Below are 205,009 nucleotides of genomic sequence, written 5' to 3'. Positions count from 1 at the left end.
CAACGATCTAAACTGAAATGACTATTCTTTTTCTTGAAACAGTTATAACGTCGATTTTCTGGTTCCGTGGCGAATCTAACCACTTTTTAAGATTTTATTTTTAATTTAGAGAAATCCCGTTATGTTATCATTTCTTATATTTGAATGATATAAAAAAATTCTTTACTAGATGGCGTTAAAGTACATATTTGTACCTCCATCTGTTGGAATTTGTTTGAACTCTTGTATCGAGCGAATTTTGGTTGAGTTCCAAAAAGCAGACGTCGCGACGCGTTGTCGAAAGATTCCGTAGGTAACCGGAATAAATACGTTATGGTGCTATCCTTTTTGCTCCTATGCTTGTAAAAAAGGATGTTGAGGGGGTTGAATGTCCACCGCCAGGTGCCACCACCCACCCGGTGTTTCTACAGGCGCCAGAGAACCACGAGACCGATGGAATCGCGAGAATACCGTGTGTGTTGGTTCAGTACTTCAGTAACGCGACGGCGTCGGCCGCGTTTAGACGACGCTCCTTCGCGACCTTTGTTAACTCGACGATTCGAGCACGTTTTTTAAATAAATTAAGTTCTTTCAATTAATTTCTTAATTATTTTTGTGCTGGATTGTATTAAATATATTTAATATATTGAAAGTGCGATTATTCATATTGCTTTTTTTAATTTGAATATAAAAGGTTTGCGACTTTGGGGTGAAAAAGGGGGTGAGATGAGGCGGAACATCAAGATTCTACTACTGTGTTCTGTCACGTGGATGTTCGTTATTATCTATTATCTACAAACGAATGGGGATGATTCAAAGGTCAGAATAAAAATTTTTTTTTCGTATTTTAAAATTATGTTCCAATTTTTTTTTGAAAAAAATCTCAATATATACGCAGAGTAGATGGAGAGATATTTGTTGAAGGACGGAATTTGCAAGTAAAATAATGTTACGAGGGGATCGTGGATGTATTTTATGGGGACCATTTCTTTCTTATTTTTGTTATTTTATTTAAAAGGTCGCTCAATATTATTGCGTCTCTTTTCAAAGTGTGTGCGTAATAAACCGGTTAACGATAGTTTTGGAGGTGTTCTAAAACTCCATTTAGTTCAACTCTGGTTCCTTTGTAATTTATATTACAGATTTTGTTCTAACGAGAAAACTTGTGTTGTAGAAACAATGAAGATTAATGAACCGGGATTATATTTTTCGGTCTATTACAAGAGATTTTACTTGCTCAACTTTGTTCCTTATTTAAACACTTTTCTTATTAACTATCTTAAAAATATTCATTTCAAAAGTTTAGGAACAATCTTATAACATACTTTCCGTAAAGTTTAATTAAAACAATTTTGTTTACGAAAATAAATTAAAAGTTAATATAATACTGCGTAAGAAGCAAGAGATATACACGTTTATCATTTCCTGTAAAATGTCGATTGCACGTATTTCAGCTACAATAAACCCGTTCAGGATGTAAAGGTTAGATCTTTGGATTTTCTGTTAACGCAACTCAATTTCTAAACCGTTCCAGTTGCTTCTGAGAATTTGAGATCCGATGGCAAAGATCATCTCTCTCTTGCAACGAAACTCAACTCAACAAAGCAGAAAAAACAACAACAAAACAAATTACGCATGTTTACTATAATAACTTGATTGCACAGTTTTGTTAATTTTTTTTTTTGATATCGTAAATTTTGTCGTCCTTAATTAAAACATCCTGTTATAAGTGTCTTTGTGCAAACTTTATAAAAACCACTCCCGTTAGAAGATAAATAATGATCATATTTCTTTATTGATCTATGTATTATAGAACACTTTATTTTAAATGTACTGTCATGGCTCTATTTACGTACTTAATGGCCAACACCTATATGTAATGTGAAAGTACACAGTTAAACGAAGAATGTTTTGAATAGTTACCACAAATATGTGTGGGTGGGTGCTAACTTAAAACAAAAATTAGGGTGTATACACAAAATAATCATTTATTATTGAAATGTAAAAAAAATGTGCAGTATTAAACGCAATAATTAAAAATATTTCATAATAATATACATCTTAACACTCTTATTATTTACACAATTATTACTACTTAATTATTATAATTAATGTACTATATTGAACTAACATAAGATCTAACACTACAACCTTCCTCACAAACAACTTCAAAGTATTCACAATAGAGAACAATTTGGTGCTGAATAACAACTAAAATTAGAACACTACACGTAGAAGTAGGTTCCACGGTAAATTTGATCATGGGGTGTTATAAGTTCAGGTGATCTAGGAACTTCTGAATTGGAATGTGTCCAAAAAACCTCAGGATATTCGCAAGACAAATGGAAGATAGCCTATACATATTTCAAACGCATAAATTCTTTTTCTGACCGCTGCGCTGCTTTAATTGTCCACGTTTTCAGCCCCTTATCGGAAAATGGAGAAGATCAATGATTGAACTAGCTCCATTTTAGTACTTTTTGTAGTAGAGAGTCTTAATAGTCTCCTCAATTAACTTTTAACTAGTCGTATTCTTATTCGGATATAGCTCTCACTTGAACCTATGTTATCACTATATGGGCCTATAGGTATATGATCTGGTCTACGACTTGAAGTTTATGTAGAGTATCCGTCACTGAACTTTCAGAACGTCAAGGCTACATTTATTACTCTCAATCTCAACTCTGTTTAGAAGATCAATCAACCCTCTTCTGATGCAGCAATCAAAGATATAACGTCTGCATATCTTAAGTTTGTAATCTTCTTCTACTATCACATTAAAATTTACCAGGATATCCTGGCGATCTAACTTCATCTAACTTTTGATTGATATCACAAAATTCGTAGAATCTCTGACATATGATTTTGTTTGACTTACAAAAGGAGACAAAATCTTGGAGCACGTTATGGCAGTGATATCTGGTTTATACATTTTAGGTAATCCATAACTTCTTGGTGGTACTGGTTCCTGTACAAACAAATTTCCCTGTTGTTCTGCTGGAATATCTGTAGATTTCATCTTCCTGATTTTCTTATCGTTACATTCATTCTTATCCATGGCCATGTTGTTACTCCCGTTATCTGCTAGTAGAACGTTGATATCTGTTTTTTTTTCTGATCGTCCACGAATGTATTATAATTGTAACCTATTCACCTGTATATAATAAAAAATGTTTGGTGATACAAGTCAAATCAAGTCTAATCCAACATCTGCGCTCTTGATAGTAATATGGGTTCTATTTCAAAAGGTGTAGTTGGAGCGGTGAACCTAGCGAAAGCTGATGACGTCAGAGATTTCCTGGACGTTGATGATATAAATTTTACGTGGAATTAGCTTCTTTGAATTGCAGTTCCTTTCTTCTTTTTATAACAACCATAAGCAATCGATAGATTTGCATTAATTTTTCAACTTATTGTCATGATTTTCAAAAAGGACTTTGTCAAGGTACATTGTTCAATATCATTAACATCATTGGGTACTTTTGTGTTTGAAGATTTAAGAGATCTTCGCTGGTGTCCAGATCTAAATTTTTTATCAATTCTACAATGTTATCCGTTATTATGGTTATAGGGTCACATACGTTGACGTGTTGACTCTTTTTCCAAGCTTTCTGTATTATGTTCTTTTCTTAATCTCTTTCCAAGAATTTTGTTGCAGATTTAGTGCCTGTAGCAGCTAACCTCACCTTCAATTTTTGAATCCATGGCCAGCAACAAACGTTAAATCTTACGTTGATTCTCCGGCTTTAAATCATTTCAAAGCTTTATTTTTTATGGCTCTCTGATTTAGTTAGTGGAATATGCTGACTTGCCTTATTTTCTATCTAAATGAATAATCTTATTTCCATAACTGAAATAATTTCATCTCTTTTTCAAATTACCATTGTTTCTTAAAATGTTATCAAATGTGTTACCACTTATATCTGCTATAAATAATTTTTTATTTTTCCTTAACATCGTTGTTATGATTTTTTAAACCCAACTTGGCATGTTTGATTACTCTAAATTTTTAAAAATCGTATCTCAAAAAGTAATTGAGATAATATCATGAAATAGTTGTACAGTAGTGAAGTAGTTGATGTCACAAGTTCGCCTATCTTATTTCACCGATTTATTGTCGCACTCCTTCTTGTTGATGGATTTACCAACCTGTATTTGTGATCACCAGTAGTCGCTAGATCGATATCGCCGGAATTAGGATGCATAGTGTAACACGTTCTAAACCTTTTTTATCACGTAAAGCAATAATGAGCACTGATTTGCTTTACGTGCTTTACATATTACATGCTTATTACAACAATCAATGATGGGCATTTGGAGCTTGTTTTACGTAAACTGTCAATCAGAGATAGCTTATTTTACAGAAAGTTGTCTACAGGAAATCTGTTAGCATCCATTTAACCAAGATGATGTTTCTACCAGATTTAGGTACAGCATAGCAACATTAACTTTTAAATGCATACATTAGATTTAGATGAAACAAAATGAATTTTTGTTAATTATTCAATAACTATAAGAAATATTCCCCACAAACTATATATATTTGTTATCAGAAGAAAATAACAAATTATTTTAAGTCATAGCCGACTATGGTTTCCATTTAAAAAAATAAAGTTACGTCTAAAATCTCGAAAATAAAAGATAGGAAAAAAATTCTACCTACGCCATTGAATTCTTCGTAAAAAGTTGCCCATATAATGTTTTATTTATAATACTCCATCTTTGATAATAAGTCAGATATTCGCGATTGTCGTTTTTGCCAAATTTTCAGTTTTTGCCGATAGGGCGAAAACAAAAGCCGATAGCTGTTCGGAGTTTTCGGCATTAGCATTTTCTCGAAAAACGAGATCATGACATGTAAGCTACTTTTTTTCTATCTCTTTTAGATTCAGAGATGGCCTATGTGGACATCGAAATTGGGACACCTGTACAGAGAAATACATATATCCAGTTTTATATTAAAATGATTATTTACTATATTCACAATTAAAAACATTTTTATTTCAAAGAATTTTTTTAATAAATGCTAAAGTTTTATAGCCAATTTGGACATTTAGAAAATTTCATAGTTATTTAGAAAGTTAAAGTACTTTTTAAATTAAGTTTGTGCTTCAAGGCGATCCCAAGTTTTCAAAGATAATCTTTTTATCTATTAATATAAGATGCCTTGGTGTTATTAGTCTTTGGATAGTTCAACCAATGTTTATTATCCACACTTTCATTTAACGTCTCCACTTCCAAATAACCATCTCAACACCCATTTCAAATGCAGGGTGAGACACAATAATCAATATTTATTGGATAATTAATCATTTGCAGTGAGAGGACGTAGTTCCATCCACTCAACAACGTTCTCTATGTATTGTACAATTATATACATGTATAATACATCATTCTTGAATTCGACGACCGTTAGATACATGAATTTAGATTTCACGAGTAATTAATTTCACTACAAACATCTTAAACCGCAACTCCGATGGATTTAGAATATCTGACCGAAACTTCCTTGTAGCGGTTAACTTACAAAATACAAGTTTGGGGTGGGCGAAGACAAACCAAAACCCTCCCCCGTTGTTGGTCTAAATATTGATCTTAATTCGAACGAAAACACAAACAGAGTTAAAACAACGTTACACAACATCAAATAGCGAAATGGCTAGCTTAATTTTGTTTGTTGACTAAGATTGATTGATAAATAATTAAAGTTGTGTGTCAACTATTTGAAAGTTTTCGTCTTCTTGGAACAAGTCGTAAAGTTTGAAACCATCGGTTTAAAACGGTCTCATTGCTTTCAACGTGGATCAATATTACTAAGGTTGTGTGCTAATGAGAAAAGTTTTTGGGTTATTTGTCTATATCTTAACTTCTTTTTTGTTGTGATTTTTTGTAATTTTTGTTTTTTCGATTGGGTGTGAATATTACAATGGATATGCATACGAGTAAAAAAAAGAAGAAATAACTTTCCAATTACACCGAGGGCGACGTTATTTTTCCCGTCGCCAGGTTCATTTTCAGCAGGAAATTTACGACGCCTTCATAAGGGAACAAAAGGGAACGGAGTACTGCGGGAAATTTGCAACAAAACATCGACCTCCTTTTCACGAACGTTCATAAACGTTTAATACCAAAGTTGACAGTTTCAACCCAAAATTTTAAAATAACAAAGGATTTTTTCTTTATGAAAAATAATCTAAAATATAAAGGATTTTCCTTAAAATGATACAAAATTGTTTGCAATATTTTAAAAGATAAATTAATGTGATATCAAGTTTTACAAATTCTCTAAAATTGAACAAGGATTTTTTATTTTATTATTTAAACTGGATAAAATTACTTAAAAATGAGTACAAATTGTGAGTCTACTAAAACTTGATTCTGCCATTTATTCAATTTATATAACAACGTTCATTTTCCTCGTTATCTGAATCTTCTATGTTGTAAAACCGACCTCGCGTCGTTTTACAATATAGAAGATGGTTATTGATCCAATAATATTATTTCATCTTTGATTAACACAATCTTAAAACCTAATTTAACAGAACAATCCAATTCCTTCTGGATTATTATATTGATTTATCTTGGCACAATCCAACTCTGAATAGCAACCTCGAGGACAAACCTCTCGACACAAAATTTGCAGAATTATTCTTTGTTGGTACATATCGAAAGATCTTGTATTTGAACGACTTACTTATTTACAGTAGCTTTAATGTATGATAATGTAATATTATATAATTAAATCTGTCATTTTTATCGCATTTATAATCTTATCTGATAATTGAAAAGAAGGCCGGACATAATTAGAATTTTACATTTTGAACATAATAATTTGATTAACACTTTATAAGTTTTATCAAAAGATCGAGATTATATGTCACCTCCACGAAGAAGTTGATCCACTTCGAACACATGAACTGAAGATGTGTTTCAACCAAGACAGAGTTTTGACTCATTCAATTTAAAACATGTTTTGGTACTATTTTTGTTGCTTTTATACATTCACTATTATTAAGGAGCATAATCTCTCCCTTCATGTGAAAACCACCCATTTTTACCACGTACTTATTATTGAACGATATGAAATTAACAGTATTAGGTCATAAACATTGAAGGATTTTTCTGGAATAAAATTGTTGATTATTGTGGTTTCATCCAGCCTTGACCAACGCATCCAAGCCATTCAACAAGAGTAGTCAGGGAAAAAGAAACCTGTTACTATAAAATAAAAATACTTATTCTCACAGATGGGATAGATGTCAACCTAACTCATAGATGAGCTACCAATAATGCTTCTATTAATTTTAACACGTCTTACTAACAGAATAAAAGATCGAATTCAAAACGATAAAAAAATTGTAGAAAAGCAGCCAATGCCGAAAGCGGTCAAATCCGATTTCAGGCTAAACTAATTTTTGCTGGGCCGAAACATAGTTTGGTCTAGTAACAAATACCGACTTACTGCTATGCTAATATATTCTGCGTTGTTTGTATTCCCAGCCCAACCATTGTTACTAGAAAGAAAAGTAAAATCAGAGGACCGCAGTAACAAAACTGCATTACTAATAGATGTCAGTGCAAAAAAAGGAATTGTGTGCAATTCCAAATACCATCGAACCATATCTTGCAAAAACAAAGAAAACACTCAAATCAAATATATTTTGATTTGCAAACATAAATAAAAATTTAGACAAATTACATTTGTAGATTACTAGGTTTAACTAGCTATTCCTTATTTTTATTTAAACTATTTTATCCTTACCAATAACTTTATTAGTCAAAACCCAATAAATGGTGGTAAATGATTGAAGTATTCAGAAAGATGGAAGCAGACACGAAACATTGGGACAAAGACAAAATATATATGAAGGTGTCAAGGAACGAAACAGTAAGAAATCCCCAAAATATATACATCAAGCACTACAGCTAAGGGTGTCAAGAACTTCAAATACTTATGTACTGTATTTAACTTCTCAAACACGATTACGAATGCAATAAAGAAAAGAATACAAGTTGCAAATAGATGCTATTATGCACACTTAAAATTACTTCGCTAAAACTTACCGTTACGCACTGTAAAGATGAAAACGCATTGATGATGTTCAAGGGATAAGTTGCTTCGCAGAATATATGAAGGAGTGTGTGAAAATGAAATTGTGAAGGTGCAAAGGATAGGTTAGCTGGGGCATGTGATGAGAATGGATCCCAAAAAAGGATCTTTGGCGCAGTAGCTGGATTAGCCATAGTTACAGGAAGACCTAGAAACTGCTGGAAAGATGATGTATGGTAGGACCTGAAGAAGATAGGGGTATGTGATGTGAGGCGAAAGACAGAGGCAGATGGAAGAGACTAACGTCAGACGCCAAAACTCACCCCGGGTTGTAGTATCAAATGACAAGGACGAGAATATCTTGAATAATGTCTGACAAGTTTATGACAGTATGATTTGAACTGTAGATCAACCATACAAACTCATGTTGGAACTAAGAGACTTATCTTTATATGTCTCTATAAGGGACTTATGTGGGAGGAAACATACTTGATGTAAGCACACTGAAGGGCTATAAACAGTAGTTGATTGTCCTATAGTTTTCGATTTTGATACGATCGTCTTTTTTCAAGATTGAAGATATAGATGACTTTTTCCGCTGTGATGGAAGAATGTATGTTACCGCAACAAACACAAATGTAATGACAAATCGAAATCACATCTAGTCCGTCAGTGATAGGGTTCCTGCTTACCTCACGGCACTCCCAACTTCTTCCAAAGTAAATCTTCTGGAATCTATATGTATATTCACAGTGTTCTGTCACCCTGCACAACCTGCTAAATCAGCCAGCTTACAAAGCAGCTTTCAAAGGTGAGGATACTATTCAAGCTTGTGTTTTAGATACCATCCGTGCTTTGCTAATGCAGTTCTTGAAAACTGGAAGAATCATACAAGAGTTAAATAAATCTTGTCGCTCTCAGCAGAGGAAAGGCTGACGATTACCGACAAGCTTTTTGTCACCACCTCTACAATCTAGGCTAAACCAGATTGTCTGATAACCTGAATAGAAGATTACAGATTCATCGGGGTTAATCGGGCAACTATGAATAACATGAAAATGGTGAGATATAGAAAATTTGTCAAATGAAATGAAGAAAGAAGAAGACGAAATTAATTTAAAGCGCAGTTTGTCTCTATCATAGCGGTAACTTGTTGCAACCTGAATTATATGCGTTTAACAATATACACAACGAAAGAGTACAAAAAATTTGTTTCTGACACATAAAATAATTAACACACATGTAATAATTGTTTAAGTGTTTTCCTCAAAATTATTCCTTCTCTATATATTTATGGATAATATTTTCCATTAATTATTCCTCTTCTCCTAAAACATTCTTAAGAGAAGTGCCAGATAGAATTGCAGATATGTGTTTCAGTAAATCTTTTAAATCATGTGAATTCATGACAGGTTGAGAAGTCTGCAATGTTTATTTCTTGGCCTTATATTTGTTTAGAAATATTAACATAGATACATATAATAATTATATTATGCAATAATCTTGGTCGGTTTCTGCACTCTTATAACATAACAGACTTTAAAGCGCATTAGAGACCTCATTAATATGTCCTTGGATGCCATCTGATTGGTATTTTATAATGGACAAATATATTACTATTTTTTTAGTTTAAAGAAAAATAGCAAAAAATCTGTCATTTTATAATAATTGCTCTTCTTATATTGCCAAAGAGACTGCAAATTAGGTTTCGAACATCAAATAATAAATTTTAAATTAACAAGTCACGTTTTCACATTTCAAATTTTGTTGAATGTAGCTGATTCGTAACATCATCTTGTAATTACATGTTATTATTCCATTTCCTGAACTTTTGTGTGATATTTAGCATTACTAACTTCTTGTGCGATATCCATATATTAAAACCACATTTACTCAACTGTTAATAACACATTTTAACATATTTACGTTTGAAATGAATTTATTATGCAAGCTTTTGTCTACAGACGAGAAACAAAGTTATTTTATGCTTTTGTTACATTACTCTTTGTCATCTCTATTTTGATGAAAATTTGTAGTTTGCTAAAATAGGAATAACATCGTTTTGCGCGATATAGTTAAAATTTTATTATTCTGCATATTAAATAATTACCTTAATTACAAATCATACTTCATGTAAAAACAATCAGATAAAGTACCACTTTCGCTTACCCAATTTAACCCAACTTTTGATACAGATCTAAACAATTATATTAGACCGAAATTAAATGTCGAAATCTATTTTGAGATAAATGATAAAAACATCGATAACATCTCTTTTTATAAATGAAAAAGAGCATTGATACTTGTGAATTATTTCGTTCTGCTTCTCGGGTTTAGTATTGATTCTTAGTATTCAAATATGCAAATATCGACCTTGGAATAGTCTCGAAGTGGATTTCTTTGCCACTTGAGTTATCGTCGAATGTCGGGACTTGCACGTACACGTGTTCAAATGCTACAGATTTGCCGTGTCAGCCGAAAGGAAGGCTGTTGGTGAATTTTTAGTTTTAACAGGAAATGATGAATTTTCTTTGTTCCCGCAAAGAATTTTCCAATTTGGTTGTTTCAAAAACTGCAAAAATTATCTACGTGCACAAAAACGCCATAAATTTTCAGTCGTAATCGGAACGTTTAAAAAAATCGCCACTCACGTTGCAACTACGTCCAATTTGAAATATAGGGGATTTTCGAAAAAAACTCGTCCATTTTTTTGTTCGCTATGGGAATTTGGATGGTCGTAGATTTTAGTGTAACGACCCTCAAATGAGAAACCCTTTAAAAAGTTGGTGTAATTTTTTTTTTGCAAAATTTTAAAACTATTTAAATTGCCTTTTACAAGTCTATTTTTTGTTAACTCGTATTGACCCTTTTTTTGTCCATTTAATGAAGCGAACGTGGAAAAAGACTTTTCGGTCATAAAAGGGAGAGACCATTTTTGTCCATTAAACGGCCCAAAAAGTAAAAACCCGTTTCCGTCGGTTAAAGGGCCCAGCCTTTTCCTGCAATCCCATTATGAGAGCCGGCTAATGACGCGCGACTGTCCTCGTATTATCGAAGGGGATGGTTTTCCTCGCTATCCCTAAAACGACCAAAGCAGACTAAAGCCACTTTTACGAAACGTAGTAAACCCTGTTTATCTCGGGTGGAAGCAATATAAGAGATCTAATAGCACGCTTAAAGTTGAAATTGAACCTTCAAACAATTTTCTAGAAAAAAATTTAATCTCTAAGATATTTCATTTTATTTATAAAAAACTAATTATATTAAAAAATAATTTTAAATTTAAATGTCCGGGAAATCTCTTGTGGTTAGATAATAATCAACAGGAAATAGCAATAAAACATCCAACTTTATTGTATAGTATCTAATTGTATAAAAAAACTAACAAGCTCGACTAATAAATTTAAAAGAGATTTACTCGGCGTTGGTTATAAATTAAAGCTGAAAATCGGATTCGAAAAATAAGTTTGTTTAAACTTGGTTGGTTCCCAATTAAAGTTTTTGCGGAATACAACCAACTGTTCTCGTTCAACTCTCTTGCTTGGAGGGATTCGTTAGATTGGAAGGAATTTCCTCCCCCTACGACTCGGAAGGAACTTTCATCTTCGTCTAATTCTCTTTTTAACCATTACCGAAATTGGCTGAAGCGGAACTTTTCTCTCTACACGTCTTGTAAAACACGAAAGGAACGCATTTTTTTTCGTAACACATTCGTCCTTCTTATAGTTTCAAAGGAATTTGAAGATGTGTTTCAACAAATACAGGAAATTATGTAATTGAAATTAGAAAAAAAAAGATTTTTTCATTCAGTAGTATTTTAAAGTAGACTTTTTTTTTGTGTACACAATTTTTTTAATTCTCAATAAAAACCCGGAAATAATTTTTTATCTGTTCATTACTTCTCTTTTGATGTTCATATTGGGGATGTGTTTGTGGTTGGGAACGTTGTCAATCACCGCGTTGCCGCTTTGGTGTAAATTTGATGACGCACCTTTTTGTAATCCATATTTGTAATTTTAAAACGTCATTTCGCTTTGAAAACTGCCAGTTTTAGATTGAGATTTAAAAATAAAACACGCATTATAAGTTTTAACTCTGAAAATAAGGTAACGGAGTGCATCATTACAATTTTCAAATTGAACTATGTATTGTATTACACACAACGTGATATATTGTATAAATACGACGTGCAACACTAAGAAAATCCATAAGATTGTATAAAAATTTGTCATCCCATTTGATGGGTCTAGTAATGCTGAAAGTTTTAAATATGCATTGGCTACAATTTGGAAATGATCTGCCGGTAGAAAAATTTATTAGAAATGTTGGCTAACAAATTCGTTGAGACCAAATACAGTTCAAAAATTGTTACTGTTTAGCTACAATTTATTAATGATTTTTTTTGATTTGGCAGTGTACAGGAACGATATTGAGGTTCGTTCAAAGAGATGTTACGAGATGTCAGACCAGATATTAAGGGATGTTCATAACCAGTATTGTCAGAGACAACATTTTGTGTTATCTGTTCACACATTTGTGCGTGAAAGTAGCAATTCTGTACAAAAATCTTAATCGGTACAATAATTGTACTGAAATCATTAGATTGTTAGGGAATGTAGTAAATACCGTTGAAAAGTGATAAAGTAATACATTTTACAAGTTTTGTTTAAACTTATGACTTAAAAAAAAGGTCTCCAATATTTCCTCTAAGGTGTACTGAAAATGATATTAAAAAATATTCTGAACATTGTTGAAGGATGGGAGAAATTATAGTGTGAAACATCTAGAGCAATGTTGACGGATATTAGGGATGATGTTGAGGTGTTGCAGGACTGAATTAAAAGATGCAGATCAAATATTGTTGAGTTGTTAGAGATGGCATTGCATGCTGTTGGGGGCGTTATTGAGGGGTGCTAAGGTTGATGTGAAAGGATGTTTCGGGCGATGTCGATGTATGCTAGGAATATAAATGAGAAATATTCTGGACGATGTTGACGGTGGGCAGAAATGATATTGAGGCTGTATCGATGTGTGCTAATAATGATATTGATTAATATCAGATTATATAATGACGAATGTTCAGAAATAGTGTTTAGTAGTTCTTGGAGCATTGTTGCAGATTGGCAGAGACAATATTGCGAGATACCTGGATATGATGCTGATGTGTGCTACAGACGATATTAATGTTTGGGATATTGTTGAAAGATTATGTATTGACTGTATGTTCGAGGCTACTATCAAGTGATGATATTGAGGACCGTTCGAAGTGATGTTGAAAAGGTAATATTGAACGATGTTTGGGACGATGTTGATATCTAAGTTTATCAGATCATATAATGCCAATTTGTCCGCTGCTACTTCGGGGATTGTCAAAGACAGCATTGCGTAATGCTTGGGACGTTGTTAAAGCATGACAGAGATGACAATTAGGGAATGTTTGGAATAATGTTGAAGGATGTCAGATTATATATTGACGGGCTTCGCCAGACTATATCGGAGGTTGTCAGAAATGGTATTTAGTGCTATTCAGGACGTTGTTAAAGTTTCTCAAAAACATTACTAAGAGATGCCTGAGCGATGTTGAAGGTGTTTGGGGTGTTGTTGAAAGGTGTGTGATCATATGTTGACTGGAACCAACTTGTAGTGGTCCATGATTGATATTGAGGAATCTATGATAAGGATTATCAGAAACAATTTTGGGTGATGGTTAGGATGATATTGATATGTGCTAAAGATAACATTGTAGGATATCAGATCATATATGGAAGTGAAGCTAACGTTAAATCCAAAATCATCGTTAGTGTGAAATATAAAAATAAAATTCAAGGAATGATAACGATGAAAATTAATTTATTTTAAGTAGTCAGTGCTACATACGTTTCGACAATTAGATGTCGTCTTCAGGCACGACTGAAATGAAAAGAACATGAGAAAATAAGTGTTACAATCGTGAATTAATTGTACCTATATGATTAACCAAAGCAACAAATCAATATTACGTCGTTATATAAATTTTAACAAAACTACAAAATAAGTAAAAACATTAAAATATGAATAAATATATGTGAACTTACGTGTCGTAGAATCAAGAAAATAAAATAAAAGTAAGTTAAATTGTAATTACAAGAACTTAAATTATATTATTGTATGACACTCCAATTAAAACATAACCAATCGAGATTAAAATTCAATTGATTAGCAAATAACAAATTAAATAATTCAACGAACCCACGTGAGAAACCACACAAGAAAACAGGTTATTATAAAATCAGAAAATGAAAATCGAGGAAACAACCGGTCACTCACTAAAATTAAACTGGTAACTTGGTATTAGATATAAAAAAGTAAAGTTAACAAATTGACACTATGTAACTTTATTCGCTAAAATTTATGAATTTCATAAAAAATCTTTCATTTAAAATTAAATCACTCTTTAGTTTCTTATGTTTAATAATTTCGAACTCCTCTATCAGGTCTAGTTATCTGGATTTGTTTTTTCTCTTTATTAATTGTATATTGTCAAGATTAGATTTATGGTTCTCTGTTTGCAGATGTCTATAAAAAGGTAGAAGAGGTCTTAGTTAGATGTTCTTTGGCTCTAATTTTCAAATTTTGTCCGGTCTGTCCAATATAATACTTTGAACGGTCCTCACATATAATTTTGTAAAGTCAATTAAGTTCTAGGTTGTCAAATTTGTGGTTATTATTTATCAAAAAGTGCCCTAGCTTTCTGTTTGAAGTAAATGCTATGTTTATGTTAAGATTCTTTAAATTTCTCTTTAATATCATTAACGATGGATGATATGGTAACGTAATAAAATGTTGAGGAATCTTATAATGAGGATATATATGATATTGTTGATTTTTCTATTGTATATGTTACCGGCAATCTGTATAATCCGGTATTCTATACAATCCCTAGGCAATTTATAGAATACCTAAAACGTTTAAGTAATATATGAAATATTATTAATTTTATACTTTGCCTAAGTATTCTATAAAATACAGAATGCGAAGCCGGCAATGTGTAAAAGGCAAGAACAGAAGAGAGAGAATTTTTTTACTTACTCAATTCTGAGAGGTCAGTAGATCTACGTCTTGTTTTTACAGAATTATTTTGTTTCCTAAGTTTTTAATACTTATTACTTGATTACTTATAAGCAAATGACCTTATGTTAGTTAACCCAAAAAAAATTTAAGTTTAATGTAATTTAATTGTGATTTTACTATAGTTACAGAAAGGTACTAGGTGCTTTTTTTTGTACACTAACTTATAGATTATAAAAAAGTTTATTATGAGTAAAAATTGATAAATACAGACCGAAATCTATTTTATTTTACACATTGCCGGTCGACCAACAGGTACTCTATGTAATCCCCAAGAATTGTATACATTACCTAGGAAAGTATCTAAGGGACAATTCATAATATTTCATACATTGCCTAGACACCCCAGGTATCTTATACATTACCTAGGCATTGTATAGAGTACCTGAAATATACAGATTGACGGTAACATATACACTAAAATAAACATTCTGCATGTCCTGTATATTAAAACCATTATTGTATCCAATCTTTAGGATTTTCTTCAGTTCTTCAATGTAAGCATCTATGTTTAATGGAAAATGTATCAGTCTATGAAACAAGAATTTAAATGATGCAAATTTATGTTGAGTGCAATTTTAGTATTATAGAGTCAATACAAGTGGGTTTCCTGAAGATATTAAATTCGAGTTCGTTGGTAGTATGATTTTATCTTATTTCCAAGTCCAAAAAGTTTATTTTTAATTTGGATTCGGTTTCATTTGTGAAATTTAGTGAACATAGGTTATTAAATATGTTGTGAAGTGCATAAAACTTTGCATCATTACCCTCATAAGCGATTAAGATGTCGTATTCATATCTGCTGTAAAATACAATATATGGAAGGCCTGTTAGTCATTATGTTGGGGGTTGTTAAAGAGAATCCCCAACACTGATGTTGAGGATTGTTTGGGCCATGTTTGAAGTCATGCATGATATTGAGAAATGTTTGCGTCGATTTTGAGGATTTTCAGAGACAATATTGACAAATATTCTGCATAACGTTGATGTGTGCTAAAGAAGACATTGATGTGTATTGGGGACTATGTTTGGACCTGACACGAATGGTATCTCAGGATATAGTATTTAGGATTTTTAGAGTTAATATTGAAAAATATTTTCTACGATATTGATGTGAACTAGGGACGATATTTAGGGATGTCAGATCGTATATTAAAGTGTTGACTTGGTTACAATATCGGGGTTATCAGAGACGACATTGAGTGTTGTCCAGGATGATGTTGTAGGGTGACAGTGATTATATTGCGGGAAGCCCGAAAACAAAATGTCCAACCGCAACGAAATTTTTATTTACAAAAAAAACATAACAATACAGATGTAGATGCGTTTCGAAGAAAGGTTGTCGATTAAAATTCCTGGAACCAGCTTTCTTCGTGTTACGACGCAATGTCGAAGGATCAACTGTAACTGCTTTCTCTGGGCAGATCCTGGTTCTTTTATCGCGGTGGAACATACAAACGTGTTGTTTGCGATGTTGAGTCCCGTAATTGCCAGGTGAAGGTTTTCTGGGAATCCTTTGTCTGACCAAGATGTCCCCACAGAGGTTTTTGCAACAATATTGCGGATATTTGGAAAATGTTGATGTGCATTAGGGACGACTGTCAGAGATAACATTGAGTGTTGTCTGGATGCTGATGAGTACTTGCTATGATATTAACATAAGTCAAGCATCGCTATTTTGAGGTATATCGCTATTCAAAAACGGTATAGGGATGTTTCGCGCGATGATAATGTCTACCACATACGATATTGTGTAGATTTTGTGTAATGTCAAAAATAAGTAACTAATTAGTTTAGTATGTATTTACTAAGTGTTATACAATTCTGCTATGCATAAAATTTTAAAAAAATTCTTGCTATGCATAAATTGATTTATTGATGAATCATGTAATGTTAGCAATTCTGTCTTCATGGTAAAATAAGAAATTGCCAAACATTTCTTGAATATCAGTATGTTAAGTTTTGAACGACGAATTTCTCATTATTTTTGGATTTACTTATGATAAATTTTAAAATGTCTTAGCTTATCATATTTGAGTCACTTATTAAATAATTGCTCAGTTGATCATGTCTTTCCTTTGCAATGGGATCGTATTGACCATTGAAGGCAAGAATAAGAGTACTGCTGATGTTTTTATAGATTTATTAATTGCTCAAAATAGACAAATTATTTCTTTATTTGGGGCTTAGTGATCGCATATAGAGGCTATATTCATCTGGTAAAAATAAATCTAGACAAACCAAGGTGGATTATATGTTTATCTATTATTTAAATAGTTTGAGCTTTCATTTGAGTTACAAACTCGTTCCTAGAAAATAAACACTACATAAACTTTAAAAAAAAATTACGAACAATACATTTTTTAAATTTAAACATGAAGCAATTAAAAAGGGTTGAATACCGAAAAGTTTATGAAAATCAAACAAAATATATTTTTGTTGTTGACAGAAACTCGTTTATAAAACCCATAAATACTAAATTGTCTTTAAACAAAAATAGTGTACTAAAAAACCATTGTAGCGATAAAAAAAATTATAAACTACGTTAACCGACCGGATATCATAAACATTACTTAGGTTTATGGTTTAACCAACACCGAACAGTGCACATTTCAACAATTCAAACGTCCAAGGACTACGGAATTCGTTGCAGTAAACCCGACAATTGTTCTAAGCCAATAAATCAACCTACATGGGACGTGACACACACGTGATTATGTTAATAATACGGTTTTGCTATGTCTCTTCCTCCGGAATTTATTAGGTCGTGTGTCGTATACACAACTCGTAATTAGGTTTTCACATTCGAATAATATACAAGGATTATTCTTGCTCACACAAAAGTTTGTTGATATGGATCAATGAGCTGTTATTTTAGTTGTTGTTGAAGTTGACTGGTGTTTTTTTTTGTTAAACTAGTTTTTGATGAGCTAAGTGAAAATGAAAGCTGGATCATTATGTAAATTAGAAGATTACATCAATAGGATGGAATTATGTAAATTTAACTGGGTTAATTTTATGTTTATTTTATACGATGGCAAAAAAGGAGTTGTTTTTTTGTTATTTCTCAATGAAATCTATAAATAAAACATTTATTTACAAAAAGCCTAAATAAAAAAAGTAAATAAAAATGTATTTGGGTTTTAAATACTAAATGATTATTGTTGAATTTAGAACAGTCTCTTTCACACGATTTCTGAGAACTTTAATTACAAACAATAGTTAATAAAAAAAGTAGGTTTGTAATTTAGTAAAAAAAAAGAAAACTTTAAGCTAAAAAATCTTCCAATTTTTTTTAAAGATCTTTCATCGTGATCTTAATTATTTCCTCAAGGAAAACGTCATCTTGCAAAATGTTGTCCTCATTTTGTTTGTGTTCTCGTTAGTAGTCTCGTAAACGAAATGAATTGCCTGCCATTTTACAAAACGCGCTTTACTAGAGGGTTGGAATTAATTGGAGTAATTTATGTTAACTCAACTCCATGTTTAAACCGTAAATATTTTTTAAAAAAAGCTTAGTTTATCCAATAACCTTTATTATTCTGATGTTCAAATTGTCGTTTAGCATATTTATAGCAATAGAATGATTAATTTTTCTTCTGATAAATACAACAATTTTTTTTAAATATAAATATATATTAAAAATGTTAACACTAAAATTATTACCACAACCGAGTTTTTGTTATCATTAACAATTATTTGACCGATCAGATAAAATCAAATCGCAACCACTTAACAACCTCAAAGATTTTTAGGAATGATTAATTTCGATATTTATCAGAAATGTTGTCGAAAAGTTTTGTTACTACTTCTTAATTATAACCACGTAAAAACAAAGATTACGTGTAGTTTTAATCATTTGTGAATTTGCAAAATTAACCTACACATTACGATGAAAATCGGCAAACGTGCATGTTATTCTCAACATGAGAGAGTTCTGAAAAGTATTTAAGCAAATAAAATTAATAATCGAGTCGATGATGAATATTAAAGTGTAATTGCAAAAAGTGTGAAATGCTCAGGCATCATTACAGGAGTTATAAGTATTTGAAATTGGCACACAACTTGATTCCTTGGAACACAAGATGTTTTAGAAATTTTGTTTGAACCTTTTCAATTCTAGCAACGAGTCTATAAAGTTTCAACGTGACTGTATGCAGTATTTTGATGGAGAATTGTTTGTCAACGAACGATCTTGAAAAAGTAAAATGTAAATGAAAATGGTGGTAGGTTAGAATTCTTCATTCTTTGGCTGTACAATCCTATACGAGTCTTAAATCCTCCTCGACTACCATGTTCCTTGTCCTTCGTGGCCTCTTCTCTATCAGTGTCCATTCAATCAGCACTCTTGCGGGCCTGCCATGCTCCAACCTACACCCTTGCCCCATATCATGCTTTGCAGCACTTGGTTAATCCTGTTCTTTCAGCTACCGTCTTTCTTCTGCTTCGGGCCGAAAATTTTACGGAGAATCTTTCACTCAAACACTCTCAACGTAGTCTGTTGGCATCATTCAGCTGCATAGGCTACTACAGTTCTTATTAGCTTTTTATATATTCTAAACTTGGTTTTTCTATTGTTTCGTGCCTTTTAACATCATCTTAACGATATTAATGAGCTTCGCTGGGACACCCATCAATATCAAATTTGAGGACAGTTTTTGTCCATGTTGTGCTCGTAGTATTAATCTTTGATTTGTTGCATTACGTGTATTTTCTCAATTATTGCTTTATTCGGTTTGAAACCACATTAGTAATCTTTAATCAGGTAGATTAGACTAGTTATTTATCAATAAAGTAGATGTATGCAATAAATGCGTTATTTACTAAAATTGTGGATGTGTATATATGTAGTACTTTGTTAATTTGCAAAGATGTAAATCACTCAAATACAATTATCATGGAATTGCGAAATGTTGTCGTGTATTGTTTGAAATTGTAGTTTGGAGAAACAGCTTCTATTTGAAGGGAGTTAGAAGGGAGTAATGCAATAACGTAGTCAAGGTGTGAACTGCGCATTGAAATCTGTATATACTGTATGAAATCACTTCCAAATAACTGCCATAAATAATTAATAAGACTATTTTTTTCAAAATTTGGAAATTCAACGCTGTGCATTATAGCTCAACCGTCGGGGGTATTTTTAACTGAAACTGTTTAATCTCAAACCTGTTACAGGTTATAAAAAGTTATAAAGGCAAATGTTACTTGCGGCCAAGGCAATTTTAACATAATCAAGTTACACTTCAACTGTTGGGATTACTTGCAGTTACATCTCTAAAACTGCAAAGATGTTGAGGGGCGGGGTCGATTTGTGACCGAGGCTTTCCATCTCAAAACTAAAACATTGCAATGTGTTAATATTAAGTACAAGTACTAAGATTAATTGCGTACACTTTATTACTTCATTTTAAAATGTTAAGATTTAGTTACTATACGTCAACAGTTGGTCCAATTCTTTACAATTTCAAGGCCATTGGTAAGCTTCAGGTCGCTTGCGGCTAAGGCATAGCAATCCAACCTCTACTAATGACTACTACGTCATTCTTAATACCGATGTTACTTGCAGTAGAGGCATTGTTTCTCAAAACTGCATATGATGACGACATGTTAATATTTAGTGGAATTAACAAAAAATTGTTGCGTACATCTTAACCATAACGATTGTTTAATGAGCCGAGATAGTTGGCAACCTAAGCTTATTTATGTGATAACTTCTTCTGATTAAGAGGTTGGTTCTTTAGGATAATTGATCTCCAAGTTAAAAACCTTTATGGAAAAGATCATTACTGGAGATAGTTGGACATAATCAGCAAATAAAAAATTAATCCTTATTCACCATTAATGGGTGACTTAACTCCTTTTGTATGCATTTTGTTAATTTTTGCACCGTATTGGCATTAGTTTGCCTTCTCAACTGTCAAATACAACTTCCTCGCTTAAATGTACAAACATCTAATAAGAACATATTGTACTCTGGATATTCAATTTGAACTTGCGCAACTTCTTGTTCGCAATTGAAGAATATTTTGTTCTTTGCTATTCTATCCAGTTTGAGTTTGTATACAGTGTTGTACAGTCTACTTAATCAAGAAGATTGCGAACAATTGAAATTATTAACGAAATATCAAGAAAGCAATATTGCCATTCTTCTTGTTGTAATCTACACACTTTATTTAGTTCTGCTTTATAAAGTATGAATCGATGTAATAGACATTTTTAGGAGTTAGTGATGATATGTTTAGCAATTAAAAATGATGAATAAGATGTTATAAGGTAACCCCTCAGACAACAATAAATGTTAATCAGTATATCTTTACAATAAAACCGGTTAATGAATATAGACTAATACAATAAAAAGTTTATATTTTTGATGCCAAAAAAAGGGATCTAATTAAATAACCTACATGAAAAGCTTAGATGAAATTGGGGTGATTGTTATCATTGCATACCTATTTGAATTGGCAAAATGGATTTAATGAAACGTTTGGTTTGTTATGAAGTGTTATTTCTGATTGGACGAGTAGTAGTGGCAAAGCACGCAGTCCCCATTCGTTCTGGAAGTTACGGTAGTAAAAGGCATAAAATCGTTCATTCTACAAACCGCCACTGTAATTTGGAGCCCTTGATGGTGTTGGGGTTGGATAGACAGGGTTACGAACGTATTAATTATAAGAATATAATGAGATTTAAATATAAGGTTTTGGTTTAATTGCTATTGAACAGTTTTGTAAGATTATAAATTATATAGAAAGTATACGGGCTGTTTCTATAAGTGGTGGCATAATTTTAATTACAAATACTGGAGTAAAAATGATGACGATTCGTGTAAAAATTTTTGGTCTAAACCCATAAACGGCATATTCTCAAAAAGATATAAATTCGATTTTGAAATGTTTTCATGAATCGTAGGTACCTATGAAAACAAATTGTAAGTAAAGTAGTAAGCAACTGTCTAATTATTACCTAACATACGTTAGTCGCTTGTTTAAAGTAGTTGTTTAAAATGGCAAATAATTATAGTTTTAGTGAGCAAACTGATGCTTTTAACGTTGGGAGAGCGTACAGGCAATGTTAACGCAGCGGCGAGACGATATTGCGAAGTATTTCCTAACCAGAGACAACAAAAATTTTTACATGAATCATTATCTATTTTACTCTAGTATTTGTGATTAAAATTGTTCCACGACTTACTAAAACATCCTGTATAGAGTAAAGGATATACAGGGTGAGTTATTAGTATCCCGGCGAACGATAGTTGCTAAACCGTTTGAGAAAGAAAATAATGCTTTATATAAAAGTTGTTTGACTCACCACTTTCTATTACCTAAAATTATTTTCACTTATACAGGTGGTTCCATTTAGGCGTAACGGAGAGTATGTAGATTTTTTCAAATGGAACATCCTGTATATTTTATCATATTATGAATAGTGATATTAAATTTGTTTATACAACCGTATATGTTACTAACTCATAGCGTTCATAGTTCCTGAGATATTAAAAGCTTTTAAAAACTATGTAAAAACATTTTAAAGACATTTTCCCCAATTTTTCCTTGAAACTATGTCAGATAATAGTCAAAGCCAGTAGGAAAATGATAGTATCCAAAGATATTAGATATGCTGTACAGCGTGTTGATAAAACTTAGTTACTTTTGATGTTTTTCAAATGGCTTTTTCATAAGTTTTTTAAATGGAACAGCCTGTATATTGTGTGCCTGTTGAATTGCCCATCAAGTTACCTTTTATTAATGATAAGTATGTCATATATCTAACTTTAGAACCTTTAATGATATTTAGAATTTAAAGAATAATGCATGATTATAATGAATATTATATTTTGTCTATTTTTGTTCTTCCTTTTATTATTTGATTAATATTTTATAATGTAAAATAATTTTGCTGCCATATACCAGATTTTAATGCGACTTGGTAATTTATGAGATTTAAAAAGACGTAAGTAATAAAATATGCAATTGTTCTGCCATATAATTTACGACTTTAGAGGAAATAAGATGTAGATGTTAAGAGATACCTCAAGATCTTTTACACAGCTCATTAATGCTTGTAGAAGAGAAAATGAGCGGCATTTTGAACAACTTCTAAATATTAATTAAATTAATACCTACTTGTTGAGCAACGTTTAGTAATTGTTTATAGTTTGTTGCTGCATTTCCTTCAAATAATTTCAAAAGGGATTTATTGTTCTGCCATTTAATTGTATTTTTTGTATTTTTATCACGTTTTGATTATTTATTCTTATTAAAGCTTTTTTTAATTGTATTTTAATATAATATTACTGATTTAGAAATGACAGACAAACATTTTATCACCTTTTTAAGTACAATAATGATATTTTGGTACACATTTTTCTTTAAATTTTAAATATCAGGAAAACTATTAAACTTAGACATGAAACATACTTATCATTAATTAAAGGGAACTTGACGAGCAATTCAACTAGCACACAACATACAAGGTTTTCCATTTAAAAAAGTTAAGAAAAAGTCATTTGAAAAACATCAAAAGTAACTAAGCTTTATAAACACCCCTGTATAGTGTATCTAATATCGTTGAATACTATCATCTACCTACTGACTTTGACTATTGTCAGACGTAGTGTCAAGGCAAAATTGGAAAAATTTCGTTTTACATCGTTTTCAAAAAGATCCTGTAACAGGTACATTTTGGAAGAACAATTGAATATCTCAGGAACTATGAACGCTGTGAAATAGTAACATATACGATTGTATAAACAAATTTAGTTGTATTCATAATATGATAAAATATACAGGTGTTCCATTTAAATAAATTTACGTTACGCTTAAATGGAACTTATTAAGTGAAAATAATTTGACGTAATAGAAAGTGATGAGTTAAACAACGTTTGTATAAAATATTTTTTTGTTTTTCAAATCGTTTAGTAACTATCGACCGCCGGGATACTAATAACTCACCCTGTATACTTTTATAAATCTAAATTATACAACAAATCTGAACATTTCCTGGCAGACTACATTTCCTATTTTCAACGTTAGACTCAATTCCAATTCTGAATATGTATTTCATACCGGAAATTAACATTTTAGATGATCTAACTCGTGTGTATTTTTCTTATATACAGGGTGAGTCAGAAAGAATGGGAAATCCGAATACCGAAGATACTAGACACCAAAATATGATGATTTAACGTAACATCTCTTATACAAATGTCAGTGGTTTTCGAGGCATAGGGTGTTGAAAGTTAAATTCTTATTTCGAAATTTCTTGATAATTTTGAAGGTTTTTGTACTGTTAACATAAAATTTGGTAGTTTTATGTTTTCAAGCATGAGAAATACGAATTTGAAACTTGTTTTGTTATTGCTCGTAGAGGGCGCTAGATACATGCTGTTCGTTTGATAAATAAAAATCATAAGTTTTTTGGCTCGACAGCTACGACCAATAAGAGCTGCAAATCACAAAGAGCATTCAATTTTACATAAAAAAGGTACTCTTATTGAAATTGTCTAAGTCTATCGGTTTTCGAATTATTTACTTTTAAATGTTTAAATGTATTTTTTCTTCTAAAATATTTATTTTTTAACATAAGCAAAGTTGGGTTATTTTTCCGCTTATGTTTCGACAATTGCCTGTTAATTGTCAACATTGATCTAATTTCCGTGTGCAATAATCATTTTTACCAACAATAAAGTTATTACCAATTTGAAAATGCCACGACATAATGAGTTTTTTAATAGTGAGAAATCCAGATTTAAGTCCACTAGATTTTTGAAAATGGTCACAATATTCTATCATTATTAATTAACTGTTATTGTTATCGATTATTATCGTGACTATTTGCTATAGTTTCTGTGTGTTATTGATTTTAAATGTTAACCTTAAAATTGCTTTGAAACAATTAAAAGCAGATAACTTGGAAACCAGTAGACTTAGACAATGTAAGCAAGAGTACCTTTTTTGTACAGAATTGAAAACTCCTTCAGATTTCTGGTTCTAATTCACCATACCTCAACTGACAAAATAGTCATGACTTGATATCTCAAACATACAGTGTGTATCTAGCGCCATCTACGAGTAATCACAAAACAAATATCAAATTCGTATTTCTCATGCTAGAAAACATAAAACTACCAAATTTTATGTTAACAGTACAAAAACCTTCAAAATTATCAAGAAATTTCGAAATAAAAATTTAACTTTCAACACCCTGTGTATTAAAAACCACCGACATTTGTATAAGACATGTTAGGTTAAATCGTCATATTTTGGTGTCTAGTGTCTCCGGTATTCGGATTTTCCATTCTTTCTGACTCACCCTGTATATATATATATATATATATACTTTTATCATTATTAATTGGTTCTGGAACCTCTCAACTATCCAATAAATCTTGAACCAAATTAACATGACATTCATTATAACTTCGTATTGTTTTAACTTGTAATTATCATCATGAATATTTCTGCAAGCTATGCAAGTTTCAAAATGTAGGAAGAAAACACGCATTAGCGCTATTCACCATTGCTGAAATGAAGGCACCTACAGAAAATTGACAAATGATAGACCTTTCAAATAAAAAAAAACCCTTATTCAAATCGACCAACACGTTCAAAAGTTATTTCAGTTTGAAACTGGTCATCATACTAGGTGATGCGTTTTTATGTTTTTTATTTTTTGTTTTACTACCTAAAGTCGTTGTCCATCTATTCTTACATCTTGTGATGATCCAACAGATCTTGCTTTTGTACCTGATTATTATCATTCCTTTCTCCTGTAGGCAAATTTACTACTTTTAATATTTATCTTATATTTAATACTTTGCCTGGCGTTAGTGCAATATCGTCTGCGTGTATAACGAAACGATAGAAGAAAGTAATAGTCTTGGAAAGTTTTACCGCTCCTAAACATATTAATGGACAATTATCAAAAAGTCACCAGGTGAAGATATTGTAGTTGACAAGACAATGGTCCCTTGGAGGAGACTACTAATATTCTGGCAATACATACCGAGGAAATCACACAACAAAAAAGTTATGCCACGTTTTGTAATATCAGACCCATTGAAGGGAGGTAAACAGCATCACACAGATATGGGTGACGTGGCAACGAACGTGTGCTTTTAGGTCCAGGAAAGCTAGGTATATATAGTTATTTTTGCATACTATTTTCTCTATTATGACTCCAAATATATATGTGACCCTTTTTATATTTTAGTATTTTCTAGTTTGGAGGTTCTCTCCATTTTGTCACCTTCCTCTTGAGTCGCCCCGTTCTGCAGTTCTGTATTTACTTTGCATTGGTCTCCTTCATGTTTTTGGCTACATTTCAGAGCGGTTTCTGTTTTATCTTATCCTTTACCATTCCATTCTACCTTCTGTTTTTCTTTGGTTTGGGGCCTTTTTAATTATATTTATTCCAAATCAGGTTGAAGATCAGCTATCAATAATTGGTGATAATCCAAGCTGAGTTCTACCTCTCTTATTACCTTGCCATGCTTCAGATGGCATATTTCATGGTTCTAGAGCATGTTATGTGATCTGTTATTCTTTTCTGCTTCTTTTCGTCTGCTTTCTATGGATCTTATGAATAACTTTATATTTGCACCAAACGTTTCCTATTAGCTTTGGAATATTGCAGAAATTTATTATTCTTTTGCCATTGTTGTTCAGAGCCTTTTCTCTTCCGTGATTTCCCATTGTTCCACATTTCTGGTTGTTATCTTGTCCTACTCTGCCATTCCCCCGATTATCACATTCGTTTTGCAGTTTTTCTCTAGCGGTCTTATATCATGCGAGGTACCAATATAAATGGATATCAAACATTAATCATTGTTAAGTCATTAATTTTAGTCTGAAATCATCTCTGGTAATATTAAAACTAGATGAATTCTTCTACGCGAAAATCCCAATTTAAGATTAAAATTAGGCATATTTAAATAATTTTCCTTTTTTATCGATCACTTATTTTTTTATTTCAAAGATGATTAATTTATTCTTTTATCTTCATCGACGTCATCTTGATGATTGATGATATTTGACATTACATCGGATAAAATCAGCCCCTTATCCCCTTTCTTATTCCCTTCTGTCAAATTTAACTCCCATCCTTACCTTACATCGCTGAAAGATTGCCTTCGGCACGGTTGTAATTTTGTTATAAAAGAAAATTTTAAAGTTGATTACAAAAATGTGATTACAACAAAATTGATTAAAAAAGTTTTTTGCCTCAATCGTTTTATTGCATATTTTCAAATTTCCTTTATTTAATGAAGATTTCTCATTTAATTAGACGAACATCTGGCAGAGGCGAACTATTCGCGGCGTGAACGTGTATAAAACGTCTACATTTTCCTCTTCCGATGCTATCATTTTTCCGCAGCCATAAATTCGATAAAGAAACTCACGCCTTTCCAATCGCCTCCCGCTTCTCCTCCTCGATCTCCTCTCGGTTGAAGATAAAAAAGAACCGAGTGGAAAAAAAGAGCGAAAAGTTGCAGAAATACTGCATTGCTGGTATTTGTATTTGCGAGCAACATCGGAACGCAATAGCGTACTACAACAAAACTACATTATTCCTAATCGAAATTGTAAACCGTGTTCGGTTACTTTCTAAAATCTGCAAACTCGGTCTCACGTAATGGTTTTATCCAGAGAAGAGGATTTGCACGTCTTATGAAATTTACTACCACTATCTACGTAATAATTCACCTCTTTCGTTCACTTTTACTTCGTTTCTAAAAAAAAATCTGGGAAACTCTGAAATTGTCTAATAACCGCTAGTAGTATCGATTTTATTGAGAGTGAACTAGATATAACAGGGTTCTCTATAGGATTTTGGGTTTGGTTTGGGAGTCATGTTATGTTCGTTAATTCGAGTCGTACTCGTGGAGAAATCTGGACACGAGCAAAATGGATTTCGGGCATTGTTTTAATTAAACACCACACCGGGCGCGCCAGCGTAATTTAACTTTATTGTGAGCTAGAGCACAAATTTTATGCGAAAACACCCGGTCCTCTCGATTCAATTTATATTTCGTTCGGTCCTGATTGTTAACGCAGATGTTTAAAATCGATCGTTATTTTTTTCTTTAAAGTACAGTAAAATCTCGATATAACGGACCCCGTTAAAACGAACAAAATATTTTTAAATTATACTATTAATATTATCTATCTCTTGCTTTAATTGTTATTCAGCGTTAGATTATTGTATATTTTTCTAGAACTAAAAGTAAATCAACACCAGTTTTAGTACGTATGTTATAATTGATTTTATTAAGAAAACTCGTCCAATTCTGATATTTTGTGATTTAAGCTATATCACTAGAAAATTTTTTATTCATAACATCTTTCTCTATCAGTTTTAGTAATTATGTTATCATTGATTTAAGGCTCACTTTTACTACCTCTTGATAAATTTATCCGATAGATAATTACTATGGTTACAGCGGTTTTAAGCACTCTCATTGGTTAAGAGCGCCAATTTATCTATCGGATAAATTTATTAAGAGATGGTAAAATTGGGCGTTAGGCCCACTACTACCACTCATAGTTAACGTCTCTGATAGCGTTATCTATCGGATAGCTTAAAAATTGGTTACTACCACTGTATTTATCTTATAGATACCGCTATACAAGGGATAACTTTTGAAATATCTGTAACCCGTGGGTTGGGTGTCGGATAAGTTGCTATCTAAGGGATAACGGCGGATACCTAACCTCAAATAGAATTTACACTGATGTATAAAATTCGAGCGTTTTATTATTTCAGTTAAAATAAGAAAAGTAATATAAATTTAAATAAAAAGCTATTAATAATCAACATTTGATAAAATCATCATAAATAATTTCTTCGACATTGGAGATAAAGAACAAATTTTTGAAGAAATCAATGAATTATTTCCTATAAGAAGCGAAAGGATAATAAGGAGTAGAGTTGACCATTTAAATAATCATTCAGATGTTGAATTTATGACGAAATTTCGTCTCTCAAAAAAAAGTTTTCATCTCCTTTTCAATCAAATAGAAGATGTAATAAAACCTCCATCCATGACGTAAGTAATTTGTTGATTGCTATTATTTAATGCAAAATTCATCAAAATTTTAGTAATAATGCTGTTTGGTTTTATGCAAGAGGTGAAATGTTGCTATTCATAGCAGATTTTGCAGGAGTGAGTGTACAATTGGCATCTTCAGTCGTTCATCATATTAGTTGTGCCATTATTGTTTACCATCACATTTTAACATACAATAATAGGAGATATACATACTTTTTGCTTTCCTTGCCATGTAACTGCATCACTTTTTTTGTTTTCTATTACGTTTTTATGTTTGATAACAAATTCAAGAAGATGTTCGCATTCCTCTTTGATGAAATTGACGGTTTCCTCAGTCTCCATTTCCAAATTTTAATTAAAAGGTTAGAACAGGTTAGTATATCGTCAAAATACCTAATAGTAGGTCTTTTGACCACATAGAGCTGCCAATTTAACATAATAGACCAAAAAATCCCTAGATGCCTTGGTTATCTCAAGGATTTCTTAACTATGAGATAAATGGAGGTGGTAGTACGCACGACCCTGTTATCTACGAGATAAATTGTATCTTATAGATAGCTTAACTGACACATAGCGTTGGTTTGGTAGTAACGTGCCTAAGACTTTGGTAGGCTTTGGCTGTGGTTTAAGCTATATCATTAGAATCTGGTGATAGATAAATATGAACTAAGTATAAATTATGATTTCTTGATGCATTAGGAATATTTTTTATTTATAACGTCTTACTCCATCAGTTTTAGGACTTATGTTATAATTGATTTTATTAAGAAAAATCGTCCAATTTTGTCATTTTGGGATTTAGGCTATATCATTAGAAACTGATAATAGATAAATATGAAGTAATTCTGGATTATAATTTATTGATGCATTAGGAATATTTTTTATTCATAACATCTTTCTCCATCAGTTTTGGTACTTACGTTATAGTTGATTTTATTAAGAAAAATCGTCCAATGCTGACATTTTGTGATTTAAGCTATATCTCTAGAAACTGGTAATAGATAAATAGGAAGTAAGCATAGATTATGGTTTCTTGATGCATTAGGAATATTTTTCATTCATAACTTCTTACTCCATCAGTTTTAGGACTTATATTATAATTGATTTTATTAAGAAAAATCGTCCAATTTTGTCATTTTGAGGATTTAGGCTATATCATTAGAAACTGGTAATAGATAAATATGAAATAATTCTAGATTATGATTTATTGACGCATTAGGAATATTTTTTATTCATACATCAGTTTCATCAGATCTCCACCAGTTTTTGTACTTACGTTATACTTAGTTGATTTTATTAAGAAAAATCGTTCAATTTTGGCATTTTGTGGTTTAAGCTATGTCACTACAAACTGGTGATAGATAAATATGAAGTAAGTATAGATTATAATTTCTTGATGCATTAGGAATATTTTTTATTCATAACGTCTTACTCCATCAGTTTTAGGACTTATGTTATAATTGATTTTATTAAGAAAAATCGTCCAATTTTGTCATTTTGGGGATTTAGGCTATATCATTAGAAACTTGTAATAGATAAATATGAAATAATTCTGGATTATGATTTATTGATGCATTAGGAATATTTTTTATGCATAACATCTTCCTCCATCAGTTTTAGTACTTACCTACGTTATAGTAGATTTTATTAAAAAAAATCGTCCAATGCTGGCATTTTGTGATTTAAGCTATATCACTAGAAGCTGGTGATAGATAAATATGAAATATGTATGGATTATGATTTCTTGAAACATTAGGAATATTTTTATTCATAAAGTTTTTCTCTATCAGTTTTAGTACCTAGGTTATAGTTGATTTTATTACTTAAGTAAAATCGTCCAACATTGCCATTTTGGGGATTTAGGTTATATCATTGGAAACTGGTGATAGATAAACATGAAATCATTCTGGATTATGATTTTTTGATAAAATGGGAATATTTTTTATACATAACATCTTCCTCCATCAGTTTTAGTACCTACGTTATAGTTGATTTGATTCAAAAAAGCCGTCCAATCCTGATATTTTGTGATTTAAGCTATATCACTAGAAACTGGTGATAGATAAATATGAAGTAAGTATAGATTATGATTTCTTGATGCATTACAAATATTTTTTATTCATAACGTCTTACTCTATCAGTTTTAGGACTTATGTTATAATTGATTTTATTAAGAAAAATCGTCCAACTTTGTCATTTTATCATTTATGTGATAGATAAATATGAAATAATTATGGATTATGATTTCTTGATGCTTTAGGAATATTTTTATTCATAACTTCTTTCTCTATCAGTTTTAGTAGTTACGTTATAGTTGATTTTATTAAGAAAAATCGTCCAATTTTGTCATTTTAGGGATTTATTTAGGGATCATTACAAACTGATGATAGATAAATATGAAATCATTCTGGAATATTATGATTTATTGATGCGGTAAGCCACGTAGACTGAACGCAATGGTGTGGATAGCTGTCCAAATTTGTGTGCATTAAAATTATTCATATAACGGACTTTTCGCTATAACTTCCCCATATCTATCCGTTATATTGAGATTTTATTGTATTATTTTCCACACGCGAAATCATTCTTTTCTATTTAAAGGAAAAAATGAGAAAACATTTTTCTGGTTTAGAAGTTGAGATGATATCTGGAGAAAATTCAATGCAATTTTTCAACAGTTTTGTTCACAATCCTTGAAATTGATAGCTTTAAAATCGATTCTTTCAATGTCTTCGCCACTCTTTGGATATAAATGGTAACTTTAAAAGATTTGACTTCTATATAAATATTATTTGCTGCCATGAAAATATTTCAATTACTTATTTGAAAACAATTTTTTATATTAAAATAAATTGTTCTAAAACGATTTGATATGAAACAATATTGAGGTCAAATTTACGTGGTATGTTTATAATCGACATAGTGTCACAGTCAAGTTGTCATTTCTATCCGAAAACACGGAGATTAAATCGTCAATTTATTGGTGTTCAAAAACGTTCCACAATTCTCCATCCAAAATGAATCAATAAATGTCCTGACACCGATCGTGGAAAACCGGAAAACGCGAAACGCGTGCTTATAAATTATCAAACAAAGCGCTTCCCCCAAATTTACAAAATAAATCGTCCAAATCGCAACCTCATAATGTTTTAATCGAAGTAATCCAATTTATTAACACACCAAAAAAATTATAACGTCATCATAAATGTAACGTTCACATTTTAATCGAATTAAATTATGAATACAAACAAAAATGAATGTTAATGTAATTATTGTTTGGTTTCTTGGGTCACTGAAGAAGCAGCGGTTGATGGTCCTCTTGAATCGTAAAGATAACCAGAATATAATTCACCTTTTTTGTTTTTTTGGTATAGGTAATAACCACCTCCAGCGATAGCAGCTGCTAATCCCACTAGAAGAGCCCCAAAAATCGGTCCACGTTGATTATTTAACATCGTCCTGAATTTTTCTACGCGTTCAGCTCGTAATTCAGCAGCGTCCTTCATTCTTGGGGTTGTCTTCGCTGTTTCCATCACAATTTAGAATTTTTTAAAGAAAAAATTAACGCGATGTTTACTGACTGACGAGTAAACAATTAATGAACAAACGATTAGAAAAAAAAGTGGTATTATTGTTCTGGATAACTTTGATTTTTTGGAGAAATTTTATTTAGAACCAATCGGAAAAAGTTTTGAGAAAAGAATTTGACTTTGTAACTAATGGTGATGAAAACGATTTGATTTTTTTTGATAATTATATTAGTTGGTGTTTTGATTTCTTATTATTTAAAAAAAAGTAATCAAATTAAAAAATTATGTAGATTTTTCCATCAAAAAGTAAAGATTTTCCTTGATATGAGAAAAACAATTAACTGAATAAAATTGTTAAGAAAAAATTTAAATTAACTTAAAAGATTTTTAAATCAAAAAGTAAATGAGATTTCTCAAAATGGGTATTTCCATGTAGAAGCTTAGATTTGCCTTTACGATTTGAGAATATCAAAGAAAAATTTTCCAGTAAATAGATTTTTTATGAATTTTTAAATTAATTGACCTTAATACTACAAAATTGCAATCAACTTAAAAAACTGTTTAGTCAAAAACTAAATGAGATTTTCCACAACGAATTTTTCCATTTTAAAGCTCAGATTGTCCTTTATATGTGTACATTAATGAACAATGTTCCAAGTAATTAATTTTTGATGAATTTTTAAATTAAGCTAAAGCATTAACAGTAAAAATTGCAATCTACTTAAAAAATTTATAAGTCAAAAACTAAATGAGATTTTCCAAAACGGGCTTTTCCATTTTAAAGCTCAGATTTTCCTTTTTGATTCGTGAATATTAAAGAAAAATTTTTCAAGAAACTAATTGTGATGAATTTTTTTAAATTATTAATTGAACTAAAGCGATAACACTGAAAAATTGTAATCTACTTAAAAGAGCTATAAGTCAATAACTAAATGAGATTTTTCAAAACGGGTTGTTCTATTTTAAAGCTCAGGTTTTCATTTATAATTTGAACATAAAAGAAAAATTTTCCAATTCATTTTTGACGAATTTTTAAATTAAGCTAAAACGTTAACAGTAAAAATTGCAACCTAATTAAAAGATTTGTAAGTCAACAACTAAATGAGATTTTCCAAAACGGGTTTTTCCATTTTAAAGCTCAGATTTTCCTTTATGATTCGTGAATATTAAAGAAAAATTTTCCAAGAAACCAATTTTTAATGATTTTTTTTTAATTAATTGCACTAAAGCATTAACACTGAAAAATTGCAATCTACTTAAAAAAATTATAAGTCAGAAACTAAATGAGATTTTTTAAAACGGGTTCTTCCATTTTAAAGCTCAGATTTTCCTTTATGATTCGTGAATATTAAAGAAAAATTGTCCCAGAAACCAATTTTTGATGATTTTTTTAAAATTAATTGAACTAAAGCACTGAAAAATTGCAATCTATTTAAAAAAATTTGTAAGTCAAGAATTAAATGAGATTTTCCAAAACGGGTTTTTTCATTTTAAAGCTCAGGTTTATCTTTATAATTTATTGGCATTAAAGAAAAATTTTCCAATTAATTTTTGACGAATTTTTAAATTAAGCTAAAACGTTAACAGTAAAAATTGCAACCTACTTAAAAAATTTGTAAGTCAACAACTAAATGAGATTTTCCAAAACGGGTTTTCCATTTTAAAGCTCAGATTTTCCTTTATGATTCGTGAATATTAAAGAAAAATTTTCCAACAAACCAATTTTTGATGATTTTTTTTAATTAATTGCACTAAAGCATTAACACTGAAAAATTGCAATCTACTTAAAAAAATTATAAGTCAGAAACAAAATGAGATTTTTCAAAATGGGTTGTTCCATTTTAAAGCTCAGATTTTCCTTTATGATTTGTGAATATTAAAGAAAAAAATTTGTCAAGAAACTAATTATGATGAATTTTTTTAAATTAATTGAACAAAGCGTTAGCACTGAAAAATTGTAATCTACTTAAGAAAACTATAAGTCAATAACTAAATGAGATTTTTCAAAACGGGTTGTTCCATTTTAAAGCTCAGGTTTTCATTTATAATTTGAACATTAAAGAAAAATTTTCCAAGTAATTAACTTTTGATGAATTTTTAAATTAAGCTAAAGTATTAAGAGTAAAAATTATAACCTACTTAAAAAATGTGTAAGTCAAAAATTAAATGAAATTTTCCAAAACGGGTTTTTCCACTTTAAAGCTCAGATTTTCCTTTATGATTCGTGAATATTAAAGAAAAATTTTCCAAGAAATCGATTTTTGATTAGTTTTTTATTGAACTGAAGCGTTAGCAGTGAAAAATTGCAATCTACTTAAAAAAATTATAAGTCAAAAATTAAATGAGATTTTCCAAAACGAGTTTTTTCATTTTAAAGCTCAGGTTTTCCTTTATAATTTATGAGTATTAAAGAAAATTTTTCCAAGTAATTAAGTTTTAATGACATTTTAAATTAAGCTAAAGCATTAACAGTAAAAATTGCAACCTAATTAAAAAAATATGTAAGTCAACAATTACATGAGATTTTCCAAACCGGGTTTTTCCATTTTAAAGCTCAGATTTTTCTTTAAGATTCGTGAATATTAAAGAAAAATTTTTAAAGAAATCGATTTTTGATGATTTGTTTTAAATTAAATGAACTAAAACGTTAACACTGAAAAATTGCAATCTACTTAAAAAAATTATAAGTCAGAAACTAAATGAGATTTTTCAATACGGGTTGTTCCATTTTAAAGCTCACATTTTCCTTTATGATTCGTGAATATTAAAGAAAAATTTTCCTAGAAACCAATTTTTGATGATTTTTTTAAATTAATTGAACTAAAGCACTGAAAAATTGCAATCTACTTAAAAAATTTGTAAGTCAACAATTAAATGAGATTTTCCAAAACGGGCTTTTCCATTTTAAAGCTCAGATTTTCCTTTATGATTCATGAATATTAAAGAAAAATTTTTCAAGAAACCAATATTTAATGAATTTTTTTAAATTAATTGTACTAAAGCGTTAACACTGAAAAATTGCGATCTACTTAAAAAAATTATAAGTTAAAAATTAAATGAGATTTTTCAAAACGGAGTTTTTCATTTTAAAGCTCAGGTTTTCCTTTATAATTTATGAGCATTAAAGAAAAATTTTCCATGAAATTAAATTTTGACGAATTTTTAAATTAAGTTAAGCATTAACAGTAAAAATTGCAACTTACTTAAAAAATTTGTAAGTCAAAAACTAAATGAGATTTTCGAAAATAGCCTTTTCCATTTTAAAGCTCAGATTTTCCTTTATGATTCATGAATATTAAAGAAAAATTTTTCAAGAAACCAATTTTTAATGAATTTTTTTAAATTAATTGAACTAAAGCGTTAACTGAAAAATTGCAATCTACTTAAAAAAATTATAAGTCAAAAACTAAATGAGATATTTCAAAAGCTTTGCTTAAGTAGTAAACACTAAATTTAGGATATCTCTCTTAATCGTAGAGAATTAATTCGTAATCTATCTTTCACTGTACTCTTAAATAATGTTTAATATTTTCAAGCAGAGAAATTATTTGAGGGGTGTGTCTTCTATCATTAAGCCGTTGATAATAAATCTAAAAATATTAGATAAACTGTAGATTTTCTTATCAAACCTAAAATTAGAAAGAATATTCTTGCTTTTATTTTTGATAATTAGATTAGATGTCATCCTACGTTCTTCTATTACATTCTTTTGCATATCTAAATATTTATACATTAAAATTCATAAAGGCTGTCGTGAAGGAGAAATATTTAAGATTTACATTTTACGATTAACATTTTAAATGTCACATCTTTTTGTTTTAATTGAATGTTTAATACATCTCACGGTATTTTTTATGCGATTTTAATTACGTTTCTTTTTTTTTAACAAATTAACGTCTCCAAGTCGAGAGAACTTCCATTTGCACGTCTTTCCCTCCAAATTCCCCGTCTTACGCTTTCAACAATAGACCCTCCTAGTTCCTGTGAAACACAATGACCCTACTTAACCCGTATTCCACGTTCGGTTCGCGTTCGTTAACGCGAACATCATTAGTTTGGAGGCAATCTTTTTGGAAACCAAGTAAAAGCAATTAATTCGAAAACGAAGTTTCTCTAATTTGTATACTTCCCTCTCGTTCTCGCATTATAAGAAGTATTTCCAACTTCTTTCTTTTTTTGTAATCTGATCCAATTATTACAGATTAATGTTTCCTGTTTCTATTTTATGTATATAAAAGAAATCGGAAATGTATCTAAGGAACTCGGAGTTACGCTTCGAAGAATTACTTTGGAAAAGGAAAAAAATCGGTTTCGCTGTAGCAAAAACCGCAACCTCTCGCTGACAGCTTTGATGCATATCTTTGCTGATGTTTAAACCATGATAGTCTTTGTGTTGCATCTTCATTCACGCTTTGTGGATATCACCACCGTTTCCTCACTAATTTAATTAAATTAGGAGATATCTTGATGGTGACGGCGAAGCGTCCGTTGTAATTACATTGGGAAAATACACAAGAAAGTGAATAATTTTAAAGATGTGATAATTTAAATTATACAATTTCTCTATTGTTTAGAGAAACTTGGAGCCGACTTCGCTGGTATTGTTACAATTCGGGAATTGCTACTCTGTTTGTAATTTACAGTGAAATACAATTAGCAATTCATCCAGCTTTAGTAATTAATTAATTTGAGATCGTAACACTTCCCAAGTATTACAAATGTTATATAATATTAATGATATCATGAGCGGCAGTTTTAGTTAATTAGAATTAAACTAATTAATAAACGGGATGGTTGTTGAGAGACTTCATAATATACTTTTTAACAAGGCGTGTGTTGGCAAAATTTCCACAAGGGACAAAGTAGTACAAAAAAAGATGATTTATGCAGTCGTCGTAAATTTTTGTGTCTGCGAAAATGTCGGTGAAATAAAAGGGATGCGATTTTAAAGAAGATTGGAATAAAAGTGTTTCCTTTATCTCCCTCAAGATTATATTTAACGCAAAAAAAAAGGATTTTAACTAAAAATTCTGTACCAACAAATAATATATCACATAATTCTTGTTAGATGTTCTGTAAGAAATGTTACTTTCCATATATTTATATTATTTATATATACAAATATGAAAAAAAATAATAAACCTTGCTTATATATTAGCACAAAATTCTCGTTAAAAATGGATGGATTTAGTGTTATGGGGATTTCCATCCGCATAAACATATTGTTTGTATAAATTTATTATCCTCTTCAAACGCACTAACAATTTTTTACTGAAATTTTAGTTTGCATACCAGGAACCAGATGATTAAAATTTTTTTTGGATGTTCACATTTTTTACATCTACGCAAAATAACAATGAGACCTAAAAATTTGCTGAAGAGCCCCACAAATCCATTAATAATCCTCCTTTGTATTTTTTAATCAATGAATATTTTTCTTTAATTTTTAACATACTCTTGTGTAGTCAGTGCAAATTTTAGATTGAAGCTTTAATTTATAATTTAATTAGTAAGTGTTGAATTCATCGGTATTCATCGGCTCAGTTTATACTCAATAAACCTACCAGGTTTGTATTAAAGCGGATTAAGATCCTGAACAGTAGGATCATCAGACTCGAATTCACGACGAATTAATAATACCGCACTATAAGGTCTTGAATGAAGTGTAGCTGTTTTTGCATAATCAATATTAAATACGTAAATCACTCATTCTTTTTATAGCATTACTTCACATGTCTTTTTTATTAAACTTTTCTTTCCTCTTAGATATAAGCAGAATTTTTTAATAAACTTTACTCTCCGGAAAGAGGTAAATAAAACTTCGTATAAGTCATTAAAGTCTTTATGTTCAAACCTTTTTTTATGGACGACTTTAATACATGTTTGTTAAAACCCAGTTAGGAAATTTCTGCTAATAATTACTGCCGTTAGATAAAAAGTTTGATTTATACTTACATTTTAAACCATTTAAACTTTTAACGGGATTTGAACCAGCTACCGTGGACCTCATTCTTCTTAATATCGTTTTCCATTTAAGCAAATTTACATACATACTCAAAAGTAAGTTTTATTTGAAATTATTAGTAATTAGGTCATTCAAGACCAAATAAAGATTTCTTTTTTTTCAAATGTACCAACTCATAAAAGTCAACCCCTATCTAGAAAAAATCACATAAGCTTGGTGGCACTTGAAGAATAATTAACTATCATTGTATGGTAAATAATAAATAACTACAGCTGATAAGAAACATTTATTAACTTACGTGAGGTAATGCGTTATCATATTTAATTATTATACAGGGTGATTCATTAGCTCTATGACAAACTTTGGCAGATGAAAGGTGATGCGATTCTAAGGAAAAAATGTTATATGAATATGGGTCCGATTCATTTTGGTTAAAGAGTTACAAGCCTTTGAAAATTTTACACAGTTCAATAGGCAAATGAAAATGTAACATAAAAAATAAGTTTAAAAATTACAAAAATTGTTCGAAATGTCCGCCTTCAGCTTGAATGCACGCCTCACATCGACGAAGTAAAGATTCTATCACACGACGTATGATATTTGGATCATTCCGTATGCTATTAGCTGCATCTTGAATTCTGTCCAGTAGTTGCTGACGGGTAGTAATTTCTACATGGTACAAAGCTCCATTGCCAATCCATTTATTTGGAAAATGTTCATGTAACCAAGCGATGACTTCTCTTCCTCGATGTGGTGGTGCACCATCGTGCTGATACCACATATTTTGAACGATGTTAAGTGGTACGTCGTCGATAAAATCCGAAAGGTTATGTCCCAAGAAATTTCTGTACATATTTGCATTTAAGCGTTCATTTATCACCCATACAGGTAGCAAAGAATTGTTAAAAATGCCACCCCAAACGTTTACACTAAACCGTTGCTGAAATCTTCCTGGTCTAATTGCATGTGGATTTTGCAAGGACCACACATGTTCGTTATGATAGTTATTTATGCCGTCCCTAGTGAAACACGCTTCATCAGACCACAGAACTTGGGAAATGAAGTTATTATTTTGAGCATGTTGCTGAATAATCCAGTGGCAAAATGCTAAGCGTTGCTCAGTATCTCCAGGATGTAATGCTGTTTGGCGATGAAACGGATGTAACATTTCTCGATTCAATACACGCCATACAAAACTTCGGGATATTTGTAACATGCTCGCTATACGCCGAGTACTAATTGAAGGATCGTCAAGTACTAAATCAATAACACGTTCTTCATTTTGTACATTTACATCATGGGGACGAACGGAATATAGTGGAGCGGGGTTACCTGTTTCTCTCAGTCTGCGAAATGATGCACTAAACACTGTATGGGCAGGTTGATGTCTATTTGGAAACCTACGAAGGTATTCTCTTGTTGCTTGCCGAGCGTTTCCGTTACAAAGCCTGTATACAAAAATAATATCTGCATATTCTTCAGTCGTAAATACATGCATTTTCGTTTTTGATCAAAACTCTGACAATTAAAAACTCTGAAACACACAGAATAGAGTAAATTGAAATGTTTGACATAAAGAACTCAGTTTTGTTATCACAGCCAACTCTGTATTTGTGTTTCATAATTATTGTTGCGATTGTTGCAAATCTTTACTTCGTCGATGTGAAGCGTGCATTCAAGCTGAAGGCGGACATTTCGAACAATTTTTGTAATTTTTAAACTTATTTTTTATGTTACATTTTCATTTGCCTATTAAACTGTGTAAAATTTTCAAAGGCTTGTAACTCTTTAACCAAAATGAATCGGACCCATATTCATATAACATTTTTTCCTTAGAATCGCGTCACCTTTCATCTGCCAAAGTTTGTCATAGACCTAATGAATCACCCTGTATAGCGAAGGAAAGTTATCCAAGTCTGTCAGAAAGCAGTTCTCCGCTTTTGGAGACGTTTTGGTTAGATGACAAAATATGATCGGTTGATTATGAAGCTGTTTGCGTAGTTAATGTGAAATGAATGTGTGATTGATAAGAGACAATATAGTTTTTCGTTTATTCAGACATCGCTCATTGGTAACACACCGTTTATTAACTGAAAGAACCAATCCATACGTGGTGGAGACACACCTAATCCTTACGAGTTACCAGCGACATAAAGGTATGTCCACACGAAAGAAACACAGTGGAACATTTAGTTCCTGTTTGTCGTAACTTGTTTAGGAAGCAGAAGCAATAACAAATTTGTCGTATACATTCTGTCCACACTAAGAAAACTCATTTTAGTCACTCATCACCGTGTTGCCGTAACAAGAAACTTTCCATCTACATCAGGTTAGTGTATATTTCAGTATTTGAATACAATGTTTCAAAAATAGAAAAAGAAAATTCGTAAATGTTGGGCTAGACCCACTCTTTTAAAAATACGCATGGTATCATGCGCCTTATGAGTTCATTAAAGAAAGATCATTTAATAGCAAAATCCAGAGTCGACAATGGAAATATAAAGAACTTTTGTCGTATGAGTAGCACTGACTTGCTGAACAATTGTCAATTGTTCAATTGTAGTTGAAAGTATTTGTGGCGACTACAAAGGTAAAGGCACATATTCAGTAGAGGTTGAAGTTCCAAGCTGAGGTCGCCCGTAATATGAATCATATATTTTCACATTTTGAAGATTTTAGCTTCATTTCTAAAAAATGTCAATAGCTAGGAGAAAACTTTGTTATAAATTATTCTTTATTAGTTTAATATCAAAAATTTTCATGTAAAACATGTTCTTCCATCGATTATAGTCTTTGAGTTATGATCAATTTTCATAACATGAATCATATATTTTGACATTTTGAAGATTTTCGCTTTATTTCTAAAAACTGCTAAAAGCTAGGAGAAAGCTTTGTTATAAATTATTCTTTATTATTTTAATATCAACAATTTTCATACAAAACATTTTCTTTTATCGATTATGGTCTTTGAGTTGTGATCAATTTTTATAATATAAATCATATATTTTGACATTTTCAATATTTTCGCTTTATTTCTAAAAAATGTTAACAGCTAGGAGAAAATTTTATTATAAATTATTATTTATTAGTTTAATATCAACAATTTTCATGCAAAATATTTTCTTCTATCGATTATAGTCTTTGAGTTATGATTAATTTTCATAATATGAATCATATATTTTGACATTTTGACGATTTTCGCTTTATTTCTAAAAAATTTTAATAGCTAGGAGAAAACTTTGTTATAAATTATTCTTAATTCATATATTATCAACAAATTTAATGCAAAACATTTTCTTCTATCGATTATAGTCTTTGAGTTATGATCAATTTTCATAATATGAATCATATATTTTGACATTTTCAAGATTTTCGCTTTATTTCTAAAAAATTTTAACAGCTAGGAAAAAATTTGTTATAAATTATTCTTTATTAGTTTAATATCAACAATTTTCATGCAAAACATTTTCTTCTATCGATTATAATCTTAGAGTTATGATCAATTTTCATAATAGGAATCATATATTTTGAATATTTTCGCTTTATTTCTAAAAAATGTTAACAGCTAGGAGAAAATTTTGTTATAAATTAATCTTTATTAACTTTATATTAACAATTTTCATACATAACATTTTCTTCTATCGATTATAGTCTTTGAGTTATGATCAATTTTCATAATAGGAATCATATATTTTGACATTTTGAATATTTTTGCTTTATTTCTAAAAAATGTTAACAGCTAGGAGAAAACTTTGTTATAAATTAATCTTTATTAACAATTTTCATATATAACATTTTCCATTATCGATTATAGTCTTTGAGTTATGATCAATTTTCATAATATGAATCATATATTTTGACACTTTCAAGATTTTCGCTTTATTTCTAAAAAATGTTAACAGCTAGGAAAAAACTTTGTTATAAATTAATCTTTATTAATTTAATATAAACAATTTTCATGCGAAACATTATCATTTCTTCTATCGATTATAATCTTTGAGATAAGATCAATTTTTGTTGCAAGTTGAGGCCTGCCTTTTAAGAGATATTTACGCTACTCAGCAAACAAGTTTCGGAAACAATTTACAGCGTGTTCACACTGCGTCCGAAACAAAAATGTTTACAGATATTTCTAAATTACCTAACGATATTTATCGCAAAATACGGAAACAAGCAACTTGTAGGAACATTAGTTACTGCATCCATAAACAATAAGAAACATCCAGAAACAGCAAAATAAACACAATGTTTCTTTGTGTTTCTTTCGGTGTGGACGTAGCTTAACAGTAACATGATCAGTAAGCTTTCTTGGCCAGAGGTATTCTTCCTTGTATTTCCCCACCCTGGCTTCCATCTCTTTCCAGCTCCGTACCAAGACATATGAATTACGAGACTATCTCTATGTCATTCTCCGTGTCACCATCAACGACTATGCCTGACTTAATCTGCATCATTATTTTCGTTTTCTCTATATTTTTTTAAAGCCCCATCGGCTTCACCACGTCGTTCAGTTGTCGGTAAGTGTCTTATGCATCCCATCTTGTCCGGCTTAAGTTATTAATGTCGTGTGATCTTCCTATTTTCAGATTAAACAACGTTTATGCCAGCCGATCTCGTGTTTTAGTCTTTACTGGTATTCTAAACTCACTCATATCCCTGGCATCAACGTCATATTCCTAGGCGATTTCCAGTATTTGCTTAACCGTGAATAGAGTTGGTTTTTGATGGATCTTTCAGATATCCTGCTTGATATTCCCTTTTTATTATTTTTGCATACTGCTGTAGTCGCCGGTTTGGTTGGGTTGGGTGATATTCCACAGTAATTCTTACACTATAATTTGTTACCCTTCTTGTAACTTGTAGATTTATTCACTTCGATCTCCTCCGTTTTTTATAACTTCCAAGGAGACATCATCAATCCCTGACCCTTTTCCAAGATTTAGCACCTAAATGGCAGTCCTTATATCATTTGACTTTGTATTTGAGACTTATTGTAGGTTTCTTCTTCTTGTGGCTGCCATTGCTGATTGGATTACCTTCAATATTTTCCATTTTTAGAAGGTTTTTAAAATATTTTTTCCATTTTTCATCCAGCGATCGTGTCCCATTGCCTTCTTCTCATTATCCTTTCTCTATTTCCTCCCTTAGCTTCTTTCATACAATTGACTCTTTCAATCTCTCTACATAAATCTCCTCTTGCTTGTGGGTCTTCTGTTGCATTTTGCTGTTAATTTTGCACCTACATTTCACCTGAACTAGATAGTAATCAGAGTCCCAGCAGGTCTTCTTTCTTGTACTCTCATCTACTATATTGGTTGCTTTGCTTTGGTCTATTAGTAGATGGTCTATTTGATTATGTGTATCTCACTGTTGAGTCTATAAGTCTATCTATTACCCTTGTCGTGTAAACTATTCCTGCCAATTGTTCCCATCAATTCTAGCTCCTTTCCCATTTTTGCGTTCATTTCCTCGCTTTCATTATTATCTTGATGTCAATTTTTGACAATGAGACGTATATGTTTGCTAGTTGTTGATAGAAGGTCTCTTTCATTTCAAGCCCTTGTTCTCAGTTTGTGTATTGTTTCACTTATGAGTTGAAACTCAGTTATACTTCATCTTATTCTCTTAAGCACTGTGAACACCAACCCCAATTCCTTTTTATTTCATCCATGAGAATCCTCAGTAAATTCAAAACCCAATGAGTAATATTATTGGTAGTATGTTAACTGTTATTAGTATTGTCTGAGTTTTTTTCAACATTTTCATCATAACTGATTAAATCTAATTCCAGGCTTCTCTTCAAATTACTTAATTATTCTAAATAAAAAATATTATCCAAGAATAAACGTACTAAATAGTTGATTATTATTATTGTTTTGATCACTAATGGTAAAATACCAGAATTTCTTTTTCCTTCTTCGACGTTTCTGTTTTATTGACGACACCAACCCAGCACGACAACCGCATCGGAGGGTACGAATTTCTTGTAAATAAATAAAAATCTTTCAAACTCACCGTCGTGTTCTTGCACAGATGTCATTCCGGTATCGTTGTAGTGACGTTATCGTGTCTGATACTAGCAAAGTTGTACCTAATGTCTCGTTACTATTGAATATACTTATGCGTACTTCATACACAACAGCACGTAAGTATGGAAAGAAGGTAATCTGCGCGAACGTTAATGCATAAATAGAGTACATACCTAGGGGAGTGCTACGAATATTTTTTTGTTTACAAGATATATGTTTTTTTTTGATGATTTCCATTTTTATTCGCGAAACCTCCCTTTATGGAACCCTTGCGTTTCGCTCAGCCCAGATTGAGACACTGGAATATTACAATAGGTGTTGACTGCAGATCTTAAAACTTTGTTTTGAAATACTTTTATTTTTCGTAAGTTGAATACGTTACCTTAAACAGGGCAGGCGTGATTTAATTTAAAGTGAAGTAATACAATACAGTCTGCTTTGAATACAGATTTGCGATTAATAAGTGAGTGAAACTTAATTAATATCTGACGATATTATGTATATTGTTTAGTGTTCGCGATTATGTTGCTTTACATAGTTCCAATTTAACTTTTCCAACTGGTTTATGTGTTAAGTTAGTTAAACATATACAGTTAGAGAGAACTCCATCGCGGTTGTTTCTTCTACGAGCTTCTTACTACAATGTCTAAATCGTAAAGATTTTTCTCCAACAAATTACGTTTGTAACATTGCTATTACATGTTAACAATACCTAAGCATTAGTTTAATATACTTTAATATAATAGCTTAAATATTAATTGATTTCATAATAACAAAGAATTAAAGTATTTTATAAACGTATAGGCAATATATTAACGAAATGAAAATCCCGTGTAGCCATGTAGTTATCTCTAATTTTAGGCGGCTTTAGAACATTTGATGTTTGTTAACTCAGGACACGAAACATTGCGTTCGTCATTACCAGCACTACACCGACTATAATCGATCTCGTTTTGTTAAATGGTGATTCGACAGTTGTATGTTCGGAAATTGCTCTCATTCATAATGTTGTTGATAACTGTTTTGTCTCTGTAAAGTTGAATTATATTCACCGGAATGAAGTGTTATTTTCGTGTGACGACACCAACAAACAAACCTCTCAACAACAAACTTTTATCCTTGTTTTTTTCACCTACTTTACAAATCGATATTTTCGTTGCCTTTAGAGATGGCGAAATATTAGCGTTTTGTACTGTCAATATCATGATATCATCAGAGTGACGTCGTATGCAACTGTTATCGAACTGAATTAAAAAAAGTTTCATCAATTTGAAAAGAACACATTTTCCATTTTACATCTACTAAAGTTATATACCACTGTATAGAGCGGAAAATTCCTGAATGTTCTATATGGCCACGCTGTATTGTGCGCTTCATATAAAAAAGATATGACGTAGTAAACATTTAAATTCTTGTGCGAATATGCTATCTACTAAAGTTATATACCACTGTATAGAGCGGAAAATTTCCTATGGATTTTATATGGTCATGATGTATTGTGGTAATGGTTTTAAAACCTCGTATTTAATTTTTGTTATGCACCTATAGAAAGAGCAGCAAATTTCCTGTATGATTGATACTGCTTTAGTCTTTTGTTCTTACCAGATAAAAGAGTTATATTAAAAAAAGGTATATCCATCGATTCTATGTGTAGAGTTGTTTATTAGGGCTGTTTTTGGGCTAACGCCAATAGATATTGATCCCCGGATTTAGATAGCTCAAAGTAGTGATGGAACGGATAGTGATTTTGCGAAAAGCCGGATACCGGATATTTGGCATCCCCTTCGGCCGGATATCCGGTTATACGGCATATCTATCCGGCCATTATGGTTATAATTTCTGGTGCATTTCTGAAGTGATACTCTACACATTATTGCGATAATTGAATAAAAATGAAATTAATAAAAAAACTGATAAGATATGTCAACTTATTTGGATCCAAGATACAAAATGAACTTTTTTGATGCTGATTTAACTAACGAAGCAATTCTAAAAAGAGGATACTTTAATTAATAATTGGTGATATTTCCACATGGATCCTCCAAGAAATAATAATAATAATATTCCTTTATTGCCCAACAGGCATAGCCCAAAAAAGAATAACAATATATATATAATAATGTAATAATACAATAATATGTATCTGTATGTGGGAAAAAAAAACAAAAATTCAAGAAATTAACAATTGACCAAATCATAAGGAAAATAAAAATAAAAACTAAATAAGTGAATTTACATGCAGGTGATCATTGACTGTCTGGAATCCTGTTGCCCACCTTACAGAGAGTGTATGTTGGCGCCCGTCTCATAATGTTTGTCCTAACATAAGGAATGACGAATACGCAGAAATATCTTGAGTTACTCCTTGGAACAACAAACCCTAGTCGCTCAAGAATGAAAGGGCAATCGATGTTATATTCGATAAGCTTCTGTAGAAACTTTTCATAAAACGCATTTTTTCTGTCCGTCGAGGAAACCATATTGTGTCGCGCAAACAAATCATTTTGTGGTATACCTCGCTCAGGGTAAATTCCATCAGATTTGTAAGAAAGAAATTTTACTCACACGCATATAAGGGACTCCAAATCAGGCAAGCGTAATCTAACTTACTCAGAACGTAACCACAATACAAGGTCTTTAATAAGCTGACAATTGTGAAATATTTAGACATACGCATCACAAAATCTAGGGACCTAAAGGCCTCCAAACACACATTATTGATATGTGTTTTACAATTAGGACTTGCATCAAACAGGACCTCTAAATCCCTGTACTCCTCAACATGACTTAAAGTGCTGGCAGCAGTATTGTAAGGAAGGATATATGCATGGTGACGAGCATCAGCTATAAGTAAATACACAACATTTATCTATATTAAGGTTAAGTTTGTAGGTCTTACACCATTGCACTGTTGAATTTAAGTTGTGCTGCAGCTTATCTGCATCTGCCACCGATGAGATTTCGGCAAAGATCTTAATATCATCCGCATACCCCAAAATCCGACAATCAATTTTTAGAAGTTAGTCATTTATGAAGAGAACAAATAATAGAGGGCCCAAATTTGATCCCTGTGGAACCTCTGAGGTAAGAGTGAACTCATTAGAAAATATCCATTGTAAGCAACATAAATAAATAAATAAATAAATAATCGTTTATTGTGCAAAGCTACAAATAAGCAAAAAAAATCATAGCAGTTTAACAACAATGCATACATTAAATACAAGTTATTAGAACGAAAATAAGGAAAGCTACTAACTATTCGCTTCGCACAACCGCCGGGCGACAATTCAGAAACAACGACCTGATCTTCCATTTTCTATGTTGCAAATAAGAGGCCAGAAGTTGAATTGCTGAAGGGACAAATCCGAAAGAGCTCAATTTATGCAAGAGAATTGTATGGTCAATCAGATCAAAGGCTTTGGATAGATCAGTGTATACAACATTCACTTGCCCACGCCTATCCAAGGTGCTACAGATAAACTCGGAAATTTTAGCCAAGTTGGTAATTGTAGAACGACCGGAAACAAAACCATGCTGGGAAGCTAACACAAAGGGGCGTGTGCTGGTGTACATAAAAGAATATAATAACTTTTCAAATATTTTAGCAAAATTGGAAATTATCGAAATTGGTCTATAGTTTGAGAGGGACGTACGATCATCCTTTTTATAAACAGGCACAATTCTTGATCGTTTCCATCGTTCAGGAAATTCACAGGACGTAATGAACAAGTTAATAATAAATTTAAGAGGGCAAGCAAACATATAACGGCAGTCTCTGGCCATAAAACTTGGCAACAAACCATCTCCAGCAGTATGCTTATTAGAAAACGTTGCCATTAATTTAATTAGCTCCTCTTCTGTAGTGGGATGAAAAGAGTATCTGTATGGCAACGGATTGAAATCAGATTCAGTGAAAGTTCGATCAGTAGATATAGTCTGAACAGCAGAAAACATGTTAGCAAAAGCATTTACAATATCTTGAGGATCAGCAAGAACATTGCTCTCATTATAAATCATATTACAGGGTATTCTTGTGGTACGTTTTCAGCTCGGAGAAAATTCTATATACTGGACGAATTTGTTTTGATGGTATTTTGTATGTTGTTAAGATACTTAATGTAACTGTCGTTTATTTCATTTTTTAACAACTTCCTTAGTCGCTTAAATTCGTTATAAAATACAATTTTCTTTGTTTTGATCCATTTTTTGTGATAAAATTTTTTAATATTAATATGTCTCTTTATTTCCGCCGAAAACCACAGTGGGTAAGAGAATTATTAGATTTGGTTTTAATAGGGACATGTGTATTAATTACGGAGTACATGGCATTGTAGAAGGCATCCAAAGCCTCATTGACATCGGTATGGGAAAGCAAAAAAGACCAATCATACTTAAAGAAGTGATATCGTCAGGAAGTCATATCGTAAATTATCAGAAGATGGGAACCGCTGTTGATTAGTAGGTGTAGAGTAGTAAACTTCCAGTTCAAGACTGGGATGATAAGAATCTTCTGGTACAACTGGATTATCAGATCTTATTATGTGAAAATTCAGGTCAGCATGAGAGATCAACAAATCTAACATTCTGCCATCTTCATTCTTAACGTTATTGTACTGTTTGGCATTAAGAACACTTAAAAAATCAATAAAAGCCCTGGTTTAGATATGAATTTTATAGCGAATATTGAAAGTAATCGATGAAAATTGCAACATCGAAAATGTTATTAAAACTTCAAATATTGGTTTCTCAAAAACTAAAAGCTATTTTTCAAAACGGGTTGGTTCATTGGAAAGAGGACACTTTTGTTAACACTTTGGGATATTTTCATACTCCTATTCCAAAAACTGGATTTTATACGAATTTTTAAAACTTAATCGGCGAAAATTGCAAAATTCGAAAAAATTGTCAATCATTTCAAAAATTTATTTCTCAAGAACTGAAAGTGATTTTTCAAAACGGCTTTTTGGATTAAAAAGAGGAGACTTTAATTAATAATTGGTGATATTTCCACAAGGTTCCTTCAAGAAATTAATTTTATAGCGAATTTTGAAAATTATCGATGAAAATTGCAACATCGAAAATTTTATCAAAACTTCAAATATTGTTTTCTCAAAAACTAAAAGTTATTTTTCAAAACGGGTTGGTACATTGGAAAGAGGACACTTTTATTAACACTTTGAGATATTTTCATACTCCCATTCCAACAATTGGATTTTATACGAATTTTTTAAATTTAATCAGCGAAAATTGCAAAATTCGAAAAAATTGTCAATCATTTCAAAAATTTATTTCTCAAGAACTGAAAGTGGTTTTTCAAAACGGCTTTTTGCATTAAAAAGAGGATACTTTAATTAATAATTGGTGATATTTCCACAAGGATCCTTCAAAAAATTAATTTTATAGGGAATTTTTAAAATTATTGATGAAAATTGCAACATCGAAAATTTTATCAAAACTTCAAATATTGTTTTCTCAAAAAAGAAAACTGAAAGTGATTTTTCAAAACGGCTTTTTGCATTAAAAATGGGATATTTTAATTAATAATCGAAAGTGATAACAGCGACAGTTCTGTTAGTAATGAATGTGATGCTGCATCGAAACTGCAACAAGAGATTTTATATATCGTATTGGGATTGTTACAATGAGGTTGCTAATGACAAACCTGATATAAATAAAGTTGTATTCAATGAAAAAAGTCCTGTAGGGGTTGAACTTGATTATTATCTGCAGTTTCTAACACTTAAAAGAGATACTAATTCCTGTGAATGGTGGAGTACTAAGTAATAGGTTCCTATCCTATCCGGTCGGATTTTAAAAAATGACCGGATAGTTGCCGGATGTCCGTTCCACCACTAGCTCAAAGTGTGTTCTTTTCAAATTCATAAAGCTTTGTTTTAAATTCGATTCGGGTGCACACGGCCTTAAAGTTTGATAATTTTGAGGTGTGTTCGGTACACGGCGATGTTCTTTATTTTGTCGCGCTGTTGATATCACGATATTGACAGGACAAAACGGTTTGTAAAGTTGGTGGAAAAACAAGGTTAAAAGTTTGTTGCTGTCGTCGAACTGGTGAGTTATTGTATTTTGTTACTCTTAAAAATTATCTCTCTTTGATGATCACGATTCAATTAAAATAACTACAAAACGACCCAATTATTGCTCGTGAATCAGAGATAACTTTAAAGTTCTAATTAAATTTCGTGATGTTGATACCTTGCCAAGTATTGCAATCACTTCAGCTTACATTGAGTATTACAAGCAGTTAATAATATAATTAATTAATTAAGATTGAAAAAGATAACTCACAGGGAGTTTTATTTTTAGTAACATTTACATAATTACGAAGAATTTATTAACATTTTTAATAATTGACCTGTTTCAGATTGTGGCAACACTTGTAGCGAATCTCCATTTAGGCTATTTTGAAATTTAAATTTCATAGCGCAAATTAGTATGGACTAACTCCATTCACATGCCTGTAGAACTAGCCATGAGACTCCCAATTTCCTCCCATACGCGGGTATATCGTGTCATGCAATCTAATTTTAAATGGACTATATTGGGTTAGCCGATTCCGGAGGCTATCTTGCGGCCGCAATCTTGTTAAAACGTCACAGAGTAAACGCTGTGAATAATTCACTTCGTTAACTTTCGGTGATGTTACGTTGCCCCGTTCATTATTTACAGGGTAATAATTTTTTAATCATGTTAAAAATAAATTTAATTAATAGCCGTTTTGTTAGAAATATTAAATATATTTAGAAACTTTCAACATGATGAAGAGTTCCGGGTTTTTGTTTTATCATTGGAACATTCTCTTTATATCTTTATATATTAATAAACTGGTCACGAACTATATAGTAACGTTTAATTAAAATTTTTTTAATCGATTGAAAATAGTTGAAATTTCTCTAAATGGTAATTTTACGATTTATCAAAAGGACGATCAAACTTCGTTTTAAATCCTTCGGGACTACTGTTCTAATTGGCAATTAACTTTGTCACTGCTATAGTGAGAAAAAGAGAGCCAACGAATCCTTTTAGAAAGTGCAGCGGTGCCAGAGCGCATCAATTTTGCAGAGACCGAAGAAGTTTTAGTTTCGGCTTTTAAGTGACGAAAAAGTTTTGAAGATTGATTAAAAGCCCAAGTCAAGATCTTTCCCGGCGGAGATAGAGATTAATTTGTTACGCGCGAAATATTTTTAAGTAGTTTACAAATTTTAAAATCTTAAAGGTGTCACTTTGTCCATTTTTAAATTCTTATAACGTCACTTGAACAAGTCGTCGTACAAAGTAACATAAAAAGTAGAGCGATTTTCCAGTAAACCTATTGTTCGTGTACCGAAAACGGAATTCGAATTCAACTCGTTGTTTGTCGCCCAGGTTTGGAATACTGATTTGAAAATGTTTTAAAGGGGGCCGTAACCGTTTGCTACTAGTGGTAATACTACTACACACGCTATTAACACTGAAACCAACATTCCGGGTCGGGTTCATTTGAAACTTTCGACGTGAGTTGGAGTTTTAAATAGCTAACAAAAAAAATATATAATACGCAAAATACGTTACATTAATTGAATGTTAGTTTCGAAATTACCACAGTCAAATATGTTTGACGTTTTTATCAAACAGAAAAACTATTAACACTTATATGATAAATGTTAATAATTAATTTTGTCAACACGGACTTCCCCCAATATTTAGGATAGGTCGTTGAATTGCTGTCTAAAACTTTCTACGACTTAAAGAATGTTGTATCTTAACAAGATCGATTAATGTTATTGCAAAGAACGCGGTTTATGATAAACAATTAATTAAACTATCTCATAAATATTTAAATCTCAATAATTTAGTCATGAACAAATTTGATATTTTGAGGATTTACTATTCTTAACTAATAAATGTTAATAAATGTATTTTTCGATTATTCAAAACAATTCATCTCTAAATAATATTTTACTATCACTTTTAATTTTAGAGTTATAGTAGAAAGTGAACTTTATTAAAGAATGTGAACGACTTTAGTATTTTGGAGTTTTTCAATTTCTATCTAAAGAACGGTTATAACTAAGTTCAATCTGATTATGGATTATACATTTTTGGTTCATTATAAACGTTTTATATCTTAAACATTTTCCTCCATCACTTTTAATTCTTGAGTTATGATCTACATTATTAATGAAAGTCAACAACGTTGTTATTTTTGGGGATTTACAATTTCTAACTAAAGAACGATTATAACTAAGGTAAATATAGTAATGAATTATGTGTTTGTAGTTCATAATAAACAATTTACATATATTCAAAACATTTTTGTCCATTACTTTTAGTTTTTCAGCTGTAATCGACTTTATTAACCAAAATCAACAAATTTGGTATTTTGGAGTTTTTCAATTTCTATCTAAAAAACGATTGCATCTAAGCTAAATATAGTAATGGATAATATGTTTGTACTTCATTATAAACAATTTATATGTTAAACACTTTCCTCCATCACGTTTAATTCTTGACTTATGATCGACTTTACTAAAGAAAATCAACAACTTTGGTATTTTGGAACTTTTCAATTTCTATCTAAAGAACGGTTATAATTAAGTTGAATCTAATTATGGATTATGCATTTTGGGTTCATTATAAACAATTTATATCTTAATCATTTTTCTCTATCACTTTTAATTTTTGAGTTATGATCAACTTTATTAAAGAAAATCAACAACTTTGGTATTTTGGAGTTTTTCAATTTCTATCTAGAGTACGGTTATAATTAAGTTGTATCTAATTATGGATTACACATTTTCGGTTCATTATAAACAATTTGTATCTTAAACTTTTTTCTCCATCACTTTTAATTCTTGAGTTATGATCGACTTTATTAAAGAAAATCAACAACTTTGCTATTTTGGCACTTTTCAATTTCTATCTAAAGTACAGTTATAATTAAGTTGAATCTAATTATGAATTATATATTTTCGGTTCATTATAAACAATTTATATCTTAGAATTTTTTCCTCCATCACTTTTAATTCTTGAGTTATGATCGAATTTATTAAAAAAAATCAACATCTTCGATATTTTCGAGTTTTTCAATTTGCATCTAAAGAACGGTTATAATTAAGTTGAATCTAATTATGGATTATGCATTTTCGATTCATTATAAACAATTTATATATTAAATATTTTCCTCCATCACTTTTAATTTTTGAGTTATGATCGACTTTATTAAAGAAAATCAACAACTTTGTTATTTTTGGGGATTTACAATTTCTAACCAAAGAACGATTGCATCTAAGCTAAATATAGTAATCTATTATATGTTTATACTTCATTATAAACAATTTATATGTTAAACTTTTTCCTCTATCACGTTTAATTCTTGAGTTATGAACGACTTTATTAAAGAAAATCAACAACTTTGCTATTTTGACACTTTTCAATTTCTATCTAAAGTACAGTTATAATTAAGTTGAATCTAATTATGGATTATATATTTTCGGTTCATTATAAACAATTTATATCTTAAACTTTTTCCTCCATCACTTTTAATTCTTGAGTTATGATCGAATTTATTAAAAAAAATCAACATCTTCGATATTTTGGAGTTTTTCAATTTCTATCTAAAGAACGGTTATAATTAAGTTGAATCTAATTATGGATTATACATTTTCGGTTCATTATAAACAATTTATATATTAAATATTTTCCTCCATCACTTTTAATTCTTGAGTTATGATCGACTTTATTAAAGAAAATGAACAACTTTGTTATTTTTAGGGATTTACAATTTCTAACTAGAGAACGATTACAACTAAGCTAAATATATTAATGGATTATATGTTTATACTTCATTATAAACAATTTATATCTTAAACTTTTTTCTCGATCACTTTTAATTCTTGAGTTATGATCGACTTTATTAAAGAAAATCAACAACTTATGTATTTTGGCATTTTTCATTTTCTATCTAGAGTACGGTTATAATTAAGTTGTATCTAATTATGGATTATACATTTTCGGTTCATTATAAACAATTTATATCTTAAACTTTTTTCTCCATCACTTTTAATTCTTGAGTTATGATCAACTTTATTAAAGAAAATCAACAACTTTGGTATTTTGGAATTTTTCAATTTTTATTTGAAGAACTGTTATAACTAAGTTGAATCTAATTAGGGATATTGCTTTTTCAGTTCATTATAAACAATTTATATATTAAATATTTTCCTCCATCACTGTTAATTCTTGAGTTATGATCGACTTTAATAAAAAAATCAACAACTTTGTTATTTTTGGGGATTTAGAATTTCTAACCAAAGAACGATTACAATTAAGCTAAATATAGTAATGGATTATATGTTTGTACTTCATTATAAACAATTTATATGTTAAACTTTTTCCTCCATCACGTGTAATTCTTGAGTTATGATCGACTTTATTAAAGACAATCAACAACTTTGGTATTTTGGAATTTTTCAATTTTTATCTATAGTACGGTTACAATTAAGTTGAATCTAATTATGGATTATGCATTTTCGGTTCATTATAAATAATTTATATCTTAAACTTTTTTCTCCATCACTTTTAATTCTTGAGTTATGATCGACTTTATTAAAAAAATCAACAACTTTGTTATTTTTAGGGATTTACAATTTCTAACTAGAGAACGATTACAACTAAGCTAAATATATTAATGGATTATATGTTTATACTTCTTTATAAACAATTTATATCTTAAATTTTTTTCTCGATCACTTTTAATTCTTGAGTTATGATCGACTTTATTAAAGAAAATTAACAACTTTGGTATTTTGGAATTTTCAATTTCTATCTAAAGTACGGTTATAATTAAGTAGAATCTAATTATGGATTATGCATATTCGATTCATTATAAACAATTTATATCTTAAGCTTTTTCCTCCATCACTTTTAATTTTCGAGTTATGATCGACTTTAGGAAAAAAAATCAACAAGTTTGATATTTCCGATTATAACGGTTATAATTAAGTTAAATCTAATTATGGATTATACATTTTGGGTTCATTATAAACAATTTATATCCTAAACATTTTTCTCTGTCACTTTTAATTCTGAACTTACGATGAATTTAATTATTTCTAACTAATGAACGATTATAACTAAGCTGATTATAATATTGGATTATGTGTTTGCAATTCGTAATAAACAATTTATATGAAAAACATTTCTCTCCATCACTTTTAGTTTTTCAGCTGTAATCGACTTTATTAACTAAAATCAACAACTTTGGTATTTTGGGATTAACAATTGCTATCTAAAGAGCGGTTATAACTAAGTTGAATCTGACTAGAGCTTATACATTTTTGGTTCATTATAAACAATTTATATCCTAAACATTTTTCTCCACCACTTTTAATTCGTGAGTTATGATCGAGTTTATTAATGAAAGTCAATAATTTTGTTATTTTTGCGATTTACACTTTCATAATAAACAATTTATATGCAAAACATTTTTATCTATCACTTTTAGTTTTACAGCTTTAATCGACTTTATTAACTAAAATCAACTGTGGCATTTTTGGCGATTTACAATTTTTTATTATTTTTAGGTAGATATTATTATATTGTTTCTAAAAGGTAGTATTAATTATTTTAATTTCCAATTCGTTTATGACAATATTCGAAATTAAATTATTTATTGTTAGTTGAGATCTCATAGTATTTATATAATTTATCGTTTCAATTACAGAAATTCTGTTGGAATCAAATCTGGAATAACTTGAATATGTATATTGTTATTACCAGGTTAGTTATTAATTCTGTTTAATTTGTTTTTAATTAATTATTTGTTTTGTTTGGAAATATTTGTTTAAAGGTTAACTGTTACGAAGGACAACAAAATGTGTTATTCTGGAATCCAGTTTTGTTAATTCGTCAATGCTCCTGTTTCAACTTTTTATTGTGCGCGAAGTTAATGTTGTTTTTGAAAAATGCTGCTTGTGTGTATCCCGTATACTACTAACAATACAACTGCCTACAAAAAAATGTAAACGTTTGTAAAACAATTCATGCTGGTAAAAAAGTTTTTACTCCTATGTGATTTTATGTATTGTGTTATTCTTTGTTTGTGATAACAACTAAGTAATTAAGTTTTATTGTGTTCTATTTTAATTATACGAAACTTTCATGTTCTTTTACCTTTAAACGTTGGTTAACGTTAAAAATGCTTGTTTCATATTCTTGTGCTATTTATATTTAACATCATGGTAATCTTGTTATATAAATACGCAACAGTTGTTATTATGGCTTCGTTCCAAAATTTATTGAGCACTTTGGATAATTAGTAATTATAACAAATAATTATGTTTCTCGGGCGCATAATAATCCCTAAAGTTTCACTATTTCAACAAAAAGATTTAATTTTGTTTAATATAAAAATATTTTATGTTCGCTGCTTTTAAATTAAATTTTGATTGCAAAGTTCGAATAACCATCAATGAATATTATAAAACTTTTTAATAATTCTACCTTAACACATAGATATAATCTATGTGTTAATTTTTTAATTACCATTTTTATTAGTGCCACAAATAACTTGTATTTTAGATGAATTTTCAGTTCTAGCAATTATTGGCCTCTGGAATTTAACGCAATTTCCTACGGTATTTACTGAACGCGATAATCTGTTTTGAATTGGTTTTGTGTTTTGATTTATTTTTTGCTGGATTATTTTTGGGTTCTCTTTTACTCGTTATTTCTCGCTATAACGAATAAAATCGGTAATTTATAACGGATAAATTCTTTTTAAGAATCTCTCCGGGGAATTTTGGAATGCAGTGAACGTTTACGATGAGCGGCTCGAATAAGTTATGGATAGTAGGGAAGACGGTTGCTCGTTGTTATCGATTAAAGTGTAAAACTAACAAACCAAGGGTTGTTCAATTATTTTTAAATAAGTATCCAAATCGTCGAGATGTCTGATTAAATAAATGTTGTCCAAAAAACATTATCTTATGAAAATGTTATGCTTTCATGTGGAATGAGGCAATTTCCGTTAAAAGCACTAAGAAAAGAAAGCAACATCTCAGATTCAAGGTAACTTTTGACGTATAATTTAATTCACCTTCCTAACACAACTCTGCACTTATCATCTACTCTCAACAAACACAAATATTTTCCATTTCAGCTTCAACTTACTAAAGAAAAAACATAAAATCTATTAATTCGAATAATAGAAACAGAAAAAATTCAGGCTATAGGTAAATATTTCATCGATGCTAAATTAAAGAATAACAGCTGGTCTAGAAAAGACCATTTCAAGATAACAGCTTTATACGATTCTGTTAGATATATACTTCTTTTGATATTAGGATCAATTAGGTACCTTCAAAACAGAATATCAAGACAAAATTGATAAGTTTCTACATGAAACAAAAAAGTTTTGCTTCGTCACACGTTTTAAGTTTTAAGGCTTTGCGATGAGATCAAAAAGACACAACAATTGCGTTTATTCCGTGCTGGCAATCTTGGAAAAGATATGAAGTAACCAAGGTAAATCCAATTTTAATAATTAAATTTCCGTTGTGCCCCGAGCGATCAAAAATGTACTCCTTAAAAAGAAAATTGGAAATGTAATTGGAGGAAAGATCTTACTTGCGGCAACATGTACTTGATGAAAGAATTAATAGAGGGATATACAAGGTGTTTCGGTGACTCGGGGCATAAAATGAACCTCATATACTAGAGCAAAAATGATGATGATCGTGAAAAAAAAATTATTATAAAAGTCTTCAAATGGCCAAGATATAGGCCATCAAAGTTCCGAAATTTTAACACATTTTTTTAAATATTTTCAATACCATTTGTGGTAGAGTGTTGAAATTTGGTACAGGGTAAACAAATATCAAACAAAACCAATTTTGACTTTGATCGGGCGGCGGCAACCATGCTATACAGGCTGTCCCTAAAATTTGTTTGCTCAGAACTTTTTTGTTCGCTCATAACCCTACATTTATTATTATACTTTTTAATAGAAAATTGATTTTAGAAACTTTTATCACTCTTTGAAAATTTTGATAACATTAACCGTTTTCGAGTTATACGCGAAAATATTAAGCTTCGATTTCAATGGTAACACTAAAAAACAAAAATATTCGAAAAAGTCAAGGTTGGCCATGGCAATTAAAAAAAAAACAAATTGAGCTGTCAACTTGCTTATGTCGTTTAAACACAAATGATAGTTTTTTGTTAGTTAAGTTTTTATTAATTTTAAGTGTTCAAAATGGAGAGTTACACATTTAGTGAACAAACTGACATGATTTTGACATTATGGGAATGTCATGGAAACGCCGTAGCAGCCGCTAAGATCAGTTCGAACACCCGAACTAGAAGAAGATATTACAGCTAGTACTTTGGATATGGCGAGGCATTTTTTAATTTCAAAAACATTTCATTGTTACAAAGTTCAGGAAGATCGACTAGCGGATTACCCACTGCTACTGCAATATTGCCAAATAATGCAGCACAAAATCCAAATTGATGATCAGTTTTTAGAAAAAGTGCTTTTTACAGATGAATCCACTTTTTATAAAGATGGAATCACCATTTTGAGAAATTTACATAGTTGGGCGGACGAAAATCCAAGATTTAAGAAAACTTGGAAATCACAATGGAGATTTTCTCTTAACGTTTGAGCTGGCATTGTGGGCGATGCAATTGTTGGACCCGTTTTCTTGCCATCAAGGCTGGATGGACATACATACAGGCGACATTTAGAGGAATTAGATGATTTTTTAGATGACGTTCCTTTAAACACAAGGCAAGCAATGTGGTATATGCATGATGGTGCTCCTGCGCATAGTACACAGGCTGTCCAAGAATTTCTGAGGGGACGTTTTCCGGGACGGTGGATTGGACGATCGCCGGATCTTATACCTGTAGATTTTTATTTAAATCGCTAGTTTACTGCGTTGAAATAACTTCATTTGATCAACTTCGAACTGAGATCAGTGTTCTCCGCAGAGTGCGCTTTAATTTAAGACGGCGATATCAGGCAGTGTTTTTGAACATCTGCTTTAGTATTTTTTTCTTCTTTTTTATTTATTACTATTTGTTTATAATTTTATTGCTCTTGTTAATATTTTTGTTAGAATTTTTGTTATGTTCTTGTTTGTTGTTACCGTGAAAATTAAATTTATTGTTTTGGAAATTACATTCTTTTATTCAACTGAAATAAATTAACACTGGATTTAACTAAATCTGCACTTAGAAATTTATGCAAATAATGGTTATTAGTTCAGTTCGTTTTTCAATTGTCATCGCCAACTAAGATCTTGCGGAATATGTTTCCTTTTTTTGTTTGTTACGATTGAAATCAAAGCTTAACATTTTCGCGTATAACGCGAAAAATGTGTTAAAAATTCTGAACTTTGATGGCCCATATCTTGGCCATTTGAAGACTTTTATAATAATTTTTTTTTACGAATCGTCATCATTTGTGCTCTAGTATATGAGGTTAATTTTATGCCCCGAGTCACCGAAACACCCTGTATAATAGAATCTTTGTGACAAATAAAGAACAGGTAAATGTAAAAGAAGAAGTAATTTGACCTATGATCATGTTAGGATGCGGTGCTCTAAAGTAGATGCTGGCGAAGCAATTGTGCATGCTAGGGTTTTAATATCAACTTGATGGATCTGCTTTTCGAAATGTCTCGTTCTTTAATTTTATACTGAATTTGTTAAATATGGTTCCAGTAATTCAAGAATCACAAAGGTTGACTTTAACAATATTAATTTGGAACTATTAATGATGAAATTAAGAGATAAAGCTTACAAAAGATATGCACTATCTAGGAACTACACTTATCATCTGTAATTCAGACACCATGAAAAGGTAACTAGTTTACAACAATCTCTCTGACCCAAACAACTTTTTAAAACTAATCTATTTCTAATCTAAACCTGACTTACATACATTACACAAGATCTGTTTTGAGTACTGGTTTTACTCGACTACAAACCTTGGCCAAATCATTAGATGCAACATGCATTTTTATGAAACTGCATATTTAATACTTGTGTTTGCTGCTTATGCAAGATGAAGCTCCCTGCCACAACGCTCGGTGAGTCCTAACGTATCTACGAGTGCAAAATATTCCTCTGTTGGATTTGGCGGGTAACAACTTAGACATGAATCCAATTAAAAATGTCTGGAAGCTGATGAAGAGAGAAGCTAACGAGGCGATAACAACAAAAGCAAGGCTTATAGAAAAAAACTTTCATGTGTGGAATAATCGTCCTTCAATTCAGAAGACCATAGGTGACTATGGTGACTATAGGTGAATAAATATATTGAATACAGGGATGTAATTCAGGGTAATTTAATATTCAAAAACCTAATTTAGCCTCTACTCAAGATTTTACATTAAAACTAGAATGCGTCTCATAATTTGGCTAGGGACATTATCCTGAATCCTTTCATACAATTAATCACGAGGCATTATTACTCTCTATTTTTGATTCAATAAGATTTAGTGACTACTCAATACTATCTAATTGGTTGTATTATAAACTAATTTCACGGTTGGGTAATTCCTATTCACTGTCTGTTTCCTTTGGTGTCCCACAAGGGTTGTTACATGTATTTAACATATTAATCGACCGTAGGAATCACACATGGTCCACGCGACATCCTTTGATATTATTTGCATAGGTTGGCGGTTATTGACACTAGCCATATAAATACATGATACTGGATAAACGTGGCCTGTCAAGTACAATAAGCTGATTGAATAACCCAAATTGTTTAGTTCTTTTTTGGTTTTAAATTAAAAACATTTTTTGGGTACATTTTTTTAGATATCTCATCGTAGCAAACGCAGTATTATCACCTATTAGAAGTGTCTTCTTTTTCTTCTTTCAGTGCCATATCATGTCCCCCATATCCCCCAACGTTAGCAATCATATCGGCTAGTTGTTCGGCACTGCGTATTCCGGTCAAATCATGAATGTTCGTTAGCCATGAAATTTGTTTCCTTTAAATTCCTCTCGATTTTACCTTTCATTATAAGCTGAAGGATTTTGTATTTGCCTCCTCGAAGAATATGCTCTAGGTATAACATCCTACTTAACACTGCTTCTGCAGTCTGCATTCTTCTATGCAATCACATCTCGAATACTTCAACAACAATTAAGTTACACAATTCATTAACACTTGTAGGCCATGACTGTGCTGTTGTCACATCGAATAGTATTAAGCAGTTAATTGATCTTCTTCTTCTTCGTTAATTGTTCTTGAGTAGATGTTGAATAATAGCGGTGACAGAATGCATCCCTGTCTGACACCTCATTGAATGCAGCGTTCGACGGTTAGTCTTCCATCGATGCGAACCACTATTTTCTATTTCCAATACAATTTCTTTATAATACGCAGTTCTCTACCATTCCCGATTCCCGAGTTTCATAATATGTTCAAAAGCGTTCCATGCTGAACTCTAAAAAAAAACAAAATCTTTTTCATACTTGATAAATATCTTATGTTGGGTTGGGTTAGGATGTTAAGTGTATTCCTAAAACCAAATTGGGTTGGGTTGATCTAGTTGGTTTCATCTAGCTTCGTTCCGTATCGAATTCTTATTCCTCCATGTACTATGCGAAGAAATAATCAGATTAAAATCATTATATATTCGTCGGACCTCCATGCTTGCTCTTTCTTTGGAAGTGGTATAAAAACAGACTTCAGCCATTGCTGGGGTATTTCACCAGTAGTGGACATATCGTTCAAAAACATAGCATTGATGTGGTCCTCGTGGATCATTTGCAAGAATTCTGTTAGAAGATTTTCTGGTCCAGTTGCTTTCTTATTTTGGCTGATTTTATGGCATGTAGAATTTTAAGATTTAGTCCATGTTTCAAGAACTTCCCGTTCATCAACAATGGTTGTTCCTGCGCAATCCACTATATACATATTAGTGGTCTTCTTATTATACAAGCCAACAGCTTCCCGATCTTTCTTGTACATGTTGAACATGTCATTTGTTCTTTTGCTTATCTATTATTATATGTTCTTCTAACATTTATGTCATGTTCATGGAACAAATTTCCATGTTTCCTCGATACTTTCGGTTGCTTGAAAGAAATGAGCTTTCATGTAATTGTTTACATCCTGTTTACCTTTTACTGGTCTTTTAGCTTGATTCTGACGTCGGCGTTGGAAGAATTGTGGTCAGAGCCAATATCCGCGCTAGGGTATGTTGTAACTTTGTTGAAGGAGTTCTTAAATCTTTAGGTCTCACTAGATCTGATCTACAACCTTTACCAATTTTGGTATTCAAATTACAAATGACCTTAATTAAGATTTGGGAAATTTGCTTATTAACACCGAATAAGATAGTATTCAAAATAACTACTGGAGAGCTGATGAGAATGAAGAAGACTTTATGCCAAGTGAACCTAGATACCAACCATCTAAGGATAATTCGCAAGAATATACCATATTAATTATCATAATAAAGGATTAATGGATGAAATGGAGAGAGATCCAAATCTAAACTTCTTTAAGAGTATTCTTCCTTATACTTTTGCTTTAAGTGCATCATGAATCGAAGATTTACATTGCCAATACTGCAGACATTGGAAACTATGTTGCAAAAAATCGAAAAACGCAGCGCATGCTTTCCCTGCAATTAATGATAGACCAAACAGTGAATCTTTGATTAATTCTTCTGATGCTACATTATCAATCATAATGTCTGTTATTAGTATGCCTTTCAATAACCTACTTCAAAAATGTTAGCAACTTGTCTTCAATACAATAGCTTTATGGCAATAATTGTGTCGATTTTTTCGTGGTAACTGAATACCAAAAAATATCGTTGTCAAAGCATTATTATTTTTACATCACTGATACTGAAGCTATCCTGGCGATAAAAATCGTTACTGTAAAAGATCTTCATTTATCAATGATGCTGCTATGGCATGAAATAGCATCAATGAAGATTTAGGAGAATCACTTCAAGAGATAGTAAATTAACAATATTGCGTATTGTGTCAAAACAGCAAGTTGATGTTAAAACAGCTTTTATAAAAATAACCCAAGTTATCCAAGCTACACTAAATATATTAAGTGACATGGAAATCGCAACACCAAAAGGGGTAAGGTTTCAATCAAAGTTGACAGAAACGTTTAACTACTAAAATTAATAATGGGTTGGTTATACGCTTCCCCACTTTTCGTGGCATAATTTATGAGATTATCGGTTTCCTCTTGAGCCATTATATACAAGCAACCTATAATTCGCAATATAAGACTTGTAGAGTCTGCGGAGGATGCAGAAAATGTCCTCAATTCTCTTACCTGCTGGAAAAATGAGTGTTCCATCTGTATGAAGAAATGAAAAAATATGAGGTTCTACCACTTTATCCTCATATGGCTGGACGTTCATATTGCCTAGGAGAAATATGAAATGAGACTTACTCCCATAAGTTATAGCAACCATGTATCATAATCTGCACAGTTTGGTGGGCTTACCTACCATACGTTGCCCATATTTTCGTCATTGTTACGGTCATCGTGCATCTTCAAACAGAATCGGAATTCTTTCATTACCTAATTATTGATCGGCAATTTATCAGCTACTGGAGAATCGATTTTATTTTACTATAAACCAAAGACTACTCACAATTAATCGTAAGATTCGCAAATCAGTGACTCAATGAAGGCAACTTTCAAAAGAAAAAGTTGTATTAACTCTAATATACAGTAAGTAATAGCGATATATTGATTATACCGGAAATTTCAAATAACTCGCAATATATGAATGCAGTAACCATAGTTACGAAACTACTATGCACTTGCACTGTCCCACATAAAATGCAACATAGCTTAATAGTACAGACTTTGGGTAGTTTTCCAAAGGAAAAGTTTTGCTTGGAAAAAGATGACGTCCTTATGATAACCCTGATTTTTCGGCCGTTTTAAGACACGCACGTCTAATCCTGAATGTTTCTGGTTCTAGGTGTAGTGTTAGTTCTACTGTTCAATAAAAATATACTACAATCTAACGCTGAATAACAATACAATTAAAACTAGAACTAACACTAGACCAAGAACTGGAAACATTCGGGTTTAGCCGCACGTCTCTCAAGACGGCTAAACCAGAATGATTCTAGTTCTAGGTCTAGTGTTAGTTCTAGTTTTACACTAGCACTATCACTAGAACTAACACAGGTTCTAGGTCTTGTGTTAGTTCTAGTGATAGTGCTAGTGTAAAACTAGAACTAACACTAGACCTAGAACTAGAAACATTGAGACATGTTGCATTTTATGTGGGGCAAAGCAACTATATATGTGGTTGCTATGGAAATATATTTTTGTATTTTGCATTTTAAGTGGTTGAGAGATATCTATATCCTACAACAGAGGATTTATCATTACTAAATAATGATGTAATAATAAAGTTATATAAAATATATATAAAAATATATAAAATAATAAAGTTATGTAATAAATAAATTCAATTAAGCAATTTGTTGTACTACAATTCGTCTGGATGTCATTATCGATACATTGACAACAAATGATTGGAATTAATAGCTTGTTTTATTAGATTTTCTAAAAATGTTCATTACACTTCTTCGCGAAACCTTCTTTGAGTCGACCTTCTCTTTGATCAATAATTATCTCCTGGACTGCACTCAGCTGGTGGTCTATAACTAATCATATCCAGATGTGTTACATAATGCAGTAGGTGTACTACAGGGATCACTCGACCCCTTGTTGCACTTGATCAATACATTCCAGCTTTAATCTTGCCTAAATTGTTGAGTCACACACGTATGCTAACGACACTCACCTATATTACTGCGTTACTCCTCGAGGCGAAATGGCGATCTGGTAATTATAGCTGAGAATTAATCCTGAGTAATTTGAATGTAGTCTTGGTATGCAACAGTGTAATTTCTGGCTTATTTTACTAAATTTATTAAGAGATCTTTATTTTCGACACCGATTATAAACAAATCGAAAATTTTTTGTAATATATTTTGGTTAGTTCCAATTTTATTTTACTTATCACTGAACGATCCCGAACAAAGGTTGACGTTAACATTAGGGATATAACAATAATATCCAGCAGAGGGAACGTGACGTTAATGACCCACCCATTGTTGTTATCCGTTGTAATCGACCGTACTACCAGTAATAACGATAATGTTACGCTTTCAACTCGTTTTGGATTGTGACAGGTTATTAACTTGATTAGTAGCTATAGAAAACAAAGAAATACCTTTTACAAAAAAAATGAGATTGATTATTATTTTGGAATCCTAAAGAATTTTTGAAGAGCCTTTAACCTAATTAAAATTCCATATTTGTATCCACAAGCTAATATAAGACACTGTCACTTTATCCAGAACCACTTTATCTATTAATCCATTAAAACACGATGCCGCTGGAAGTGATGGCGTAAAGTTTCATTCCACTTAGCAAAATTAGATCTATGCTAAAAATAGTTAAAGTTAAATCGATTCTTTATTATTTTCCTCCTTTATAATTTTGATATGTAAAATATAATATTAGAATTATAACGGTTCATTACACCACGTAATGCTATTATGAACCTGATTGATTGACGTTTTTAGGGTGGTTTAAAGAAAAAGAGCATTCTACTGGATTTTCCGTGGGTTGGTTTTGAAGCTTTCCAAAGCCTGTGACAAAGAGCTGAACGTGTGTGGAACGTCACACGCCAGGTATACGCAGTCTAAACCCTCCCCAACGTTTCAGAGGGATGAGAACCTGGGTAACTACAAATAGAGCAAAGAGGAAGATTTTAGTGAGCGAGTCGGGGTCTCATTTCAAATTCGCCGCGAGCAACGGCGAAATATTTGCATGTTCACGCTGGAACGGCTCACCAGTCGTGGAACATTTTTAAACGCGACATAAAATATGGTACTATACGGAAAAACGGGTTAAGGGTTGATATTAAATGCGAAAAGAGAGCATAAAGGTGACAATGATTTATTTCGATTATGAGATTCAATTTTAAAGATTTAAACAGAAAAATCTCTCCACCATAGATAAATTTATACTAAATAATTAATCAAATCTTTTTTGAAGTGAAAATCTTTTGTGAAATGTAAGATCTGATATTAGATTGTCGTAAACCGAGTAACAACTCCATAAATTTCATGATTCACTTCACTCACGAAAAACGATTTAAAAAGACTTGAAAGAGAAGGTGAAGGTAGATAGAGAGTAGTAGAAAGATTCTGATCCTCACACGGTTACGTTTCCATTAAACATTTACCTTCGAGTTCCGGATGGAACGGTTCGTTTTCCGAAGCCAATTGAAAGATGGATCGCAATCAAAAATACATTAAACTGAGTACGAGTACCTTATAAACGACTTTAATGTGTCTTTCTTACTCAAAAACCGGGTCGATACGAAAGTAAACAACAGATCTCCAACGTTAAATTAACGCGAAGTATTGATTTTCCACGCGGTGTTCGCTTACTCGCACAACTTGTTTATGTAGTATGAGAAAAAAACAAATTCTTGGGGGGTTTATAAGAACAAAGAAATTTCATTTAGAACCAGAAATTGGTTAATTATAATTTTCTTGATTAATAGGGTAATTATCCTTCAAGTCAACAGAATTTTAATACTAAGCTAAAATATATATTTATTTTACTCAAAAAGAGATTATCTAGATTCGGTTAGACATTTAATTTTAGATAAGACGTTCATTATTATACAGGCTGTTTCATAATACATGCGCAGGACTTCAGGATGTATAACTTATCCAAAAATTTGAAAAAAGTTACTATCGACTCGAAAATGCACCATTTTCGAGATACAGGGTGTTCGAATTTAATAAAAAAATCGTTTTTTCTGAATATCTCCGGAACCGTTTATCATACAGAATTATAACAATATATTTCTCATAATAAGCTAAGTTTTGTAGTAAGATTTTGAAGGGGTAGTGGTTGTTTTTCTCCCCAACTTCTACGCCAATTCAAAATCTTCACCAATTACGACTTTAAACAAATTTTTTCTCACGCAAAACTTAGCTTATTATGAGTAGAAATTGCTTACAAAAGCTGTTTTCTGAACGATAAACGGTTCCGGATATATTCGCAAAAAACGAATTTTTGTTATTTTAAATTTCTGCCCTGTATCTCAAAAATTTTTAGACAAGCTATCACATCCTGAAATCCTGCGCATATATTATGAAACACCCTGTGTATCGTTTTTAAATAAAATCTGTTTGATGTTGGTCGAATATGCATTTAGATGTGCAGTTTATACTTTCTACTTTGTTTGATTATCACCATTCTCCCCATTCAACTACTGGTATTTCTAGACCAAATTTGTTTGTAAGCACAAAGTAAATAGCAGATTCAACCCACACACTACAAATACTGATATCACAAAAACTGGTACGCTACAACAGGGTAAATAAAAAAGTATTTGTAATCAAAGGGAAAAATGTGCGTTTCGCGTATTTGTACCGAAATGATTTGTAAAATGTGCTTTGAATATACCGAGTTTCAATTTTTTCTTCTATGGTAAAATTAAACCGCGAATATTACATCCTCAATTCTACTTTTTACATGTATTGTGAGAGCTCGAGATGACCTGAACTATTACGCTGCCAAGCTGTGCAATGTGCTGCCCGAACTTGTCTGGCCCTTGTTAAACAGTTTAAAACTAAAATGAGGATCTACCGTGGATTTAAAAGTTTCTGTAACATTGATGATTATCTGATAAACAATTTCGATGCCTTGGAGGACTTTGCCGATGGTATTGCCATAGTTTGTAGTCGTGCATTTTTTGTTGTAACATATTGCAACTTTTATATTTTGCTTGCTGTAGTCAGCTCCTGTTAATTGTATTTTTATTATACCTTTCTTTTAGCCTATATTTCCGTATACATTTTTTATACTTTTTTGCTGTTCTGTTACTTTATGCTATATATACCATATGACGAGTGTAAACAAAAGTTTTTCTTAATGATACAATAAAGAAAAAAAGAAAGATAGATTTTTTAAAGAAATCTATCGAATCTATAAAAACATAGATATTGGTTTTTTTTTTACTTTAGAGATGCTGCAGATCCGTTTTTTTGCACTTGTACTTCCTGGTCTTTGTTGTTCTACGGTTTGATGTTCCAAGTTCCAAGATGGAGATTGTTTGATCTGGTCCATTTCTCCTCTGTTATCCGTACATTGGCCGGCAATGACAGTTATAGAACTATTCGATTCACCCCGTAACTGCCCCAGGCAACCCTATAGTTGTATCTTGTCTGGAGTATTTACGATCTGGATCACTGGTATTTCATCCTCTTTTTAAATTGTACAAGGCACTTATACTGCTTATCACAAATCATATTCGGACTGTATATTCGCCAGCCAGACATTGTGCACTCCTTCAATACTCCCTTCCGACGTTTCGATGACGTCCAGAAATAGACACCATGGACATAAGTATGCATATAAAATTCACTTCTAGATCCGCCTCCGTAACATCCAACCAAATTAGTATTCGTGTATTCCAAGTGTCAAATCATGCGATGTAAGCGTGACCCTGCTGTAAGAAATGGATTGGGATTTTCCAGCTTTGTGGCAGATCGAATTAAGAAGCATTTATTGACAGTCAGTTTTTTTCCTATGTTTTCCGTTCGAGCTTATCTCGGTTATTACTTTATCGGTTGGTGATCAGATTTCACTAATTTCTGCACTCTAACCTTATTTCATAGATTTCGTTGCTCTCCCTCTAAGATAAAGCATCGTTGCCTTCATTTTTTCTGAAGTTTTGTTTTAATCTTTCTGAAATCTCGAGTCCTACTTCAGGATCTCTGTCTTAAATTACTATATAAGTTTGAAATTAATTGTTTGGTGTTGATATACCTCTGCGTACCTTTCACATTTGAAATTTTGTCTCACCTTTCTATATTTTGTTTGGGGAGCTACTGGGATAGTTTTCAACTTCTACGCTGACAATATCATCATTAACATAATGATGAGTGAAGCATATTTATGTATGCCCTTCTTTGGTATATATATATATGACACAGTAGGGATGTCTCGAGTAAGAGAAAACAGTGAAGACATCTCAGGTCTTGTTTTCATGCTAATTGCAGCAAATATGTCAGCATAGTCCCCGCTTAGGTTTGAGCAAGTAATCTGATATATAAATTGTCTATAGTTTGCCACCGCCTGTTGCCTTTACATGATTCGATTAGGACTACTAAAAGTTTCTAGTCGTTTTCCCCATGTTGTTTGATACTTTAGTAGTATATATTTGTATCTTATACAAATTGTTGTTTTTCCAAATCTTATGGTATCAAAATTTGGGGAGCTATCGATGTCAAAACAACCTATGTATGTATTAAACTTTACTATCCAAATCCTTTGAGTTTTTATCTATATGTATCAATAAACAGATATAATGTTAGGCCACCAATATGTAATCAGGAATAAATTTCTCGTTCTAGGAAACTTTATAATGAATTTCAAACTGTTTACACTCTGCTACCTTAGACGACGATATTCACGGACGACTTATTCTAAAGAGAAAAGACAATCCTCTTAACCCTTCTACGTACAGGCCGCTGAGAAAATCGATGCTCTGTTTATACTTAGACAACCGGTAGAAAAATCTATAAAGTATAGCTTAACTCTGCTTTTTGGATCTAACCAAGGCGTTCGATAGAGTGCAACTAAAAGAAGTTATCACGATCTTGGAAAACAATGGTATGTCGAAAAAATACATAGAACTTATTAAGGTCTTAAAAAAACATGCATATTTTGTTATCCAGACGACGCAGTACTTATTGCGGAATCAGAAGATGACTTCCAGAGAATGTTACAAGCTTTTAATAAACATGCATATACATTGCAAAGGAACCGCTACGTTGCAAATTGTAATAGAAAATAATATCGTCGAATAAATCATGTCATTCGAATACTTTGATTACAAAATCGCAAGTACGGGGTTTTTGAAATATGAAGTGAGGAAGCAAGTTACCAAAACTGCCGCAATTCAGAACACCTCAGATACCCAATCTGGAAAAGCAAACACCTAAGTACAGACTGTATGCCGAAAACATACAAAACACGTGTAAAACCATCAGTAACAATGAGGTTCCTGAGAACAGCCAAGATGAATACCCTAAGAGCAGTAACGGGATACACATTAACCGACAGGCAAAGAAAGACAGCCATAAGAGAAAATTGCAAAACAGATGACGTGGTAAGATTGGAACCAGCACGATTATGCAAAAAATCACACCACAAGGAAGAAGATCTATTGGGCGCCCACCTATGCTAAGGTAGGGAAACCGAAACTAAACAGGTGATACAAGATAAAGAAGAAGAAATTAGATGACTTCTAAATTTTTGGTCTGTGAAGAAGTGATTAGTTGACTTTTGGGGTTGGGATCCTCAGTAATAAAAAATCAGCGTATTTACTCCTCCGAAAATGGAAACGTTGGTTGTCCATAAAAATGATTAGAGATATAGCTCTAAGGAGAGCATTATGACAATATCCTCTTACTCTGAGTAGAAGTTCTAAGATTACCATATTCATCATATTACTCCCAGTTTCGATGTGGTGTTTCTTTTGGATTATCGGTGATCGCAATCCTGTTATATCATTCATTGGAACTTGTATGGTTTGCGGTAAGCAACGAGTCGTAACTAATGAACAATTAATGGGGCAATTACCTGTGACTCGTATTACCACAATGTAGCTGGGTTTATTATGATTGGGTTAATTCCTGCAAAGTTTTTTCTATTCCCGCTGGGGTTGAGCCCGGAATTGTTTACACTAGACCATTTTTCTTCCAATATTTCGTGGATCGTTTCTTGTCTAGCTATGTTCATCTTGAGTTTATTACATGATGTTTAGTTTTCTGAGGACATGTAAACGATTTGCGCAAGAATTTTGATTCTGTGACTGTATGACATCGATGATAATTTCATATCTATTAGATCGGAAGTTTAAAATTAAACATGTTTACAAAAAAAAACATTGATTACGTTAATGCTTCACATCTACGTCTCTTACATTTTAGACCTGAAAAATCACTGACAGTTTATATTACCGTTGAATGTTAATTTAGCAGTGACTTTGTTTGTGTTCAAAAAAATTAAAATAATTTTTTAAATGAAAATGTTGTTTGATGTTGAATATTTTCAGTAATTTTCAAGTGGGTACAGTTTCAGTCCTGTTAGTAATCACACACTTCCATTGAATTGACTTTATACTCAAATGGTTTTGATATGGTTAACGACATCCACTTTGTGTTGAATATGCGTTAAGCTAATTAAGCTTTTACGCTTTGGAGAGTTCGTTCAAATAAGCTCGAGTCCTAATTAATTAATTAATTAACTTGGATGAAGATACGTACAAATGGCGAATTATGAAAAATAAAAATGGACTAAAAGGTTTTCCCCATTCCACAAAATATTCCGTTTTTGTCCTATTTCACGGTATTCGAAGCAAATTAATTATGGGTTGTTTCGGTCCGTTTAGCGTTAATACAAAACGGGGCGTTAAAAAAGAAGATTAAATCGGGCGATGTCGAGCAAAACGCGGCGATTTATCAATTCGCTGGTTGTTGAAAATTAATATTGGTCGCAGTTGGAAGCTATTTTAACCCGTGATGCGGTGATGCAGCCCTGTGGTTTAAATAAAATTGACAATTAAACCGAGTGAAACGGGGGGTAAATTTTCAACGCACTCGTAATTTTTCGCAATAAATTCCAATGTCCCAACATGAAATGACCTAAACAAATTTATTATTAAACGTTATTTTGAATCAGCAACAAAAAATATACACTTAAATAGTTTCACACAAATATAAATGTCCTGTTGTTTTCAATTTTATTGTTCAAATTAACATATATTTTTGTTGTTTTAAAAACTTTCTAATTTCTGAAGTCTTCTGGAAAGTTTTTTTTGCATAGAAGGATGTTTTTTATTTTGATAAAAAAAATTTGCCATAGATTTGTTAATTTTATTATCATGTCTTTGTTATTGTTTGTATTTTTATAGTTTTTTATGATGTAATACCCTATTAAAAAGATCTATGGAACTTTTGTTGGGCGGATTTAACATTCTGGGATCTTCTAACTTATCCCGTTACACTGTATCCCGGTAATTGCCGGTTCTTGTTAATTTTCCTCATGGCTCCAAACTTTTAATAGTCAATTTAGCGGCTTCTCAGAAATTTCTAACTTTATCTTTAAATTGTTTTTGGTAAAACACAAAGAAATTGATATAAAAAATCGACTTAAAGTTTACGTCATTGGTGTTTTAAAGTTTTTATAACATTTTGTTAATAAATATTTTATTATTATTGTTGTTATTACGGAGTAACTTATTACAAACATTTTCTGTTGACATAACAAAGCTCTTAATACCGGATCTATCTCGCAGATAAATTTATTAATTGTGCCAATTCGAACTTTTCTTTTTTTATGGCTTTGTGGGATTCTCACACATCAGCTTCCATATTGACATTACAAATCTATTATGGCCAAACAATCAACTTTACAATTAAAGTAAACGATTAAATTATAACATTCACATTTTTTTAAATTGAGTTAACGCAAGAGTATTAAGTAATATTCCTTAATTATAAGTAATTAAGCAATCGTAAGCTTTCAACAACTAAAGAAGTATTTAAAACACAGTCGCTGGGTCGTAAATTTTGATTCAAGTAGCATCTCTTTCTTATCGTTCCCAATGTTGTTATCAAAGTTCTTTCATTTTATGTCTTCTTACCAAATCAACTTCATCTTTTAAGGATAACTGAGGTTTGGAAGGAGAGTTATATCAATTATTTAATTTCAAATTATTCAGTTCTGGAATTTGGCTGGTTAGTAATTACAAACTTTTTCTTGATTTCAGTCAATTATTTATCAATTCTGCAGACTTACTAAGGTAACTCCAGACATTTTGTAATTTCTTGATGTTTGGTATTGTTGCCAGTGTAATTGCAAACTTGTTCTTACAGTCTAGAATCCTGTCAATGTAATTCCAAATTTGTTTTCCAGTTTGGAGTTTGGTCCGAGTATTTCTTGTTACTTATTTATAGTTTTTGGAGTCTAACCAGAGTAATACCAAACATTTCATGGTTTGTAGCTCTGGCTACTTATTTATCAATTCTATAGACTGACCAAGGTAATTCCAAACATTTTGTACTAGTTTGGCATCCCGTTGACGTAGTTCCTAATTCTTAAAATCTGCAGAGTTATCAGTGTAACTTAAAACAAGCCCAAACTTTCTTTCTTTATGCTGCCTTGCCGTTGTAATTTCAACCTTGTTTTTGAAATGTGGTGTGCGTTATAACAAATCATCAGTTGTTGGAATGAATGTCAAATTTTTTGATGTTTCGAATTTTTGAGTACGAAATAAGAATCTCCTATTTCAGTTTATTTTCACTGCCTATATCTTTAGATGAAATAAACGCATTAAAAGTCAAACCCCAAAGTTTTTCAAAATGAGTTATGTCAATAGTAATGTAGGATCAGCTACAAAACCAAAACAATACAGAATGAAAAACCAAGCAGAAGAAATAAAAGTCTTTCAAATAGTGTTTAAATTCAGAGCCTTAGTAAAACTCCTTCTACAGTTGCATTTTTGGTGATAGACAGTCTGAAACTACTATTTATGTCAATAATATAAGAAGCTTTAATGGGTTTAGATGATCAAATTTTCTAAATATAATTAGAAAAGCATCTCGTGTCTTCGATCTGTTACCTAAGTCTGGTCAGCTATGGCAGGCAAACTTGTTTAGACCAATTCAAGGCAAGGGAGCAACACTAAATTGACCAGATAATGTTTGTCAACAAAACTTGCTCTCCAAACATCCCTATCACTTGTCCCCACCAAGTCTATGGCATCCTCCGTCCTCCCACCGTCTTTTTGGTGTGCCAGTTCTCCTGTTTGCTTGCATTCTTCCGTTGAGGGTTCCTACGTTCTTTACCCATCGCAATTTTTGGATATATTTCCAGCTTAAGTCTCATTTTCCATTCCCCATCAATTCTGATCCCTCCTAGTATTCTTCTCAGAACTCTCCTTTCAAAGGTATCCACAATCTTTTGCCGTCTTTTGAGTTAGGACCCATATCCGTAGCTGACGATTAGCTTGATTATCGTTTTGTGTAAACGCATTATTGTATTTCAGTGAATATCCTTGTGATCGAAATATACGGCTCATGGCGAAGTATGCTATAACCTTTGTTTTGTCTGTGTTAATTTCTAGCCCAACCTTTGTGTTTGAGGTCTGTTTACACTTCCTTGGCTGTCTTCAGTGTCCTGCTCAGAATGTTTATTCGTCCGCGTATACTCTTATTTGGGACGATTTGTTGATTAATGTGTTTCTGAGGTTGACTGTTGTTATACTCGCCTTTCTTAATTTTACCAGTTTGTCTGATTTTCTAGGATTTGTTTTACAACAAATAGTTGATCTGTAGTAGAAACGCTACTTGTAATTGGCCTGAAGTCCGCTTGATAGTACCCAATCATCTTTTTTTGCGAATCTTGTACGCTGTGCGGAGAAATGCAATGCCCTTGTAGTTTTCGCGCTTCATCTTGTATATGATTGAACATTGTTAATAATCTTAGTATAAATTACAATTTTAACGATAATACCGACATATTTTTAACGTATAAGATCTGTTAATTAAATACTCGGAAAAGCACGCGGCTTTACCAAGAACGATATTGATCAGGCACATTCAAAACCGCAAAGCGTTTATCATTATTGAAAGACGTGTAAGAGAAATAGATGGTTTAAAACCAAAAGAAATTAATGCTGCCCGACTAATTACACCTGTCTATTCGTCCTATATTTCGCCAAATTAATTATGTGCAAAATTATATCAGAGTTAAAGATTAAAATTATTAAAAACTTATTTATTAAACAGATTGATCGTATTGAACAGGTTTGAGGTGCTTTGACGTTTATTACATTTTATTAATATAACTCAACGACAAAAGGATTACATACTTTGCTAAATTATTCCTGTTTATTTTATGAACTTATTCCCCAAAAAAAATTTGGTGTACTAACTTTTTGTGTAATCTTTGTAATCTTGTTACTTGTGTTATAGATAAATGGCGAATATGATATTTCTTCAGCATTACGCTCCATAACAGACGCTTCAACTGAACAAATTTCAAACTTTTATATATAGTCCCAACAAAGATGCAACATGTTAAAATTTAGTTTTATTGCTAAATCTTTTATATTCAGAAAATTCCATTTTGAAAAGGAAGCTAACTACAAGCTACTTTATGAATAAATAATATAAGGCTCCGAAAAAATTACACCTGAAGTTTGATTTTAACATAACGAAAACGGATCACAATATAAAACATACCATTGCAACTACAATCACAGTCACGGTTCCGATTACAAATAGATATTTAGTTCATTTATGTAAAATATTAGTTGTGGATTTACCAAAAAAAATCTTCAGGTAATCCATCATAGGCTGTCCTAAGGCAATCTTCTATAATGAAACATTGGTTTGATTTTCACCGCATTCGCAGGATGGTGTCAATATCTTGCTGCATTTATGCAGAAAATAGGCGCATCTGCCCTGCTGGGTCCGTATTCTGTTTAGAGTTAACCAGGATTTGCGTAGTAAATCAAAACTATGTGTTCTGCTTTGTTATAAATTCTCGAAAACAAACTTTAGTCAGGCTGAATTGTTGTTCTGAACTGTCAGCGGTTGTTGTTTTGATCGGTATCTTACTGGATCGGAGGCGGTTATGATTGGCGTCCTCAATCGCTTCGCTCAAGATCTTCTTGTACTCTCATGAAAGCACTTATGTATGCATTTATGTTTTATAGAAAAAACTGCTTATCCAGATAATATAAAAGATTCTGTAATTGAACCTCAACCATTCTTCTATACATCCAACATCACTTTGCAATTCCAAATCGTTTTGGACAAAAAATTCAATATTATTACTTTCAAAGAACATCAACTTGAAACTAGCAACTTATAGAATTTTTTATAACAAATCTGTTCAACCTGGAAACTTAAATTTTGATACAACCCAACCTCAAATAATCTGTCACAACCTCAAAATGGTTTTATTTTTTAATTCAAATCCATTCCGTAGAAAGAAATGTTTTTCTTTAACCTTATTTTCTAAAATTATTAAATTAAGATTTATGATTGTTAAAAATTAAAAAAAAAACTGTTTATCTAGAGAATTTAAAATTCGGTACAACCCAACATTTCTCTACAAATACAAAAAGTTTCATTTCTTAATTCCAAACCGTTGCCAAATCATTAACATCATTTTCAAAAACACAAGAAGTTTAAACTAGCAACTTATAGAATTTTTTGTAAATCTGTTCAATCTGGAAACTTAAAATTTGGTACAACCCACCCTCAAATAACTTCTTGCAACCTCAAAATGGTTTTACTTTTCAATTCGAATCCAATTCGAAGAAAAGAATTTTTCTCTATGACCTTATTTTCTAAAACTGTCAAATCTATGACTTTGTTTTAGAAAAAAGTGTTTATCCAGAAAACTTAACAGTTTATATAATCTCGCCTGAAACATTCTTCTATAAACCCAAAAAGTTTCATTTTTGAATTCTAAAGTTATCTAGAGATTTGTAGTAAATTTCAAAGAGTTTTAGGGATTTCTAAGAATTTCAAAGATTTCTAAAAATATCCTGGAGTTTCTAAGCTTATCTGGAGATTTGTGAGAACTTTCAAAATGTTTCATACATTGCTAGGCATCTTCACAATATTTTCAAGGATTTCTAGAGAATTTGTAAGGTTTTTCAATCATATTCGGAGATTACTAACAATATCCAGGATTTTCACCGACTTCCAGAAATAATATCTAGAGGTTTCTAAAATTTGTGAGAGTATTTTAAGGTACATTTATGTATGAATTTATGTTTTATAGAAAAAACTGCTTATCCAGATAATATAAAAAATTCTGTAATTTAACCTCAAACATTCTTCTATTCATCCAATATCATTTCTCAACTCCAAATGGTTTTGGAAAAAAAATTCAATACATCACTTTCAAAGAACATCAACTTGAACTAGCAACTTATAGAATTTTTACAACAAATCTGTTCAACCTGGAAACTTAAATTTTGATACAACCCAACCTCAAATAATCTGTCACAACCTCAAAATGGTTTTATTTTTTAATTCAAATCCATTCCGTAGAAAGAAATGTTTTTTTTAACCTTATTTTCTAAAATTATTAAATTAAGATTTATGATTGTTAAAAATTAAAAAAAAAACTGTTTATCTAGAGAATTTAAAATTCCGTACAACCCAACATTTCTCTACAAATACAAAAAGTTTCATTTCTTAATTCCAAACCATTGCCAAATCATTAACATCATTTTCAAAAACACAAGAAGTTTAAACTAGCAACTTATAGAATTTTTGTAAATCTGTTCAATCTGGAAACTTAAAATTTGGTACAACCCAACCTCAAATAATTTCTTGCAACCTCAAAATGGTTTTACTTTTAAATTCGAATCCAATTCGAAGAAAAGAATTTTTCTCTATGACCTTATTTTCTAAAACTGTCAAATCTATGACTTTGTTTTAGAAAAAAGTGTTTATCCAGAAAACTTAAAAGTTTATATAATCTCACCTGAAACATTCTTCAAAGTTTCATTTTTGAATTCTAAAGTTATCTAGAGATTTGTAGTAAATTTCAGAAAGTTTTAGGGATTTCTAAGAATTTCAAAGTTTTCTAAAAATATCCTGGAGTTTCTAAGCTTATTTGGAGATTTGTGAGAACTTTCATGATGTTTCGTAGATTGCTAGAGATCTTCACAATATTTTCAAGGATTTCTAGAGAATTTGTAAGGTTTTCCAATCATATTCGGAGATTACTAACAATATCCAGGATTTTCACCGACTTCCAGAAATAATATCTAGAGGTTTCTAAAATTTGTGAGAGTATTTTAAGGTGAGATTTCCAAATTTTTTAATGAAACACTGTTTAAACGTTTAACAATCTGAAAGATTTTTAAAAAATCGAAACAAATTGATTTAATGAAAATTTGTAAAGATGTTAACCTTGTAAAGTAATAAATGTGTACGATGATTTTAAATACACCATTGTTGTGAAAATGTAATTGAAAACAACCTGTTTTGTTAAAAAAATTACGCGTACCAAGACTACATTCAAGTTTCATTTTTTGTGACCTTTGTAAATACGATTTTCAAATATTTCCTGGGTAATATCGTTAAAAATACACTTTGTGATACAGAGTACATTTTCCGTTATGATCCGGTTTGTTCTGGTATTGGAAAATTCTTTTCGCAGTTTTATTTTTTTCGTTTTTATTTTTCTACGGTAAAACCGCTGTGGAAAGACGCGAAATGCAACGAAAAATGTTCCGGATTATGAGTACCGATGTTGTCTTTTACGTTTATAGGACGATTCCTAGTTTCGTTTTATGTTTACGAATATCTTAAAAGGAAACGTCCTTTTAGACTTTAAACTTAAAAGTCACAATATAAGCAAAAATAAACACAAATACAAAGTAAACATTTTAACTTTCATTATTTTTTTTTTGAAACTTTCAAAATTTAATAGCTCATTCAAAATTCTTTGTCGTAAATCGATGGATGGATGCCTTTTACAAAACGGTGTTCTCCATTAGTAGTCGTTCCGTGGTCGTTGTTGCTCGTCATTTTCAAACGTACTATAAATGAGGAAGTGAAAGTGCTTTACTTAAGGAAATGTAGATCCCTTTCACTGGCACGATGCTCGCTACGACGTCGAAAAAAACCGTCCGAGTTTCATGATTTGAAGAGGTCGTGTGAAATTCCTTCTCCAAAAATAAAGAAGATTTTTTCCATCACCTCAAATTACCGTTATTACCGCGATTACGATCTATACTTAGTTTCTAATGAAAAAATCGTGTGGTTTATTACCTATTGAGATGTAAAGAGATGAATTTATAAAGGATGCGGTGATTTCTAAGAGAATGAATCAATCTTTTCGAGTTATTTATTTTTTACAATTGTAACCTGTCTATTGTTACATAAATCATCGAAGTGGTAACCGTTATAATTACATTAATGGGAGGAGCGGAGTGAAAGTAAAGAATGTTGGTGGTTGTAATTCACTCTAGAATTACTTCTAGATATGCCATAAAACACATCATAAAGTAATTTATGTTTAATCTTGTTATGGACCAAATCATTTTTGATAGTAGTGGAACGGATAGTGATTTTGCGAAAAGCTGGATACTGGATATTCGGCATTTTTTCCGAAATATATCTATCGGCCATTATGGTTATAATTTCCGGTACATTTCTGAAGTGATACCCTACATTGCCACATTATTGCGATATTTGAATAAAAATGAAATTAATAATAAAGCTGATAAGATATATCAACTAATTTGGATCCAAGATACAAAAAAAACTTTTTTGATGCTGATTTAACTAACGAAGCAACTCTAAAAAGAGGATACTTTAATTAATAATTAGCGATATTTCCGCAACGATCCTTCAAGAAATGAATTTTATTGGAAATTTTCATGCTCATATTCCAAGAAATGGGTTTTATACGAATTTTTAAAACTTAAACGGCGAAAATTCGAAAAAATTGTCGATCATTTCAAAAATTTATTTCTTAAAAACCAAAAGCGATTTTTCAAAACGGCTTATTGCATTAAAAAGAGGATAGTTTAATTAATAATTGGTGATATTTCCACAAGGATCTTTCAAGAAATTAATTTTATAGCGAATTTTGAAAATTATCGATGAAAATTGCAATAACGAAAATTTTATCAAAACTTCAAATATTGTTTTCTCAAAAACTAAAAGGTATTTTTCAAAACGTGTTGGTTCATTGGAAAGAGGACGCTCTTATTAACACTATAGGAAATTTTCATACTCATATTCCAAGAAATGGATTTTATACTAATTTTTAAATCTTAATCGGCGAAAATTGCAAAATTCGAAAAAATTGTCGATTATTTCAAAAATTTATATCTCAAGAACCAAAAGCGATTTGTCAAAACAGCTTATTGCATTAAAAAGAGGATACTTTAATTAATAATTGGTGATATTTCCACAGGGATCCTTCAAGAAATTTATTTTATAGCGAATTTTGAAAATTATCGATGAAAATTTCTACAACGAAAATTTTTTCAAAACTTCAAATATTGTTTTCTCAAAAACTAAAAGTTATTTTTGAAAACGTGTTGGTTCATTGGAAATAGGACACTTTTATTAGCACTTTAGAAAATTTTCATTCTCATATTCCAAGAAATGGATTTTATACGAATTTTTAAATCTTAATCGGCGAAAATTGCAAAATTCGAAAAAATTTTCGATTATTTCAAAAATTTATATCTCAAGAACCAAAAGCGATTTTTCAAAACGGCTTGTTGCATTAAAAAGAGGATACTTTAATTAATAATTGGTGATATTTCCACAGGGATCCTTCAAGAAATTTATTTTATAGCGAATTTTGAAAATTATCGATGAAAATTTCTACAACGAAAATTTTTTCAAAACTTCAAATATTGTTTTCTCAAAAACTAAAAGTTATTTTTCAAAACGGGTTGGTTCATTGGAAAGAGGGCACTCTTATTAACACTTTGGGAAATTTTCATGCTCATATTCCAAGAAATGGATTTTATACGAATTTTTAAAACTTAATCGGCGAAAATTCGAAAAAATTGTCGATCATTTCAAAAATTTATTTCTTAAAAACCAAAAGCGATTTTTCAAAACGGCTTATTGCATTAAAAAGAGAATAGTTTAATTAATAATTGGTGATATTTCCACAAGGATCCTTCAAGAAATTAATTTTATAGCGAATTTTGAAAATTATCGATGAAAATTGCAATAACGAAAATTTTATCAAAACTTCAAATATTGTTTTCTCAAAAACTAAAAGTTATTTTTCAAAACGTGTTGGTTCATTGGAAAGAGGACACTCTTATTAACACTTTGGGAAATTTTCATACTCATATTCCAAGAAATGGATTTTATACGAATTTTTAAAACTTAATCGGTGAAAATTGCAAAATTCGAAAAAATTGCCGATTATTTTAAAAATTAATATCTCAAGAACCAAAAGCGATTTTCCAAACGGCTTGTTGCATTAAAAAGAGGATACTTTAATTAATAATTGGTGATATTTCCACAGGGATCCTTCAAGAAATTTATTTTATAGCGAATTTTGAAAATTATCGATGAAAATTTCTACAACGAAAATTTTTTCAAAACTTCAAATATTGTTTTCTCAAAAACTAAAAGTTATTTTTGAAAACGTGTTGGTTCATTGGAAATAGGACACTTTTATTAGCACTTTAGAAAATTTTCATTCTCATATTCCAAGAAATGGATTTTATACGAATTTTTAAAACTTAATCGGCGAAAATTGCAAAATTCGAAAAAAATTGTCGATTATTTCAAAAATTTATATCTCAAGAACCAAAAGCGATTTTTCAAAACGGCTTGTTACATTAAAAAGAGGATACTTTAATTAATAATTGGTGATATTTCCACAAGGATCCTTCAAGAAATTAATTTCATAGCGAATTTTGAAAATTATCGGGGGTAAATACACAAGAGCTTGACTTTTAATCGGATAATTTTATTTTTACACGAAAGTTTTGTTACCATGGAAATAACTCGAAATCAAAAGCATGATAAAATCGCGACAGCTTTAGCTGGAGCGATTTTATCTTTTGATTTTGATTGAGAGTTATTTCCAAAGGGTAACAAAACTTGAGTGAATTAAAAATAAAATTATCCTGATTTAAAATCAAGCTCGAGCGTATTTTAGGGAGATTAATACACGACAATTGCACGATTTATCAACAATTTTTAATTATTTATTAACTATTTTTGACTTAATTATAGTTGTCAAAAATGTGACGTAAACAAAAGTATATATATGGTAGTCGCGTTTTAATCAGTTATAAAATATCACGTGTGATTTATTCAGTTGAAAAACCTAGGTAACTTTTATCCACTTAGAAATTCACGTTATTGGTCGAAATTTTAAACGATCGTTCCTCTGATTGGTTGTATATTATTGGAGTGCATTAATCGGGGGTAAATACACAAGAGCTTGACTTTTAATCGGATAATTTTATTTTTACACGAAAGTTTTGTTACCATGGAAATAACTCGAAATCAAAAGCATGATAAAATCGCGACAGCTTTAGCTGGAGCGATTTTATCTTTTGATTTTGATTGAGAGTTATTTCCAAAGGGTAACAAAACTTGAGTGAATTAAAAATAAAATTATCCTGATTTAAAATCAAGCTCGAGCGTATTTTAGGGAGATTAATACACGACAATTGTACAATTTATTGACAATTTTTAATTATTTATTAACTATTTTTGACTTAATTACACTTGTCAAAAATGTGAAAGTAAACAAAAGTATATATATGGTAGTCGCGTTTTTATCAGTTATAAAATATCACGTGTGATTTATTCAGTTGAAAAACCTAGGTAACTTTTATCCACTTAAAAAATCACGTCATTGGTCGAAATTTCAAACGATCGTTACTCTGATTGGTTGTATATTATTGGAGTGCATTAATCGATGAAAATTGCAACAACGAAAATTTTATCAAAACTTCAAATATTGTTTTCTCAAAAACTAATAGTTATTTTTCAAAACGTGTTGGTTCATTGGAAAGAGGACACTCTTATTAACACTTTGGGAAATTTTCATACTCATATTTCAAGAAATGGATTTTATACGAATTTTTAAAACTTAATCGGCGAAAATTAAAAAATTCGAAAAAATTAATGGATACTTTAATTAATAATAATATGATAACAGCGACAGTTCTGTTAGTAATGAATGTGAAGATGAATTACAAGCGAATAGAAGCAAACTAGACGAAACTGCAACAAGAGATTTTATATATCGTATTGGGATTGTTGCAAGCAGGTTGCTAAAGACAAACCTGAAATAAATAAAGTTGTATTCAATGAAAAAAGTCCTATTGGGGTTGAAGTTGATTATTATCTGCAGTGTCCAACACCTAAAAGAGATACTAATTCCTGTGAATGGTGGAGTACTAAATAATAGGTTTTTAATATCCGGCCAAACCCGGAAATTTGTTAACTATATTGTATTATATTTATCCTCGATCTTTTTAAGAGACCTTCAACTGGATGCCCCGAAGTAATTATATAAATACTCTCGAGTTCTCTTTTAACTCGACGGTTTTCGGTGTGGTATCTGGACCAAGGTTGAGGTCGGTGCAAATGAACTTTCCGCATTTACAATCCGGACGGATTTTGGGACATGTAGACCTCGTTTCATGCACGTGAAGCTAAATTACCTTAACTTTCCGAATTACAAAGTTAAAGTTACTTTATTAATTTAAGCCGGGGTTGAGATTAAAATAATTAAAACGAATACATTATTTTAAAATTGCCTTAAAAACAGAAAGTATATGAAAGTAACAATTTCTATTTCAAAACGCTTAACAATACAATTTCAAAAACTCTTATGTAAGGAAAAAAATTGTATTATAATTGGGATTAGCTGGAGGCTTTTAACGTTTTCGTGAACGTTTACTCCAACGTGGGAGAGTGAAAGGTTGTATTTTCTTATTATTATTCCATCGAAAATGGATTTTATCTGAATGGATTTCGAAATTCGATCAATTAAACCTTGGAAATCTGGCAGGAAACGTTGACGGAGACTCAATCAAATTCGTTCCCCCAATTTCAACCGCATCACATCACTGAGAGGACGACACAACATCCTCGGTTCAAAAGCACCACCAGGAGAGGTACTCCTATTGATTTTGTCCGAGTTTATTCGGTATAAATCTACGAAGCGGAAACGGCCTCGAAAAGTCAGATTCATTCGGAAAAACTCTCCAGAGACCGACGTTGTGGCCCAATTCGACGACTTTCTGGGTCGTTGTCGACCCCAAAAGTAAAATAATCGATCACAACTTCGTTTTTTTTAGTTACTTTTATTTGAAACCATCAACTTAAAAAAAAAATTGTTATTAGTTACATTATTTGTTTTCACGTGATCCTATTTGTTTGTTTTTTTAGTAAAATTCTAAAATAAATGCCATAAAACGTTCAATTTTAATTGTTTTCATTTTTGTAACATTTTTTAACGCCAACAAATACGAATGCAAATTTGTTTTCGTTACGTTTGTTTTAGATTAATGAAAAAGAAATTATTTGTTCAATGCCATTCCGATTTTTTAGATTAATAAAAAAACGAGATTTATCATGCTTTGAAAAATTCCAACAATGAAATACGTTACGTATTTAGAGAAATAATCGTAAAAAATAATAAAAATATAAATTCGTTAACGTTGAAATATTGAATCGCGTCTAAATTTTAATTATAAATAATAGAAAGTTTCGACGATTATTTATCAATGTCCCCCAAAAATTAAACTGTGAGTCAATGAAGCGATTATTATTAATAGAAATCGCTCGGTAACGAAATATAATTGGATAGGCCAGACGTTAAAGACGGTTTCTAATTAAGAAAAATAGCTGTTTCATTTCTATTTTCAAAAAAAAAACAGCGATTTGTCGTGGTTGTGTCACAGTTTATATTTTTTAGAAATTAAATATTTTTTTTAGAATAAATCGGGAACAAATTATTATTAATTTATGAACATTTCTATTTTAAATTCAAGTTAAGAACATTTAGAATAATCAAAATCTTTATTATTAATATAATTAGGACATTTTATGACAGTATACTGAACTTGATACAAGTTGGCAAAATATTTACCTCTATTCCAGTAGATGGTCGGTTTCTTCTTGATTGTCCTATGCAACCTGTATATAGTTCCGTAGAACTTGAAGATGTAGCAGGTTCCTCAGTCTCCTCCATATAATATTCCTAAGAGATTAAAATCCTCTGCAAATCGATCCATAGAGTGTCTTGCAATATCGGAACGGATATTATGCTGCTGGAAAAGTTGGTCTTGAAGGACCTGATAAACTGGTGAAGATGGGATTACCACCTTATCCACATATCGCATCCATGCCGTAATCACTCCAGTTTGCCATCCCAAAACAGAATCGAAATTTATTACGAAAGGTTCTCTTCCAAGATTTCAGTACAGTCGTAACTAATACCACTCAAAATATTGCAGTCTACGTTGAGCCATCAATGACAACACAAGATTTGAGCTCTGATTCTATGGTTAACCATTCCAAGTGCTACAGGACAACTTTTGTTACGTAGCTATTAATCGACCATTAATCTGCTACTGGAGAATCGGAATTTGTTCTTTTTCGCTCCCCACTTCCTCTTCTGCTACGTTCCTAACCAGACATAATCTATACTTGTTAGCAGTGGATAATGGTAGATCGATAAAAACAAAAATAAAGAACTGAACAAAAGCTTGCAAAAGCTATACCTGATAAAATTGTTAGAGAAAACTGAAAAACTCTAGGATAATCTTTAAACCATTATTATTTGAGCTAACTTTTAGTGATTAAAGGTTTTTACTAAGTTTGGTCAAAACCTTCTTGGTGTTGTGGTTTCCATGCCACTCGTTATTATTATAGCTTAGATGAGTTACTGTTATTGATGCACTAGTGTTACAAAAAGGCCATCATCTTTGTCTGATACAAAAAGCAGAAGCATTTTCCAACCATCTTGCTGATATCTTAGCCACTCACCAGGCAGCCAGGTTGTTATACTTTGAATCTTTTCACTCGGTGGCGTCGTATAGTGTTCTTTTCTGGGGTAGGGCATCTGATTTCCTGAGGATCTTCCGACTACAAAAGAGGGCATTACGGGTGCTGCGTGGGCTGCGAACAGACGAAAGTTGTACGAACTACTTTAAATATGAGAATATACTTACCTTACCAAGCATATATATACTTACGGCATTGCTGCAGTTTTCCCTCCAATGGTGGTACCCATAGCTATCTGACAAGATCACGACACCAATATCAGGTACCGTACCACAGAATTAAATCAACGCAAAGGTATGTGGATTACTGGGGTCCAAAACTCTACAACGAACTACCACCGCAGCTGACTGCACTGTCTAGGCAACGGTTTAAGAGTAAAATAAAAGAATATTTGATGGAGAACGTTTTCTATTCGTGCGAGGAATATCTCGCGACAGTTCAGTGTCACAATTTTAATGCGTAATGTGTAGGTAGTGTGTAATTGCCATGAAATGTATATTTGTATTATTGATATTTCATTTTATTTCTTATGTATTCAATGACGTTTTGTAGTAATGGTTTATTACGACAATAAAAAAATATATTATTATTATCTTCAAATCACCCCATCGAGCAAACACTAATCTTTCAGGGCCTATCAATACAGACGGTGAGAGCATCAGCATGGTATCACCTATTCACCTGGAATTCTAAGACATTTTCTCGATATGATCTCAAGTGGTCAAACTATTCTTCTAAAAAGGAATCATGATGCTAATATACCTATGTTTCATTGCAGTTAGATTCAGACATGTGTCAGATTGGTGGAAGATAGTAGAAGTCATCATGTTGTCGCAACTGAGCAAACCACCTAATGGTATCGACGCTGCCATGCCAAAACGGTCATTTTTTACATAGTTTCGCCGTTGAACAGAACTTTTTAAATCAGTATTCAACAGTTAAAGCGAAATAACTGGAAATATAACTACAATATTGGTTTAAAGTTTGCGCAAATGCCTATTTTAAGTCTAAATTAATACGACGTGATAAAAGTTTTTTTTATGTTTTCTGAAAAATCAAGTAAATGTCGTTTATGCCATTTTAGCTATTCCGCGTTGATATAAACTCATGCATGCTTAATATCGTTGCTTCCTATGATGTAGAAGGTATTCAAAAAACGTTAAAGAAATTAAAACCACTCATAGTTAGAAAACAACTGATTCTGGACCACCAGTTTGGATTTCGCTGTCAATCGAGAAGATATATACTTAGGTTTTTGATAATTGTTTCCAGCTTAATTTGCCTAACACTTGGAATACTATCTAACTGTGCGAAAAGAAGTGAAATATTCAAATTTCAAAGACATCAGGTTGTTCCATATAACAACATTGGCTGATGATACTGCATTACTTGCTACTGGATTAATACCACAAAAAGCAAATAATAAAATAGAAAAAGGCAGTAAAATAATCCAACCTTGGACACAAAAATGGAAAATCAAAATCAATGACTTAAAGTTTTCCCACTTTAAATTCTCTCATTGGACGGAATGTATCTAGTGCAGATAAATGGTGTAGTATCATATGTTAATAACGCAAAATATCTAGGCATTACATTAGATACAAGGCTCAATTGGAAAGAACAGGTGAAGAAAAAACGCGAAGAACTGGTCTTTGTAGTGCGACAACTGTATTGGCTCCCACACCAGATCATCCTCAAACCTATCTGGGTATATGGTATTCACCTGTTGAGAAGCGCAAGTGACAGCTACTTGACAATACTAATGTTTACTGCCGACTTACCGCACTATATTGGTGTTACAAAATCTTTATCTAGTGCTGTAGCAGTTGCTAAAATTTGCTCGTCGGAATTAATTACAATATATAAGACATAAATTTGGGCTTTTTTTTTTAAAATAAGAGTTCAAGATGAAGAAACTCCTTTCTATCATTTCAACAAAAATGTTTTGTGGAACAATCTCACACTTCGTGGGAAGGAACCTTAGCCAGAAAATTTTTTGAATGAAAATGAACTAATTGACGTTTGTGTCCAGTTTTTAAGCAAACAAATCGTTAATGATGTAAAAAAATGTTTTTAAAAGTTAAAACTACACGTACAAAGAGAAGCTGTTGGGATTTCAACCAAAAAAGCTTTCAATGCACTTTCTAATTGCACATGGATAAACCTGCGGATTTGCAATTATGGCAAAGAATTGAAAGGAAGTATCCCAAAGCAAACTTCTTCCATTGTACATCACACAAACTCAACTTTGTTATTAACACGATCGCTATCATCTAATCAGTAACATCATGAGAAACCAAACTCAACTTAGTATTGCCAAAAAAAAACAATTCTATAGAATAGTTATCAATTTGAAGTCATGACACCAACGAGTCGTATTCGACCTTGAGGGGAGAAATCCCATAACGCAAGTATGTCGTCATATGCATTGAACGTGTTAATGGCATGTCCTGGAATTTCAAAGTTGTTCTTAAGACCTTGCTGCGAATCTAACTGTACCGCATCTACAAGAAGTTAAATTCATCACTACTTTTGACAGCTTCGCACTCAAACTTCATTGTTGCCATGAATATACAGGGTTAGGCACGGAGGTATGGATGATTTGAAATAATAGTTTTTTCAATGTATAGCTTGAATGTTACAAAAATTAAAGAATTTCTTGTGTTATTGTTTCACTGAGGGCTTGAAGTTTAAGTGGTTTGTTTATGTACACTCGTACTTTGAGGTAGCCTCATATAATAAAGTCGGAAGGTGAGAGGTCCGGTGGTCGAGGAAGCCACTACACATCTCCACGCAATGAAATGAGGCATCCAGTTAAGGTCTGCCTTAAAAATTCCATAGCTGCTCTCGACGTATGGCATGTCGCCCCATCTTGTTGAAACCATACAGTATTGAGGTTGATACTCGACCACGTCTCCATTCTTACTAATAACTAAATGGCGGCTCCTGTCGAATAGATACCCCCACTCTTTATCCACCAAGGTTCTCCACACATTGCGTGACGCCACATTCAAATCATCTATACCTCCCTGCCTAACCCTGCAGGGAGCTGATATATGGTTACAATATAGGCAAAGGAAGCACATTTCACCTAATTTAACCCTTCATGAACCTTTGACTTCACAAGCCATCAACGGCTTGTGCCCATGAAAGTATAAATATAAAATATAGTTTTACCATATTAATGAGAGTGAAGACTTTTTTTTCCATATTTTGTTATTAGTCCATCCTATTATGTCGGCTTCCGACGTCCATAATTAATTGAGAATCGAATGTTAGCAATTATTGTATAGATCTACTAGAATGTTATTAGATAAAATTTTTGACTCTCCGGGACACTGTACAGTTTATGTCAAATTGTTGTAAAGTTAGTAACAGTTGGTAAGATTAACAGGAAATTTTGTGCTCAATATTAATGACTCATGGAGAATTTCCAATTAGCATGGCTCTATGACACAAAGATACGATATCATTGTTAGCAAAAATTTCCGCCGTTTGAATACCAAACTTGTCAAGTCTCTCTTAAACAGATAATATAATAATTTTATAACTTATGTTATTAAATACAGTAGCAACATTGATTCTGATACCAACAACATTGCAACATTTTCTACAATATGAAGAATATAGAAGTAAAGCTCACGCATTTAGTACTCTATTGTCGGAAAGGAAAAACTACTGTCGTTTTTTATACTTTTAAGAACAGACATCGTGTCTCTTTCGCTAATGTGGATAAATACTTTAGGAATACTTAATTTTAGAAATACTAAAATCTTGATATCAAGTTATTTGCTGCAATAAACCAATTACACCTAACCCCATCCATATTATATGATCAATATCATAGTGTTCTGACAAAAAGCTGAAAAAGCTAATTTATGCTACTCATATTAGTTTACAACTTTTGAAACCAACAAGATATTAATGTTAGTGCAATTTCACTTCTCACGAGCAAGCAAATACATAAAGATACAATTTATACTGTTTATAAATGATATCAAAGAATCACGCGTAGTGGAATGTCAATGACATATCCATTGAATAAAGTTATGCAGGAAGAGAAAAAGAACAGCTATGTAAATGATGAAAGTATCAAAATAATAGCGACATTGAGAGAAATTGAGCTACAAAGTCTGTTGAATTATAATGTAAAACGATTCAGTACGATTTCCGCGTACAATATTACGGTGTGGGACCATCATCTTGTTAAAAAAATGATATCACAATCTGAAAATTTCTAGTGCTTTCTATATTGCTTGTTAGTGATGCCAATTATAAATTTTAATATATCTATTAGTGCAAATTCTTTATTATAAATTCGATTTATCTCCTCTTGACATCCAATGTGTTACATGATTTTAACATCATATATTATTTATGATTATCGTGTGCTTTTAACGCCAGCGGTGTTTTAGAAACTTGCTGAAAACCTTGAAGGTGACAAGATTGTTCGATCCAAATTCCTACGCATCTTAATGATCTAAGCAAGGAAACTTCTTGAACTCAATTCTCTTTATCTTGAATGCTAATCAAGTGAAATTGGTGTATAAAAATAACATATATAATCCTTTGAGGGCCTAAAGTGACTTAGATAGATGAAAATAACATTTTCCTCCTAACATTAAGAAAAGAAAATGTAAGTCTAAGTATGTCTTAAAATAAAACTCGCAACCTTATCGGTTAACAATAAGACTATTTCTAGTAATAAAAACCTTCGTAAAGTGTTCAATAAAAGTACAAGTACCTCTGGAACTACCGATAGTTCCTCGGAGAACCTGAAAAGCGTTTCGAAAGTGGTCTCTCTTTAACGAATGTTATCGTCTGGTCGTTTTTTATACCTAACCTAGGTCAACGACGATCGCGTATAGGTCGCGGTGACAATGTTTATTGTTGTCGTTAACATAATTCATTGATTACAATCTGTTTTGCAGCTTTCTACCGACCAACACAAACACGAGAGAAGCCGAAAGACGTAACTTCTAAACCGGAATGCTGTTGATGACATCGAACGTTAAAGTGTAATATGATAAATTTCCCAGTTTTTTGTATCGGTGTCCTAAATAACTTCACCTGACGGTTTTACTTTCGCAAACTACTTCCTTTTTGTGTTTTTTTACATTCTTTTTTCAAACAAGATGTATCTAAAAGGAGTTTGGTGATAACATTGAAGCTAAAAGGCTGGCGAATAAAGAGAAGGTGGCAAAAGGAAAAAAATTTTCTAAGAAAAAATTTCTCAAGATTCTTTTTTAGGAAAACTACCATCAGGCATAAAAAGTTGTAGAAGAACGGTGAAACGGGTCGTTTCGTTTTAGATTGTTGTACCAAGTATAAATCACACGGAAGAGAGCTAGGACGAGAGAAAACGTGACTTTAAACGGAGATGAATTGCAATCGGAAGCCGAACGAAACGATAAATTTATCGCCTTGTTCGACACTGAGAGGAATTAATTATGAAATTTAAACAACGTTAATTTTTTAAAAAAAGGATCGTAAAAAGAGATAAAAACGAAAAGCCAAATAGGCGCTAATATCGACTGTAAATAAATCACCGTATGGTAATAATTCACGCGGAAATACCCGAGCAAAAGCAAATTTTCAGCTTCCAATCGAGCCATAAATCCGACGATAGTTTTCACACTATATATCTCGGTCGGAACCGATGAATTTTTAGGTCAAAAGTCGTGGAAACTTTAGTTTACCAACTATTTTTTAATCTTTTAATCTTTTTATGGTATAGAAAAACATTTATTGTAACAAAATTATAGTATTTATACTTCCCTTTTCTGTATTTATCAGCACAATCTATATTTAATCAAAACTAGAATAGACTGAAATGCACCACTTAATGGGTTAATTATGAAATCAAATGTATGATAAAGACACGATAATCGAAACAGACATAATTCGAATATGTCGCTAATTCCGTCACATTTCATATTAATATTCTCGACATGAATGCATTACTGCGGTTAATAGTTTCGTCTAGTTCTGCATGTACAATTTCGCTGGGATCGTATTTAGAATACAGGGTTGGACTAAAAACGTCTCAGCAGATGAAATTTAATTGTAATTAAATCAGTTTCATTTAACATTGATAGAGACGAAGTAAATTACATAATGTCGGTTTAAATTAACAAAGAAACAAAATATATGGAAATAAGGACAGTTATGAAGTACTCCGTTAATATCCTACGATAAGAGATTCTAGCATAGAATGCTTAGGTGTTCAAAAGTATCACGTTAATTTCAAGCACTAAGATAGTTTACATTTTTGCACATTTTTGTCTGAGGGTATCTGGATGCATATGATATATTGCTTGACAGAAATTAAAGAATTTATGAGTTAATCTCACTAAGATAAGTAGGTTGAAAGCTAAGTCGTGGTACATCATTGAGGTATTGACGCATGGCACAAAATATAAACCATACAAATAATATGCACTACATTTCTTGTTTCGCAAAAGTTTTCGAGCAAATAATTTATCACAGAATATTTAATCATGTTAAAATTGCGTTACATATTGACCAACACGGATTCATTCCTAACCGCTCTGTCGAGACCAATTTGTGTATCTTTGCAAAGGCGTTTGATAAGGTCGATCACGATACCCTTCTACGCAAGCTGGCGCTTTATGGTTTCTCTTATCCAACTCTTAATTTCTTTGTATCGTACTTATCCAATAGGAATTACTATGTCACATATAAAAACACACTCTCAGATGTGTTGGGGATAGATTCAGGGGTTCCGCAGGGAAGCAATCTGGGACCTTTATTGTTTCTATTATTCATAAATGATTTACCTTTGCTAATTAATCCATCTAGATGCTTACTCTTTGCGGACGATCTGAAAATATTCACATCTGTTCGTGATATAAGTGACTGCCAGTCCTTGCAGTCTGATCTGGATAATGTATGCGATTGGTGTCGGCTGAACAAGCTTCACTTTAACGTGGCCAAATGTGAATCAATGACATATTTTTTGGGGAGGAAGCCGATAGAATTTGTGTACAGAATATAAATTTGAAATCAGTTGTCAGAAAGAGGGACTTAGGTATTATTTTTACCAACAATTTGTGCTTTGCTGAGCACGTGAAAACCATAACTTCCGCAGCACTTCGACTCTTAGGATTTATTATAAGAAATGCTTACAGTTTTTCAAATGTGGAGACGTTAAAATTATTATTCAATTCATTGGTGCGATCTAAATTAGAATACGCGGTAATTGTATGGGATCCTGGATCAGACCTTTATTCAAACTTAATCGAAATTATTCAAAATAAGTTTATTCGGTATACTTATTACAAACAATTTAATGCCTTTATCGGGTTCAGATCGTACGAATTTGCGCGTACATTATTTGATATAACTAAGTTATCTATTAGAAGGAAAATCATATCGCTTTGTTTTCTATGTAAAATATTAAACAATAAGATGCTCCTTTAATCTTGGAAAAGATTGGTTTTTACGTGCCGGCATATTGTGGACGATTGAAAAATCTATTTTACATTCCCTGCTTTACCACTGAACTCAGAAGAAATTCTCCTTTTATTAGAATTCTCTTGTTATATAACAAACTATCTATGGCTTCCTTCATCCCACTATTTGGCGTTGATGTAAAAACAGTAAAAAAGAATTTGATGTCTGTGATGAACGTTGCAACCGCCCAGTGCAGTGGCTGATCTTATAGAATCTTATTATAGTTCATAATTCTTCGCGCATTCTGTTCCATTCCTCTGTTCTGTTTTACGTTATTGTTTTATTTTGTATCATTTTGTTTCTTTTTACTTATTTGCTTTTTTATTGTTTGCTTACAAATCGAGTACGGCTTACAAGGGAAGTGTCACAACTGTGTCTCACCGATTTCGATGCAATTTGGTACAGTCATAGAATGGGCCAAAATAAGGTTCGCACATTTTTTTATACGTGCGGTAAAAGCCCCTGGGGCGAGTTATAGGGGTTGAAAGTTTGGAGAAAAAGTACGTTTTCACTTATATTTTGAAAACGAAAAGTGCTATCAAAATTTGGTAAATTGTAACTGATATTCATTTTAAAAGAGCTTTCTTTTGATGTGTCACACATATAGCAGAGGGTTAAAAAGGGCGAACTACCCCTATTTTTTTGGAATTATTTAAAAACCACCCTATCGATTTTGGCGGCATTAAGTATACTTCTAGTGCGTTCAAAAATATTAGTTAAGGGTTTTTTCCCATTCGCCCTAGATCAACCCCAGCGAAGTTACGGGGGTTAACATGTAAGCACTTTTCGTAAGAATGATGTGATAAAATTGTCAGGTATTTTGAAAATACTTTAAACAAAACCGTAAATTAGTCGCACAATAAAATGTTTAGTGTAAAATAAGGCATAATACACCATATAGGGGTTGTTGGGGTTATCCACCCCCTTAAAAATTAATTCTATCCCGGGCGTTATTTGTCGATTACGGCGAAATTTGGTACTGTGTTTGTTTTATATTTGAAGTAAAAATTTTTGAAAATGGTTATAAGGGTTACAAATTAGGGGTAGTTTTTTGTTTATACCTCGAAGATGAAAACTGCCATCGTAACTGTGGTATTGTTTTTTAAAAATCTATCTATCGATGTTCCACGAGGTAAACTACCCTCATTTTCTTTAAATAATAAATATAAAACTACTAGATAAATAAGATATTTTATTTATTTATGAGTTAAAAAGCAACTGACAAAAAAAATAGTTCAATATACCAAAGAAGTTTATTCTACATTACTAATTGACGTTTTTTATGTATTATATTAATTTTCAATATTAAATTTATTTTTATTCTACGTAGTGTTGGCAAAAATGAAAGTCGTGGAAAAAATGTTTTAAACATAAGGATTTTTTACACCATGCACATGTTATGACCGCTATATCCCCACAGATATCACACGTTGGCTTCTCACTCGAAAAGCAAACTTCCACGGGATTTTCAAAATGGTCTGGTCTCTCCTCTATATAGCCACTTGCAAACCATGCGTATTTAAAAACATTTATAAACCGAGGGGAAGCCAACTGGTTATGCGTCAACGATTGCAATTTTAATATGTTATCCCTCTGATGTAAATTGACATCATACTGGTAAAGAATAATCTGATCAGAGAATCTTCTAATAAAATTTTTCCATATTCTGAAACCAAATACATCTAGGGGCTGTATTTGACCTGTTGTCCCTGCAGGTATAGATAAATGTTTAAAATTAGTACCTGATGGAGTTATTTCACTAATAACTTCAGGACAATGGCCACTCCAAGAATCTAATAATAATAATGATTTAGAACCAGTATTTGGAAAATATACATTTTGGAGCCAATTTTTCATGTGTTCTGAAGTTAACTTTCCAGATTTTGATGCCAAAACGTATATATTGTCTGCTTTAAACATTGTATTTGCTACCCTCGGTCCAAAGCTGCCAGAGGGTTCTTTTAAAACAATAAAAAGTGGAGAAAGAAGTTTCCCATCAGCAGATATTACGGGTTGAATTGTGTAACTGTGCGTTGTAGATGACACCGACTGGACCACACTTTCTACGGTTTTAACTCCTAAATCGCTTAATGTTCTTCCCGAATGGAATTCCAAGTTAAAACCGCTCTGATCCGAATTGTAGGTGTTTTCAGGTCCATATATTTGGATTTGTAGCTTTGCCTCTTTAACGAAATCTTTTGCTAAAGTTTTTACTCGATCAACATTTCCAATTTGTTTTTGGGATAGAAATTTTGTTATTTTTCGGCTTACTAACCGATTTGCTTTCTTAAAACGTTGCACCCAGCTATGAGATGCTTTGAACAGTTGAGGAGATAAATTCTTTTCATTTCTAGCTTGTATAGCCCATCTGCGTATATCAATATCATGTAGTGGCAATTTATTATCTACGGCGGCTCTCGCTTGATTAATTACAAATTCGGTAATTTCTGCTAATTTTTCTTTGTATGTCCCTCTTTCTTCAATATATTTAGACCATCTGTGCAATTGGGTCTTTGACGTTACTTTTCGGTATTTGTTTTTTACGGTTTCTAGTTTCAAATAACCTTTCTTCCCACTTGTCCAGTAATTTACCGCCTCTAATTTGTACTCGTAGTCGATGTCATCCTTCAATGGACAATGAGCATCAGTATCTTCTACAAACCTGTCAGTTGTATCCTGGTCTTCAATAATTTGCTGACCGTCATTGATGCCATTGGATGAATCGAAAATTAATACAGTTTCGTCTTCAATTTGCATATTGTAGTCTTCCATACTTTCCATTAAAATACGCTGTATATTTTCTTTTAAACTAACTTCTGCTTCATTTACAGGAGTCTGGGGAATATTCATAACAGTAAAAACTGTCATTAGCAAATTTAAAACGTTTATTGGGTTTATTGTAACCATTGCTTCTGTCAGTTGCTCTGAAACTAAAATCTACCCACTGGGCACACGTTCTTTTATACTAGAAAAAACTATTTTGAGAAATGACCTTTAGCAAGCGGCACTAAAAAAACAAATATTGTGCCAAAATTTTTTTGGTAGGTGTATTTTTGGCAACATTATGTAGAATAAAAATAAACTAATAAACTATATAAAACAAACACAGTACCAAATTTCGCCGTAATCAACAAGTAATGCCCGGGATAGAATTAATTTTTAAGGGGGTGGTTAACCCCAACCACCCCTAAATGGTGTATTATGCCTTATTTTACATTAAACATTTTATTGTGCGACTAATTTACGGTTTTGTTAAAGTATTTTCAAAATACCTGACAATTTTATCACATCATTCTTACGAAAAGTGGTTACATGTTAACCCCCGTAACTTCGCTGGGGATGATCTAGAGCGAATGGGAAAAAACCCTTAACTAATATTTTTGAACGTGCTGGAAGTATACTTAATGCCGCCAAAATCGATAGGGTGGTTTTTAAATAATTCCAAAAAAATAGGGGTAGTTCGCCCTTCTTAACCCTCTGGTATATGTGTGATACATCAAAAGAAAGCTCTTTTAAAATGAATATCAGTTACAATTTACCAAATTTTGATAGCACTTTTCATTTTTAAAATATAAGTGAAAACGTACTTTTTCTCCAAACTTTCAACCCCTATAACTCGCCCCAGGGGCTTTTACCGCACGTATAAAAAAATGTACGAACCTTATTTTGGCCCATTCTATGACTGTACCAAATTGCATCGAAATCGGTGAGACACAGTTGTGACACTTCCCTTGTTAGTTTAATATTTAATTTAGTTTATTATTTAGTTCAATTTTGTTTAATTATTATGTAGTAATTCCGAAATCTGTTCAGGTAGGGGACAGGTAGGGGAAACCCTGTTTATTTTGGAAATAAATAAATAAATTAGCCAGGAGAACATAGGTACTCAAAGGTACTCTGTTAACTCTGTTATTGAAATGCTTTGTAACATTGAAATATGTTTTGTTGTAGTCTTGTAATTTGAACTACTTTGCTACTCTATTACAGTAATTTATTAATCTGGTGTACTTTGCTATTGCAAAATTCTCTACTGCTATCTTTGTTTCTGGGGCACTCTGCTAATTTGAAGTTCTGTGCTATTGTAGATTTTTGTCCTACTCGGAAGCAGCCTGAAGTATTATGTCGCTATTTTTAAGTTCTATTCGACTATTGTAATCTGTTCTAGACTGATATATTTCGCCACTCAGATATGGTTACCACTCTCTTTGCCACTCTATAGCAAATAAAAATTCCTCAATATCTCGATAACACATAATGTGTTCGCTTTCAAACTCGTATATACGATGAGTGGAATCTCGGCTGGAGAATAGAGGTGTTTAACTTCTCTTCTAGTTCTTCCAGTTCCAGTTATTCGTCTGCCACTATTCGCCGAGATCGAACATTGATGACTAGGAAGGTCGACTGAATCATATACATCGACATGTATTTCTTTTCGATCAATACCAAATTCAACAACAGATTCACACTGTATATTTCACACAATGTATATATTCATACTGTTAAATCAAGAGATACATGATGGAATGCAGTTAGTTAACAAACTAGTAAACGCCAAAGTCAAAAAAGGACCGATAATTCAAAATTCAACAACATACTGCAACTTTCAAATCATGCAAAAGTCTCTGCTGTAATTACCCCGTATGGTGACCAGAGCGATGAATAGTCTCATCGTACTCATGCGAGGAAGCCGAATATCAGGCCTTGAAACTGGATGGATAAAACTGGAAGACGAAGATGGCGACGAAATATGGGCTACTCTTTTGGAACGTGGAATATTGCTCCTCTTAGCAAGTCAGGAGCACCTAATTCCTTATTATAACAGTTAGAAAAATATAAGCTTAAAATTGTTGCATTGCAAGAAACTAGATGACTTGAGAAGGCAATTATAGACTTGAAAACTCACACCATCTGCTATAACGAGAAGATTGAAGGAATAAAGTAGTTTGGAGTGCCCTTCGTTATAAAGGATGGTTTTAGGAAGAAGATATTAGAAAGCCAAATCGTAGATTGGTGGATGCTGTGGAGGAGGACACTAGAGGGGTTTTGGTGTGTGAGGTGTAGGAAGTGTAGGGCTAGAGATAGGCACGATAAAGGAAGCCATGTCCTCTCATCGACCTGTCGCACCATAAAAGTTTCTCTGGTGTAATTAGTTTTATCGAAGGTTCTTTGACTATCTTCTTCATTATCGTCGTTTAGAATACCTTGCATTTTTCGTAAAATTGTTTTCAATTACACTATCATTAATTTGTAGGTATAAAATTGTAATTTCTTGTGTAGAATGAGATATTACTATTATTATTTCTGCCGGACTGAAGGGAGCGGCCTCATTCGTCACCGCTACTTATGAAATCTATTGTAACTTAAGCCCTCCAAAGATTTAAGAAAAATCTAGGTCCCTGATGAATCTTAGTACCGTAAAGCGGGGTTACTTTGGCAGGTTTTGACCTATTTTGGTACGCTAAGCCAAAACCGCTAGGAAACTTAAAATTTAAAAAATTACATCATGCCTTGTGTATAATTGACAGTAGATCATCCAAACATGATATGATTTTATTATCTCATATAGAAGAAAAAAATCTTTTTATGTGGTGCCAAAGTAGGCAGAAATGTGGGGTTACTTTGGCAGTATATCCTTAAATCCTATTTGCGCTAAAGTAGGTACGCGGACTGTAGTTCTCAACCCAATTTTCTCTGATAGTTTCTAGGAATTTTTACTTACTTTAGACCTGTAACAACATGATAGTACTCCAAGGTCTTGTTCCTTTATGTCAGTAGGTGTCAGGCGACCTCCGGCGACACAGTCACAGAGAATATGTTCAGCAGTTTCTGACTTGACGTTACAAAGTCGATAAGTTTAATTCTCAGCGTGTCCAATGTTGAAGTGATAGAATTTCTTTGCTAAGGCATAACATTTCTTTGGTTTTCTTTTACGACGGAGTTATTATACTCTTCGCCTGTCTGTGTCCTGAAAGTTCTTTCCAGCGCAAGGCTACCTTTGAGTCCTCCCATTTGTTAATCACCTTTTTTAAGTGCCTTTTTTTATGTAAAATGAGCATACTGATAGATCGAATATTTGCAATCGTTAAGGTTGACATATAGCAGAATATTTCGACCTTCTGAAAAATTCTGTGTTTACGACCAGTCATGTTTCCAAAGCATTTTGCATTAAACATTATGGCTATCGTATTTTCTACTAAAGTATTCTGTTGTTATAGTTAACAATAATTTCAAAGTGTCTAAATACTATGCTATTCGGAATTGTTGAAGTACTTTGATGGGTTGAAATATTTTGATACTGCCATTGAAGAGAATTTATTACTCTAATGTACATAGTTATATCTGGGTTCTCCTTGCTATGGACTTTTCTTATATTCTTGATTATTCTGTTAATGCAGAGTTTTCTGATAATTCTCTTCTAATCCGCAGTGCTGTATTACTCTAAAATAGTTTGCTATTCTAGAATAATCAAATGGATTTGATGTATCAATACGAAATCGTTAGCTTTGAAAGAATGTTGCGCCTCGTCCGCAAGCCACCTCGGCGATTTGAGGCAAAATCATTAATTACATATTTTGACACAAATTCTCTTATAGGAAGACATTTACGTTAGCTTTGGAAGACTCTAACTCAAAGTGCACAGGTCATTTGCGAGCTAGGCGCTGGATTTGATGTATTAATACGAAATCGTCAGCTTTGAAAGATTCTAGAGTTAAAGTGTCGCCCGAAAGCAACCTCGGCGTTTTGAGTTGGAATCTGAAAGTCGCGAAATAAATTAAATTTTGTTACACACTCTTTAAATATGATTACATAAATTCTTAAATACAACTTTTCTGATCTCCGCTTAGTCCTAAATTTTCCCCACATATTCAAATTGATTATATTTCCTTCCTTTTGCTTGCACTATATCCCCTCCTTTACTATGTAACTGCTCATTGTCGGTTTCAGATACTACTTCAACGAAGTTGTCGAGAGAGACACTATCTACAACAACTTCATCTTCACTATGAGTTTCTCGAAACACACAGTTCTGACGATGAGACCTAGTTTGAGTATTACATTTACTCAATACAATAATCAAAAAATAATATTGACTTTTCTGTAACAATAAATATTCGTCTACATTTTTTGTTTCCTTCTTTTTACATTTTATTGCATATTTTTGTTATACTCGAAATAATTCCATAACAGAACATTCGCTTTATTTGAATAAAACTTTTCAATCATCCATCGAACAATAATCGAACCTATCTTCGACACTAAACCAACGTCAAGTTCACCACAAACTGTACTTGTTTCTGAAAGTTGCGGTTGCATACAAACCACTGCACCGCACACGTTTCAGATCTAAAGCGTGAACTTGTTTGAAGAACCTTGAAGGATGTGTATGTAGAGGGAAGTGAATATACACTTCAAACGAGATCCTTTAACCAAACTATATTAGCATCGGATTTAACTTGTTTCAGACTTTAAAGTTTCTTTCTCTATTTTATTTCAGAACGAAAATAGAGCGTTAAGATTAAAAGATGGTGCCTCGCTTCCGCAATACGTAGACGAAACCGCCGTAGGGCCAGGGATGCAAATGGCACTTCAAAGTTTTGAAACTACCGATAGTCGGCTGACGTGGAATTATTTCAACGAAAACTCGTATATTTCAAGAGGTGGTCTTTTGGACGGCGAGGATCCGTACGTCAGGAACAGATTTAATCAACAAGCCAGCGATAATATTCCGAGTAATCGAGAAATTCCCGATACAAGAAATAAAATGTAAGTAACAAAACTTTTAAAATCCCTTTTTTTACTTAAATATAAAATTAATTCGTTAATCTAGTTGATTAAAATCTAAGTCTAAGTAGATTTTCATGTTCATTTCATTTTGAAAACAGAGTTGACATGTTCGAATATGCCAAGTACCATTAACAGAGTTCAACTTAGGTAGCTAGAACATCTGCATATGTATAATTCCGAGTATTACCTGGTAAAACTTAATCTGGTCTCCGACTTTAATTAAACCCCGTTTCTGGAACGTTTAACGTTACATTTCACCTTCATTCATTACCATTAACGTTCTTTCCTTCAATAATGTGAACAAGATTTTACTGTAACTTGCACTCAGTTACAATATTTTATTTATGGTTTGCTGAATCGATAGGATTTAAAAACTTAAAAGCACTTCAGCAGTTTCAAATCTAATTCTTCATTACAGTGTTTTTATTTTTAATTTTCATTCAATATGCGCATATTATAGGCAAAACGTAAATATATGATGAATCTAGTATCTAGTATGACGTTTGTTGTAAATATAAATTGAAGCTTAAATTTATTACAAAGGTAAATATATTTTACCTCAATTATTCATTTATGAATTTATAACGATGTATTTTATGAGCGAACGAGTTTCGATGATCTGTTAAATTTAATAATTATTATGCTTTTAATATTGATGTGATTTTTTAGAAAATTCATCTCAAGTGTTATCAAAAATATTCAAAAATAGTCTATAAGTTTTATTATTTAATAAAAGTGAACCTCGAATATTTGAAATTTTGTGTTTAATTAACTTTTTAGCTTCGATATATACGCATTTGCTACAGCGTAAACATAATTTATATAACAAATTTATTATGTTGGTTGTAAATATAAATCAAAGCTTAAAATTTATTATCGAGGGATGCTTATTTTAATCCGTTATAGTTTGGTGAATCCATATCGATGGGTTTAATGAACGTTTTTTAACGTTTTAATATCAAGGGCACATTGGAAATAAATTTGTTAAAACATGGATTCGAAAATTCATCATTAAATCAATGTTGTCGCAATTGGCTACAAATCGAGCAAAATTCTATTTATAAGTTTTATAGTTTTCTTTAAATAAAAGCTTTTGCGTCACAACTGAAACAATTTTTATGGTTTAATTTTAATCTTCTCTTTAACGCTGAAAAATAAATTAAACAATGTTTCGTAAACGATTTGTTTGATTCCCAAAAAAGAATTAACTATTGAATCGTTGAATGTATCAAAAAATTATAATGTTTTGTCATATCATATAACTGTTTGATTAATTCGGATTTCTGGGATACCTCATTTACTTATTTGAGTTTTACTTAATCATGCTATGACAGAAGACTTAAGAAATTTTGTTATTTAGAGATTGTAGATTGAAGATAATTAAGTCTTTGAGGGAACTTACTCTCATTTAAAATCCCAAGTCTATGATAGAATGGTTTCAGAATCAGACTTGCCATAAAACAAAAAATACATATGACTGATCGCGAGTTGTCATACAACTCAACTTTGTATTTGGAATGTTTCAATACTAAGTGTTGAGTTCTACGCCATGACAGAATCCTAAGAAGGGTAAATTTTGAAACTACACTGAACATGTCAAAATGGAAGGAGTCGATGCATTTGGATATCCTAAGAAAGGTTTTTGAAAGACGAATTTGAAGAAGGTTTCTGAAGAGGAACTCCTCTGGAAATCTCAAGATGTCTTTAAAATTCCTTCGACATCTTTGGAAATTCCCCAACGTTTTTGTAAATCATCGGAATTTTTTTGTAAACAGTTTGAAAAATCTTAGATAAATAAGCATATATTCAATTTATTCATAAAGCTTACAACTACTGCTTAAAGTCAAGAATATTCCTTGATATATGGGAATATGGTTCCATTATAACAATCCCAAAACCTGGAGCTGACCATTTACAACTCAGGAACTACAGACTAATAACCCTCCTTCCAGTGATAGGCAAAATCTTCGAAAGAATCATTAATCAACAAATCCTCCAAGCTACACAAGAAATCATACCAACATGCCAGTTTGGATTTAAATCACAAAACTCTACAGCCCATCCGTTAATAACACTAGTGAATAACATACAAGTAAATCACAATCAAAAAAGAAACTCTATTGCACTGTTCTTAGACATAAATAAAGCCTTTGACACGGTATGGTATAAGGGTTTACTATACAAAATGAAAAAAACAGACGTCAATGGTGCCTTAATTAAAATCATAGACGAGTACCTAAAAAATAGACAACTTCAAGTAAAGGTAGGAGAGAAATTCTCTTTCCCATTTTCTTTACAATATATTTTGCTACAATATCTATGCAGAAAACCCGACCAGCTTTGACCCAAAACTGTACATCCTCCAGTATGCAGATGACACAACATTGGTATCACACAACACCACATTAAACAAAGCAACCACATTTACAACGCTAAAATGGAGACTTACACCCAATCCCTCCAAGTTCCAACTTATGATTCCTAACCACCACATCCGCGAAAGATCTCCTAAAATTAATACTGACACAACCATGGTGAAACCATCCAACGTTATTAAATATCTTGGTATAGATTTAGACAACAACATAAAACCATTCAAACACTTCAAATTCAAAGGAGTTGAAGCTGCCAAACGAGCAAAATATTTCAGAGCTCTGACATACAAAAACGTTGAAGGCATTTCAACAAAAACTGCTACGAAGATCTATAACGCAATATGCAGACCGGTTTTAGACTACGGTCAAATTCTCACAGCCAATACATCAAAGAAAATAAAAGAAAGAATAATAAAAGCAGAAAGAAAATGCCTGAGAATTATAACGAAGATACGAAATCCTCAAAATCCACTGCACAACATTAGTAACGAAAATCTATACGTAAGAACAAAAATACAACCAATTAAGCTAAGACATGCAGAAATCAGTAAAAAATTCATCAAAGAACCACATAATAGACGATTGCTTGACAAAATGTGCCAGAGACAACTGACAGGAACAACTGGACCCTATACGAAACTCTGACACACAACACAGAGGAAGAAACATAAAATTATTTAAATAAAACAAAATGTATTACATAATACTTTAAGGTGGAAAGATCAGGGCTTTCAAAGCTCCTGATAGGTAGCCAATAAAGATTATTTCTCTCTCTCTTAGATAATCTTTAGAATTCCTTTAAAAATCCTGTGGCTTCTTTACAAATCGTTTGAACGTTTTAAAATTTTTCTGGAAATCTCCGGATATCTTCCCCGATGTTTTTTTAACGAAAATCTTACTAAATTGTTTGCAAAGTCTCAGATAATCTTTGAAAAACTTAGATATCAATACGAAATCGTCAGTTTTGGAAGACTCCAGAGCCCCGCCCGCACGGTCATCCAAATATAACGATTTCGTATTAATACATCATATCAAGTGCCTCGCCCTCAAGTCACCTCGGCAGTTTGAGGGTAAATGTCTTCCTATAAGAGAATTTGTGTCTTTACCAAAATATTTATTGAATGATTTCGCCTCAAATCGCCAATGTCGTTTGCGGATGGATTTGATGTATCAATACGAAATCGGTCAGCTTTGGAAGACTCTAGCGCTTCACCCGTAAGCGACCTCGGCGATTTGGGTCGAAATCGTTCATTGCATATTTTGGTAAAGATACAAAGACATTTATCCTTTTTTTATCCATTTAACTACCGAGATCGCTTGCGGGCGAGGCGCTGGATTTGATGTAGTTATATGAAACCGTTAGCTTTGGAAAACTTTAGCTTTAGAGAGCGGAGCCATGCTATTTAATATTGAACAAATAGGTGCAGACGAAGTCGAAATGAAAGAGTCGGACGAATAGTACGCGGTTTGCACAGGCATAGTTTAGATCTTGGTAACCTGAAACTCAAGTTTGAGAAACTTTTAAGACATCAACAATCGAGTTGCTTCCTGCAAAACGAACTCTTAGTGGAAGATTCGCCCAGATATTTTACTTAATTGAAATAATTTTGATTATTACGTGATTAAGTTAGTAAAAAAGATAACTTACCTGAAAAAATCGAAGTGAAATTTACCGAGTTACAGAATATTGTTAATATTGGCGCTAATAATAGTAAAAATCACCACAGCTGTAACAAGTGGTTGATTACTTTGTTATCGGCATACCTGGAGGTTCCAAGAAAAAACCCAGCCCTTGTTGATGTAAATATGGTTCCAACCCAAACATTAAGGATTTCAGATAGACGAAGTTGTTTCAAGTATAAAAAGATAGACCATCATCAAATCAGCATGTCCATCAAATTAACAACATAAACCTCAAATTCTATAACGTTGATGCAAGTGTGCAAACAACTTCGTGTTTTGCTGACCATTTAGAAAATCTAAAAGAAAATCTGGAGAATTGTAACACTATTGAAGTGACCCTTGAATCAAGATTTTTAACATTGATCCATTGAGCAATACATGAATGGCGCAAGTTAATGCGCTTTGGATACAAGAACTGGATATTATGTAGTTTCACGGGATATATTTTATGATTTTAATACATATTGTGACGCTATCTAGAATACTTCTTATCTTTCTGCAAATTATTGCATTACCTTGTGACCACATCATCCTTTTTTGATAAATATTTTAGTAATCATACATTACTAAAAATGCTGAGAGGGCTGAATTGTACCACTGAAAAATTATTTAAAAAGAAAGAGGTAATTTTGTTAGAGTAATTTGTATTTATAAAGCAAATCGTTAGTCATCAATAACCAAAAATCAGTAGATGTACAACAGCACCACGTTTTCGATAGCTTTAACAAATCAATGGACTACAACTACACAATTTCTATTTGAAAAGAAGCGGAGGTGAGTGCTATTTATTTATGAGTAACATGCCTCTGGCGTTGGAGACTATGTCAATTAACAAATGATAATTCAATCTCATTGCTGGAGTTTAAATGTATTATAGTGCCCCATTAATTAGCTGGCAATGAAAAGTCAACAAATCTGAAAAGCTTACCGCTGTACGAAGTCAGGAGAGTGTTCATTTTCTAAAGAAACTATGAAAACAACGACGTCGCATAAAACCGAAGTTGCTCAAAATATACTTTTTGCATAGAGCGGGAGTATTTTACAGTTTATCATTTCAGAGTTTAGACACTTTGGACTTTAGACGCAAACGTGATGATCCGTCACGTTTGCTACGAGCATTTTAACAATTACTTAGTGTTAATCGTTTCCTTGTTTTACGTCTGTTATGTGCTTAATTAGATGCGACAGTTGAAGTTGGACTAAGCCCGAAACTAGTCCTGTTGATATTTATTTAATAAACAATACCGGAAGTAAAGAGTTTCTTTTTAATCAATACTTATAGTAATTATGGACAACATCTAAAATAATTGATAATTATTGTTATTAACTAGACTTTTTACATCGCATGAAAACAAGTCGAAGTCATTAAAAAGACGGATCTTGCGTCTTGTGTGCAGCTCACAATCCCTTCATTTACCCATCTTGAGGAAGGAGGAGTCTTAAAAACAATTACCCTACGCTGTTTACCTCGAACTTTATAAATATATATCACAATATATGTACTCTTACTACCACATCATATTAACTTTAATCTCATCTTTAATATCATTTTTCCCATTGATGATCTATCAAAATTCATTTACTCCGAATCGTTTCATCCCAATATTTAACGAATTTCATTCTACCATTTCATTTTTTATATATATTTCTGGATTAAACACGATTACTGTGAACAAATTGAATTAAAACTAATTCAAATAAAACGTTAAAACGTGATATTGTTTAAATTGATCGCACAAATTGCGTAAAATTAACAAAAATTAAAGTAAATCCAACGCGTTTTTGTTAACTTTTAAAAACGTTTTTGAAAGTTTTTTTCTTAGCTTTGTGTTTTGTATGAGATTCGTTTAATTTAGACTTTCCCATCGTATAAACTCGAAACAAAGTTATCCCCTCATTTCCTTTCAGTCTCAAAAGAACCAAGTTTCTTCGTTAACGACGTTTTCTTGATTAACTTACTTGATATATCCTTATAAAACATTTCAACTTTGTTTCGGTAGCCACAATGTTATGAAAGTATTATTGGTATACAATTTAAATGCTTTATGAAGAGACGACGTGAAACTTGATCTGATTATTAACTTTGTTACGAAAGGAATATGATCTCGCATCATTCAATCTCTTTTATGCCACCTGGTCCTTATGAAACACACGAAAGTAATATTTCTCCTCATTTTCCTTAGTAATCTTATTTACCTTTTCCGTCGTAGCCGAGAGGATATTGTCGTAAAAGAGTATTGATTTTTGTCTTCTTCTTATTCTGTAGTGTGAACCGTATTAGAAAGAAACTTAACAGTTTTATTGCTTAACGTTCAAGTTAAAGGACATTTTTCATTTAATTTTTATCGTCACTTTAAAAGCTCTTTAAAGTTATAAACTCCCCGTTAAATTTATTGCTGCTAAACTACCTACCTGAACAAGAAGGGTTGAGTTAATTTGTCTTTGCCACATCCTGACTTTGAGGGCGTTTTCAATTGAAATTGTTCCCGAATTTATTTGCATTCTCTTATCTTAATCAATTTAGAAAGGAAGAAGAACATCCCGGTAGGGCGAGCTTATTAATTAATCTTGAAACAAGGAACGAGCAGCTCTATCAATTATTCAATTTCACTTTGCAAGCCTTTATTCTTGTTACAGGATTTTTTGGTCATTTACTTTTTATTGCAATGTTCGTTTTAAACCTACATTTTAGTTTACGAAGTAATAAAACTCGAATGAAACTCAAACGACTGACTTTGTGTATTGGATGAGAGGCATTTCAACGAGTTTATTATCAGTTTCTTTTGCACAGTTTCTTTGCCCAATCCTTACTATTTTAAAATTTAATTAAGATAAATGGAGGATTCAACACAACCCAACTCAATCCAACCCAAACACTTGTGCTTGCTTTCCTAGTTATTAACCTGTCCCATTTTGTAGATCAGATCAAGTACTTTTATGGTTAAGGAGTTAAAATAAACCAAAACATATTTTTCTAATTTATGTAATGTTAAACTGTTAAGTATGTAAACAAATTAAAATTCTTTTGCATCGTTGAATTTCTTTTAATTACATAGAAATTGTTTAGATGACAACTCGAGAGTATAAAATAATTAGTTTCACTCTGATGACATCAGCTAACAAATTACAGAAGCAGCAAAATAAGTAATCTTATTGGAATGCGGAGCCATCTTTCGTATATGGGGAATTAAGTAACGGTTGAATCTCGAGATGGTTTTCGAAAGTAAAACCGTAATTGCGAAAGGAGCCAGTGAAAGGATCGTTTTGTAGATCAATAGGACGTCAAGATTTTCTGACCATCCATAATTAGTGTGATTTCACTTATTTTTTAATGCCTAAAAAAATTTATCTTGAACATAAAAGTACTAGTTAGAGTTATTATGCTTTCTCGTTATCCTGGTTTTTATGAAATGATAACATAAACGAACTTGGATAAGGAGAAAATAGGAGTGGTAGATTACGTGTGCCTATTACGATAATCTCCGATGCGAGAGACTCTCGGTTTGAAATTGAGGGAACGAATAGGGAAACCCCTGAAAATAGGATAGAGGAATAGGAAGAGCCCTTTGAAATTAATTAACAACCTCCTTCTTGGTCGAGCTTTGCTCAAGCTTGCTTTGTTTAACGACAACGAACCGTGCATAAACTGTATTGTTTCCGGAGAAGGTTTATGGACTTTAAAACTATAGCTTTTAAAAAGTGTAAAAGAAATAACAAAAAAAAATCGTTGAGAGCAGTTAAAAGCAAAGTTTTGTTTTGGAATTGTTTCAGGTGCAGGACGAGGGCGTGGTCCCATGATTTACCATCAACTTCGGTTATTATAACATTTCATAATGAAGCCAGATCTACTTTATTAAGAACTATAGTCAGGTAAGTTGCTTTTTTGAACGTAATGAATAATAGGTTAAAGAGATTATGAAAAATATAGAGTTGGAAATTGTCGAATGAAAAAAGGGAAAGAAAGGTTTATACCTGACCGTTCGCAATTTCCACGTACTGTTTCACGAGACTCGTAAAAATTTCATGGCGTCAAATGCGATATTAAACCGGACGCCTCGTTTAAATATTTCATCATTCCGGGCTACGACCGCAACGCGACGGCTCTAAATGTAAAATTGTTACGACCATCGCTATTGCATATTGCATTCGTAAATCGTACCATAATTTTTATTACAATCTTTTTGAAGAAAGAATTGATTGCGAATTTGTTTTTAACAAATTTGCATTAAAATAAATGGTTTTTCACTTTTACAATCGATACTGATATAATTATCCGATAGTCAAGATTGTGACCAAACCGTTTATTAAAATTTTATGTGTCATCAATATTTGATAAACGTTCTTTAAATATATATATTTGAATCTATTTCCATCGTCCCGTCAGCCACCATGAAAGCCAAACCAAATTAGAATTTTACTCCACACCGACACAAGGAAACTACCTCTCAAACACCTTCGGCCTGTCACAACTTTCAATAGATCCATAATTTTAGGGATGCCTCCACTCTGCCCTATTAATACTTTGCCCAATTAAAAAAAAATATTTTAAATCCCTGGGCAATAAAAATTGCTTGATACCTTCTGACTAATATACCAAATTATAAATATGACTTAACTATAAATAAAGGCAATAAATTTTTTGATTCAAGATGCGTCCTCTCCAATTATTAACTTGCTCTCACATCCGACGTCACTCATTCATTATGATGCAATTGTTTGATTATGACATAAACATAAATGTCCTATAACGCAGTAGAACATCAACTTTCCTCTGTTGGTTGATACCTCAAGCAACAACTGTAGAATCTATGTCAAAAGACTTAGAATGCACACCCCATACAAATTCTTGATCTGTATATTCTGAGGTTGTTTATAAAATAATACAATGGTTCTTATTAAATCTCAATGATCCTATTTGTTTAATGATGAATAATCACGTAATATATTGCACTTTGTAGACTTTCTATCATGAACGTAGCCTTCCATTTTAATCGAAAAATATCTACAACAAAGAATGCTTTAAATACATGAATAATGATGCTCATAAATATATTACTGCTGTTAACATTGGTGAACTCATTGTAGAATAGTAATCCCGACAAGACTATTAGGTCAGCAACAAGTTTAAGAAAGCAAGAGTCTTTCAGATGATCAAAAAAGGATAATACCAAACAAAATTTTTCACTGCGTACGGTGGTACTAGTCAGTATAAATGATGAATAAAAGCCTAGTTCTAGAAGAAAATGAGACCAGGATGATTTGCAGCATTTAGCAGAAGAGAAATGTGACAATCAAATCGCTGCTGGAACTTAATTTCCGAATATTCTGATGTATATTTAATATGATATATATTGTTGTGGTCCATCCGAGATTTCATCCGTTCTTCTCGAGCTGACGTCTGCCGTGAGTGATAAGGAGAGGTCATTGACCTACCGTCCGGCGGTTGCTGATTTTCGATTTTTTCCAAAATATTTTGTCCAGAGTGTGATAGTTCATGTCTCGGGAAAGCTGTTCTGGATCGCGAACGGTGTAGGATTGTTTTCCACGTGGCTGATAAGTGCCCTACACTTATCAGTCATCTCTCTTATTGAGGGTATCGTTCTTCACTATTTCGATGAACTCACGGATGAGTCTGGTCCTCCAATGTGGAATGTTGACTATTTCTAGGCAGCCCTCAAAGTTGATGGTGTGTCCTGTGTCGAGATGGTGCCGGAACAGAGCAGATGTGAGTTGTTTGTTGCGGATACTCAGCGATGCGAGTTGTTTGTTGCGGATACTCAGCTTGTACTCCTCCACTCTGGCGGCTAATCTTCTATCAGTCTGCCCCACGTAGTTCTTGTCGCACGAGTCGCAGGTGATGGAATAAATTCCTAGGTTTTCCAATTTCAGTTTGTCCTTTGGATTCCTGAGAGAAACTCCTATGGTCTTGTTAGGTTTATAGGTGGTGGATGTTTACCAACAGGAAGAACGGATGATATCTCTGATCGATTCTCGGATGAAACACTACGCATTACCAATATGGTATATACTTGATATATTTTGAAAGAGTAACCAGAATAAACAACCTTCATAAAATTTCACTTTTACTCTAAATGAAGTTAAAATAAGCCGAAGAAGGTGTTACAAACATCAAGTACCACAAATGCATTTCTAAACCCATCGATCAGAAAATATTATCTAAAAGGGTAGATAAGCAGCCGAAACCAGTCCTAATTCCAGAGTTTTCGTTAGAGCGAGATTTATATCTATCCAAATTTTCTGTCTTTTTAGAGGGTAGTGTTTTTAATGCCGGGTTTATACAGAATTTAGCTGTAAATTTAAATTTAAGAATTTAGATTTAAGGATTTTATTTAGCTTTAAGAAAAAAATTGATTTATACAGAATTTAAGATTTACAGAATCGCAACCTCAAGAAACAAAATATTACTAGTTTTTGTGTTGTCATTTTCTACCAATATGTTATCTTTATGTTCAGAACATTTTTTATCGTAAATATATCGGTAGTTCTCAACAATTTTAATTAATTTTCCATCGAATTAACTCATTTTGTTGGCACAGAAATAAACAACAGTTGAGGTTAGGTTAGAACGCGCTATTTACATCGCCCGATCATTGGATACAGCTGATTGAGGTCGTCTTGCGCATGTGTGACGCTGTAAATTTAGAAAAGTTGACCAACTTTATGTTTACAGCTAAATCTTACAGCTTTGTATAAACGATACATGGGGTTTCAATACATTTAACTCTTACAGCTAAATTTTTAAATTTAAATTTACAGCTAAATCGTCTGTATAAACCCGGCCTAACATTCGTACAAATCTAGCATTGGCGTCAGATCTTTCAATTTAGATTGGTTGATGTTTTGCGTCAACCTACATCACATTACATTTATTAGAAAAAGAGAGTGTTCAATACTGAAACGAAATATATTAGAAAAGAATGAAAGAGTAGTTGAGCGGCAAAATAATAGTATTTCTACTGAACTGATTGATGCCCTACGCATTAGTTTCAATAACACAGATAAGATTATGGTTAACTGTGTTACAACTACAAGATGAAATAAGTCCTCATCTTTATCAAAACCTGCACATATTAAACAAGTATTTTTCAGGTGTGTAAAGACGGTCTTAAGAAAAAAGATTTTGCACCTCCTGAAGGGGCATCGACAAGTACAAATTTTGAACAATAGCGAAGTTCAAATTAATGCGACTCTTGAGTACATATTTGAAAGAACTTACTTTGAGAATATTCTGATGTTAAGCCTTTTAACGTCTATACATAATTAGATAAGGTCATAAATTTAAGAATAGAATAAAAAATTTAAGAGATAAAGAAAACTGAAAAAATATTGGAATACAACTATTCCGAAAGCTGTGATTAAATTTAATTAATTGCATCAATTGCCAACTAGTTTCTAAACAAATATGCTAAACTACCTCAAACAACCCAATGAAGCGATTAATTTGGAAGGAAGCTTTGATGTGCAGTAAATTAAAAGTCATGGAAAAATCGAATACCATGAGTGCAGTAATAAAAGGAAAAAATGATTAGCTAGTATAATAATAACATTTTTCTATTAAACTGACCATATCTACAATACTTCGTAAAATTTGTTTTCAGAGGTAAGAAAGACAGATCATGTTTCGTTATTTCTGCTTTTCAAGTCGCTTTCTCATATTGTTATCTATAATATAAATTGACCCTTCTCCTGTGTTGATGCACATTTATGCTCGTTTTAAATCATTTTGAATTATTGCTCGAAAAAGATTGGCTCCAAATTGGCGATTGGTTTTCAAGACTTACAACATTTGTGGTTTGTTGTGGTAAATGCGAGATTTCAAAGGAAGAAATCTCACGCCGTTAGGTCTGTCGATCTGTTCAGCCAGTTGCAATCATCAAAACACGGCCCGGAAATTGGTATTCCAAAATCCCTTTGGTTTCCCGAACTGTGTGAGTGGTTGTTATGTCCTCTTGGAACCAAGAATGGTCGGACACAATTCAGCAAAAATTTGAGTAGCTCGTTAACCGTCAATTGATCAATCAAATGTTGCAATTTATCTGACCAATCGACGTACTAGGGTACCCACTATGATATTTCAAACGTTGCAGGTAAGAAAAGTCAATTGATAAACAATTATTTCCACATCGAGGTTGAATGAAATTGAAACAATATATTTCATCAGAACTATTATCCGCTACAGGATAGATTTATTCCGAAAAATCGTCTACAGGTCGGGAAATAAATCAAGGTGAAAGAGTAGTGAAAGAATTGGTCGCTTCATACAAAGTATCTGGACGAAACATCACAATGGATAATTGTTTTTCGACTCTACCACTTGCAAAACATCTATTATCATGGAAGTTGATGATAGTGGGAATAAAACAACTAATCTTATATGTTCCATGATATGGCACCATCTAATTTACGTCAAGTACGTTCTACACTGTACGGATTCCAAGACTACATAACAGTTTGTTCAGATTGTTACAACATCTGGAGAAAAAAAAAACAAGAAATTGTAACTTTTTATAATAACGCACAGTACACTGGACACAGAAAAGCAAATAGATGGGCTCTCGCATTATTCTACATTCTGAACATTGCATCTCTCGCTGCCTACCTAATTTATATGGCAAATAATAGTATGATGCAAAAAAGAACTAATGGACGCAGCATATTTTTGCGTCAATTGGGAGAAGTATTATAGCTCCCAATGATTGAAGATCGAATGCAAAATATTCATATAGTATGACACTTTTCCTCTAGGACTGGCAATATAATGGACGCAGCTGCTTTGGCTTCCACTTGTCGAATTACCGAAAAAGAAAAAACAGGATTAAAAAAAGTGGACTTATATAGGATATTTCTGATCCTATTTACATAAAATATGTATATGGATACCCAGGTATCCCGGATAGTTAACTTTGACGATCGAAAAGTCAAAATTTTTTTCTAACTCTCTTTAAATAAACTATTAAATTTACGTCAAATCGTCCAAATAACGATATTGAAACAAAAAGCACTAAATGGGTACCCAGAAATTCGGTTGATCAATTGAGTGCTAAGACATTTGTCAAAAAATGGGGCCAACCACTTCTTCAACTAACTTGGTTAATGCAAACTGATTAATGCAAATTGACTTGGTACATAATTTACATCATAGTCACTTTGAGGGGTTCAAGGTCTCTTCGTATGTTTCCTGTGGATTCTTTGTATCCCATAAACACAACTTTTTCTTATAACCGTTTAAGCAGAAATGGGCTTTGTTGCTTATGATGACTTTAAATAAGATTTATCGTGATCTTGTACCAGGTTAACAGCGTAGGTATAAGTTAATCTTAGTTGACAGTCAGCAGGCAGCAATTGTTGAACGATTTAAACTGTAACGATACTCTTTACTGCATTACTTTAATGGTCTTAGTTTGGTATCAGAATCCACTCAAGTAGACACTTGTTCGCGCACACGTGTAAAATTAAACGACGGCGATATTCCCGCTGCGTGAAAACAAGAGACCAGAGATTGATGAAATAAGCAATAACAATAATTCCGCATTATTTAGGTGTGTAACACTCTATAGCTTATTTTGCACTACATCTCTGTGTATATAATAAATGTTAGAGCACAATAATATTTGATGCCATTTGCAAAAATTGTGTCTCATTTACTTTTGCCCTATCTAGTATTTGAGACATTCTCTATTATAAGATATATCTACTTGTTCGGTCCATTAGATGTTGAAATGTTGCTGCAAAGTTGCTTGTAAAGTCCGAATGGCACAACTCGGAACTAGTGTAATCTTTTTTCTGCTATGATATAATTGGTCGATTTTCAGTCGTTAAAGTAGTCTTGGCGTAACGAAGTCTATCCGGTATCGTATTAATGCATCATCATTAAACATGCATCATTGCTTCGGGATGCAGCAGCTTAATCTCGTGTTAGATTAATGGATTTTCTCCAAGATCTGAAATAACACTTATTCGATAATAATGAACTAAGAAAGTTGGCGTGCAACACAATGCAAGCAGTGTTATATTACAACGAAATAACTCCTTAAAATGTCTTGTATATGTCCAAGCCATATCTCTTCAATAGATTGCGGGTATCAACATCAACAATATCAACTCTTTTCATTCTAATTGTATATTGCTAACGATATTTTAGTAGAAAGATATTTTAATTACAGGTCTTCCAACCTAAATATTGCCATCAGTAATATTTGCGTCTGTTACGACATTTCTGACAAATACAATGTACATAAATCACGTTTTCTTTTCCACGACAAATGGAACAACTTTTCTTCTTGAAACAAAAAGTAATGGATCAATTCAAATTTTGCTTACGTACAAAGACTCCAAGATTTATTGCTACACCTTCATAGTAATAAATCTGTACCTCTGTCCTTGGTCATATCCTAAAAGATCCGTTCATCAACCATAGACTAGCTTTGACATGTCCGATTTCACCATGAACAATAAAATAGTGTTGCGATATATTTAACATATTTTTTTACTTTTTTAGTGTTTTGAATAGAAGTCCAGAACATCTTATTAAAGAAATTATTTTAGTAGACGATTTCAGCGATAACCGTAAGTGTAAAAAAAGTAGTAATAAAATCCTCTCCAGAATTAAATTAAATCTCCTTCCGGAGAGTTACCGGAAAAAAAGTAGATTCCCTAGCGTACACTTGACCCGCTTTAAAACCACCAAATCCCAGTTCATTAAACCAGCCAACCCGACCGCTTCATTTCCTCCGACTCCTCTTTATTTCTTTTTATTTCCTTCCGGTATTTCAATTAGAGCACCGATGTGTTTTCTCAATCACTCAAAAACTTTGCAAATATTTTAAGCTTTTCTTTTTCCTTAGCTTTAGTGTCTAAGTTTTATTTAATTGGACGTTTTTGAAATGTGTGTGTGTTTCTAGCTGAAGATGGTGCGGAATTGGCAAAGATCCAAAAGGTTCGGGTTCTTCGCAATGAAAAACGAGAGGGTTTGATGAGATCCCGAGTAAGGGGAGCGGATGCTGCTACAGCGGACGTACTCACGTTTCTGGATAGTCATTGTGAGTGCAATGTTAATTGGTTGGAGCCTCTTTTGGAACGAGTTGCGGAGGTAAAAAGAAATAAAAGGGAGATAGGAAAAAGAAATTATTCTCTTTTTGTATTCAGTTTTTCTTTTTAAATCAAATCGTTCTGTTAAGATTAAAAGTAAAAACGCTTAAATTAGATTTTCTTTTCTTATCTTTAATTAACTTTTTTAAGGTGTCCTAATAAAAATTTGCATTTTTCTTGTATCAAATTTTATCTAAAACTCGATCTGCATTTCATGTCCTCGCGAAGTCCTCAGAGTTTGTACAACCAGACCGCGGTCATAAATCTCTCGTTGAAAATCCTTCCTATGACACTTGAAACGCCTATTTGCGTAAGTGCATGTTAGAACCGCAAACGTTCCGACAAGTATGAGTGATGGTCCAAACTTGAAACTCCTTTCGTTGCTTTTTTTAAAATCATATATTTTTTAATAGTAAATATTAATAGTAAATTTACGAAATAAAATCGATAATTAGATTTCATTAATTTTAATTTTCGATGAACATACTTAAATACTGAGTAAACATTTAAAATAGTATGGCTATTAAAATTATCGAATGCTTAGAACTAATTAAATTAATTAATCCAGGATTTTCGAGCGTAATGAATACGCAACCAAACGTTCAAATTGAATTAATTAAACCTAAACCTCTCGATTACAATCTGGGGATTACAATCTAATAAGTGTTAAATTATTTCTAATATACCTTTATCCCATTTTATTAGATGTTATTACATTTTCGGATCAAGGAATTGGTATAACAGCGAAACACTTTTAGTCGTATATATTTCAGAATTTGAATATAAGACAATAAGAAAAACTAGAAGATTATTGACAATTTTCACTGTCTCAATGTTGATTATTACCATTACGTAGATTGCTTAATTCAATAAATAAAATACAAAACAAATCTTATTCAAATCCTTCATGCTCGTTTTGTAACTGTTTGATTTCAGAATTCCTTAACATTTACTGGTAACATGAAAACAGGTCTCAACGATGTGAGGAATTTCTGCTGATCGTATTCAACATTTTTGTTGTCCTAAAAAACCGAATGTCCATACATTTAATTACATAGTTTAGAAAATATACTTTTGCGGTTATTATACTTAGGTATACAGGGTGTTCATTTCAAAACTTTCCACCTCAATTTCTGTAAATCCGGAAGTTTAAAAAGAAAATCGCTGAAATAGGTAAAGAATAAAACCAAGGGGGTAGTATTTATTTTTTTTAAATTGATCATTCGTTTTCGAAATTTTTGCGAAAATCTTTGTTTTGTATTTCCCGCTTTAATTAATATTAAAATCTTTAATCACCTTCTTAAAAGCAAGAATAAGTAATCTTTTATTATTAATTTATAAAATTAAATTACCATGTTCGTTTTTACAACGACCGTTAAACCTTTATTATTTCGGAGCAATCCGAAATCTTTGATATTTAGGTTATTTTGACAATGATATACATACCTACGTTGGCGTTGGCTAGCTTGCCTGGCGTCTGTCAGAGATATTTAGAAAAAACGATTTCTGTTTCATTTTTCTTTTCTTTTAGGTTTATTTGGTTATTACTTACACAACTTTTAACTGCTTGAAACGTTCTATATTATTTTCAGTTATTTAATTAGGTACAAAAACGTTTTGCAGAGCAAATCAACTTAATAATTGTTCAAAGTGTTGTCCGTTATTGTTATTAGCTAAACAATGGTACAACCGTTGTTCAAAACTACGGCGCACATTTTCAAAAAGTTCCCTTTGAATTCCACGGCAAGCTGCAGTAATTCTCTGACGAAGTTCTTCTAAATTTTGAGGTTGAGGGGTAAATACAACAGACTTTAAATGACCCCATAAAAAAAGTCTAATGGCGTCAAATCTGATGATCTGGCTGGCCATTCTATAGGACCTCTTCGTCCTATCCATCTGTTTGGAAACGTATTATCTAACCACTGTCGTACTGGGAGAACATAGTGAGGAGAAGCTCCGTCTTGTTGAAAAAGTAATTCATTCTCATCAAGTAAGGCATTTTCTTCTCTATCCAACTGATTCTCGAGAGCTTCCGTAATTAGTGGATTGATAGTATTTTCTAACATATCCAAGTACACTTCGCCGTTTAAATTTCCATCGATAAACACTGGACCAATCACTTGGTCTCCCAAAATGCCGGCCCATACATTATCTTTTTCAGGATATTGTGTATGCCCTTCTACAGTCAGATGAGGGTTTTCATTGCTCCAATATCTGCAGTTATGTTTATTTACAAATCCATTTAAAGAAAAAGTGCATTCATCACTAAAGCAGATATTTTTCACAAAAACGTTGTTATTATTAATAATAGTGGTCACTTCTTCACAAAACTGTATTTTCCTGTCAAAATCGTCTTCAGTTAGCTCTTGATGTATTTTCAATTTATAAGGATGGAATTTGTGAAGTTTTACAACTTTATGAACAGAACCCAAGGATATACCAGTTGCACGAGATACCTGACGCAATGAAGTATTGGGGTTGATACCGAAATGACTCAACACTTCCAGTTGAGCGGTTTCATTCAAAACTCTCGACTCATTATGTTTTATTTTGGCAACGGACCCAGTCTGAGTGAATTTCTTCATGATCTGGATGCCTTTCATTAAAAACGGCGGCAGTTCGTCGAGCACATTCATTTTGGGATCCATACATTAATACAATTTCAATCCTTTCCTGCAAACTGTAAACCATTATTGCTGTTTTATTTAAATAACTTTGTTAAGTGGATAACAGAAAGTTGTTTAAGTAATAACCAAATAAACTTATGTTTAGAATTGCACTCTTATTTTATTCTTTTCTCGCACTGTGAGCCTGCCTATAACTCGTTTATAGAAAGAGAAAAATTTCGTCTCTTTTTTCCTTTTTTTGGCCATTCGAGTCAAAAGTAATTTTCATACAGGTTTAATGTAAAATACTTTCAATAAAATTTAGTTTAATTCATAATTATACGTGTTTAGTTTTCTTAAATATTTCCGATTGCTCCGAAATAATAAAGGTTTAATGGTCGTTGTAAAAACGAACATGGTAATTTAATTTTATAAATTAATAATAAAAGATTACTTATTCTTGCTTTTAAGAAGGCGATTAAAGTTTTTAATATTAATTAAAGGGGGAAATACAAAACAAAGATTTTCGCAAAAATTTCGAAAACGAATCGATCAATTTAAAAAAAATAAATACTAACGTGTAGTACCTTAAAAGACCTTTAAAATGAGGTATCACTTGACACCCCTTTCCATTTAAGATTTTTAAGGGGTTGGTTTCTGGCGGCGGGGGGTTGAAGTGAGTGAGTCAATTTTTGCATAAAAAGTTGTCCCCCTTGGTTTTATTCTTTACCTATTTCAGCGATTTTTTTTTAAACTTCCGGATTTACAGAACACCCTGTATAATACGAAAACTCGCTAATGCCACTTAGGGCTGTTAGAGCCATATGGTTTGTATTGGGCCTGTTGTAGAATCTCCCTAAACTCATGTCTCTTTAGATCCTCGTCTACACACTTTAGAATATCTTATCTTTTTAAATCATCCAAGCACTTAAGGAAAGGCTATTAACTTACAAAGAACTAATGAGCATGTTCTTCATGGTTAATATTGTGTCAGACGAGGAGAGGTGTGGGATGGAACACATTTTATCGACTTCGGCAAAACATCTTGATCCGCATTGCTACCTGTATCCGTTGTCTGGTATGGTGGAATCTTGGTTTAGAAGGAGGTTGCAAGTTTCGTGCCATAGGATTTGAAATAATAACATCCTTGGTAGAGGATAGGTCGCTACACCAGTCTTTCCTGAAAGAGTTTTCAAGAACTTTTTTTCTTACATTTATAATGTCACTCTCTGAAATACTTTTCCATTATGCTAATGGGCGTTGCTGATGCTTATAAAATTTTAAAAGCAAGGTGATTGAGGGATCTTTACAGTGAGGGAGTTTCCAAAAAATTTTCCAAATAGCATAATCTAGACTACACGTGTTAATTGATGATTAAGCATTCCCATTGAAACCGTACCTTATAAGAAGATTTTGTCATCTTCTATAAACTTGGTCTACTTTATACTTCCGAATTCAATACTCAATTAATTAATTAACCGACATAATTCCCTCCTTTGTGCCATTGTCTTCGCTTGAATGTTGTTCATATTGAGCGTGGAACTAATAATGACAAATGACGCCACCTTGCCGCTTTTGCCTATCTTAATAGGAAACCCTTTACTTCAAACAAAATGATCAGAGCGGCGCCGCTTTGCTTACGTGGTTTTAGAATTCCTGTGTGTTTACTCTTAAGTGTTTAGAAACATAAGATGAAAGATCTTATGAAACCTATGAAAAGATCTTTGCCACCTTTTGTCTAACCCCAAGCATACATGTATCTAGTGGAATCATGTAAGCAGTGAATACCAAATAATTGTATACATACAAACTTTTTTTAATATGTAACGGATGGAAACTTTTGAAAAAAATAGCGCTTTTTGTAAATCAAAAGTACAAATCTATATCTCATTAGAAGTTTTTATAGACTTCTATAGCCTTTCTTCTCTCTGGATCCTGATCAACTCATATTTTAAATATGAGCATTTGCACATTATTCCACCCAAAGGAATTGTTCTAAAACTAATTCTGATGAAAATTTTTCTTTTCACGTTGCTGTTCTCAAAACCTAATCGTAATCTGTTCTACCAGGTTGCACTTCAACAGCGAATATATGGATTCTAAAACTGGTAATAAACATTTCTTAGAAATTTCAACCTTCAGAGTTCCCTTCCTTCGTTTTGTTGGTAATGCAGAGCATGAATCATCAATATGATTACATTTATCAGACATACATCAATGCCTACGAGAATCATGTTTTAACCGTTAATGTATTTGGAAGTAGGAGCATTGTCAATTTTCTAAACCTTAATTATTCTTTTCATAGTTTGTTGTGCAAACTTCTTCCCCCCATTTATTTTTGAATCCTATTAATTACTCCTCTTTTCTGTTAAGGACTTTGTTATTAACTTTGTTCTTTCTCAGGGAGTACGATCTTAAATGTAGTAGTAAAATGACTATCATGTTATTAAACCGTCTTTTTCCCTTCTTATTCCATATGATAAGTTTTGATTTACATTCATAGAAATCTGTTCTCTGTTATGACATATCTAACATTTGAATCATTTACCTCATAATGGCATTTGATGTTGGTTAAGGTGACCAGCTGCGTTTGTGTCGTATATTGACAAATTCTTTTTGACGAAATAGGTTATGAATGTCAGAACAATTAAATACACCTGTTTCGTTTTCTCTAAAGTTAAGGTAAAATAGTAGAAGCTATAAGGCATAAACATTTACTTTCAACATTCAGTATTTTGACGCAATGTTTTATTATGCCAACCTCGAGATGATGTGAACGAAAAAATTTGTTGGATGACGATGTAGAATTTCTTGATTAGACTACTTTTGCTGAGTTGGGTTTTGCCGCTGTGTATCTCGAGCTCGACTGACTCACCTGTAGAGAAAACATGAACTTTGTAGAGCGTTGAGAAACTTTGAAATGTAGTTACGCATAGCGCTATAAGCAGTTGCCATGATGCTGCTACTATCCAGCATCATTAATGGGGCATTATTTCCTAAAAAACCACCCCAGGTATAGTGACAAAAAAGAAATGCTTGTCTTGTGAACAAGAAAGCCTATGTTTCTTTGGAAATATGGAACATTCGCAAACCCGTCTACATTTCCTTTTCAAATTATTTTAAGGTGACTAACGCAGTCTCTCTTTGCTCCAAAGGTGATGAGCCAAGTACTTGAATCTGGTAGCCAAATCCCCATGACCTTCCAGTTCAACTACACAGGAAAAAATATAGAGTAAAAATCAACTCTAAAACATGGTTCAGATCGGTCCAATTTATTTAGGGTTATTTTTTTGCACTATATAGTGTAGGTGAATAGATTAAAAATTTACACTAAATAGTGAGAAGATGGTGTTTATTAAATAGTGTAAACTCTATAACAGTGTATTATATGTAATCTAACTAGATGTTGTCGTGACTCTAATTAGATACATTTCTAATCTAATCAGTGTAAATTATTAAAAATTCGCTCTTATTTTACTCTATTAATTGACAAAATATCACTAAATAATGTGTATCTTAAACTTATTAGTGTTAATATTTAATAGGAAGTGGAGTATTTTTAGGGAAGTTTTACGTTTGTAATAAAAATCAAAATTATAAAATATTTGTTTTTATTTTTACTTGTAATATATTGTTATAACTTAAATTAAAAAAAATTAAATTCTGTTTATATACATACATAATATATATAATACTTAGGGCCGGTTGTACAATATACCGATAAATCTACCTGATATCTATCCGCCCGATAAACTTATCAGGAGGATAAAGATATTCGCTGTTGTACAAACTGTTTTTGTCGGTAGGATTGCTATCGGCGAAACAAGAGTCGGTTGGTAGTAGTTTTTCCCCATATCTAGTGATTTATGCCGTAGAATGGTAACGTCAACGTCTTTCTTTGAAGTTTGAATTATGATTTTGACAATATAAATTGTTTAAAAAAATTTTCACTGACACATCGTACATATAAGGTTAACGTTTAATATTAGAGGTTAACCTATGCAGTAATCATACAAAGTTTTTATATAAAAACCTTGGTAACCATAAATATCTGCCGGATAAGTATCTTATCGGCAGATAGAAGGATAAGTAGGATAAGAAGGAATAAAGGATAAGTTATCCTGCCGATAATCTCACCGACAAAAATATCCGTACATTGTAATACAGTACAAACTAACTTATCTGCCAGATAACGCTGTCGGGAAGTTTATCGCTATATTGTACAACCGGCCCTTAATTCATTTTAAAGTTTCCACCTTCAAAACTGCATCTAATGAGTCTTCTATAAGTTTCCTATATGTATAGTTGCACCAAGTTGCACATTTTTACCAATCTTCACAAGGAACTTGTATGTAAAATCTTCCGGAAGTTCCACTAATTTCACATCATGAATGTTTTATTTTGGCAAACATAATTAAAATAAAAATAATCGTTCTTTCTTTCTATATCGCGTAAATCAGGTCTCGAGACGCTATCGAGTTCCGACTCGTTTAGTAGATGACCGTTAAATTTTAGCTGTATCACACCACATATTGATCACGTGGTACCGACGAGTAATCCCGAGCAAAATAGTGCGGTGCCTACGAAGTACCCGAAGGAAAAGTACACGTCTAGTGTAAAATTTAATGTTTTATATATTAGATAACTTCACTAACATAAGTAAAAAAGAACTCTCCTTTAGAGAACTGTAAAAACTACTCTATTAAGTGAAAAATATATGAACTCTATATTAATATTAAATATAGTGTACATTAGAGTTGTTTTTACCATGTGGTATTACAATTTTTACTCTAATTCTTTTTACCAACTACTCTAAAATTTTTACACGACACGATTTTTTCCTGTGTACGCTCTCTTGGTCTTCAAATGAGGCAAACTCATTCTTCTTCTTCGTTCAGATAGCTTCTTCGTTCATTCTAGGTCTTCCCCTATTTTTTGGTACAATATCTAGTTTGCTCGCAAAAATTTTCTTTACTTTTTTGGTTTCACCCATTCTTACGATAGGATACATCTCATTTTTTGAGCTTTTTAGAAAACCTTTTTAGAAAACCTAACAATGTCTTCTCCTTCAAGTTGTTTAATTCTTCCATAATACGACATAAGTACGTTCCGTTCTCATATTTTGACCCGAAAAGTCTTCGTGATATTTTTCTTTTAAATATCTTCACACTATTCTCATTTTTTGTTATAAATGACCAGACTTCGCATCCATATGTGACAACCGGTCTTATTATCATTATTAGTAATAGTTTTAATTCTCTAGACAGCAGTTTTGAATGGAATAACTTTTTGTGAGCAAAGTAACATACATTTTCAGCTCTTATTCTGTCTTTTATACAGTGTTGTATGCTATGATCATTTCTAAGTAAAATGCGTACTAAGTACACCTTCAAAATCGTACTCAGCAACAGTTAAGTTTTGCGGAACTCTTTTATCTTCATCTCTGGACATTCTGATGTATTTAATTTTTTTGGGCAACCCTATTAAAGGAGATCTTCTACCATCATTTTTCTTGGCTATATGTTGACCTGATAAAAATTACAGTTAGTTGTCTAGATCCTCAACAAACACAGTCTTTATTTTTGGTGGTAAAAGGAAATGGTAAAATATGCTTTATAAGCACGTATTTGACGAAAAGTGTGTAAAAATTACAATAATAACAAAATTATCAATAGTTATTATGTGAAGTTTGTTCTTTAATACAAACTTAAATTGGTTACTCCATTTTAATTAGAAACAATGTTGTTCATTTTCTAAAAATTGGTTTAATATAACAAATAATATGTTTCAACAAAAGTGAAAAAATCAGATGTATTATGTTACAAGAGTATTGCAGGAGTAAATATTTTATGAAAATTGATTTTTAATTTAACTTTAAACTGGTCGTTTCAGTTTAATTAGCTAATAAATTTTCAGCTAATTTTAGCTTTTAATGGAGCTCAAAATTATCAACTTAGTTAGATAGCGATTAATTGTGAGGTAAACACCACTTTTAATTCGATAACATGTAAAATTAACCATTTTAGTACATTTCCTCTAGTACGTCGTTAACGTCGCTACCCCTAAATTCTCGTTTATTCTTCGTATAACACAATTTGAAGAAATTTTTGCTACTCAACATTTTTGGTGGAGGAGCCAGTAAATCTCGTAAGATTGACAAAAAGTTATGTATTGATTTCTTTACCAAGAAAAGAAGTTCGACGTCCTTTCGGAAACTATAAAAGATTTTTTAACACTTCTTGATATTTAAAGGAGATTGATGACACGTGTCAACTTTTTACCCTTTTTTTATGTTTCCCAACTTTATAAAAGAAAAAGTAAAAAAGACTACGTGTAGCGAAGTAACGTTAAATTAGTCGCTATGTTTTATAACGTGGTTTTTTCAGCATGTATATTCCGACAGAAGTGTTTTTTCTATTCAGTTTATTACATATTCTGAAAACAACATTTTCCTAAATAATTTATTAATGTAATTTTTTTCTATAAATTCTATATAATTTTGGTGTGCACATAAAAGTGACAAAGTTTGAAGATTTATTGATTGCCAACTCAGAAAAGAAGTTCGATACCCCCTCGGGAACAACAAAGGTTCTTTTAGTGCTTCTTGATATCCAAAAGAGTTAATGAAGCGTGTAATAAAAACGCTTTTTGGTCATCCCTTTTCCTTAACTTTTCTCCACTCGATCTAACAAAAAGATAACAAAATGGCAAAAAAGAAAACCATGTCGTTTGTAATTAAACTCCAGCCCTAATTACATTTACTCTTCGCAAAGAGAAGCTCTCTAAAAGGTCGGATAATTAATGTTTAAACTGCAATTTCAAGCTCATTACAAAAAAAATTTTTATTTTTTAATTTGTAAATTTGAAATATTCAACGATGTTCTTTAAATTCCTATTACAGGATCCAACTAGAGTGGTTTGTCCGGTTATTGATGTAATTAGTATGGACACGTTTCAGTACATAGGAGCCTCTGCAGATCTTAGGGGTGGGTTTGATTGGAATTTGGTGTTCAAGTGGGAATATCTCAACCCAATGGAACGTCAAAGTAGACAAAAGGATCCCACACAGGTAAACTGCAATTACAACATAGCGATTAATAGTGCTTTGAATTTGATTTATTAGCAGCAATCACGCTTTATTTTAAACCAAATCAAACGAATTTGTACATGGTCGGTTAGTTTCGGTAAAACAAAGTTAATTTAGTTAATTAGAACCGAGGTTCGGAACAACGCGAAACTAATTGACCGCGTACAAAGCACTGCAACGTACGGATTGAATAACAATTAAAACCACCTCTTGCGCTGTTAGTTATGGTCTATACAAGTTATACTTGTTCATTCAATTATGATTTTATGGTTTCTTTTTACAGCCGATTCGAACACCGATGATTGCGGGCGGTTTATTTGTAATCAATAAGGATTATTTCGAAAAACTTGGAAAATACGATATGAAAATGGATGTTTGGGGTGGGGAAAATTTGGAAATTTCTTTCAGGGTGTGGCAATGTGGTGGTTCTTTAGAAATAATTCCTTGTAGTCGAGTAAGTTTTTACCTACGCGAAGTTAGCCCCCAAATACATGTAAAATCCTATCTAATTGGGATCTAGAAAAAAATGGGGCTATCTTCGTATAGATTAATGTTTTTTCCTAATATCCTAAATGAAATTACTTAATTTTCGTTTTAAATAGGTTGGTCATGTATTTAGAAAACGTCACCCTTACACATTTCCTGGAGGAAGCGGTAACGTTTTTGCTAGAAATACGAGAAGAGCCGCCGAAGTCTGGATGGACGAGTACAAACAATACTATTATTCTTCCGTTCCATTGGCAAAGAATATTCCATTCGGAGAGTAAGTAATCTATTGTTAAGAATCCTTTTTTAAAAAAACCCATTTCAATCCAATCCGCAAGATAACAATGTCTCAAAGATAAAAATAAAAGAAAGAAATAGCCCAACGAAAATGGATTACTTAAAATTAGCAGTGTCAACAAAGAAATACAACTGAGTTTGTGTTCGATAAGGTCGTAACGGGTACGAATTATGGTGGAAACTTTGTTGTTGACGCTCGATCAGATAGATTACGATCGTAATTGGTTGTTTGCGTGAGTTTAAATCGAATGTTGGGGGTTGTAATTGAAATTGGATATAATTCTTTAACATCAAAGAAGGTTATTTTATTGAAAAAGTCTCACAAACACAATATTTGAAAACATAATAACAAGAAAGAAAATTAAAGAATTAAAGAGAATAAGAAAAAATTATTACCATCGATTTTGAAGGTTAAATTTTGTTTATCACTTCTCAAATATTTAAATTATTAAAAAAATAATTCAAGCGGAATTTATAAACAAGTAAATACGTACAAACTGCTATGTTTGGAATAAATATTTACATTGCATGTTTACTTGAAAGATACACAAAAAATGTGTGCATATTTAATCGTTTCAACCTCATGGGATACAGAAAAATGTTAACAAATCCAAATATGTATGTATCAAAATTATAGCGTTTATAATAGGTTTTAATTTAGTGAAAAAGAATTCATTAGATGTTGAGGGTAGGTAAAGCGAGCCAAAATAAACAAGGGAAAAGGAATACCTTGGGTTTCCATATCCATCTTAATAACTTATTTGCAAGCTAGATGGAGGTGGAAGTTAACTTATATACTTCTGCAGCAGTTCTTCATTCAGTATCAAGCAAGCTTAACCTACTCAGATCTGTTAAAAGTCGATTAATCCCTAGAATCCACATAACGTTTAACTTGCTTTAAGAAGATGCTTTTTTCATTGGTTTTACCACCTAATCCACGTCTAAAAATTTAGAGATGTTTATCTACCACACTACCATTTGCACCCATCCGCTCTTTAGATACCTGCGCACTTTATTTTTTTCCTGCAATATATAACGACAATACCCAAAAATACATTTATGTTAGAGCAATCGACTGCTCATCACCAAAAAATAATACACAAATAGTACGGAATAGAACGGAGCATCTAAGCAAAGATACTTTTTTGTGTTATGACTCTTACAAGCTACGATACCACGGTGAAGGTGTAAGGGTCGGGTAAATTGGCTCTCCAGCTAATGAGAGAGGTGAAAATAGCTCAATGTCGAAAATGGAAAAAACTGGACGTCCGTAACATTTATTGTGTTCGATCCATACTGCTGACTTCCGCAAAGTATGCCTAAATTGAGTTAAAAAATTGCGAAAAACTGCTATCTATAAAAGCAAGAAAAAGAAATTAGAGATTATATTAACCACAGAGCTACCATGAGCTAATCAGGGCTGGGGAAATGTTAAAAAATATATCAACTCTGCCGGAGGCTTTCAAGAAGTTCATCAAAATTGTATCTTGTTGAGAACATCCCTATCTTAATTACTTCTATGTTTTAAGTTTTCTAATTGAGTCGAAAATTCATCAACTTTCATTACTGCGTTTTTCTGAATTTAATAACAAGCTATTAAAAGTTTTGATGCTTTGTATAAGATCACGTTACATTTTAGTACCCTAAAAAATCCTAAAAACCAAGGTACTGTGAAAAGATTTCACTCCACGTTATTTGGACACTAGAGGTGTCTCGAAGATGACCGTAATATACCAGCAGAAAGAAAAATATGAACAGCCACTATGGCATATAACAACGCAATTAATAGTGTTATTGGAATGAAATCATTTGATGCTTTATTTGGAATTTGGATATACGAAAACAATAAACCCAATGAATCTATTCTAGAATGTGTCCGTAAAGTCATGGTACACTTTTCCGGTCACCATATAAAAAGAAAACTCTTCTAATTTCATACCTGTTCTTTGGAATTTGATATGATACTATGTTGCTATACATAACCCCACAAGTAAAAGTCTAATAGTGTCAGATCTGGGATTCGTAGTGGCCATGGCTTAACAAATCTTCTGAAATCTTCCGCAACATTATAGTTGAAAAATAATTCATAGTAAATATCCAGGACAATGCCAAGATCCCTCACTTTTGACAATAAATTCACGAGTCCCTGTCCAAGCTCATAAGTGAAACTCAATGGGTATATATTTATGCTGAACGCTATCTGATTGCATTTGTCGTAATTTAATGAAAGAAAATTTTTTGAGCTATAAATTTGTAATCTGTCTAAATCTTTTTGTAACCTTTGACAATCAGAAATCAAATGAACCTTTACAATCGAGGAATATTTTACAATCATCAGCGTAAAGCAGAAAAACACTATGATGTAAGCACTTATACACAGGATGAGTCAGAAAGAATGGGAAATCCGAATACCAGACACTCTAGACACCAAAATATTTAAATCCACTGAATTTTTCAATATGGTCAGAAATGAAAAATGGTATACAAAAAGAAAATTAATTCGATCGAAAAACTGAGGCGAAAAATTCAAGATGCTGCGACTGCAATTCAAAATAATGATCAAATGTTATTTAACATTCAAAACTCTTTACAAAAGAGGATTGTAAAATGTAAAAGTTATCTTTAAGAAAAATTTACTTTGAAACTATTAAAAGCAGATAACTTGGAAACCAGTAGACTTAGAGAAGTTAAGCAAGACTACCTTTTTTGTGTAGAATTGAAAGTTCTTTCAGATTTGTGGTTCTATTTCATCATACCTAAACTGACAAAATAGTCATCACATGATTTATCAAACGAGCAGTGCGTATCTAGCGCCCTCTACGAGCAATTATAAAGCAAGTTTCAAATTCGGATTTCTCATGCTCGAAAACATAAAATTACCAAATCTTATGTTAATAGTACAAAAATCTTCAAAATTATAAAGAAATTTTTCGAATAAGATTTTAACATTCAACACCCTGTGCCTCGAAAACCACCGACATTTGTATAAGAGACGATTAGGTTAAATCGTCATATTTTGGTGTCTAGTGTCTCCGGTATTCGGATTTCCCATTCTTTCTGATTCATTCTGTATATCATTAATACAGGGTGTTTCGGTGACTAGGAGAACAAATGTAACCACATGTACTAGAGTGAAAATTTTTTCTAGGTTCGGAATACCTCATACCATCACGCATGACCAAGGTAGACTGTTTGAATCTTCGTTATTTTCGAAGTTTAACAACATTTTAGGTACATACCAGATCCACACATCTTCTTTCCATCCGCAAAGTAATGGCATTTTGGAGAGATTCCATCGAACTCTCAAAACCGCCTTAATTGCCAGAGGTTGCAAGAGCAACTGGTACGACGATCTTCCCGTCGTTCTTTTAGGCCTCCGATCTTCTCTTAAGGAAGACCTCGGCTGTTCCTCTGCCTAACTTTTTTACGGCCAACCTCTCCGACTACCTGGTGAATTTTTCATAAAGTCACAACATTCGTTAGAGACGGAACCCATTTTCCAGAATTTGCGTGAAATATTTTCGAATCTACAACCAACCGAAACAGAGTCATTTCAGACGTTAATTTCGGATGTATAAATTGGATTGGATGAAAGTTGTAGAGCTTCCCATATTTTGTCCGCAATTGACAAAAGATCAGTAACATCGTTTTTGCCAGAAGATAACAAAGCAACTGATATCACTTTCAGAATTCTCTTTTGGCCAAGCCTCAGTAGCAATGCTCTGCTGACCACCTGTGAACCGCCGGCAGTAGCCAACATGGATCTATAAAACTTTTTTGATCACCCATTTGAGAATTTGAGACGTCTTTCTTCACTCGAAGAAAGTCTGTCAATCAAAACTTGTTTGCGTGACAAATATAAATTATCCGCCGGGGGATTTTGAATAACGTCCCAAATTAATGTTACGACATCGTTTGGTAAATGAGTCAAAACCAAATGATATTTCGTTTTATCGTTTTGCAACCTTGACAAAACGAATTGTGATTCTATAATCGTAAACCACGCAGCAGGATTTGAAGTTCAAAAAGGCAGTAAAGTAAATTTGGTAATAATGTCCAAGTTAAAATTTTTTCGTTTAAAATATAGTAAATATAGTAAAAATATAGTATAGCTGGCACAGCAAGGAGCAGAACAGGGTACGGTTGATCAGGATTCAACGAAGGGGTGGGTTGAAGCAGCGGTGTCCAGATCTGACGTAGTAGTATTATCGTAGGGGCGGCAAAGCACGTTCAAAACGTAGCTGTAGCAGCGAAGGGGTTGGACGCAACGTGGTTGGAGGTGAGGTTAACTCTTCCTCTTGCTAGTGTAGAGTGGCTGGGGCAACGTGGTTGGACGTGAGGTCCGGGTTAAAGGATGTAGTAATCCTTCCTCTTGTTAGTGCAATTTTTGCAGTTCTTTAGTCGGGGTCACCAATAAAGAGTAGTAATTAAATAATTTAAACCAATGACAGTAGAATCTAACAGGACTGCTACATTCATTGTGGTGACAACGTGCCCGCAAACTAAGTCATACCATTTGCCACGCCCAGCTCTATGCGTTTGCTGTGTATTTTTAGAGGTTATATCGTAGACAGTAGTATAGATTCGCCGATTCAAGAACCTCCTCCTCGAACCTGCGTTCTAGGAGGAGGTTCTTGAATCGGCAAATTTTTTGGGGGTCAGAGGAGGTTCGATGAGGAGAGGAGGTTCTTGAATCGGCGATTCTTTTGAGGGTCGGAGGAGATTCGATGAAGAGAGGAGGAGGTCAATTAACTTGAGAAGGTCATGTTATTTTGACGAAATTATTAAAAATTTATCTTTATTAAAAATGTATCTTTATTAAAAATGTATCTTTATTAAAAATGTATCTTTATTTAGGTTATGTTATTAAAAATTTATCTTTATATGTAACCTGTTTACCTAGATGAAAACAATTACTATGTTTATCCTTCGACGCTTCTCAATGAACTGGTAATGTTTTCGATATATCTCTTAACTTATTGTACACAAAGGTATACGGTTTTGGGACATGTAGGTATACAAATAAGTGAGTCATGATCTACCTGCGGGATATTTTTTAAAATTTATTGTGTAAAGGTATACGGAGCTTTAAAATATGCGAGGAGGTTCTTGAATCGGCAAATTTTTTGGGGGGATACGTTCGAGGAGGAGGTCAATTAACTTAATACTAGTAAGTGAGTCATGATCTACCTGCGAGATATTTTTTAATTTATTATGCAGAGGTATACGGAGTTATAAATATACATGTATACAAACGCACTCGATGCATCCTCCTCCTCCCCAATAAGTTTCAGGAGCGGTGAGGGTTTATAAACGCCTGCGAAATGTGGTATTGACGTAGTTCTTTCATAACAAGTAGAAGTGTACAACATTAAATTGTAAAATGGTCGTGTGTGAGGATTGTGGAAAAAGTTTTACTCGAGTTGACAATTTAAAAAGACATCAACGATTATCTTGTATTGGCAAGAGAATCAAGCTTGACGCACCGCAAATTCCAAAAGCAGTAAAATGTGAGGCTTGCGATGATTATGTAAATAGACAATGTTACTCTGCACATTTACGAAGCAACGCACACAAGCGTAACGCTTTTGTTATAATCGATGACGGAGTGGAGAGAATAGCTGGAGCATTCGGTGACAAAATTGTCAGTTATCGAATAAGTGAAGAAGGTTTTTTTGTGGATTTGGATGAATTTTCTCATAGAATTCGAGAAAAAATACTAAATCTAATACAAAGCGCAATCGATATTCACCGAAATGTAAAATTAAATATGGAATGTTTTGGTTTGTATTTTTTACAATCAAAGGAAGACTGTGAAATAAAATCATTTAATACGAAAAATAAGGTAGTATCATTAGCGTCGGATCTGTATAAAATATATAAGGAATTTATTGATGAAATTTCATCAAAAATGTCAGAATTCCAGGAACGAGATTCAGGTAAGCGTAATGTGACATAATATACCTATATATTAAAAAATAAATGTTTCAATATTTTATTTAGGATGGACTTTAATGCAAATTCTCTATATGGAGTTAAATTTAAACAAATATAATCCTATCAGAGCATCTAATTACATCGATCTACCATCGCAAATAAAAGCAAAGCGTGCTGTGATAAATATACAAAACGCGGATGATGCATGTTTTGCATGGGCTGTAACATCCGCACTACATGAACCGAACGGTTTACCACAGAGGACATCTTCGTATCCGAATTACCTAGACTGCGGCTTAGACTATTCAAATATTGTTTTTCCAGTTAAATTACGAGATATACCTGTATTTGAAAAGCAGAACAAACTATCTATTAATGTATATGGAATAAATGAGTATTTTAAAGACGGTGTTATGAATTATGACATAATTACAATGTATATATGTCGACAAAAAGAAGAAAGACATATAAATTTATTATTGGTTACAAATGATTCCGGGAATAGTCACTATTGTTGGATAAAAAATCTGTCTCGATTACTATCATCGCAAGCATCGCAGAATGGTCATGAAAAGTATATTTGCGACGGATGCTTGGTATTCTTTACGTCAGAAAATAAACTTATCCGTCATCAAAGTGACGATTGCAGCAAGGTAAGGGCAATTTTACCAACAACAAATTTGAAAATAAATAAATATGGAAATGAAGAAAAGGAAAATATACTACAGTTCGAAAATTTTGAACGACAATTAAAAATACCGTTCGTGGTGTATGCAGATTTTGAAGCATTACAGAAACCGATCACCGATGCGGAAGCAACAGAACTTAACGATGATAATTCATACTCCGTCAAATGTTTCAAACACGAACCTTATGCATTTGCATATTATATAAAATGTTCATATGACGAATCATTGTCGAAGTTTGAAATATATCGCGGATGTAATGCTGCTCAAATTTTCATGAGCAAGTTGGAACATGACGTTCTGAATATATACAAAAATTATTTAAGCCAACCAAAAGAAATGCTCCCATTACCACCTATTGATAGATTAATACATGAGATGCAGGATATCTGTCACATTTGTTCGCACAAAATAAAAGAAGGTAATAAAGTGTGCGATCATGATCACCTAACTGGGTTGTATAGAGGACCCGCACATGCTGTATGTAACATCAATTATCAATTACCAAAGTTCATACCGATATTCTTTCACAATCTTTCGAACTACGATTGTCATATGTTTGTGAAAGATATGGCATTAAAAGAAGAAGACGTGGACGTTATAGCACAGAATAAAGAAAAGTATATATCATTTTCGAAAAAAATTATCGTAGGAGAAAACATTGACAGCAAGGGAAAGCTAAGGCGGGTTCATATGAAATTGAGATTTGTGGATTCATTTAGGTTTATGGCTTTATCGCTAGAGAAGTTGGGTTCATTTTTGGAAGACAACCAATGCGTTCAAATCAGAAAATATTTTAGGAACGAAGAACAGTTTCGACTTATACGTCAGAAAGGAGTTTTTCCGTATTCCTTTGTGGATTCATTCGAAAAGCTGAATCTTACCGCTCTGCCAGATCGAAGTAGTTTTTACAATACTTTATGCGACGATAGTATAACCGAAGAAAATTATTGTCGTGCACAAACGGTGTGGAACTTATTTAACTGTCGCACTTTAGGCGAATATAGCGACATTTATTTAACGTCTGACGTTTTACTTTTGGCGGACGTATTTGAGAATTTCCGAACCATCTCGATGAAGTATTACTCTTTAGATCCATGTCATTACTTCACAGCGCCGGGCTTCGGTTGGGATGCATTATTACGAATGACAGGGGTAAAATTAGAATTATTAACGGACATAGACATGTTACACTTCTTTAAAAATGGTATTCGCGGTGGATTAAGTATGTGCACTAAACGCAGTGCGAAGGCTAACAATAAATTAATGATGGAATTTGATGAAACCAAAGACCCATCTTATATTTTGTATCTCGACGCTACGAATTTGTATGGACACGCAATGAGACGAAAATTACCGACGGGGGGATTTCGATGGCTATCAGATGAAGAGATTCAAAAGTTAGATATTTACAATACGGAAGACGATTCCGAAAAGGGTTACGTGTTCGAGGTAGATTTAGAGTATCCGGAAGCAATACATGATGAACACAACGATTTGCCATTTTGTCCAGAACGGATTGTACCCCCAGGTTCAAAAAATGCAAAGTTAATAGCAAATTTGGAAAATAAAACAAAATACATCATTCATTACGTGAATCTAAAGCAGTGTATCAAGTTCGGATTGAAACTAACGAAGATTTACAGAGTATTAGAATTTAAACAATCCAACTGGATGCGGAGCTACATCGATTTCAATTCCGATAAACGTGCGAAAGCTAAGAATGAATTTGAAAAAAATCATTACAAAGCAATGAATAACATCGTATACGGTAAGACAATGGAAAATGTGGAAAAGCGAGTGGATATAAGACTAGTTACCCACTGGGAATGTCGTCATAAGAAACCGGGCGTGGAAGCCCTAATAGCTAAACCAAATTTTAAATCTTCGAAAATATTTTGCGATAATTTGATAGCCGTTCAATTGAACGTCGCGGAAGTTCGTTATTGCAAACCGCTGTATGTGGGTTTCAGTATATTAGAGCTTTCGAAAACCGTAATGTACAGCTTCTTCTATGATTACTTAAAAGTTAAATATGGAAATAACATAACACTTTTATACACCGATACTGATTCCCTAATCCTAGAAATTACTACTCCCAATGTATATGAGGATATAAAAGAAAATATTGAATTTTTTGACACGTCCAATTATCCGTTAGAGAATATACACAATATACCTCGCGGTCGATCTGTGTTGGGAAGAATGAAAGATGAATATCCAAACAGGTGCATAACGTCATTTGTTGGAACAGGAGCTAAGGCGTACTGCATCACCTTGTTGAATGATAATGTAAAGAAGGCTAAAGGAGTAAAGAAATATGTTATAGATAAACATTTAAGCGTGACCGATTATAAACGTGTGGTTGAATGTGGCGGATCGGTTCATAAAAAAATGTACATTTTTAAGTCAGAATTTCATACTATGTATACCGAATTAAAGAATAAAATTGCTCTTTCATCGTGCGATGATAAACGATACATATTACCGAACGGATGTAATACTTTGGCGTGGGGTCATTGGTTGATAAAAAGATTGAATGCGAATAAATGAATTTAATTTAATTTATAAAAAATTGTAAAGAATAATAATAATAATGTATTTGTAATGTTCGATTGTTAATAAAGTCTTGTAAACTTTTAAATAGGTCTTTATACGTTTTAAAGAACGTTAGTTTTTGAGATCCAAGAATTATGAGACGGACCTAATCCTAACCATTTCACAAACACTTGATTTCCTTTTCGCCGTAGCACTTTTTCCACCAAGTAGACGTCAGGATATTTAACTTTTTGTAATTCCTCTCGATAAAAACCACCCATAATTTTTTCATTGGATGCATCTTTGAGCAGATATGTTGTTGGGAAAGTATTACGAACAGAATGTATTGTAAACACTTCGTTAGACCAATTGGGAGTATAGTTTTTGGTGAAGGCGTGTCGATGCTTGCTCACTCTGACGTGATCACCGACATTAAATTTTTTGGTATAAGGATCGACAATTTTTATGTAATTATATACAGTTTTTAACAGTGTCGATGCGTTTCTGTTATTTACCTCGCTAGGTTTCATTCCTATCGTCCTGTGAACTTGGTTGTTATAATCCAGAATTAATTTGGGAAGCAATTCCAACCAACGATAGTTACCTTGCATACTAAATTCTTTCCACATTTTTTCTTTTATTGTTCTATTAAACCGTTCAACAATAGAACTCTTTAAATTGGAAAATGAACTGTAGTGATTGATGTGATATCGTGACATGAGCTTTTTAAAATCCTCATTGTAAAATTCTTTTCCGTTATCCGTTTGCAGATTCTTCGGTATGTTTTTCCGCTTTTCCGATAGAATTGTTTCCATAGCTCGCGTAACTTCTTTGCCAGTTTTGTTTTTTAGTGGTAAAGCCCATCCATACTTTGAGAAAGCATTAATAACTGTTAGAATATATTTAAAATTACCATTTGCTTTTGAATAAGGTATCATCTCCACTAAATCAGCTTGAAATAAGTCCGTTAAACCTTTTATAATAACACGTCTGCGTTTATACTTTTTCCTCGCGGACGCGTGCAACTCGTTTACGACGGACCTTTTAATATCGCTCATTTTCTGGATATTTCAATGAGCAGTTCTACCATAAATGGTTTCTTGAGTAAAGTGGTCTTCGTTGTGGGTTTGCAAACTATTTTATCTCCAAAGAAGAGAACATTTAACTTTTTATTTGGATCGAAGATACTCCCGTTAATAATCATTTCAACGTCTCCTTCAAATCGGTATTTCACTATTTCACCAATATATAAAAAGTTTATATATTTACTTACGTAACCTAAATTTTGAATAATGTAATAATTATCCGTTGTATCCGTAGTTCCATCTCCGCTAAACGTAAGTATAGTTGGTTGTTTGAAATATCGTTGTAAGTTTTCACGTTTATTAAAATGAGCAGCAATGTTGTGTCCGTGTACGTGTTTACCAAACTTATCGATCGTCATACTAGACGAATGTTTTCCGAACTTGCTTAAACTCATCTGCTCTAGTTCACAAACGTCGGTGTTTTAAAACAAAAAATGTGAGAGACGTATATTTATGATAATATTTTAACGTATAATCTCGGCCTCTGTTAGCTCCGATATTATTGATGATATTTCATTGACATGTGCAGAATGACCTGCAGTTTGCGAGGCCATCAACAAACGCAGTCTGTCGACAAGTTCGTTGGGATCGTCCCAATACTCGTATTCGATAAGAGCCCCAGGAACGACTTGTTTTTGTAATGCACCACCGACTTTTTTCTTCGGATTCGGCCAGTATTTAGCCCAATGCACCTTGGGTTTGTTACCTTCAACGATAGGCTTGATAATATTCTGAAATTTCCCACTGTCGTCCTCAGTAGTCATACCTGCCTCTGGAATGTAATTAATGTACGGAGCATTTGAACGTAGTAAGATATCTTTGTAGTTGCGCATGTCCTGAATTGTAAATTTGCCCGGTTCGTTTTTAAATAGTAAATCATATAAACCAACGGTTCCCGTATATTTGAAGTTTCCAACGTGAATATCCTGATCCTCAAAGTGAACAGGACTGACTCCAATGTAGAAACCTTCGGGAGTTTCGCGAACACCGTATAAACGATCATAATCATCTTTTAAATCAGTTGTTAAACCAACAATATACGTTCTGGGCAAAGGATGAAACTGACTCAAAGCGGCTTGTACCTCTGGAGACTCCAATCTTTCTTCTATTTCATCTTTAAGTCGTTCTATTCGATTATGTGCGTCCGAAATAAGAGCTCCGGTATCCTCGCTAGAATCGAGGAGTTCTTCTTCTTCGCCCGGCGGAACTTCATATACTTCTTCTTCTGCATGAGCTAATGGACCAAGAGGAGAAGACGTGGGAGAAGATACCAACCTTTTTTCAGGAGTCGATGTAGCAAATTTTCGTCGTTGTTCTTTTAATGGAACTTTCGGTTTTCGAATAAAATATTCGGTCTCGGTTTTAGCTGGTACGTCAGAAATATCCGGCGAGTAGCGTTGTATCTTAGATATCAATTTTTCTTCTTTTGGAGATAAACTTCGTTTTGGAATGGATAGTAAAGGCGCAGTGTCAAGTTTTGCGACAATATCCTGTAAGGGCCTTGCGATGGGTGCATATGCGGTTTCCGACCGAATCCTTGACTCCTCTAAGTCTTCTTTTAAAGAACGAATTTTGTCTCTCACGACTTCTCGTGCCGCGATAAGTTCTGCAGCTATCGTCTTGTTCATTGTATGATGTATGTGAAGTTACTACGAACTGTACAGCTGAAGTCGTTAGTTTTAAACTTCAATGAATTTATCAAAACCCTTACGGTAACGTCCCTTAGATACACTACAATCTAAATCAATAACTAGGATGCCGTGTCTATTCTCCCAACAAGCATCGCTAATTTCCTTTAGCCGATGAAACTCCATATCGCTCATTATGTGATCTTCAAATACGTGTTTTAAATTTGTTAAGTCTTGTTTAAATAACACCAAAAAGTTACAATTATCGCGAACTAATTGTTTTGGAATTGCACTATAACTTTGACAAATTAGAAAACAATCAATGTTTTTATGTCGACCATACGAAAAAAATTCCTTAATGACATTTTGACCTGTACAGGAAACATCGTCAAATACGACTACCGAATATTCTTTCGCATCTTCCGGTCGAATGAACTCGTCTATATTAGAAAATTCATAGTAACCGCAATCTTTTATAGGTTCAATTAAACGTCTTAAAAAATCGTACTTATTTTGGTATAACGAATTAGAGCATAAGTACAAGTTTAGGAAGCGCAACCCATTACGTGCAACTAAAAGCGATAACATAGCATTTGTTTTTCCGACACCTGAGGGTCCTACAATTAAACCTCGCTTACATTTTCCACCAAATAAATTGCTGTGTCTTGTAAAGTGTTCTTCGACCGAACCATTACTAAAATTTACTATAGGCAGTGTTAGAAGTTGCGGTAAACATTTTAATTTCTCGTCGATCATGATTCTCGTACTAAATGAATTGGATAAGACTGAATGAAAATATAGCAAAAGAAACTATATATACATATATTTAAGAAGAAGAATAATAATAATAATAATAATAATAATAAGTATAATACCTTAACCATTTAACCTAACATAACCTAACCTAACCTAACCTAAGGAAGAGGAGGAAAAATGGTTACCACTCCTCCTCCTCTTCCTGCTCATCCCGCACTTCATACGGGGGCGGAGGCGCTGCAGGTGTCGGTGTCGGAGGTTCTATCCCAGTCGAACAATGGTGTATGTGCATGTTTTGAACATGCACCTGCCCTCTCACCACTGCCGACTCTGAGACAATACTGTTTACCTAAGAAGATTATGAAATTAAAAACGTGCAAAAAAGATTATAGATATAGCCTACCAGCTGAAACAGGGTATCTACTTTGACCTCCAAAGACGCAACTCTTCGCTCCAACGTGACCACCCTCCCGAAGTTGTTGCTACCGGACATCTTTTTAGCTAGGAAGGGAAGTTATTAGTATGTAAAGAAGACAAAATGAATTCTGCTTTTTTCATTTCAACGGTTAATGTTGCAACGGTGATGTCGAGTGACGTTGTTAAAGAGTGGTTAGAACTCGACGCCAGCCCTTCCCTAAACTGTGCAAGTTCTCTCAAAGAGGTCTGCAATTGAAGTACCTTTGCATGAAGGTCTTTATAAAAATTTTGATACAAAATATTAATTTCGGTCAAAATCTCCTCTTTGGTTGTTTCTACTGCTGCACACATTGCATTTGAAAAAAGGCTGGCAGGTACATCGGAAATGACTGAAGTAGCGGGAATTGTGTCCACCCTTAAGATTTGTACTTTCGGGCTTAATGAGGGAACTTCTATGGTAGGAATGTTTATGTTAGTAGGGGGAGTGGGAATCGACGAAGCTTTAGAAGAAGAAGCCTTAGAAACAAAAGCTGCATTAATAGCTTTAAGGTATGTCCGGTTTTCGGTGCAGTGTTGGGATACCGCCATTAAAGAAAGAGAGTCGTTGGACTCATCGCCGCTAGCCATTTCCGAGTGTGTCACTTCAACCTTTGACAGAGTCGCAGGTTCAACTGACACACGCTTGTGTTTGGTACTTCGCGAACGAGCACGGGTCTCCCGTCGAAGCTCTCTATACTTATCTGGCGGTAACCACACACCTGCACCCTTCTTCCGGTGTTCACGGTTCCCCGACTTTCGACGAAGTGAAAGTGAAAGGTGTTTCACATTCTTATCGTCGACTTTCGAGGAACCTGCGATGTTTGGAAGCGCCGTAGTTTGCTGCACATTAGATTCAACGTTTGGATCCATCGGCTGCTCATTAGGCTGCACGTTTGGATCCAGAGCCTTCTCAACAGTCGACATGTTCAACAGGTTTATGTCAAAACTGTTTAACAGAAAGGATTCCTGGCTGGCGAAACCCGGAGCAGTTAAATCAATTTGACTAAAACCGTCTTGAGACATCTTGATAAGAAAAGAAAATTAATTAATTTTATTTTAATAAAAAAAACATGTATACTTACATCGCTTGATGAAAAATACAGTTGCACGTTAAAATCTAACTGCAGAGGGTGCTTGTCAACAAAGTGCTGAATGATAGGATATGAATGATAAAACGTTCGAAAAAATAAAGTTATGCTTACCAATAAAAGTTAACTTGAAAAAATAGAAGGAGCTATAGGAATAAAAAACACAAGATTAAAAAACAATATATGTCAAGAAAGGAGACTATACTTACCAGAAAAAAGTTGCTGAAATTGCGATGTTAAAAACTGATCGGTCTAATCGAACTGATCAACAGTAAGCTCCTGTAGGAATTGGGAAAAAAATATCAATTTAACATAACAAACAAATAAACAAGTTGTACTCACAAAAACAAAGTAGAACGAGCTGTCATGATGAAATAAAGCAAGAATATATTATATAAACATGAAAGTAGAAAAGGTTACTTACCAAATAAAACACAGCAAAAAAAGAGAAAGCTGAATGAGCAAGGATGTCTAGGAGTGGAAAAAACAATTTTAAATATTATATAAACATGCAAAACAAATATAGTTTTACTCACCAAAAAAGAGAATGTTGTAGAAAGAGCTGTAGTGATGGAGAGAAAATGAACGTTATATAAACATGATAATAAAGAAGGTTGTACTTACCAAAAAACTGAAGAACACAAACACTTAAGTGACTTTCAAAGGCTGGGAGGTGCCTTCTTATAGTAGAGTAATGAAGGGGGGCGTGGGGTGGGGCGTGACAAGGGGGAGGAGTGGGGAATGGGCGGAGTTAGAGTGGGGGTACTTTTTTTCTGGCTCTACTTTCCTGGCAACCGGGGGGGGGGGGGAATTTTAGATTTCCCCCACTCCCATCCCCACTCTTCCATCTCCACTTTGGGAGGAGCCTGAGGAGGAGCATGGGAGGAGCATAGGAGGAGCTTCAATAAACAATCCTTTTCCCTTTTTCTTTTCTTTTTTTTTTTTTTTTTTTTTTTTTTCCTTCCTTTTTTCTTCCTTTTTTTCCCCTTTCTTTCTTCCTTTTTTTCTTCCAATTTAATACTTTTTCAATGTACAACCCAAGTCATACCCAATGCATACATACCATGTATTCATTTTGATTAACTATTTTTTCTTTTAAATTAAAACAACTTTTTACACTTTTTACAATCTTTTATTATTATTAATTTACAATCTATAACTGACAATGTTTATATACTAAACCATACATAAAGAACAATCCTTTCTTGCCGATGGTGGACCATCAATATGCGTTTCCCAATGAGGCAAATTATAATGTTCAAAACAGGGCAGCTTGCTTTGTAATCGCTCATCGTTTCTATACTTCAACGGTAATTTAAACCAAACCGCCGCCAAATCTAATGGCTTTACTTTATTGATATAATAATCGATTGGTAAATAACATAATTCGTAGTTTTTAATATTCGCTAAAGATAAATCAGATTCGTATCTTTCCATAATATCCCACACTTTATTAATTATAAAAGTTGAAAGTCCCAATCTGGTAACTAACCGCCAAAGACGTTCCATCTTGAACTGCTCTACCGCTACTACCCGTCTGCCTTTCTCAAGTCGTTTACATATAGTTATAGATGTCTGAATACGTATGAAAATAAATAAAAAACATTCGATAAGGAGCACATACTTGGTCTCTTTTTATGATAGGGACACATCGGCGCACCAACCTCCAATTTGCATTCATTTTCCGGCAATTCTTTTACCGGTATTGTTAAAATTCTTCTTAAAAATGTAGCTTTCTCACGTCCTTTTACGTACGCTACTTTTGTCGAACGACACAAATAATAAACGATCTCATCGAAACGAGACGCAGGAACAAACCCGTCGTTCCAATCAATACAATGATGATGACTCATTAACCAATTCGCCGTATTGCGAAATTTGGTAGATAGTGAAGAAAAGCTTCGACTAGGTTGAAACACGTAATGACTTATACAATGATTACTGTCGTAAGAAGCCAGTTCCTTTGGGATAAATTCTTCATCGTTTATCGTGAAACCTTGAATGTCCAAAATAATAAAATCCCTTTGAAAAACCATAATATCCATAATATACCACTATATGCAAACGTTTCCTTCGATGTTTAGAGATACACTAAATGACGTTGCTTCAACAGTACCACTATATTAATTGCTTAACCATTTTCGTAAGAGGCGAATACACAAATGCTCTGTCATGCAGAATTAATGCGTAAGCTGTCGTACCTTCCGGAATTGGATTTTTCGTTGAATACTCGATTTTTATTTCTACTCCGCTTTTATGTATTGCTTCCTGTTGATACGTGCAATCGATTCCAATTAACGGCGCGTAAGTTTTAAATTCTTCCGGTGAAAACAAAGGTTCGCTTTCTTGATAGTAGTATGCTTGCTGAAATCTTGAATACATATCATACAAAATCGCATAGTGATTGTTATCAAAATCCACATTCAAATTATCGTACGGAAAACGTTCTCCATTCAAGAAAACGGTTACGTTCGTTAAGTTTATATTATCAAATAATGCCATGTTTCCTTTAAATATACCCTTTCGATTTGTTTGAAATCCGATGATTATAAATCTAGGCGTTTCCAATTGTGGAGCAGTTTTGACGGCCCAAGATTGCTTCGTAGTTTGAGGTAATTGAGGGTACTCGTGTATTTCCCACGATCGAAAAGGAACGTGAATGTCTACGTTTCTTTCTGATAGTTTTGTTAATGCCAACTGTTCGCGTAATCCCACCGCCACGTGAGGAACTCTCCATATAATTTTATTAATGATCAATTTCAATTTTTCGTCGTTCGGAGCGGCTGCTGGTTGAAAGATGACGTCCGTATCATCGTGTCCGCGAATTAGCACAAGTTCCTGTCGAACGTTCATCATGATCTTTCTGAAATCTTCTGCGAATCCTAGCAACGTTTTTAGCGGAACGCTAAGACCGAAATTTCCATTTTTATCTAAAGCCTTTGCAACACCCGCTATATCATCTTTCCAAGGTTTTATGTGCCAACCGGCGTTCTCTAATTTCACCACCTCGTTCTGCGTAGATGAGAAATAACCCTTCATGCATGAGCTTATACCGACGTTCCGCACACCATCAACATGTACTCCGTTAATAAGATATCGAATATCGCTAAACATAAATGCAACGGGATTGTTAACCAATTGCCCCGTGGCGCTGGCATCTTTTGTTATACTTCCGTCCGCGGCTAACTTACGAACGCTACCCTCGACGTATAGATAACTCTCGCTCGGTAAAGTATAATTATCTATTTCCGGAATTGAAATTCTAATTTCGTCATTGTTATCGAACGTGGTCGATCCAAACGGTTGATGCGAATGGAATTCATAACTTACGATAGAGTGATCTGTTTTTATCTTATCCGTTACTTTTAAAATGTCCATTACTTTAACACTTCGTATCCTAACTGAACTAAATACCTTCGATTGACTGGTGATAATCGATGAATGGATCGTCTTCTACTGCCGCTACGTTGACTGATGACGCGCGCTTTATAGTTTTCTCCATTAAACAATTTTCTCGCTCTGTCTCTTCTTGACCACCGCATTCTTTTGTTTTGATATAACACTGTCATAACGTTAGTCAAATTTAAATAATTCAATTTATCGATCTCAGGTGAACTCTCACTGTTATTTCTTCTTCTCTGAAGTCTACCAAGTTTCCGTCCTGATCAAGTATACGTACTGTTAAGCTACTAATCACGTTCGTTAAAACCGGTAAATAAATAGGTAGTTGTGGTGATTCGATTATTTTAAAACCTGCCGGAACGTTTGGGAAAAAATGATATAAAACGTGCACGGGAACTCCGTTATTATACGATCCCGTCACTAAATTACAATAAATTTGTAAGGCGTTCGTTTTATTTATGTTTACTACGAAATCGGATTCCACTTCCGTATCTCTAGGTAATATTTGAGGCTTGAAGCCAAGTAACGGCCCTATAGAATTATCGCATGCAAAATTAATTCGACGGGTACTTTTTATTAAAGAATGTTGTGTGTTATTATTCCCCTTAATCCTTATTACGACACTTTTAGCGTGTCTTTTGTCTAGCTGTTCATTCACGAACTCGGCAATATCATCAATATCGTACGTTCCAACAGGTACTATTATATTGTTTTTAAAATGTCCTGTCTTATCTTCGTATTGGATTACGTTGTTGTTTTTATTAACGTTTGCTAAACTATTAAACGTTTCGAAATTCAAAAGAGCCAACTCGTAACTTCCAAATTCGTTCAAATAGATCGGAGGATTAAAATTACAAGTCAATTCAGATGACTTTCCAGTCAACGTAAATGTATATGTCGTGTGTATTGCTTCTTTCTCCATTACTTCTGAACGTCTAAACGTCTCTAGACTCTAATAGATCCTTTTATTACTTAGAAACTTCAGACACAACTGTCCGCAATTTTGATCTATTTCTCTTTGATATCGACAGTAATTATACTTTACTTGACCACCCCTACCGTCTGACAGCAAATATTGTTCAATTTCTAATGGCGGTCTTAAATCACCGTAACTGTCGAAATAGTATATGTCCTTGTCGTCTTTCTTATAGGCGACCCAATGAGTCCCTCGTCCTTTCAAGTTATCCAAGTTAACAATACCTCTTTCCTTCTTTTTAATCTTACTCGGGAGATTGTCTCTCATAAATATACCCCGAAAATGTGGAATTTTTAGTACTTTCGCAAACTTTTCCAACTCGACGTTAGTTAACGCACGACGAGGTATTCGAACTAGTTTTTTGAACTAGTGGTTATACCGCAACCTTTCTTATAGGGCTTATTGAAGTAACCTGTGCCGCCAACATTATTCCCCTTTCCTTCAATAAACAAACCGCAACCTTTCTTATATGGTTTTATATAAAATCCGCTACCTACGGCCTTTGCTTCCATAGCCTTGTTATGTCTTCGTTCTTCATCTAATTGCTCTCTAGCTGTTTTCGCGTTGTTTATAGTTCTTGCAATAGCGGCAGCACCACCGCCGATACTACCTAGGGCACCTAAAGCTGCGAACAGGGGAATTAAAGGTAAAAATCCTCCCGTTTTCGGAATTCGAATAACTCGACCTCTAGGTTCGGAAATTCTTTTTCTTATCTTTTTCAGAGCTCCGTACGCCGCTTTAACGTTTGTCAACAAATTCTTAGCACCTGATCTCGATATTGCGTTGCGAGCGAATCGAAGTGCATCTACAAAAGATATAGCTCCACCACGCTTTACACGCGTTCGGACTTTTTTTAAAGGTCGTCGACCCGTACGATTTCTTTTTCTACCTACGCCCATACCGACCGCTACTTTTGCTTTCATTAAGGCGGCAACTGCGGACGATGCCACTTTTTCTCCAAGAGTAGACTCTTTATTTCGTATTCGTTCTTTCGCTGCTTTATATAATGCTCTGTCTGCGTCGTGTCTAAATTTTAAATTTGAACTGACCGTATATGCTATATCGTGTTTCTTACACGCTTCGTCTAATGGATTCACGCCTCGATCTCCTCTCGATAATCTCTTTTCCAACTTGGTACCCGGTCCACAAAAATTATATCCTGGCAAATGAAGTTCTATCGGAAGTTTATCTATCAACTTGTTAAAAAATCCTCGACCAATTCGTTTGCCTGTCAAACGATAACTGTTACGATTAGGTTCTAACAAATTCATTTTATAATTTCACTCCTTCTTCCTTTTCTTCACAGTTAAAAACTAGAAATGAAGCTCTGCTGTTGTGCTTTAAGCTTTTATTCCTTTTAAATATTTTACAAAAACAGTTTTGCTCTTAATTTATACTTAAATCTATTAATATTATTATTATTATTCAGCTACACTTAAATCTACTAATACCTATCCTAAAAATTAATCGTTACTCAGTTAAAAACATTTCGATTACTCTACAATGCTAAAACGTTCTTGATATATGTTTAATCTATAATCTACATCTAAATATTTTTCTAATAACTTATTTACGTTTCTTATCCTAGTCTTAAATCTAATTCCGTCCAACATCTTTTCTTCCCAGTCACTTATCCTTGATTGTCTGTAAGCAAACGTCCAAGTGTGCATTCGGTACACTCTATTTTTCGATTCGCAAAACGTCACTTTTTTTTCCATTTTATTCACTTCACATCTTCATTAATGCGTGCAAATCTAAATCCAGTAATATCTTATCCATACCGTATACGAGCAGTTCTTTAGTTACGCACAAATGTTCACTTGGTGCACCGTTTGAAGCAACCAATATATTCGATTTTATATCACCTTGCATTGTTGATACCACATCGATCACGCTATCGTAATAATTTTTATATTCCATACACTTTAATACTTCTACCCTACTCGAAACTAAATCGCTAAGTTTCCACAATTCGTGTAACGAGTCGTAAGCCAGGTAAAATATTTCTGACCCCCTTTCCATTTTCAACACTTTTCGTACATTTTCTATCCATTGGCTGCTGCAGGTCACGCCGCTTACAACGAAATGTGGTGGTGTCGATAAATCACCAACAAAACTATTCATAATCAATTGTCTGCTATTAATCACATTTTTCCATTCGTCTTCGGTAAAAGTTATGCATTGTCCTTTTCCCATTAATCTTATAACCGGATCAAAATGTAGATTGGCAGACATGCCAACCGATATCCATTTCGTTCGACTTTTATTTAAATAATATGTACTCTCGGAGAATAATGGCGCTTGATTACCTTTTTGGAGATTATTTTTCACTGCTTCATTTAATACTACGTTACTTGTGAAAGGTAACTTTCCACAATTTTCTACATAATGTTGTTGATTGCTAGGAAATACGTACTCCGCTAAGTCGGAAGGCAACAAATTAATTCCATCGAATACCACATCCTTTTTTCTTTGATTATCACTTCCTAGCGACACATTTGTTGCAGTTGTCTCATTACAATTACCCTCCATTTTGATGTTTCGGGCAGGTTTTTTATTTTCACCCTTTTCAAATGAATTTACAGCAGCTCTCTTAGTTGGACATTTGGGGTTCGGTCTGGTTGCCACTAAACATCAATATTATTGTTTACATTAGTACATTATCTACTTGTATTACATTTGAATTACTTACTCGTTACGTTAAAAATCCTCTGTACTAAATGCACCAAAAATCTACACGATATTTTTAATATGTACTAAATACACAAAAACCTTACTCTGAAGCACAACACTCTGCGGTACAACTTCGACCAACGTTTGTATTTATAGCAATACATAAGGTTGCTGGTGGGGGGAGTAATATTTTACATCATTACCGAATATATCTATTATACATGTTCTAACATGTCATTATATCGTGAGACGTCAGACAAAACGCATGACAAATTTATTAAGAAGCTCTTAAAAAATATCTCGCAGGTGGATCATGACTCATCTACTACTAACAAGTTAGTTGACCTCCTCCTCAAACCTGTCCTCCCAAAAAATTTGCCGATTCAAGAACCTCCTCGCATATTCTTAAATACCTGTACACCTTTACATAATAAAATAAAAAATATCTCGCAGGTAAGTTATGACTCACTTGTTTGTATACCTACATGTCTCAAAACCGTATACCTTTGTGTATAATAATAAATTAAGAGATATATCGAAAACATTAACAGTTCATTGAGAAGCGTCGAAGGATAAACATAGTAATTGTTTTCATCTAGGTAAACAGGTTACATATAAAGATAAATTTTTAATAACATAACCTAAATAAAGATACATTTTTAATAAAGATAAATTTTTAATAATTTCGTCAAAATAACATAACCTTCTCAAGTTAATTGACCTCCTCCTCTCTTCATCGAATCTCCTCCGACCCTCAAAAGAATCGCCGATTCAAGAACCTCCTCTCCTCATCGAACCTCCTCTGACCCCCAAAAAATTTGCCGATTCAAGAACCTCCTCCTAGAACGCAGGTTCGAGGAGGAGGTTCTTGAATCGGCGAATCTATACTACTGTAGACGTATTCATATTATTTTTGAAGTTTTATTTTTTTAGACGTATTAATGTCTATCATGTAACCTCTAAATCTCTAAAAACACGCAGCAAACGCATAGTACTCAATGACAGTTAACAGGGCGTGGCAAATAGTGTGACGTAGAGTGCGGGCAACCAACCCGTAGTGGGCTACAAAAATACAATGCATGTAGCAGTCTTGTTAGATTCTACCGTTCTTGATTTAAATTCGTTTTAGAATTAAAATACAAAGACGGACGTGTTGTCTTGATGAAAGTTTGTAATGGAATAATTTTACATCAAAATATTACCAAAAATGTAACATACCAATTTAGGTAATTTGATAAAAGTTATAATTTCTATGTGAAGGTAGGCTGTGTACGCTACAGAGATGCAACTGAAATTTTTATTGCTACGCAAAGGATCGTCTTACGGCATGCTAAATAAGGAGATGAGAATGGTCGTCGGGTAAAAATAACTATTCATAGTTGCAAAAATGGAAATTATCAGCTAAAGAGCTATTTAGCACTTCGAAATCACGTTGGGCAACATGTGCAAATTCCATGAAAACCGGAATTTATCGTATGTTGAGGTAGGAGAGCGTGAACGTAGCGCGACGGAAACCAGATTATGTAAACAAAAATTCGGCTTCGAAATATTGATAGTTTACGTCTATGTACAGTTGCTCACAAAATTGAGTATACAGGAGAATGGAAGATAGATAATTGTGAATATTTCAAATGGTTATTAATTTATTTTAAAGTTTGTGATATATATATATTAACAGCAATCTTATTAACTAATTTGAATACAAAATAATCCAGTTTTCCAAATAAAATAATGACAATATTAATAATAATGATAAATGATACAAATTTCAGTGTAGAGTAAAGGAAAAGTGAATAAGTTTAGGTTGGTATTATGTTTTAATACGCTGTAGGCCCTCAATTGGCGTCAATTATCGCCTGCAATTGCCGTGGCATTGAGTCCACTAAGTTTTTGGTGTAGTTTGGCGAGATTTTATCCCAAATTTTACAAATTTCGTTTCTCAATTCGCTTTTGTTTCGGCAGTTGCTATTTGTTAACTGAAATTTAACTTCTCCCCACAAATGTTCGATGGGGTTCACATATCAGGTTCACGACCAGGAGACTGTGGTGGTGTTTTCAGTTGTTTTGGTGTGTTATATAACTATTCTTTCACAAGGTACGACGTATGTTTTGGATCATTATCTTGTTGGAACCAGAACACAGTCGGAAGGTTAAGTTTTTGAGAGCTTTGACGTAAATTGCGTTTTAAAATATCCAAATAACTAAATTTTGTCATATTTTCCTCAATAAACTCCATAGTTCCGACACCGCTGGCTGCCATTGATCCCCACAGCATTACTGAACCACCCCCGTGTTTTACTGTTGACGTTAATGTTAATGTTAGTAAAGTAATTCGTGGTATACACTGAAAATAATTGATTATTATTATAAATTTTTTTTGTATACTCAATTTTATGGCCTGAATTTCGTATCACTTACTGTGGGGATATGCTGTGCGGGTCCGTGGCAGCCAGCGGCGTTGGAACTGTAATTTATTGAGGGAAATATGACAAAATTTTGTTATTATTTAGATATTTTAAATCGTAATTTACGTCAAAGTTCTTAAAGAGTCAACCTTCCGACTGTGTTCTGGTTCCAACGAGACGATGATCTCGAAGATACATTATACCTTATGAAGGAATGGTTATTATACAATACTTCAAAACAACTAAAAGCACCACCAAAGTCTCCGGATATGAACCCTATTGAACATTTATGGAGAAAAGTTAGGTTTCAGTTAAAAAATAGCAAGTGTCGAAACAAAAACGAATTAAGAAATGAAATTTGTAAAATTTGGGATAGAATATCACTGAACTAAACCAAAAAGTTAGTGGGCTTAATGCCATGGCGAATGCAGATGACAATTGACGCCAATGGAGGGCTTACAGCTTATTAAAACATAATACTAAGCTAAACTTATTCACTTTGCCTTAACTGTACACTCAATTTTGTGGCGTGAATTTCGTGTAATTTTTTATTATTGTTAATATTGTTATTATTTTATTTGGAAAACTGGATTATTTTGAATTCAAATTAGTTAATAAGATTGTTGTTAATGCATATACAGGGTGATTCATATAAGAGCCGACACAGAGAATGTCGATAATTTAAGAAGATTTTAACCTGAGGAGTTATAGCCCTTCAAAGTTGGCTCTTAAGTTTTTAAAAAGTTCAATATCTTCGTAATACATTAAGCTAAAGAAATCAAATTTGGTATTCGTTATGAGTGTACCAAGAGTATTAATTGGTAGCAAATGTAACTCAATTGAGGCATATCACAGGGTTGATTAAGGGTTTTAAATTTTTTTAACCTTTTGGCAGATTTAATACATTACTACTTCATTTCATAGGGAATTTAATTCTAAAACTTTTCTTACTCTTATTATTTTTCTAAAAACTTTGTCGTTTTCATTAAAAACTTAAATAACCAAAGACACATATTTCGTAATGTTACTTAAAATAAGCGAAAATTCAATAGTCAGCTATGAAATTGTACGTCAAACTTGACAAATAGGTTATAAAGTTATTTGACGACAAGGTTTTATAACCTATTTGTCAAGTTTGACGTACAATTTCACAGTCGACTACAGAATTTTCGATGATTTTAAGTAGCATTAACGAAATACGTGTCTTTAGTTATTTCAGATTTTTATGAAAACGACAATGTTTTTTAAAAAATAATAGGAGTAAAAAAAGTTTTAGAATTAAATTCCCAATGAAATGAGGTAATAATGTATCAAATCCACCAAAAGGTTAAAAAAATCTGTCAACATTTAGGGGACCATCACCCTTAATCAACCCTTTGAAATGCCTCAATTGGTCTCAACTTGCTACCAATTAATACCCTCGGTACACTCATAACGTATACCAAATTTGGTTTTTCTAGCTTAATGTATTACGAAGATATTCAATGTTTTAAAAAATTAGACCCAACTTTGAAGGCCTGTAACTCCTCAGGGGTACAACTTAGTATAGAGATAAGTTGCGTTAAATCATCTTAATTTGTTGTCCTCTACATGTTCCTGCTCTGTGTCGGTTCTTATGTGAAATTAATAATTATTTGAAATTTTCACAATTATCTCATTCCGCTGTATACTCAATTTTGTGAGCAACTGTATGTATGTTTACTTAAGAGGCTACTTTACCATACAGCTCGGTAAATTACAAAAAACATACATTATTTATGAAAATATTTGGATGAAATTTTGTACATAGCTTCTTCTAATAATTCTACATAACGCATGGTGAAAATTTTTAAAATTTTCCAAAAAAGGTGGTTTTTTCTCTTCATCGAAACTCGTTGTTTTATTTATTACTTTTTTAATATGGTAGAGAAAATAATCATTTCCAAAAGTGCGTTTTGAACTTTATTTTCCGTGATTTTCTACTAATGATTGTGTAATTTAACTAAATTTTATGAGTTTATAGTCAATAGTTGTTATTTTATTGTTTACTATAGTGTTAGTTTAATTTAGTTTGTGTAAAGTTTTTATAAACATAAAAAGTACTTATTTAAAAAGAATAAACCATCACAGTAAAAATTAAAACTATACATTATTTGAAGCGATACCATAAGATAAATAATACAAATGATGCAAAACCAAATACTGATGGTAGAGAATAATCCATTCAACTGCAACAAAACTCGCATTAAATTTATTAATGAGTCAAAAGAAGGCTCATTTCTTTTATGTTTTATGTGCGGGATAAAAAAGAAGCTCTATACTGAAGAAAGCAAAGAGTCTATTGAGATAAACTCTGCTGTTTTTTTCTGTTATTTGTCGGTACCGGATATACACAGACTGTAGAATTATTGTTATGTGTGGATATACCATTTATGTTAACAACAACATTCCAAAAATATCAACACCGTAAGTGACAAAATCATGGATTAAGCATGGCAGTCTATGAAAAACGCAGGTGAAGAAGAATTAATTTAGTTACAGCTTCAGGAGAAGTAAATAAAGACTGAATTCCTATGATAACCTCAATTGCAGATGCCTGTTGTAAACGCTAAACGCTCGAACAACGTCAATTACGATGCATCATCCGGAGTAGTACTGCTATAAAATAATTGTATACAATAAAATAAAATACTTGTGTATACAGGGTAATTCAGGTAGGTAGCGAAAGCCGATCAGGGTTATGTTGCTATTGATAATGATAGCAATTCGGTTATAACTTATGAGTGACATTTCACATGAAGAATATAAAAGAAAGAAGAATTTATTGGAAACTTGCAAGATGGATGCATTAACAGAAATAAAATACAAATTCTTACCAGAAGCTAAAGTACCAATCAGAAATGGATCCAAGAAAGGTATCTGTGCCTAACTGCATCGAGATTTGGTGATGTATGTAGGATGAGAAATGACACGTCTTGCTTAAATAAAGTTAAATCAATCTTGTACTCGAAATTTGCTAAAAACAATAACACTAAACATGGTCAAGACTATGAATGGCTTGCAGTAAAAAAATCTGAAAGTAAATATAACTTGTCAGCAAACTCTTGAGCTCTATTCATCCGTAAGATGTATGGATTCTTAGTTGCAAGTCCAAATGAAACAATAAAAAACGAAAATGCCATTGTCGAGGTGAAGTGTCCAGCGAATTTCAAGAGCTTACATCTATTCAACGATGGCAAATTAAAATTTCCTAAAGATTTTTCTATTCAGTGCTGTTTTATTTATTACACTATTAGCCATATTTTATACAGGTGTCTCAGCGAGACCGGTCATTAGACGTTTCTGGGGTTCTGGCGAAAATAAAAATTTGAGAATTCAGACTGAAGTATTATCAATTACGATCTCTTCGTCTAAAATATTTTCAGATTTCTAGCACTTCCGGTTATACCGGAAGTCGCCACCAACTTTATTTTTTTAAATGGAACACCCTGTATATTTTTACATATTTGGATTTGTCTGTTTTCAAGGTTTATAAATAACTTTACTTTTTGCAATTTGATTCGACCGTTCTCGAGTTATTCGAATTTTTCCAGAAAAATCTGCTCCAGCAGACATTTGTTCAAAAAATCAGAGAACACTCGATTTTCGGGATATCAATTTAGGATTGAGAACATGCTTCAGCAACATGATGGAGTATGTTTTGGTGCCGAGAACTGCTGTCTAGAACGTTTGGTCACTTTACTATGACACGTTCAAGGACAGTGTTCCATTTAAAAAAATAAAGTAGGTGGCGACTTCCGGTATAACCGGAAGTGCTAGAAATCTGAAAATATGTTAGATGAAGAAAACGTAATTGATAATACTTAAGTCTGCATTCTCAAATTTTTTGTTTGGCCAGAACCCCAGAAACGTCTAATGACCGGTCTCGCTGAGACACCCTGTATACTTGAATCATTATTTAATATTATTATTAATTAGGTATTACATATTATTTCATTTACTTATACAAGGTGATGCAGACCATCCATGCAGTCCATTTTTTTAAACGGAAATATTCAAAAAGTTAGAATGAAAAGTAATAATATTCATAAAATGGATATGCTTTGCACAGCCAAGAAACCACAATTATTCAGCTATTAAACTTTTTCTTTAATTTTTGTAACTACCTGTGTTTTCAAATAATATTACTTACACGATTACTCTGGGACACATGTATATCAAACGAACGCATAATAATACAACAAAGATATAATTTATAAATGTTGTACCGAACTTTTCACATTCCCTGTATTGCAAATATATCTATTTTAATATAAAATGAAGTTATAAATGTTATTTTCGTTTTAAAATGATATAAATGTTTTATGACTCGCAAAATTATTTATTGCATTTGAAATTGATTTTTGCCTTACATTCAATTGAATTATAAACCCACAATTTTAGATGTTCTGAACTTCTTTCTCTAATTTCTCTATTAAAAAATTAATATTCTATTCATATCGAAAAAAAGCATTAAAAACTGATATTTGCGTAATGTAAATTGTTGTGAACCAAAATACTTCAAAAAAACAAACGTAGTAAAAAAGTGGGCTAAATAACTAAAATAATAAATAAATTGGAAAGTCAATAAAAAGATTGATTTTGATTCGTAATTAAGAAAAATTGTTAATAAACAATAATATTTAGAAGAAGTCGTTTAATTTCTTCATTAACAACATCGACGAGAAAAAGAATCGTAATAAAATAAACACGATGTTTTTTTTATCTATAAAGGGTCGGGCCTAGTAGAAAATAAACTCCGCCTCGTTGCTTCCGAACGTCCGTCGCACAGTGGTCTAAATTCGAAAAAACCCGAACAAAAATATTTTAACGCAGTTTGGGTTGAGATAATTTTTTGAAACTTGGTATGTGGCTATAGGACTATATGCTAAAGACTTTGTGAACTTTTGGATCAAATATGTCAATCGGAAGTACTAATTTACTTGAGGCCACAGTCTATTTTTTTCATATAATTTAGGTCCTTAGAATTGGATAAATACAAAATTTTATACAACGCTATTAAATCGTGAAGGATAGCTAAATACAAAATTGTTTAAACTAAATTGGTTATATAGTTTACTTCGATGTAAGGTTTCTATAAATAAATCTTTAACTACAGAGTGTCTCACATATCTGGTTCGTTAGAAGTTTTTCAGGTTCCACTATTCGTACAATTTTGAAATTTTGGTAGCATGGGTTGTTCATTCGGAACTTTCAATCTAAAATATTTTCAAGATGGCTGCCACTTCTGGTCTACCGAAGTAGACCATAACTTCGTTATTTTAAATGGAATGCTATAGTTTTTATTACACCATTTGATTGTACGTAAAAAATAGGTCAACTTTGATAAAAGTTATTGGTACCTAGCGTTTTTTGTTTTCGAGTTATTTTGGTTCTAAACTTTTTTAGTAAATTTCACCATGCTCTTTAAAACCCCATATCTCAGCCAACGTTCATTCAAAAAAGGTCTAAATTGGTACGATTATTCTTCAAGTGCTGTCAAGTAGATTGTCATTTGTTGTATCGGAGTATCTTATACAGGCTGGTCAAAAATTGAATTATTGTTTCTCCATTTTCAATGGCGAGAAAGTAGAAAATTTTAAATGGAACGAACCATGCTTTTTTAGCCTATCAGAAATGGACTTTAATTCTCTATAAATTATCTACGTTGCTTAACAATATGTGTTTCTTCTTGTTCTGTTTCAGACCATTCTTCGTCATCTTCATCTTCGTTGCATCCTGCCTCATATAGCTCTTGTTCTGATTCTTGTTCTTCGTCATATTCATCTTCTTTTTCGCCATCTTTTTCTTCTTCCTGGTCTTCTACATTGTCTATTATAAGTAATCTTTTAGTCTCGATACTCATCTTTTTATGTTTTCTAGAAATGTGCTGTTGAAAATTACTTATAAATGGATGTGAGCTGGGGGGGTGAAATGGGGCTGAGTAGCAGTCTTTTAAATAGATCTTCATTCGTATCCAGTCTACTACATTTCCTTGTGTGGCTCTCTCTAAATTTTCGGATTTTTTTGTTATTAGCTTCTTGCGCTTCTTCCGACAACTCTTCAATAGGTAGTAGAGCTTCTTTAATGACTGCAGATCCATGTATCAAAATTTTATGAACGCTGGTTGGCATATAGTACCAACTATAAAATGGACGTACTTTTCGGCAGTTTTGAAACAATATTTATCAAATTCATTGTAATTAATATTGTACTCACTGTTTATTGCAGCCAAAACAACGCTAAATCGCTGTATTAGTTCCTCGTCAATTCGTTAAATGAAGTATAATGTGATTAAAGATATAATTTATAAATGTTGTACCGAACTTTTCACATTCCCTGTGTTGCAAATATATCTATTTTAATATAAAATGAAGTTATAAATGTTATTTTCGTTTTAAAATGATATAAATGTTTTATGACTCGCAAAATTATTTATTGCATTTGAAATTGATTTTTGCCTTACATTCAATTGAATTATAAACCCACAATTTTAGATGTTCTGAACTTCTTTCTCTAATTTCTCTATTAAAAAATTAATATTCTATTCATATCGAAAAAAAGCATTAAAAACTGATATTTGCGTAATGTAAATTGTTGTGAACCAAAATACTTAAAAAAACAAACGTAGTAAAAAAGTGGGCTAAATAACTAAAATAATAAATAAATTGGAAAGTCAATAAAAAGATTGATTTTGATTCGTAATTAAGAAAAATTGTTAATAAACAATAATATTTAGAAGAAGTCGTTTAATTTCTTCATTAACAACATCGACGAGAAAAAGAATCGTAATAAAATAAACACGATGTTTTTTTTATCTATAAAGGGTCGGGCCTAGTAGAAAATAAACTCCGCGTCGTTGCTTCCGAACGTCCGTCGCACAGTGGTCTAAATTCGAAAAAACCCGAACAAAAATATTTTAACGCAGTTTGGGTTGAGATAATTTTTTGAAACTTGGTATGTGGCTATAGGACTATATGCTAAAGACTTTGTGAACTTTTGGATCAAATATGTCAATCGGAAGTACTAATTTACTTGAGGCCACAGTCTATTTTTTTCATATAATTTAGGTCCTTAGAATTGGATAAATACAAAATTTTATACAACGCTATTAAATCGTGAAGGATAGCTAAATACAAAATTGTTTAAACTAAATTGGTTATATAGTTTACTTCGATGTAAGGTTTCTATAAATAAATCTTTAACTACAGAGTGTCTCACATATCTGGTTCGTTAGAAGTTTTTCAGGTTCCACTATTCGTACAATTTTGAAATTTTGGTAGCATGGGTTGTTTATTCGGAACTTTCAATCTAAAATATTTTCAAGATGGCTGCCACTTCTGGTCTACCGAAGTAGACCATAACTTCCTTATTTTAAATGGAATGCTATAGTTTTTATTACACCATTTGATTGTACGTAAAAAATAGGTCAACTTTGATAAAAGTTATTGGTACCTAGCGTTTTTTGTTTCCGAGTTATTTTGGTTCTAAACTTTTTTGGTAAATTTCACCATGCTCTTTAAAACCCCATATCTCAGCCAACGTTCATTCAAAAAAGGGCTAAATTGGTACGATTATTCTTCAAGTGCTGTCAAGTAGATTGTCATTTGTTGTATCGGAGTATCTTATACAGGCTGGTCAAAAATTGAATTATTGTTTCTCCATTTTCAATGGCGAGAAAGTAGAACATTTTAAATGGAACGAACCATGCTTTTTTAGCCTATCAGAAATGGACTTTAATTCTCTATAAATTATCTACGTTGCTTAACAATATGTGTTTCTTCTTGTTCTGTTTCAGACCATTCTTCGTCATCTTCATCTTCTTTTTCGCCATCTTTTTCTTCTTCCTGGTCTTCTACATTGTCTATTATAAGTAATCTTTTAGTCTCGATACTCATCTTTTTATGTTTTCTAGAAATGTGCTGTTGAAAATTACTTATAAATGGATGTGAGCTGGGGGGGTGAAATGGGGCTGAGTAGCAGTCTTTTAAATAGATCTTCATTCGTATCCAGTCTACTACATTTCCTTGTGTGCCTCTCTCTAAATTTTCGGATTTTTTTGTTATTAGCTTCTTGCGCTTCTTCCGACAACTCTCCAATAGGTAGTAGAGCTTCTTTAATGACTGCAGATCCATGTATCAAAATTTTATGAACGCTGGTTGGCATATAGTACCAACTATAAAATGGACGTACTTTTCGGCAGTTTTGAAAAAATATTTATCAAATTCGTTGTAATTAATATTGTACCCACTGTTTATTGCAGCCAAAACAACGCTAAATCGCTGTATTAGTTCCTCGTCAATTCGTTAAATGACGTATAAAGTGATTAATACATGCGCGCTTACTATAAAATTGTCATAACAGTAATCTCTGATGATAATTTATTAAAACTACGTATCAACTAGTCACCTTCCAAGTTCTAATTTCTAATCTATATGAAATGTGAAGCAGACACACAAAAACCCGAATGTATGCATGGAGAACAGACAAACCAAACTTAAAACCTTCTAGCTCTACCGTTCATCTGTGAAATTTTTGCTCTGCATAAATAACATTCCATTCCAGATGATTCCTTCAAATTCCCATCAAAGAATTACAGACCTACAACATGTATGAATAATTCAAATAAAGTTTTAAGAAAACGAAGACTTTATACCTTGCCATCCACCATCGTGAAATAAAGAGAAAAGTTAACACTTACACATTTTGAGGTATATGGCTGAAGGGAGCTTATTTGGTTTGAAATATATATTTTTCTTCGGTTCTTATAAGAGCGGCATTTTCATGCACCCATTGTAATCTAATCGGTCTACAAAACCGTATAGATTATGGTGTGGGGTTCTTCCACAATACAATATTATTATCATTGTCTTCCAATCGTAATGGGACTAGGAAGACACAAATAGCGAATCATCTTTTCCCTCTGTATTTGTGATGAACTTTTGTTTATAAGTCGAATGACATCCGCTACCATCAAACCCCCACTTACAGCGTAATATAGAATTTAATAAATAATTAAAATAATAATTATCGAAAAATTAAAAAAAAATTTTTTTAATATTATTTAATAAAACTGGTTCGAAGTGTTTCTGAAGAAGGTTGCAACATGGCATCCGAAACGTCAAACCTTTTCTTAAAAGACGCACGGCAAAACCCGAAAGTTTCTAGTGTTAGTTCTAGTTTTAGTTCTAATTTTAGTTCAATTAACTCCGGCCGAGAAAGCCTTCGTACTTACAAAAAAAGTAGATATTTCAAGTGTTCCAGTTTTTTGCCGCACTGTATCTAACAACCACTTCCGGTTGTTAGATATGCCTGAAACTTTAAGTCTGCTATTCTATTATTGTTATGCAAGTTTACACCAAATATACGAGATTTATCTTTTAAGAAAAAGAATATAAGCATTTTATATGAAAACGGTCAAATAACACACTCAGTCACTGATCATCTTTGATCGTTAATATCTTGGAAAGGAGCAAGTTAAAGCAAGATGTGGTTATCATGTTATATAGAGCACATCTCAAAGAATAAGAATATTCTAGCGACAAAAGTTCTTCTTGCGTCTTCTGCGAGATATATATGTTAAAACATTTGGTTGTAACTTCAAGTAGGTGTTAATTAGCTTTAAAAGAAGTGCTTATTACGTATTTCTGCAAAAATATTTTAAAAATTAGAAAAGTGCCAAATGAAGACCTTTCTATACTGTTCAAGATAGCAACAACGCATTGTCTTGAAAAAGTGGAACACAATATATTTTCTTCATCTAAAGTTGTAGCATTTTATGATATTTAATACACAAGAATCAGTACTGTTTTATTGCGTACAGTTAGCACTAGAAAGTACATAACACTTTATTCCTTTCACCTGTCAGTCTATTAAGACCTAAAGTACATATAACATGTAAAAAAAAACGAAAAAAAAATTTCGAAAATTTGATTTTCGTTCACATTTTACCGCTTGTGGACCACTGTGCGTCGTCTGCGCCCCTCAGAAACTGACCGACCTGGTAAAGTGGGCTTTTAACACGATAATTCAAAGACACAATTAGCTGTGGCAAAAAAATTTGTTGTATGACTTGTACACTACATGGTAGATTTGCATAAAGTTTTGAGGTATCATCACAAAGTGATACTTTACGTGGCGAAGTAAAAACTTGAAATCATTTTCATACAAACTTAATATAACATGTATCTCTCCAGTTAAATTTTGGTGGAGGTGCCGGGTTAATTCTAGCTAAACCGTTATAATTAATGATTATTCTTCCACAAAAAAGCAAAACAATTCCTTTCCAACAGATTTTTCAATTTTGCTCTGTCCACGCTCTAAATCTCCAACAGTAAGCGATCAATTATCGCCCGAGGCGCGTACGTGTATCTCGTCGCCGACGTTGGCACATTTCAAAACGGTCGTCCAACGTTTATTGTCGACAGGATTTCAATCCTATAACCGGAGGGAATTGCGAAGGATACGGTCCGCTGTGCATTTTCATAATTCATACGTCAATATGCCCATTCGTTCCCTCCCTCCCTCAAAATTCTCCTCCGCACGTTTCTATAAACTAACACACGGAACTTCTACTGCAAACATTGATTTTTCAAACGAGATTTGAATTTTTTATTCTCAAAAAAATTCAATTTCCGTCGTGTTAAATAATATTTCTATTTTTTTTTAGTATTCAAGATCGATTAGCTTTACGAGAATCATTAAAATGTAAATCATTCAATTGGTATTTGCAACACGTTTACCCAGAGTTAACTATACCCAGAACGACAACTGCAAGTTATGGTGAATTAAGACAAGGAATTTTCTGTATGGATACAATGGGACACCTTTTAGATGGAACGGTCGCTTTATATCAGTGCCACCACACGGGAGGTAATCAAGAATGGGGTTTGACCAGTACCGGTTTAATCAAACATCACGATTTGTGTCTAACCCTGGATAAATACTCAAAAGGTTCCCAAATTATTATGAGGATATGCGATGGAAGCGACCCTCAAAAATGGCGATTAGTCGAGCCGGGAGGATTATTAAAACACGTTCGTTTACCTTTATGTCTGGACAGTAAATTTAATGAAGTTAGGGGAATTACCGCGGAAAAGTGCAATACTAATTTAAATTCTCAAAGGTGGATCTTAGCGAAAGGTTAATGACTTCAACAAAGGTTTATGAGTTTATTTATTGATTTTGTTTTTGAAACGAGGTGATATTATTTTATACTTTTTTTTGAAGTTGTAATTGGAATTGTTACTCGTTAAATTTAGGTAGATTTCAACTTGTATGACTTGTCTATTATAAAAAAAAAGAGAGAAAAACGCCAATTTAAAAATACTTACATAGAAATTAAATATTAAAACTTAATTAAAATAAGACAGGGTAAATTATTGCACTACCCTTTTTCAAAGTCGTATAAAGGTTTTAAAAAATTGTATGGTTGTGATTATTGTTTAAAAAAAAATGTTTTTTTAACAATTATTCTATATTCAATTGTGGGTTTTATCTTGGGTTTTATGGAGTATTAAACCAAAAAATAGTACCCAAGTTAATGATCCAATTCTTTTTACAAATTCTGATTATTAGAATGAAGAGTTCTTAAGCGGGTATTAAAAAAAGCATCCATAAAAGTATTCATAACAAAACATATTAGTAAACTCGCTACAACTTTGATGTGATTGTAATATTTTTTGTGAAAATTGTTTTGGAATCGATTCAAAATCGTTTCTAAAACAATATTTTCTAATCTTTATGTAATTTTTTTCTATATATATAAAATTGTATCTTATTTAAGAATGTGTGTTATTCCACTTGTACATAGAATAAACCACTCCCTAATATATGTATATTTTTAGATTTCTAGTTGTTAAAATCGCCAATTTTTGTACATAAAGAAACAAACTCTGCTGTAATTATAATATGTAATAATAATAATTATAATAATGTATTTATATACACTTTTTTATTACTTTATTTTTAGTTTTATATAATACTCTGTATAGTGTATAGACATATAATAAAATTAATAATATAAAAAATTCTAATAAAAAAAAATTAATTAATATTTATGCAATCTCTAAATTAATTAGTTCATTTAATTCATTCCTTTTTTAAAGTCTCCAACCGTTTCATTAAATGCTCCTTCCATTGCTCTTCGGGCACATTAACAGCCCAATCGGGTATTGAGGACGCGGGCAAAGTAAAATTTAACATAACTTCCTTAACCAAATCTTCCTTTTCTTTATCCATAACAATATCGACAACGTTTTCTTTACAAGACCACACTTCACCCACCAAAACATCTTCAGCTCGTATTATAGATTCAAAATCACCACCAGCCGCACCTTCATCTTGCTCAATTTCCTCATCGTCTTCATCCAAATCGTTATCAGGATGAGTCGATAACGGCTCATATCCGTTATATTCATTAGTTTCATCGTCAGATTCACTTTCATTCGGCATTACTACATCGTTATTCGTCGTTACGGGTTCTTCAGGATGCGGTGGTTCAGGTAAACCAAAGTTTTCACTTACCATATTTAATTTATTGTTTTGACAGAAGTAAAATTTGAGGTTATGTTGGATTCTTTTTTAATCTGGATTAAATCGATAAATGAGATTAAGATTTGGTGGATATGAAGAAATAAGATGTAAGAAGTACCTTGGTATTCCAATTTTTGGTTAATTATAATAATTAATATGATTTTTCTTATGAATTAGTGGAATGTTGACAAATGTGAGGTTAAATGTCAAGTTGACAGCTCCTGTTAAAAATCGATTTATTTTCTTGATTATAAAAAGAAGTTAATAATGAATTGATTTTAGTGAATGTACGAAGTATCTTATCGTATAGTGAATGAAATAACTCGGTTTAAATTGCTTGGTAAGTGGAGTAACAAAATTAAAAATACATAACCTCACTTTTTATTTAGATTGGAGATGAGATTAGTAATCGGTTTGTAATAAAGTAGAGGAACCTAGACAACCTCTTATATATAAACTTTGGTAAGGAACCACGTTATTTATCTAATAAAAGTGCATTGGAGTTTAATATAACAGTTATGTTGGAATTTTTTTAATTTGATTTAAATCAATTAAATGTGTTTTAGATTAGGTTGATATGAAGAAATAAGATGTAAGAATTACTTTGGTATTACAATTTTTGGTTAATTATAATAATTAATATGATTTTTCTTGTAAATTAGTGGAATTTTGACAAATTTGAGGTTAAATGTCAAATTGACAGCTACTGTTAAAAAATTAAAAATCTATTTATTTTCTTAATTAGCTAATAATGAATTGATTTTAGTGAATATACAAAGTATCTTATCGTGTAGTGAATGAAATAACTCGGTTTAATTCGCTTCGTAAGTAGAATAACAAAATTAAAAATACATAACCTCACTTTTTATTTAGATTGGAGATGAGATTAGTAATCGGTTTGTAATAAAGTAGAAGAACCTAGACAACCTCTTATATATAAACTTTGGTAAGGAACCACGTTATTTATCTAATAAAAGTGCATTGGAGTTTAATATAACAATTATGTTAGAATTTTTTTAATTTGGTTTAAATCAATTAAATGGGATTTTGATTAGTTTGATATGAAGAAATAAGATGTAAGAATTACTTTGGTATCACAATCTTTGGTTAATTATAATGATGAATATGATTTTTCTTATAAATTAGTGGAATTTTGACAAATTTGAGGTTAAATGTCAAATTGACAGCTACTGTTAAAAAATTAAAAATCTATTTATTTTCTTAATTAGCTAATAATGAATTGATTTTAGTGAATATACATAGTATCTTATCGTATAGTGAATGAAATAACTCAATTTAATTCGCTTGGTAAGTAGAATAACAAAATTAAAAATACATAACCTCACTTTTCATGTAGATTGGAGATGAGATTAGTAATTGGTTTGTAATAAAGTATAGGAACTTAGACAACTTCTTATATATAAACCTTGGTAAGGAACCACGTTGTTTATCTAATTAAAGTACATTTTAATATTAATCGTAGTTTAATATAACAGTTATGTTGTAATTTTTTTAATTTGGTTTAATCAATTAAATAAGATTTAGATTAGGTTGATATGAAGAAATAAGATGTAAGAATTACTTTGGTATCACAATCTTTGGTTAATTATAATGATGAATATGATTTTTCTTATAAATTAGTGGAATTTTGACAAATTTGAGGTTAAATGTCAAATTGACAGCTACTGTTAAAAAATTAAAAATCTATTTATTTTCTAAATTAGCTAATAATTACTTGATTTTAGTGAATATACGAAGTATCTTATCGTATAGTGAATGAAATAACTCAATTTAATTCGCTTGGTAAGTAGAATAACAAAATTAAAAATACATAACCTCACTTTTCATTTAGATAGGCGATAAGATTAGTAATCGGTTTGTATTTAAAAGAATTCCCCTTCTTACTAAAATTTATTTATAAAGTTACAACGAATGGTTTTGTATCGCTCAATATGTGCTAAAACGGTTTGTGTTATAAACGTTTTTTGCTAAATTTTTTAACAAAACTAAGGCTTTAAAAAGTAAGTAGAAACAATACTTTAATTGTTTAAACTAAAATTGATTTTGTTATACAAGATTACACAACTTATTTTTAAATTGTTTATTTCATCAATGACTCATTTAATCTTTTTTTATCCAAGGTAAAGTAATGGTTGCTATTCGCTCCTTAATATCGGATTTTCATCAATTATCTGGAGATACCGCTGTGGAAAAACACAAGAATTTTCGTAACTTTCTTAAAATCGCACAGGAGAGTTTAAACAATCAAAATCAAGATGAATTTTTTATGGGATTACAACCGAAAGATAATTTTCAAGAAATCTTTAGGATAGATCTTTTATCGAATTTTAAAAGGAATGAAGAATTATTGGAGGTTTTAAAAAGTGGGAATCGAGAGCATATAGGGAGATTATTAAAGAATTTTAGTTTTTTTTCTGAAATCTTTTTAAAAATTGATGCAACAACTTTAATAAACGATGTACTTCCAAATACATCTTATATAATTCGAGCTAAAGTTGTTAATCGAATTTCAAAGACTATTAAAAATGAGGAATTGATTGAGGAATATTTTTTTGCTATCAAAGATAAATATGGAATAAGATTAGCTTTGGTGCTTTTACCAGGATGTTCAATTGAGTTGATAAAACAGATTATTGATAAATATAATCCCGATTTAAGCCCTCGCCATTTATTTGAAATTTATAAAAAAGATAAGAATTTTTTGGAGCATTATTTTGATTTTTTAAAAAAACACGATGAGACTCAAATAAATTGGAAATACCCAAAAATATTAAAGTATATAATGAAGAAAGATGTCGATTTCTTTTGGAAGTTACAAAACAAATATAAATTCGACTTCCAATCGGGTAAAAGAACAACAGAAAAATTGATTTTATCAAATAAATCATATTTAAAAGATGGAAATAAATGTTTGAACTCTTTCCACAACAACACTTTATACAAAACGATTATTAAGCATGATAAATTAGACGATTTTGTGTTAAGCTTTTATCCAGAAGCCCCTTTAGAATTCTTGGAAGTAATTACGTGTCAATATTCATTGATTTATAGCATTTTAAACTTTTTGAGTGCCGAAAAAAAGTTTGAAATCATCAAAAATTTATTTGAGAAAAAGTATTCTAAAAATATTTTGGATTATGAGGCGTCAATGACTCACGATTTTCTTAAAATCGTTCCAATTAATTTTCGGATAGTTATTGCTAAAAAATTGGGCGCAACATCAGATGATTATATTTATTTATTACATCCTAACGAATCGATTCCTTTAATTAAGCAATTATTACAAAATTCTTCTTCATGTGAAGAACGTAATAAATTAATTATAGAATTAGTTAAAGTTTTAGAACTAAGTGATGATGAAAATATAAGATTAGAACTAATGCAATTTGTTTATGAGCGATACAGAAATGATACTATATCAATAACCTCGTTTGTAACAAGAATTTGCGATGCGAATTTTGTTAAGGAATTAAATGAGGAGGAATTAAAGGCTGTATATAAATTATTTGGATATATTAAATCTGATTCTTCCACAATTTGGTATAGAAGAAAAATATTTACGATCATTTTGACGCATTTGGTTAAAAATAAGGGGAATTACGACGATTATTTATTAGAATATTTAAAATTATCTGCATCCGAGGATTTTTATTTCGATTTATTCGAAAATGATTTCAAAACGATTGAGGTTTTAGAAAAATCGATAATATTATTAGACAAACTTAAAGGTAACAAAAAGTTTCATTTAAAAGTAGCACAACAGGTTTTGAGACATTTATTTCAACACAATTTACATAATAAAGCTAAAATCCCATTTCAAAAATACGAACATTTATTAAACGAAGTTTTTAATAACGTTAAAAACAATTTTTACGATATTGCTTTATGCGTAGCTTATCATATAAAAAATTTTCGAAATAATAATTTAGAGAAACTTTTTTGGAGGGAATACAACGATAAAGTTTCTTACATGATAACGTGGTTTTTAAAGAGGGACGTTAAACAAGTCGAGGATAACATAGAAGTCGTTTTATCGCAACAACCGAATAAAATAAACAAACATTTTCTTCGCGGATTCAAAAAATACTTAACTCCAACTTTAAAGGAGAAAATGCTGATTTATATTAAATCGAATTTATCGTACGATGATTTCAAAAGCACCAATTACCTCGTTAGGATTCTTTCCCAAATCGATTCAAAAGAATTTTTGGAAATAACCGCACCGTTTATGCCAAATAAATTAATCGACGAAATCGCGAATAAAAAAGAAGTACAAGAAAACATTATTTATTCTTTATCCGATTTAGATTTGGACAACAAATTCGAGTTAATCAAAAAAGTTTGTGTTGGAGATTACTTAAAATTCGGGTTAACTCCTTTATATAAAACAACTTATAACACGAAACAAAACGATATTTTTTATTTCTTAAACGATCTAAAAGATTCCCCAATTTCTTTAAAAAAACACCCCTTATTTTTAGCAAGACATTTACTTCCAATAAAAGACGCGTGGAATTTTATCGATTATGTCGAGAAAAATCCTTCGATTAAAAACGTAATTTTTATGAAATCAATTCATTTATTCATCGAAACCCCAACACAAAATAATTGGGGGAAAGTAAAACAATATTTTAACACAATCAACGAAAATGACTCCTTAATTTTAGATTTTATGATAAAAATGATTAAAAAAATTCCGTCTCAATTTACTAAAGATTATGTACAAAGCGTTTATGGTGCCTTAAAAAAATCGAAACGAAAAGGAATCGAAAAAAAGGTTGTTGAATTTGCAAAAAATATTAAGATCGATGAATCTTACCGTTTTTTGGAAGAAATCATTGAAATCGTTTTAAACGATTTATTGTTAAAATCGCAAGAATGGCACACGTTGTGGGGATTAATTTCGAATATAAACCCGAAAAAATCGAATCAATTACTTTGTTTTACTTTGGAACATATAAAAACGATTCTTCAACCTCCAATTTGCGGTTATTCAAAACATAGGGAGCCGCTTACTACCTTGGTATCAACATTTTGTATTCACATTTTGACTAAAATCGAAGAAATTACGGACGAAGATAAAGATAGGCGAGAAGAGCTTATTAAAACTTTAATTTTCCAATGGAATTTTTTCCCAAAATATTGTTTAATTGAATCCGAAATGATTCTTAAACTCACCGAGGCGTATTTTGAAAGCAATTTCGATTTAGAAAAATTTGCAACCCCTTTGGATAAACTTTTACATTTTTACGTCGATGAATACGGTTTAGGGGTTATTCAGAAATTAGCAGGTAGCGTCGAATATTTATTTAGTATACGGCGTTTAGAAAAAGAAATTGGACATGGAATGGTTAATAAATTGCTTGAAATCAACACAGATAAAATCAATTGTATATTTGCTATATTGTTTTTACCTCTTTACGTGTTTCCGTTGGAGTTAAATAAACATTTTAAATGGGTTCCTGTTATTAAAGTTATTGAGAAATTTATTGAAAGAAATGATAAAGATGCGAGGTCGGTGTTGCTTTATTATGATATCTATCTTCAGCGGAATCGTCAAGAATATTTTTGGATTGGTAACCAAGAATTTCCATCAGTTTTTACTAAGGTGTAATTTTTATTTATATTGTATATAGTTTTTATAATGTTTTATTTGGTTATGTTAAAATAAAAAGCCAATAATTTATTTATTTTTTAATAAACGTTTCCAGAAAAGATCTGCTTCAGCTAATTTTGCAGGAAATTCTTCAGCTGGCAGATCATCTGCAGAACCAATTTCACCCTTAATGTTTATATATCCATCCTGTACTTACAGAAAATTCAAATTTAGTTCTTTTCTGGGCTGACGTTTGTGGCTCAATTTCTTTAATCTGGTCGTAGATTCTTAATGCCATCTGCTTGATACTATTTCCGTCAAGTGGTATTCGTTTTTGATCCATATTACTTTTTATTTTTAGCTTTACAATGTCTTGTCTTTCTCCCATTTCTAAACATTTATGAACTGTTTTGAGAGTTAACATAGCTGGAAAGGTGTTTTCGTGATTTTCATCACTGTCACTTAATTCATTATTATCATCAGTTACTAAATCGGCCAGCTCTTTTTCTGTCAGTTCAGAATCATCTGCCTCAAGTAGCTTTTCAATATCTGACAGTTAAATGTCATCATCCTTCTCTGATTATTATTATTATATGGCACCATTCAATGTGGATTTTTTTCCAGTATTGCCTTGAATGCAGCTATAATACCTTGGTCTAAAGGCTGAAGAAGAGAAGTAGTGTTAGACGGCAAAAATTTAACCTCCACGTTTTCATTTAAGCTTTATAATCGGTTAACCTGACCTGAAGCATTGTTTAGCAACAACAAAACGTTACTGCTGGTACAAAACAATTTTGTAACCAATCTACAAAATATCTCCCGTTATTCAAGCTTGACTGTTAGACCTACGAAACACAGGTAATTTCTTTTTATCTCTATTTTTTAGAGTTTTGGGATTTAATGATTTATAGCCAATAATGATTAGGTGATAATCCTGCGAAGCATTTGAACGAAACAGAAAAGTAAGACGGTCTTTAGCCACCTTAAAACAAGGAACGGTTTTTTTTTCCAAAAAAATGCCTTCTGCATTGAATACTTGCTGCGTGATATCTTTAGGGATTCTGGATAAAACTTTGCTGCCTCATGATCAGCTGAAGAAAACTCGTCGTACTAACCCTTACTTCCGACAAATAATTTTAGCTCAATATTTGATGAAGAGGGTTCACTTTTCATAAAATTGTCGTAGAGCTTTGTCGCTGATGAGTCCAGAGCTTAGAGTGGCTCTTTTTTGAGTTTGATCCTCACCATAAAATCAACACATTTTCAACTTTTCTGCAATATCTGACAAATTTTACAGATTCCTTGACTAAAATTTGTATCGTGATGCATTTCTAATCAAGTTATTCTTTCTTTCTAAGCCCGTTTCTATCCATTCCCAGATGTATTCCCTCTTCCATCTGTTTTCTTGTCTCTCTGTTTAACGCCATTTGTAGCCAGTTTCTCCCCCCAATCTTCATGATGAGCCACCCAGAGATTATCTCTTTCGGCTAATTAATGCTGTCTTCTCTTGTGACTTATTTTTCCCATCGCCAAATCTGCTATGTCTGTAATCTTATTAGTGCGCCTTCGGATCTCCTCATTGCCATTCCATGTCATACATATTGTTACCGGTAGTACGCAGGATTCTAACACTTTCAGTTTCAGGTTAATAGACATTACATTACATAGAATACATATCGGGTAGGCGGACCAACCAACCTTGCACCGCGACCCTAAGGATCTATTGTACCCCGATAGATATCGTTATCAAATTTCACCGTGCAGTCCAATGCTCTTAACGAACATTAATACCTTGCTCGGCGAAAGGTCATTCAGATCTTTTGAGGAGATAAACTGCGACCCAAAAATCGAGAATCTGATACGGTTAACGGCAGGGCAGTGGCATAAAACATGCTCAACCGTCTCTGCTTCCTCCGCACATAGTCGGCATTCAACATCGTCGGCTAAACCCAACGAGTTGAGGTGTGCTTTTAATCGGCAGTGCCTAGTAAAAACACCCATTAGAACTTTTATGCTACTACGGGCAAGTCCTAAAATATTCCCGGGTTTGATAGTGGCGATATTAATAAACACCTTAGCATGTCTCATTCCAGGAGAACTGGTCCACAGTAGGCGAAGTCTCTCTTCAGCCCACAGTCCAATCCTATATTTGGCCATCGCAAATGATACACCAACTGCTGGTTCCGGCCCCACAAACGCTTCAGCGCTGCCATCTCGTGCTAGCTTATCTGCCGCTTCATTGCCAGCAACCCCAGAGTGACCCGGGACCCAGATCAGAGAGACTCTGTTATCACAACTCAGTGTGTTTAATGTTCTCTTACAATCATTAACCAGAGCCGACACCGTTTTCACAGCTTGCAGCGCCTGGAGAGCGGCTTGACTGTCTGAGAAAACTCGTACTGTCATGTTCTTCACCCCTCTTTCAAGAAGGATTTTAGCACCCATGTCAATAGCAAATACTTTCGCCTGGAATACAGTACAGTACGTACCCAGGCTGTAGGCTTGCTTAATTCGAGGTGTCTGGCAGTATACTCCTGCTCCTACCCCTTCAGGCGTTTTTGATCCATCATTAATAGACATAGCTGGGTTTTTAAACTTGATATCGTGACCAAGGTAGACGTAGCGTTCTATAACATCTATTATAATATGATTTTCGATCGAAAACTGGGGAACGTCCAGACATAAAATCTTTGTCTTTTGAAGATTCATCCTTAGACTCACATCTGCTGATACTTTATTGAGCTGTTCCAGTATATCCCTTAATTCCTCTGTATCGCTGGTTATCAGTATGATGTCGTCCGCGAATCTCAAGTGATTTAGGTAGGTACCCTTCGATATTGATGCCCTTCTTCTACCATGATAGTTTGTTAAAGATGGCCTCCTGTGCCAAGGTTGGTAAATAGTTTGGGTGATATCGTATATCTCTCAACCTAGATCTTCTACATCAGCATGTTCTCACCTAGTTGGGCCCCGAGTGTTGCATTGGTGTAAAATGGGTTGGACAAGGTGAGAGTATCGTTAATCGATTCTCTCCTCGCCAATTGTTATCAGATGGAGGAGGATGTCACAAATTCTACACTTTATTTGAGTACAATTAATGTTAATTGAAAAAATTTAGTACAAATACGAATTATTTATTATAATAATTTCGAATATAAACTGTTTTTGAAGTATTTTTTATCATTAAAAGTATATTTCCTACATCTGTCATTCGATATGTAACAGGTTACAACCACGTTCATGCAGTTTGATCTAAAAATTAATATTAATTATTCATAACTTGGCTAATTAAAAGATTATTTCTAAATTGTTTGGTTTGTAATAATTAATTAAATATAATACGCTTTCGAATCAATGAACATGGTGGAAGTAAAACACCTCTTACATTTTCAGTACTAGTATTCGCACCACATATACCATATGCGTAAAAAGATCAAATACATGACCCTTTACACATAACGTTTATAACTTGACTAGTTGAGAAAGTTAAGAAAGTATATATGTATACGTCTTAATTATCATCTCTTAACATCCAAGTGAACACAATAATTTAACAGAAAATTATTCGAAATCAAAAGTAGCATTCAGTGTATTTGAAATTCAATAAACCAAACTATATGTTTCTTTAGAATGAAGAATTGAACTTGCATGTTCCCACTCGTCGGTTATGATATGATTTTTTATTTTACGCACCAACAGCTCGAACTAGTATGTACTTAGAAGAATTCTCCAATCGTGCGGATGAAAAGAGCCAAACAATTTTAGATGTGTTATTCGAAGTGCCATACTTTGTTTTGTACCCAGATGATACTTGTCCTGTCGCTACCTTCATGTATAAATAAATAAAAATAATAAATAAAATAACATACTTTCGAGAATGTGTCATGGCGAGAAGAGGAAGTATCTTCGCCAGCTGGAAGATGTCGAGATTCGAAGCTTGTTTACAACTTCTTAGGTACTAGAGGTGGGTTCTGAATCTGACGAGGGAAACACCGGGGTATATTGTGAAGGAGGAAGTGAAGGTGGATTTAATAAGGGTGGAGACGGACAGAAGAGTAGTTAAATATGAAGAAATGATAGATAGAAGACCATACCGCGGGATTCTGGGGGAGTGTTGGAAATTGTTAGAAGATTAGATATGGTAAAGGAGAGAGGAGGGAATATTACAAAAGGACGGGTTATTTGGAAGCAGAGATAAATAACAGAAGAAGGGAAGGGGTGGTTAGATGTGAAGTAAGCGACAGGGATTCCAGAGACAGGAGAGAAGGACGAGATAAGAGAGGGAAGATGCAATGAAAGATGGAGACATAATACCGGAGGGGTTTCCAAAATACTTGATGAAGGAAGGGAATGAGGAAAGGAAGAGGCTGGTGGCCAGATTCCGTTGAGACAATGAGGATAGCGCGGACGATGTGGAGAGGTGGTGTCGGCTAAATGCGGATAAAATCTGTGCCAAAAGGAAGAATAGAATATATTATGTTGAGAGGATGTGGACGTAGCGAGCTGAGAGAAGAGGAAAGGAACCGAAAGCAGATTCTGGAAGAGGAGGAAGAAGGCTGGGGATAGATGATGGAGATTGTTGAGACGAGAGGAGGGTTGAATTGCGATAGGGAAAGTTGAATTTGGTATGTCATATACTGTAATGGATAAATTGTAAACTTATAGTTGACAATAACAAACTCTTACATATATGCAACTTCTTCTAAAATTTAAATAAAAGTAACTAATTTACAAACCAATCTCAATATACAAAGCCAAGTTATGAACAATAAATTGTTACAATAGTTTTTCCATGCTTGCGACATCTTTAATTTAACGGGGAAAGTAAACTCATTTAGTTAAGTTCCAAACCGACTGCACGTTGGTTTACAACGAACTTTAAGTTTAACTTTAGTTTGACTTTATTGAATCATAGATGTCGCCAGCACAAAATTGTTTAAGTATTTTAACATTTTTTGATTTGTGAGTTTTTAACAAATTTTATTTGCATTAAAAAAAAATAAGCTAACTTTTACGAGTCTTGAACTAGAGACTAGAGATTTCGATGACATTTGGTACAGTCATAGAATGGGCCAAAATAAGATTCGCACATTTTTGTATACGTGCGGTAAAAGCCCCTGGAGAGAGTTATAGGGGTTAAAAGTTTGGAGAAAAAGTACGTTTTCAGTTTTCAGTTATATTTTGAAAACGAAAAGTGCTATCAAAATTTCGTAAATTGCTGATATTCATTTTAAAACAGCTTTCTTTTGATGTATCACACATGTACCAGAGGGTTAAAAGGGGCGAACTACCCCTATTTTTTTCGGGTTTATTTAAAAACCACCCTATCGATTTTGATAACGTTAAATGTACTTGTAGTGCATTCAAAAATACTAGTTAAGTGTTTTTTCTCATTCATCGTAGATCAACCCTAGCGATGGTGCGACGGTTAACATATAACTACTTTTCTTAAGAATGATGTGATAAAACTATCAGGTATTTTGAAAATACTTTAAACAAAGCCGTAAATTAGTCGCACAATAAAATGTTAAGTGTAAAATAAGGCATAATACACCATTTAGGGGTGTATTATTGTGGTGGTTGGGGTTAACCACCGGTATTAATTACGGCGAAATTTGGCACTGTGTTTGTTTTATATTTGAAGTAAAAATTTTTGAATATGGATATCTCGAAAATGAAAACTGCCATCGTTTTCGAAAAGAACATAATATATATATTTATGTTCAATGTTAAGTTTATTTTTATTCTACATAGTGTTGACAAAAATGAAAATAGTGGAAAAAATGTTTTAAACATAAAGATTTTTTACACCATGCACATGTTATGACCGCTACATCCCCACAGATATCACACGTTGGCTTCTCACTCGAAAAGCAAGCTTCCACGGGATTTTCAAAATGGTTCAAACCATGCGTATTTAAAAACATTTATAAACAGAGGGGAAGACGACTGGTTATGCGTTAGGGATTGCAACCTTAATATATTATCCCTCTGATGTAAATTGACATCATACTGGTAAACAATAATCTTATCAGAGAATCTTTTAATAAAATTTTTCCATATTCTGAAACCGAATACATCTAGGGGCTGTATTTGACCTGTTGTCCCTGCAGGTATAGATAAATGTTTAAAATTATGTATGTAGCAAAGCGGAGCGTATGCTTACGCATACAGCACCTAGGCCCCAACGGGCCCCTTGTACATACGTCCTCCTACAGTCTCTCCGGCTACATCAACCAGACTAAGGAATTTCCGAAGGCTAGGATACAGCTCAGAGGTGTGTTCCTGATGCCATCTGTGGTCGGCCATTCCTCTCCGAAGACTCTCATTCTGAGGTCTTGCAGAGTGGGGCATTCACACAAGATGTGTCGGACCGTCTCCTCGCTCTCTTTACAGAGGCGACAGAGAGGACTAACAGCAAGCTAAAGGTTATAAAGAGGGGCTGTATTTGACCTGTTGTCCCTGCAGGTATAGATAAATGTTTAAAATTAGTATCTGATGGAATTATTTCACTAATAACTTCAGGACAATGGCCACTCCAAGAATCTAATAATAATAATGATTTAGAACCAGTATTTGGAAAATATACATTTTGTAATCAATAATACATAAATTTAGAGAGTTAAAATACAAAATATACGGTCATACCTCAGTTCACGAACAAATCGGTTTACGAACAAAATTTGCGAACATATTTCGCTCACAGAACACATGGGGCGAAAGTGACTCACAGTTCATAAAACATTGGTGCAAGACATTCTAAACATTGGCAAAAGTTTGGAGTTCGAAATCATCGAGGATGATATGATGGAGTTACTGCACAATCTTAATCAAGAACTCACTCCAGAAGAACTTGAGAAAGAATTGCTACTGAGCAGGTGAAATCTGTAGAGGAGGAGCATTTAGCAGAAGAACATGAGGTGCCAGATGCTTCAACTGCTGAAAGGATATTTGCAATAAATGGAATGATGTGTAGACTTTTATTGAAAAACATCACCCTGACAAAACTATTACCAGTAGAGCAGTGGAAGTTTTAAATGATATTGTAATGGCACATTTTCACAGTAAGTACAATGTTTTTAAAACGTTTTCCAAATAGAAATTGGAAAGGATTTGAAAAATTTGGATCAAGGAAGGTGTTTATTCCATAAAAATAACTGTTTTTTAAACAATTCTGAAATTCCAACTGCCCCTGTGTAAATGTTTAAAAAGCTACTACTCAATGCGGCCATATCACGAACATCGGATTTTAAGGTTTTCCAATTGCCATTGCTTATTTGTTGCCATTGTGGTACAACGTTATGGTAAAAGAACGTTGCTTTTCTTTGATACAGAAAACCGTAGTCGATATTTGTTGTTAAACGACCTTTAGCTAAATACTTTTGTCCTTTTACAAAGTAACCTTCCACTTCTTTCTTTTGATTTCCCGTATAAAGACGTGTTATAGACTTCTTTTGGGTTTCCAGTGTGTTACATTTCGGGAATGATGGTTCAATAAATGATGGTCTTGAATCCGGTATTTTAATATCGTTTATGCTATTTAATATTACATGATTTGCATGACGTGTTATATCATATGCAGTATCATATATTCCTATGATTTGTGTTAAAAATTTAGTACCAATTAAGAACCCAATTTGGAAATTATTGGTAGTAGTTGGTCCATTTACCACTGGTGTAGGTATGTCTGAACAGTTTATATCCGAAGGAGCATAAAAAGTAGTATCGCAATGAAAGTTTGATTTTTGCATGTACACGGTTCGACATTAGTTTCTGTTTTTCCCAAAATAACCTTTGCATCCGGACAAGCGACAGCAATATCTTTTCCATCACCAATTACTATATTTTGGTTACGTGGTAACGTACTGGCAGATACGTAGCATCAAGAAGATACTGAAAATTTGGGTATGTTGGTAATAAAAGGATTAGAAAAAAATTATCTGCTTTTTTACGGTCTATTAAACAGTCTATAATAAAAAGAACATTTAAAATCATTTTTAACAGAAATTATTATTTTTTTTTACTTACCAGCAGCGTTGGTGGTTTCAAAGACACTTCCAAATAGAAACATACCATAAAGAATTAAAAAGTACTCCATTTTTTAACAAAAAGTTATCTTCGATTGAATTAAACTTGTTGAATGTGATGAATAACGAATTTCTCAGTATTTATAGTGATCCCGTGTAAACTGCCCGCATATTATCAATTTATAAAGAGGTGCTTTCAATTTGGTTAAAGAATGGTTTTTGCTGTTATGAATGAATAAGAGATGGGCAAAAATAAATATGCAATAAAAAGAATGAATTTCAATTATATTTTTATGCGAATTATAATTTAAAATAAACAGAAATAAGCCTTGCGGGGAGAGGTGGGTTCCGTCCAATCGGAAAAGATGGTCCTGGTGTGTGTTACAGAGACAGGACGTCGCGCCTTTATTTCTTTATGGCAGGTAAGATAAAGGCGCGACGTACTGTCTGGAACGGACCATCTTTACTAATTCTTCGGAGACAACTTTGAAAAACTCGTAACGGTATCAGATAAACACAATATGACATATTTTGGTCAAATCCGCGATGAAATTCACCCAGCCGTTTACTTAAGTCTTACTAAACCGTAAAACTCTATGAACATCGAAAAAATAAAATATGCCCCTCATTAAGAACACATCAGGCTACCACCAGTTCAAAATTAAAATTTTTTCGTTAGATAGTTTTTGAGAAAAAAAATTGCAAAGTGGACAAAGTTGCCGGTACTGAAAAAAATTAAGTATTTTTTTTTCATTTAACCGCGAAAAATAGAAAACCACCGATCCGAAAATTAACATATGTTAAGCGGAAATGTTCAGTGATTACAATAAACTTTGCCGAAATTTTTTTTTGTATTTTAGAGTATCTACATAATACATTTTCAAGTTCAAAATGGCATTAAACAAAACCAATTTGGTAACTGTCACAATCAAATTGGCATTAATGAAAATCAAAATAGTATTAATAAACATCAAATTGGCATTCAATAATTTAACAAAACTTAAAAGGTTAACTCAAGGTGAGTTCACCTGACAACTTCTTTTTTATAGGCGTGTTTTCACTTTGAAGTTCAAGCTAATTTCTTATTAATTGAGATTTCACTTCGGCGGTCTTGGTTCTTTCCGGTTCAAAACGTATTTGTTTTAATGTAAAAATGAGGCCAGCTGAAACTCATTTCGTAATTTTTCTTGCAACTGGTTAACTGTGATTTTAGGATTTTCTTCAATTTGAAATTCAAAGAAACGGTGATATTAACCTGTAATTTTTATTTTCCTTCTCTTCGAACCGATTCTTACAGAAGCTTTTAACCGTATCAAAATGTTACTGATCGTGAAAATTTTGTAAATACAATGTTTTGAAAACGTTTTCCAAATAGAAATTGGAAAGCGTTTGAAAAATTTAGATCAATGATGTGTTAAATAGGTATTATTGAATGGAAACGAGATTGTATTTCTGCTAATTATACTATTTATTCACCTGCTTTAAATGGAACATGTGAATGAAACAATAATTAAATGTTTTCTAGATTAAGATTATCTTCAACATTACATTCAACAGCATTTATTGAATAAACATTAATATTTTCATTAAGTACGGTTGTTATTTATATTTTAGTAAGTAATGGCATATTACCTGTAACTGGTAAAAATGGAATTGATTTTCTTAAAACGTCATCGACTTGGCAACAATATAAACATCCTTTTTCATAGGATTTGTTACATTTTGTGTGTTCTGTATTAATGAAATGACCAACAGAATTACACACGTCTGTACATTTAAAACTGGACGATTCGGTTTTATCATACGGATTGTTAGACATCACAAATGCAACAGCTTTTGGAGCATTTCCAGGAAGAACAACTACTTTATATACAAATTTCGGTACTGGAAGTTGTTTATTACATAAAAATAACTGTTTTTGAAAAAATTCTGAAATTCCAACTGCCCCTGTGTAGATATTTAAAAAGTTACTACTCTGTGCTGCCATATCACGAACATCGCCTTCTAGGGCTTTCCAATTGCCATTGTTTATTTGTTGCCATTGTGGTACAGCGTTAATGTAAAAGAACGTTGCTTTTCTTTGATATAGAAAATCGTAGTCAACATTTGGTGTTAAATGACCTTTAGCTAAATACTTTTGTCCTTTTACAAAGTAACCTTCCACTTCTTTCTTTTCATCTCCCGTAAAAAGACCTGTTATAGCCTTCTTTTGGTTTTCCTGTGTGTATACATCGCCGCATTTCGGGAATGTTGGTTCTATAAATGATGGTCTTGAATCCGGTATTTTAATATCGTTTATGATATTTAATATGAAATGATTTGTATGACGTGTTATATCATTTGCAGTATCGTATATTCCTGTGATTTGTGTTAAAAATGTAGTACCAATTTTGAACCCAATTTTGAAATTATCGGTATTAGGTATTTTATTTACCACTGGTTTAGGTATGTCTGAACACTTTACATCCAAAGGAGCATAAAGAGTAGTATCGCATTGAAATTTTTTATTTTTGCACATACACGGTTTGAGTTCGACATTAGTTTGTGCTTTTCCCAAAATAACCTCCGCACCTGGACAAGCGACAGCAATATTTTTTCCATCACCAATTACTATATTTTGGCTACCACGTACTGGTAGATACGTAGCATCAAAAAGATGCGGAAAATTTTGGTAGGTTGGTAATAAAAGCAATGGAAAAAATTTATCTATTTTTTTACGGTCTATTAAACAGTCTATAATAAAAAGATTTAAAATAATTTTTAAATCATTAATTTTTTTACTTACCAGCAGCGTTGGTGGTTTCAAAGACACTTCCAAATAGAAACATACCATAAAGAATTAAAAAGTAATCCATTTTTTAACAAAAAGTTATCTTCGATTGAATTAAACTTGTTGAATGTGACGAAAAACGAATTTCTCAGTATTTATAGTGATACCATGTAAATTTCCCGTATATTATCAGTTTATAAAGATGTGGTTTTAGTTTGGTTAAAGAATGGTTTTTATTGTTATGAATTGATAAGAGATAAGTAAAAATAATTATGTAATAAAAAGAATGAATTTCAATTATATTGCATAAACATAAACCGTGTTAAATAAATAAATAATTATATTCAAAACAACCATTAATACAATTATAAGCAGATTTAGACATGCACTTATGTGTCATGAAATTTAAACTTTCCAAGAGTTTCTAAACAAATTTTTTATAATAAATTTTGTTATAAATATCTTTTCCTGGATTTTGCAATCTATTTCAGGTATAGTTCGCCCAAGTATACTTTAAATACCAGATAGAGGTTTATTAATAGACAGAATAATAGATTGATGTTATTACCTGGTAGAATAATTAGACAAGATAAAAGATCGACAATAAGCAACTAAAACGAACACCTTCCAATAAAAGCAAAGAAAGCTAAATTAAGTTTTTCAAAGTTAAAGTGCCTCTCTAATTTTTTTAGAGCAATTTAAGCGAATTATAAATTAAAAAAAAACAGAAAGAGACAACTTTGAAAAACTGATAATGGTATCCAATAAACGCAATTATTAGGTATAATAACTTTATTATTTTAAATTTTTTATATTAAGGTAACATTTTTTAAAGAACATCGTACTCTTGCCAAGGCCATATATGTGAGTGGTTCTCCCTTGTCAATGGTCGAGCACCCATTGTGGAAAGAATTTTTTAAACAACTGCGACCCACCTTTACATTACCAAACAGAAAGCAAATTTCAACCACTTTTCTGGACAGAGAATACAACGATATGAAGAAGAAGATTAGCGTGCAGTTGGAAGAAGCTCAAAATTTGCATTTACAGTGTGATGGCTGGAGCAATATGCGCAATGAAGGTATTATCAATTTCGTTATTACAAAACCTTAGCAGTTCTTTGTCGAATTTTTGCTAACGAAAGCAAATAGACATACTTACTCTGATTGATTTGCATGCACCTTTAAAAACTAGACGGGTTTACAAAGTCTCTGACTAACAGATAATACTAAACTACTAATGTCTATTAGAGATGATGTGCTTAAAAAATTCAAAAAATCTAATCTAACGCAAGACTGGGTTTTATACAAGTTGTATCGCAATCTGGTAACATCAACGGTACGGGCTGAAAAGAAGTCATACTATGATTACGCTTTACGCAGTAAAGATCCAAAAGCTCTTTGGAGAAAGATTAAACTTTTAAATATAAATATCTGATCCCGAATTACCAATATTTTATCAAATTAATGCAAACCCTAGAGTGCAGATAATGCAACCTTTTATGCCTGTTGATGAACATGAAGTAACTATAATAATTAATAACATTAAAACTGCAACGGTGGGTTCTTTTTCTCATTCCTTATATTACTCACGTAATAAACGCTGCTATTCATCAATCAGTTTTTCCGGATGCCTGGAAAATGGCTAAAGTAATTGCGTTTCCTAAAGTATCTTTCCTTTCTGCCCTAAGGGATTTTAGACCAATCAGTATCCTACCAGTAATGCCAAAAAATTTAAAGAGAGTCTTGGAAAGGTAACTTAAAGCACACTGCGAAAGTTATAATATACTGCAAGATCAACAATCTGGGTTTCGTTCGAGTTTCAGCTGCGCAACAGCTTTATTGAACCTTACTGATGAAGTATTTGCTTCTAGAGAGGCCGGGCAAGCCGCACTTTTGTTATCGTTGGACTTCACCAAAGCATTTGATACAAAAATCATAATATACTTGCATCTAACCTTCATTAGTTTGCTCTTGGAAATCAGGCTGTAATTTTGATAATTTCATTTTTGTCGGATAGGTCTCAGGTTGTGAAATACTCGTGGATTCCCTCAGGGGTCCATTTTGGGGCCACTATTGTTCTCTATTCATACATCTGGTTTTAGCCAAGTTCTTGAGCATTCGCAGATTCACTTGTATGCAAATGATACACAGCTTTTGCTAAATAATAATAATAAACTTTATTGTGTACCACAAGACTCTACATATTTAAGAAAAAAAAAATACATGAATTAAAAGCAAAAGGGCACAAAAGGCGGGTTCCAGACTTTAGTCTGTTCTAACCAACCTATAATCAAAAAAAAGAAAAAAAAACAAAACAAACAAAAAAAAATAATAATATACAGAAAAAAGCAAAAAATAAAGTAGTATATACGCAAAGAAAAAAAAAAAAAAAAAGAAATGAAAACAATATAAAAGTAATAATAATACAAGCAAAATACAAATAATAATATAAAAAAAACATAACCAACGGCGACAACAGGATGCACACCAAATGCAAGATCATAAACAAAAAAAAAAGATAGCACTGTAAAGGGGACAAATTTAAGTGGCCTGCAAACCTACCAGTCTTTCACCTACCCGCCTTTTGAAACCTGTCGCACTTAACTGTCGAACCGACAATGGCAGGCTTCCGTAAGATTTGTAGACATGATAGGTGAAAGAGCGCGAATGATGTTCTGTACTTTGGTGGCACGATTGCAAGAGCAAACCTGGTTGGATATCTCCCATCTTCTGACTTAAAAGTTATTTTATCATAGAGGTACCGCGGCGTCCGAGTTTTAACGATCTTGTGAAAAAGCATCAAGCTAAGCAGTTCGCGCCTAGAGCTCATTTTCAACCAGTTTGCATCTTTGAGTCTGTGCGATACTCGGTCGTACTTCCTAATGCCGTAAATATATCGGAGACAACAATTCTGTATTTTTTGTATACGGTAAGACGTATCCATGTCGATTGCAGCGTGACAGATAGGTGTCATATAATTAAAGTGTGATAAGACATATGTATCACATAATTGTTTTTTAACATTATGTGATAAATAAGACCGATGAGGATATAGTTTCCTTAGACATAAATATGCCTTTTTGATATATTCATTGATCTGTCCACGATACCTAAAACTAGGGTCGAGCGTTAAGCCTAAGCACTTCACACTATCCACGCGCTGCAAACGTGTATCCCCCAATTTGATATCAATATCTACATTGATTTCTCAGGGTTAATTTTTAATTGATGATAATTAGCAAACTTCTGAATATCCCGTAAGTCCTTATTTAAGCTTAGCTCTACATCATGACTCCTGCAACAAGGAAACGACTGATACACCTGAATGTCATCGGCGTACATATTAATTTTGGAAGAAGTCAACAAGGAGGCTAATCTTGACGTGTAAAGAGCAAACAGAAGTGGCCCCAAGACCGAGCCCTGCGGAACACCCGAACGTACACCAACCTCCCGCGACACTTGATCTCCAACTTTAACTTTTTGTGTCCTACCCGTCAAATAGTTTTCTATTAATGACACGGTACTTCGTCCCAGTCCCAAAAATCCTAAAATACGACAAAGTAATGTATGACTAATGGTATCGAAGGCCTTAGAAAAGTCCAAGAGTACCACCGTAGTCAGCATGCCCTTATCGGACGCACTCAAAACATCATCCGTGAGCCCCAACATGGCTGTAGTACAACTATGATTTGCACGAAAGCCAGATTGCTGGGCAGGTAACAAGCTGTTCTGTTCAACATAAGAAACTAACTGTTTTTTCATGATTTTCTCTAAAATCTTAGACATAGTTGGTAGGATACTGATCGGACGTAGATCTCTATAATCAACTGGGTTCTGTTTCTTTGATAAAGGAAGTATGACAGCTCGCTTCCACTGGTCAGGAAAGATATTTTCAACCAAGCAAGAGTTCAATATGTGTGCCAAATACGGTAGTATTGTGGGGCAACACATCCGCAACATATGAATACCAACCGAGTCCGCTCCTATCGATGGAGAATCTATCTCCGAAATAACCTGCAATAGCTCAGACTCGGCAACCGTTTGAAATGTAAACACATTAGAAGTGATAGCAGGAAACTCTCCATAAAAATCATCAAAATCGTCTGACTTAATTTCATCAAGAATATCCTGAACACTTTGAGTAAAAAAAGTATTAATACCTTCAGGATCCTGCAATTGTTTAGGTAATTGGCTACAATTATTATTATTATTCTTTGATTGGATTTGTAAATGCTTTAAACCCCCCCATTTCTTCTTAGAATCTCGTTCACTCGCGATGTACTTAAAATAGGCTCTTTTTTCGTTTTTAATGGCATTAGTAGTGAAATTACGCAAGTCTTTATAATAGTTCCAATGGGAGATATTGCCTGTTTTTCTGAATTTGGATTTCGCCTGGTCTCTTAAAAGCATCATGAATTTAATGTTATCCGTTAGCCAAGGAGCATTAGGCTTTGTGAACTTCCAAATAATTGGGATGATGCCTGCATAAAATTTAACTCAGATGTAGCATTATTTTCTGATGCTATGAAACGCCATGAGCTTGTGCTTAATCCATCTAAGTCATCTGTTCTTCTGTTTTGCGGTAGTCTTACAAGGAGGGCAATTAAACCTTTGATATCCGGTCAATTGGTGGTGAATGGCGAACCTCTTACTGTTTCTGATGATATAAAAATTTTAGGAGTTACATTGGATCTTCAGTTGAGGTTTGAGGAGCATGTGGCCAAGTGCTTGAGAGGTGGGTATGGCGCCCTCCATCTCTTGTATGCCCATAGGGATGTCTTAAATGAAAAATTGTGCTCTGTGATAGCTTGGTTCTAAGCAAATTAAATTACTGCGACGTTGTTTATGGTCCAAATTTAACGGGGGCGAGTGGGCGTCGTATCCAGAACCTCCAGAACGGTTGGCTAAGGATTATTTACGGAATTCGTAAATATGACCATATTAGTCATAAGTTGGCGGAGAGTGGGTGGTTGAACATGAAGAACAGACGTAAACTGCATGCATCTTAATAAAATTATTAAAAGTCAACGGCCTCCTTACTTGCTGCAACGCCTATCTTTCAGAAGCGAACTCCATAATATTAATGTAAGAAGGAAAGATGTATTGATGGTACCAAGCCGCGCCTCGCACCGATCCTTTTCCTACCAGATAGCCAAAACGTACAATGATCTACCAGTGAACCTTATGGGATTGAGCTGTATTTCGTTCTAGAGTAAATTAAAATCCTCCCTCCTGCTTTATACTGGCATGTCGTCGTATTTTGTTTTTTTTTTTCTATATATTCTGGATTAAGTGGAAGAGCAGTTGGTTAATAACCAAACTGAACTTCGTCCAGAAAATAAGTCTATTTTCTAAGAATGTATTATTATTTTTTTTCTTTTTTGCGACTTATTAATAAAGGCATTATGATTATTATTATTTCGGAATACACTAGAGACGAAATGGGGAAAATATTAGAAAAATATGGACCAGCCCACACATTTCTTGTAGTGATTGGTGATAACGCGGCCAATATGACAAAAGCGTTTAGGCTACTTAAAGAAATATATCCTCACTTGGTACCTTTAGGATGTGTGGCATCTTTTATGCAATGAAATTTTAAGTTCTCCCTCAATCAAACAAAATATTATCTAAATATCCGATGTTATAAAAGGAGTGAAAAATGTTCAAGTTTTGTCTTCTTTACTATACGTTCGAACTTGATTAAAAAAAATTAAAGATCGAAAGAAGTTTGCTACAGGCCCTATACATTTGGCTGCTACAATGTTAGATCCAACCTCGAAAGGATGCAATCCTCTCACGAAGAGAAAATTGATGCTATGGAATGTATATATACTGTAGCCAAGCAAATGTAACTAGACGTTATGGCTGATTTGGATATAAAACAAAGTATAAGTCTAATGAAGGTTTGTGGAGCAGCAGTTGTATGGAAAAAGACAAGCCTGGCATCGATGAGTCCATTGTCGTGGTGGAAGGACTCTGCAGCAGTACTACATTAAGCAAAATTGCAATTTTTTCAGCACCAATCACATTAGCAGCAACTGAAAGATCATTCAGTACTTTCAGCTGGATACACAGTAAGAGACGCAATGGTCTTGAAAGTGAAAGAGCAGGAAAGCTGGCACATACTGCATACAATTGGAAATTAAACAATATATCAAGTAAAAATGGTAAAGAATCTGATGCAGACAGAGAAAATGATAATGTGAAAAAAGAAAATTTTTGGAAATTTGTGACTGATTCAAAATCTTATTCTGAAGCAGAATCAGAAGATCTGTAGATTTTAAAATAGCTTTTTGTGTATATTAAAATAAAGATCAATACCTAAATGTTATAGATGTCCACATTTTTAGTGTTTTATTTTGTTAAGTTATTATATTTGTTGTTATCTTTACTTACTTAAGCAACAGAAACTCGACATTATGACTTTCGAATAAACACCCGATTATTTACCCATTTTAGGTATATATTTGATACCCAAGGTAAATACCACAAATAAAAATACCGGGTAAATTCCCATCATGTATACCTAAACGAGGAACTTCCTCGCCGTTGCATAGGCCATCGTGCTGAAGGAGATTTAGAATTGTTTGCGTGGCCTCCCAATTCTCCTGATCTTAAACCGTGCGATTTTTATTTTTGGGTAATGCCACCTTCGAAACAAAGAAAAAAGTTTTTTTTTAGTTTAATGTGTATCTATTTATACCTTTTCAAGTTCAAAATAGCATTAAACAAAACCAATAATTGGCATAAATTAGTAATAAACAGTATTGTTAACTCAAAATGTGGCATGTTTAAAATAGAGGTGATGTGCTTTTGAATTCCAAATCTGTTACAGATAGTTACATTAATTTTTGGAATATTGTTCCTAATTATGTATATTTTCCAATTTGCGAATTTTGTACTCTGTTTGAGACAAATTTTCTCGGTCATTTCCCTCCAAAATATTTGTAATTTTATTTGCCAAGTCCGCCTTTACACCTGCTTTCAAATTTGACTAAGCGTGTTTAATTGAGTTTAGCACTAAACTGTAAGGACTTAGCCTTACAAGTTTATAGTGAAGAAATTCTTGTTCTTCAAACACCTCATCAACACCACAATGGCTAAAGCCACCGAACATTGATAGCTATCTTGAGCTCTCGTTAAGCATTACCTAGTAAACTGCTTAATTCATGATAAATCAATCCTAAGTTATTGATACATCCGATAAGATGCACATTTACACCTCGGCTACCGGCAGTTTTTTATGGGCGTGTTTTCACTTTGAAGTTCAAGCTGATTTCGATTTCACTTCGGCGGTGTTGGTTCTTTCCGGTTCAAAATGTATTTGTTTTAATGTAAACATGAGGCCAGCTGAAACTCATTTCGAAATTTTTCTTGCAACTGGTTAAGTGTGATTTTAGGATTTTCTACAATTTTAAATTCAAAGAAACGGTGATATTCACTTGCAATTTTTATTTTCCTCCTCTTGGTTTTTCTTCTTCTTGATTTTTTACCCATCTGAATGCTGTTCTTTTTGCAACACCAAGAATTTCAGCTAAATTGCGCCATTCGTATTATAAACGACACAGTTTATTCACTGATTTTCAAAAAATCATATTAAATTGCAAGTTCAACAAATCATTATGAAATTATCAGCATTTCTTATACCAATTATAACCTTTCCAATGAACGAATTTTCAAAATATCTTTTTGTTTTTGAGATATTAATTTTGAAACATAATCATTTTTCGGTAAGATTCAAACACTATATTGAAACGTTACTACGCATTTTGTTATTTATTCAATTTAATCGTAGCAAAAAAAATTTAAGGTTCATTGTTTGTGATAAACTTTCAAGAAATATTTATATCCTATCATTAAAACTTTATCACATTCTCGTCTTAATTTAAAATTTTAAACACAACACTTGAATCATGAAATCCTTAAAATTAATTCTTTTTTTCTTATTAATCAGTTTTTATCATTTAAACAAACACGGGCATTGTGCGCCTACATCGAAACGATCTTTCATTGATGAAAATGATTCAAATTGTTCAGAAACAGAGGTAAGTATAAATATTACTACACTAAATTACTGAATCAATTTCTATTTAACAGATTTCAACCGTCTCATTTAATATGAACGATGAAATGGAAAAAAACATCGAACCGATTCTTACAGAAGCTTTTAACCGATATCAAAATGTTACTGATCGTGAAAATTTTGTAAGTACAATGTTTTCAAAACGTTTTCCAAATAGAAATTGGAAAGCGTTTGAAAAATTTGGATCAATGATGTGTGAAGTAGCTATTATTGAATGGAAACAAGATTGCATTTCTGCTAATTATACTATTTATTCAACTGCTTTAAATGGAACAACTTGTGAATGAAATGTTTTCTAGATTAAGATTTTCTTCAACGTTATATTCAACAAAATTTATTGAATAAACATTAATATTTTCATTAAGTACGGTTGTTATTTATATCTTAGTAAGTAATGGCATGTTACCAACTGGTAAAAATGGAATTGATTTTCTTAAAACGTCATCGACTTGGCAACAATATAAACATCCTTTTTCATAGGATTTGTTACATTTTGTGTGTTCTGTATTAATGAAATGAGGAACAGAATTACACACGTTTGTACATTTAAAACTGGATGATTCGGTTTCATCGTACGGATTATTAGACATCACAAATGCAATAGCTTTTGGAGCATTGCTAGGAAGAATAACTACTTTATATACAAATTTCGGTACTGGAAGTTGTTTATTACATAAAAATAACTGTTTTTGAAAAAATTCTGAAATTCCAACTGCCCCTGTGTAGATATTTAAAAAGTTACTACTCTTTGCGGCCATATCACGAACATTAGCTTCTAGGGCTTTCCAATGGCCATTGTTTATCTGTTGCCATTGTGGTACAGCGTTATGATAAAAGAACGTTGCTTTTCTTTGATATAGAAAACCGTAGTCGACATTTGGTGTTAAATGACCTTTCGCTAAATATTTTTGTCCTTTTACAAAGTAGCCTTCCACTGCCTTCTTTTGACTTCCCGTAAAAAGACCTGTTATAGCTTTCTTTTGGTTTTCCTGTGTATATACATCGCCGCATTTCGGGAATGTTGGTTCAATAAATGATGGTCTTGAATCCGGTATTTTAATATCGTTTATGCTATTTAATATTAAATGATTTGTATGACGTGTTATATCCTTTGCTGTATCGTATCTTCCATCGATTAGTGTTAAAAATGCAGTACCAATTATGAACCCAATTTGGAAATTTTCGGTATTAGCTATTCTATTTACCACTGATTTAGGTATGTCTGAACACTTTACATCCGAAGGAACATAAAGAGTAGTATCGCATAGAAATTTTTGATTTTTGCAAGTACATGATTTGCGATCGACATTAGTTTGTGTTTTTCCGAAAGTAACCTTCGCACCCGGACAAGCGACAGCAATATTTTTTCCATCACCAATTACTATATTTTTGCTACCACGTACTGGTAGATACGTAGCATCAAGAAGATGCGTAAAACTTTGGTAGGTTGGTAATAAAAGCAATGGAAAAAGTTTATCTATTTTTGTACGGTCTATTAAGCAGTCTATAATAAAAAGAACATTTTAAATAATTTAAGAAATTATTACATTTTTTTACTTACCAGCAGCATTGGTGGTCTCAAAGAAACTTCCAAATAGAAGCATACCATAAAGAATTAGAAAGTACTCCATTTTTAACAAAAAGTTATCTTCGATTAAATTAAACTTGTTGAATGTGATGGAAAACGAATTTCCCAGTATTTATAGTAAATTGCCCGCATATTATCAGTTTATAAACAGGTGCTTTTAATTTGCTTTAAAGAGTGGTTTTTGCAGTTATGAATTAATAAGAGATAAGCGAAAATAAATATTTAATAAAAAGAATGAATTTCAATTGTATTGCATAAACATAAAGTGTGTTAAATAAATAAATAGTTGTATTCAAAACAGCCGTTGATACAATCATACGCAGATTTAGACATGCACTTATGATTTATGAAATCTAAATTTCCCAATAGTTTCTAAACAAATTTTTAATAATAAATATTTTTGTCTGGATTTTGCAATCTATTTCAGGTACGTGATAAAAGATAGACGATAACTAACTAAAACTGAACAACTTCCAATCAATACAAGGAAAGCTAAACTAAGGTAATAGCTAATAGGGTAAAATAAGCTATAGCATTAGAAAAAAAAAGAATGTTTAAAAAGCCTTGGAAACCGAACGACTGCGCAAGAGCAGAGGAAACGATTTGAGAATTGCGACATGGAACATGAGATCCCTTTATGGCGCAGGAGCTCTCCAGAGCCTCTTGAGTGAGTGAAATTGATAGATATAAACTAAGCATCACTGCTTTACAAGAGGTCAGATAGACAGAATCAGGTATACTATAGAAAACGAACCAAACTGTACTCCATAGTCTTCATTGTGAATAAAAAGCACCTAATCATAGATATCTATGCATATAACCCAAGACTCTGCACATTATGCCTTTTCTTCGTTCTTCAATTACAGAAGATCTAATCTAACTAAAAGGCCTATTCTACAAAGAGCTCGAAATGACCTATCAAAGATGTCCGCCAAAATTTGAAAAGAGTCTCAATTGCAAGGAAGAATTGGTAAATATAGTCTACATGAAGAGTCCACCAATGATAACGGGATTAGATTGATAAATTTAGCAGTATACGTTAATATGGTTATCGCGAGAACGCACTTTGAATGGAGAGAACTAACATGATCGATCGACCATGTAGTCATTGATGCGAGACCCACATCAATCAGACGTTATTAGAATCCGACTCCACCACTACCTTGTGGAAATCATAACATGTGCCAAAATCTCGAACATTAGAAAAAAGAAAAGAAGCTAAAAACTTGACAAACTGCACACACGGCAACTTAAGGCGGCAAATAGAAACATACTTTATAAAGAAAATATAACAAGGAAGCTTCAAACTCATTTAGAGGAGATGTATTAGAAGAGTGTGCAAACGTAACTGAATGGAAAAGTGAAGTCTATAGAAAAATACAACAACGAACGACACCAGAAAAACAGAAGGCCGAACGCATAGAAGGAAGAAGGAAAACTTGAATAAGGGAAACACTGGCAATTACATCCAACTAAGTATTAATAGCAATAAAGATAATGAAAAACAACAAGGTTCCGGGACCGGATGAAAAGGAACGCTGAATTAATCAATCAAGGAGTAGATCAGGGAGAGCAGAACCGGTAAAGGATATATGGGAAAGAAAGTAACTCCGTCAAGCATGGAATCTTGGAATTATAGCACGGATACATAAAAAGAACGACCATCGCCAATGTGTTCATTACAGAACCATCACGCTCCTGAACTCTGCATATAAATTAGTATCGAAACTATGAGTGCGGTTTCTGCAGCCAAAAATCAACCAATGACCAGATATTGGTTCTTAAACAGGAACTGGAAACGACAATAGAATATAACATAAAAAGGCATTTCTTTGTGGATTTTGAAAGGTCCTAGATGGTATCTCTAGTGTATATCTACTCAGAGCAATGGCAAATCTCTAGATTTCATTAATCAGAGAAACGCTCAAGGTGAAAAGTGTGGTTAAGGTACGGAATGAAAGAACGTACTGTAACAAACCGCATTTTGGGATTCGAAAGCGATTAAAAAAAATAATAAAACGCAATACAGGCAGAACTTTGTAATTTAATTACGAAGTTGCGTCTTGAGAACCGAGGGTCCAGACTAAATACTACGTAGGCGGTTCTGGCAGGAATGTGCCGAGGTGGCAGTTAGAGTAGATGGAGCAGGGAAGAAATGAAGAAAAAATCGGGGAGTCGGTTACGGGATTGGAACAGAAAAGCATCGGGCGAAACCGGGAAATTAAAGTTTTTGTTGTGTTTTTAAATTCGAGTCGTGCGATTTGAACTTATAGCAATTTAGTTATAAAATTCGTTGAATTGGATTCTCTTTCTTCGATGAATATTTTACTTTAACAAACGGGTAAGCGTTATTAAAATCTTAAACTTCCGATTTCTCATTGAACCTGCTAACCACCTCGGCAAATTTCGTAATGATGTTGTTGAATAGCTTATGTCATGTAATTTTTACTTTTTAAAATTTTTGTCAGTTGTTTTTTTTTATATATAATATAATACGTTCTTGTTCAAAAATAAAGCAAACTTATTCTTTAGCAGTGAAATTTCGTTTTCTTTCAATCTATTTTTATTCTTAATTTCAAATTACTGCCGTTCGCTTTCAAGTGAACGAATGCAGTGTGCCAAACCCTTACTCAGTCATTGCTAGCTATCAAGAAAACGGTAGTGCGTGGACAGTTGGGTACGCGAGCCGCTCCGTGGACCTAGCTAGGAAACCCACTACGGGAAACGAGAAGTTCTCGAGAGCTAGTTTGTGACAAACTGGTGTCAGGTGTGGGGTTGGCACAATTTGATGTAAAAGTAGAAATAAAATCTAATTGTTATTTTTTTAATTTGTTTTTGTTACTATTTCGTGTTTCAAAATTTAAAGATTTCGAGTTAATTTTCTTTAATGTTTTGTCATTCATTCTTTTGTTTGTACGTATAAAGTAATAAATTTTGTCGTGCAGGGGTTAGTAGGTGAATATTTTGTGACTATCATTAAAAATAATAAAAATCTTAATCACTATGAACGCCGATGATAACGTAGCAGAAATTCCGGGCGAAGCTGAAGGTTCTATTCTAACAACACCAATGATGGTTACACCGATTTCTTTAGGAATGTTAGCAGGAACGGTAGAATCTTTTTCAGGTCGAGAAAATGTTAAACTGTATTTTGAAAGGTTAGAGCAACGTGCGATCTTAGATAATTGGAATGAAACACAAATGCTTCATATTGTTAGGTATCGATTGAGTGGAGAGGCTTATAAATTTTATAAGGCGGAAACAAACTTACAGAGTAATCAGGTCACATATGTAGAATTACGGGAAAAATTAATTAAAAAGTTTACCCCGCGAAAATTACCGGGAGAAGCACTAGGGAAATTAATGCGCGCGTTCCAAAAACACGATGAATCCGTGTCGTCTTACGTAACCAGTATAAAGTCTATCGCGAATGAGATTATCGAGGAGGACAAAGCGAAAGTAACAGCAGCAGAATTACCGGGAGTTATTATAAAAATTAATGAATTAGCACTAACAATAAGTCAATTTAAAGTGGGAATGAAACGTGAATTAAGTCAAATGGTAGGAACGTTACTTATGCGTGAAACGGATTTAACTCTAGATAAAGCGGAAGAGATCGCATCATTTGAAGAATTAAATCAGGCTACAAACCGAAATCGTCCAAATCGAATTAATATAGGAGCGGTGGATACGACTACTAGATTATGTTACAGATGCGGAAAGTCAGGTCATTTTGCGAAATTTTGTAATGCACAGACAACCGTGTTTAATTGTTATAATTGCGGAAAACCCGGTCATATTAGTAAACAATGTAGGTTACCTTCAAATAAAATGCAACCGAACTACGACCAAAGGCGTGACCTCCCACGCCGTGTTAGTTTTCAAGAGGGTCATTCATCCGATAAGGTAAACAACCGCGACCGAAGAAATTTTTATTACCAACAGCGAGATTATCAAAACGAACCGCGACGTAATGTAAACGATAACAATTATACGGGCCGACAATCGCCCCCGCGGGTTACTAGATCACCGCAAATTCCCGCAAATAACAGGTACAATGAGACGAACTCTTTAAACGCATATCGTCCTGCGGTGAATACCCGAACCGCAGGAGACTCGAATTAAAGGGTTACGATAAGTCAATAAAGCCTGTCGAAAATTATGACCCAACTGTAAATAAGATTATACCGCATATGAGACTCATTTTTGAAACACCTTTTTCTATTAAATTGTTCAATAAAAACAAACCAATAACGATGTTAGTAGACACCGGTTCTCCTGTTACGATAATTAAACATTCTTGTGTAATTTCGGAAGCAATTAAACCTATGTCGGGAGATTTTAGTATTTCGGGAATAACGGGACACGGAATTGACATGCTAGGTACGACTGAGTTAAATTTTTCATTGGGGAATGAATCGAATTTAGGAGATTTCTCGTGCTATGTATGTTTGGACAATTTGCCTTTAACCACAGATGGAGTATTGGGACGCGATTTTATGGAATTTCACAATGTAATTATTGATTTTAGTAAAGGTAGCCTAAATGTAGGAGGTATCGATGTTAGATTTTCAAGTATCATGAACGTCAATTTGGGGTCGCAGCGTATTGTGTCTACAGATTCCCTTGAATGTAGAGAATCCACCACATCAGGTTTAGGTGTAGGTCAGGTAGATAATTTGGAACTCGCGAATGATTATGTATCAGAATTATCAACGGAAATAAATTTAATCGAACCGCAAGTAACGAGGACGGAGTATCTAATAAAGAAACGTGAAGTCGAAGAAAAGTACGTAACCGAGGAGACGAATCAACGAACGAGGTTTATGCCACTCGAGGTAAATGTTTTGGTAGAAGAGTTTGGGGAGTTAAGTTCAGATAGCAACGATGACTATGAAACCGGGTATCGCCGAATGATCGATGTAAATGTGGACAGGGATTGTCACGATAGAAGAATAGAAGAAGAAGAAAAAAAAACAGAGAAATTAAAGACTAAAGAAAGTCAAAGGGAGAGCCGAGAAGGCGAAAGTCAAGAAGACCCCAGCGGAAGTAGTGGATTAGTGACGCAGAAGTCACGAATTGTTGCAGAAAATAATGAGTTAAGGGAATGCGAAAATGAAGAAGAAATTAAGGATGAAACTGATATGAAAGATACGGAAGAAAACGAAATAAACAATGATAAAAACTGTCAATGTAATCCTGTTATCACCGTTGAAGAAGATATCGTTGAACCGTTTACAGAGAAGGTGTTAGCGGTTGACGTGCGTAATAATAATAAAAAGAACGACATTGTAATTGAATCAAGTAAAACGCCCTTTCATCCAAATATATTAATAGGAAGATGTGCTGTTCCAAGAGGGGAAAAACCACGAGTATTGGTTGCAAACATAGGAGAAGAATCAATAACGATTCCAAAGCATACAGAGATAGCTAGAGCGTATAGTTGTATAATACCGAATAAGAAGGTTAATCCAGAAGTAAAAAGCGAGATGGTTGCAATGATAAGAGAAAACGAAGAGACATCAACATTTTTGGAATCGATCTCATTGGTCCACCTATCAGAAACAGACAAAGAGAAAGTTGAAAAATTGTTACTAGATTATCGAGATATTTTCGACAATGGTGACGAAAGTTTTACGAAAACTCACAAGGTCAAACATCAAATTATTACTGAGAATGTACCACCAATTAGTAAACGTCCATATAGAGTACCAGTTCATCAACGAGAGTTCTTGCAGGAAGAAATAGATAAGCTGTTAAAGAAAAATATTATTAAACCATCTCATTCACCCTGGTCGGCGCCGGTTGTAATCGTTAACCGGCAGATGTCAGACGGATCGATAAAACCCCGAGTATGTATAGATTACCGAGGACTCAACGCGGTAACTAAGAAAGATGTGTACCCGTTGCCGAATCTGCAAGAGACAGTAGATGTGTTAGGGAAGACTAATCTGTTTAGCGTGTTTGATGTAGCGTCGGCGTACCATCAAATAGAAGTGGAGAAGAATGACCGAGAAAAAACAGCTTTCTCCACGCCGTTCGGGCACTATGAGAGCAACCGAATGATGTTTGGGCTAGTAAATGCCCCCGCGACGTTTCAGCGCTTCATGAATTTTACATTTTCGGGATTATTAGGTACTCATTGCCTCGTCTATTTAGATGATATAATAATTTTCAATGGAACGGGTGTCGACGATCATTTGAACAAACTACAAACTATTTTTGATAGAATCCGAGATGCAGGACTAAAACTTAAGATGGAGAAAAGCCAGATCGCGGTCCCAAAAGTGTCTTATCTTGGTCACATAATATCTGCCCAAGGCGTTCAACCGGATCCGGGAAAAATCAACTCGATACAGAATTTCCCCGTTCCAAAAAACGTTAGGAATTGTAGAGAATTTTTAGGGCTGGTGGGATGGTATAGGAAATTTATACCGGACTTTACCCGATTAGCGGCCCCAATTACGAAGTTAACGCGCAAAGATGTCGCGTTTAAATTCGAAAAAGAGCAATTGGAAGCGGTGGAAAGCTTAAAGGCCGCGATAACATCAGAATCGGTATTAATTTTCCCAGATTTCAATGAGCCTTTCATCTTGGCTACAGACGCGAGTAACACAGGATTAGGTGCTATACTTAGCCAGGTGAGAGAGGGAAATGAACGCCCTGTGGCTTTCGCTAGTAGAGGACTAAAGAAGGCTGAGCTAAACTATTCGACTACCGAAAAAGAGTGTCTTGCTGTCATATTTGGGATAAAGCAATTTCGGTGCTACTTATATGGACGCCGTTTCACTATCATAACAGACCACAGACCATTGAAATGGTTGATGAATATCAAAGACCCGAGCTCGAGACTAGCACGATGGGCTTTAATGCTAATGGAGTATGACTTCGAGATTATCCACAGACCGGGCCGAAAGCATGGAAACGTGGATGCTCTCAGCCGAAACAGTATAGTTTCCCTAATCCGAAAGGATGAGAAAGATAAGTTATGCATTAATGAAGTAGAGGGAAATTTGTTTGATGCTCCCCAAGGTTGGGTATTAGCTCATTGCGTTTCGGCTGATTTTGCGATGGGAGCTGGTATTGCAAAGGAATTTAAAAAGCGATTTGGCTCCGTTGAAAAATTAAGATCCGAGGAGAAAGGAGTTGGTGACATAGTACCGCAAATAGCGGAGAAACGAAAAATATACCATTTAATTACAAAGGACGAATACTACCATAAACCAACGTACCACATGTTGAGACAGTGTCTAGAAACGTTACGGGAGGAAATGAATAAATCTGGGGAGAGATATTTGGCAATACCCAGAATAGGATGTGGTCTCGATAAACTAAAGTGGAGCCTAGTTAAAGAAGAATTAAGAGAATGTTTTGAGGGAACGAATACCATGATAATGGTATATAAATTACCTTTCGTTAAAAACAAAACACTATGTAAAATACAGGAAAATACAGCAACGCCAGTTTGGGATAAAAATGTTATTTTGAAAGAACAAGATAAGGACGAGTTTTGCATTGAAATACGGGATTCGCTTTCATCAAACAAAGATCTTAGGGATAGTTATTTCATAGATAATGATAAGCTCTTATTTAAAACTGATGAGTTAGGAAAAGAAGTACTAGTGTTGCCGAAATCATTTGTGCAGAAGGCTTTGCATGATTACCACGATTTACCATTTGCAGGTCATGGCGGTCAAGCGAAAACATTAGCTTTACTTAAGGATAGGGTATTTTGGCCGTCTATGACACGTGATGTTAAAAAGTATTGTTCGAATTGTGAGTCATGCAATAGACGTAAAACTTCCCCCCATATGTCTAGAGCACCCTTGCAAAAATTTACAACTGTTCGAAAGCCATTCGAAAGGAGTTCAATGGACATAGTGGGTCCGTTACCAACAACATACAAAGGAAACAAGTATATACTTACGTTCCAGGACTATTTCACCAAATATTTAGAGGCAGTAGCCTTACCTGATCAGAAGGCTGATACTGTGGCTCGAGCTTTTGTAACGCAAATAGTAAGTCGCCACGGTACTCCTCTGCAGTTGCTCACCGATCAGGGTACAAATTTTGTGTCGTCACTCATGAAGGAAATTTGTAAGCTATTAAATATCGACAAAATACAAACCACACCGTATCATCCCGAGTGCAATGGTCTTATCGAGAGAAGTCATCGGGTGATCAAGGACGTACTATCTCACTATGTTAAAAAGGACCAAAGAACCTGGGATGAATGGCTACCCTATGTTCTTCTGGCGTACAGATCAACGGTGCATAGTAGTACGGGCTATACCCCCCACTTTTTGTTATACGGCAGGGAAATGGAATTACCAGTGGATGTTTTTCTCCGACCCTCCAGGTGTAAGTACGACTGTGATGAGAACTATGTGACGGAATTGGCAGCGCGAATGAACCACGTGTATGAGACGGTTTTTGAAAGTTTGCAGCTTGCCGCTCGAAGACAGGCTGAGTATTATAATAAAAGAAGTAAGCACAGAGATTTTTACGTAGGAGAGTTGGTACTCTTAAAAGACACATCTATAAAACCAGGTCTAAATAGAAAATTAGCCCAACCTTGGATAGGACCGTACATGATTACAAATATTAAAGGACCAGAGAACTACGAAATTACATCAGTAAACGGAAAGCTAAAATCTATTGTACATAGTAATAGATTGAAATCATTTCGAACTAATAAAGAATCAACCCCGAAAGAGTGTAAAAGCCTAGATTCGAATGTACACCTCGAAGAAATAAACGAAGACCGGTATGTTGATCCACATATGCCGATAATCAGTTTACATACACCGGATCTGACTTTTCGAAAAAATACAGGAGTAACAGATTTACTAAATGAGACCCCCTGCCCAAAAATTAATATATGTCCGAGACGATTAATTCTAGAAGAGAGTGATGATACTAGTACAGCAGAAAATCTGGAAGGGAAAAATGAATGTATGAGTAAGGAGTTGTTGGAGTCAATAGCTGAACCTTCTGAAAACCCTTCAGAAATAGAAAGAGAACGTGAGGACGATAGCATTATTATTAAGGCACCAGAATTAATAGATGAACCCCTTGAAGAACCGTTGGCAATACGACGGGAGAGGAGAGCCATAAAACTTCCAGCTAGGTATAGGTAAAGTATAAGGTATACAGGTAAAAAAAAAAAGAAAAAAAAAATAAATAACTAATAAATAAATAAAAATATTAATATTAAAATAAGTAAATTAATAAGTTAAATACTAAAATTAAAAAGAAAATAAATTTATTTATTTTTTTTTAAATAATAAAAAAAAATATATAATTAATAGCTTTTATTGTCTATTCTGTTGTTGATTACTAAACACCGGAAAATCGGATTTTTGTTTTTGTTTGTTTCAGCGCTCTTAACTACTTTATTGGCGATTGGAGCCTACATAAATATAGGATTAACAATTTATTATCGCATACGATTGTAGCACCCGTAGTGTTAATATTAGTCTCATATCGCTAAAAAAAAACGTTGGAGATTGTTCACAAATAAGGTCCAATTATGTAGAAAACATGTTACAAGTGCAAATAGTCCAAAGAGCCCGGATTCACCGACAAATCGTATATAGAAACACATAAAAATCGTTTATTGTTGGCCCCGTTATCACCAACCACCGTTAGTTTGCTCGCTAAGAATGAAACGAGTTATGTCGGCCGTGCAATCGGAGAAGTCCTGTACATATTGAAATGTGTACCAAAGAGAGTGCAAGTAAGAAAAACGTATACTTGTTACCATGAACTTCCTGTCTCTGATACGGATAACCGGTCCTATTTTGAGTCGCCAATGACATATGTACTTCTGGACTATGCAGACCAGGTTGACCGCAACCTCATTAATTCACCAATGTATCAGATTGAAAAGCCCTGGGTAGCCTTAACTCCACTGCAGGTATCCCAGACACCACCTGATGGACTTCTACCTTATGAAGATTCAGAAATCAAAATTTAGTACCATTATGAATTTGGGAGTGGCCGAAATTTATAACAACGAAGACGTCAGACAAGCACAAGAACTAGTACAAGTCGGCTTGGAACGATCAGCTATAAACAATGTCATTATTAGAAAAATCCAGGGAAAGAAGACAGTAAAATAGGGACTGGATTCAACTATTTCATGCGGAAGAGTTGCGTAAATTTGCTAAGAGCACGTTATCGCACGAGTGATTGTTTTATTGTGTTTCGTAAAGGGACTCGCTAGTGTGATATTGAATGGCTACGCAATATATAAAACCTTGGGATGCGGTATCGTCATCTTGGCCAGTTGTGGAAAAATTTTACGATGTGGCTTCTTAATCAGAGAAGGGGTGAGGATCTTGCTTCGCCAGAAACTCCGACTAACATAGTTCCTGAGGCAACCAATTCCACAAGCCCTGAAGTGATGGTTTCAAATATATATTCTGAGGTACCGACCTCTCCAAGTTGGATGCGGAAATAAATGGTAACCAAGATTCAGACAACTTCGTCTGTTACAGATCCTATTAAACCAAGAATACTTACTCCGAAATTGTCCTTCATTCAAAAAAATCCTGAAATATACGATTCCTATCATTTGTAAATAATAATTAAATAAAAAAAAAAAACATTCTAAATAAATCAACAATGTCTTATCGTCGACACATAAATGGAGCCAGCTGAGAACATGTTTATTTTCCACCGAAGAAATGTAGTAGCACCCGTCAGGTCGCCCCGAGATGTGATGATAGCTTCTCTACTTCGACTACTTGACTGTGCGTGCGTGGTAGTTCTTAAACGTTTTGGTGTGAAGGACTATGTTACAACTTTTAAAATAATTTTTAATAAATTAAGTGTTAAAATCGGTGAAAGACTCTTAAGAAAGTGACTAAAATGCATATGTAAAAAAAAAAAAAAAAAATTGACTTTTTGTTTCAAAAGAATATCAATAAAAATGTGTTTTCGTAATTAAAATTATGTGAAAATTGGACTCTATGTTACTGAGAAGTGTTTAGATGTAGACTTTTTGTAACGATTGAGATTGTTGATTCTTAAGATTTCAAGTAGATATCGGAAATACTAGAATGCGGTTTGTATTGTTCATTTTGGTATCATAAATAAGGCTCTTAGGGGAGCCTTCTTTTAAAAAGGTGGGAGGGATGTAACAAACCGCATTTTGGGATTCGAAAGCGATTAAAAAAAATAATAAAACGCAATACAGGCAGAACTTTGTAATTTAATTACGAAGTTGCGTCTTGAGAACCGAGGGTCCAGACTAAATACTACGTAGGCGGTTCTGGCAGGAATGTGCCGAGGTGGCAGTTAGAGTAGATGGAGCAGGGAAGAAATGAAGAAAAAATCGGGGAGTCGGTTACGGGATTGGAACAGAAAAGCATCGGGCGAAACCGGGAAATTAAAGTTTTTGTTGTGTTTTTAAATTCGAGTCGTGCGATTTGAACTTATAGCAATTTAGTTATAAAATTCGTTGAATTGGATTCTCTTTCTTCGATGAATATTTTACTTTAACAAACGGGTAAGCGTTATTAAAATCTTAAACTTCCGATTTCTCATTGAACCTGCTAACCACCTCGGCAAATTTCGTAATGATGTTGTTGAATAGCTTATGTCATGTAATTTTTACTTTTTAAAATTTTTGTCAGTTGTTTTTTTTTATATATAATATAATACGTTCTTGTTCAAAAATAAAGCAAACTTATTCTTTAGCAGTGAAATTTCGTTTTCTTTCAATCTATTTTTATTCTTAATTTCAAATTACTGCCGTTCGCTTTCAAGTGAACGAATGCAGTGTGCCAAACCCTTACTCAGTCATTGCTAGCTATCAAGAAAACGGTAGTGCGTGGACAGTTGGGTACGCGAGCCGCTCCGTGGACCTAGCTAGGAAACCCACTACGGGAAACGAGAAGTTCTCGAGAGCTAGTTTGTGACAGTACAGTTCAACATAGTACTCGAGAAAGTTATAATTCGGGAGGTAAGAGGTCTTGGACTTCGCGAATGACGTCGACATAATTGCCAGGATGAGAAGGGATGTGACAGAAAGCTTTAACGTAATAGTAAACCAAGCAAAAACAAAATATATGTAAGTCCGTAATAGATTCGGAATACGACAGCTGCAAAACCTATCGGTGGGCGAATACAGCTTTGAACGTGTGCAACAGTTCGTGTATTTGTTCTCATTTGGTGACCTCAGAGAATGATACCAGTGCAGAAGTTAAAAGAAGGATACTTAATATCGGACACCCTATCAAGAGCTACAAAGTGCCACCTCTACAGAACGCTAATCCAACCGATCCTCTGTGTGCTTCTGAGTGGATTCTGTTGCAGAGAGAGCTCTACTCAGCATGCAGAGAGCCAGATATTATTCTCTCTATAAAAATCTGTCGTTTGCGCTGGACAGGATACCTCCAAGAGAATATCAAAACAAACTCCCATCGACCCAAAACGACCCAAAACAAGAACTCTTGGCAGCGTCAATTGGAAAAGGATGTCTTGTAGTAAATCGGAATGGCGGAAGATGCTGGAACAGGCCAAGACCCACAAAGGGTTATCAGGCCATTGATGATAATGAAGATTAAAAAAGAAAATCGAATGTGACATGTACATCCTTAATAGTTAGAGGACAATGTATTCATATGACCATGTACTCGAGTGTATAATAAAGGATACACTCGTGCCGTGCTTGAACCTGTTTATGATTAAGACTGTGGCGGTAAGCACCACACCACAAGTCAACCTTTTGAATATGTTTCATTTATTTATTTATAAACACATAGTTTTTCCTTTCAAGTATAAAATCTTTTATCTATAACTATTGAATTATCTATTCGTTATACATTTGTTTTTTGACGGGTAATGACACCCATTACTCATGACTGACAAAGTGTTGAATAATGAAGCCATTATTCCACAGTTCTGACACGGCCTACTAATCAAAAAAATAAAATATTAACAGAAATGACAGCTTTCTTATATTGAGGTTATGTCTGAAATGTCTATTAAGTTTTTTTTTTCTTTTTTTGATTTTTTTTTTTCAAAATTAAATAGTTGTAGATAAAGTATAGTATTCAACTTACGTATAATGGATGTTACCCACTCAGATTACAACACTCGCTCGCTCGTGTGCAACTTCATCTTCGTGGGTAACAGCCGCCATTATACGCTTGTTGAATAATATACTATTATTGTATTAATATTTGGTATAATGTACCAAATATTAAGACATATTTATTATACAGGGTGAGTCGGGAGGAACGGACCAAACTTTAGGAGTATATTGTACGCTTGAAAATAATGTAAAAAAACTTATATGTTGTTATCCGATTTTCTTTTATTTTATTATTTTTTATTGCATAACTTTTACTGCAAAACTACAATTAAACAAAATCTTATACATTAACATTAAATATTGGTCATCAGCGTTATTTTAGTAATTGTTCGAAAATATCGCCATTAACTTCTAAACATTTCCGGCTTCGTTTACTAAGAGCTCTTGTTGCTTTCCTAATTGCTGCATGATTTTCCTTAATATTAACTGCAACATTTAGAATGCGCCTAAGAAGTGCATCCCTAGTGTCAACTTTGACTTTGTATACCTCACTTTTGAACCATCCCCACAAACAATAATCAAGTGCTGTGAGATCTGGAGATCTTGGAGGCCAACTAATAGGACCACCACGACCAATCCAACGCCCTGGAAACCTTTCGTCCAAATGTTGCTTGACCTGACGAGCGAAATGCGCCGGAGCTCCATCGTGTTGAAAGTACATTTGCCTTCTAATGTTTAGAGGAACATCCTGCAGTAAATCATTTAATTCCTTTTGTAAAAACTCTAGGTAATGGTTTCCTGTGAGGCGATTCTCCAAAATGAAAGGGCCAATTAAATAACCGTTGATCATACCACACCACACATTTACCGAAAACTTGTGTTGAAAGTTGTTTTCGATTGTTGATGGGGATTTTCATCGGACCATACGTGAGTATTACGAGTATTATGTAGGCCGTCGCGGGTAAATGTTGCTTCATCCGTGAAAAGAATATGCGATACAACACGATGATCATTATTTATCCATCGACAAAATTCGACTCGTTTAACATAATCTTCCGGCAGTAGATGTTGTACCTTACCTAAATGGTATGGATATAAGCATTGCTCGTGGAGTGTGTTTATTACTCTCTTTTGTGGGATGTCTAATTGAACAGCAATTCTGCGTGAGCTGGTCGTTGCATCTTCTTCTACTAGATCCAAAATATGTTCTACTTCATTTAAACATTGACGCGTAGCTTGTTCAGATGTTACTTTAACGCTGGGAAGTGTACCGGTTTCGCGCAGTTTATTGAAAACCCTAATAAAAACGTTTTTATTAGGATGTCTGCGATTTGGAAACCGTTGACGATATTCATCTGCAGCAGCTGTAGCACTCCCGTTACAAAAACCATATACAAATAACATGTCTGTATATTCTAAATGTGAATAAGTACTTGGCATTTTATAGCACTTAATGCAAATCAAACTGTCAAATCTACGTTAAATGTTTAACTGTAGTTATGCAATCAATTGAAAACAAATGAAAATCGGATAACAACATATGAGTTTTTTTACATTATTTTCAAGCGTACAATACACTCCTAAAGTTTGGTCCGTTCCTCCCGACTCACCCTGTATAAATTAACATTCCTTAAACGTATACCTTCCTTAAATTGGTGACCCTAACGAATAAAACCTTCGTGTGATCTTTTGTCAATTATTTTGAATTGCGTACAAGTATCACATCCATCATTATCACTAATTGCTTTATGCCTGTGGTGAGAAAAATTAAAGTGAAGAGACATCATTCTTTCTGCAAATTCCTTTCAAAATCTTTCGAGATTATAACGTCTCAATTAGATTTTAATACTTGCTTCTGATCTCTTCAAATATTTTTCTTTGGACAAAATCTTGCCTTGATTATCAAAACTACACACTGCTTCAAAAATTACAGTTCTGAAAGGTAGATTTGAACACAGCCCTCCTCCACTTTCACTGGGTTACTCTTACATTCTGAGAGTGATAGAACGTTTTACACGCTGGCCAGAAGCTTTTCCTTGCAAAACTACTGTTCCAGATTCGGCATTCCACCCACCATTACACATGATAGAGGCAGACAATTTGGGTCTCAAATTTGTTCTCAATTTTATAAATTACTTGGATCAAAACAGATTCACACATCATCTTTTCATCCTCACACTTTGCGATAGTTCCAGCACCAAAAAGAATTCTATATTCAATCTTGCTATATAATAAATAATTTTGTTGATGGCAAGGTTCTTGATTGATTCTTGAAGTAGTATTAACATATATATTGTTTTCAACACTTAACTCGCGTTTACTTGACAAATAATACGCACAAAATGAAAACAAGTGGTTAAACACCATATCTGTAAGTACGATGCAAAACACCAACATCT

The 205,009-nt window shown here is 32.8% G+C and overlaps 8 protein-coding genes and 1 long non-coding RNA gene across 13 annotated transcripts; 4 read left to right on the top strand and 5 right to left on the bottom strand.

Annotated features, from left to right (window-relative positions):
- The first annotated feature begins 360 nt into the window (after nt 1–360).
- On the top strand, nt 361–163,017 carry LOC111424241 (polypeptide N-acetylgalactosaminyltransferase 2). Its single transcript, XM_023057725.2, has 9 exons — nt 361–798; nt 101,361–101,629; nt 109,480–109,578; nt 116,228–116,295; nt 116,631–116,818; nt 126,325–126,492; nt 126,794–126,964; nt 127,113–127,273; nt 161,611–163,017. Exons 1-9 carry the CDS (start codon nt 706–708, stop codon nt 162,086–162,088), a joined length of 1,695 nt encoding a protein of 564 aa, XP_022913493.1. The 5' UTR covers nt 361–705; the 3' UTR covers nt 162,089–163,017.
- Nucleotides 132,121–136,469, top strand: LOC139431768 (uncharacterized). Its single transcript, XM_071199925.1, has 2 exons — nt 132,121–133,232; nt 133,297–136,469. The coding sequence occupies exons 1-2, from the start codon at nt 132,677–132,679 to the stop codon at nt 136,467–136,469; spliced, it is 3,729 nt and encodes a 1,242-aa protein (XP_071056026.1). The 5' UTR covers nt 132,121–132,676.
- LOC139431884 (uncharacterized) lies at nt 139,976–141,587 on the bottom strand. Its single transcript, XM_071200130.1, has 3 exons — nt 141,462–141,587; nt 140,327–141,402; nt 139,976–140,272 (listed from the first exon to the last, which is right to left on the bottom strand). Exon 2 carries the CDS (start codon nt 141,400–141,402, stop codon nt 140,425–140,427), a length of 978 nt encoding a protein of 325 aa, XP_071056231.1. The 5' UTR covers nt 141,462–141,587; the 3' UTR covers nt 139,976–140,272; nt 140,327–140,424.
- Nucleotides 147,163–149,294, bottom strand: LOC139431883 (uncharacterized). Its single transcript, XM_071200129.1, has 2 exons — nt 148,538–149,294; nt 147,163–148,472 (listed from the first exon to the last, which is right to left on the bottom strand). Coding segments are annotated over exons 1-2 (900 nt in total). The 5' UTR covers nt 148,539–149,294; the 3' UTR covers nt 147,163–147,573.
- On the bottom strand, nt 162,878–163,469 carry LOC111424243 (male-enhanced antigen 1). The gene has a single exon (XM_023057727.2). It carries the CDS (start codon nt 163,467–163,469, stop codon nt 163,032–163,034), a length of 438 nt encoding a protein of 145 aa, XP_022913495.1. The 3' UTR covers nt 162,878–163,031.
- Nucleotides 163,470–163,726: 257 nt separating this feature from the next.
- LOC111424240 (uncharacterized) lies at nt 163,727–169,182 on the top strand. Of its 5 annotated transcripts, none has more exons than XM_071200126.1 (4): nt 163,727–163,815; nt 163,865–164,421; nt 165,221–165,278; nt 165,617–169,182. In XM_071200126.1, exon 4 carries the CDS (start codon nt 165,625–165,627, stop codon nt 169,108–169,110), a length of 3,486 nt encoding a protein of 1,161 aa, XP_071056227.1. In that variant the 5' UTR covers nt 163,727–163,815; nt 163,865–164,421; nt 165,221–165,278; nt 165,617–165,624; the 3' UTR covers nt 169,111–169,182. The 5 variants fall into 5 exon arrangements, with proteins under 5 accessions (XP_071056227.1, XP_071056225.1, XP_071056228.1 ...); XM_071200124.1 differs by having other exon boundaries at nt 165,221–165,496; XM_071200127.1 differs by lacking the exon at nt 165,221–165,278.
- A 7,037-nt stretch (nt 169,183–176,219) lies between these two features.
- On the bottom strand, nt 176,220–176,843 carry LOC139432135 (uncharacterized). The gene has a single exon (XM_071200488.1). The coding sequence runs from the start codon at nt 176,841–176,843 to the stop codon at nt 176,220–176,222; it is 624 nt and encodes a 207-aa protein (XP_071056589.1).
- Nucleotides 176,844–178,578: 1,735 nt separating this feature from the next.
- LOC111424224 (uncharacterized) lies at nt 178,579–189,658 on the bottom strand. The gene is made up of 4 exons (XM_023057703.2): nt 189,539–189,658; nt 188,357–189,481; nt 179,905–179,973; nt 178,579–179,852 (listed from the first exon to the last, which is right to left on the bottom strand). Exons 1-4 carry the CDS (start codon nt 189,606–189,608, stop codon nt 178,723–178,725), a joined length of 2,394 nt encoding a protein of 797 aa, XP_022913471.2. The 5' UTR covers nt 189,609–189,658; the 3' UTR covers nt 178,579–178,722.
- Nucleotides 187,630–188,341, top strand: LOC111424227 (uncharacterized). Its single transcript, XR_011641920.1, has 2 exons — nt 187,630–187,939; nt 187,992–188,341. It is a non-coding gene; the product is annotated as an uncharacterized lncRNA (long non-coding RNA).
- Nucleotides 189,659–205,009: the final 15,351 nt, after the last annotated feature.

The sequence above is a fragment of the Onthophagus taurus genome, chromosome 11, assembly GCF_036711975.1.
Source record: "Onthophagus taurus isolate NC chromosome 11, IU_Otau_3.0, whole genome shotgun sequence".
Classification (NCBI taxonomy): domain Eukaryota; kingdom Metazoa; phylum Arthropoda; class Insecta; order Coleoptera; family Scarabaeidae; genus Onthophagus; species Onthophagus taurus.
This window is presented reverse-complemented; position numbering and strand designations above follow the sequence as displayed.

Coding starts and splice junctions, on each gene's coding strand:
- LOC111424241 (XM_023057725.2), top strand. CDS start 706: ATGAGGCGGAACATCAAGATTCTACTACTGTGTTCTGTCACGTGGATG. Junction 799..101,360: donor CGAATGGGGATGATTCAAAG/GTCAGAATAAAA, acceptor ATTTTATTTCAG/AACGAAAATAGAGCGTTAAG. Junction 127,274..161,610: donor AAGAATATTCCATTCGGAGA/GTAAGTAATCTA, acceptor ATTTTTTTTTAG/TATTCAAGATCGATTAGCTT.
- LOC111424243 (XM_023057727.2), bottom strand. CDS start 163,469: ATGGTAAGTGAAAACTTTGGTTTACCTGAACCACCGCATCCTGAAGAA.
- LOC111424240 (XM_071200127.1), top strand. CDS start 165,625: ATGGTTGCTATTCGCTCCTTAATATCGGATTTTCATCAATTATCTGGA.
- LOC139431884 (XM_071200130.1), bottom strand. CDS start 141,402: ATGTCTCAAGACGGTTTTAGTCAAATTGATTTAACTGCTCCGGGTTTC.
- LOC111424224 (XM_023057703.2), bottom strand. CDS start 189,608: ATGGAGTACTTTCTAATTCTTTATGGTATGCTTCTATTTGGAAGTTTC. Junction 179,974..188,356: donor GCCATTACTTACTAAGATAT/AAATAACAACCG, acceptor TTTGTTAAAAAA/TGGATTACTTTTTAATTCTT. Junction 179,853..179,904: donor TGAAACCACCAACGCTGCTG/GTAAGTAAAAAA, acceptor TTTTTATTATAG/ACTGTTTAATAGACCGTAAA.
- LOC139431768 (XM_071199925.1), top strand. CDS start 132,677: ATGGTCGTGTGTGAGGATTGTGGAAAAAGTTTTACTCGAGTTGACAAT. Junction 133,233..133,296: donor ATTCCAGGAACGAGATTCAG/GTAAGCGTAATG, acceptor TATTTTATTTAG/GATGGACTTTAATGCAAATT.
- LOC139432135 (XM_071200488.1), bottom strand. CDS start 176,843: ATGCAAAAATCAAACTTTCATTGCGATACTACTTTTTATGCTCCTTCG.